Below are 281,411 nucleotides of genomic sequence, written 5' to 3' on the forward strand. Positions count from 1 at the left end.
ATTAGTACTTTGTTCCTATCCTCTAAGTTCGAGCATAATGAATTGGGATACATTATTTATGTTTTGTTTTGTTTTTTCTTTGGGGTTTTTTTTTTTTTTTTTTTTGGAAATGAAAAAAATATCCACTATGAAAAATGTCTGAACCCTTTTGTGTTGACTGTCAAATCAATTTTTATAGCCTATAGCACATTTAAACAACAGTAAATAGAGAGGAACATTTAGAATTCTGAAAAACCAAATTTCAAAATACATGAAAAACTGAAATGTGTGTTTGTTTTATTAAACTCATTAAAATGTGTTCAGAATTTGTCAATTAAGGAGGCTTTATCTCATACAACATGACACTGTTCTCCACTCCGTAAGCTTTATAGCTTTAAATCGTGGCTGTCAATATTGGTATCGGCAGTAGTGGCCCTTTATTTACTTGATATTGCATCTAAAAAGTGTAGTACTCCACAGCACTACATTCCGTCACCTCACGAAGAAACTTTGTGTTTTTCCTTTAATTAAATTTGAAAAATTTGAAAAATCAATGCTGCAATTCTTTATGTGACCACATGGGGTCACTGTTGACATTAAAATCTCCTAGGATACATGGCCATTATTGCCGACTCTTTGCCGTAAATAATTCAGAGGACAAAATCAACTTAAACACTGAACTATATATATAGATATATATAGATATACATATATATATATATATATATCTATATGTCTTTAAACAACTTCAGAGTTTGAGAATGTTTACTCTTACTGGTCACCGGCTGTTAGATGACATCATGACTGGGCCTGCTACCAATTGCATACGGCTTCTCTTTCGCGCAGTAGTTTCTGGGAAATTGAGTCCGTACTCTAAATAATTCAAGCCCTCGTTCCCTTCTCCTGCACAGCTAACAAGATGCCGGCCGTACATCACAAACTGCTCCTGGAGGACGCTTTACAGGACAGTCCTCAGGTAGGCCTGCGTCTCTTTTCTCATGTTTGCGTACCCAGCTGTCTCATTAAAGGCGTTACGAGCGCCGAAGTTAGCTTAGCCCAGACAGTATCCAGTACCCGTTGTAGTCTGTTTCCACTGGTCGATGACAGTTCTCAATTGACACATTGTTACAAGAATTGTAATCCCCCTGTGAGCAGTAGCTGCACTTTCCAGTCATTACTACAGCATGTCACGGTTATCTGTTTTTTGTGTCTCTGTTGTATTTACAAAGCTACCGCCCTTCTTAGGGATTCCATCTCTCTGCCAGAGATGATTTATCTGCTGTACATCTAGACCTGTGTCAGTCACAGCCATAAAGCTCCACCAGACTCTGTGTCCTGCAATCGTTTTATTTTCTAATGCCGTCAAGTTATTTTGATCTAAACTCTGTTCTGTAGCCCTTCTGGGCCTGATTCCCAGGATGTGGGAGGGGTTTCCATTATCGGACTCCCCTGGAATCAGTCAACAGTCTGCAAACAGGGCAGTGTTACTGCAAAAATAAGATGCCAAATTTTTACAGGGTACAAAACGCTTACACTGTGTACAAGTTATTCACCAAGTTCGGCATTCATTTTCATGCATGACCGTGGGTGATGAATTCCGTCCTTGCTACAGCTAATGCATCCTGTTTTCTGTAGTCTGTTGCATCACTCTCTCCTAAAGAGGGCTGACCTCTTCGGAGGTTCTGCTTAAGTGTAGCCCACGCTGGAGGGTCACCGTCTGCTTAGTGGTTTGCTTCCTCAAAACAAGAAATGGACCTGGCATTTTTGTACAGTAACACACATACAGCCAAACGTCATGATGTCTTGTTGGTGTGAAATGAATCATGGTCCTTTTATTGGATAAGTCGGTTTGAGTGAACTATAAACAGACTTCACTCTCTGGGTGTGTTCCGTTCTGCTTGAACTGCCCTACCTTGCTGCACCTGTTTATGGAAAACACTTCACCAGACAGGATTTTGTCTGTTTGCATATCCACCCTGCAGTAAAACACGTATGCCTTTTAGTTTAACTAGTTTTAAGTTTTTAAGTTAAGTTTTGCTTGAGTATAATCCGGCTACCCACATTTCTTGAGCTCAGTGACTTGTGTAGATTTTTATCTGACTTAAGGTTAAGACCAGTATTTATCATCGGAAGTACTTGTTTATTTACAGTATATCTGTTCTTCAAAGTTTATTTTTCTTCTTTTTTTTTTCTCATTGGTCAGAAAACAGTTTTAAAAGTTTCCATTACAATATTCCAGGATGCTGGGCTTTCATATGGGGTTTCATGCAAATCCACCACAACAAAAAAGCCACAGTGATATTTTTCACCTTGTGAAGTAACTGAGATCAGTTATCAGAATATTTAAGTTCTGTAAGTTAGTGGGATAATTGTTGGATAAGGTTTTTCACTTCGTGTTCAGCTATTCATGCCATTATAGTCATCAGAAGAGTCTGTAATGTTTTTGTTTTTTCCCCGTACCCACAGACTCGCTCTTTGCTCAGTGTGTTTGAGGAAGATGTGGGAATGCTTACAGACTACACCAACCAGCTGCTACAATCAATGCAGCGGGTGTTCGGAGCACAGGTACCAAAACAAATTACTGTCAGGCGCATGCTTGCACTCCTTTCCATTTGCTGTTTGGAACAGAGCCACATGTTCAAACACATAATAGGAGATTTCCCCCCCCCCTTATGTTTGTAGATGAACATGAGTTCTAATTTAACTTGCTGATTCTGGGGTTTTGCATCACTGAACAGCAGCAGAGTGTTGTGTTTGATTTGATTTAGGATGCCATTTGAGCTACTGTTTTTGATGAGAAACGTACCAAACTGCAACACCATACTCTCAGCCCCACACAGAAAATTTGTCTCCTGTAGAAATGGAGGAGAAAACATTTGATGTACAAGTTTGTTTTTGACCTATATTTACATTGTGGTTTAAACGCTGTGTTATTAATGTAACCCTGGTTCTCTGAGGTATCTCATTATTGAAGGTGCCCTCTGGTGTTTTTGCCAGCTTTTCAACAGATATTGAATCACATTGCACCCAAAAAACGTTTTTTGGGTTTTTTTTTAAATGTTCTCAGTAGGTGAAAAAAAATGCATGATGTTTGAGCTTGAAGGAGTAATCAGTCCTTTTTAACATGTATTTATTTTCCTTCTTTCGTTCCACCACAGAGTGAGATGGGACTGGCCACAGAGCAGCTCTCAAAGCAACTTTTGGAATACGAAAAGAAAGTAAGTAGGGTTCATATGCTTACTTAATCGTGTGATTCCACAAAAAAGACAGCAGTCTGTGTTATGAGTAGTATCTATGTGGGCTATAGAGACTTTTTTATCATTTTGAAATGAACTTTCTGTCTGTGTGTGAGTTTGCATGTGTCCTTCCTCCTGTGTGCAGCAAAAAAAACCCACAAATCTGTTAATTCATTTAGAGAAACATATGTGGATAGTTGACCTTTGTTGGTAGACTTTGTTCTGGATTGCAGGGTGAATGTGAACACTTTAAAAAAACAAAAACAGCAGTGATCTGTAACTGCAGAACTTTCTTAGCACTCTTATGATTAAAACTCAGCATCTTGACATTAACTACTGGCTTTATTACCATCTTTGACCTTGTCTGTGTTTTCTACCATGACCCTGATGACCGAGAACCTACACAGATATCTTTGGCCTTGTTTAATGAAAGGGATGTGCCAGAAATCCTGGCAGAACAGGGCGGTTATTTAAAATGTGTCTCACAGCGAGAAGATTCTGGGTTTGAACCCCAGCTGGGGTCTTTCTAAGCGCAGTCTGCATGTTCTCCTTGTGTCTTCAAGGCTAAGGCTTTCTCTCAAAATCAAAAGACATATGTGTTAGGTGAATTGGCGATTCGATGTAAGGTAGCTAAAGTGCTTAGAGTGTTTTAATGTTTGGTTAAATGTGGCTTGTGGTCTAAAGCACTTTGAGTGCTCTATAGGAGCAGAAAAGTGCAATATAAATGCCAGCCCATTCCATTTCCTACACATTAAATAAATCTATGGCAAATTTCACAGTTTCATGGTCTAAACTCACTGCTCTTTCTTTTTTTTCTGTCTAGAATTTTGCCCTTGGAAGAGGTGATGAGGAGGTAATCACCACGCTGCAAAACTTCGCCAAAACTGTAGGGGAGGTAAGGCCCGTGCTTGCAGTTTTCTTGCTCTATGAGTATTTTTACGCGGGGTGTGTGCGTGCACAGCAAAAGAGTGAGATGATGAACTATCCCGGAGTCTGTAGTTGCTTTTTTATCATGTTACAAAGGGTATTGCACCTGCGTTCCCCTAGCATGGCAGAGAAAATGAGCTCAATGAAAAGGGCAGAGGACTTTTAAGACTGTGCGACCGGAACTGATTGATCAGTGTATCTCACTGGATGGAGGAATACAGGGAAACAGCAGTGGGCGGGTGGATGGATGAGTAGATGATGGAGTGGTGTGCCGGCTCACGTATATAGACAAAACAGATGGGCCTGTCACTGTCAGCCATGGGGGTCCACAAGCCTTGCCCAGTCAGCACTCATGACACACACCCATATGCTCAGAGGACACACGTTGATTGTTTGCTTGACCTTTTACCTTGTCATGCACAGGAAACAAATTTCACACTGAGATTAGGCTTAAACTGCACCTAATCTTGTGAACTTTAGAACTTGCTAAATCGTCATGTGGCTTGTTGATAACCACAGGGAATAATAGCTGAATTTGTCTGATATGCAGCCCTGTTTCCAGTATCAGAGTAAACACTAAGCTTTATTATTCTCTTTATGAAATGTACTCTTCCACAGTATGGCTTTATTATGATGTAGGGGGAGGCATTGTCTGCCACAATGCCCCTATTTCACTGAAAATGCAATTTTCCAGCTTGCTGGCAAGAAATTTTACTGTAAATATTAAACCGAAATCCCTCAAGATGTTTGGGGGAGGCTCATCTTCTGTTTGTGTCCTTGCACGGCGCCTCATATGTGTAATCTGTTTTGTATCGTCCAGCTGAATGCACTCCACTCCGAGCTAGCTAACCAGATGGCTGACAGCATGGTCTTCCCCTTGATCCAGTTCCGAGAGAAAGACCTCACAGGTAGCTTCTGACAGACTTGGATTTTTTTAAAAAGCCCTCCTCATAAAAACATAAGCAAAACCTAGGTGATAATGCATTTTTAAATACCTGTTGTAGATGTAGCTCTAATAATATTTGTCAATTTTGCAGAGATAAGCACACTGAAGGAAATATTTGCCATTGGAACTGATGGTAAGCACATTCTTTTGCCAGTCTGAGAAAAGAAAATGACAGGAAATAGTTACTATCTGATGCTCACGGTCTTTCCTCTGTTCTGTGCAGAGCATGAGGCGGCTATGGTCAAGTACAGTCGATTGCCCAAGAAGAAGGAAAATGAGAAGGTAGAGTAACTGCCAAGTGCTTTCTTAGCTTCTCTTTCTCATTGATCACAAGCTGTAAAACGAGCACGCAACACTGTAATGCTCTCATTAATGCAGTGGGAGTCTTTTAAAAGCATTTGAAGTACAAATGGATTAAACTAAATAATCCTCTGCTGCCGTGCCTCCTCGTGGGAGTATGACTGTAACCACAATACAGTGTATGCATTATAATGGGTGCAAAGATGAGACTCTTTTTGCTATGCTGAACATATCAACGTGTTTTCTTGGATGTACAAGATTGTGCTGCTGTGCTGCTTATTTGCATGTCCCTCTCCTGTCTGAATAGTTGAAGGCGGACTTGGTGAAGGAGGTGGCTTACACCAGAAGAAAGCAGCACCAGGCCTCACTGCAGTATTATTGTGCCCTCAATGCCCTGCAGTATCGCAAGAGAGTAGCTATGCTTGAACCAATGCTAGGCTACACTCAGGCACAGGTACTCACTGTCATCATATCAGCATTCAAATTAAGTGCTTAAAAAAGAGGGAAATGATTCCTCATTAGACCAGATTTAGCTTTAAAGAGATGTACAATTTCATCCTTTTAAATAAATGCCCAATCTATGGGCATGTGAGCTGCAACATGCATGTGCAGTATGGTACAAAGTGGCTCAGTGTTATCTTTGATTTTGCAGATCAGCTTCTTTAAGAAAGGCTTTGAGCTGGTGTCAAAGAAGATGGACTGTTTTCTCGCTTCTGTTTCCAACATGACACAAAGGTAAGTCCAATCCCATTCACAACTGTTTTGGTTTTGGGTGGTGAGGTGATGAAATATGGCTTTGGAGCAAGTATTATGGGGTATTGATGCTTGTGTGTGACTGGAAAAAGACATAATGTTACTATGATTTTTTTTTTTTTTTTTTTTTTTTTTTTTTTTTTTTGTGTGTGTGTGTGTGTGCTCTACATCAGCGGTCCCCAACCCCCGGGCCTGTCCGTGAGTCATTTGGTACCGGGCCGCGAGAGTGAGACTCGGGTGTGAAGTGTATGGTTTTCAGGGTTTTTATCGGCTTTTAGTGTTATTTTGTTATCGTTTTTTTTCATTAATTCGGTTTTCCTGGGTCTTTTCACGTGTGTTATGAATAAATCTTTTTTCGGTACTGGTATTGGTTTTATTTTGTTGTATTTATCCGCGACACCTTAAAGGTCGGTCCGTGAAAATATTGTCGGCCACAAACCGGTCTGTGGCGCAAAAAAGGTTGGGGACCGCTGCTCTACATAATAGTATTGAATGATTTTTTTTTAATGTCTTTGTATTTAAATGCTCTGTGGGGGGGGAGAAAAAAAATTCTGGAGCGAGTTTAGATTGATTTCGGTTTTCCATCTCAGCATCCAGGCCCAGCTGGACTCAGAGGCGGAGGCCATGCGAGTGTCCCACAGGGAGCTTCTGTCTGTGGAAGACACTGTCTACATGCCAGATAAGGACACAGAGCCTGTCAATCGCACGCTTATCCAGAAGGCTGGCTACCTCAACATTCGGAAGTAAGATTAATTACACTCATTATGGCCCTATCTGAAAATCTAAGGACACTTCCTACTTACTACCAAGTCAATATGTTAAAGGATGCCATGAAAGGAAACAAACTGAAGTGGCATTTCCAATTTTGTCAGGAAATTAAATGCAGTTCAGTAGATGGTGCCATTGATCCACAGTGGCTCCGGGAGATTTCGAATGCCTAAATTACCAAACACAACCAGGAAATGATTTTTTTTGCTTCTCTCTCTCTCAGCAAATACATTTAAAAATAAGCCAAACACAGTAAACAGTAAGTCTGTCACAGCAGACAAGGTATGTCAGGTAACATGTTGACAGTGTGCGTTGTCAGCTTATACTAGACTAGATGTATGGCAAAGGAAACTTCCTTAATGGCTTCAAGGGATAAAACTGCTGCGTAGCTCGCATTGTGATTTAGTGAAATGTCAAAGCTGTCAAACTCTGTCTCTCCCTCATATACATCCAAAGTCTTTGACAAATGTCTGTGACACCGGAGAAAAGGTTTCCACAGAATGCCATTCTAGAGCTGAGGCCAGAAAACATTTTCTGTTTCAAATGGTTTCTCAGTATTAAGGGTCTGAGTCACCCAGGGCAAAACGAGCCATACACTTAAGTATTTATCAAAGGACATTTATTTGGGAATATTTGTTGAACAGAGCGTACAAAATTGAAGGTTTACAGATGCGCAGTTGAAATGAGTCACGCATGTATAGATCAGAAATGGGGTGACTCAGAGTTGAGTTACATCCTAGCTTCGTTATAATTGCATATACAACATTAATAGCCAAAACAAATTTAAAACCAAAATAAAACAACCCAAAAATAAAAAAAAGAAGACAACTCAGGATCTACTTGTGGAATCAAATGATGAGCGGGGGAAAATTGTTGGTGTGAAAATGTTATTAAAATAGTTAATCATGGTTTCAACAATGGATGTGCAGTTCGTGTTTTAGATTCTCAATAAAAATTCTTCACATTACCGAAGACGAGACATTAAGTGCAAGCTAAAAAGATGACCTCTGTACAATTACCCGAACTCTAAGGAATATAGCAGACCACAGCAGATACGTGCAGTTTTGTTCTAATCAGTTATTGCTTTTAAGTGCTTTTTTTGGAGATGGATAAGAAGATTTCTGCCTATTAAAAACAAAAAATGTAAACAGTAAAAAGAAAAAAATACCAAAATGACAGGAAAATTGAGTTCTGTGAAACTTTCAGGTAACAGCATTCATGAATATATAATAATAATCAGTAATGAACATTATCCTGTTTGTATTACCACAGCAATATTCCATAAAATGAATGGATGAAGTATTTAAGTGTCTATCATGTAGGAGATGTTATCTTTCTGTGAGCTTTGCATAAATGTGTTTTACGAGTCATTATTAAAATGTGAGCTCAGGTGGGCTGTAAGCGACTCATAATTAAAGCTTTATCAACAGCTTTAAGCTGCATGGATTAAAAATTAAAACAAGGTGAATCTTTATTATTCAGAGAAGGTTACCCGCCTGTCAGATCTTAGCTCAAGTAATGCCAGGAATTAAGTAGTAGGTGCCCTGTTTGTGTGCTCATATATCTGGTTATTAAATATTACTAATGTTTCAATGCAGGAAATAGCACCAGCTAATAGATGAGCACACAGTGTCTTTTTTTAAATCAGAAATCTGTCATGTTTTCTAGTTTTCCAAAGGTATGCAAAATCACTATCCATCATGATGGCTTTTGAGCAGTGATTCTAATCATCGGGTGTGTTTTGAGGGCCCACTGTTTGTGCTGTATAATATGAGCTCGTGCAAGGCTTCTGTCTGGCTGCTGAATACACATCCTCCATTGTTTGTAAGTGGGAAACTTGTCTGTAAACATCTATAGATCTGCTGCTACAAGCATAACATCTGTTTATTTCTTTCAGAGTAGACAACAGGCGATACAGACAACAACTACACGTATAGCATATTTATATTTATATATGCGGTGGTGCAAGATGTTGGAATAAAATATGGAATAAATAGGGGATGAATGGATAAAGTTAACCTACCGCTGCACGTGCATCTCAGTTATAATAACATTATGAATTGCAGACTAGTTTCAGTGTTGAATATATTTTCCAGGAGACGTTTTTACAGGACTAGTTCATCTATATGTGTTTTTAAAGCGGCTCATATAAATTTGTCCTGTGGCAAATATTACTGTAGCCATACAACCACTGGGAGTTGTTGCACTGAATCATGTCTTGCCTTTGTCTTTGTACAGATGGGATAGAGGTCCTCTGGGGCCTATATGTTGACATATATCATTGATTTGTGAAGGCTGTTTAATAACGAGCTGTGTTTGCTCTTTCATACAGATAAGTCTGACACACTAATTTTACTTCTAGAATGTAAGGTCACTAAAAAGACTAGGAGATCCCTCTGAGGCGCAGATTAAGAGACTAATCTCAGAGGTCACTGGGTCATTATGACCTTTGAGAAATTACCAGATGGAGAGACCTGCTGTAAAGAAAAAATAAAAATCGTCCACTTTGTTGTTCAAATCACCTCGAAGCTAATTGCATACATGCATACAAATAGTATCCATTATCTTACTTTACACTTACGATCTGGATCTACATTTATGGCTTTGATTCAAACGCTGTTTCTTCTGTTTCTTCTTTTTCTTCCCCAGTAAAACAGGCCTAGTGACCACAGCCTGGGATCGTCTGTATTTCTTCACCCAGGGAGGGAATCTCATGTGCCAGCCGCGGGGGGCTGTAGCAGGAGGCATGGTGCTGGACCTGGATAACAGCTCTGTCATGGCGGTGGATTGTGAGGACAGACGTTACTGTTTTCAGATAACTTCCCCTTCAGGAAAAACGTATGTACTTTTTTTTTTTTTTTAGTTTCTCCATGCTCAGCAGTGAGAATAATACATAAACATTGTGTCTCTGCAGGTCAATGATTCTACAAGCCGAGAGCAAAAAAGAGTATGAAGAAGTGAGTGAAGGGGCAGCTCAAACAGCACCATTTGACCTTCGTTTTTGTTTTACATCCACTTCACGAAGCTATCCGCTGCTACGAGTATCTGTCATAGAACAATGGAGAGACTGTCAAGACTCATTTGTGTGTTTTCGTATTAAGTTTTGTGCTCGGACACAAGTGACTGGCCTGTCACAGCTGGTATCAGTCAAGGGATTTCACGCTGTGCCTGAGCTAGATGAAGCCTTAATGTAGTAATTTCTGTTTCTTTCTCAGTGGATTTGCACTGTGAACAACATCTCCAGACAGATCTACCTGACTGACAACCCAGAGGTAAAAATTTCATACTAACCAGCACAGATACACACTGTTTAAATTTAAAAAAATAAAAATAAGATAAAAGACGATTAACCAGTCATTTAAGGATAACATTTTAAGACATTAACACACATCCAGTTAACACATTAACTGGCGAATGTTTAATCTATTTAAGTAACATAACAAGTAAAGATTAACAAACCTTTACTCTGTCACGCCCTCACAGTATCTCAGTTGTCTTTGCCTTGAGAGGTATTCAGTCCCAGAATCTTGTATATTTGCTTTGCAAATGTTTATTCTTCACATTCTCTAATAATGAAATAACTGCATCCAAAACTGCCCTCACTCTTATGCGCTTACTTTTCATCCGTGGTAATCGTTTGGGGGGTTTCACATAGATTTCAGACACCGTTAACAGGTGCGCTGTTATAGACCTGGAAATTATGGTTTTATCACCTCAAGAGCAAGATTTCAGGATTTCTAGTGAATAGCTGTTGGACTGAGTGAGGTTTTTTGTTTGTTTGTTTTTTCCGAGTTTGAGAATTTTTGAGTGGGCTGGATAGAATTACCAGAAGAGCCGGTAATGAAGTTTAGCGCGCCAGGCAGCAGATGGAGAATGATTTTCGACGCAGCTTCTCTTGTTTATCTAATTGTTAAAGTTGTGCAATTTGCCTCCGTTCTCTCTCCCAACTCAAGTGTTCGTGGAGAGCTGCGTGACCTCACCCTCATTTGTCTCGTCAGTGATGTGACTTTTGTTAATTGTTTGGTGGATTTTTCTTAATTAGAGTGAAACCTCTTAGTACAGTGAATAAACCTGCTCTCCAGTATATCATTTACGTAAAACATTCTCGACAGAATTTGGTCAGGTTTTCTTTTCAGATTTACTAAAGCAGGATTTCTAATTATTATTCAGTGATTGGTTTCTTTTTCCAGTTAGCATTCCACATTACTGTAAATAATTACATCCCTCAAATCCTATACGTAATTATATATGAACTAAACAACAAATAGAAACCAGGAAACCATCTGCTGTTTTTTAGGGATGCCACTAAATAAACTGCTTATGGTACACAGAGCAAACATGAGGTTGAGAAAATACACTGAAGACAATGAAACAAGTACTTGGAAAGTACTTGTTTTTAGGATCATTTATATTCCCTAAATGACTCAAACTACGAGTATGTGAGATACTGAAAAGTCCCTGATTTCTTTGATATTAGGCTGTGGCTATCCGACTGAACCAAACCGCCATCCAGGCAGTGACTCCCATCACCAGCTTTGAGAAGAGACAAGACGGCTCACCCAACCCCGACAGGTCAGGCATGTAGCTTATGTGAGAGTGTGTTCAGAATCCTACATTCAGTACTGCATAACAATCCAAAGCTTGTAATGTAATGTTTCGTGTCATGGTGAAAGGGCAAACAAACAAACAAACAAACATGCAGTTTTCTTAGTTCTGTGCTACAAAAGCTCCTGCAAATGAAGTCGGGTAACGTTAAAAAATAAAAAAAGTGCCACTGAGCTTTGGAAATGTGGCCAAAGCCAAACATCTTATGCATCCCTGTAAATACCCTTTGTTGAACAGGGTTCTTTCCCTCAGATTAAGCTTTGTGTTTTCTTTTAAACGGAGGAGGGTGGGTTTTGTTTGCTGTAATCTTTCCTTCTGTTCATGTTTTTAAAGCAAGTTTAAGAATTGGTGGAAGACCAGAAATACACTTTGAAGTCTGCCTTAAGTAGTTATCTTTCATTGTTAGGATTTTCAGTGTGAAATCCTCTCTTGAGGATTGTAGATTTTTGCCCCCTCACTGACACTCCATGAATCATTTCTCGGCTGCTGCTGACTGAAGTATTAGGTTCACATTTTTCCAATCTGTCTTATCCTTTATTGGTGGGGGTGGGTGGGTGTGTTCTTGGTTTATTCATTAGAACTCATCTTTATTTTGTCTAATTTCTGCAGAGCTAAGCCAGGAGGTGTTCATACTACCAGCAGTGGTTCTCAGAAAACAGGAGTTGCCCCAGAACCAGAGGACCTAATAGCCCCGGGGACACCCATTCAGTTTGACATCATGCTGCCTGCGTCCGAATTTCAGGACCAGAACAGAACTGGGGGGAGGTGAGAGCCCAGCTGAGACAGGAAGTTTGTGTGGGTGCTTGTTTGTGTTTTTGCAAAAGACAGGGGCGAGTTACTGGTGGGCGATGACACTAATTTCCTAAATGTTGGTCTCATTGTGGTTCTCACGTCATTTCCAGGAAGCAAATAGCTTCGTAATTGTGTAGCGCAGTGCTTTAATTGTTTTTTTCTTGCTGGTGTTTGCTCCCATCCCGACAGACGCACAAACCCATTTGGAGAAACAGAAGACGACTGTTCGACAGATACTGGTGGTAACAATTTCCTGTTCTAAGTGCACTTTAATAGTCCACTCTCTTTTAAGTACTTTTTAAGTTCACCTTAACCTCAGTGTGTGGTTGTCATCGGTCAACTTCTTTGTTCACTGTCCTTGTGCTTTTATTCTGCTGACATATTTAGCTTGCGCATGATGTTTGTCTGTCTCTGCAGACTCCCTGCTTCAGCAGGTATTCGCTGTGCGCTTCCTGGGCTCCATGGCGGTTCGCTGCGGCGACAATCAGGAAGTGATCTACGAGGCCATGAGGCAGGTGCTGGCTGCCCGAGCCATTCACAACATCTTCAGGACCACAGAGGCCCACCTCATGGTCACCAGCAGTAGCCTCAGGTAGACTTTCAGCACAATTTTAATAAGTTTTACATCAATATGAACCTGCTGGAGACAGATATGGGGACTTGTTTTGAGGCACTTGGAAATATCTCGTTGATATAGAAACAAAGTTCTTTTCAGTGGTGCAGGTACATGTGCAAAAAGGTCAAAAAAAATATTCATAGTGTTTTTCTTTCAACTCATGGTTACCTTGATTCTTCCAATAGTTTCATTTTTATTTTATAAAATAAAATAATACTTTAATTTTAGTTTTTATTACACCTCAGCTGCAAAAGGTTGACAATGTATTGTTGTTAATCTGCTGTGTGGGCAGCCAGACGGGCAGTGTGGACACCCAATTTTGTGAACACGAAAAGTCAAGAGCGCAACGATGTAGGATTGTCAAGTTGATAGTAAAAATCCATTTCAAATCGCAGGTCAGGTTTTCTGAAAATCTTGTAAACACATAAAACAGAAAGATGCGACCTAGGTCTGTGCATCTACTGGGAGGCTGAGGCTAAGCTGAGACGCTGGCGGTTGTCAGTGTTTTTTTATATTTACATTTACTGCATTAAAGCCTGAGTGACATAGTCTGGTTTGGACCTTGATCACAGCTACGTCTGTTTCCTGTAGCCAAGCACGCCATGCAAAGCACTTATGGAGAACTTGAAGTTCGTTCATCTTGTGTACGCAAATCCAAGTTGTCTGTAGCACCAAGGCAGCACAAGTCATTTACATAACTTTAAATGTATTGAAGTTAAGTGAGAGCCATTGAAAAAAATAACAAACAAACAAAAGAATGTCAAGATGCCACAGGAACACAATCTTAAAGTTGGCAAGTTGCCGTAGGTCATTGCCTGAGGTAAACGACAAAAAGAAGCTTGAAGCAGGAACCCTGTGAAGCATGAATATTGGCAGCATAGAACAAACTTTGTGATGTTGAATTGCTACGTAACCCACGGTTTCTTTTTTTAACACTCTCAGAATAGAAATCCTGAGTATGACTTCAGTGTTTTTGTGGTTTGTTTTGTTTTCCTGAACAGGTTGATAGACCCACAGACTCAAGTTACAAGACTAAGTGTAAGTATCACAACAGGTATCACAGCTGCTCTTTTATTGAGCTCTGTTAGGTTTTCTGTATTTGAACTTCTTTAAAAGACACTTCTCAGTTTTTATTTTATTTAATCTCAGTTCCAGCTTGGAGAAGTGTGTCAATTCGCAGCCCACCAGGAGAATGGGAGGCTGATGGGATTTGTGGTTGAAAGCAGAGACTGGAGCGATGGAGACGAGGAGGGAGAACCATCGTTTAGCGCCTTCGTCTTTGAGAGCAACACGGAGGGCGAAAAGGTTCACAACCCAGAACCAACAACTCGGTTTCAAGTAGAAGAACATGTTAAATGTAATATAATATCAACACACTATATGTGATTGTCTATTCACAGATATGTTACACCATAAACCTGGCAAAGGAGATTACAGAAGCTAAGAAGGTAACGTCTTAAAAAATGTAAAACTTTAGATCTTTTTGCTTTGAGCTTTAAAAACAACCAATATATGTTTTGATTAAGATTATTTTTTCTTGCTATCAAACATCAAACCATGATCCTGAGTAACTGTAGCCAACAAAGCTGATGAAAGTTGGGGAAAAAATGGTATAAAATAAATTAAGGATATTGTTCCTCAGCAAATCTGTTTAACATTTTTAAGGACCCGGAAGCTCTGGCCCAGCTAATGAAGAACATGCCTCTAACTAATGATGGCAAGTTCCTGCTGCTTGAGCCTGAGACTGGTGACACGACCGAAGGAGCAGGACAAGAAGATCTGGAGTCTGAAGCCTAGTTCCGGTTAGATTATTCTCCCACCTAACCACCCCCAAAAAAGATGAGCCAGTCAAAACCAGGGCCACAGTTCTGCTTTTGCCCCAGAGGTTTCATTCTGATGCCCAGCCCTAACTCTGGTACTGTGACATCAATATTAGATAGGCCACATCCACCAACCCTCAGTAACTACATCTCTCTCTCTCTCTCTCTCTCTTTTGCTGTGCTAAAATCTTAAGATGTTGACATGGGTTTGAACACACACACACACACACACACACATTAAAAAGAAAAATTGAAAAAAGAACTTATTTTCGCCCGTGCTCAGACTGCAACATGAGTCTTTGCATGTGGAGTTTGTCTTTGCACCACTGTAGGTGGTGCGCACATCAAAAGGGACACCACATAGATACTGGATGCGTTTTCATCATCTCCTAAAATCCCGAGCCATTTAACAGAGTGGTGACTCATTTTCTTTCAGTTTAGGTTTACATTTATTTTTAGGTTTACATAGTTTGAAGTGGTTTTTTGTGTTTGGAGAATTTAATCCCTTTACCTTACTTTGCTTGTTAACACGTATGTGAGGCTCTTACGCAAATACTTTGGCATTCATTCCTTGATTATTTATGAAAGAAAACGTTACTGCACTTTGAGGTTTGTGTTTGTGTAACACCATCAAATTACCACAGAATGTAATAATTGATAGGATTGGAGACTTTTATGATAGTGTAGGATAGTTGAAATGACATCAGCTCCTTTTATCCTTAGAGCAGCCACTCTTGCCTAGTTTAATATTTTTATCCTTTTAGCCTCGTAATGTGTGTCTCAAAGCAGGGTACACACTTGGCAAAACATTTTCTTCTCGGCTCTCTTGCCACTGTGAAGTTAGACTTGGCACCCTGGCTATCTTAAGCCTTCCCACTAAACTGAATTACTTTTATGCTCGACATTTTCCTCGGCTACCTATGTAAACAAGTTCTAAGATGATTTGTATGTCAGCGGGAAACGGCCCAGAAACGACTTCACGCTCGTTTCCCCAAAAGCCCGTGTAAATATGATCTGTCTATGTATGTTTAACCAGAGTCAATATGCTAGGATCTATTGCAGTGCATGATTAAATAATGGCATTCAATCTAGTTCCCTCTGCAGAAGATTAAAGCTTATACTATGAGCACTGAGCCGTAACGCTAAAAGAGAATCAACTCAACTGTCACAGTCCACAGTGCACTTGTGTGTGGGGGGGAAAGCAATTTGCTCTTCTTTACATATGAATGCTAATCAGAGCAGAACAACTAATGGTAATGCAACCTGTGAAATTCATCGCCCCCTCTGGATGCCGCTGCAGTTTTGTTCATTTTCAGTCCGTTTGAGCTGCGACACAAATCTTGATGGACAGCGGCAGCCTATGCAGTGTCAGTGTGTGACCGTGTTTAGAAAAGGCAAAGGTGAAAAGAAACTGGCTGGAAGTAGAACTTGAAAGTTGCAGCGTGGTGACCAGTGCAGTCAGTTTGTGCCAGAATCGCCGTGCCAGAAGCAGAAACATGTCACACATTTTATTTAGAACTTGGAGCTGCACTAACAAAAATTGTTCGACTGCTCATCACCCTACGCATCGGAATTACAAGTTTGATTTGCAAAGAGAATTTCTTTTTGTTTTCTTAGAGGAAGTTTAAAAAAAGACCATCCTGGTTTACTTAACCGACAAGGTAGATCTTGTTTGTATACAAAAATCAACACCCATGTAGCAGATGGTAATTGACAGACTAATGCTTCCTTTCATTCAGGTCAGAAATCTCTAAATTGAACATTTTAAACTCGAGCTGGCGACGTTCCACACTGATGTCAGGCGTAAATACTCAGCTTCTTACAGCAGGCAGCATTTTAATATTTATGTCATGGATACATTCGAGAAGAGGAAGATATAAAAAGTCTGTTAAGAACATTATATACAAACTAGTGTCCAATCAAGTACATGTTTAAGATGGCTTATGACACTTACTAACCCAGGCAACGTGTAAATAGGACCAAAGGCAGATTAGAGCTTCCCAGCTTCCAGGATCTATACCCTGCCCCCGCTATCTCATAATCATGAGATTCTCTCATAATTTAAACCCATCTAAATAAAAGTGGGCTGCACCAAACAAAAATGTTAATTGGGTTAAATATACCAACCAAATGAAGAAGTGCATGTTTGGATTCACTGGGAGAGAGATAATTGATTAGTTGGTGTGGATGTTTATGGCATGTATTGATTCAGGCAGTAAACTGGTAATGAGGATTACAGATCACCTGTCAGAAATGTGCAGTAGTCAGAAGCACATTCAAGCTCACCAGAGCATTAGAAGAGTGAGTCTCGCACTTCCAAGGGAACAACTGCTATCTGGGCAATTTGTCAGAATAGCTTTTTTTTTTCCCCCCTTTTTCTTTTAATGGCTGAGTTCCCAGAGTTGACTCATGAACTCGTGGTGCCGCTTGTAGCCAGAAGAATACACACGTAAACACCGACTCTGTTCCAGGAAACCAAGCACATTTCCCTAAACGTCGACTAACTTTGTGGCCTGATTGGAAACTCCAAACTGGCAGGCTGTTTGATGCGGCATAGATAAAGCAGTTTATCCAATATCCTCCTTTCTCAGGGGACGGCAGAGGCACTTTAATTACACCTTTACTAAAATTGTGCTTAGTGCAGTGGCCAACAGTGAGTAGTTTGGGGTTTGATGATTCACATATAAGCGGGTGCCTGTGCTTTTGCTGAGCAGTGGCTTAATTGGTGAGATTTGCTCTAAATGCTTCTACCCAGTCACAAAAAGAAATCTTAGTGTATAGAGGCTGATGCAGCCCATTACGCTCATTACAGCTGTGCTGCATAGTCTTGACATATTCTCTTGTAAGTAATGCACAGTCAGTAAAAATTTGGGTTATGAAGTTGTAGAAAATAAATTTCTGTAATATAGCAAGGATGGCATTTTCTCCCTTTTTCCTGTCTTTTTGTAAAAGGCTGAAGTTGCCACTACCCGTACAGCTTTGCACTTAATTTGTCCTAATTTTCTAGAACTGTGTAAACATGCATCCTTTAATAAACATGAGTCATTTTTCTTACTTGTGTAAATGTTGTATTTTCTTTATCCCACAAAAGAACTTTAAAAAGTATAACACAGAGACACACACATCCAGAGAATAGAGATTTTATTTAGAAAAGCATCTGCTGTAGCATGTACATTTACCTGACACTTATAGTTTTTAAAAATATACACAGCTGTGTGCACACCTCAGCAAGTGATGTATTACAATAGTGTCATCTCAGTCTCGCTCACACTCTCTCTCTCTCTTTCTCACACACGCAGGCAGGCAGCACAGATTTATTCAAAAGCTGTTTTTAATTATTCAAGTACATATTAAATTCTGCACACTGATTCAGGATGAATGCCTAAAAACTTTTGAGTGTCACAGCTATGTCCTATAATATACTGCAGGCAGGATTTAAAAGTATTTTGGTCATGAAATGAAGGTGTAAAAAAATAATTACAGACATATTAAACCCACTTTTTAGAAGAAAGGATTCCTTTAAGATCATGAGTCTTTGTAGTAGTTGTTGAAGTTGATGCGAAGCAGGAAATCTTCTAAATGTGGTTGATAGCCTCTGTTCACCAGCTTGGTCACCACTGAGAGAAGAAAGGAAGAGACATTTTTTAATGCTTTACACTCAATGAAACCAGTTTTTCAGCAAAGTCAAAAATACTAAGACTGCACAGACTAACTTATTTATTGATGCCTCACGTGAACCCCTAACAAACCTCTTTGAGCTTAGAAGGAAGATAAACAAGCTGAACTTTCATTCATACAGACAAAACAACATTCCCTGGCCTTACCTTTGAAAAGAAAGTGAGAGTAATACTTGAAGGTATTGTACGACTGCTGCATGGCAATGAAGCTTGGGTGCACTGCCTCCCCCTGCTGTTTGTCCCAGGGCTGTGCAATTAGCTGGGCCCGAAACTTGAGGATCAGGCTGAAGATGCTGTGGATGATGTTCATGACCGGAGCTGCTTTCTCCGTCAGCAAACCCCTGGAGAGGCGACGAGTGCAAAGTTTAAGAGACATGACAAGAAACTTCGGAATGACTTTCAGACGGGCTGAAGTTCGACAAATACGAGTGTGATACTGACAACCTCTCCTAATGAGATTAAATCTTTCATGGAGTTCGAGTTAGCCTCAGATTCAGCTGGAATTTTAATTAACTTGTTACGTGGAGGTTTAATTAATTTTAGATGAAATTATGGGAGCTAAATGCTACTTTGACATGCTTTGCCCGTACAGAGCCTCAAGAAATGTTGTTAATCTGCTGAACTGCAGCTGTGATCACTCAAAAGGCTGATTTTTGTTGTTGAAAAATGTATTTCATTCAGAATTTTTGATCTTGTTTTAAATTATTTCTTGACCTCTTAAAATAAATAAATTCGCCCAAAAACTAGTACCTAATCTATGCATAGTCAACAGAAAAATCAAACGGCAATAATTACTTAAGCGGCATTTCCCCATTTGCAGTTCCAGCACTCACCTGAAGATGGCTCTGTTGAGGTAGTCTGCATGTGTACGGTGGATGGCATCTAGGTCGTTGGCAGTGGCCAATTTGGCTGTGAACTCACTCCAGGACACTTGCAGGATTTGATTAGCGATGTATCCCTGTATCACCTTGACAAAATGCTGCATCTCGTGTCTGTACAGCTGCAGCTGACGGAACTGCACCGAGCGACCTGCGCCTTTCACCAGCGCTGAGAGACACAAAGGCCATCAGAACAAGTTATGCTCAGTGCTGCAAGGACCTAGAACATAAACATCTGCTGGTTACAGACTCTGACACGCAAGGATTTGTGGCTGGTATCAAATCAATGCAATAATCAAAGCCTCCAGGCTCTCTGTATTCTCTTAGTGTAACAAAAGGCTATTACAGCTGACTTTGGGCTCTGGGAACTTGTAGCAATCATCTTTTTTTGTTGTTTTGTTTTGACTTTTTGACAAAAAGTCAATATATATAAATCATTACAGAAAATAACTGATAGCTGAAACTACATTTATGAAACAGACTTTGGTGGATTGTATTTCCTGCATGTGGGACATTCACCCAGTTTACAGATGAAAACTACTAAAGGATCTGCCTGAGTCATAATATTATTTCTGTATTATTAATATTAATTCATTTAGGGGTTTTTTTATCCATCCTATCAGGACCTCCATTTATGTAGTCTACACTGACTTTAACTGATCAATATCACCTAACCCAGGGATGCACACGGTTTTACAACAATCCCACAGGTCTGAGGTTTGCTTTGTATAAATAAATAAAAAAATCTCAACATTCTCTTCCATGTATATTTTATAAACCACTGCAGCACAACAGGGGAGATTCTGAACTCTTGCTTCTCAGAGGTAACCTGGAGTTCAAGCTGGGTTCTGAATCAGCAGCTCTGTCCTCTCACCTGTTCTCTTGAGGTGAAACCAGACATCACGGAGGCTCCACACCATGTGTTTGAGCTGCAGCAGGAACGAAAACAGGCGGTTGTACTTGTTCATGCAGCTGTCTGTGATGATGATATTCAACGGCCAGTCGACCTGGGAGATGTTGCGAGAAAAAAAAGAAGAAAAAAATGTAACTGCTGTAAGGAAGAACGGCACATGGAGCTTTGAGTGTGAAGGAAAAAGGAGCTGAGAAAAACAGGTAAAGAGAGAGTGATGGATGATGTGGGGGAGGAGAGGAAAAAGGTGTGAGTGCAGAGACGTTGACAGAGGAGGTGAGAGGATTGTGAAGTTAAGCCAGAGTGGTGAGAGAGAGGAGTTAGAGGTAGAAGAAAAATTGGGTGGAGAAATGTGCGGAAACAAAGCGAGAAGGACGAGGAGGGGAAGTGGGCCAGGACAGTTAAGACTGAGATCCACCAAAAACAGGAAGAGTCTGAGAGCCAAAGGAGGGAACGAACACTCAGGGCAATATGTGCAGCATTAGTCATTGTGCATGTCACCTAAAAGACGCGACTCCAATCGATCTATGAAGTTGAACCATTTAAGTGTGTGATAAGCCCATTTTCCACACCCAAAGCAGTTTGTCAAAACATGACAGGCTGTCACAGTCAAGCTGCCACTCAGGCTGAGACAAGCACACCCATGCAAGGGTACTCGCTCATTTACCCCATTAAAACACTCAGCCTCACCTTGTAGCGCAGCTCCAAGCAGTTAAGAGAGTCCGGGGCATGTGGGTGGAAGGTCTCGGGGAGGAAGCGAAGTGCGAAGGTGAAGTTTCCAGCCAAAGGCGTGTCCCCGTGTAAGCTATACTGCAGGGCCTTGCTGAGGATGGAATTCAGGACTAAGGGAGTTAGGAGCTCGCCTGGGGTTTGGCCACTGGCCAGCTGGGTGGGAGATGGGGGAAAGAAGAAAAAAAAGTAATGTGTTGTTGGGGCGCATGTTCATATTTAGAAAGAGCTGATTGACTCATTTAGGGTAAAAAGGAGTGATAATAAGTGAAATCTGCATTTAAGCTGGATAAACAAAACCTTCTGTCTCGTGAGCGTCAAGAGACAGGTGTACCTGATCATTTCATCAGAAAGGCAAGAAGGTGTTAGCAAAGGCTGTGCTTGTTAATTCCTGGCAGGAAGAGGTTGAAGTAAAGAGTCTAGAAATATCACACTGATGCTTCGTGTGCTTCAAAACAAGCAAACAGGGATGGAATTGGATACAAATTGCTTACAAGGTTAAAAGTTAAACCTGCTTCTCTTTATGAACGAGCCCTAAAAGCTCTAAACAGAAAAGCACAACAGCATCACCGCTGTGATATTCTTGAGATTTATGAAATATTAAATATTTTGCAAACCTAATTTTGTATTCGGATGTTTGAAAATGGTTCGCAGTACTGCACGGCCACCTTTATAAAGATTTGTACAACTTTGCTCACAGCAGATGAGCAGAACTTCAGCATTAGTGTTCAAGGTAAATCCTAATAGACGCTCCACTTTTGTGCAGAATCGTCTTTTTCATTTAAGTCCATTAAAGATCTTAACAAGCTCCCGACCAATTTGAAAAATGTAAGTTTTTAATATCTCTTCTCATCATCCAAAAAACTGTCCACACGAATCACCGAGCGCTCATCTTTTTAAAACCTTTTACAGCTTTTTCAGCCATGTAAGTACTGAGAGCATAGTCTGGCTTTGAATGTAAAGTGGACATGAAGATTTTATAATGTGTATGTGTTTTGTTGGTGGTGTGGTGCTGGACAGTTTTTAAGATTTCATGAATATAATATTATTTTGTTGTGCTTTTATTTAACGTTTATAGTTTATTTGTTATTGTGTCCACCTGTCCAGAGACTGCAGATGAACAAACACAAACTCCTAAAAAGAAATCTGGCTCTTTAACTGCTAAATACTCCAATAAATGTACTATCCACTTGCTATGTTAGCATGCAGTTAGCAAACAGTGGTATTTTAGACATTTTTAAAATAGAAAAAGCTCCCTCCAACCCCCATATATACATGTAGTCACCAAGTCTATTACTAATATCAAAATATTGATCTGATGCAGCTTTTTGGAAATTGGGTTATTGCAATTTACATGAGCGATGTTGTGAGATTATATGTGACAGAACCACAGTGCACACACAGGCTCCAGGGTACTAAATCACATTTGCAGGAGGACATACGAACCCTTAGAAACTGACCCTCTGGGTAATGAGGCAAGAAACGACTGCTATCTAACTGTGGCGTATACATTCTAAAACTGTGGCTGTTTAGAGTTATAAATGACCGGGGAATTTTCAAGGTTACCCGTGCCTGCTTTTTACAAGCAGACAACATTTAATACATGCAGCATAAATAAAACAAAATAAAAATAAAAATTCCCAAATGGAGACCGGGCATTTGACCTTGCTCTGAGATTCTCTTTCCTGTCCGCTGCTAGAATTCAACACCAGAGAGAAAGAGACAACCAGCCCATTTCAAATAAAGACAACAAAAAGATATGAAGCACAAAAGAGCGTCACCTTCTCAAACAGCAGATCGCTGAGGGACTGCGCAAATTCGCCGTCCTCCATCAGCAGGAAGTGGCGCAGCGCCTCGAAGTGTCTTTCCACACCGAGCTCCACAAAAAAGTAGTCCACCACGGCCTTGTTCACTAAAGATACACTGGGAATGGAAGGTGAGGAAAGGAATGACTAAGTTAAGTTGAGAAAAGTTTGTGCTGACTTGCAAATTTCATACAGGTTGTAGACAGTACAGGCATCAACCCTACTGAAGCTCGGAGAATATACCAGCATATTATTTTTCACCCCGTGGATGGCTTTCTATGTGGCATTACTTTAAATCGTCTCTCAGCAATTCACATTTATAAAACAGTCTGATTGTGAGAAGGTTCTCTTTCACTCAGAAGTTAGCAAGGAAGAGTCGAAAATAGATTTCTGTCAAACTCCACTGCATTGTCTATGCATCGAATAAAAATGTGTTAATAAAAATTACGAGCTAACACTAAATATTCGGCACTCTTTCTGTGTGCAGTGAGGGATGAGAAAGCCATTTCTTTTACACACAAAGGCTTGACTGCATGGGGTGCAGGAACACTGCAGGTGAAGACTGACAAGCTTGTCTGGAGTTCTGATGGAATCTTAAAATGGATGAAAGGCAATAAGAATTTAAATTATTCCTGCAGCTCCGAATATATACTCGACTACAGCTTAAGTGGCCTGAATAGAATCTATGAAAACTCACACTTGCATTTCTCTAAACATTGTATTTGGCTTTAAACACAGACACTCGGTACTCACTTGTTAAGGATGTTATTACCATTTTCTAACACAAACTCTTTTTTTTCCAGACACTCACTGTGTGATGAGCGGTGCAGTCACAGAGTGTTTTATAAGGACTGGCAGGGAAACCATCTCGCTGAGTTGGACAGCTGTGGTGTCTGTGGCTCTGTGGAGTGTGGGGTCCACAGGAAGGCCCCAGGGGCCCCGAGTTACCTGCTTCAGCAGCTGACACGTAGGGGAAGAAGCTGTGAGAGAGAGATGACAGGCATGCCGCTGAGGAAATATCACTCTGACGACTGCAAACAACAGTGCCGTGCCTCAAAGTGTAAAAAAAGACCCAGAGTCATTTAAGTAGGTGAAAATGGACTCAAGCAAAATGTATTTTTCAAACATTTAACCCTCTCAAGGCAGGCGTTGCTGATTTGCAACAGTTAAAAACTAACAACCTGATTACCCCACATACATATTTTATGAGTTTTTTTACTCAGAAGTACCACTGCAGGACTTGGTTGTGCATTAGCAACAAAAAGTTTAATTTGAGCCTGAGAGGGTTAAGCTGTTATGAACCAAATGATTAATCAACTTATTGAGAACCAAAGCCTATAAATGAATATTGCTTATACTTGTTTGTTACAGCCACTGAGCTACTACCTTAACTCTTTACCTATTGAAAGCCTCCTAGCAGTAACCTTTATATCTGTTTTCTGAACTGAGCTGTTTCTCTCATATTTCAGGCCTGCTTATGGACCAAAATGAGAAATCCAGAAACTATTCTAGTGGTCGTCAAACCACATTTTTATTGATATATACCGAGGTGTCAAAACCCATCATTAAGGATCCTGGGGAGGACATCAAATCTTCTTTATAGGGGTAAAGAGTTCAAGGTGCTCTGTAATGCTCATTTCCAGCTCCATATTAATAATATTGAAGTTGGTATCTTATACTGTGCCTCTGTCATCTTCTGAGAGAAACCTTAAGGCTGCTCTTTCAAAGAGCCTATTTTCTTCTGCCCGTTTGGCCATTACAAAGTTGGAAAAGCAGGTGAGTGGGGCTTCCACGGTCACAACCACCAGCTCCATCCCTCTGTGACATCACAAAGGTCCAGGAGTAGAAAAATGTGTCAGTAACTGAGTGTTGAAAGTTGTCTGAAGTTTAGCTTTTAGGCTTACTGGGATTATTTGCACATATGCTGACCTTATTATTTGAAACTTTTGGGAGTAACCATTTATTTGTACATATAGGATTAAAATGAAGGAAAAGTAAATTGGGTCTAATTAAAAATTATTCAGAATATATACAATTACCATCACTTTGATTTTCTTGAAAAGCTATAGCATTTACTGCAAGTTGATCCTGTCATTTTGGGGGTTTTCCGTAGCCTCATATCTTTCATAAAACTTCCTAAATTATTGCTCCTGACTTTGCTCAGTGGTGTGGAACACGTATTTGTCTGAGTAGATTTCCATGACTGATTTCACAGTAACTCCAGAAACAGGGATGAATAATAGCAGCATGACTGAATGTTGAACACAGAGTGAACAAGACAGGATATTACTCCACCGAGCCACGAGGCATCCCACCCGAGCATAAAGCAGACCTTTATGAAATATTACTGCTTTTTATGCAAACCTTTGCTTGCTGATGGAGCAAATATTCAACAGCCTCTGGATTTGCAACAGTCCTGAACATGTAAAAATAATTGTTTTAATTTACATCAAGTATGTACCACAAGACTAGGCTGTTACACATTTTCACTTCTTTGCAATTTGAAATGATGTTTTAAAAAGATGTGCCCAAGGCCTACTTGGCGTAGGCTGCAGCTATTTTAATTTCTACAAGAACAGATTAGCCTTAAAGTGCTTCATGTGCTGAGTTTCATCTCATTTTCAGCAAAAAGAAAAACATAGCAGTTTTAAAGGAATTATTTGTGGTTCGTTAATGGCACAAATTAATATAAATAGTATTAAAAATGGAGAGTAAAAAAAGCTCTCTTATAAAATGAAAAGACAAAAGTACATTCATTATTATAAATTGTTGATATTTACAGCACTTCTGTGAGTGCCGTTCATGTAAAATTTTGAAACGAACCTTTTTCAGCTACTCGCTAAGTATAGACAGATAGGCAGGCAGATTAGATACACAGATAGATAAGCTTATTATTTGAATGCACTGAAAATGCATTTGAAAAGGTTTTATAAAACAAAATCCTACAAGCCATAAATTGAAAATATTCTCTTGGCTCATTGATGTTTTTGTGCCCATTTAAATAGGAACAAACTGTTTCCGTTTTGCTGCTGTGCTGGATTTTGAATGCCAAGTACAAACTGATCAATTACACCATATGCACCTACATTATGTTACCTCTTATCCACAACACACAAAGGAGATGCCACGAGATGTGGCCAGAAATACTGTTCCACCCCACCCCTCCACCCCCACCCCTATACAAGTCGCACTTCACTTTGCCCTCAATAAACAAGTCCCAAAGGAGCCGTTCATTTCGAGCCCTTGATATTTTCAACTAACCCATTAGGTTGTAGCAGTCCTCATACTGTTCCACCTGGTATTGGGCAGCCAAAGCCAAGAGGTATTCCTGCTCGGACTTTTCTCCAGGGGACAACCCTAAACAGGTTGTCCAGGACCCCATGCCCTCAGCCAGCTGCTCACTGGGGCATTCTGACACAAAACCTAAGGAGAAGTGTAGACTAATTACTTTTTACAAAGAAAGAACATAATTTGCAGTGACGTCTCAATTTACACTACATGAAAAACACTTTACACTTCCAGCTTTTCACACCTTCATGCAAAGAGTCAGGTGACACAAATTTTGCCGTTACAATAAAACGGTGATTATGCTAAGCTTCACATGAAAATGCTAATGTGAAAACAGGGTTAACAGGGGTAATACACTTCAGATATACTACTTAATACCCCACTACAAGCCCCGAGACAACAACGTGGATACAAGGAATAATAATTTTGCAAATGAACACTAAAGAGCTTGGGTTCAATTTTATATCCTCAGAGTTCGTAACATCTTAAAAATTACTGAGTGTAACATGTGGTTAATTACATGAATGTCACAACAGAATGTGTATGTGTATAACACAGGCTTTGTTTCGTACCTTTGTTGTATTCATTGCCCTTTACTTTCTGCTGATTTCCAGTTTCTTTGTCCTTCACCACACATCCAACACCAAGTGAAGAATCTGACGAGTGTCCATAAGTACTGCCTGGCAATGGGGCAGGTTGTGGCTCAGTCCCCAACACCACACAGCCTATCCCCAGTGTCGAATCAGACGAGTGTCCATAGCTGCTGCCTGGCAGCGGTGATGGAAGCGGTTCACTTTGAGAAACAACACATCCAACACCTAAATTTGAGTCTGAAGAATGGCCGTGGGCACTGCCGGGCAGAGGAGACCGCTTGGGCTCATCTCCTGAAACTACACACCCAACACCTAACGCTGAGTCTGATGAGTGTCCGTAAGAGCTTCCAGGCAAAGGCGACAAGGATGGTTCTGCTCCAGATACCAGACAACCTGGCTGAAGGGTGCTGTCTGAAGCGTGCCCGTGCTTACTCCAACGAGGTTTTGCTTCGGGAACGTTGGACACAAACTCACCAACCTTTATATTTGCGTCAGAGGAATGACCGTGGATGCTGGGAGCAGGGAGTGGTACAACAATCTCCGATACATTTTCTCCAACTTGAATATGAGCATCTGAACTGTGCCCGTGAACACTGGGCGAAGGTAGAGGGGAAACTACATCTGGAATGAGTTCCCCAACTTTTATGTGGGCATCTGAGACGTGGCCGTGGACATTTGGAGTAGGAAGAGGAGCGACAAACTCTGAAACGTTTTCCCCAATTTTGACGTGAGCATCGGAAGCGTGACCATGGACGTTAGGAGAAGGTACAGGAGCATCGACTTCTGAAACATGACCTCCAATTTTGATGTGTGAATCTGATGCATGGCCGTGGATGTTCTGCGAGGGAAGTGCAGCAGTTACCTCTGATACATACTGTCCAATCTTTATGTGAGCATCAGAGGAATGTCCATGGATGGTGGGTGAAGTTTGACTGACATCTGAATGAGGACTGGAGAGAGGCCTGTGAAAGTCTGGCAAAGGAATATTTTTTCCATCTTTATTGTGTGTGTCTGAGCTTTGCTCTTTAGCGCCTGTCTCCTGTGGCTCCACGCCACCATCATCAGAAAGACTTGTCAGGACTTTGTGATCACCTTGGTCACCTTGCACAGTTGTAGTGGAAAGAGCCTTGTTAACCACGTCATCTTTGGATTGTCTGTCTTCTGGTTTACTTTCGAGAATCCCTGTTTCTGCATCCTGTTGGAGTATAGGTGTAGATTCCTTTTGTTCGTTGCCTGTATTTGAGCCACTCTCATCCACCTGCTGTGCTGAGGCTTGTGAAGGTTGCGCGCACACACTGCTCTTTTCAGACTCCTCTGGGGTGTGCAGGCCTAGAGAGCTGGACTGAGAGGCTCCGGCTAGCAGGCTAGTTTTGGTTACAGTTTCCTGGATTTGAGGAATTTTCTCTTCAGAGGAGATGTGAAAGGAGTGGTTTTGGATCATGTCAGGCAGGACTACAGGTCCCCAGCGGGGCCTGGGCTGGACTGACGCTTGGCCAGTGATACCCTCAAGTGGACTAAAGGGGGCACTGAAGTCATAGTCTACTAGTGGAGCTGTAGGACAGGCTTTGGGTAGGTCAGAGCCAATCTCCTGTAGAGCCATATCTACCTGCTGACTCTGAGACTTCGGAGACTTGGGAAGAAAGTCACCGATGTCAATTTCCTCAGAGATGAGGGCAGGGTCCGCTGTAACCTGTGCAATCTTTGGCGAAGGCAGATCGTGTGGTGGTGATACAGCTTCAGATTCTTGAGCCTTTGTTGTCTGCTGCTCTGACAGCTCCTGGGTGAGAAATTCCTGTCAAGATATGTTAACAATTCAATATTATGTTTCTGGAACACACATCAAGTGACCATGAAGTGAAAAAAGACTGGATGTTCAAAAACTAGCTTGTTGTTTGTCGTGGAGGAATCTGTTGTGCTGAGGGAGCAGGTGACATTACTTCCAAATGAGGTCTCTCCTGACCCAAGGGATATTTTTCCAGTATGGCCTGGAAACAAATCACAAAAGGTTCGGTTACAAAGTTTTGGTTACATGTCTTTGTTTTCTATTCATTTGTAACAAACCTGAGTTTTTTGCCCGTCATCCCTGAAAAAGTGAGCACGAGCTTCATCGAGTCTCATTCGCTGCACTCTCCACATGGCTCGTCTCTCTCTGCGAGCTGCTTCCTCCGATAGACGGCTGTACTGAGCGATCAGCTCCTTCCTAGAATTAAATAAATGGAAAAAAGAATGTTAAAGTAGCTGAAGGTCTTATCCTCAGTCGCTTACTGAAGTCTGCAATAAATGCTTGTATAAATGGCCCTGCCATTCCCGAACTGACCATTAAGTGATTTTTTTTATATTTGTGCTAACATTTTATTCATATTTGTGCATGACTGTGATGTATCCAAAATGTTTGCCCCACCTGAGCTTGTGGTTTAGAGGGACTCTGAGAGTACTGGTAACCTGTGTGCTTATAATACGTGTTGGCTTTAATTAGAACTAAATTCCTCAACAAACTACAGGCAATTAATCAGTAAGACCTGCAAAAACATGAAACCTGTGCTTTCCTTGACAAAAGCCTTATTTATCCACACATGAAAAGAATTTAGTTTTTTGCCTAGCACAGCAAGAACTGCACTACTTTTTTATTCTTCATCCTGCAGCTGAAACACAATAATTTCCCTTGTGGGATCAAAAAAGTATCCGTTTATCTATCTATCTATCTATGGACAGTTAGAAGGTATTTATATTTTGAATAATGCAAAGGTTGCACCAAGGGAGAAGTAAGGATGTGAACTGTTTGGAGGAAAAGCTGTAGATGACAGGTGTTTTTTTTTTAAGCTATGGTACCCTCTGATCTCGGCCATGTCATTGTAGTAAATAAAAGCTTAGTGTTCACATTATTTGCTCATGGTGCTGAATCAGTTATGGAAATTTGGCACATTAAAACACGGGACACAGAACTGATGTCCCATCATGTTTGCATGAGTAGGTTGATATAGTTTTTTCAAATAAAATCTTAACAGCTGTAAAGGCAGTCAGACCTAGCTCTCTGCTCCAGCTGCTCCTCCAAAGCTTGAAGTCTCTTTTCTCTGTCCCTCAGCTCTCTGGCAAAGCTGAAGTCATCCTCCTCCTGCTTCTTCTTGGCTGCACTTCTCCACTGGCACCACACGCACATACATCATTACTGTTTATCACATGGTCTTTTCTTACTATCTGAGGATCACATGCAATACCTGACAATACACAGTTTAATCTAGGCACTCCTATTCACACACTTTTTTTTACCCTCTCTCTCTCTTTCATGTCTTACTACCTCTTGCTCCTGCTCCAGGTGCTGTTTCAGTTCCTCAAAACGCTCCCTCTTCTTGGCCTCCTCAGCCAGACGTTGTGACACCTGGCGCCCTACAGGAGGCGGGGGAGATAACAGTGAGCTGTTTACCCCTCCACACACACAGAAAAGTACATAACATTCTTGTCTGCCTCTCGCACACACTTAAACAAGACAACATCACCATCTGCCCCATATAAACAAACTCAAATATGCCCGTGCCAAGACACGCAAAGCGCATCAGGCTGAACACTCCCCCCCCCACCCAGCCACCACTGCCCCCCAACAGTGCCACACATCCTCTGAAGTAATAAATGATGTGAAGAGTGAGAGCTAAACTGTGCAAGTGATGATTAGATTTCACAACCCATGGTACTGGAAAGTATTCAAAGCCTTCCTCACTGCAATTGCCCCATGCATCTCCTCTGCTCTCCCGAGGGGTGGGAATGGAGCTGAAGGAAGCTCTCGCATTTAGCAATCAACAAGCGAATCAGGCTTATACTTAGAGTTGAGCCATTTGTTAAAGGTATACCCAGCAGGATGTGGGTTATGCATGTACGTCACGCAGTATATAAAATTCTACTTACAGTGTATGTATATGTGTGTGTGTGTGTGTGTGTGTGTGTGTGTGTGTGTGTATAAATGTTACACTGACCGCGGATGCTCTCCAGGGTTTTGGCTGCTGACTCTCTGACCTGATTGATCAGCTCCTGGCGTGCCTGCTCTGCCCTCAGGGCCTAACAATAGACAGAAAAAAAAATATCATCATTAACAAAGATCTATGTCCCTGCCCTGTCTCTCACCTCTCCTCCCCCTCCTCAGCCAGAGGCTCACACAAGATCCGCCATACAAGCCAGGTTGTTACACTAAATCAAGTACAAGCTCGAGACTTCATCCACATCATTTTAATGACTGGCTGCTGAAATCCTCTGTACTTGAAGAGCAGTGCCACTTTGATGGATTGTGTAATGTAAAAAAAAAAAAAAAAAAGCGGAAAAAAAAAGTTCTCCTTTCTCTTTGACTTACAGGACAAGACCTGTAATCAAACACTGTATATAAAAGATGGAAACACCCTCTGGATCTAAAAAGCATAGAAGGAATTTCTGTAAAAAGATCATTGTCTGGATATGAATTTGCTGAATCACAGAACAAGATTTTAAGCAGTGGAAGCGTCCTGGTTTCTGTTTTTCAGTCTGATTACTACTAACCAATCCTGGCTTTCTTGGCATGCAGGCTAACAGTCAGCAAAAACTTTGGACTGTATTTGCTTAACTGCAATCCTGAAACCATCAACTGCTATTTGACAGTAATCACAGTTTCCATAAGTTTAGTAAAACTAAATTACATTTTTTTTTAGTTTATTAGTGTAATCTGCCTAAGGAGGATGTATTAAGACTGAGTCAACTGCCTTCCCAAACTGTTGTGTTTGTATTGAAATATCTATTAAATTTACTCCAGCTGGTAGTGTAAGACTGCACACCTTTGGACCAAGAGTCGCAAGTTCAACTCCCGCCCGGCAGTGGTATCTAGTAAGGGTCCTGGCTATTCCCCCCATGCTAAAACCAAGCCCTGAAATGGTGCAGCCATGTCTGCAGCCTGTCTGCTTGGAACATTTCACTACATGTTGTACTCTGTATGATAGCGTATGTGACGAATAAAGGTTCTTTGTTGTTGTTGTCCAGAAATGGAAACCAAACTGAATTGAAACAAAAGGTAAATAAAGACTGAAATGAATTAATGAAACAAAAATACAAAACTAAACTGTGTTCACAGATTAATGTGAAAGAACCCTAAATCTGCATATACTGTTCATTTGGGAATAGACAGCCCCATGTAGTCCAGTGTAAGTCTGCAGTATCCTCATTTTTTAGTCAGATACAACCCCCTGTTGTTGTATTCCGTTTCAAAAACCTAGCGAGACAACTGCCAAAACGCCAAACTTAGGCTTTAAATGCTAGTCCACAAACCAATGGATGGCATCTTGGTGGCTATGTCCATATAAATATGGACTACATATAGTCTATGGTAATGATTTGTCTTGTTAAAGTTCCTTTTTCACTGCCTTGACTCTAGGCTATATAGCTGAAAAGCTCTCATAAATGTAACTGATGATTTTGAGCAATGAGAAAATCTCAGACTCAGAAAAAAAGAAGAAGAAAAACACATCACAGACATCTAAGATGCACAAGAATATCCATGTGTGTCATTACTTGTTCCTCCCTGCTGATAGCACTGTGCTTTGCAATTCTCTCCATGCGTCCACGATACACTGCACAGTCTCTCTCAATCTCCTCCACCTCCTGGAGAGAGAAGGTGACAGCGATGCGGGGTACTGGCAGCTCCGACCAGCAGATGTAGTGCTGTGGACACACAGTTGACAGAATCTTAGTATCATAAAAAGAGGGAAAAAAAAATTTCACGGATCAATTCGGATGACTCATTTGGTGGATTTTGACATATTTTATAACCCCAGAGTTTCTTTCATATTAAAATATGTGTTACCAGCTGTCTGAAAATGTAACTCATTTTTACAGCTACCAGCACAACACAAACTAGCAATGAATTTAGGATGATGTTGAAGACCGGTATGGGAATGAATTTGAAATAGAAGCTATGCAATGACCTGGTTATGGTGGTGCTGCTTCTAATTAAAAAAAAAAAATCAAAGTGTTCATTATTCCATCATACAAATCTGTTATACTGTGTTTAACGAAGAAAGCATAATGCAGACACTGTAACTGGCCTTGTTCCCGTTTATGATCTTATGACTGCATGGGATTAAATCAGAGTCAAACCTTCAGAAACTGTATTAATTACTGCCAAAATTGAAAAACTAAAATGGATATCAAAAGATCCCCTGGCCCCAAGACTTCAGAAATGAATAATTACATTGCCTGTGACATAAGACACTTCACAAAATATGGAGAGTTGTTTTTTTGTTTTTTTTGTTTTTTATCTAAATCACACCGTGCCTCTTGTGCGTTTGATTGTTTCATGTAATTATGTTACCATGAATCAGTTTTTGTACTTTTATTCAAATATGTATGGTTTCCTTTGTGCGCTTGTTTTGCATATCGGTTTTATGCTGTACATTGCATTACGCATTTCATTCAGAAGATAACGGTAACAAAGTATTTCTTTAATTAAAGACATGGATTCATGTGCCATATCAGCTAGTAAGCACATTAATGCCCATCACTTCACTCTTGTGTTTTTAATCCATAAATTCTTCCTAGGTATTGATAACTACCCTGCAGGCTAGAAAGACTCAAGCATCAGGGGAAAGAACAGAGAGAGGAAAAGTTACAGAATGCCAATTAGAAACAAAGGTCCTACAGCTTAGGTCATGGAAGTCAGACTGTAAAAAACATCATGCTGGGCAATCAGCAGGTAGGGAAGTTATGCAAAATACATTTTCATGAAAACTTCACCACTTTACTGATTTTTCCCCTGGTTTGCTATATAAGTGATTCATTTACTTACAATTTAAGTTCTTTTTGGTCAAATGTGAAAACTTTCTACATTCTCTTGTTATGATACTAAAGTGAATGAATTTGAAGCTTCAACTCCTGGTTGACAAGAGGCGGACCAATTTACTGGCAGGCTAATCTTTTTCAATTTATCAGGATGTGTATTTATGATGGTTAATAAATGTAAGGAAGAGAAAGAACAACCACCCTTCAACCATGTTGACGGTGCATAGTTTGTCCACCAAAGAACACTCTGTCAGTGTACATACGACTAATGAAAACCATTGGAGAATATTTTTGACAACCAGCTGAGTGATTTAAAAAGTAATATTTCATGATACCTAGGACACCAATAGCAATATTATTCTTTCCAAAGCAGGAGTCAAACATGAGTATGGAAGATGAAAAATCTGCCTGACAATAACAGGAAATGTATCACAATTCTGATGACAGCATATTAATAAAGTTTCAAAGAGACCACGTTCCCATCTGTTGCAGTAATGATTGTTTTTTTCCACTATTTCTGGCCAGTATGGAGTTTCAAGTGAATAGAATTTGTACTGTGGCATTTATAATCAAGCACATACAGCCAGTTCAATTGATATCAACAGCAATAACAGAGGAAAAATGGCTAGGTATTTTTAACCATTTCTCAACATGTTTTCTGTATTTACAAGACTCAAAAATTCTATACTGGGCAAATTAAGAAGGCTATCTACGTTATATGTATGTATATCTACATAAATGTGGATCTGTGAATGTGCAAAACAAACCTGTGGGCAGCAGATTTTGAGGAAGTTGATAGTCTTTCCACACACATACACATCATTGGCAATGTGTCTCAAGAAGACTGGCACACAATCCTCCACATCCTTTGAGATCAGAGTGTAGCCTTGGACCCAGAAGTGTTTGTCTGCAGGAATTCAAAGATGTCTATTACATGTTGTCCTACAATTTAGAGTAAGTAGTTTTCGTGGTCCATTATGCCTCTTATAACAGCACATCGTACCCGGCACTGAAACATCTTAAAAGCAATGGTGGTGGAGTAATACCCAGCCCATGCTGGGGCTGAAACTTTTCCTTATTAGTATGACTTACGGGGCATGGCAAAACTCTGGCTGCTTGAATTAACTCTTGGAAATTGTTAGCTCTTAGCTCAGTGATCCTCAGCAAAAAGTATAAGAGAACATGAATGCACGAGGCTTCCAGAGCTCTTTACAGAAAGCCCGCGGCTTGCCAAGAAAGCTTAGCTGCTGATTGCTTCCTTGGCCGATGGAGTTCGAGGAGAACAATGACATTTGTGTGTCCTCCAAAAAAGCAAGAGTGTGAAGTGCAGAGGTTCGCTGCAGGAGTTGATGAGGTGTAGCCGATGAGCAAATGGACCTGTTAGTCAGACAAAGCTGAGGTGGTGGTCTGACCTTGAATGGGGTGTTGCATGACGTACAATATTTGGACAGTCTTGATTCATGTAGCAGTATATATATGGAGTAACTGTCAAAATGGAAATAAAAAGAAATGTATACAAAAATGTTTACAAAAAACGAATAAACTAAAATGGGATGCTTTCACGTACAATTCTGCCTGGCTAACAATTTAAAAACCAGAGAACCAAAAATCAGCAAAATCCAAAAGTTGATACCATCAAACGGCAAACATTTTTTTCTTACCCGAATAATTAAATTATCAGCCAATTAACAAAAATATTTAGTGGTTAATCATCTGTTCAACTGACTAATCAATCACTCAGTGACTGGACTGACACACATATCTTCATACACGTCACTACCAAGCACAATCTCATACACACACTCACGCACACCTTCATGCACCAACGTACTTTTTGCACAATACTCACTCTTTTGCACATCTATTGCACTTTTGCGTCCTCACTGTCTTGTGTCTGTATCGTTGCGCTCTGTCTGGTGTTGCACTGTCTTTGTTATGTTTTTTTGCAATTTTTGCACATTGCACTTTATGTAGTCCTGCGTTGATTGTCTGTTATACATCATATGTAGCACCATGGTTTGGAGGAACGTTGTCTCGTTTCACTGTTTACTGTACCACTGCATGGTTGGCATGGTTGCCACTTGACTAATATTCAATTATTCTCAAATGATTCGGTGAGATTTGAACCCTGGCCTTTTTCTTTTTTTTTTTTTTTTTTAAATTGTTTTTTTTCTGATCCTTTAAGGACTACACCCAGGACTGTTAACAATAAAAAAATAATATATAGCTGTTCATCTTCTGATAATAGCAACAACAATCAAATGACAGATAAGCTACAACAACATTTGTATATAGTAAACAGCTATTGTAATGTTTATTTTTCAAGTTTTGATATTAATGAAATTAAAGCCATTACACAATACAGATAAGATGACCACAGATGAAAAATTAGACATGACAATGAAAAGCAGTGTGAGCAAAGCAACATACAGAGACACACAAAGTCCCTCAGATCCTGCAGAGTACAAACGAGTCTATTTTGGCCTCAAAGCCTCTTTGGTCTCTTCTGGTCTCCCCAAGGGATCAAGTCATTAATAAAGTCATTAATTTTTTTGGAAGCAAAAAATAAATTCAGCAGGTCCATGTGTGTCCATGGCAATTAAACCAGAACCAGAATAGTTGTACCAGCTAAAAAGAATAAAGGACCACTACTTATTTGTATGGCTTACTGAGTGAAGATATCTCTGGTTCTTCCAGCTGGGGTATCTGATTCAGTTTCCCACTGATTATCGTGCAATAACGTCATGACAGCTTTTATAGACACAAGGACAAATCCTACTAGGCAACAAACGCTGTAATAAAATCTATTTTTTTCTGCTCAACTATGTATCTGGCAGGTTTTTCATTTTCAGAGCCTGGAGACCGAAGCCAAGGTTTTGATACGGTGACATGTGTGTATATGTGTGTGCAAGTACTGTGTCTCCTCACCTCTGTAGCTAAGGTATTCCTCATTGACCTGGATCATGAACTCTCCATAAACATCACGAAACACGCCACTGTACACCCAGTCAGACACAAACCTAAGTGAGGCACAGAAAAACAAAACAAAATAGTGGTGTCACTCTTAGACAGATTTATCAACCATTTAGCTATATCACTAAAATAATATAGGATATATTTTGCTGTTTTCAGGATGCCTGTCTGCACGGGGCGCATAGAAACTGACCGTGTATAAGGTTCACAGCTGCTCTTCAGCAACGAAAGAAGAACAGGGTAGTTCTCGTTGCTGCAGTTATTCTGTGCTTCATTGTACAAGTAGGACAGCAGTTTAACACCCTGAGGAGAGCCACACAGCACTAAGCTGACAACTCATCTGATAGGCTAAACACAACTGTGATAGAAGACATATTGCAGTTTGCAGATAAAAGAGCACTCACCACAGGGAAGGTGGCCTGGCCTGCACCCAAAGGCCCATCCACACAGCACAGTTCTGACAGGTATCTTAGATTAAAAGAAAGCAAAGCATTTTTGATTTGCTGATATTTACATCAAGGTCCTCTTTGAAAGGATATGGCTGTACTGTCAACTAAGTGAGGTGGAGGTTCAAAATGACAAAGTTAACACCAGAAAACCAGCGTGTAAAAAGCATTTGACCTCACCTGAGTTGGCGACCCACTTTGCGGAAGAGAAAGCCAATGGTCAGCAGGCTAAGAGTGGGTGGCGTACTAAGAACGCAAGCCCTGTAGTAATGCAGATACTTCCTCAAGCCACCGGTAAAAGCCTAAGAGATGGAATATATGTTCACAGATTAAAATGCATGTGGACTTCTTTCTGTGTTGGATTTTGTTGCCTGCTATGGACTGCTTCATTTAGGACACTTTAATTTTTTTCTTTCCCTGTTTTTATATATTATATAATATTTTTAGACGTATTTATTTATTTTGCTGCGTACGCAAATAAGATGCTCATGTGTTTGTCTCAAAGTGCCCATTCAGGAAGATTATTTCCAATTTCTGAACACAACACTATTAACAACAGTACAATGCAAGCAGAGAACTTAGAGGAAATAATTTGCAGCGTTAGTGGTATTAACGATGCTTATGCAAACATACCTGGAAGACTAAGCCCTTCTTGTCAGCACTCTGCAGAGAAAAGCGGCTGAGCCTCAAATAATAGGTGCCGTACTGGGCCAATTCCCCCAAGAGACGAGACACGCTCTCTGGAGAGGCTCCTGACACACACACACCGGGCCTGACGTCAAACTGAACACTCTAAGAAGGGAAACGCATATTGACAGATGGTGGACAAAACACAATAAATAACTGTACAGTCTAATAAAATCCAATAAAACAGCCCGGCAGCAAAGACTGTCTTTAGTGCATTCGATATTGAATTTTGCCAAGGCTGTAGAAGAGTCACGTCCATGGTGATTTTTGAAGGCACGGCTTCTGCTGGTATTATTTTAGACTGCATCACATAATCTGCTGTGTGTTATTTTTGTTATTTTTTTCTTTCACATTGATTTTTTTTATAGAGATATTTACAGTACTTCAAGACAGCACACATCTGGGGGCCTTGATCCACAGCCTTGATTGCACTTGCAGTAAAGAAAACACCTATGTAACTATAGAAACAAAATTTGACCTCAAGGCAACCCAATGAAGGAGGCAGGACTCACTTAGATAACAATATACACATACACATATATACAATATATTCTTTATATAGTTTCAAAAAACCAAAAGTGGGCGAGGGTGATGATTATTTATTTGGTTTGCCAATTTTATGAGAATACATTTAATTTCCTTGCACTGCCATATGCCCCTAATGCATTCTGCCGTCATTTATAGCCATCCTTGTTTCTCTCCTCTGCTCCGGCTTCACTGTGTGTAAAACCACTCACCATAAGCACAGAGCAGGGCAATGAAGCAAAGTAAAGATTGCATTACTCGAGTTGAAGACAACTCGCCACATTACTGCAACTGCACAAAAAGCTTCCCAGCAAATGTTAATCTGCGTAAAACAACAGGGGCAAATGACTGAGATTTGTCGTTATAACAAAGAAGGAAGTGGGAAAAGCTATGTCTGCCCCGTACCCCCTGGGGCCCCACCAGCAGCAGTCAGCCAAAGGGAAACACTGATGTTAATCATAAAAATATGCCGGAGAGTCAAGATAAGGAATTGAGAAGTAAACAAGATAAGTAGGATGCACTTTATGTTGTAAAAATAAGTATAATCTTCCGACAAAAAATAAGAATTTAATGGGAAACAATAAACTACCAGCAGAGCTCCCCTGGGTTTTTGTGTTCAGAATTAGGAATATTTTATTTTATTTCATGATCATTTAATCAGGCAGCTGACTTAAGCATACACTTCACACTGTTACATTTTATGAGTCAGTACAGCTTGTTTATATGCACGAATTTCCCATTATATCACATTCCAGATTCTCCTTTTAATCTGTTTTTCTATTTGTAGCATGTCACAGCGCTTTTAGTTACTTTTATCACTTCTGCCTGACAGACTACTAAAAAACAAAAAAAAACAAAAAACAAATAAAGTGCATTTTAGAGACTAATAAAAGATAACGAACTGCACCTGGTTGAGAGGAAAAGTAGTAGAAGCCACTCCAATCAGGACGTTAAGGAGATCAGACACCAGTTGCTTCTGGGAGTCCAGGGGTAAGGGGAGGACAGGAGACGGTGTGCTCGTGCTCACCACCCTCATTTCACCCTCCCAAAGCCGATAGAGCTGATCAAAGGCCTCCCTGCCTCCCTCTGTTAGATAGAAAGACTCCCTTTTTCCAGGTGGGCTAGTGAGACAAACGAGGCATTCAGTTCAGTTTTCCAGAGGGAAGAAAAATACAAAACCCAAAAAAACTAAGCAAGTGGGCCTCTCCAATACCTTGATGACTCTGTAGTTAATAGTGTATGTGTCATTATGTCATTTTCTAAACTAAAGGCTTTGGTTTTATTCAGGATACTCTTGAATTCAGTATCTACCAGCTAAAGTGGATTTCTGTTCATTTATATGTCACAGATTTTGTTGTCATTTAACATTTAGATGTTTATTTATATTAAACCTCACAACCCAAACACAGACTGGTTTATTTTTTTCAAAAATGCTTTTTTTCCACATTTTCATTAGTTTGGCATCTTCGGTCTTACAAAAACGTAAGCAAGCTTCTATGATTCAATCTATCATTATTTATATTTTTTTCAGCTTTTTCTGGCATTTTATAGACCCATCAATTATTTCAAAAAGGCAGAACAATAAAACTATGAAAAGAATCAGTAGTTGCTCTCATATTATAGTGAGGAACTAGATTTACAACTGTTAGCGGGTTACAGCTGTTTTTTTTTTAAATACGAAAAGAAGTTTGGCATGCTTACAGCATAATCAAATTGACACATCACTTACCAGCCAACAGACTCCCAGCAGCGGCGTCTTCCAGGCTCAAATGTGCGTAGAGCCTCCCAGATATCAAAGTCTGGAATGGGGCTAGGCTCTGACTGAGAGTCTGGGGTCAGGTTGGAGGCTGACTGGAAGCCCTCATCTTCACACTGATCTAAACAAGGAGGCACCTGCAGAGAACAACAAAGAGAGAGTGCATAAAGCAATGCAAAGATAAATTATTTAAATCAAACACTGTGCAAATATGAATACGCTGAGCTGCTGAAGTGGACATATGATAAAACAGCCTAAGCTAAACTAAATATATTACTTAAGGATATAATATGGTGTCTTACTCGTATCGCCAACCCTGTTACATCAATATTACTGGGGATTGGAGGCAGATCTAGTCTTATGTCCATGTCTGAGGTGCGAGTGTGCTGGAGTGCTCCAAACAGGGTCAGCCTGGTCTCCTTTTCAAATCTTTCTTCTGCTTCTAGTTTTGTTCTCAAAGTTAGCAGTCCTGTGCCAGGTGGAGCATCCATCAGCCTCTGAGTTCCATACAGACTCTCCAAAGTCCCCCATTCCTCCCCACACACCAGACCCCATGCCCGGGCCTCCAGCCTCTGCAAGTCCTCACTTTGGTAGCTCCATGGTTGAGGCATCCGCAGCACAGGCCTCTCTCTTCTCATATAGTCCCTGCTGAACGAGGTAGGGGGAGGAGGTGCCGACCCAGCAAGGTTCACAAGAAGGTCAAGGACTGCATCCACTTCCTTCAAACCAGAGTATTCTCCCTCCGGCAGCCTCCCGAGCTGCTCTTCCAGCCTTTCTGCTTCCTCTCGACAGCCAGCCACACGTAAATCAAAACATATCATCAAGACTTTATTTCTCGGTGGTGTATTAGCTGTGGCACTCAGTCCTGGTGCAGGTCCTTTGGTGCCATCTTGAAACAGGTTAGACAGGAGGGCACCGTAGGCACGTTTTTTAAGAGCCCTGTGGAAACTTTCTCTTGAGACTCCTCCCAGTGCTCTGCGCTTCCATGACACCCCAGAAAGGCTGCAGTCACACAGGGCACTCAGCAGTTCAGTGATGCTGCTGCTGGTACAGCTGGGCATCATGCAGTTGTTAAGGCTTGGGTTCATGGTAGCTCTCTTGCCTCAGCCTGTATGAGTAAAACAAACAAGTTTTAGGTGATTGCTTTTAGAACAACTGTAACTATAACAGACGTTTTCCTAACAACACATAGACATCAGACAATAACTCAGTCCAACCAACACTGGTAGACATATTACTGTTGAATACTTCCTTTATAAACCACAGTATACGTACGTGTGTGCGTATGTATCCTATACATAGTGCGCTTACTCTGGCTGTTTTTATATGTATACTGTGTCAGCTAACTAGCATCACCGTTAGCCTTATTAGCTAACGTTTGAGATATCAAACGGCATGTTTTTGTTTCTTTAGCAAGCCCTGTGCTGTTCCGAGCTAAAACTATATTTCCTTCTTGTAGTTTTCTATCTTCTTGGTATAGTATTATATGTATTAATTCACCTGAAAATTTGAACCTTGCATCCACCTCCAGCGACTCCTCCCGTGCATGCTACCGTTTGTTGTGACCAATGTACCTCTGCATCGATTAGCCTTCCAGCTACGTTTAAGCGCAATAACAGTCGGACCAATTATATATTTATTTCGATTTTGGTTTTGTTTTTTACTTCAGCTACAAATTAATATGCAGTGTTGCTGCACTTAGGAGCTAAAAGCAAGCTAGGCGCCTCATTCATCTTCCATCGTCCGCCGCAAGGAAACAAGAAACAGTAGATCTGCCTCCCCCTGTCTCTGATTGGACAATCAAGTTCTCCTCTGCAAACGACTGGCTAATGATACTGCAGAGGGCAGACTGATTGGTCCGTTTTGTTCGTCTGTCAGGGGATGAGAAAAGTGTCATTTGTAACCGCGCTTTTGCTGCATTCAGGTGTTACACGAAAAATGTACTTTTGTCTACTATGACAGGACACTTTTAAGTAATTGACGATAATTATTAATGAATAGAACTCTTAAAATGACAAAAAAGAGATATCCAGAGAAAACACTTTCAAAGCTACTGCAGCCAGTACTGCAGTTCTGCTTGTTTGAGAGTAAAATCGTTTATAAATAGACCATTTCAATGATTTATCAGCAAAACACCTAAGCGGTTTCCACTACTTATGGGTGAATACATTCTAATTACAGACCTGATGGTTGAATATGGTCTCCTCTTTTCGCTGATCAGATTCCTGAAAAAGTTGACAGGCACTCATGCAGCCTCCAACAAATATGCATTCCTAGTGTGAATGCAGTTAATGACCTGGGTCAAAACTGATAGGTTCAGTTTCCCAGAAATGGATCAGGCCTACTAACCATACCCCCGTCCCCAATGGAGGTCTTTGCTGAATTTATCTTTAAGTCTAAGACTAGGAGTAATCCCTGTCGGAAAAACCTGCCGATAGTTCTTGTTTTGCAGTACAGTCCAAGGATCACCTGCAGCTAAAGTTGTTTTAGATTTAAGTGGGCTTTGTCCCTCATGTTTGAGAAAAGAGTACCCCTTTAATGACCAGCATGAGCAGTAATCAGAAGAATTACATGTACTCGTGACTGTTATTTTCCTTTAATTATATTTTTCTTGCACACATATCTGACAAATGAAGTGGGAGGCGCTCTGTATGTACACCTAATTAAGTCGTTATAATTACATTTAAAAAAGCATGTAGTGATATTGATGGCTTTTTTTTAAATTATTGCCTATAATAACTTGTATATCACACAATTAAAAACATTTTGAGGGTCTTTTTTATGTGTGTGATTTTTAAACATCAGTAAATCAGTTTTCTTGAGATACTGCCGCCCCTCACTACTCGTTAGACTCAATAGTTAAGTAGACTACAACCAATTTAAACTCAGACTAAGCTTAATAAAATCCCACATGTGAAAATCCAAGCTAACTCAACGAGATATTTTAATATGCTCACAGGATATGAGCTTAGAGAACCCTGGAGTCAGAAACTGCCTGCGCGGTTTTAAATTATTCATCAGAACAACTGTTTAGAATGACACCACACCATCATTGTTTTTATTTGCTCCAAGTTCTCCTCCTCCTCCTCCTCCTCCTCCGTCCCTAAGGCAGAGAGAATCAAAGCCAAATCTCGTTAGGAGGTTTCAAACGTGGAGGTGAGACTTAACCTGCAGAAGGAGAGGCTGGCTGCATTGTGTGAAGAAGCATCCTATGCGGGAGAACAGAAGCCAGGAATCGTGCAGATTTTAACCCAATTTCTTGAAACCCGGCACAGAGGCTGACTGAAAAATAATTATTCTTAGTGTGCAGTATCATTGATTTCTAGACAGTGAAGGGAATGGTTATTTAGAAATCTTATCACAAGCGCTGTGCGCGGCAAATAATGTTGAATCCCAAAATGATGTAAGGCGCGTGTCCTAATAGGAATATAAAGTACTGTATCGCCTTTGATTTCCCACAAGTGATCAAGGATAGTGTACAAAATGCAGTGCTTGCGATAATCAAGTGTAATCACTCTTGCTTTGGCAGCAGCCCTTGAAGTTGCTCTGTTGCTGCATCAGTGATCCGCCCGGTTCGAAGATGGCCCGTGCAGGCTCCTAGTCTGTCTTTGATATCTCCACCCCTGCGTCTGGGTTTGTTAAGCAGTCCGATGAGGCAATTTTGCCTTTCATCTTTCTTTTTTCCAATTTCATTCTTAGCTGTCAGTACTTAATTAATGTTTTTTGCCGCAATTTTTCCAACCTTCACCGCCGATGACAGAGATGCGGCGAGGCTATTTATATTATCAACTCATTTCATGAAGCCAGACCTTGGCTTCTAGTTTGTATTCCGAGCCTTGTGACAGGAACCTGATGTGGCATTTGGGGGAAAAAGCATCAGCCATCATAGGATACACTGCATATGAAGACTGATGATATCAACTGATGTTATCAACAAAGTCGTTTGGGGTCATAATATGAAGGAATATGTGTGATAAGGGGGAAAAAACTGTCAGCTTTTGACACTTGGTCCTCTTCTTCATAAATAGGGCTATGGTGGTTTTAATTTTCAGAAACCCCACCATTACTCTTGCCTGTGCATGTTGTCTTCATAAGGTCATGCAGGAATACCAAAGACTTGCACAAAAGAGAGTTTCCTTCAGCAGTGGAAAAAGCTATTCTATCATCCAAGCTGATTGTTTCTCATGCATTATTCGTGAGAGGTGGGTGTCAAATTGAAGCAAATCAATATGCTGAAGGTGAAAGAAACACAGCAGATATGAAGAGCGTATATGTCTCTGAGTTTATTAACGGAGGAGTGTATGATGAAACCTGTAACCCTCCGTCCACACACAACTTTTGTAAAATTAAGTTCATCCAGTACAACCAGATCAGGTACAAGATCAAGAATCTTCTGAGCTGCCTCGGATGTGAAGGAAAACGTTGGCTTCCGTTAATGGTCCTGTACTGAAAATGGAGCGTCCCAGTTTCTTTTATCATCACAGCACATTCACAAGTTTCAAAATGGGGGGAAAAAAAAAGGTCTCGACAACTGCACAAACAGGTTTTTTTTTTTCACTTTTGTTATTTTTGTCCCAGGACTCAATGCATAGGATTATACAGTTAGAATACAGTATTTCAACGCGTTTTACAAAGATTTATATGATATAGGAAACGAGAAATAAAAATAATAACTGCACAGCAGTAAGAACGGTCATTTGTCGAGTATAGATAGTCATTTATCGTACACACTGTGGAACAGCTGAGAAACACAGGGCAAAAAATGAACACAACTGGAACAATTTTGCGCATATCCATCTACATAAGGATAACCTTTTGGCTTCAGACTAATTTAGGAATGCCAGACATTTTCAAGGGAAACCCAAATCACATTGGCCACTGTTTTACATTTAATCAGTTTGGCTTTTTTTTTTTCTTTTTTCTTTTTTTGCCTTACCCACCAAAGTCCTACTAAGCACACACCACAGACACCCAAAGGAAATGCACACGTCAAAATTGCAACCATAAAAGAAATCTTACTGAAACATCTTCAGCCTATTGGCACGCAAATGGCTGCAGCAGGGCATCTAGCATTTGAGACAGCACACATAAGATCACAAGTCCAAATACATTGCTGTGTCTATATCACTATCATCATCATAGTCACCTAGGTTACCAGTAGAATAACTTAGAAACAATATATGTAATATCCTATATAAGGCACATTTTTGGTGAAAGAAAGGCTCTGAAAGAAGCTTCTTGCATCAACTCTGTCAGTAAGAAAGGACTCAGCAGTAAACAACACCGGAGACAAGGATGGAGCCTGCAGTTGGCATGCAATTAAGATCAAAAGCCTCCCCTGCTGATTCCATTATACAGAGTGCCACTCTGCACTGCGCTGAGTGGGCAGTGCCAAGTGCTGTTGGTCGGGATGCCAGGGTGCCATGCTGAGACAGCAGGCAGGCAAGCTCGAGGTCTGTGCACACCTCTCTCTAGCGAAGGCAGGAATCATTAACATTCTTGGGGCTGTGGAGAGCGTCATGCGCCGTCAAATCCACACACCCATGATCAGATACAGCGAGTACAATTAAATCATCTGTCAACAGCAAGGCCTACAATTTAGGGACGGCGTCTAATGGCCCAAGAAATAACCAACCTACCCTGGCGACACCTCGGTTCTGACACTGACATATCAATAACCCAATTAATATAACAATTATGTACACGACTGAACCAAACAACCCCCCTCCCTCCCCCGACATCATACAGAGGCTAAATCCACGATAATTGTTCAGAGCATGCCATTTAAGTACCGACTGAATCTCATCTAAATTATTAACATCAGCGACAGGCTATTTCATAGCTGTAGAGGCAGAATTCGTGATGACTATTTGGAACATTACAAGGGTAATACTAAAAATATGGTACAAAAATCATAAACATGAGCAATGCATAAAACAATTTGAATAGTCTTCTAACATATTGCTGAACTGCTACTTTAGTAAGCAAATGCAACTGTTGATTGTGGCTCATGGTATACTGACATTATTGCAGGGCTAATATGAGTGACACGAATCTGTGGCAGGAAAAATGGTTGCTTCTTGCTGATACATATATGTATATAAAAATAAAACAATATAGCAAAGGAAAAAAAACTTAAACACAGTCTTTAACTATAATATCTTTAAAACGTATTAAATGTCCTGTGCTTTAGTTGAAGTGGAATGTTTCATGGCACTGTACAATAAAGGGAGACAGACTGTGCTATTATCGATTTCCACGAGCACAACAGGCAATCCAGCCGGAACCAAATCCGAGTCGAAAGAAAAAGAATATAACTCAAATGTTTCTGAAACGCCTGGTGATCTGTCATTCATATGAGCCTGTACATTGCTAGATTAACCAGCGTCCTTTTGAGGACCCTTTGGTCTCTGTCATAAAGCTCATTGAGAGCACAGGCTCCAGTGTGTTACTGAGTATGGGGGAATTAAAACGACAAAGCAGGCGTCCTGTCACCCTCGCGCCTGACAGTAGGCATCCCGTGTGTGCACGCACAATTTCACACATTCGCACACGTGCAATCCACCCAAACGCACACTTAAATTCAGCAGCACACACTCTTTTTTGTTTTTTCCACAAGTACTTCACACAGGCATCTACGCATACACAGGCTAATAAAAACACTATCCGCACCACAAGGTGATCCATTTAAAAAGATATTTTTTCTTATAAAGCTTTCCGCATAAAGACTGCACGATAAAAAAAATATATAATACAACTCTTAAAACCATTTTTTTTTTTTACACAGAGTGAAATTGAACATCTGATTATCTCCTATGCCAGTGCTCCACAGAGGGGCTTAAATCTCAGAGAGAGTTCTGCCGCACTGCATTGTGGGAGCAATATTCAGTGAAGCATGAATGAGTGCGCAGACCTTTAAGGTTTGGCAAGTGAGCTTTAAGGCGTACCTATGACAGTGTAACCCACCATTTTCTTCCTGTCTCCTCTCTTTCTGCATTTCATTAGTCTGTTACTTCACACAGAACAGAAAATTACCCCAGGACCAAGTTGTACAATAAACACGCCCATTTCTCACATTTCCTTATTTCTGGAATTTATTCACTAAAAAAAAAAAGAAAGAAAGAAATAAGCCCCTGTAGTCACTGGCGATATTCCCCCTTCCCTTGGTTCCTCCCTCCACTTAGTGGGTTAGAGATCAGTCACTTTGTTTTCCAGGGCGGCTGCTATCTGCTGGAGCCGCAGGGCTAGCTGTTTACTCTGGGCAGCTGGGTCCTCTTCCAGAGAAGCGATGATCTGGAAAAGGAAAAAAAAAAAAGTGAGATGTCGGGTATAATAGGTGTAGAGGATAGAGAGGAGACAAAGAGTTGGACAGAGGATGGCATAAGGGTAATGTCGGAAAAGCAAAGAAACAAGGAGGAGGGGGATGGACAGAGAAGAAGCACAGGAAGAAGAAGAAGGGTGGAGAGTGGGAGGAGAAGATGGTGTTATTCGACATCAGCAATCGCGTCATATAAGCTGTTATTCTTTGCGAGTCCCACTTAGGGGAGACTGACAGCCCCATTTGTTTATCCAACTTGTTCATTAGGTTTTGTTTATCCCCTTTTCGTGACCTCAAGTGGCAATGCACAATGGACTCTTAAAAATCTATTCCCAGAGCAATTTTCCAATTCACATCCCACAGAAATGCTTTCAATTAAAATTTCATACAATCACTCTTCTGGCATATCAAGAGTGAAGAGAGAGAGAAAAAAAAGGAGAACCAATAATATAGTGGGCAGTAGTGCATTCAGTGGAATAGCCTCCTTCGGGTGTGATAGGAAAAAGAAGGGCCTCTTACCCCATCATAGTATTTGCTGGCGTACTGGTAAAGCTGATGGAGAGCCACGTGTGTGTTCAGTTTGTCTGTGTGAGACTGAAAAACATAAACAGAAATTTAAAGGTTAAAGTGGAAATCCAACCAAACCACGAACCTGGACCCAGCTGAATAAACTACACCCAGGCTTTAAAAACTGTGGCGGAGCAAATGAGAATTACTGCACACACATAAATAAGCCTCTGAACAATGCTGATATGTAATGCCACCGGGCATTAAAGTTATAATCCTTAAGATTTTCATAAACTCAAATCCTGTTTTTCATATTATAATATAAAGAAAGTCAATTATTGACATGCTTTTTGGTTAAAACCATTTGAGTTAATTCGGCAACAGTGCAAACAAATACACCAGTTCCTCTTTTGTTGTTTCCAGCAGCATGTAGTTGCAAAGTGCACCCTTGGCGCAGTAAGTAAAAAATACAATTTTCATACAGTCCTTCCTGTGGAAAATGTTATGTGGATGCCACATCAATGCAATATGATTCAATTATGACTTTCTCCATTGGTCTCCTGTGTCACCCTATCCTATCTGCTGACAATTAAAGACAAAAACACCCAAAATAAATGGAACAAAAAAAATATTTTAACATTATGGACTTGAAAGTGGACTATGAATCTCTCACAGTTGACATGCCAGTACAAAAGAGGCTTTAATAATAATAATAATAATAATAATAATGGATTGCATTTATAAAGCGCTTTTTGAGAACCTCAAAGCGCTGTACAATTCCACTATTCATTCACTCTCACATTCACACACTGGTGGAGGCAAGCTACAGTTGTAGCCACAGCTGCCCTGGGGCAGACTAACAGAGGCGAGGCTGCCATATTGCGCCATCGGCCCATCACCAGTAGGCGGTAGGTGAAGTGTCTTGCCCAAGGACACAACGACCAAGACTGTCTGAGCCAGGGCTCGAACCTTCCGATTACAAGACAAACTGCCAACTCTTGAGCCACGATCTTGGCACGATCGTGGCTCAAGAGTTGGCAGTTCGTCTTTAGAAAGGAAATACCTTTTTCTTAACGTCCCCGGGGGCATTTGGTTAAAAAAACAAAACCAAAAAACCCAACAATCTTAAATGTGTTCAATACCCACACTCGAGGGATGTTAAAAAGCATGTTTTAGACTGAAACCTTAAGGATTGCAACATTAACAGCAAGACAAGATTTTATCCCAGAGCTGTAAAAGCATTAAATGCTGCATTGTCCACATGATTGTGCTGTGTGCAATGGAGGGTTTTGCAGTTTAGGTGAATGGAGAAAAGTTGTTTTTTTTCCATCTCTTATATAGTTTAATGCAATTTACAGATTTAGTTTTATGACTGTTGTGAGTGATCTCTGCACTATAGACACTGCACTTATTAACTGCACATGTTACAGTGACAATGAAGATATTCTACTCTATTGTGTTCTATTCAAAAATGACAGATGTATTCCTTACCCGTGACACCTCTGCCAAGTGAGTGTTCATGTCCTGGTCGCTGACAGATACCATCTGCCTGATGCCCTTGTAGTAACTAAACACACAGACACACACATAAAGAGTAGACAAGAGGTGGTAATTGATCCATTATGTTAACTGATATTTAAAAAAAGGTATTACAGTCTCCAATAATAACAGATGGAAAGTGCTGCCAGTACTTACTCATCTACCATCTTCTTATAGGTGGAGATCTCCTTTGCATAGAGTAGTTTGTTACTTGGCGAGTCCTAAAGGGGGAGGGATACAACTCAGTGAAAATGGCACTTTAAATTAACGTGCCTATAACCTTTTCACATAATCAAATTTGTTCTCATCTTCTGTCCATCTTTTCACCCATCTTCCTTTTTTCCTCCTCACTCCTCCACCTCATATTCTCCCACCCCTCCCTCCTCTTGTCCATTCGTTTCCACTCACCCGGCTGAGTTTGTGCTCACTCTTGGTGCAAGCATCCATAAAAGTCTGGGCGATGACAGAGAGTGAGGCGTCCACCACTTCAGACACGTGGACGTCAAAGATGAAGTGGGGATTCTTGAGGATGTTCACCCAGAACCGCAGAGGCAGGCTGCACGGGTATTAAAAAGAGGGGCAAGAAATCAGTCTATCATCACTGGTTGTTATCGGTATTATTGTTTCAGAACGGGGGGGGGGGGGTGTCTCATCAACCGCATTACATCCATGAATTAATTTAAGTCAGGGAGGCATTTCATTTCATGTGTGAGAGCACTTGCCTGAGGTGCAATTGAGTGCAGTACAAGATAATAACAGCGATGGAGAAAAGCCTTTCGTGTCGGTGTCAGTTTATTCAGAACAATACCCTTGACTGTCATTTTATATTACTGTTTCACACGATGCTGACCTCTGTGAGAACTATTGCTGTTCACGGAAAATTAAATGAAAAAGAAAAAAAATTATCTCTGAAGACTTTTTTTTAACAACTAAAGGGATCTGCACAAAGCAACATCCAATGACGCTTGTCTACTCTAACAAACAATGATTAGAAATGATAAAGCAGCTGACCTCTGAGGTTCCTCTGCAGCCTAACAACTTAAAGCCCAGACTACATAATGCAATGCTCGAACGGTCTTGCTAATTTCCCCCCTGAATGGAAAAACAAACTCCACAGACTTTCTTCCAAACTCATATCAGCTTTTACATTCAAAAGAACAACCAAATACAATAGTTTAGGAAAAAAACTCCTCCCCAATCGGTGAGAACGTCTTCTGCCATCTGAGAGAAGAAACGCACCGCATAAAATTCATACTGGTTTGGTAATATCTCCAGGGAAGGCTGCCGTGAGAATACAATGGAAGCATAAAAATAGCAATGTTGTCATAATCACAGAATTAAATTAGCTTGGGACATAATTACCATGTTTGTTTGTTGTTATGCTTCATACACACATTCATATTTAGTACATGGCCCTCAGTTGATTTGATAAACAGAACGGGCGGATGCAGAGTGTGGTGTGGAGTGTAGTAAGTAATTAAATCGCTCATCTTCTGTCCTTGTGTGGCTGCCCTCTTGCCAGCCTTGCGTCAATCACCGGCATCTACATGCAACACGTCGTCTTGTATGCTTGAGCCTTAGCCGACGTGACACTAATTTATGCACTTAAATGTCACATGGGAGCAGGGGGATTGCAAATACAAACTAAGTAAGTTGAAATTGGGCATTTGTATTCTGTCCATTCTGGGATAAGTAAGTTTTATTTCTTGGAGAGTTACAGTGTCTCAGGCAGTGGGATTTCTGTTGGTGGGAATGAAATCGGATAGCTGTGTTTGTGTGGACTGGTTGTGAAATTGTATACCACAGTCGTATCTAAATGAGAGGTCCTTGTATTTCATTCAAGATGCATTTTTTCATACTATGCCATACTTCTGCACCACTATAGTTAAGACGAAATTATCCTAGAAAGCTGCTCTTACTATTTTACATTTTCGGGAGTTATAGCTACTCATTGGTTTTCTGATTTAAATGAAAAAACAACAACCTGTATCTAATGGAAAGCATTAAGATTAACTGAATCAGCCAATCAGTTTAGTGCTCAGATGGTTCCGGTCTGAAGAGGAAAGAGGGGGAAAGCAAATACTTTCCCCCTCTCCCGGCAAAAATGGCAATAATACATGAACAGTCCAAATTTGGGAGAAAATATTGATTCAATTTTTTTATAATTAAACTGAAGATGAAAAGATTTCCCATAGTCCACTAATACAACATGTTACTTTAAACATTTAGGTAAAAGGTACTGTCAAAATGTATGAAACTATCTGCATAATTTCCTGTTCTATTAAGGAGGAGGGAACAAGATGTAGTAATTATACACATTTGGTTGAAATACCGTTAATAGCAAGTGGGGAAAAATGCCTCTCAGGGAAGGAAACATCAACAACAATGAACTAGCTGCTAATGACCATCTAACATCCCTTAATGGCAAAGGCTGATATCTATATTGACTACATGGAGCATAGAGCCACAGAGGAGCACTCTGTGATCGCCACCCTTTTCCATGCTCTGATTGCAAGGATTGGAAAACTTCTTTAGGACCTAAACCTATTTGATCAGTGTGTTACGTCCAAAATATTATACAGATAAAACCCTTGAGAATGACCCCAAATCCACTTTTTAAATTGTCCTCTAGTAAATAAAAAAATAAATCCCAGGCACAGATTCTTCTGTTACTCTAAATCTTAGACAATAAATTGCTGCAGTGGAAAAACTGTGATATATTCTCTGATACTGATGCATAAAGTAGGTCATAGAAAAAAATCCTGGCAAATAAAAACAAGATTTTTATTTTACATTGCAACACTTGGAGTGGGTTCCTGTGTTTAAAAGAGCTTAAATTTGCTTTTCAGGTGAGAATAAAGTTTAAGTGGCTATCTCCTGTACTTATAAAGTTATGCGGGCCCATAAAATCTGGGGAAAAATAGTACTTTATATGTACTTTAGGGGACAGTAACACAGAAATAGTTATTGTCTGATGCTTATTCTGAGGGAGTCATGTGGACTGATTGATTTCATGGAATGAGGCCGGAAACAAATACTTTTGTACTTTTGATACTTGGAGTACATCCACATACTAACATACAGCATACAAAAAGGAACTCTGAGAGTGATCATTAGTGTACGCAGTCGACCTGTTGTTTTACCTATTCGTCTTCCAGATATGGATAGTCTCCTCATCCACATTGTTGTGTTTCAGCGCTTGCTCATCCAGGAAGTCGAAGAAATATTTGACAGCTGGTGGGACCACTGCCCCAGAGCACAGCACGCTGCGGAAGAAGTCATCCACAAACTGCTGCAGTGTTCCCTGAAAGGGGCCACAAATAATGTGAGACAGGGCAGAGACACAGAGCGCAGCCAGAAATACCAGAGGCACAACTATTTGCAAGGAGAGTATAGCTATTCAAGTTTTTACTGTGCATTTTCGGCTCTTTCCAAAATAGCTTTAACTTGGAAAAACCTTGGTTTGTAAAGCAGAATTTTACTGTTTAGTCAGTGTAACAGTGCCCTATTTACTGTAATAATTGCATAAATGTTTTTTTCTTGTACCTTTACGGAAAGGAGTCTTGTTAGATAGATCTCTGTAATGGCTTTGGTCATCGACTTGTCCTTTATGCTTCCTCGTTTAGATTTGGTCTCATCCAGTTCGTCTGTTGGCCTCACCAAGTGAAACACTTTATCATCTTCCAATAAAGCATTTCCTATTGGAGGAAAACACTGGTGTAAACTTTCTTTTGACAATTCTGCTTCTTATTTATTCATGCACATGCTTACAGAAAACATTCAGACGATTAAAATTAAAACATGAGAGGGTGTGTCTACTGAATTTGAATGAGACTATCCAAGAAGAAATGCTAAACCATCAAATACTCTCAAATGTACATAAAAAAGCTGAAGATAAAAGGACATACTATTTCTGCATAATCTCAAAGCGTGTTATACATAAAACAACATGTATTAGCATGTTAATTGGTCGTGGGAATATGGACAAAAACCCTGGAGAAACAAAACAAAGGCAGGAACTCTCAAGTACACATTTCATCTGTGTCCTTCTGGGTTCAACACGTGTGTGTTTATGTGCACGGCATGCGTGTACTTAGAGATACGTACGCTCCTCGTGGTTTTCCTGATTCTGGTCATAGTTCTGTTGCGTGTGCTGCACTTTGGACAAAACTAATGTGGCGTTATCCCGCACCTGGAATGTACAGTCAATCATTTTGTTAGATGACAACACACACAACGATGCAAACTTAACACACCTTTGAATTTAATAGCTACTGTGACTGTGGTCAGTGCCTTTTAGCAGTGAGTCTTTATTGGGATATTTACAGACCATTTTCTTTGGCGTCAACCTATTATTGACCCCACAAATACTGTGATTAGCGCTACCCTGACACAGCCAATGAATCTATAGGAGCAGGTCTGTTGTCTAAGAACAACAGCGAGACAGCAGGTAGGATGAAAGAAACTCGAGCACCTTTAAAAGAGGCGGATTTAAGTGGCTGAAAAGCAGAACAGGTAGGGGATATTCACGAGTGACCTTTATTTTCTGTGGATCAATACAGTGCCAAGAAGATTTAGTGGCATTCTGTCACCACTGAGAGCCAACAAGACCAAACAAAGAGAAAGCTATGGGACTCGCAGGTAAGAAATTAAATTTTGTAGGTGATAAAAACAAAAAGTGAAGAATTTTATTACAGTGCTATTGTATAGCGTATTCTTTGGGCCAACATTATCGTAAATGATCTATCTTGAACACCTATACAACTCCATGAAAGTTAATGATGAAATCTTTAAGCAGCACTTTAAGGATAAAAGCTTTTTTCCTCTTAGCTTTTACACAGCTTAGTAGTTACTGGCATAGAAAGGAGAGTGAAAACTCTGTGATGGTTGTTGGACTTGAACTAAAGAGTCATATAAAAAGATAAAAGGAAGCTTCCAATGTTATCCTTGAGAACATATCACACATTTACTTTCTCTTGCTATGGTATTTCATACATATTTTATAAAAAAGAAATCTTAATCTTGTTTCCTCAGGTAGGGTCACATGTGAGCTGTTGCATGACTGCAATTTTATATGGTTTGACAAAACAACACATTACAATGTGGCTTTGTAAGCAGAAAGCTGTGTCCTTGCCATACATCTTGCTAATTTTTTTTTATTGCAGAAAATACTTGGAAGAAAAAACTAAAATGGCTTAATGTAGGATTGCATAGAAAGACATAACCAAGAGAAGAGACTTCTAGTATGCAAAGATACAAGTATCAGCAATTTATTTTTACCTAAAGGTATGTTTAAATGCTTATATATAAATAAGTATTTATAGGTATACTTATTTATACTGAGAGATTAGGTATAAATTGGTGGTAAAAAAGTAAGGTAAATAAACATCATGTTATTGTGGAAAAAAAAGAAAAGAAATACATTTAGAAACTCTACATATAAATTACATTATACATTCGAACTGAATGCACATTAAATGGTCATTGATTTACATCAGATACTGAACCCCAGTCATTTGGTTTTGTAATTTCAATTCTTATTACTGCATAGTAAATTTTTGCAGTACTCACGTTGTAGTGTGCCAGAGTATTGATGCGTTTCCACCTGCCTTCTTTCTGGGAGGTCAAGTCCAGATCCGACAAAATCTGGCCCGTTGAGCCAGGGCGCCACTCTGTGATGAAGGCAGGATGAGACCGTTATTCAAAACGCAAGTTATCTCTGCTGTGGGAGTAAAACATTTCAAATAAAATACTTTTTTATATTATTTCAATTACTTTTATCCTGGGATGCGGCTGTCCTGTGGTTACACTGTAATAATGTGATCTTTAACGAATGCAGCTATCTGCTCAGTTATCTCTTGGGATTTAATGATGCATTTATTAAATTCGCCTGTTAGCTATATGGCTGAACTCGGGTGAAGAAGTCACATGTCAGTAGTTTCTGCATAATTGAAACATAATAGAAAAGTTTGCACCCAAACACATTCTGCATAACTGAGCCCACCACCGTCTGCATTTCATTTACAACAACAAGGCAGTTAGCCTGAAAGAAAATAGATCTCTGCTTATCTAAAATGTATAAAGGAATGAGATCTACAGCGTGCGTGGGAATAAAAAAATGACTTTGAAGTTAGAAAATGTCTGTGGAGCTTTAGCCTTTCAAGTCACTCCCCAAGGTTTCTGATTACAGTAGCGAGCATAGCTTTGTTTAGGGATGAACGATTTCTTCATGTTGCTGACAATGAATAAATTCTAAGCTAAGTTGGTTTCTTTTACTCCACAAACTGAAATAAAAAGCTGTTTTATTAAAATAATAAAATATACTGAATACATGTGAAATGAAATAATTATTCACCCTCTCAGATAACTCACTTCTCATTTAATTATGAATTAATTTCACTTAAGACTGAAATAACAGTTACATTATTTATCATTACTAGACGTTCCTGCTTTAGTTCATCTGCTTTTTTTTAGGTGGCCGTCATTTACTCACCCAGGGTGACGCTGTCGACTTTGGGCCGCTGGGAGTATGGCAGGTTCCTGTACACCTGCTCGATGATCTTCTCTTTCACCTGCGAGATGGTGTCACAGTTCAGCACCTTGACGGGCGTAACATCCGGCCCCTCGCCTTGAACCAGCACTTGCAAGGTCTGACAAACAGAATCGCACATTAATACCTCACGCTGATAACGCGCACCTACGTTAATAAAATACAAACATGCAGAAATATTCAAACATGGTCAGAGCACCCAGGCACCCACCCACGCCAAGTTCTATTTGGATGTTGTTGTCACAGCAACAGGGCTTTATAAGCACACAAGCACACACACACAGACACACATTGGTGACACCTGACAGGACTTTTGGCCAGCTAATGACCAAAGCTCAGCAGGAGCCAACTGACCCGCCTCGCCTCTCACATCCAATTCTGTTAGAAATAACTGACCATTCAACGCTTTCAAATGTGAGCCAGGGAATACACTCACAATGGCAACCCTATCAGCCCAGCTGCATATAAAGTGCATAAGAGTAGCACGCTGTAAATTTAAGCCAGTAGGAAGCAATGCATCTGCTTTTGAAATCTGTCAAGCGGTTTTTTTTTCCTCCTCCCTATGTAATTCAATCACAGAAAGCAATCCATCACAGAAGGAGACGTGTAACTCACGCTAATTTGATAATTGTCCTCGACAACGCCATTACCCATGGGTCTTTTTATTTGTGCTGACTTTAACAAAAAACAGCTGGGTTCATATTAGCTTCCATTACCGAGACACAATATCAAAACGAGACACACGGGCATTTCCTGACTCCTGAAAGCTGCCCAAATGGACGGAGAGCAGGTGCAGGCTGCGAGGTTGAGGGGAGGTTGTGGAGGTGGCTTGTACTCCATACTTGTTCCCACTTGTAGGACTTTAACCTAAGCCACACATTTCCCTGCTACGCTGGATTGTGTTGGCTGTGTCGTTTCTGAGCTGAGAACATTGACACTGAAAATGGATGTCACACAAAAGCGGGCAGTCGCCTCAGGGCTTTTTTTTTTTTTTTTGTGTGGTGGTGGTGGTGGTGGGGGGGGGGGGGGGGGGGGGGGGTGGTTACCACGGCAACTGCACAGTGTGTATGTATTGCTCACCAGGCACAAAACACCATGCAATCTTGAAGCAGAGTGTGCAGTTTTTATGACGCTGAGTTTCTGAATTTCTATGACTGACTGTGAGGGGTGCTCTGTGTGTGTTTGTGCATGTGCATGTGTGTGTGTGTCTCTGTGTGTGTGTGTGTGTGTGTGTGTGAGAGAGAGAGTGAGTGAGTGTGTGCGCGTCGATCTCACCAGGACAGAGTACTCAACGTCGTCACCCAACAGGCCTGTGTCATTGAGGGTGTATTTGGCTTTCTTCACTCTGACATCCACGGGGCCTTTCTCAATCTGGTGCTTGATGGCTTTGAACAGTTTGTACAAGGGCTCGCCTGCAGAGTCCTGTTACACACACACACACACACAAACACAGACACACAGAGGCACACAAAACCATTTAGCTTGACACAGCTGTTGTAAAGCAGCTAATTGTTGTGATTAGCAGCTTAAAAGTCAAATAAATTGGCACTTTCAACACGAGCACTAATGAAAGAAATGCAGAAATCCATAAAGCCCACAGTTTAATATTGAAGCATGCGATCATACTTTTTTTTAAAATAACTGATAAAGTATATTCACTCCTTAAAAAAATGTATTGAACAACATCTATATTTTTCAGACCACCAGTCTATACCATAAAGTTCACTGTAACACGGAACAGCTACTAAAATCAAAACATATCAGAGTTGCAACCAGAAAATATTCAAATCAAATCAATCTCCTGTCAGTCACTGCATCATTTCCAGTGACCCAAAACTTGCATTACCTTCAAAAACTGGTAAAGGCAGATTGACATCCAGTTACACAGCATCCGCTCCACCACTGTCTCTGACCTGAAAAACATATTTGTTGAGTTATTTTTACTCTTATTATGAAAATAAAATGTATTTATTTAGTGTAAAATACTGCATATCAAGAGACACGGCATGAAACAGACACCAGTATAAATAAAGGTATTGGGCCACACCTTTTAATCTTTGAATTCAGGTGTTTTTCCAGTTCCAATAAAATCAAGCCATGCAGTCATGTGTGTGAAAGAAAGAGTTCACTAAAATCAAGCATGGCACTGTAAGAGCATGCCACCTTTTCAATAAGTCACTTTGTGAAATTTCTTCCCTCTTTGACATTGCATGCAGTAATAAATGATAATATTGTAAAGTGGAAGCATTTAGGAACCACAGCAACTTAGCCACAATGTGGCAGACCAGAGCAGGGCTGCTGACTGCTAAGGTGCACGCTGACTCAATAACTGCAGACTTCCAAAATTCCTCTGGCATTAACATCAGCAAACCCTGTGCACAGCGAGCTTCCTGGCAGGATTTCCATGGTTGAGCGCCTCCTGTAGGTGTATCATGTATGCAGCCCAGTACTTTTGTCTATATAGTGTTTGTTGATAAGGGGAAAGTCTACACTACAGAGCCTCTGAAGTTGCATAAGGTGAGCTTATATATAGTGGTGTGGAAAAAGTGTTTGCCCCTTTCCTGATTTCCTATTTTTTTGTATGTTTGTCACACTAAAATGGTTCACATCACCAACCAAATTTAAATATTAGACAAACACGAGCAAACACAAAATGCAGTTTCTAAATGAAGAGGTTTATTATTAAGGGGAAAAAATTCCTGGGGCTGTTTTGCTGCCTCGGGACTTGGAGGACTTGCTGTGGTAAATGGAACCCAGAATTCTGCTATCCAGCAAAACATCCTGAAGGAGAATGTCCAGCCATCTGTTGGTGCCCTCAAGCCGAAGACAACTTGGGTTCTGCAGCAGGACAATGATCCAAAACACACCAGCAAGCCCACATGTGCATGGCTTAAGAAAAACAAAATGAAGACTTTGGAGTGGCCTAGTCAACGTCCTGACCTGAATCTGATTGAGATGCTGTGGCATGACCTTAAAAAGGTCATGCCACAGCAAGGTTGGCCCAACCTTGCTGTTAAGGTTGGCCCAACCAGTTATTAGGTTTAGGGGGCAATCACTTTTTCACGCAGGGCCATGTAGAGGTTTGGACCCCCCCCCAAATTATAAACACCTTAATTTAGAAACTGCATTTTGTGTTTATTTGTGTTACGTTTTTGTAGTATTTAATTTTGTTCAATGATGTGAAACATTTAAGTGCGACAAACGTATAAAAACTAGGAAATCAGGAAGGGGGCCAAGACTACTTCTTAGCGCAATATGAAAAGACCTTCTGACATTTATCATTTATTTACAGAATAAATAAAGGCTTTGATAAAAAGCATAGTATAAATAACTTGCATAACCATTATTATATTTTTTTAAATCATCTTGTGGGACTTTATGGGCCTCGAATTATATACAGCTTATCAGTGTCAAGATATTTTTATTCAGAACTCATGTCATTGGTCATTTGACAGATATCCCATCAAAATGTCAACTATCCACTGGTGATGCTCGCTGATGCACATAGCATGCCTAATTAGATATCTTGTATATAAGGAGGTCTGTTTTGGCACAATGGGCTAATCAGCATAATGAGCTTCTCCATTGGGGGATAATTAAGATGTGTACTTGCATAACAGTCAGTCACAGCGTGCCTAGGCACAGGGAATAGTTCAGATCACAAAACTGCCCCTCAGAAACGATAAGCAACTGTGCCGTCAGACAAGTGTGTCCTGCTGAGGGAGGGGAAGCAGCAGTCAATGGATCACTTGACCTTGACATGATCATTAAAAAGATCAAAGAACACCAAAATCTGGAAGCTTCGTTTCTTAAGGCTATTTACTTCAATCAGATTAATAAGCTGAATGTTTATGGACTCAAATTTCACAAAGAAATTCTGAAATTTTGCCCAGGAAGAATATAGCGAACGATTACTATTAAAACAATCAAATCAGTGACAGAAAATAACTCACCAGTATGTGGTCAGTTTTTAAAAATACTAATTATTGTTAGCAAAACAATAATTACTTATAATTTCACACCAACCCAAATTTTACAACCAGTCTCCACTTAGCTGGAAAGTCTAACTAATAAAATAGAATCTGGGTTAGGGTTACGCTGGCTCAAGCACTAAAGCTGATCTTTTTAGTTATAATCAGCAGGGATAAGAAGGTGAAGATGACAAAGACGAGATGAAAGAGAAGAAAGAAAATTGTCCAGCACATTTTACTTGGATTCCAATGAGGAAAAACAAAAAAAAGAGGAAAAAACAGAAGGATGAGCAGATGGAAGAAGACTGGAATAGATGGAGCAGCAGTCTGGCTCTTGATAATGGACTACAGTAAGTCTTTACAAAATTCAACAGAAAACATGGCAACAGAATGAAACAGTCCGCTGCATTCTGAACTGAATCCCAGTCCGCATCAACTGGTTCATATCAGTGCCAGAGTTGAGCGACTCTGCTTCAAAACTGCAGAAAGAGGACATTTTACAATCTCAGAGCAATTACTGCTAAACAAATCTAAGAGTCCACCCAGAAGAGTGGCACCGAGAGGCTAGACTGAGGCAGCAGCACACAGAGCTAAGTAGGTTAGCATGCAAAAAGCAGGTGTTTACTGTTACAGTTTTGACCTAGAAAGATCTAGAAAGAGGATATGAATGTTTGCACCAGATTTCAAGGCACTGAATGGGAAGCAAGCACCAAAACATTTTGGATTCATGCTATGTAAAAATGTTGTGCTAATTAAGCCTGAAAGCAATACAGGAGAACCATTAATAAGCAACAGAGAGTTGGACCACACTCACCTGCGCAGCATTAGTTTGGGGTTCTTGCTGTTGACATATTCCTCCATCAGCTCCAACAACAGTGTTCTCATAATGTCGGTGTAATATTCCAGCTTCCCATGCAGAGCTACTGTTAACAGGGAGGCAAAGTAAACCTTGGCCCTGGCGTTAAAGTCATGACTGCGCTCCAGGGTACGGATAAACTGCAAAAACACAAAAATCACACACATACACACACAGAAACAGGAGGCAAATGATGAGGTGAATTAATCATCGTGATGAAGCACACACAGAAGCAAATCCAACATAATATGCTTTTAAATTATCAAAAGACCAATGCTAGTGAAAATTATAATTATCAAGGTAAATTTAGTTCTGCCCTGTAAAATACTGTGGCTTAGAAATGATACCAATTAGTGGAAGAAGAATCACCCCACAAGTGCAGTTAGCACCTCAGAGGCTGTTTCTGTGCCAGCAATATTGGATTAACAGGAATCTTCACACGTCTCCCTCTGCTATGTCCTCTGCCTCTCGCTTGTATTACTGTAGATATGCCGCAAAACTGTAACACACTACAGTGCTCAATTCAAAGGAAGGGGGCGGCTTAAAGTTACAATAGATCCTTAATCTGTGAGGTATTCAGCCCATTTTAAAAACACCATCAATATAGTATCATACAAACATTTAGCTAAGTAGCTCAAGGTAATGGCTGGAGCTGACCTTCTCTTTTTCTTTTTTTCTTTTTCAAAAAAACAAAAACAAAAAACCCCACACACATATTATCAGAAATGCTAGTGAAAAAGAAAACCTCCCCTGCATTTATCCTGCTGCCTTTCAAGACTATTTTCTCCCGTCCTATTACCACAGCCACCTTGTGACTCCTTGTGCCACAAACCTCCACTGTCATCTAAATACATATAAAAGAGCTGTATTGGTGCATTCAGTGATTTACCTCTTTCATTACACAAGGCCACTTTAGTTCATTCAGAAACAACTCCACAACTACATTTGTGATTTTCTCAGTAAATCAGCTTATGCCTAGAGAGTTTATGCAGTGGTGCAAATCTGGCAAGCTCAGAGGAAATTGTTGCAATGCTGCCACTTTTGCAAGTCAACTCCATTTATGGTATACAGTATGCTACATCTCATGAATTAATAGGCCAATCTTTATATCTGTCTGTCTGTTCTTCACCCTTCTCGACATCTGTTCACCCACTGTGCTTGAAACTTGATGCATAAGGACTCTGGTATTGATGGTGCTCTGATGGGTTTGGATTCACTTGGATGAGCAGTTGAAATAATGCAGTTTAGAAATAAGCCTCCAGTGACTGACATTTATATAACATATGAAGTAACATTAGTGATTACGTGTCTAAATTTAGACTGACTGATGTTTCATAAGAGTCTAAATCTGTGCTAGCTGCAAGCTGAGAGTCTTTACTGTGAGCTAAATGTTAAAGTCATAATGCCAAAATGATCCAAGCTGCATGATATTTAGCAGGTATAATAGTCTCACATTACTATCATCTCATGTAATGTTAATTAGCATTTGCCATTTAGCACTAAAAACAAACTACAGCTGAGGTTGATAGGAATGTCAATATTTTTTAAGTACTTCTTATTGTGTTAGCCCAAATTAGTTGAAATATTCTTTCTGAGCTGACTGTAGTTCAAGAGGAAAAGTCACTGGAACACCCAAGTTTTTCCAAATTATCCTGTGGGGTACAGTAATGTCTGTGCAGTCTCTCAAGCAACCGGCATCATTTCACTCAGACAAGCAAATCCCAGACTGCTGGTGGTATTATTAGAGAAGTTAGAGGGATCACCAAAGCCATCCATCATCCTAGAATCATAAATGTCTTTGTAAAACTTGATAGTGATCTATTTGAAGTGTACCAACTGACTCTGACATCCTCAGAGTCCTGGTCCCAGTGAAGCTAAAAAGAAAGCTTTGAAAATCTAGATGTATCCAGCATTGTTCAGTGTTTGGAGGTTTGATTTTGCACAGTTTTAAAGGACTGCAAACTCTCTGTAAGCAGGCATTATCGGTCCGAGCTCACAGCTGACAATTTGATGATGCGTGTGCAGTATAATTACATTAATGAGGAATGTCTTGGAGTTCAGGAGGTTGGAGAACTGGTTGAGAGACTGAATCACGGTGGCCTTGCGAGCCTCTGGTATATCTAGCTTCCCTGTGATCATCACATCATTGGCACCGTCCTTAGAGGGCAGGAAGAAGACTCGGTCTGTGTACGTCTTGTAGTCCAGGAAAGGGATTCGTCCCTCATTCAGGTCATTGGTGTGGTCCTCCATCTCAATCATTAGGTCTGCGAGAAAGAAACAAAAAACACCACATGGTTTCTTTTTAATAAGCAACTCTTGTCACTTTCACACTGCTCGTCTGTCTCAATTACGATGCTGCAAGAGGCAGAAAATGGAGAGCATTGCCAGGAAAATGATTTCAACAGTGAAATATTGTTTTCTATTAATGTTACTGCAAAACTGCTTCTAATAATGATGATAAGATGACATTGAGTGGGAGAATTTATGCATTTAATCAGAGCTATGAACCAATTCATTACTTTACAGCTTCTTAGAAACACGGATCCTTAGAGGGACATTAGCAATATTGTGACGCTTCTGCACAGCTGCACAGCTTATACCTGTGAATTCCTTCTTGCAGCGGTCTCGTACACTCTCCTCCAGGTTCTCAAGCTGGTGTTTCACCTTCTCATACTCCCTCTCTGCCTGCTGACTCTTCCTCCTGAAAAGATTAAACACACACACAAAGAAAACGCATCATGAAAATAAGGTCAAACAGATGAATGTTAACTTGTTGCAAAGAGGTTCTTTTCTTTTGGCCATTAACTTAGCTGCAAGGTATCTATTAGTTCTTATTACGCAGTCGCTGTTGGTGCGCTCCTAATAATTTCTTATGAATATGAACATATTTCTTGGAACAGACACAAACAAACAAAGTCGTTTTATTAAAAAAACAAACAAACTAGCAAACACAATGCAGAAAAAGCTGGGACTGACTGGAGAAGTATCTATACTCTTAAAAAAACACAATCAATTGTGTGCTCCTGCTGCATAAAGTTAACCTAAAATAGCTCAATTCACCTGTAGCAGTAGACAGAGATAGTGATGATGAGCAGCATGGGCACAATGACAGCAGGGATGATGATGTAGAGCGGGAAATCATTCTTCGTCTCGTATTGCACCGAGTCGACCACCCACTCCCCTTTCCCAAACTTGATCTGTAGAAAGAAAAAATCTTATTATTTGCACAAGCTCTCCACATTTTAGCCAAAGTCAAAAGCAAAGACCGGACGATACCGGGGAGGAAGTAGAAAGATTAAATCTAAATGTGAATAGTTTAGATTCCAACCGTCAACTCAGCTAAAGCAGCTCTAGGACCTTAAAAGTATTTTTAAAGTATGTATGTTCAGGTTGGTAGGGTTGCATAAAGAGGATAATTACATAAACGTACCAAGTCTGACACTTTATCAACAGCAGCAGATACCAATATAGAAAAAGCTGGATTACAGTATAGTCTAGCGGTGTCACTTCTTTAAGCAGTCGCTGACATATAACAATAAGAATTACCCAGGGAGAGGTATGGTATTCATCATAGTTGTGGCTTACCTATAATTACAGGCAATTATAGAGCCTGTAGCTACATGAAAATTGTTCAACCAGTGGAAAAAAAATTGGATCTCAAATTGTATAGACGATTTGCCGGGAGAAGAACAGTAAAGGTTCATGATGCATGCATGCTCTCATCTTCAAGTCTGTGTATGGATCTGCAATGGTCCATTTACTCAAGTACTTTGCTGAAGTACACAGTTGAGGTACATGTACAAGGGATAAAGACCATGGGCACGAAAGATTTCTTTGCTCAGTTTTAATGCTGTATTTTACTCCACTATCCATTACCGTAATCTAATAGCCTGAGTAGTACCCAGTGTCCTCTGCCTTCATTCGTATCATTTCCTTATTTATTACAAACCAGACAATATAATTTTTTTAAAAAGAAAGAAAAGAGCCTACTAATTTGTCTATGATTCAAATAAATGGCTAAAAAGAAGCTTGCTTGTGTGTAACGCATGACATAGAGCAGTATAATTATAATAAACGATTACATAGAATCCAAAAGGAGCCTTTATCCATTACAGACCATTATTTTGAGTACTTAAAGTTCATTCTTGAGATATCTTTAAAACTTTAACATACTAAGATTTTGAGGCGAGTACTTTTATTTATGAAGCAGTGATCTTACAGTGTTGCATTAAAACGTTCACTGAAATAAGTGATCATCAGCCAGGACTCATCTGTTAGTGTGCTCTGACCATTAGCTCCAGATTCTCCGACCCCGTCTCTCTGTGCTGATGTTTGGAGCGAGTAGGAGCACGAGGCGTGGTGGAAGGTGGTTCCAAGAACAGCTTATCATCCTGAAGGGTGTTGACCACACACTGAACGTCGCCTACGAAGGCTTGTGCTTCTTTAGTTGTCATCGCTTTGGAGAATCCCCGACCCTGCAGGGGGAAGAGTGAATGCGAGGCTCTAAGGGCAGTGACTGAAGTACATGGGAGAGAAATTAATTAGACAGATCCTACGATGAGCACTGAAAACATTATCGGCAGCATTTTATGAGTAATGGGTAGGAAGTGTGCTGTACGACAGCTCCTTACTGCTCCAATATGAGCTAAAAGTAATTAAAAAGATAAAGATTGGAGTTATTGTAAGCACCTCACTCTCAGTAATTTCTTGAGATTTTGCAGCACACTTGTGGATCTACAGACATTTAATTATTCTAATATCGGCTGGAAGAAGGTGAAACCAGCTTAAATTAATCAGCGCCTGAGTAACTGAAAAGGTTTTACATGTTTTGCATATGACTTTCCCCACAAGTGAGTTTATCAACAGAAACTTTGAGGTGGTATACTCTGGGAGCTCAAAACAGCCATAAAAATAAGCTATAAGAAAAATCGATTCATTTTCTGGCTCAGGCTTCTCAGTCGTTTTTGTTTGTTGCATATCTTTGCCTTTTGTGACAATGCTCTATTGCACTTGTCAAACAAAACAAGCAATGTGAAAGTGTCACCTTGGACTTTTTAAAAAGAAGAAGTGGCACCCTTGAGAGGTAAAAATAATGCTACAAAACACGTGAGAAAATAAATCCATGATGATGAAAAGATTAAAAGTGAAAGAAACCGGGTTTTTATTTACTAGCTCATCTACATACTGTCTGATATCGAGAGCACAAAGTGTCAGATTAGCTATCGTAAAGATGAACATTCGTTATACTGTGGCTAAAACAATAATGTGTAGTCGTGGGTAGACTTGGAGGGCTTTTCAACCATTTGGCTTAACACCACTTAAAACTTAAGGTTATGTATATAACCCCGGTTCTCTGAGTAGCATGAGTGAGTGTCTCACTATGGGAACGCCTCCTGCGTGACCTCATCAGAAGCTCAAATACCATTACGCCAGCCCTTACAGGCTGGCTAGGTGACGCCCATGTCAGGAGGGGCCAGTGCCTCCCTATATAATAGGCTGACATAGCGTCAGATGTCATTCAAAACAAGCCCACCTCTTCCTCGCTTCCATAGCAAGGAGGGCGGTCTGGTGAGACACTCACTCATGCTACTCAGAGAACCGGGGTTATATACATAACCTTAAGTTCTCTTTCATAGCATTCGTTTCGTGTCTCACTATGGGAGAAATACTGACTCCCGGATTGCCAGACATGCCTGTTAAGAAGACAACTGTCCCCAACAGCACTTCACAGGGGAGAGGCCCCCACCCGGGAAGAACCTGCACTGAGGACTGAATGTGCTAGGTTAGGTGCTGTCACATCTAACCTGTAAAACCTAGCAAATGTATGAGGCGAGGTCCAGCATGCAGCTGCACACACCTCCTGAATAGAAACTCCCCCAAAGAGAGCCCATGAGGTTGCCAGACCTCTAGTGGAATGCGCACATAAGCCAGCAGGGGGCTGAAGGCCCCCGCTAGTATAGGCCAAGGCAATTGCTCCCACTATCCAATGGGAGAGGCGCTGTTTAGACACAGGCTTTCCCATATGCGGTTTAGCCCAGGACACGAACAGCTGGTCACTTTGTCTGACACTCTGGGTTCGGTCCATGTAAATGCGCAGGGCACGGACTGGACACAAGGTATGCAGCCGCTGTTGCTCCTCTGAGGAGAAAGGCGGTGGGCAAAAGGCCGGCAGTTCTATAGGGGAACATGCGCCGACAACCTTCGGGACAAAGGCAGGGTTGAGCCGCATACAGACCCTCGTATTATCCGAGGAGAACTGAATGCATGACTGATGCACCGAGAGAGCGTGGATCTCTCCCACACGTTTAGCAGAAGCTAAAGCAATTAAAAGAGCCGTCTTCAAGGACAGAAATTTTAACCCAACCTGTTCCAGGGGTTCAAATGGGCAACAGGAGAGCGCAGCCAATACTGTGGGAAGGTCCCACGATGGAGCCAACGGCCTAGACGAAGGCAATTTACGGCGTGCACCCTTCATGAAACGGCATATTAAGGGATGCTGGCCAACAGTCTTTCCCTCAAAACCAATATGGCAGGCTGAAATTGCTGCCAAATACACCTTGATGGTGGAGAAGGCTTTACCCTTATCAATCAGGGCCTGAAGAAATGACAGAATCACAGCCACCGAGCACTGAAAAGAGATGGCCTGTGATTCTAAGCACCAGCTTTCAAACACACGCCACTTGTGCTCATATAGCGTCCGAGTAGACGATGCTCTAGAACACTGAATAGTGTCGATAACACTATGAGGGAGCCCCACCGTGTTCAGGTTAAACCACTCACGGGCCAAGCCCATAGAGCTAGCCTCTCTGGGTGGGGGTGGAATATCTCCCCCTGTGCCTGAGACAGGAGGTCTCTGCGTAGTGGTAACGGCCAAGGGGGGCCGCACAGCTGCTGAAAAATCTCCGCCAGCCAGTGTTTCCCTGGCCAGTGCGGGGCTATCAGGACCATATAGTGACTTCTCTCCCTCACTCTGGCCAGAGTTGGAGAAATGAGGGCCACTGGGGGAAAAGCATAGAGGAGGGTTCTCGGCCACTCGTGAGCTAGAGCATCCACCCCGAGTGGAGCTCTCTGATCGTGCAGCGAGTAAAACAGGGGACACTGAGCATTCTCCCTGGATGCATAAACGTCCACGGTCGCCTGACCGAATCGCAGCCAGATCTGCTTCACCACCTCCGGGTGAAGCTTCCAGTCCCCATACAGCGGGTTGCCCCTGGAGAGAAGATCTGCTCCAAAGTTCAAGATCCCCGGCACGTGAGTTGCTCTCAGTGACAGCAGGTGGACACTGCTCCAGACTATCAGTCTGTGTGCCAGCGTGTGTAACTTGGGGGACCCCAGACCCCCCTGTCTGTTGATGTAGGCCACAACGGTGGAATTGTCCGACCTCACTAAAACATGATGACCTCTCAGCCAAGGGAGAAAGTGTTTTAGCGACAGGTGAACCGCCAGCAGTTCCAGACAGTTTATGTGGGCGGAGCGCATGTGAGGGCCCCATTCCCCATTCACTGTTCTGCCCTCGTGGGTGGCCCCCCAGCCGGAAAGAGAGGCATCTGTGGAAATCACCTTCCTGGCTGAAACTGCCCCCATGGCAACGCCCTGAGACAAGAAACCTGGCCTCTTCCACTCGCGGAGAGCGAGTGAACAGTCTGCAGAGACTCTCACGCGACGGTGGCCATCTCGGTGAGGGTCCAGTCCCCACGAGCCCACCCAGCGCTGAAAGCCTCTCATGTGCAGGCGTCCCAGTGTTATCGCCACTAGAGAAGAAGCCATCAGACCGAGCAGCCTCTGGCACTGTTTGAGGGTCACTGTGTTGCCTCTGCGAAAAAGTGCAAGGGATGACTGTATGGCCGCAGTTCTCTCCGGGGACAGAAAAGCCCTCACCCGAAGGGAGTCTAGGCTGAGCCCTATGAAAGTAATGCATTGAGTTGGCGTCAATGTGCTCTTTTCCACGTTTATCTGGAAACCCAAACTCTCCAGATGGTGTATGAGAGCATTTGTGTGACAAGTCGCTCCCTGGCGGGTTGGGGCTGCCACCAGCCAATCGTCGATGTACGTGGCCACCCGAATGCCCTTTTTCCTGAGCGGGGCCACTGCTGCCTCGGTGCATTTCACAAACACCCTTGGGCTCAGTGAGAGACCAAAAGGCAGGACTACAAACTCGTATGCCATCCCCTGGAAAGCAAATCTCAGATACTTTCGGTGTGGGGGATATATGGGGATGTGGAAATAAGCATCCCTCAGGTCGATTGATGTGAACCAGTCGCCCGCTCGTACAAACCGTAGCAGCGAGGCATGCGTCAACATCCTGAACTTGTATGTCCTCAAATGCCGGTTCAGGGCACGGAGATCCAGAATGGCTCTCATCCCCCTCCCCCCTTTCTTTGGCACAAGGAAATACCTTGAATAAAATCCGCTGTGCATTTCCTCGGGAGGGACAACTCTTATAGCTCCTTTGTCTCTCAAGGTGGAAATTTCCTCCAGGAGAAAACTGGCAGACTCGCCCGGAGCACGAGAGTAAACAATTTCTTTGAATTGTGGTGGAGCGACACTGAATTGCAGCCTGTAGCCCTTTTTCAATGTCCTCAGCACCCATGCTGACTGAGTGCAGGTGGCCCAGCTCTTCATGTGGAGAGACAGAGCGCTCACTGGCCACTCCACCGAATATGGCGTTTTGGCGCCCCCTTGTGGTCGCAGCGCGAAACACACGCCATTTCGGCGTCCCGTCACCTCTGTCACAGGCGAGCGAGGTGACGGGCTCATCTGCATCATCGCAGCCGTGGAAACGTGAGTCTCCACGGGCGGCGTTATGGCAGACGGTGCTCCGTTTTTCAGCATGTTTGATTTTCTCATGTGTTTTGCAACACTCGACAGCGCCCTCGGCAAATTGCCTGGATGCGCGTGTCGGGGCTTTTTTAATACAGAATGCATGAGGGAAGTGCTCGTGTGGAACATGTCCCGTTGAACTTGCTCTGGAACGGAGCTGGGAGGCGGCAGGGCGGCCCATGAAGGGGGGAAACTGGGTTCGCTCCCGCCTAGAGGAGAGGCTGTCAGGCCGGCCGCTTCTTCCTCCTCACGATCGCGGCAGCGGGGGGAGGAGGAGGGGCCGCTTGAGGTCTGGCCTGGGGAGACTGCTTCCGAGTCCATGGATTCTTAGTGGCCCTGGCAGCCTGGGGGGCTGCCTGCGTCTTAGGCACTTTGGGAATCCTGAAAGCGGGGACCGGGCGAGACGCTGCCTGCGCGAATGACTGGCGCGGCGCTGCTGGGGTGGCGTGCTGGGCCCTCCTCGGCAGGCAGAGTTTCAGAGCCTCATCATCTGTGAATCCCAGGAAGGCGGCAGGTCCTGATGGAATACATGGAAAGGTTCTCAGAGCATGTGCTGACGAACTGACCGGAGTCTTCACTAAAATCTTCAACCTTTCCTTGTCATCAAACACCGTCCCGCCCTGCCTCAAAACCTCCATCATCATCCCCATCGCCAAGAAGACAGCTGTGGCCAGCCCAAATGACTACAGGCCTGTTGCACTTACGCCTGTAGTGATGAAGTGCTTTGAGAGACTGGTCTGTCAGCACATCAGGGCCGGTCTGCCTCCCACTCTGGACCCCCACCAATTTGCCTACAGGAAAAATCGTTCCACCGAGGACGCTATCACCATAGCGCTCCACACTGCGCTGAGTCACCTGGAGCACCGAGGAAGCTATGTGAGAATGCTCTTTCTGGACTTCAGCTCAGCATTCAATAATATCATCCCGGAGATCCTGGTCCAGAAACTGTCTCACCTGGGACTCTCCACCCCCATCTGCCTCTGGATCAAGGACTTCCTGACAAATAGACCACAGTCTGTCAGACTCGGCCCCCACCGGTCCAGCACCATCACACTCAGCACCGGGTCTCCACAAGGATGTGTTTTGAGTCCCCTCCTGTTTACGCTCTACACATCCGACTGCTCCCCTACCCATCTCTCAAACACCATCATAAAGTTCGCGGATGACACCACAGTGGTTGGACTCATCTCAAGGGGGGAGGAGTCGGACTACAGAGATGAGGTCAACAGACTGACTGAGTGGTGTTCAGTTAACAACCTCCAACTGAACACCACGAAAACTAAAGAACTTATCTTGGACTTCAGGAAGGGCAGAGCAGACCCGGCCCCACTTTACATTCACGGGAGCTGTGTGGAGAGGGTACACTCCATGAGGTTTCTGGGCGTGCAGATATCTGATGACCTCTCCTGGACTGCAAATACTACAGCGGTGGTTAAAAAGGCCCAGCAGCGTCTCCACTTTCTGAGAGTGCTCAGGAGGAACAACCTGGAGGAGAGGCTGCTGGTGACATTTTACAGAGCCACCATAGAGAGCATCCTAACGTACGGCATAACAACATGGTATGCAGGGTGCTCAGCTGCAGACAGGAAAGTACTGCAGAGGGTCATCAACACAGCCCAGAAGATCACTGGCTGCTCTCTGCCCAGCCTGGAGGTCACTGCAAACTCTCGGTACCTCAGCAGAGCTGGCAATATCATCAAGGACCACTCTCACCCCAGCAACCAACTGTTTGAACTATTACCGTCAGGCCGACGGTACAGGTCACATAAAACCAGGACAAACAGATTCAGGGATAGCTTCTTTCCCAGAGCTATCACCGTAGTAAATAAGCACAAAAACAATTGAACCTATTCCATACCGTCACTGTCATTATATTATGCTGCTATTCATACTGTCATTATATTAATGCTGCTATCCTGTATATATTGTACATACTATTGTTTGAGTACTTACGATTGTTTTTTTTGTACTTTTTATATTTTACATTTATATTTATTATTGAAACTTGCACCAAGGGAGTGGCACTCCAATTTCGTTGTACTCTGTACAATGACAATAAAGGCTATTCTATTCTATCTCTCTTTTTCTCCTCACATCTCTTCTGCATGGATGTAACAGCCGCACCGAAGAGACCGTGAGGGACGACAGGGGTGTCGAGGAGTTCCTCTTTTTCCTTAGTCGTCAGGTTGGTGAGCCCGAGCCAGCGTGCTCGCTCCTGAAGAACCATGAGGCCCATGGCTCTCCCAGTAGCCTGTATGGCTACCTTGTGGAGGCGGAGGACGTGGTCAGTTATAACGCAGATTTCATCCCACACTGTGGTATCTGTGTTAGCTGTCATGTCCTCTTCTAGCTCAGCTTGGTAAGCCATTAGCATAGAAGAGGCGTTGTGGGCTCTTACTGACAGAGCCGCTGCCTTGTAGCACTTATCTGTAAGGCTAGACAGGAAGCGGTCTGTTTTGGAGGGGAGAGATGGGGCCGATGAGGACAGAGACGTCTTCGGGTGAAGATGGCTCGCCACCAACGGCTCCACTTGTGGCATCCGGCGGAGGCCGATAGACTCCATCCCCTCACAATCCAGCAGGGAGCTCCCCTTGATGGGGTGTTTCTCGCTGTAAGGTTTTGCTTTCCACGTCACCGCTATCTCATCGAGTAGCTCAGGAAAAACAGGCAACACATGCTTCCCCGTCTTTTTCGCCTTCGGCAATTTCTTACCGTCAAAACGAGACTTTACAACCTCTGTTTGTATGGCGGGCCACAGGATGTTGAGCCTAGCGGCTGCGCGCTTGCACATGTCCTGCATGTCGAGATCCAGGGGAGACGGCGGTGTCGGTTTTTCAACCTCGCCGGTAGCCGAGGGCTTTGCAGCCCAGCTGATGCTAGCCAAGGAGGTGGAATCGTCCTCCTCGTTAGCATCTCCTCCCCAGGTGACTTCAGCATCGCGGAAAAACACACGATCTCCGTGTGCCTCCAGCGACGGGAAAGCGGTCGCGATGGGCTGAGGGTCTGCCTCTGCCCAGCTCGGCCCTGGCGTTGCGGCCAAATCATCGGGCATCTCAGTTTCTCCTTGCGCCGCAGCAGCCTCACACAGCAAAGGGTCGCCGCCCGACAGGTTAGCCCGGCGAGCTAGCCTGCGGCGGAGTAGTTTGCGTGGGACAGCCGCGCAGTGGATACAGTCGTGTGCAGGTGTCAGGGCAGCCTGAGCGTGAGATAAGCCCAGGCATGCCGCACACACGGGGTGTGTATCCCAGGCAGAAATCTTCTTGCCGCAAGGACAAAGTTTTGCAACTTCGTTGGCCGTCGTAGCCATGGTTAGCTAGAGGGTTGCGCACGTTAGCGAGACTGACACTGAGTGCGGAGAATATTGCTATTCCTCGCTAGCGTGGGGTGAAAAGTGTTGCTACTTTTCTACAGGTATTGCTACCTAATGTGTAAAACCGCTAGCGTCGAAGGGTATTGCTACCTGATGGTGAAGCTAGGGGTACCTTTATTAGCAGAGTGTTGCTACTTCGCTTTCGGAAAGTATTGCTACTTCCCTGGGTGAAAGTATTGCTACTTGGCACCCGCACTAGCCACAGAACAGTATTGCTACTGCTTGTATGCTAGTGGACAACTGAAAGCTGGGAACAAAGCGCCCGGCGACCGAGTTGTTCACTCGAATCTGTGGACAGTTTAGCTTTAGCACCCAATAGCACAGTTGTCTACAGGCTTCTGTGAGAAGCGAGAAGAGGTTTTTGAATGACATCTGACGCTATGTCAGCCTATTATATAGGGAGGCACTGGCCCCTCCTGACATGGGCGTCACCTAGCCAGCCTGTAAGGGCTGGCGTAATGGTATTTGAGCTTCTGATGAGGTCACGCAGGAGGCGTTCCCATAGTGAGACACGAAACGAATGCTATGAAAGAGAACAAAGCTTTGTTTAATTGGGGCCCCTGCCCAAAAAACACTGCATGATTTCAGATAAGTGTTACGAAACTACTTTTTGTGTAAACACTTGCACGTGCGTTTTCTGGTGTTAATCTTTTTGTGACCCTGCAGTGTTTGTCATAAAACAGTTTTACAGCATTACACTAAAAGCGTGTTTATTATATCATAAAATGAACATTTTTAAAAAAAAATCTTTTTTGCTTCCAAGCCAAAGCGTTCACTGAGCTCAAATGACAAATGTGCAGCAAATGCAACTCAGCATCTTTTCCATTTTTATCCTCAAGTCAGATAATAAGACAGTTTGTCTTAATTAGAACACACAGCAGACACCGACTCTTCAGGGAAAAAAGGGAAAACATAGTACTGCAACTGCATTAGAGTGACCTCGTGGTTGTACTCACAGTAACGATAATCATGCTGTTCGCAGTGATGATCTTGTTTTGTAGATTATTGAAGCTGGGGTTAGGGTGGTAGTGAAAGGGCTTCAGCTCCTTCTCCCAGTTGTCCAGCTTGATGACTGTTTTCAAGTGCTGGTTTAAGGAGCCGTTTACTGTTGGAGACTGAAACTGGATGACTGTGTCGTTCTTCTCATGGGCAAGCTGAGTTGGATAGAAGGACAGTAAAGCGTTTTACAAATACAAGCATGACAAAAAATGCAGGAAATTACAGCATGGAAAATATGGAGCAGCACTAAAAATAATAATGCAAACACTGGGCGTTACTGGAGTGAATATAATACATGGTAATAGACTGTGGGGGGGAAGAAAAAGCTTGTTTTGGTACAATGGGGAAGGTAAAATGATGTGCGTCTTTTCAGTCATTCTATTAAAATCTCAATCTTCAATCATAGAATGAGGCCTCTGATGAATCATAACTCACACTGAGTCACTCCTCCACTGCCTTTCTATGCTTGTTTGTGATTAACTGGACTGATGGTGATATTTCTGTCACTCTCATTGTTTCGACACTACGTGCATGACAGCTAAACTCCACGGTTCTACAAGTAGGTAAAGTTTTCCAACAGAACAAAGCAAAGGCGTCAAAATGTCATTATTAACACATAACAGAAAGACTGAGAACACACATTTTAAGTTTTCAGACATAATAGTACCGGTAATTCCTATGTTTTGGTATCTAGTGTGCAGTGTAACAATGTACAATATCCTGTGATTGGGACTCACCCTCTTTCTAAACATGTCAATAGGTGGTTAGGAAACATCTGGACTGTAATCAGGGTGTCATTGTAAATTCAAGTGCCAAACTTCAGAAAATAAGGCTAATAATTAAGTTAATAAAAGGTGTTAATTTGATATTTGTTATTTTTTCTGAAATATTTTGTCTTTTAAATAGTGATTCACACAGGGCTAAAATTGGTTTAGAAGTAGAATACAATAGAAATACGTGTAAAACTACCAATTTTAGACACACTCACACCTTTCCGCAGGGACCGGGTTCTCTAATGCTTATTGTGAGCAGCTGAAAGAAGAAGCACGTCACAGAAGTCTCTGGCATAATATCAAAACCAGAATTTCTTCAAATTCTCCCCTTCACCTTTTAAAAATCTTGCAAATTGCCCATTTGAAGGCATTTTGAATGTATATTTACACTCACTACTATAACATGCCAAATCTGTCCGTATACTCCTCCTACACAATCAGGATTCAGCATCCACATGTGGCACACAGCTACATGTTATCTGGATTAGATTTGACAACATTATGTTGCCTAGCAGCCACCTACAATCAAACTGCAAATGACCAACTTTTTGCATATATGCAAATATAAAACTTCATAAAAGCATTGTATCATTTTCATTTGACAGCAGTAGCATCTAATTTGCATCCACTTAATTTGACTATTATGGCATCTATTATGACAACATTACATTGCCTGGCAACCACCTGACCTGAACTACAATTACATTTATATAGTAGAGGAAAAGTAAAGAACTCCAGGGGACCCACAAAAATAGTTTACTCTATTTAGAGACTGTATCAAAAATTTAATGTTGAATAAATCACTGCATTAATGTACCTGAAACAATGAGATCTGAAGGTATGTGAATTTGTCCAGTCTTCAAAATAACTTTTGAATGTTATTAACATTATATAGATTTCTATTTGATGGAACAAATATAAATCCATACCAATCTTTCACTACACATTTAACATTGTGGGAAGGTGTCTGGCTGACTGTAGCACACTTTTGTTTTTTAGACAATGGAGGTCCCATAATCATACATACACATAAATGCATTTTGCTGTATATAAACATTAAATCAGTCCCATATTTATCTTCTAGATAAACAAGTTCTACCAACCCCCTTTTAAAGGAACTTTTCTCAGTGTGATTAGGTACATCACTTTGCCAACAGCACAAACAATACTGTACCATAGGTATGTGCTGGAACTTTAACATGATCCATCCATTAAAACGTTATTTTTTGTTGCACACCTAATGGAAGCAACAGTCACATTTGGTATAAGTAAACATTTCGAAGCAACTATTTAGTAGGATTTTCTGCGGTCCAATCAACTGCGATTTAGAAGTCTATAAAAATCCATCTAGGTTGTAACTACAAACATATGCTGCACAGACTCAAGGACTCACAGGAAGTTTAAAATCCAAAATAAGAACTAGTTGGTCTTTACAGAGAATAAAACCACACACAATAAATAAAGTTCAGGTCAGCAACTTGACCTAGAAATCTACATGTTTTTAAATATATGTCAGCAGCCATAATGGGTCCTCATATTTGGGCCAGGGGACTTCGCTGGGACGGGAGTAAAATCGTGAAGAGTGAAACAGGCACATAATCTTCAGTAACCCTGATTCTGGTTTAAAATCATTTCCTTTAAATTAAATGAACAAAACTGCTACTTCTTAAGACTGCCCAGTACACTGGAGGGCAGACGGTGGCAAGCTGTGTGCAGGTCCTTAAAGTTCCCTGGCACAGTCAGTCCTACCTGATTGAGCTGGACGAGGGCCATAGTTACATTCTGGGTGAGGGTGAAACATTGGTGGTAATATCTGCAATCCTACAGGTTTTAGGGATTTATGGCTCAGGAAGTGACATGAAGTATTATAAAATCTCACTGATCAGTGGCAGCAAGGAGGAGTGGACATGTGTGTTTTGTTTATTGTTGTGTGTTCGTTTAATTGCAATGCTTCACAGAGTTTGAATGAATCAAAACTAGAGTTGGGGTTCATGAGAAATGGGGGAATTGAAGAGTGGTGGTACTGTGAGAGAGGGAAAACATGGGAGAAAAAGCAACATTTAGGAGAAAGGGTAAGAAGATCTAAGATAATGACTGTCAGAGATGCATCAGTGCATTGACTCAGATGAAGATACGGAAAATGAACAGGAACCTCTGAAGCCGACCAGTTGCCTCCCTGGACCTTCACGATTGCAGTCTGGATTATGTCAAATCCGGAGCCGGTTACCACAATGTTCCTCCCTCCACTAAAACACACAAACAAACATATCTATTCACACCAAAAACACAGGAAAATACATATTAATCAAATGTATTCCCAGCCAAACAAAGACGAGAGCACAAGCTCACAGGACGACAGACAGTTCTTAAAATGCACCTGGGGTAATTTTCACTGGAGATGAAAACAAACTGTCGTCTGTTGTTTTAGTCAGTGTACCTAATCGTGTGTCAGAATTGCAGCAGAAAAAGCAAGGGAACCATCAAATGCATCAATTTTCAGCAATTATCAAGCAGTTTGTTACAACACCAAAAGCAGCAATGGTTCAGCCAGTTTCAGCCAATCACTATTAAATGCACGCACGCACACTCAGCAACTCTTGGAGGAAAAAATCCTAGATCCTAGTTTTAAACACAAGAAGTTTAATGACATTATTAAGGTTTCCCAAAGCTTCAGACAGAAATCTGCAGGGCAAAGAACAAGGCAGGTAAGTTTCTAAGTGTTCAGTTTTCTACATACAGAACAATCCTATTTGCCTGTGTCACTAATGTCAACTTAGAAGCTTTTTTCTTTTTATTTTAAAGCACATGTTATGGATAGGCGTAGCTTTGGGTCACGTGGTGTCTGTAATAGTGATTGCTATATCACCTGTTCACGGCCCGAGGGAAATTTTGTGAATGAGTGGGTGATGGGGGAAGTCGACTTTTGCTGACCGCTCAAGCTTGGAATGTTTTTGATCACTGTTTTTCTACGGATTTTAAGGATTTGATAACAAATAAAGGAGTTTTAACTTGGAACTTTGACTAACGTTTTAAACAGCGGGCGCGTCAACATTATTCCCCTATTCAGCTGCTCGGCGACTCAAAGGCTTGAAAGTCGCCAACATTTGTCAGCAAAATGTGCGACGGCAATGGACCGTCCCGCAATCAGCGCTGAATAAACGCCGATGCGAGCCCACACACCGCCGCCACTACACCCGTAAAAGCGGCTAGACCGACAGATAAGGAGAAGACGACGGTGGTATGTAAACTGTGTTTTTGTGCTGCGTATTGTTTGTTTGAACGCAGTTTGGATTCTGACCATACGAAGATGTTTTTGTGACACGCCCACCGCTACGTTTGCTGTTGGATTTGGTGTGTGTGAGTTGTGGCTCTGCAGGCGTTCAACTGAGTTTGAAGGAATTGCTGTTGCCTTTGTTTTGGATTTTGGCATGCTGCTTATGTTGAATGCTTAAAATGAGTGGATCACAGGCTGCATCTGTTGTTGGAAAAACTGAAAAGGATAAAAGAATAACTTCCCTCACTGAGAAAGCTCTTGCAAACAAAATTGAAACCATCCAAACAGATCGGAAAAGGCATGTAAACAAAATGAAAAGTGTTATTATGTCTCTTAAAGAGCTAATGAAAGATGATAAAAATCATTCACAAGTCAAAAAACAGTTTGATGAGTTAACACACCTGTTTAAGGATGCCAGTGCATTGCATGAATCTTTACTTTCTCTAATCTCATTTGATGAGAAAGATAAACAAAATACATGGTTCTCAAGCATCTCTAAATACAATAAAGGGTTTATGGAGGATGTTAACATATGGCTTTCTGAAACTGATAAACATTCAGGGAGGCCATCATCTGACAAGGCACAGTCACAGGAAACTTCCCTGGGAGGAGAAGTGGAGGTTCGAGAGCACACTGGAAAAGAACCACAATTATCTCTTAATCCTCAGAATGATGTTAATGATGACGTGTTGCCATCCGACAGTGTGTCAAATCAAGGCAGTAGGTCAAGCTCAAGAGTATCATCTACTTCATCTGCATGTCTCAGGGCAGAAGCTGAAATGGCCGCCTTGCTCGCACGTCAACATATGCTGAAAGAAAAACACTCTCTTGAAGAACAAGAGGAACAATTGAGGAGAAAGAAAGAACAACTTCAGCTTGAAGCAGATATAGCTGCAACTGTTGCAAAGGTGAACGTGCTGAGAACTGGATCCGCTATGCGGAGCGTCGCTTCACGGAAATCTAATGGAATGGAATCATATTTTAAAACAAAGGGAAACAGCCTTGAAATTCTTAATGCGGATGCAGAGACTTTTGTTCCTCAGACGCTTACAAAAGGAAATGCAATCACTGGGAATGCAGAGCTTCAAGTAAAAACAGTGCAACAGAATATCAAAAGGGAAAGGCCTGCACCAGCTTTTATGGGGCCTTCTGATGCTTTTGGATCAATTCCACCTTTGCCTAAGCTACAAGCTGCTCTTCCAGTAGCCAATGAAAATCTGTTGTCCATTATGGAAAAACAAAATGAATTATCTTGTATGTTGGTCCATCAGCAAAGTCTTTCTTCACTGCCCAAAAGGGAGATTCAAACCTTTGATGGTGACCCTTTACATTTTCAGGCCTTTATGCGCTCGTTTGAACAGGTCATAGAAGCAAAGACTGGCGATGCTGGTGACTGCCTGCATTATCTTGCACAGTACACCAAGGGGCAGCCCAATGAACTTGTTAAAAGCTGCCAACATATGTCTGGAAGTGCTGGATATGTAAAGGCAAAGACTCTGCTGTATGAGCACTTTGGGAATGGACATGTGATTGCATCTGCCTATTTGAACAAAGTTCACTCATGGCCACTGATTAGATCGGAAGATGGAAAAGCTCTTCAGGCATATTGTTTGTTCTTACGTGGATGCTGCAATGCAATGGAAGAGATTGATGATCTCTCTGAATTAAATACACCTGCCAATATGCTTGCTGTGATTAGAAGGCTGCCATATAAGTTAAAAGACAAATGGCGAACAGTAGCATATGACATTCAGGAGAGGCAACATCGCAGAGCCGCATTCATTGACATTGTTTCCTTCCTTGAGCGTCAAGTTAAAATTGTAACAGATCCCATCTTTGGAAATCTATGTGACGTTCCAGCAACACATCTAGCAGCCAAGGGCAGCAATGGAGGGAAATGTTCTCCACATCTAAAAGCTAAAGGAAGTAGCTTCGCCACAACAGTCTCTGACGTCAAGAGACAGAATCAGATAGAGGCTCAAGATCGTCACAGCACTGTGAAGGCTTGTTTTTTCTGCAAAGGCGGACACACACTGGAGTCATGTGCTCTGCTTGATAAGAAACCTCATGATGAGAAGATTTCTTTTCTTAAAAAGAACCGCATTTGTTTTGGCTGTTTGTGTACTGGGCACATAAGCAAAGAATGCAGAAAACGCCTTTCATGTAAAATCTGTGGCCTCCGACATGCAAGTATACTCCATATCCACCACAAAGAGAAGAATGAAGTCAAACCTAATAATGAGGCAGATAACATTCCTGTTACGATCCAGACTAGTGGTCTTACTGGGGCCGGTGAACAGGACTGTAAGCTTGCCATTGTGCCAGTTAAAGTAAAATCAAAGAGAGGTCAAAGAATAGTGGAAACGTATGCCTTTCTGGACCATGGGAGTTCAGCATCCTTTTGTACAGTGGGTCTTATGGACAAGCTGAATATTGCTGGGAGGAAGACAAAGATTCTCCTGCGCACCATGGGACAGGAGAAAGTGGTGGACAGTTTCATTGTACCTGAACTTGAAGTTGCTGGATTGGACAGTGACATGTACTGTGATATGCCTAACCTCTTCACTCAGCATAAAATGCCTGTGGATACTGGTAACATCCCAAATCAACAGGACCTGGATGACTGGCCACATTTGAAGCACGTTCATTTGCCAGAAATTAAGGCCAATGTTGAGCTTTTGATTGGCATGAATATGCCCAGAGCTCTAGAACCTTTGGAGGTCATCCGGAGTGTAGGTGATGGACCCTTTGCCATTAGGACTGTGCTCGGCTGGACTGTGAATGGGCCACTTAATCGAGAATGCTGTGGAAGGCCAGGATGTTTGGCAACAGTTACCGCCAACAGAGTTTCTGCTGTCATACTGGACAAGCTATGGAAACAGCAGTTCAAGATGGATTTTCCTGAGAGCAGCAATGATGAACAGATGGGGCTGTCAAAGGAAGACTTGAAGTTCCTGGAATTGGCCAGCAAGACGGTGACTTTGGGGGATTGGCACTACAGCATTGCCCTGCCACTAAAAGACCGAGACATAAGAATGCCTGACAACCGTGCAATTGAGCAACGAGCCTTAGGTTTGAAGAAAAGGTTCATCAGAGATAAAGACTTTCACAAAGACTACACTGCCTTCATGACAGATCTTATATCTAGAGGATATGCAAAGAGAGTCCCAGTCACAGAATTAGAGCGCCAGAAATGGGGAAGGATTAAACGCAACTTCGTTCCCGGAGATGTGGTCCTTATAGTGGATGATTCTGCACCTCGTGGTTCCTGGATCATTGGGAGAGTCACCGGAGCTGTACCAGATGAAAAGGGGCTTGTGCGTCAGGTCTGGATTAAGACCCCAACCAGCCATGTGTGCAGACCCATCACAAAGATATGCCTTCTTCAGGAGACTTCTGACCCATGATTATGACATTTTGACACAGTGTGACATAACTAACTTTGAATTGACTTTAATGTTATGAGATGTACATTACAGACTGACTATATTTAGGCTAAGTGCTGGTAACCTCTGGCCTATGACTGACTGACCATGTGCAGACAGAAGAGAAGACATGAGAAAATAACTTTGGTGGACTTTTTGAGTATGTTATGTTGTCTCACTGGGTGTCTGTGATATGATGAAGTGTGTGTTGTGAGTTGTGGTGTTGGATGTGTAATTATTACTGTAAAAATGTAATAATTAGGGGCCGGAATGTTATGGATAGGCGTAGCTTTGGGTCACGTGGTGTCTGTAATAGTGATTGCTATATCACCTGTTCACGGCCCGAGGGAAATTTTGTGAATGAGTGGGTGATGGGGGAAGTCGACTTTTGCTGACCGCTCAAGCTTGGAATGTTTTTGATCACTGTTTTTCTACGGATTTTAAGGATTTGATAACAAATAAAGGAGTTTTAACTTGGAACTTTGACTAACGTTTTAAACAGCGGGCGCGTCAACATTATTCCCCTATTCAGCTGCTCGGCGACTCAAAGGCTTGAAAGTCGCCAACAGCACATATTCAAAAGTAAAAGTCAGCCTGTGTCTTATTCTCTTATTTTTGGCCATCAAGACAGTAATCAGAATGGCATTTTCACACTTCTGAGGTTTACAGGTTGGGGAAATTTGGACTCGCAAAATAACAGAGTTAGTCAAGTCAGAGAGGGAGAGTTTCTTATCCAACTATGAATTTTTGATCATACCTACTCAGTAAGACCATATGTATGTACAGAATGCATTTAGTACTTGGTCATATTGGTCTTATTAGGTAGATATTTCAGATACTTCAGAGTGAATATGAAAAGTAGATCCTTGGAACTCCCTTCAGCAAAAAAAAAAAAAAAAAAAAAAAAAAAGGTAAAAATACAACATGTAACAAACAGATAGAGTGAATGTCACAAACACCATGACTGCATACTGCTGTGTTAAACTGACCAGACAAAGCTTGCTTTGGGCTGGTGATCCTGCACAGTGGGGTTTTCAACAAACCGAAAGCTAGCCGGGATGCTTTTTGTGGTTCTCTTTCCATACTTCATTACGACGTCGAGAGGGTCAGAGGGCACTTTATCCACGCGGTATTCTCCTGTCCTGCAGGTGATATTTTCTCCAAAGTGCTCCCTGCCAAGACAAGGACATAGCTCAGTACTCGCTGGCTGAAGGAGTGGGGGTGGCACAAGGTCACTGTGCAGTGGAAGCCAACATGGCAGCAGGCTGACAGCTTGTTAAAATCTGTCTTTGCTGCTTCTCTTGCTCGTTATTTTTCCGTTACCTCTGCCTAAAATGTCACCGCGAATCGGTTTTGACAGAGCACTGGTGGTCACAACAGTACAGGAAAATTGTAAGAGAAAAAACTCCCTCCTCATTGTGACACTAAAGTTTAGGTCAATTCAATTTTTTGCTTCAAGAATATACACATATATATAAAAAAAAAATCAATTTATGGACTTCAAAATGTGCGCAAAGCAGAATTTGCATAGAATTAAATGTCTGAATAACAAGTAGCTCTATTAACTAAAGAGGCTGAATTGAAAAGGTTTGGTCTGAATGAGAATTATTGAAAAAAAGAAATCCTTACACACTGCAGTTCACCCCTCCGATGGTAACCTGGACATCTTCCTTACTGCCAGCATTCAGAAATAGTCCAGAGATTGTAATGAGGGTTCCCCCTGCTTTAGGACCTCTATTTGGCATCACCTCCTCAGGCATCGGGTCCTAATGAAGGGGAGAGGGTGTCACCAAATACCACCTTAATACACACTCATATTTCAAGTACACACTAACTACTGGCAGATGCTGGCACACACTAGAATAACACACACAGATACAGCTCCATGTCAGAAACATTGCTTCTCAGCCTGATCTAACCCGACCCACTCTTTCAGAAACATTCAGACACACAAACTCCCACAAGCACCACATCTGCCTCAATTTGCTGAGCAAACAGTTAGGAGGAGCACTCCCCTGTGGGGAAGCTTTAGCAGAGCCAGAGATATGAAAAGCCAGTTAAATAGCTACGCTGTAGCCTCTTAGAGTATTAAAGTGACAAAGGGAACGGCTGCACAGCATCTGGTTAAAGAGGAATGCCTGCACATTTTGACTTACTGTACAGTAAATTACCACAGCAATGTGCATCTAGGTGCCTAATTTACTGTTACATTTAGCATGTTTGGTCAGTCTTCTTAACTGTCATGCCCTTGGTATGTTTTGATAAGAGTTTCTCTGGAGCTAATAAATGGAAAACATAAAACAGTCCATAAAACAACAAAATCAGCTGAAAGCTTTTGGATGAGTTTAATTTCTCAATAAAAAGTTGTACAACTCAACAGAGGACGTGCAGCTGAGGACAGTGTATGTGTGTGTTTGTGAGTGTGTTTGTGTGTATATGCATTTACCCTGTAGGTGAAGGAAACAGAGGAGGTTCCTCTCTTCCCTCCATTCACCTCGATCTCAACCTGTCCCCAGTCAGCTTTATCAGCAGGTCCAATCTCACACACAACTCTGATCAGAACAGAAAAAATAAATTAATAAATAAACAAAAATAAATGCTGGGACTTGACCTGGAAACTCAAAACTGGGTAAAGAATTATTTACTATTTACATATTAAGGCAAGTTTCAACTGTTTTATGATGGTAATGTCCACTCTACTGCTAACAAGTCATATTTTTAAAATGACTTTTTTTGTAGTGAGAAACAGAATTTTACGCTTTCGGTTCGGTACGCATATGTATCGAACAATACAAAATTTGTAATTTATTTTATCAACTTTTCTTCTGACGATGCTGTCTGTGTTGAGCGCTCAGTGAATCTGCGTTCGACTACTCCGCCTAGGCTGCACTGTCGAGCGCAGATCCACTGACACAGACAGCATCGTCAGAAGGAAGAGCGCAGGGCAAGCTAGCGAGACAGAAGTTAAGCTCTCCTTGCAACATGGCAAATTGAACCTCCCCCACCCTCATTCAGATCTGGCGTTTGGAATTATTTTGGTTTTCATGTGATCAAAGGAGCTTGCAAAGAAAAGCGTCTGGACTTCTTTAAGTTGCTTGAAGACGTTTCACCTCTCATCCGAGAAGCTTCTTCAGTTCTAAGGTCAAATGGTGGAGAGTCCCAGATATAAACCTAGTGGGAGGGACCCCCCACAGAGGGACAAAAGGACCCCCTGATGATCCTCTAATCGCCTGAGCCAAGGTGGGAAACTGGGCGTGGGTCCCAATCAGCCAGAGTTTCGGGTGTGTTCATTGTGAAACCTGGCCCCACCTTATCATGCGAATTCCTGAGGTCAGATGGCCCAGGATGTGAGTGGGCGTTAAGGCGTCTGGGAAGGGATCTCAAAACTGGATTATAGATGGCAGAGAGTTGGTGTCGTAAACCCCCGCCTCTGTTCAAAGATGGTCGCTCACAGTGGACATAGATGGCTTCTTTCACTCCTCTTTCAAACCATCTGTCCTCTCTGTCCAAAATGTGAACATTGGCATCCTCGAAAGAGCGTCCTTTATCCTTAAGATGCAGATGGACTGCTGAGTCTTGTCCTGTGGAGGTGGCTCTTCTGTGTTGTGCCATGCGCTTGTGAAGTGGCTGTTTGGTCTCTCCAATGTAGAGGTCTGAGCATTCCTCGCTGCACTGTATAGCATACACCACATTGTTAAGTTTGTGTTTTGGCGTTTTGTCTTTCGGGTGAACCAGTTTCTGTCTGAGCGTGTTGCTGGGTCTGAAATACACTGGGATGTCATGCTTGGAGAAAACTCTCCTGAGTTTCTCTGATACGCCGGCTACATAGGGGATGACAATGTTGTTGCGTCTGTCCTCCCTCGCTGGTGTCTGATCTTCTTTTCTGTGCCTCTTTGCTGACTTTAAGAACGCCCATTTAGGATAGCCGCACGTTTTGAGTGCTTCCTTTACATGTGTGTGTTCCTTCTTTTTCCCTTCAGGCTTAGAGGGAACATGTTCTGCCCGGTGGTGTAGGGTCCTGATTACTCCAAGTTTGTGTTCCAAAGGGTGATGGGAGTCAAAGAGGAGGTACTGGTCCGTGTGTGTGGGCTTCCGGTAAACTTCGATGTTGAGTTTGCCGTTCTCTTCAATGTGCACAGCGCAGTCCAGGAAAGGCAGACAGTTGTCCTTTGTGTCTTCCCTGGTGAACTTGATGTTCTTATCCACAGCGTTAATGTGCGCAGTGAAGGATTCCACTTCTTGTGTCTTGGAATCTTGTCTTGGAAAGAAGTCCAGACGCTTTTCTTTGCAAGCTCCTTTGACTACGATGACCTGGATGACTGAGAACCTTCACAGACATTTTCATGTGATGTATGACCCTGAAGGTAAGCGCGTCATGGACTAAAGTAAAACAGTATGTTGGATGTGCCACGCAATGCTCAATTACATGGGTGGGAACTAGTGTGTTAGCTCAGTTAGCTCGTTAACATGTTGGCCGTCTAGCCCCATGCAGGGGTAGCTCGTTAACGGAGATTTGCCGTGTTGTGGCGTTAACGTCATTTCAACGAGATTAACGCTGACAGCACTAGTGGGAACACAAGGAATATGACTGCACATTTACGCCGACATCATCCTAGTGCAAAGACAAGTGGAAGCAGACAAAAACAACAAGCATGCATGCTACAAACTTTACCCGAGTCATTTAGACAGCCGTTAGCACATGATTCTCCTTATGGGGACCTGATATGTTTAATATTGTGGCGAGCTCAGACAAGGAGGAGACGGAGGTATCGTTTGGTCTTGCTTCCCGTGAGCTAGACAGGGAGCACAGCCGTTTATTGACATCTGCAGAAGAACACTGCGCTAGCTAACTGCTCAGCGTGGCAACCGCACAGCAACAACAACACACAGAGCGCCCTCTGACCCCGGAAGGACACACCGTCGCAGCGAGAAGGCGTCACCCGTCACTATGGCAACATAAACAAAACATTACTGTACAAACAGAACCCCGAACAGCGCTGACCCGCTACATAGCCCCCACCTAAGGGGTCAGTCGTCCCCGACGACCCCATTACCCCACACAAAGTCCTGCAAATGTCCAGGTGCCTTCTTTTGGCGCACCGGCCGGTCACGACCGGGGGCCCGTTCTTCGTACGTCGCTTACTACATCCAAGATCAAATGACACATCCAAGACCAAATCATCGCGCTAACCGTGAGCTCGCTAATCCGGTTCTCCGAACACACCTGCTGTTGACGATTAGTACAGCTGGATGAAGTAATGTGAGATCACTGGGTGTCGTAAAAGGGGCTACGCATCGATAGTAGAAACATTGATCGGCAACCCTCTGATTGGTCGGCGAAAATGTCGAAGGAGCGCGCTCGGTATTTTTCGGCAGCAGAGCAAGAACTCTTGAGTGAGGGATTTCAGGAGTTTCAGAGTTTAATTAAAACGCAAGGGAACACTGCAAAGGCTGCAAAAGCAAGGAGAGAGGGCTGGCAGAAAGTTGCTGACAAATTAAACTCGTAAGTAATTTAATAATAATATTAATAATAATAATAATAATAATGGAGTTGATTTATATAGCGCTTTTCAAGGCACCCAAAGCGCATGACAATGCCACTATTCATTCACTCTCACATTCACACACTGGTGGAGGCAGCTACGGTTGTAGCCACAGCTGCCCTGGGGCAGACTGACAGAAGCCAGGCTGCCATATCGCGCCATCGGCCCCTCTGGCCAACACCAGTAGGCGGTAGGGTAGATTTATCATATCACACTATATTATCCAATATTATATTACATTATATTATATCATGTTATATTATATCCCCTTTCACATTAGAGCCACAACAGGACCCACTAGAACATGGGAACAAGTAAAAGTGCCACTTGTTTTGCACATATTCAACTCTGTATATTTTATATATTTTATTATTATTATTATTTTTTTTTTTACTATTTAATTTGTAAAAATGTGTATACACACACACACACACACGTAGGAAAATATTTAGTATACACATCCAGAAATGCATACACTATTATATATTGTACATATATTTATTAGTTTCAGGTTGGCCATTCTTGTATTTTGCTCGTTTGTGTTGTTGTGTTTGCACATCTCTGTTGCTTGTGGGGCTCGCACACAAGAATTTCACTCGCATGTGCTGTGCCAGTGTGCCTGCACATGTGATGTGACAATAAAAGTGATTTGATTTGATTTGATTTGATTTGAAGTGAAATATGAGAATATGCTACAGAATGGTAATATTTATCACTTATATTGCTTTTAGTCTCTTGCAAAGAAACCCTGAAATAATCTGTTTGTTTGTTCATAACAGCAACCAAGAAAAGGGCAGAGCAAAAAAAGACAGGTGGTGGTCCTGCACCCCCTCGTCAACAAGTTGGTTAAGTAAATAATATCCTCACGGGAAAATCGATATCTCTCTATGAGCACACTGTCGCGCTGAGCTAAAGGATCCTGTCTGTCCCGCAATATACGCTGGATTCTGAGGACTCTCCTTATCAATCTTGCACCTTCCGCAATGGGTTGCTCGCGTAAACGGACAGGACATGGCTGCGACAGGCTTCCCAAATCCACCTTCGCTTTTATAGCCGTGGTCTCTCATCTTGCTTACACGAAGTAATTTACTATTACTACTCTGAAATATGACTTACATCTGTAATAATCACATACATGTAATAGAATGTTAATAGTACATTTCCCTTTTTTAGGAAATGACCTGTATGTATCTGTGTGAAATCAATAAAAGGATCAAGTGCTGCATTATCTTTGGTTACATTGATGTTATTTATTTATGGTGAAACAGTGGTGGAATATCGCTGTTGCTTTCGTATAAATGAAGCGGACATACCTGCATGGCCGCGATCTAATCCTGTTTACATAAAGTAAACTTGCTCCCGAGCAGGTTTACGCTTACGGCTCTGTTGCTATGACAGCAAGTCCCGGATGAGCTTCGGGGAACCGAACGATCCAAGATCACGCGAAATCGTCAACAATCAAATCCAGCTAACTTACTTAGCGAGGTACGAAGAACGGGCCCCGGCGGGGGAAAAGTCACTCGGGTCAGAACATGGGGTGCCACCATCATCCCACTTCTGACACCAATGTGGCGAGCTCAGACAACGAGGAGACGGAAGTGTCGTTTGGTCTTGCTTCCCGTGAGCTAGCCAGGGAGCACAGCCGTTTATTGACATCTGCAGAAGAACACTGCCGCTAGCTAACTGCTCAGCGCAGCAACCGCACAGCAACAACAACAACAACACCAACACACAGGGCGCCCTCTGACCCCGGAAGGACACAACGTCGCAGCGAGAGGGCGTCACCCGTCACTATGGCAACATAAACAAAACATAACTGTACAAACAGAACCCCGAACAGCCCTGACCCGCTACAATATGCTGCTGAGAATATAGCCCAGAAGAAGCGTATAGTATAGCTTTTATTTTGGAAAGAGCCATTTCTCTGTAATAAACTCTCTTTTCCAAAGATGAGTGATTCCTCAATCAGATACAGGGCTTGCAAAATCGCTAGCCCGAGGTCCCGGGGCTAGCGATTTTTCCAGTCGGGCTACCAAAATCTATCTCTGCCCTGCCCGTCGGGCTATTGTAGGAAGGAAAAATATATGTCAATGCTTTTGCATTCTTTCGGAAATGTAGCTGGGTAATTATGTCATTGGCATCGGTGAGCCACTGTCAATATGTGACATATTGAAATCGCGTTTGAATTTGCGCTTGTTTTTTGCTTTCACTTTGCAATCGCACGAACTGTGTATAGAGAGCGACAGCACTGATTGATGAGTGATGATAATTTGCGCACCAATTCCTCTGACATCATCTTATCAATCGTTAGCTTACTATGCAAACATGACAAGTGAAATCTCCCGCAGCAAGCTTAAACATGTGAGAGGTTGATCACGCAGAGAATTGCTGACCGTTATGTGTGTAAAAGCAGCAGGATATATATTTTAGTTCTGCTGAGCCAAATAAGACAGGTCAGGGTGAAGAAGTGACAGCCAAAGAAAAGCTTACCACAAAACGGAAAAGTTATGACAAATCAGACTATAAGGCAAAAAGAAAGTGCAGCTTTATGGTTTCTTGGACAAAAGAATTTCTGTGGCTGCAATATGACGAGCTATAACCGGGGCTGCACATAAGTGGTCCGCAGGTGCGCATTCGCTGTCAAAAAAACAAAAAAAACGCGCACAAGGTATGAAGTTGCAACGCGTGCTTGCATACATAAGATTTTCTGGAGGAGGACAGACATTTGTTTAAAACTCTTAAAGATGTCGAAGAAGCTCCTTTAAGCAATTACTTTAGTGTTCCTCTACCTCCAAAGAAATGTCAGGAGTCCGAACCACAAAAGAAGCGCGTATTCTCGGAAAAGTGGTTGCAGGAGGTGAGCTGGTTTCAAACAAATGATGAACGCACAGAGATGTGGTGCGGAATGTGCCGTGAAAATCCCACTCTAGCGGACAAAAACAGTGCTTTTTATATGGACGCAAACGCGCGTTGCAACTTCTTATCTGGTGCGCGTCTTTTATTTTGACAGCGAATGCGCACATGCGGACCACTTATGTGCACCCGTGTAAATAACATAATGTTCTGCCGGGTGTGTTGTTGGTTTTCTCTCGATTTCTGAGTCGACAAGCGCCTTTGTTACTGGGACCAGTCATTTTAAGAAAGGCCCCCATTAGAAATGCAAGAAATGCATTATTGCTCAGTCTGCAATATCTTTCCCAGAACAAACACCAATTGCAAATAACATACTAAAAATAAACCTGAAAAATCTGTTTAGAACAGCGTACTATGTTGCAAAGAGTGAACTACCACTGGCAAAATTTAGCAGTCTTTGCAAACTTCAAAAAGCAAATGGCCTCGATCTTGGTTCCACATGCCTCTTACCCGTGACTTCAGTGGAAATTTCAAATTCAGGATCTGACACAGACTGATTCATGTCCTACACAGTTCTTACAAGTTCATAGAAATTTCTGTTCAATTAGAACCAAGTATTTGAGTTGATGATTGTAATTTTTATACAATGTTGTAATTTGTTTTTCAACAATTTTTTGATTAATGTTTTGTTTCCTTTACAATATTATACTTTAATGTATAATATTGTAAAGGAAACAAAACAGGAAACAAAACATCAATCAAAAAATTGCTCTCTTTTTTATTCGGGCCACTTACATTTATTTTGGGCTACCAAAAACTGAAGAGTCCCTGCCCGAAGGGCTACCAGGGATTTTGAAATTTTGAGAGCCCTGAGATATATTTATTTTTTAAATTACTTTTGTTTCAGCAACATTAAATTTAAAAACTGTACTTTTGAGTTAAAATATATATTTATAATTTTAATAAATGACAAATTAAAAAGGCATGAACATTTTTTTGTATCGAAAAAATATCGAACCGTGACACCAAAGTATCGAACCGAACCGAACCGTGAATTTTGTGTATCGTTGCACCCCTAATAAATTCATTTGTTTTCTTGTAACTCGTACTTGTTTTTTCAAAGTTTGTGTTAAGCGCAGGAGCTTCATTGATGATTCTGTTATTTTCAAGTTTTCTTCTTTTTTAAATTTTTCTAATTCTTCTGATAATAATGTTGAGCTCCTTGCTGCCACCATTAATGAACACTACCTTGCCATTCTCAGTCGGGTCACTCCTTACAAAACTGGTAATAACTCTGAACTTGTGGCCTTGGACATTCCTTTTAAAAAGCAGAGTAGCTGTGGAAGTCCATGGGTTGGGTGGTCCATGGTAAATATTTCAGAGAATTTCTTCACTTTTATAATAAGGCAATAAAAAAGCTAGATCCTCTTATTTTAATAATAAACTGTAATAGAATAATCCAAGGGTATTATTTGAAACCGTCAACAGCACCTTTGCATGTTCTGTTACTTTCTGATTGTGATTGTTTTTTCAGTCATTTTGTAAATAAGATGATGGTCCTGAACTTCAAAAGCTCCTCGGGTTCCTCCGCCTGTAACAATGGTGCTCGGTGTCCTGAATCATTTACTTCTTGACTACATGACTTGACTGCAGTAAAAGGCAAGATGAAACCCTCATCATGCTCATGGTGACCATACAGTTAGTTCCTCCTTCTGTCCTGTCTGGGACTCTCACAAGCATTGGTCCATCATTGCTTCATTAATAGCTCATTGAGGTAATCCTACTTTAAACATGCTGTTGTAACTTCTTTACAGAATAAGTCCAATTTTGATGCCAGCTCTATTGGTAATTTTGAATGATTAAAATGATTTTAGAAAGCCAGTTCAAATCTTTACTATGCAAATGACAGATTTTTGACCCTTTTCAGTCTGGCTTTCAAAAGCAGCACACCACTGGACCCCTATCTTTATCCATAAAGGTCTTTTCAGTGGATTCTGCTGCAGGGGTTTGTTCTGTAATCATTTTACTTCATCTAAGTGTAACCTTTGATACCATTGACCATAACATTTTACTTAATAGGTTCTAGGTTTTGGGTTATATTTCTGGTGCTGTGTTGGTTTTCCTCCTTCTTATCAGACAGGATTTTCTCTATTAGGATGAGCAGGTTCATGTGTGGGGTTCCACAGGGTTCAGTCCAGGTCCACAGGGTTCATATTATATTATTTCCTTTCTTTGGCATCGTCCAATCTTTTACTGACATTTCTTATCATGTCTATGCAGATGACAGTCAGCTGTATGTGCCTTTTAGGTCTCATCATTTAGACAGGGTGTCCACCCTACACAACTATTGAACCTGGATTTGCCATTTAAGAGAACAAACTGGAAACACTGGAGAAGTCTGATTTTGTAATCTTTAGACCATCACTGACATAGTTAACAACTAAAACTCTTGTTTTAGTTTAGTAGATAAGGCAACAGTTAAAAAACTGCAGTCAGTTGTTTTTGTTTGTTCACATTCAGGTTCAACTGTTTAATTATTTGTTTGACTAAGCAGCTATGAGTGTAGCGTGATTTCTTCAGACAGTTTCTCTGCTTCTGTCCCTGTAGGGATTTTCTTTTATGAATGTCAATGTCTGGAGTTTAACAGAAACCATGTGATAAACAGTTCTGAGGGAAAATGCAGAGCTGATGAAATGGTCATCATTCATAGCACGCCTCCAACAGGAAGGTCATGACCAAACAACCAGCAGCTCCAACTAAGATGTGAAAGAGTGAAATAACACAATGCAAACTCTGCCCAGATTTTAGGCAAATGAGGAACAGCAGGAGCACAGAGGCATTTAGCACCAAGAGTGGATGATTTAAGGGAGAAACACTTCCATCTGGTCTCATAAATCCTATTTTATGTCTCATCATGCAGATGGTGGGGCAAGATTTTGTCATAAATGTGGCTCCATCCTGCCAGGTGTCAACAGTTCTGGCCAGCGGCTGTGGGGCAATGATGTGGCCGTTTTCTCTTTTATAGACCATTTGTATGAAGTGAGCACTTTTTAAACACAGCTGTTATTGAAGTACAGTTTGCTTGACTTGACCTAAAGTTCATTCAATGTTTTTCACAGCGCTCAGTCCATTTAACACCTGAGGTAGAAGGATGAGGTAGTGCCTGAAGCATGAATAGACCACCAGAAGAAGTTGTGTGTGACACTATCAAATCACTGACATATACAGTACTTACAGGGAGTGCAGAATTATTAGGCAAGTGAGTATTTTGTCCACTTCATCCTCTTCATGCATGTTGTCTTACTCCAAGCTGTATAGGCTCGAAAGCCTACTACCAATTAAGCATATTAGGTGATGTGCATCTCTGTAATGAGAAGGGGTGTGGTCTAATGACATCAACACCCTATATCAGGTGTGCATAATTATTAGGCAACGTCCTTTCCTTTGGCAAAATGGGTCAAAAGAAGGACTTGACAGGCACAGAAAAGTCAAAAATAGTGAGATATCTTGCAGAGGGATGCAGCAGTCACAAAATTGCAAAGCTTCTGAAGCGTGATCATCGAACAATCAAGCGTTTCATTCAAAATAGTCAACAGGGTCGCAAGAAGCGTGTGGAAAAACCAAGGCGCAAAATAACTGCCCATGAACTGAGAAAAGTCAAGCGTGCAGCTGCCAAGATGCCACTTGCCACCAGTTTGGCCATATTTCAGAGCTGCAACATCACTGGAGTGCCCAAAAGCACAAGGTGTGCAATACTCAGAGACATGGCCAAGGTAAGAAAGGCTGAAAGACGACCACCACTGAACAAGACACAAGCTGAAACGTCAAGACTGGGCCAAGAAATATCTCAAGACTGATTTTTCTAAGGTTTTATGGACTGATGTAATGAGAGTGAGTCTTGATGGGCCAGATGGATGGGCCCGTGGCTGGATTGGTAAAGGGCAGAGAGCTCCAGTCCGACTCAGACGCCAGCAAGGTGGGTGGAGGTGGAGTACTGGTTTGGGCTGGTATCATCAAAGATGAGCTTGTGGGGCCTTTTCGGGTTGAGGATGGAGTCAAGCTCAACTCCCAGTCCTACTGCCAGTTCCTGGAAGACACCTTCTTCAAGCAGTGGTACAGGAAGAAGTCTGCATCCTTCAAGAAAAACATGATTTTCATGCAGGACAATGCTCCATCACACGCGTCCAAGTACTCCACAGCGTGGCTGGCAAGCAAGGGTATAAAAGAAGAAAAACTAATGACATGGCCACCTTGTTCACCTGATCTGAACCCATTGAGAACCTGTGGTCCATCATCAAATGTGAGATTTACAAGGAGGGAAAACAGTACACCTCTCTGAACAGTGTCTGGGAGGCTGTGGTTGCTGCTGCACGCAATGTTGATGGTGAACAGATCAAAACACTGACAGAATCCATGGATGGCAGGCTTTTGAGTGTCCTTGCAAAGAAAGGTGGCTATATTGGTCGCTGATTTGTTTTTGTTTTGTTTTTGAATGTCAGAAATGTATATTTGTGAATGTGGAGATGTTATATTGGTTTCACTGGTAAAAATAAATAATTGACATGGGTATATATTTGTTTTTTGTTAAGTTGCCTAATAATTATGCACAGTAATAGTCACCTGCACACACAGATATCCCCCTAAGGAAGGAAAAAGTCTCCACTGGAAGGAAAAAGTCTCCATGGAGAAACTCCACACTGGTGAAAAATGAAAAAAAGAGAGTGTAGGAAAGCTGAGCGCAGATGGAGAAAAACAAACCTCCAGGTTCATTATGACATTTATAAAGAGAAACTTCACAATTATAATTTACAACTGAGGAATGCAAGGAGGTCCTACTTCTCTGACATCATCACTAAAAACAGCCATAATGCTCGGGTCTTATTTTCTACAGTTGACAGGCTAACAAACCCTCCTGTGTCAGTGGCAGCTGAACTTCATTCGACCATGGCCTGCAATGACTTTGCCAAATTCTTCACAGAAAAAATCCAAAAAATTAGACAAGCAATTGGTACATCAACAGCAGATCCAGGATATGTACTGTGTCCACCAAAAAACTGTTTAAACACCATGAAACAGTTTCAACCTATTAACAGCAAAGACCTGGAGGACATCTTAGGTCAACTGAACTCCTCCTCCTGCTGTTTAGATGTCCTGCCAACAAGTTTTTTCAAAAAGGTCTCAAAGACTTTAGAGTCAGACCTGTTACAGATCGTCAACTTTTCTTTATTATCAGGTGTGTTTCCAGAATCACTAAAAACTGCTGTAATCAAACCTATACTGAAAAAGGACAATCTTGACAAGACACAAATGAACAACTACAGGCCGATCTCAAATCTCCCGTTTTTAAGTAAGATCATTGAAAAAGCAGTTTCCCAACAGCTCAGTTACTTCTTAAAACAGAATAATTGCTACGATGCCTTCCAGTCAGGTTTTAGACAGAACCACAGCACTGAAACCGCTCTGACCAAAGTGTTTAATGACATATGTCTGAATACAGACAGTGGAAAAATGTCAGTCTTAGTTTTACTGGATCTCAGTGCAGCATTTGATACAGTTGACCACAACATATTACTGAAACGACTGGAGAACTGGACAGGTCTTTCAGGAACTGTACTAAACTGGTTCAAAACATACGTAGAAAACAGGAAATACTTTGTATCAATAGGTAACTTCACATCTGAGCAGACAAGTATCACATGTGGAGTTCCCCAAGGTTCCATCTTGGGACCCCTTCTGTTTAACATCTACATGCTCCCACTGGCACAGATTATAAACAACAACAAAATAAACTATCACAGCTATGCAGATGACACACAAATATATATCACAATGTCACCAGGAGACCAAGGCCCTGTACAGGCTCTTGGTAAATGCATTGAGGAAATCAATGACTGGTTGTGCCACAATTTTCTCCAGCTAAACAAAAACAAAACTGAGGTAATAGTCTTTGGCGCCAAAGAAAAACGATTACAGGTCACCAGAGAACTTCAATCTATACATCTAAAAACCACAAACCAGGCGAGAAATTTGGGTGTAGTGATGGATGCAGACCTAAACTTAGAAAAACACATTAAGACAATAACAAAGTCAGCTTACTATCACCTCAAGAATATATCAAGGATAAAAGATCTGATGTCTCAACAGGACCTGGAAAAACTAGTCCATGCATTCATCTTTAGTAGGCTTGATTACTGTAACAGCATCTTTACAGGTCTACCTAAAAAATCAGTCAGACAACTACAGCTCATTCAGAACTCTGCTGCTCGAGTCCTCACTAAGACCAAAAAAGTGGACCACATCAGTCCAGCTCTGAGGTCCTTACACTGGCTGCCTGTCCGTCAGAGGATAGACTTTAAAGTTCTGATGCTGGCCTATAAAGCTCTGAATGGTTTAGGACCAAAATACATCAATGACCTCCTGACCCAATATGAACCATCCAGATCCCTCAGGTCATCTGGATCCGGTCTTTTATCAGTTCCCAGAGTCAGAACCAGACACGGAGAAGCTGCATTCAGCTTTTATGCTCCTTATATCTGGAACAAACTCCCAGAAAGCCTCAGATCAGCTGAAACACTCAGTTTATTTAAATCCAGGTTGAAGACTCACCTGTTCTCAGCTGCATTTGAATAAAGCACCAAATCCACACTTTAAGCTTAAATTTCAAAACTTACATTTAACTACTGATTTTATCTACTGTTCTGATTTTATCTGTTCTGATTTTATATACTGTTGTTTGTTTGTTTGTTAATTAGTTAGTTAGTTTATTTGCTTGTTTTATTCAATTTTAAATCATGCTTTTTATTTGTTCTTGTTTCTAATGTCTCTGTAAAGCACTTTGAATCACCTTGTTGTTGAATTGTGCTATACAAATAAACTTGCCTTGCCTTGCCTTGCCTAAAATAGCTAAAACTAAAAAAAAACTAAAAACTACTTCCAAAAACATTCAGCTTTGATATTAATGAGTTTTTTAGGTTCATTGAGAACATGGTTGTTGTTCAATAATAACATTATTCCTCAAAAATACAACTTGCCTAATAATTCTGCACTGCCTGTACAGTGCTTTGATGAACACATGTATCTCAAAGGATGTGTGCAACATTAGGGCAAAAAAAAAGAGAAGACCCTCTCAATCAGCAGCCATGTGAGTGCCATTCAGTGGTGTAGTAGCAGCAGAAAGCAAATAAGTTCAGTACATTTATTTAAGTGCAGAACTTAAGTAAAATTTCCATGTACTTGTATTTTACTAAAGTGTTTCAATATTCTGCTGTTATACCTCACTATATTTTACATGCAAATATTATAGCTTTAATTTCAGTTTCTGTCAACTTTAATCTGCGCCTTAGGTTCCTATCCAGAAAATAACTTAAATATATTCAAATGATATGCTTAAAAACCAAAACATCATTAAAAGGCTGATTGGCCCACTCTTTATTTAGACTGACCCTGGCTTGAACGGTTATAAAAAGTTTACTGAACAATCAATCTGTAACGCGACTTTTTTACATTGTTGTCTTGCACATTTGTGACAAGAAAAGGAAAAAAAGTGAATACTTCTACTACTGACATTTCCCTCTGGAAACTGTGACTGTCTCTAAATCAAACTGTGTCTGGAGACTCAGATCAATACAGTTGTAGAATGAGCTAATTAAAACCTGTAGTCAGGTTATCCTGAGCAAAAGGAAAGTATTCCTAACACAGTTAAGTATACAACATTTAAAAAGAGACTTGATAAAACCTGTCCATATGCCATTTGAATGGCCTCCAGGTGGGTTACATTTCCTGTGCATAGTGCACAACTGCATGTGGGCAACTTTACCTTTTGGAGACGGAGTATTTTTCTGGCTCATGAATGCAGGGCTTCCCAGCCACCGTGATGCTTTTAATGTCTCCCTGATCGATGCCGAGGTTGGAACCGCTGATGGTGATGGAGATGCCTCCCAGCACGGGGCCGAAAAGAGGGCTGATCTGGATGTGGAGATGCAATAGGAGGGTGTTTATAGGAAGAAGGGATTGGAAATGGATTTAACCAGATTATTTGTGCAATAAGAACATACAAGAGATTTACACAGTCTGTTTAACCACTATTGAGCTGACTTAAGTATTTAACATTCAAGGCCAAGTGGAGAATTACATCAATACTGTATGAGTCACATCTGTATGCATGTCTGCATGTATTTGAACATGACCCATATTGTATTTGTAGGTCAGAAAATTTGACTAAAATATAAAAGCAGATGTTCTGGTAAATACAAAACAAAAACAAACATTTTTGTGACGAGATAAATTGAACATTTTATAGTAAAATATGAAATTTGAATATTTTTCCTGTAATTTTTTAATTTAAAAAATGTGAATTCAACTTCAAATAAAATACACTAATGCGAGACACACACAGTGTGCAGCATTCCTGCAAGGCTGTACTTAAAGAGATAATGGTGCTTCACACTGCACTGTAACATTAACATGCTCACAATGACAAAGCTAGCATGCTAATGTATAACAGGTATGATGTTTACTGCACTGTGTCCCTTATCATATGTTTAACCTGAACATGGGCACAAGTGTCTATGAATAATAAAACCATAAAGGTCAACACTGCAGACTCTCAACGTCTTCAGAAAATCTCACTGGAATCCTTTGTATAGTTGTTAAGTTGAATCTCAACAACATACAAAGTCATGGTGATTTATCTGCAGTATCTCTGTCTGTCAGGCTGCAGCCGGTTAGGTGATAGCCTCTGTCAGAATGATATAAACACAATTACTGATGGATTTTTATCAATGACAAAGAGGCACGAACAATTAGGTGAACAAACAAAGAATTGATCCGATCGACATGTGCTAAGGAACAGCGCCGCACACTCTCAAGGAGAAACACACTCCCAACTCCTCTGTGGAAGAAAAATACACGGCCAGTGAAGACCTCAGTCCAATCACCACAGTCAATGTGTTTTTACATCCAATCACAAGATTTTAAAGAAGGTACAGTTTCCATTTCAAAGGTAAACATGAAGTCATGACAGCACTGTGACGACTCACATTGGTGATCTCAGGGTCAGGACACTCGGTGTTGCTGGGGAGAGGATCGCAGAGCTTCTCATACACACACGCCTGCTTCTTGCTGCACCACACACACTTGTACTTTGGGTCGGCGTTCTTACAAAGACTACAGTCGTTCCTCTCAACGGCACAGTTGTACAGTGTGACTGTAGAGATAATAGTGAGGAAACAAAAACAATATTATGTTATTGTACATTCAAAGAGCATATTCTTGCATCCTCAATGAAAAATTGATGGACAATCTAATTTCAAGTGACTCCTGCAGTAACATACATTTATCTGAATCCTTCATGTACAAAGCTGTTAGATTGTGCAGTAATGTTTTGTAATTTTCAAGTGCAGATTAAAGGTAGCTTCCTTAAATCCAGCTGAAGCCCCACAGTGGGACTTGCCGTGTACACACAGGGCATTAAAATGAAATCTCCTCATTAATATGTGAAGACACACCGTTCACCGTGCTGTCCATCTTCTCGCCAGACTCCTTGTCCTTCACGTAGAACAGAACATTGGTCTCCGGTGACTTATCATAGAAAAACTAAGAAATTGGAAGAAAATGAATTATTAATACAGAATCCTGTGATTAATGGCACTTAAGCTCTTCTCTGCAAACAGTGTGGGCTGCTGCTCCCCCACGCCAAGGGAAAATAAGAAAGAAAAAAGAATATATACCCAGTCTGGCAGATTTTCAGCTACAGAAATCAATGTTGGAAAAGAACATAGCTGGAGGCTAAGCACTGTTTGAGCTTCCCAATCACAAAGTTCACAATGTGGAGATGGTGTTTAACTCTCCAGCGAGGGGAGCATGTCCATTAGAGGGAGCTAGAGAATATCAAAGGGAATGTGAAAAAAGGCTAAAGGTTGACTTCTTTTATAAATGTGGAACATAAATACAGCTGTTCACAAACAGAAAGTCTTCACACAGTTTTTTTGCTGCAGAATATATACATTCACTCTTTCAGTGTATTTCTAGGTTGTACTTTGAATACTAGGACCACAAACCAGTCACAGTGCAAAGACCTGTGTTGAGTGTGTTGCATCAAGACAAATGTCAAACGAGGGGTCATGCTCACATTGAAGCCACTGAATGTGTAGAATGGTCCCCCCTCAAACGAGACATCTTCTTCCTTTGTCATCAGCTCACTGCCAATGGTGAAATGATGACCCTGCAGAACCACACAAACAAACACAAAAATGCTGATGTGTATTCATGCTGATCATACTTTTACAGTACTGTTCTCTGATGCTCTTCTTTGTATAGAGCATGGAAACAATTGCAGTTTCTCTGATCCTACTCAAGTGTGTAAAATCAAATCAGCAACACTGAACATATACACACAACAACCAAAAGGGAAACAGCCCAGAAAGCTGTGTGATTACAAAACCTTCACACAGGGCTTACAAGTTTTGATTTTCACAGCTGTGAAAGATCAGCTGTCAAAACCTTGATTGATGAAACATGAATGGATCCCCGGGAACCTGCACCAATAAAGTCCATCAGAACTCACACATTCAAAGAAAATGATCAAGATGTATGTTGTGACAACTAAGTGAACTGTTACAGCTTATATTGCTGTCTGATAGTAAAAGAATTGGGATTTGTAATGTTATTCATGTGGAAAGATACTCTGCATAATCATGACAAAAACAAAAATACTGACGGTCCCCAGTGCCACCCCTTAACTTCCTTGATTTGCCTATGGTAAGTTTAAACATCCAAGGAGACGTCCGTCTTGAGTTATTGTATTCACAAGATTTTTTGAGTAATTCTGTTCACAAAGTTGGGTGTCCTCACACCTGTTCGCTACGGTTGAATGGTAAAAAGTAAGTTTTAAGCCCTCTTCCAACAGAAAACTCCAGCCTTAACCCTCTCAAGGCAGGCGTTGCCGATTTGCAACAGTTAAAAACTAACAACCTGATTACCCCACATACATATTTTATGGGTTTTTTTTTTTACTCAGAAGTACCACTGCAGGACTTGGTTGTGCATTAGCAACAAAAAGTTTAATTTGAGCCTGAGAGGGTTAAAGGGGAACTATTATCATTACTTCAAATTCCAAAATCGAACTTTACCAGAGTAGCTTTGCATGATTCACAGACAAAATAATCCTTATTTATCTTATATTGGACTTTGGTGTGGCCCCCAAAGTTCATTCACTGTCTAAAGGAGCCATTTTTGCTTCCTTTCAATCTCTTTAAGTTAACTTTTTTTTTTTATTTGCAACATTTAAACAGTTGGTAAGAGTGCGGTATCATCACTTACAGATCACTAACAGATGCAAGAGTAGAAAAAACTGAAACAAGTTTGGCTCATTCTCCTTTCTTTTAGCCTAAAAATGAACCTGTTGTGTTTTTCCTTTTTTCTGTCAAAGGGATATCCACAAACAGAAAGAGAGTGTTTCTTTCCCTGGAACTCAGATGCATGTTGGAGGTGGAGTGGGGCCAGTTTACCTGGTAATGTTTCAGATTTATGCCTTCAAAGCTGATTCGAGTCTTGTAGCCCACAGGGATGAGCACAGGATCTGGATTCTCGAACCGAGGACAGTTTGCGCTCTGAAACAGAATGAAAACAAATTAGATACTTTAATAATTTACATTTTAAACATGCTAACCACTTAACGGACACCCTCATCTGTGGCGACAGATAACTATATCGCTGAAACATCCGCTGACTTGGAATCTGATATCCTCCACCCTGCAACGTTTGTCATGCAAGATGGTGGCAGCTGATAGTGGGATTTGTGTATTTATTAATTTTTCAGGAGGAGTTTGGACCACTCAGGCGGTGAATCACATGTAAAGTTTAGATGTGTCCTTTAAAACTTGTGGTATAGTCGTTCTCCACATCTATCACACACATACATGACAGAAAAGAGTCCTTGACCTGTCACTGAACTCACAGCTCTAGAAAGAACTAACCTGACGGTGCTTGATGATGTGGGAAACAACCACGCTGTTGTCCGCATCGCTGCAGGTGTGGTCCTGCGTGTTCCACTGACATCCCCACTGACTGCTTACACATGACATGCACCTGAAAACACAGAAATATGGACCAACTTGGATAAGGAAATACTTTCACATGCACAATCAGGGTAGAGCATGCACACACAAAAGCACACACAAACAACATCTAAAACATGCAAACTCATCAGAGAGCGTCCGGCACAAAAATCTATGTTGCTGACAATGAAATGGATCTCTGCAACTTCACATAAGCAAAGCTCGTTCATCACACGTTCCTCTGTGTGAAAGAAATGCAGAAAAAAATGAGGGGAAAAAAACAGCCAGGATCGACTTTCTTTTTTTGATTAATGAAAAGGAAACTGAGGCAATTTCCTCGGCTTGGTAATAGAAGCAGGAGTGAAAATGCAAGAGGTGCATTCAAAACCACCATGCATCACAATTTACAAACAGAGCCTTGATCTCTCATCTGCTCATGCACGGTGATACATTTACATCAAGGTTGTCAGATGATGCTGTGTTCCATGTCACTGTGTATTTTCACTGAGTGACAGAGCAGAACTGAAAGATTAACAGCCTGACTCACGGTGTGTTTTCAGATTTCCTCACTGTGGCAGCACAGTTGTAGAACATGAATTCCCGCGTGGCCAACTCCACAGTCTCATTCACAAAGATCCTGATAGCCACGGCCACAAAGTCTGAAGATACAGTAAAACAGTGGTTAAAATGTGATACACTAGCTGTTTATGTGAATACAAGTTTTATCATATAAAAGATGTGAAGTATGCTTGTACATTTAAAGACAAAAAACAGAGCGATTAAATATTTTGATAAATCTCCTCAGAATCAGTTCAGTGATTATTTAACTGCCTGAACTGCATATTAGTGTATAAAAGCCAAAACTTGAGCTGTATTTAAAAAAAGTTCCATGTTTTGTTTTATAAAGGACTTTTTTTATGGGACTCACTTTGTTTTGGGCAAGATGTTTGCTGACTACTGATACAAAAAACTATAAACTGAAATAAAAAAGCTTAAATTAGATTAGTGTGTTGATTTCATGCAATTTTCTGGTGCAAATTTGTTGGACACTGTAAGTTCTTCAACAAAATGATGGAGAATTTGCCAGCTGACATTAACTTAACCTCATGTTTTTTTCAGCCCATTTCCCACCTTGGCCAGTTAGTAATGCAGCGTTAACCATCATGGAGAAGCACAGACATTAGACCTTAAAGACGACAGAAACATGGCAGGGTAATTAAAGAGACCATACCTTGGCCCTCAGGTGTTTTCGGTATAAGCCCAGGCTGGGGCAGATCACAGGAGACCTCACCAGAGTCTGACATGATGCCGTTACTCTGGAAAGACTCAATCTTGCATTGCAGACGGTCAGAGTGTCCAATGGTAGGAAGGGAGGGAATATTGATGTTCACCTGGACAGACAAAAACATACTGACTGGAAACTGTGGCTTCTTAGCCCGTAACATCTCACTGAATTTGTATCTCTGTGTAACCAAAGTTATAATAAAGAAACTGTTTCTCTTTTTAAAGAAAGAAACTGAGAAAGAGAAAGGAGTGACATGCTGCTGATGGGAATTCATGTGTGAGTCAGACGGGCAGGAACACAGAAGAAGTAAAAAATGGGGGAATAGGAAGAGGCTCTCCATCTTCAGACAATCAGCCATGCAGGTTATAATAAGACAGTTTGGATTTTTCTGGGTGGATCAATACAGAGCTGGAAGACCTAGAGCTTGAGGTCTTTGATTCCCAGTTTATTACTCAGTCTCTGCATGTAAGTGGAGTTAGGTACTGCAGAGAAAAGAGGGACAATAAAAGAGAACAAAGGAAGTCAGAGACAGTTTGAGTGAGGAACAAACAGAGCTGTACCTTGCCGGTCTTTCTGCAGGAAAGGTTTGAAGGAGAGAAGGATACAATCTTGACACACTGCTGCTTGGGGCTCCACAACCAGCCATTCTTCTCCTCTGCCCGTCGGCACTCAGACCTCCTGGTACACCTTCAGACGAAGGATGAGAAAATCCCATCAGCCTGAGCTGCACATGCCATGAATGCTTTCACAAAAAGTCAGTTTGTAAATAACAACTCAATGCCTACGTGACTTCCAGCAGGGTCTGTGCACAAAATAAAGATTTATGTATCAAAAAGAAAAACATGCAAGGTCCTCAATGGTAACTACATTAGTAGGGTCATTTTAACTTATATATATATATATATATATATATATATATATATATATATATATATATATATATATATATATATATATATATATATATATATATATATATATATATATATATATATATATATATATAAAAACACCCAGCACGCCCCTGCGGGCGGTTTATCCTTCAAGCTCGGGTCCTCTACCAGAGGCCTGGGAGCTTGAGGGTCCTGCGCAGTATCTTAGCTGTTCCCAGGACTGCGCTCTTCTGGACAGAGATCTCCGATGTTGTTCCCGGGATCTGCTGGAGCCACTCGCCTAGCTTGGGAGTCACCGCACCTAGTGCTCCGAATTCATGTAGCCCCTTCCGCCGGGGTTACTTGCATAGTAGCATTCCAACAACGCCCTGTTTTCGTCTCTTGCCCACCGATGCCTTCTTGTTCCAGTAGCCCACTTTTCGTCAGGGTGCCCTGGTTCCTCAACACCTGACGCGGACCTTGTTGATCCGGGCGACGTCCGAGCCGGCATGCCTTCATATTTATCTATCTCGCTCATGTCTGCGGTAGGCTTGCTTAGCATAGGGGGTCTAGCCTTAGGACCCTTACTGGATACAGACGCCCCAGGCAGGAATCGAACTTGCGATCCTCTGTTCCAAAGGCGTGTAGTCTAACCACTACGCTATCCAGCTGCTCTCTCTATATATATATATATATATATATATATATATATATATATATATATATATATATATATATATATATATATATATATATAAAACCTTTAAGCAAAGTACTAAAAAAATACTCCTTTGTTCAAGCTTCCCAGCTGTGATCATCTAAGGTATTTGGTTAATAGGACATAATTTTAATGAAGCTATTCATATTATGTGATGATGCAAGAAATGAAACTGTTAAAGACAAAAAATGACTTTGCAATCAGACAAAATACACAGGAGCGATAAAAACATGACTTCTTTTTGATAAAATCAATCTAGCACTAAATGCAGCAAAGACTAAAATACATACTCTGAAGGAAATACAAACTAACATAGAGATGAACTGATATTGTGCACATAAACAGAAGTACAGGATATAATGCAACATCAAATTTGCACTGTAAATCACGCGGACTGAATTTTTTTCATAAATGAGAAGCAAACGAACTAAGCACTGCTTCAAATCATTTGGAGCAATTGAAGGAAAAGAAAAATTGCAGAATTATCCTATTCAAATGCTCAAATCATCGAATCGTTTGCCTGAGAAATGACTGAATTGATTAATTCTTTATGAAAAGTTGTTGATTCATATTCTGTCAATTGACTTATCAACTGATAAATAGATTTCAGCTCTAATACTAAATAGCATGCACAATGTTGCACAGTAAGAGCATCGGATATATCAGATAGTTCCAGAGGGACAGAGTTTGCTTCTTTTTCCTAGTCATGATCACATCCCTGTAAAACACATGATACATGCGCACTTTTCTACCCTCCAGACCCTGATAAATATAGACTGATGAGAGTAAATTGCACAGCCTGCCTTCGCCGTGTAGGGCTGACAAACAGCTTTAATTCCTTACGGCTGCACGGACAACAGGAGATGGAATATAAACACTGAGGGGTACTAAAAGTGTCTGCAATAAAACACTGAACAAATATCCTGCTGTGTTTTACAGATGGAATTGCATGTGTGGGTGTTTGTGTTAGTCTGTTGCTGTGTGCATGCATTTGTAAATGCATGCAAGAATGTACGTGTGTGTGTGTGTGTGTGTGTGTGTGTGTGTGTGTGTGAGATCCTTACCTGCCCTCCAAAACACACCAGCCACAGTAAGGGTCCCTCAGTCCCACGCATGATTGGCAGTCTTTCATTTCGAGGCACGTCTGCACTGGCACCTTGGTGATCTGGATTATTACAACGTGAAATATGATCAAAGGTGCACCTTACGGGAGACACTGGACAAAAATAACAAGTATTTAAAGTGTAGCTGTAAATGTTCCTTAGTATGTTGCAGGTGTGCAGAGTGGGAGCGAGTGGGGTCTCTCCTGTCTTCTCCCCATGTTTAATTACTTAGTTTATTCAACACAAAGCACTGAATGTTTACTGTAACCAGCGTGAAATTGTTTTCTTTTTTACATGTAAAAGCCAATCCATTAGATCTTATTTCAAGACATCAGTATTTTTCCGATAAAATCTGAATGTTTAACAGCATCAACATTAGAAACTCTTCCCCCTCTGCAGAAACAGATGTGAGTCAATATAATGAAAGCAAAACTTCTGAAATCGCAAACTTAAAAAAGCAATGGAGCAAATAATTTTGATTATTATATATTTATTTATTTTTTATAAAATGCTAATACTCGTGCTGTGATTGGTCAGCTGTGTGGATGTAAGAACAAAGCCATGATTCTGTATAGATCTGTTTATCTATTCTTAATGCAGCTAGCGTTGCTACTTTTGATTGTGATCTGTGAAGTCCATGTCTTCCCTTCTAAAAATACCATCTCAATATTTAAATGGTATTGTATGTGCCCGCTCTCTAAGACAGTGAGCTTTCCTCTCCACATTAGACTGAGGCTGCTCAGCAGAGCTATTAACACTTTGTTTTATATTATAAGACATTTTGAAAGCAACATCTCTCATTTTAATCAAGGCAGCTTTCTACAGTGGCACCATACAGGCTTTTCTCCGTGCATAACCACAGCATAGTTTTTGGGTTTGGATCAATTTTTTCTCTTTTAAATGAATACAGTCATTGTGGAGCTCAGTCTTAGCACCAGCAAGTATACAATTTTAATGTATAATAAGTGTTAAATATACACACACACCCTTTTCTCTGTGGTAATGTAGAGGTGGCTCTGGCTTTGGTCAAGGAAAAGGTTCTTGTTGACCTTCTCTCCTATGTTGTTGCCAACATAGGAGTACGGCTCGTTGCCATATTCACCTGGTCTCAGGTGTACCTGGACAAAATAAACAAAAGACAAAAGGTAAGAGAAATTTGAGGTTTTAAATTCACTTGATACACCTTCCCTCAGATAAAAGTTTAAACTGAGGAAAAAAATATCCAACAAAAAAAACCACAAGAGAACTCAACCTTGAAGACCTCTCCGTTGGCGCTGCCCAAAAAGGCGATCGTGTGGTCATTCTCCACAGCAACAGTTACAGCAGTCAGATGGACCGACATGGTCAACGCTGCATCTGCCTTTAAGGCAAATGCTGGCTTGCTTGCCAGAGGCGAAAGCAAATGTTCTGCACCACACTTGAAGTTTCCCAATGCATCCTTCTGTAAAGGGAAAGGATAACAAGAAGGGACGATCAGACATTGCTTGCTTTTCACTCCAATAACATTAACTGTCTTTGCAGTACTGTTCGTATCCTACTTAAACTTTATAACAGAGATGGGAAATGTGCTTTGAACACTCGACCATTTTAATCTACAATCTAAAATTGACTTTGTTTTGACTGATCATTTCTTTGATTACAATAATGAATTAAAATAATGAATAAAAATTACAAGTAAGTATTTGCTTTAGAGTTGGAAGTCTGAGACGAGAACAATAGGAAAACTCGTGTTAACGATCACTTAACAAGAAACTACTAATACATGCAAGTAAAAAATGTAAAATAACCAGTTAAGTTGGGCCATAACTAAAAAAGTCTTTGGCATATTAAAATTGTTCATGGAATACTTCAATTATTTCTGAGTAGGTACTGATCTCGGTATTAAGCTCAGTCTCTCTAAAGTAAATACCCTACAGCTGCAGACCCTATGGTGGGAGCTGGAGATGTGAAACAGCTAAAATATCAACCAGTGGTGCAGGGTAGCAGCGGTCTTGACATGTCAGAGGCAGCAAAGGGAAAATTTTAAAACATGAATAGACCGCCAAATTTGACAAGTGTATTTAGTACATGGAGAGAGGAGAGTGATCCATATTAAAGTTCGGCCCATAACTTGAACAAAGGCGTAATTTTGGTGGTTTTATTTTTCTACACCACAAAGGCTGGTTCTAAATCAAACAATCAATAAGTGATTGAAGTTAAACTTTAAGCTTTAACTCAAGGCATTTTAGCAAATCTTCGCCAAAACTTCTTTGAGAATTTGAGCCATTTTTATACACAGTCCCCCTTTTTTAGAGGTTTAAAACCAACTGGATATTCGACTGACAAGTAGTTCCAGGTGAGGCCAGTTCCCTTGTTACTTCATGACAAATGAAGTGGACGTAATATTTGAAGGTGGTTTGAAGTGTCGAATTTACATTTTATAGCTTTTCTTTCTAATTGTAAATAAAAATCCCCAAATACATGTCAGTGCAAGTGAGATAGGCTAGCATTCAGCTGAAAAAATAAACCAGAATCTGGTGACCTGTCCACAGTGTACCCTGCCTCCCACCCTAAGACAGCTGGGATAGGCTCCAGACGCCCCTCACAACCCTGAAAAAGGATAAGCGGAAGCGAATAGATGGTTGGACAGAAATAATAAAAACTTCAGGAATAAAAAAAAATTAAAAATCTGGTACTTTCTTAGAAAATAAGGAATGAAATGGCCAGCTCAGCAACACATAAAGACCTGAGAAAAATTATTTCCATAGATAAGAAAAATGGCTTCATAACATCTAAGTCAAAAACACCCAGGGGTGGTAGACATATCACAACACCTCCATGAATGGGAATAGAACAAGGTTCAAACTATCGGTTACACTCAATAACAAGAGGATCAGATTAAACTTTGCCAAAGAAAATCTGAAAGAACCTTTACAGTTCTGAAATAAAAAAATCTTTGGATAGGTGAAACCAAGGGGGGCTCCTTTGCCTCCCTCCTGCTGTGTGCCCAGCCTGGAGGCTGCGGTCTGTGACCGGCTCCCGGTGCAGACAGCTCCCTGTTATAGTGTTTCCTCACTTGGCTCTTGCGAGCCCAGCCCAATTTTTACTCTTTAAGTGTGCGCGTGTGTGTGTGTGTGTGTGTGTGTGTGTGTGTGTGTGTGTGTGTGTGTGTGGGGGGGGGGGGGGGGGGGGGGATATGTGTGTATTCACATCATTTATGTTAATGAGAGTGTGGGGAGTGAGTTGGAGGGTGGGGTGGGCTGCTTTTAACTATGTAAAGCACTTTGTGCTACATTTTTTTTGTATGAAAAGTGCTTTATAAATAAAGATTGATTGATTGATTGAAGATAAACAGCATGTTTGTGAAGGTTCTCAGTCATCCATGTCATCGTAGTCTAAGGAGCTTGGAAAGAAAAGTGTCTGGACTTCTTTAAGTTGCTTGAAGACGTTTCACCTCTCATCCGAGAAGCTTCTTCAGTTCTAGGGTCAAATGGTGGAGAGTCCCAGATTTAAAGAGAAGTGAAAGAAGCCATCTATGTCCACTGTGGACAGCCATCTTTGAACAGAGGCGGTGGCTTACGACACCAACTGTCTGCTATCTATAATCAAGTTTTGAGATCCCTTCACGGCCACTTGCATCCTGGGCCATTTGACCTCAAGAAATCACATGATAGGGTGGGGCTAGGTTTCACAATGAGCTTATCCGAAACCTTGGCTGATTGGGACCTACACCCCTTTTTTTACACCTTGGCTTGTGTGATTAGGAAAAGAATATATTGTCCCTTTTGGGGGAATCCTCCCACAGGGCTTAAATCTGGAACTTTCCACCATTTGACCCTAGAACTGAAGGAGCTTCTCGGATGAGAGGTGAAACGTCTTCAAGCAACTTAAAGTCCAGACGCTTTTCTTTCCAACCTTCTTAGACCAAGATTAACAGCCTGAACCAGAATGATGGGTAGAGAAAAATATGGAGGGGTGAGAAGCAGCTCATGATCAGATTGGGCATATATAGCTGCCACTGAAACTGGGTCACTACTGTCTGATTACTGTGACTGCTGATCGAAACAGAAACAGAAGGATGAAATGTGAAGTGTACAGGGCTATACTCTCTGCTTAGATTCAGACAAATGCTAAACAAAAAACCCCCCAAAATACTGAAGCCCCCTAATTAAAGTAGAAAGTCTGCACTTTAGCCACGTCTTGATTGTGTGATTTAAAATCCACTGTGGTGGTGTACAGAGACTACAAGAATTGTGTCTTTCACAAATTCTCATTGGACACTGTTGCATTGTAAAGGAAGTGTATGAGCCTTGTTTTTTAAGACTTGGTCAGATTACAAGTTATCCAGGGAACGAATTAAATGTTGAGATTTTATAATAAAAAGTGATAACTGCATTAAAGATTATAATTATACCAATCTGAGTTTTTCAAAACATTCTTTTAAATTAGAGTCAGCTGACAAAGAAGCACTTACAGAAATTTTTGAAGTGCATGCTGTGTAGGTTTGAGATGAGTAGGGTACGTCCACAGCAGGAACCCCAGAAATCTCCCCAGAGTCACTGTAGCATGCACTGATTATATCCATCAGCTGCTGATTGATGGAGTTCAGCGGGTACATGCAGAGAGCAGAGTCGCTTTCGTCGTCATCTGGATGAGCCACCATGAAGAGGACTTTTGTGAATGAGGTGACCGTCCCATAATTACCAGATTGAGACATGACCCGTGCCAGCTCTTTTCCTGGAAAAGTCACATATGCAGCTTGGACTTTGTTGTACCGGTTGTTTGTACCGCAGGTTAACTGGAGCTCTGTGTACGAATAGTAATGTTGGTCATTTTCACAAAGACGAGACACAAAAGTCAAGTTTTTGTTATCTGTGCCATCGAGAGTCCGAGAAAAGAGGAAATACACAAAACCATCCTCTTTGAAGGCATGTTGGAAGTCGTGTAAGTACTTGAGGACAAATGGCGCCGTCTGTACCGCTGATGCCTCAATGATGTTCTCAAACACAACCCAGTCCTGGTAGTCCTCAAGGATTCGTGTGCTGATTAGTTTTGTACTGTCCAGGCTTCCATAGCCCTTTCCAACAAGGAACACTTTGAAGGTCCGGCCATTTTTTGTGTAGTTGGACATGACGCTCACCACGTTCACATTATCCTCTATGCTAGCCACGTAAGTCCTCTCTCCTTTGTTGTCATTGTAATACAACTCTTGTTCTACATTAGACAGGTTGAGGAGGGAACATATGCCTCTGTACCGACTGCCACATACTATTAGTGAACCATTGGATGGGTGGACCAGCAGAAGTTTGTTGCTGTTGGGCATGAGCACTGTGTCCTGACAGCCTGAAGCAGGAGGTGTACATGTTTTGGCATCTTTTTTTGGGCCCGTCTCAGTGCGGGCCTCCTTCTGGAGGGACGGGCTCAGCTGGAAGATATTGTTGACTGCTCCCAGGTAGATGCGACCAGTCTGTGGGTCCTGGACCACATTGTTAATCAGGGTTTCAGAGATGAATTCCACAGTGGGGATTTTTCCACTCCCCCCTTGGGCTTGAGAGACTGACAGCCAGAAGAGGAAGAGAAGGATGGAGACCCAGCTTGCCATCTCTGGAAGGAACAGAAAGGAAGAAGTGTTTTATTATTAATGAAGTTAAATGGAACTTTAAATGCACATTAACTATCAGCAACATGACACATCAACAAAGGGTTTGTGTGTAGTTAATATAACCCCACATACATACACATATACTCATACATAAAACTGAAGGTAAATCAGTTGTCTTTACACTGGTTCTAAGCAACAAGCCTGCTTCACTGGGAGGGGCTGAGGGTCAGTTTGAGGTCAGGACTGTGTGCAGGCCAGTCAAGTTCTTCTACATCAAACTCCGTCATCCATGTCTGTATGAACCTTGCTTTGTGCACTGGCACACAGTGTGCACTGGCACATTGGAATAGGAAACACCCACTGACTGTGACTGCGACTGCAGAATATTTAGTAGCGAGAAAATTTCACGACTGGACTTGCTACACAGGTGACGTCCTATCAGGGTACCACACTGCAATTCCCTGAGTTCCTGAGAGTGACAAATTCTTTCACAAATGTTTGTAGAAGCAGTCTACATGCCTAGCTTCTTGATTATATTCAACTGGAAGTGATTGGAACACCTGAATTCAATGATTTGGATGGGTGAGTGAATACTTTTGGCAATATAGTGTATTTTTAGAAAATCTGCACATGGAGACATTAATAGGGTTGCACTAGGCTATACACCTGAAGTTATAGCCTAGTGTATATACAAAAGTAACAGGAAGTAATTTGAATGAACTGGGATTTTAAGGTGTACAACACATGAAGCATATCCCACTTTAGAGTCACAGATTTAAGTTATGGGGCTAAAACCATTTAAAAACTGCCTCGAGATGACAGCGCATGGCGTAGGTGTTTGTGTCTGACTCAACTCCCTGATCCAGTTATATTACGGGGGGGAGGGGGTTGAATTCAATTGACTTATCTCAAGCCATCACTGGTGAAAAAAATAAAACTGGTTTGTGTAGGGGTAAAAAAGACAAGGATAACAACTAGATCTCAACCCATAACACAATAAACAACTCTTTAAAAAGCTTGGATCACATCCAACTTCATTTACACTTGCTTTTTTTCCGCCCTAACAGCCACACAATGTGTTTAGGAAGTACACTGTTTTGTCTCAGGAAATATGATCACACAACATCCTTGTAAACTACAGACAGCTTCATGTACCGGCTAACAGCAGGTGCCTGTGGAGCCTTCGTTCACTGCTGTTTGCGCAGGCTGTGGTAAATATGGAACTGCAGGTGGCTTTGAAGCAGCCATTGCCCACACAGCAAATGTTAGTGTATGTTTGCATGTGGTTTCAGTCTTGCACACACTCAGTAGTATCCTCCTCCTCATATCATCTTGCCAGTCAAGTTCACAGACACATTTGTCAAAGTCACTTGCCAAAACTGTGTTTTATTATGTCAACCTGCCTTTGCTCACTGGACTAAGTGGGAAGACCACTGATTGGACATTTGCCTGGGGGGGGGGGGGGGGGGGGGGGGGGGGGCGCGCATGGCCGTTAATTTCACTGGCAACACTCATTTTCATTTAAGTAGACAATTCGATTTCTTGATTTTTTAGCCCCCCCCCCATTTACTGCCTCAAACTATCCACCCCCCCTTAACCCATTTCATTACATAAATGTATTGTGCCCTTTTCAATTCATAGTCTTAAATATTTCCATTAAAATGGTAATGGTGCAATAAAATCCCTCTCTCTGCTTATTCAGGACAGAAATGTGTGCGGCAGCTTTTTTTACAGCTTTAATTAAGGAGGGGCGGTAAGTGTTATGCCAAGATTTAACTGAGAGGAAAAGACCAAAAAAACAGAAAAGAAATCTTGAGTTTACGTGCACAGTACAGAGTGGACAAAATAAAGGGTATATTATGTAAACTATTATTTCAGCTCTAAAGTAACACAACTTCAATTTCAAAGGACATATCCATCGGCAATTACAAGCCCGTGTCAGCTTTAAGCGGCAGGACAATAACGCTTGTGCTTGAGTTTTCAGGGAAGCTTCACAGAAACTGCACGAGTTGCAAAACAGCCTCACAGCCTCAAAATGTTGACATCAAAAGCAAAACAGAGACAACTTTCACTGACAAAGTGAGGTGGCAAACTGCAAAAATGTCCACAGAGAAAAACTAAAAGGAAAAAATGGTATTAAAGGAAAAAAATCACCATAGGATGAAATCAGCAGCTCTGTGATCTGTAAACAAAAACTGTACTCTGAGCAAATTTAGGGTGACATTGTATGTAGTATGGTTGGTATACTAATTTTATCATATAAAGGTGCCATCTGACTATTATTATGTTTTGACTAGACAGATTCAGGTAGTCTAACAAGCTACATGACCTTTAATGTGCATTTTTTCTGCTTAAGAACATACCTGTCAAAAACACTGTCAGCACACTCCTGTACATACAATTACACCTACTGCATATCTGCACACCTACAGAATGAAATTAAACAGCTGTTTGTATACTGCCACAATGTACAATTCCCACTTTTTAATGGATTGTCTACAGACATGGTGTAGATAGATGACTCTGTGTCTTTCACTAAAAACTATAATATCCCCTTTACTATCAATTTACCCTGATATGACATACCACACAGAAAAAAAGTGGATTATGTCAGTAGTATCCTGTGACAAAAAAAATTACTTGATTTCTTTTAACTCCCAATAAAACTTTCTCAGACCACAAATTCAAGGACAATCATCTCTGGACACTCATTTAGGTTTCAGAAAACTCCAGAATCACTTACAACTGCAACTTCAAAGGGTGCTTTTCCTATTCATGCAAATCCTATGGCCAGTCCCTGATCAGACAAAAAAATGTGTCACACAAATTTCCCTCAGATGTTGCATTGTGGGTCAGTGCAAACGAATTTCTTAACATATTTCAAAAGAGCCTGTTCTCTCCTAAGATGTCTCCTTCTGTCACTCTGTCACTTTTTATCCTTTTTTTTCATGGGCTTAATCCTTAACGCTGGAATTAAAGAGGCTTCAAAGAGCTGAGCAGATACAGACGCCTGGTGGGGGTGGCACAGGTGGAATGAGGCCCATTTCTCCCCAGACCAACCCACCTCTTTTTTCAACATGTCTGCTGTGAGAGAACATGACAACTGGGCATATCATCCAACACGCGGCTATTCTGAATAAATAAAAGCCTGCTAAATTTAGAGGCTGCGTGCTGCATCAGCCTGCAGCTAATGAAGCCTCCAATGGCCTGGAATAAATAATAATGAAACACATCATGCACTAATGAAGCTGGCACATCTGAAAAATATGATCTGGTGAAAGTCAATTTTCAAATTCAAACAGCCTGAAGCCAGCACTGAATTGACCTTAAATTAGGCATTTCACCTCATTCCTTTTCACGTGATTGTTTGTGGTTACGGAAAGAAAAAAAATCTTTGAGCTTTAGAACTTCTTTAACTCTTCACACGAATGCTTAAATGGGCCAATTCTGGTCTTTAGCAGTTTTTACAATTATGTAAGTACAGCTTCAGGTTAACTACGAAACATATTATAATGTGTTATTTATTTAACAAGAATAAATAATGACACAGTCTAGAGTGTTGTGTTGTGTCTCAACACACAGGCTATTTTTCTGACAGGTAAAGTTTAGCTGAAACAGCAAATTTATAACAGAATGGCTGAAAAAGAAAAAAATTAAATTACGAAAACCTGATTGCTGTGTTGGGGCCTTAAGAGAGCTGTGCATAAATGAATGCCCACAACTGAAGCAACGTTTTAGAAGCTTCTCTACTTTTAGAAGACTAGTGGGAAAAGATTCCTTCATAGTGATGTGACAGAGTCATACAGAAAATGATTACTTTGGGTCATTCGTGCTAAAGTCTTTTCTAAAAGCTACTGAACCATGGGGTGCACTTTTTTTCATGACTGTTTATAGTAGGTTGTATTTACTTTAAACACATGTAAAACTGTATCATTCTTCTTAACTATGCATATATTTACAAAGCTTGTAGAAACCTTGAGATGAAAAATTAATTCAGTCCCACCACAGGGTAGTCACCTCACTGTCACTCAGCAGTTTAACAGGTAGTTTGCACCTCATCATCATCATCATCATCAACTTTATTTATAAAGCACTTTAAAACAACCACAGCTGACACAAAGTGCTGTACATTGGAACTGTAAAATAAAATTACATGAGATATAGATAAAAAACAAATAAAAGAAGAGTGAAATCATTAATTAAATAACTACTGCATTAAAAAAGAAACTAAGTCTCACTGAGGTTAAAAGCCAAGGAATAAAAGTGGGTTTTAAGACGTGATTTAAAAGTGGACAGTGAAGGGGCCTCTCTAACATGCATGGGCAAATTATTCCATAATTTTGGAGCCACAATAGAGAAGGCCCTGTCCCCTCTGAGCTTCCTCCTGGATCTCGGTACCTCCAGGAGCAGCTGGTCAGCTGACCTGAGAGACCGACAGGGTATGTGGGGATGAAGAAGCTCAGAGAGGTAAGGCGGGGCAAGACTGTGTAGACATTTAAAAACAAACATAAGAATTTTAAAATTAACTCTAAAAGACACAGGCAGCCAGTGCAGAGAGGCCAGCACGGGGGTTATATGCTCTCTTTTTCGAGTTCCTGTTAGGAGTCGTGCAGCCGCATTTTGAACCAGCTGCAGACGTGAGAGCAATAACTGACTGACCCCCACATAAAGTGAGTTACAGTAGTCCAGGCGGGAAGAAATAAAAGCATGGATCACTGTTTCAAGGTGCTGCCTCGAAAGAAAAGATTTTAGTCTAGTCACCTAGTTAAAACTAATGCTGTCTGTTACAGCGGTGCTTGAAAATTCTTCATGAATAAATCATTCAGAGAGGTTATAATGTTCAGTTTTAGTATTCAGCTTTCATTCTTTTGGATTTGCTGATTTGTGTTGTTCTTGAATTTTAACACATTATAAAGAAAAATGCTGCAGTTATCCACCCTCTGATCTAAAAAAAAAAAAAAGAATGGCATTGTAGCACAAATGTAGTAATTTTAATGCAAATGCTGTGAAAATATGAGCTACCAGTAGGTCTTGGGGCAGATCTCCAGAGAGCAATTTCTAGCACTCGGTATGTAAAACTAAGTGAAAATGAAACTAGGCAACAACAGAAAACTAAAGGAGCGGTGCAACTAATGCTTTTTTCCATTGTGGAAGAAAGTAGGAAGTACACATTTTGTTATTTGTTATAAATGAGATGTACAAACCTCAAATACCTAAACGCTCTGAACATTTTAAGGCTCAACAGTATCTGTAAGTTGTGTTGTCCAGTCCTTACAATATTAACTGGCATAAAGACCTGTGAAAACTGTTTTGTTCTCCTCAGACAAACTATATCAGTAGTGTTGTCAATAAACCGCATTTCCTAAACAGTACTTGTTTAAGCTAAGTTGACTACTCACCTCACCATAACGACACCAAACTGAAGATTCAGCTCAGAGTTGAATGAGCCATACGAACACGATGTGCTACACCGCTCTGATATGTAGTCTCCAATTCAAATGTACTCCTTCGGTTTGAGAGAAGCGAAGTAGGACAGCTAAACTGTTGAGGTATGGCATGCACAGGCTTGCCTGTAGCACATAGGTGTGGCTTTTTTGTTTCCTTGCTTATCATTTCACACATGCGCAAACACACACCTTTTATTGACAAATACAGAACCATTTCTTCCACCCTTCCTCCATAAGGTAGGCCATGTCTGGAAAAATGAAAGATATTAAATTGAAAAATGGAAGGTGTGTGCACCCTACACACACACAAATCCACAGGCTTAGAGATACATGTGCAAGCCCCAATACATGAAACCAGCTCAGCTTGAAGTGCTGACGAGGTAATCCTGCTCAGACCACACAAAGACACTCTTCTCTTCAAACTGCCATGCTGTGTTTCTTTGACACAGGGGCACTAAAACCCAGCATGGCAGTCAACACGCCTCTTGGCCAATCCTAAGGAGGAAGTCTGCAAGTGTGTCGTGGTAAGGGAGCAAAAGATCAGGAAGGAGATAGCAGAATTGAAATTCTGGAGAAATATGTCTCTGATGATTAGATTAGATCAGATGCACAAACGGTTACATAACTGCTGACCCGGCAAGTTTTGAAGCGGCATGAGTCCCCTCGCCCTTAAACAGACACCCTACCCAGAAAATCTAACAGGATATCACCCCATACTGCGATCATTCATATTCAGCACTTTCTTTACTGGAGAGCTGCCTTTGACAGCTCTGACACTGATGTGAAACCACTTTCCCTGTTATACACTGATATAAGTGAAGTACGATTAAATTAGCAGCCTGTCCCCAGAGAAGTCGACCCCGGGTAAAGAGAGGTGAACGCGGGGTTAATGCTCTGATTCAAACCTTACCATGTCTCTAACAACATGTAGCATGCTGAAAAAGCATGATAAAATGAGCCCAAGGAGATACAACAACCCAGGTTGAGAGCCATGACAAGGAACTGGAACTGAGGGGTGGATCCTTGTCCTTTATTTTCCTGCCACCACCAAGGAAACCACAGGCAGAACAGAAGCATTGTTAAAAGATGAAACATGAAGCGGGAGAGTGTGGAGAACTCTTTCTCTGCATGTCTTCCATTCCCCCACCACTTCCTTTTTTGACATGCAAAAAGTCTTGTCCCATGCTCGGAGTAAAATTGTTTCACAAGTTGTAAAGGAGGGCTGGTGTGACGATGGTAATCCAATTTCCATATGAACAATTACCCTGCCGTCAGGGCTGGCAGTTCATTTATTTCAATTTGACTGACTGGGAAAACCATGCTCACCAAAAGCAGCCAGCCCAGCCATTGTATTCAGGGCACCAGGCACAGAGGGGGTGGGGTTGATGGGGCTGGTCCATTTTAGCGGGATCCAGCTGCTCTGGCCTAAATTTGCTAACACCTTTAAAGTTGGCCCATGACCCAAGAGTGTGTGTATCACACGTTGCTCTCTTATTAGACCGTATGTGCCCCAATTCTCACATCTCTGGGTTTCTGCCTGTGTGTACGTGTGTGTCTACATGCATCTGTCCTCTTGTGTATGTTTGTCTGTTATGATGTATGACCATGAGTCAGCCGGTGCGAGCATAACCTGCGTGCACACATGCACACGATCCTTTTAGGCCCAGCAGTTTTCCTCATTAGGACTGATAGACTGTTTGTGTGTCTGTTTACCGCTCCGTCACCATTTTCAAGGCTCCTGCTATCTCCCTTCTGCCAGCTGGACACTTGAGCAGCAAGAGCGCAAAACCACAGGCTTGCACACACAAACTACTTGAGCAGAGTACACATTTAAATGTGCTTGTGTTCAGCGACACATACACACACACACTCACTCACTCACTACCAGGCTTCTCTGCCTCATACCGCCCGGCAGCTGACCTCTGTGTCTCTTGTAATCTCTCAATCTCTGTTTGTCTCTCAAACAAACACAGAAATTCAACCTCTTCTGTCTGGCCAACAGCAGCTTGGGCTAATCTCCCAATGCTAACTGGCCTCCCCAACCCCAGCTGGATGCTGCAACTCTCCAGTGGGACAGAGTGGCTGTTTGCAGTGTGGACACAGCTGGCAGATGCGGGAAACTTGATTAAACAGCCTGGCCTGGCAGAGAAAAGGTACTTTCAGGAGCCAGTGCCTCTTCCGACTGCCATTGCGGCCACATCCAGACATTTACTAATGCATACTAACAGCTGTAGGGTGCAGACAAGCATACCCGAACCCAAAACAAATGCAATTTTTGGGAAATAATAAACCTATATTTTAATATTAAAAAGTTTAGCACTGTGTAACATCCTCTATTCTTTTAATTACAGTCTGGAAACATATGGGAACTGAGACCAGTTGCTGGATTTTTGGGAGAGGACTCTTATTCCATTCCTGTCTGATATGGAATTCTCGATACTCGAGTCCTGGGTCGTCTTTTTCGTGTTGTTTGTTTCATGATAGTCCAAATGTTGTCAACTGGTCAAATGTCTGGACTCCAGGAGGGCCAATTCAGCTCCTGGACAGTTCCACTATGTAGCCATGATCTTATAATAGAGACATGTGTCATTCAGCATTGTCTTGCTGAAATATGCAAGGTCAAAAGTCAATGGGTGCTTGTGTTGCTCTAATCTGCTTATACACCTTTCATACACCGTGATGTACAGGCTGCCAGTTCCACTAATGTACCCCCCATACCATCAGAGATGCAGGCTTTTGAGGCATCAAGCTGGATGTTCCCTCTCCGTTTTAGTCTAGAGGACATTACATCCATTTTTTTTCCCAAAAAGACATTAAAATTTCCACTTTGCCTCAATCCATTTTAATTTAGTTTTGTCCCATTGAAGATGTTTCTAGTTCATGTTCATTTATGGTTTCTTCTTTGCGTGACAAAACTTTAGCCTAAAATCGTGGATGGCACAGTGAACTATGTTTGTAGACAATGGTTTCTGGAAGTGTTTCCGAGCCCATGCAGTGATTTCCATGATACAAACGTGCCTGTTTGTAATTCAGTGCTCCCTGGGAGTCCAAAGATCACAGAATTGTTCCACAATTTATAGATGCAGATTTTTGCAAAACATCTGCTCATCTTTACTTCTGAGAAATTCTGCCTCTCTAAGATGCTCTTTTTATACACAATCATGTTACTGACCTGTTGCCAGTTAACCTTATTAGATGCAAAACCTTCCTCCAGATGCTGGTTTTTTTCCCCCACATGGTACATTTTCTCAGTTTACCAGCTTGGTGCTTTCTGTGTGAATAATATATGGGGTTGCAAATCATTCCATATTGTTTTTATTTAAACTTTATAAAGCGTCCCAACTGTACTGTATCGTGCATTGTATTTCTACACCCACAGTTGAAACTCTAAAATATTTTCATTATCCGTCAGTCAATTAATATTCTAGTCTTGTTTTTATTGACATAGTTTTGATGAATAATATACCAACAGATCAGAAAACGAGTCCAATGTTTCGTCAGTCTACTACACAAACAATCCACTCACTGTGTCAGCGCTGACCCTCATTTCCTTTTGACTCAACAACTGCTTAGCTGCGGGGAATTTTTTATTTCACCATCTTCTGTCAGAGGCCAGACTCCTTTTTTCAGAACAGGTAATAACTCGGTGTATTGCTCAAGGGCATTTCAGCGCGTCGGAAGCTTGCTCTCACACACAGAAAGTTAAATCCCTGCTTCCGTGGGTTGAAGGGCAGCTTCTCTAATCCGTGCACCACCCTGAGGTGATCCCCTGGTCCAGGACCACAATCACCTTGCACTTACATATAAAGAACAGCTCACACTCACATACTGACACACATACAGTGACAATTAAGAAGTCAGGCAGGCAGACTGACTGCTGGGAAGGAATCCATTACACAGCTTATTGGTTATAATGATTTCACTTCCCCAGCATAAACGCCAATGAGCCATGAAGGTATCTTGTAATGTGGTTTAGTCTCAGTGCCCAGCTTTCGTTTTGTTTCAAGGAGAACACTGATCTTATAGTCTCTGATTTGCTTGCCTTCCCATGTATAGGAACAAGAAACCTGTGTAGTAGTGGACATTAAGATATAACTTTACGGTTGAACGCTAATAAACCCACAATCTAGGACTTATGTCTGTGTGGTGTTAGCACAAATGCTAAAGCCTCATGGTTACCCAGTGAAACATCAAAATGCACTTTATTAAAAGATATGTATATTAAAAAGAAAACTTGTTTATACCATTTATGAATATGCCATTTTCTGTTAACTTCATTGATAAATAAGGTACTTAACAGCTGTCTCTCTGTTCATTTAGTGTATTCAATATAACCCTTTCCTACACAGCCTTTAAGTTGCTGACCAGCTCAGTACAATGACATGCCTTGGTTGAGACATGGAATTTTTAGGTTTTGTGGTTCTTTTTCCCATCACCATCCCCCAAAAGGGACAACCCACACCACAGGTTAAATACCTGAGACTCTCCACCAACTGCATATTGAACTCCAGACCTAAAGTAGTCCAGCTGCCTTCTTTTTTCAGCCTCTCAAGACTACACGAACCGTATGACTGCGAATCTACACATACATAATACTGTGAATGCTGGTGCAACTGCTCACTGACTAAATGTCTGGGCATTATCAGACTTATTTCATAAGCGATGAGCAATAGAAGATGTTCCTTACTGATTTTATCTGGTAGCAGACGCCATAGTGAGAAGACAGGCAAACAGCCTTAGTGTAAATGTGTGTGAATTAAACATTCAGTGGTTCAGGAGTGGAAACCAACTCGTGTAAATTAATAGATGATACTCTGAGTTTCAGTTTGAGTCAGAACTGGGATGGAATAATTTAAAAACTCTCCATGTAATGATGCGCCTTTTTATCTAGCCACTCTGCCTTTCACTTTCTCTCCCTGATTTTCCCCCCCTCTACATGTGTACTAATAAAAGGCTGATTAAAAACGCAATAACCCATGCAGGGAGATCAGGGAGATCGGCTTTCTTTGCCCACCCAATTACAGAAACCAGTTTCCTTGCTTACATGACATTAAAGAAATTATGAAAGCTGACAGTGAAGACAAGACATGAGGAATCTTTCCACAAGGCGTTTATGTTTGCCAAGAAATAGTTCAGCTGAGCAGTTTCCACCAAACCACATGAGTGGTTTCTGTTTCTGTGCGTAAGCATTTAAGAAGAAAAAAAGATACAACATGGTAACTTTTGCATTTTAGAAGTGCCAGTAGGTGTATTTCTCCCTCTGGACGAGTTTGATGCAATCTTCTTAACTCACTCTTAGAAAGAAAACAAATGCGTATTCCCAAAAATGCAATCCTTTAAACAGAGACATGGTAACGTATGAATAGAGCACAAGCTCTAGTAACTTCAGCAAAGAAAGCAGAATGGAAAGGAAGGAGGACCGGAACAGAGGGAGGGCAATCACACACGTTACTGACTGAGTCTCAATAGCCCCTTTGTGCGAGCTGGCAGGTGCCTGTCACTTGTCAGGATGAGTCAGAGTGTGGATGGTGACTTGAGCATTGTGATGGTGGGGATATAAGCGTTGGCTGAGGCCCAGTAAGATTCTAGCTCTTAGTAATGACTAACAGCTATCAGGTAATGGCCCAAAGATTAGCAAGCGCTGTTCAGCATATGGAGAAAAGGTCACGTTTAGAGCTTAAAAGGTAATGGCTAAATTAGCTGCAAGAAATACCTCATAAAATTAAATAGCTTTCAGTGAGAAGGAGTACTTTCCGCTGATGGTGCAAAAGGAAATAGACTGGGCTACTTTTTAATTAGTCCGAAGAAGGGAACTAATCACAGGAAGGGTAGTGTCTGATAAACTGTATGTGCCTCGACACAAAACCTCAACTCATAACACAAGGGCACCATCTAACAGCCTCTTTTTCTCACGAATGAAACACACGCACAAACACATTTGCTTGGACTAGTTCTGCTCCTTCTTAGTATGGCGCAGTGATTTGGAAAAAAATTGCATGCGATACTTGAGAGACTGCAAGAGCAATTTGATTTGCAATATGATTTAAAAAAACAAAAAAACAAAAAACAAAAACCAAGCACCAGTTCTAATAGATTTAAAACAGGCCCATCTATCCTTTCACTGACACCTTCTCCACAAGAAACTCCTCCAGCTCATCCAGGGGGACACCGAGCCAGTTCCCGAGCTAGTCAATAGATATAATCTCTCTAGTGTGTCCTGATTCTGCCCAGGCCTCTTTCCGGCAGGACATGGCTCTGGTGCTTAATGAGGTTCGTGAAACACCGTGCTTAGGAGGTGAGGCGTTTCGGGCACCTCATTAAAGATATCATCAAAATATTACTTGCTCTTATCTTTTAATGCAAGAAGGGGAACCACAACACATAAAAAGCTTGCAACATTTATCAGTTTCTTAAATGTGCATATGACAATCACACATACAGCAGCTATTACACAACATGACCGCGTTAAAAAACGTAACTTTACCATTTGTCATATTCATCGTTTCAAATTACAATTTCCGATTTAAAATCAATTTGTCATTGAGATCAACTCCTCAATGCATGCACTTCCACCGAATGTTCTTGATGCTATTGAAACCACTCCACGACACTCATTCCTCAATCCGCCAACCCCTGTAATCTTCATCCATCATCTATCAGAGCTGCTGCAGCCAGAGGGGAGAGAGCTGCTAAGCAGGGCTTGACTAATGGCTAAACAAACACCATTATCAGGCCGCAGTGGCCGAACGCTGAGCTACAGGAGCCCCAGAGCAGCTGAGGCTCTTTAATACTTAATCCCCGCTGCCCTGCTCTGCTAGCTTCTGTTTTAAGCAATGGGCAGCTCTGAAGGTCCACTAATGGTGGAATAAGCACAGAAACATAAGGGACTATGGGCTAGAATAAAAATGAGCGTGACACCTACGCGCACGCACAATCACTTACTGCAAATGTCACAAATAGACTGAGAGGGGGTAAAGACGAGTGTGGCCCACTCGTCTTGGCCAATTCCCTCTCTAAAAAAGGCTCAGGGAGAAGTTAATGAGCCTGTTACTGCCCCACAGCTCCCACGATAAGGCTGCTGATTGCACCACATGTTTGGGGCAAGAGGATGGCGCGTGTATTTGCATGCACAAGTTCATGTGTGTCTGTCACCCGACCCAAAACGGTCATCTGCTGATCGTACGTTCAGAAGTAGGGAAAGCACACTTTTGCACACAAACCGCCACACTCTTGAGGCATGATCTATCCCACTCACTCTCACTCGCTTGCCTACATACACCAAGTCACACCCTGACCACACTATCCTCACAAACACACACACACACACACGCAAGCACACACGCACACAATCAAGTGTGACTGAGCGAGCAGGCCACTCAATGAGAGTGGGTGATTAGGCCCTCTGAGAGTGGGTCTGACCTTTCCCTGCACATCAAGTCAAGTGCACATGTGTGTTTTTATGAGTCAGTGTCTATAAGCTCTCGGGCCTGCGCCACTTCACATCAAATGTCACCGACTTAAATGAGATGACCACACAGACAGGACAATTGAGGAAAGGAGACACAGAAAGATATGAAGGACAGCTCCACAGGTAGACTGGGATGCTCACTAATTGGAAAGTTGGTGGTTCAGTACCGAGCTCCTCAAGTTTGCATGTCAGAAGGTCCTTCGGCAAGATAATGAACTTCAGAAGTACACCTAATGTATCACTGGTGTGCGAGTATGTGGTAAAAAATGTACCGTAGCTACAGGATACGTAATCTATGACTGGGTGAAGTGGCTAATTATATGAAATTACTTTATGGCAGTTGAAAGAGACCCCCCAAAAAGCACTATATAAATGCAGTCCATTTTTGACATTAAATGAGAGGACAAAAAAATAAATAAAAAAAACATTTAAAAAAAGAGGGGATTTTTTTTAGGCTGTGAGACAAAGATTAAAAAAAAAAAAAAAAAAGAGGAATAACTTAAAAAGGAAGGAAGAGAGAAGAACTGAAAGAAAGAGAGTGCCCTGTCACCAATCAATCTGCTGTCTTGGGCTCTTTCTCTACTGCTTCGCATGAGAAGCAGCAAAGCTGAGGTATTTTTATATTCATGGTTAGTTTTGGGAATTTTGCACAGGCCCTTGTGGGTACACAAACCTCCCTCGTTTGACTGTGGTAATGGTTGAGTCTGCACTTCCGTGTTCTCAAAGCTCAGACAGACAGCCAGACGGTCTGAGTCAGGTCTCTGGGGAGGGCATGAGCAGGGGGCAAGTGAGGTTTTGTTTTGCTGAGAGCAGCAGTTAGTTAGCCAAATTATATTTTTATAACTTCTTCTGAATTGTGCTCTAAAGCGCATGTGTGTACACAACAGACTGTGTTCCAGTTTTTTCAGTTTTCTGAGGGGATCATATACAGGTTAACATTGGATCATATATATATATAATTTCTAACTTCGGCAGGACTGTGATAAACTGAACATCTTTGGATTTTTGGCTGTTGGCTAGACGAAGCAATCTACATCACTTTGGGTTCTTAGGCTTCTTAAGTTTTATGGTCCAAACAGTTAATTAAATAATCACTTCTGAATTAATTGAAGAAAGAAAATAATTGTTAGCTGGAGCCACAAATATTACTGCATAACATTCAGTGAGGCAGGAAGTATGAAGGGACAGTTAGAGGTTTCAAGCAAACCCCAAGTTACCCCAACTGATCTGGAAGTAAACAAATATAAAATAATTAACCACATCTTCAGTCCAGTTTATAATTTCCCAACTCAACTTTGACTCACGATAGCAGAGTAAATTTCTTCCTTTGCAGTGAGGAATCATTCATGCTCCAGTACATTATTCACTTTCAATTTTACCTCCCAAATAAGGTGGCTTTGCTAACCGTTTTCAATTTGTCTGGTCCTCTCAATGCTTCTTCCTATTCAGTCTGACAAATTTGACTGATGTCATCATCTACCCAGATCTCAGTAAATGAACTGGTAAGTACAACAGTGTCATACCCAATAGAAATCACATCAACAGCTATGAAAAGACCCAGGTTGTGAATTGCTTGAATCGGTCTTTAATAGCGGGTTAAGGTATTTGATGCTGGTGGGATGACAGAGTCTCAGTCTTGTCTTGCCCTTTTTCTCTCTTCTTTCTCTTCCTGCCATCACAGTTGATCTGAGAGGAGATAGTGATCATCCACTGCTGATGGGCCAGATGATGATGATGATGTGTGTGTGTGTGTGTGTGTGTGTGTGTGTGTGTGTGTGTGTGTGTGTGTGTGTGTGTCGCAATGCCCAGGTTAATTAAGTTTGAAATCATAGAGATGATCAGTGCTACTTTCATTCAGAGCCCCCCCCTCCCGAACACACACACACACCCTCCCGTTGCTGTGTCCCTGCTACTACCAGAGCGTTAAGTCTATCTGAGAAGTAGAGGGGTGTTTGTTTGCCCAACTGTGAGAGAAAGACTGTAATTTTGTATGTGACTCTGAAGGAGAAAGATAAACAATTAAGGAATGGGAGTGAGCTGGTGGTGCTGAAGCAATTAAACAACAAACTAATTAGAAAATATAGGTTTCCTTCTTTTTGTTCACTTGAAACTTCGGTTTAAGGATACGCAGTGTTACAAGCCACTGAGGCACTTTTTGTTTTTGGATACAAATACAGACTTAATTTCAATGGAAAACTCATTTTAATTATTAACCTTTTAACATTAAAGCAATTAGCACATCATTTAAGCCAGTCATACAATAAGAATGCTGAACTCTAAATGCTAAACAACTGCTGCATCCATCCATCAGGATATCAGGATATCAGAATCAGAATCAGAATACTTTATTGATCCCTGGGGGAAATTATTTTTTGTTACAGTGCTCCATTTTAAACCAACATTAAGACAAGACAGACAATACGCTAACTAAGAATAGTACAATATATACATATATATACATACATACATACATACATACATACATACATAAGTCACTTATAAATAAATATTTGGAAAAGAAACATGTGTAGCTGTAGCAGCAAACAGTGTGTTAAGTGGATGCGTTGTACAGGGAGATGGCCATAGGCAGGAATGATTTCCTGTGTCGTTCAGTGGTGCTTTTCGGTAATCTCAGTCTCTCACTGAACGTGCTCCTGTGACTGACCAACATGTCATGGAGTGGGTGGGAGGTGTTATCCAACATTGTCTTTATCTTGGACAGCATCCGCCTCTCCGACACCACCTTGAGGGAGTCCAGCTCCATCCCCACAACATTGCTGGCCTTACGGATCAGTTTATTAAGTCTGTTGGCATCTGCGACCCTCAGCCTGCTCCCCCAGCATGCAACAGCATAGAGGATCGCACTGGCCACAACAGACTCATAGAAAATCCTCAGCATTTTCTGGCAGATGTTGAAGGACCTCAGTCGCCTCAAAAAATAGAGACGACTCTGGCCCTTCCTGTAAAGTGCTGTGGTGTTTTTAGCCCAGTCCAGTTTATTGTCAATGTGTACTCCAAGGTATTTATAGTCCTCCACAATGTCAACACTGACCCCCTGGATTGAAACAGGGGTCAAGTGTTTCCTGGTCTTCCTGAAGTCCACGATCAGTTCCTTGGTCTTTGCCACGTTGAGCTGCAGATGATTCTGCTCACACCACGTGACAAAGGAGTCGACCACAGCCCGGTACTCTGTCTCATCATCCCTGCTGATGCATCCAACCACCGCAGAGTCATCAGAAAACTTCTGAAGATGGCAGGTCTCTGGTGGGGTGGTGGGGCTGGAGCCTAGCCCAGGTGCCATAGGGCGAGAGGTGGGATACAACCTGGACAGGTCGCCTGTTTGTCGCAGGGCTAACGCAGACAGCCATTCACACCATCCACTCCTACCCGCAATTTAGAATCACCAGTTAACCTAAACCCCCCTAACTTTGGACTGTGGGTGGACCCTGGAGTACACAGAGAGAATCCAGAGATGGGGAGAACATGCACACTCCAGACAGAAAGGCCCCATTCAGATGGTGGAGTCGAATCCAGTTTGCTGTGAGGCGACAGTGCTAACCCCGTGCCACAATGCTGCCCCTGCTTATCACCCTGAGCACACCAGGTCTCTCAATTGCTGAATGACAGGCTGCATTTTTTTCTGGTTTATATCACTGCAAATTATAAGTATGAGGTTCTGGACTCGAGGTCACACAGTAAATTGAACACATCACATGGGGCAATTGAAAATTTGGATAAACTGGGAGAAACGACAAACAAAACAATCAAATAATTAACTGGATTTTCAGGAGATTAACTGATCATGAAAACAGTGATTTGCATTCCCAGTGGCCTGTTGCGTACACATGCACTTGTATTTCTTTTCACTGCAGATCAATTAGGATCAAATCGCTCTGACAAAAAGTATAATTTTTCATATTTCTACAACAGCGATGTGGCACTAATCCTCTTCCGAGGTTAAGCCAAATTTTTCAAACAGAAACTAAAGAGTGCCAGTGTTTTTATTGTGAATGATTAAAGTGCTCACTAAAAGAAGCTGGACCTTGACCAACTGGAAAGATAATGGATAAGAAACAATATATATTTAATACTTGTGAAATTATTCATTCTGCAACAGTCCGACTCAGTTTACCAAATGATATACTTTTACTTGTAAAAGTAACAAATGTAATGCAGTTCCCTTAAAAATTTAACTGTGAATACTGTCAAAGGGTTTAGGGTTTAACATAGAGCTGTTATTGAAGCATTTTTAGTATTTGAGTGATGGTACATTGTTGTATTATTGTTTTGTTTTTTACTTAAAGTATTTGTATATGTCTTCCACCGCTGCTGAAGGTTTAGGTGTAATGCGATCCATATCTGTGGTTTCTCACCTGATTATATTTCATTTTGGAATCTTTTTCTTCATGATTAATTGCTCAGACCTCGTGTGATTGCCATTTCTAATCAAATGCAGAGGCACAAAGGTCAGAGGGAATTAGTCCCCCACCGTCTAAAAATAAGCTGCTTTAATCAACTTGCAGATGGCCTGATAAGCAGCAAGGTGGCATTATGGGCCAGTCGTGTGGCGTAGCTGAGGCATGTCAGCGATAACATCTGCACCTCATCTCTAAAGGTGTCACTGCGTCTTTCATGTCAGGTGAGAGCGCTGACATTCTGTCACATCCAGACAGTGTGTGGGTGTGGGGGGTCCTTGCAGGTTTCTGCTGGCGGGGGGCTAACAAAGATGCATACAGCAGCCTCACATAAAAAGGTACAGACACCTCTGCACACGTGCTCGGATGCACCGGCCATGACAAGTGTTGGGCATGAGATAGCACTGATGTCTGCCAGTGGAAGCCTGCATTTCAGACTCGTTATCTCCTGAGCCTTCTGCCGATAATTACAGCCGTCCCTTCTTTCAGACTCGGTCACACCAAAGCTGCCAGTCTGCGCAGCTCAAGCCAGAGGAATTATCACCCAGGCCATCGCGAGAGGGAGCACAGCAAGGTCAGGCCCCGTGTTCAATTTCACTTTTGATTCCAGTCCACCTTTCTTTCTCCTCTACCACTTATCCACTCCTCCCTCCCGACCTCCCCACGCTGTCGTCGTTGAATTTCACTTCAGGGCTAACCTCTATTTCCAGGACAACCACTGCTTTGACACTCATTCATTTCCAATCCTGCAGAGTGGTCAGCTGAATGGAAATTGACGATTCAATTTTTGGAAAGAAACTCAACAGTCCTTTTGGAATTGACTCTCCCCTCCTGCATGGGTGCCCATTCTGCCACCCCCTCTGCCTTCCCCACCTCATCGCCACTACCACTGCTCGCTATCTTCGTCCTGGTCTGCTGAGTACAGCCAATTTCTCCGCTTGTATGGAGGCATGGGCGAGATGGCTACCACAGCTTTAAAAAAAAAAAACAAAAAAAAAAACAGCTCACACAGACCTCTCTCAGACACCTTTCCTCCGTGTTCTCTCATCACTAAACTGCCATCAAGCAAGCAAACATTTAAAACCAGAGGGTTTATTCTCAGCATTGCTCCCAGCTGGATGTTGGGTGGCAATTTAAAAATGATCTATGCAAATGTAATTTCGCTGTGTGTCATCCAACACAGCCAATTAATGAGTGAGCTTCCACAACCCAACTATAAATTAACAAGGCTAGATATAACAGCTAGATTAATGTGTTTTTCTGGCACTTGCCTAATTGCTAGAAGGCTCCGGTGGGGCTAGTGCTCGCTGCCTCGTTTCTACATGTGATAGAGTAGGTTTAGACAGAGAGGGATAAACTCCTGCGTCAACTCTATTTATCATTTACATGAACTTTGTTGTCTCTTCTATCGTTGTTTTCTCTTTTTTAAAGTGAGGAAAGTGCACATAAAAAGAGTCGGGGAGTTGTGTTTTTGTCCTCGGGGAACTTATATTCACTTGAGCAGAAATTACTAGTATCATTTGTTAGACTGAGCTCAGTCTGAAGGACGTCATTAGCTTTAGTCAGACTTAGAAATGTATTAATGGAAAACAAATCCATAAGTGGTCAGAGGGGCACATGTGCAGTGATGGCAAATCTGGTAATGAGAGATGAGCGTTCAAGGCGGAGTGAAAAGTCAGAGCAAGAGGTAAGGGAAAACGGAGGGAGTGGGTAACCGCTTTGTTTCGGCCAGAGGAAGGAAAGAAGAGCGTGAGAGCGAGGAAGACAGAAAACAAGCTCAAGGATCCAAACAGAACATCACCAACAAGGAGTTCTTTTTGTTTTGCCCTTCTTAACCAATTGTTCTCTTCGCCAAGGGTGAGAACGCTAATCCGCTGTGAAACGGGGAGTTGTGAGGATTTACTCTAAGTATCCTTATTAGTGGGAATTCACTGATATGGGGGTGGGGGGGAGCTGAAGTCGGGGGTAGTGGGGGTTACGGTGAAAAAGAAGAGGGCAGAGCGAAGAGGGAGGAAGAGCAGCAGGGATGTAGTGTGTCTTCTGAATACACTGTAGGTGCCATATGAATGTTTAATGCAGGGCTTAATGGTACGGGAGGGAAGCAGGGAGGAGTGGAGAATATAAAGAGTGTGAGGGAAAAGAAGCGGAATCTCAGAGGAGGTTACTGAGCTCCCCATATCACAACACTCCTGATAAGTGCCAGCCGCCCAGGATCAAACCTAATTCTTCACACCTTCAACTCCACCACAGAGCCCCTTTCAGCTGCAGAAGATGGTGACAAAGCACAGACTTGCCTTTGTCATGTGAAAACAAACAGAGATGGGCCTGATATGAAGACAAAAATGGATAAAGGATCTTTCCAGGTGATAAATTTCTTAATTACTTTTGTTAAAGACATACCCTGCTGGAAGCTTGGCCATGCTACATCATTTTAATTACACGAGCAAGGGCCTAATTAGTTGTATCTGTTATACCAGAGGCTAACGTGCACCCAATTAGACCCAAATCAAAAGGATCGTACAGTCAGATGAGGGGACTCTCCGCGTCTTTGTTCTTGCACAGTATTATTTAAATAACAGAGGAAAGTAAAGAGGGTGCTTAACTGCCCAAGTTGCTGATGTCACGATCAGCCCATCTATCTTTAAAATAATTAAAGACATGCTCCCTGTGTGAGCAGCTGGCTGCCTGGCATGCCAGTGTCCCCGTCTCTTTGTCTCGCTTGCCGATAACAAAATTGGTGAAAAAAATATATATTTGTGCAACAATAAAGGCTAAACAACACAGCTTACAGTTGCGGCATTTTATGCAACAGTTTGTGGATTAACACTGGCAAAGTACAGCCTGCAGAGTGAGATCCACCAGCTGGCACCCACAAACAACCGCAAAAGAAGAAGAAGAAAAGATGACCGTTTGAAGCCTAATAATTGTAGCACAAATCGTTTTGCTTTTCCTGCAAAGCAGGGATGACATCAATTGATCATTTACAGAAGGCGTACGTGCCAGTACTGCTTTCGTTCTGTGGTAACTAACTGTCAAAAAGGTCCTCAGGGAAGATAGGATATAACCTAGTAAGAAACATTTGACATGAGGAGTGCAGAGCTTAAATGATTAATATACAAATGGTTTCTCTAATGACTTGATGCGCGCGCGCACACACACACACACACACACGCACACACACACACACACACACACACACACACACACACACACACACACGTGGGTAAAACAGAATGAGAAGTTCAACCACTTTGGAAGTAAATCTACATCAAAGTCTTTTCTTCATTCCCAAAAGAACAGCCTCCCCTCTCCGCAGAGGGGCAACTGATCCCAGAAACTTCCCCAGCTATTGCAAAAAAAAAAAAAAAAGTTTAACATTCAGCACGGCAAGGTTTCTTTCCCTCCCGCGTATGAATTTTCCGCATTTCAGAGCGCACATAATGGTCTCCTGGGGCATTGCTACGGCAGAGTCAAAGGGAGACGGTATTGTTGTGATTCATTTCTGCACGTTCCCCTGTTAGCTGCTAACAACTTTGTAGGTCTACTCTACTCTGCATTTGCTCCCATAAGTCAATGAAAAGCAACTGGAGTGCATCACGAAATTAGCCACGGTTAAATGGACTCCTGTAGTGTTTTTTTTCCTCTTTTTTCACAGCTGCTATTAAACAGTGTTGCCAATTTTCAGCTAACAGTTGAGCAGCACTGGTGGGTTGTAGGGGCAGGAGGTGGTTGTAGGGGCGAGGAACCAACGGGGTAATATCATCCGAGAGGCTAGACAATTAATAATGCTCATTTTAAATGTTAATAGTGCACAGTGAAGCAGCAGTTTGTTTTTCTGGTTACCTGTTTCTTTAATTTGTTGTGTTACTGTAATTATTAGAGAAATCACATTCCGCGTATAATTAAGATCAATGTGCACAATAATGTCAGAACTGCACACAACCTAAGAAAAAGAAAAAAACCTGAGATAAAAATCTTGACATGAAAGGAAACTATTTCCGAGTTTAGTGAATGAATTGCACTTTTACAAACAGTGATATAAAATTGCCCCCTAAAGCTGGAATGAAGCTCGAGACCGATGCGTAACTGTGTGACAGATCCCCTAAGTGAAGACAAATACATATCTTCACAAAAAGTATTATTTTTTGAATCCACGCACGCTCGTTTTGGAGACTCATTTAGATTCTGTACACTACATGGATTTAATAGATTCAGAGGAAAGATTTCTACAAAAGGCTGTAGGCAAGAAACATAACTTCAGCAACTGTGAATGTGGGTTTTTTTTGTCACAACCTGGTTTTTTATATTTATTATTGGAAAGCAATCCGACACATTACAGAATCCTTTTCATGAAAAAAAACTATGTTTTTGTAGACCTTTCCACATGCAGCAGTTGAAAAATTTTATGAACAGCCCAAAATTAATGAAACAAAACCCGACATGTATGAAAGGGGCTTTTTGAGTTTGGAGAGGCGCATGTAGTCCCTCCAAGCACACAGACTGCATCTTGTGTGCTTTATGTGCTGTTTATTGACCAGTGCTGAATTGGCAATCATGCAAAAGACCAATCTACTTTGTGTCCCACATGCAGAGAAAGCCTTTTGGTCTATGCAAAATTACATTTGCAGATCATCTAATTAGGGTGGGCATTTGAACTTTCCTCATATTAGGTGCAAGATTTATTTGGACAGAAGAGTGTGACACAGAGACTAAAAGCAATTGTCTTACTTGAAACATGTGACATTTGGCAACACTGGGATTACAGCATGAACGGTAATCAGCAGGAGCTTTTCTTGGTACCCACGTAAACGTCAGACTCATAAAGACAACTTGTCTGAATTAATGCCGTTTTTTTTTATTACTCAAGCAAAGTGAAGTATGCACAGTTATCAAGGGGTACAAAATAACTAAGTAGCTGTAGAGATGCACATATGAAAGCGCAAAGAAAGTAATGCTAATAATTCATTCATTCATTTCATTTATTTATTCATTTTCAGGCACAACAAATACCTATATTGAACATAAAATACACAAAACAAAAAACAAAACTTGCCTGAAAAAGGAGTGGGACGAAGAAAACTTATTAAATCCCACCCCTATACTCACTCATCAACAAAAAAAACCAATAAACTTCCCGCAGCTACGCCCATCATTGCATACAGACCCATCAACAGCCCCGGGCAGATACAAGCATCTAAGCGGCAGCTCGCAACCAACAATTAGAGCCTTCATAACTGAATACAGAATATATAAATTATAAATTGCATTACCACAGGTAACAGGCAGTAATAACTACAAGTAACAGACACACATACATATACATACATATATATCTACACACACAAGTACATATATGTACATACATACGCACACTTTATTTTTTATTTTTTATTTTGGAATCCATACCAGCAATGGTAAGAGGACAGACATTACAGAGCACACTAAAACCCATCATTGAGTATACTGTGACCAGACCAACTGTTTGTAGAGAAATTTAAATCTATGAATATTTTTGCATTGTTTCAATTGTAAACTCAGACTGTTCCAGATTTTCACACCACATACAGACACACAAAAGCCTTTACGGGTTGTTCGAGTTCTGGGTAATTTGAATTCTCCAAAGCCTCTCACATTATAAACCTTTTCTCGAATTTCAAATCTAGTTTGTAAATTTGCCGGTAAAAGTTTAGTAAAAGCTTTATACAAAATTATGGATGTATTGTAATTAACCAGATCCTGGAATTTAAGTAACTTTGCCTGAAGAAAGAATTTGTGAGTATGATCTAGATAACCAGCCTTGTGAATAATACGCAGTGCTCGTTTCTGTACTGTGACTAATGGATTAGTTGTATTTTTATATGTATTTCCCCACACTTCCACACAATATGTAAGATATGGAAGAACCAGGGTACAGTACAGAGTACGAAGTGCATCTTTATCAAGGAATTGTTTCACTTTGTTCAAAACTGCGAGGCTTCTGGAAATTTTGGTTTTTATGTGTCTGACGTGGGGTTTCCATGAAATTTTGTTATCAATTATAACTCCCAAAAATTTGTTTTCACTCACATTATCAATTGGTACACCTTCAATGATAATTGGTAATTCTATATTATATTTTAAATTACCAAAAAACATTGCTTTAGTTTTATTTATATTTAATGATAATTTATTTATGTCCATCCATTTTTTTATTAATTTTAGCTCCCTGTTTACAGTCATTACAAGATCAGTATAATCATCGCTACTGAAAAATATGTTGGTGTCATCTGCGAACAGTATGAGTTTAAGTACTTGAGAAACATCAAAAATATCATTTATGTATACATTGAAAAGTTTTGGTCCCAACACTGACCCTTGGGGAACACCACATGTAATACCAAGTTTCTCTGAATGGTAATGCCCTATGCTAACATATTGTTCCCGACCTGTTAGGTAACTTTTTAACCAGTTACCAGCTTTCCCTCGAATACCATATCTTTCCAATTTATCCAGTAAAATTGAGTGATTGATTGTGTCGAAGGCCTTTTTGAGGTCAACAAAAATACCAACTGCATATTTATTTTTATCCAGTGTATCAGTAATTTCTTCTACTGCCTCAATTATCGCCATTGAAGTGGTTCTTTGCGTTCTGAAACCATACTGACCAACATTTATTATTTGATGTTTTTCAAGGAATTTTTCTAATCTTGAATTAAAAAGTTTTTCTAGAATTTTTGAGAATTGAGGCAGTAGAGAAATAGGCCTATAATTGGTAAAACTGTGTTTGTCATTACTTTTATATAGTGGTATTACTTTCGCAATTTTCATTTTTTTTGGAAAACAACCGGACTGAAATGATAAATTACAGATATATGTTAAGGGACTAGCAATATTCAGAATAACCTGTTTAACTACAGACATATTTATGTCATGATAATCCATTGAAGACTTACTTTTACATTTTAATGTGATATTTATTACTTCTTGCTCATTTGTAGCTGAGAGGAACAGTGAAAAGGGATTTGATTTTATATTACTGATATTTTCATTTTTATGACACGGGATGTCCGCTGCTAGTTCAGGGCCAACATTTATGAAGAATTTATTGAACCCATCGACAATATTACTCATGTTGTGATTTTCACCATTTGCATCAGTAAAATATTCAGGATATGATGTTCCAGAAGATCCTTGTTTAATTAAGTTGTTTAACACATCCCAAGTTCCTTTTATATTGTTTTTATTTTCATATAATCTTCTTCTATAATAAAGTTGTTTGCTCGTTCTTATAATATCAGTCAATTTATTTCTATATGCTTTATATCTTTGTTCCACTTCTTTTGTTTTTACTTTGATAAACTGTTTATACAGATTGTTTTTCTTTTTGCAAGCATTAATAATTCCTTTTGTGAGCCAAGGACTTTTTATCTTTTTTTTCTTTGTCATGTGTTCGTTTACAGGACAATGTTTATTGTACCACATAGTAAAAATATCTAGAAAATTATCATAAGCCTTGTCCACATCTGACTCTTCATACACCGAACTCCAATCTTGTTGTGCTAAATCGAAATTGAAGGCATGAATTGCTTCTTCATTTATTGTTCGCTTTGCTATCATGATCTTGGTATCTATTTTTTTTAAATCACAGTCACACAAAGTAAAAACTGGTAAGTGGTCAGTTATATCACAGACAAGCAGACCACTATTAATTTGGAAATCCATGACATTAGTAAAAATGTTGTCAATAATAGTGGCGCTATGTGAAGTTATTCTGCTTGGCTTTGTTATTGTTGGATATAGTGATAAGCTGTACATTGTGTCAGTAAAGTCATCAATGGCTTTTAACCTTGTTGGATTTAGCAAATCAATGTTAAAATCACCACAGATAATTAGTAATTTTTGGTTCACCGAAGCAAACGTTTTTTCTATCCATTCATTAAAAGTGTCAATACTTGAACTGGGTGTCCGATATATACAACTTATTATAACATTTCTCTTTTTTTCATTCATAATCTCAATAGTCAAACATTCCAAAATTCCATCAATAGCCATAGACATAGTTGTTACAACATTATATTTTATAGAGTTATGAACATATATAGCAACCCCGCCGCCCGCCTTATTTAATCTATTCATGTATTTTAAATCATATCCATTCAAACAAAAATCTATTCCTTTATCGACATTGAACCAAGTTTCAGTGATGGCTATAACACTAAAGGGGCGAGAAAATTGTTGCAAATAGTCCTTAATGAAATCAAAATTAGAGTACATACTTCTGCTGTTAAAGTGAATTAATGAGAGCTTCCCGTCTAGGTTAATTTCTTTTTCATATTGTTCCTGAGTGAAATAATTACAATTAGTGGCATCTGGTGGAGCCAGTCCATTTCCTTGATTGGTTCTATTCTACCTCTGCAGGAGACATGCTGGGCTTGAGGCCTGGCAATCCACATCCTGAATAGCCCCTGACAAGTCACATCTGAGTGGTAGGAGTGGAAGGAGGAATGAGGTGGTGGTGGGGGTGGTGTTGGGGTGTAACTGCTGATTGTTACCATGGCAATGGCAGACCAAGGATCAGGAGGTTAGATCGCACGGCGTGCAGCCCTTGATAGCTGCGTGAGGACACACGTGGGAGATATTCCAGAGGTTTATAATCACTGTCAGCCAGGAGCTCAAGTGGTCTATGCACACAAATGTGTATTTACGTCTGCCTATGCGTGTGTACTTGTGTGTTTGTGTGTACAAAAGTGTGTTCCAATCTTCCTGGGAAACTCATCTGGCCTAAGCTTTCAAATCCTAAAATCCTACCTACCAGCTTTCTCATGAGTGACAATCTTCTCTTACTGGTCCCTTGTGGGTTCTTACTTTTTGGCTAAAGAATAAAATAAAATAAAAAAAACATTTTTAAGAAAGCAGGTTTTATGATTCTAACAAGACACGCTCTATGTCGCGATTATAAAAACAGACAGCTATTCTGCTGCACAATGATCCAACATCGCCTGTGCTCTCTTATTTCCCAATCAATAACTAGTATGTACACCAACAGCAGCTCTCAGTTATGCAATAGGCATTAAGGATCTAATCAATGCCAGCTTGCTTTAAAAAAAATCTAATCATTATTTCGCTGTGGTATGCTCATTGAGTCGCTCCAATCATCAACTTAAACAGTGAATTTTCATTAGGAGGCACTTAATAAAGACGGGCACGTTTAGAGTTTCTCTCTGGGTGGGTTGCGTCGATTAGGCTGAGTTAATCTCTATCACAATAAATAACATTGATTACAAATGCTAAATGCTGAGGGAAGGGTGTTAAAATTAAAGTGCAAAGGAGGATGGGGTTTAGAGATGACAAGAGCAGTGGAAATGAATAATAGGAGATTGGCTCGGATTTATATGTACGAGAGGGCGTGAGGGAGACAGAGAATAAGAGATTGACTGTGTGTGTGTTTGCGCAGCAGGAAACTAAGCAGGGTAGTCACAGTCATTCCTTTAGCAATATCGGATTCTCAGTGAGTCAGAGTGTCAGACCACTAACAGACACGATGGGGTTTTCTGGCGGGACACATGCATACATGAAGAAACAGCACTGGCTCACATTTCCCTGGCAGAGGTGAACATTAAAAAAGCCCCAAAAAATATAAAAAACAAATCAAACTGAACCCGTAATGACAGCGTCGCTGCTGAAAATAATCTGTGGTGCACACTTTGGGTGAAGAAGCATTTTCTCAGCAGACACAGTTCAACCGAGGGTCACAGTAGCAGAGACGAATGGTTTTCAGCTAAATCCAATCCTGAGCTGCTACAATGACTTCTTGACAGCAGGGAAAGTACCAGAATTATACTTGGGCTCTGCACAAATGAGACGTTTAGTTTTACTTCTGTCTATAAAAAGGAGGGAAAATGATGTTAGCATGCAGCTCTCGTCTAATTTATCTGCTCATACCGAACATAAGTTACTTTTCCATTAATATCACTCAGTTTTAAATGTACAGTTATTCAGCACAAGTGGGGGAAAAACAGAATCTTCTCCAGAGCTATGACCTTGCGCGGCTTAATAGATCTTTTCGACATTTGCTACCTCGGCATGCTGTCTGGATCTGTTTACAATGCAGCATGCCCAACATTACAAATCGGGGATTGCCTGGTTGTTGTCAGGGATTATCGGCCTGGTCTTTGGGTTTTTCATTAAACTACTATATCAGGAAACAACAACACAGGGAGAGAAAAAATAGCATCAGCCTTTTAGTAGAAAGGAGCATCACGCTCAAGAGACACATTTAAGCAAATAAAGTTTCTTTTCCTTTTTTTTTTTTAAAATGCCATTTAAAGTGCTGTGCTTCCTCATGAATAATTAATTGTTCTTTCAGAGTGTTTCTTCATACATTCTTATATAGTTCTATATTGTGTATTTTGTTGTACAGTTATTTTATTTTCAACTTTAATTTATATATTTTATCTTATTCTTCCCAGTTAAATTTACCCTTCATTCTAATTTGTGTTGTACAGTTATTTCATTTTTAACCTTAATTTATATTTTATTCCTTCCTAGTTAAATTTACCCTTTTTAATTTTTCATATTTATTTCCTATCTTATTCATAGCCTTTCCTTTTTTGTTTTCTTTAGGTCACGAGCAGTTGTCCAAGCATTTCACTACATATCGTACTGTGTATGACTGTGTACGTGACAAATAAAATTTGAATTTGAATTTGAATTTGCACTGATGAAGACACGTGAGCTTTTTTTGTTTCTAAGAGTCACAATGACACTGTATATGGGGAAAGGATAAATCAAGCAACGGCCTATGACCACAAGTCAGACATCATATACAGAGTGTTTTGGGAGCTTTTTTGAAGCTGTAATATATTTAATATCTAAGCTCTTTATCCTATATAGAACTGCAGTGTGATTTTGTTTGACACCGTAGAGAGTGGAATCCTCTTACTTTCGTCTTTATGAGGTCAGCAGTGGAAATGGACAGAGTTCAGACAGATGGGGCCCAAGGGAATGAGGCAGGAAAGGAGATAAAAAGTGGGGAGGAGCATCAAAGCAAGCGGAGGATAAAGAACGCCATGGGTGGCTAGACAGAAATATGTAAAAATTTACAGGCAAAGATGACAGACAATTAGAGAAAAACTGGGAAATGGAGTGTACGAGAGATTAAAGGCTTCAGCGTGCTGAACAGTGCTTTCTCTATGGTGTCTAAAAGCCTCCCTCACACTATTTTCTGACATCCCAATTGGGAAAGGCTGTGTAAAGCTATTTTAGCAACTATCTAAAGACAACGACAAAAATAAATAAATAAATAAAAATATCACACTGACATTTATGCTCAACTCAGAAGCAACTGGGCAGGTAAGCAGAGGCATGATTTGAACTTTTCTCTCCTTCTTGACACAAGTACTTCAGTCCCATTTCGCATGTACACATTACAGCCTTTCTCATATGACTGCCTGTGAGGAAGGATTTTCAAAAAGCACACACCATTTGAATGATTATCGCACCTTACCTCACTTTGTGGTGGCAGCTTTCTCATATTGCCTGCAAGTGTGGCTGTTTGCAACAGCAATAAACACTTTTACCTTCAGACTTGGTCAGTCTAAATGTCATACAAACAAGTCTGTTTGCCACGTACTCTGACCTCAAAGACACCGAAAGCTCTGTTTCAAACACCAGGAGAACATTCAAGGAACCAAGGCTGCAGAATTGAAAAATGCGATACAGATTCAGAGTTCTTTTGTCCATGCTCCATATTTTCAATAACACAAGCGACACTCACAATATACCCTTTTAATGTAGTCATAACAAATATCATTAGGTATCATCCAGGTATTTCTGGACAGGTTAACATTTAGAGCTCTGCGTCCAGACACTATTGCTTTTAATCAATAATTCAATTACCAAAACAATCCACCGAGCTTCATCAGCTTCTGATCCAAATTTGAACTCTTTACCTCTTGAAAGCCCACTAGGAGTAAACCATAAAGCTCATTTGTGAACTGAGCGGTTTCTGTCATATTTCGGGCCTACCCATAGAACAAAATAACTGGGTTTGAATCAGGTGTTAGTGAGGGTGGTCTCTGAACAAACCAGGAAACTATGCTAATGCTCGTGAAACCACGTTGGTATTTATAAATGCTGAGGTGTTAACACATCTCATTAAGGGAAGCTCGAGAATTGCCATCTTAGAAAGTAGAGCGCCAGATATAAAAGCAAAGCAAAGTTTTCATGCTGCACTGCAACAGAGAAGTTTATTCCACAGCAATTTAAAAGCCTTATTTGAGCTGAGACTCAACTTTGCAACATGTTTTTAAAATTCAATCATACAGAGTCAACTGCTCAGTAAACAATTACCTGTAAACTACAAACTATTACCAATAGCAGAGGTAGCATTTCCAACATTAGGACTTTAACTTGCATGGTTTGGAACTCACATTTTGCACATTCAAGAAAGACGATTTCTTTACTTATATATGATTATAGGCATGTGGAGATGGCTAGGACACGCAGGGCGGGAAATCATGTTTGCTGTAAAGAGCAGAACAGTGTGCAGCATCAGCTGTGCAGTAATTTACTGCCCTGAAAATGAGTTTTTAGACTGCCACTCTCACTTTCACAGAGTAACTACAATGTTCTGCTCTGCAAGGTACTAATTTTGTTGACTTCCTCTTTGCTAAGGTGATTAAGGGGCAGATTCCCCATCATTCACAAAGAAAAGGAGTCCCGCTCCATCTCCACCTTATGTGCTGATGGACTCTACTTCATCCCTGTTTCTCATCTGCCCGTTATCTCTGCTTCCCCCGAACACTGATGTGGGCAATCTTTTTCGTGCCTAGGCCATGGGGTGCTGTGTTTAAAAAAAAAAAGAAGAAAAAAAAAAAGACTAGTCTGAAAAAAAAAAACCGTGCTGTCTGAAGTGAAGCTTTGATAAAAAGTGTCTTTTTTTCCCACTTCACTGCTCAGATCTGCAGGAACCCGTCTGCTCCAGAAGCTGTCCCGCGCTCCCACCTCCCCCTACTCTCGCTGCCGCTTTCTTTTAGAAATGAAGAAGGGCTAGTCGCCATCCTCGGGGCACAAACGCAGCTCTGACAACTATCTCCTCCCTGCGACAAGCAATCCCTCTCCGCAGGCCTGCCCAAAGAAAAGTGTTGATGCTAACAAAATGCGTGACAGCCACTCACTTATGTTAACAGCCACCGCACACAGAAGAGCAGCATCCCTTTGCCCCATTCTGGTTTTATATTCAATCACCCCACACCACCCTCACGTCTAACATCTGAACTCTGCAGTCCCGTGGGTGAGGGAGGACAGCTGACAGTGAGCCAGACAGCTCCTCTCCGCCAGGGGTTTGAACTCTTTGTCCTGCAGGGAGGGAAGGGTGTGTCGGCTGGGATCATAAGGGTAAAGGAAATGCTGGCTAGGGGGTAGATTCTTTAGCAAAAGGGGAGAAATTGAGGGAACTAGGGAGATGGGGGCCATCAATATTCTGTCATGACTCCCTGTGAGAGCAACTTCTGCAGAAATGCTGAAATAACACCAGAAGTTTACTTCCTTGGTTTTTAATTCACAATGGAAAACACAACTTGGGAAAAAGTTTGCTTTATTTCCACTTAAAGACACACGTGAACAGCTGGGGAGTAATCAGTGTCACTATACCTCTGTGGATAGAATAATTAGAGGGAGGAGCAGTAACTGTATGTCATGTTTTACAGGACTCACTACAAGACCTCATCGTGTTATTCAAAAACAAGCAAATGGTTCTCCGAAGAGCAAACCCCATGAACAAATTTGAGAGCACAGATGAAAGGGTTTCAAGTAGAGCTGGGCGATATGAGATTTTTTCATATCACGATATGTTTTTTTCATTTCAGGCGATAACGATATCTATCACGATATAAGCCAAATAACTATATTTGTAAGATTTAAATGTGCCGTTGCTCACAAGTAAAATGTGAAATAATCAGCAGCTTGTTTTGATTTAAATATTTATTTCCTATAATAAGTTCAACAGGGTAGATGTACTTAAGGAACATGAGACTTTTTCAGATAAATAAAGGCAAATATTGCAAACTACACAAAAGGCAGCCGCTAAAGCGTTTAAGTTTCAAAATAGAACAAACAAAACAGACTAAATTGTCAATTCCACTTAGAAACAAAATATTAATTGTAAAAATAAATCTTAGTTTGTGTTACAGAAGAACAGACAAAACTGACTAACTTTTGTCAATATCAAATAAACTGAGAACTAAAAGGAAATTCTCAATCTCTCCTTGTTGTATAGCTGAGCTTTTCAAACAGTTTTAACAGTTACTTTAGTCTGACAAAAGCCGAATGACGAATTAGCGCTTCCAGTCAGAGACTGAGGCTACGTCCACACGTGCACGGGTATTTTTGAAAACGGAGATTTTCCGTTTTCGTTTTAAAAAATAATCCCGTCCACACATAAAGGCAGAAATGAAGGAAAACGCTGCTATGAACATGCCAAAGCAGCAGGTGGCGCTAGATTCCTAACCGTACCGAAATGTTGGCCAATCAGAAGTCTAGAAGCCTCGGTGGGAAAAAGTAAACAAAGCTGGGGCATAGAAGAAGAACCGAGTCGTATGTGTGGAGGGACAGTAACTGTGTGTATATGTAAGCATTTAAACACTGCAGAGAGTAGAATTAACAGTATTGTAGAAATTCTTTTCACCGAAACAATAACGTGGCGCACAGTGTGATGCATGCACCGGTTTATTGTATTTCCAGACTTGCTTTCGGCACAATTTACAGTGCACGCTACTCTGTTTTTTGTCAGACTTGAAATAGCCGAAATACCTTCACACAACGGAACTCCTATGGCTCTTCCGTTCGACAATCTCTCCGGCATTGAAACCATCATCTGTTTTCTCTTCGGTCACGCTCGGTTGATTTTTCTAGTCGGCACACTCATTTCCTCCATTACGCGCTGGCTCCATTACCCGCTGGCTGCTTCCCAAACAAACACACGTGCGGCTTGGCACTTGTGCTGTACGTAACAAGTCACGCGACGTGACGCTGCGGCTGTGATTGGTTCGGCGCTGCGCTACTTAGTTTGGATTGGCTAAACTTTTATTTTTTTAATTTTTTTTTAATTTAAGAGGACAAGAGCGGCGAGGTCTATCGCGATAGCTTAATTTCTCTATCGAGTAAAAGTTATATCGCGATACATATCGTTATCGTTCTATCGCCCAGCTCTAGTTTCAAGCAAGTCTGAAGTGGAGTTAATGACCTCTGTTTTTGGTAAACATCATTAAAAGAGTAAATTGTTCAAATTCAGATACTCTTTACTTTCCCTTCACTTTTTCCTTCTGGAAACACGACATGTTTGTTTCCTATCATTTATCATCTGCAGTATCTGAAGATTCTAGCTGACCTGTTAGTGCAGATATTTTAGACTTACATTTCATACTGGGAAAATAAATTGTCCAGCAAGCCTGTCAACACTGGTTAAAGGGCAATGGCAGCTCCCATAGACCATTACGCTTCAGCACTTTTAATGCATGCTAAGACGATGAGACGGGAAAATTACAATCCATATCGGTTACTTTTAGTCTTCTCTGACCCGTGAAGGGGAGTACCATTTTAAAATATCACCCAGTAGGTGTACGTCATTAAAATGCATTACTGTTGTTCTAGCGCAACTTAAGACTGCTGAAAGATAAATGTATGAAAACTGAAAAAGAGAAAGCCAGGCAGTGACACAAAGCTGTCCATTTCTTTGAGGAGAAACTGCCTCGCAGGTGTCAGCGCTTGATTCACAGCGCATTCACATGCTTTCAAAATCCCCCCCATGCACTATTATTTAAAATGATGATCAAACATCTTTATTTCCTGGAGATCCCAATTCCCCTCCTTTTTTTTCTCATCGCTACAGTCCCTCCAATGAAATATTACAACAAAGCGCGGTATTTCTGGAGGGCGTTCAAACACAGGCTCAGTAAAGCCACGGGTGCATCTCTAATATCACATTTAAGCTAGCAAAGAGTGGGCTTTGAGGGCCTCCCTCAGTCGCAGCAGACACTACTGTAGTCGGCTTTTCCTTTTCTTTCTGGCAGTGATAGTGTGGGGCATTCCAAGCTTGCATTAAATAAGTCTCAGCTCTTTGCGAATGTTGATTGCAACACAGTGCCTTCTGCTTACGAAGCCCGCAGAGACTAAGCCCTCTAAATAAAACATCACAGTAAAAACGCGCATGTCAATTGTTTTGATCAGCTCGAGCAGATGGTGGGCCAGCCAGCAACATATCACACTTCCACACTTAATTCATCTTGGACTGTTTATTGTTTGGCTTTGTTTACAGATTCAGAAAATTAAATCAAACACTAATTTCCTAATGTAGGCTCTACAACTAATGTTTATCGTCAGTGCTGGAAGTTGTAATCAACAAAAAGCAATAACACCCACTTTAAAAATGTCTAATTCCTTAAGTTGTCAACAGAATTTACTTTTAGGAATGAAAAAGTATTTTTTTTCTGCAGATAATTGGCCTGGACATTTTGTGCAGTACCAGTACTGTTAAGGATTTCACGGTGGAAGATGGTCAGGGTGGAGCTAATTTTAAATAATGTCAAGCAAGTTCCAATCTTGGGGTTGGTATAAACACAATAGTGTGAATGGTTTTCAATGAATTCTGATCAAACTTTGTAGGTTTGTGGCGCACCGAGCTCTTCAAGGTCAAATTCATGAAAATCCTTAAAGTGTGGAAACTATGATTTTTACAAGTGTTGTGTATTATCAACATATAGAAAGTATCGCTCAAAGACTTAAAATATAACGTTGCATTTGACCTCTGACCTCTCCTTCAAGGTCAACACATTGATTCTTTAAAAACTGTTTCTCACTGCCATTGTTTGTATTGACAACATATAGGTAACATATATGTGGATTGTAATATATGATCTTACTTTGGATCTCTGACCTTTTGCTTTAAAAGCTAATTGTATGATAACGAGTTGCCTTGGCAGAGGTTCATGCTCTTGCAATGCTTCTAGTTGTTTGTAGTAATTAATACAATGGAAAGTTGTATTAGGATAATATACAAAATTGTCCGTTTATTTTATTTTTTTTTACTTAAATCCATTCATTCATATCTAATCATTCCTATATTCATAATTTCTCTGTAGACATTTGGGTTTACATTTTAAATGTTCTCTAGTGACCATCGAAAGCTTTGCTTCCAATAAACTATAATGTAAAAGCACCATGGACAACAACCTATAACCAGTTGTGAGAACATTATTAGCTACAACAGTTGACGACTGTTGCAGGATGTATTCTATACAGACTGTAAAACCTCGTTAGGCAAAGTTGTGATTTCAGACTGCGTATTTGTGCTTAATGAGAATAGGAAAACAATAGCTTTGGAAAAGCACCTACTGCACAAAAGATTTTCCAAGTCCAATTTCCTTCTTCCTATCTTGGCCCCCCACTTTCTCAGACAGCAATCGGAGGGCCAAAGCGGGTATTTGAACAGATCTACAGTAGAGCAGCGATATTTAAAAAAACATAGTTGGAAGGGAAAGTCAGAACTATCTGGTTCCCTTTGATCAGGAGGAATGGTGGATTAGAAAGGATTCTCCAGAAGTTTCCACTTAATCTGCATAAAATGTACCCACCAGTAGACGTTATAGCAAAAATCGAGATTACTTGACATGTCGGCGCCCCCACTACATCAGGCAGCATCTTCCCTGTCTTCGGCTAAATTACTCCAGAGTGATATGCCGCTAAACGCTGGTCAGTACTGCTGTCACTTTGCACAAAAAAAAAGTAAGTAAGTAAAATTATCTTTAGCCTCGGTCTCAGTCCTTTTCCAGGTCAAGTTTACCGCTGTGTGTTAGGTGTGGATTTCTGAGAGAGAATCAGACAAAGAGTGACAAGGAAAACATTTCTCCAGGGGTGTTAACTATTGAGAACTGTGATGTTTTCTGCCTACAACAGCCCTCCGGCCTCCTTTGAACTTTAAGTGTCACATCTCCAGAAACAATTTGAGATTGCGGTGGGAATATGTTTGTGTGTATGTCTGTCCTCTGGGGGAAAGTATTATGTCTGCAGGGGTGGACTGATGAAAAAGGCATGCCGACTCAGTTTCGGAGTCGTCAATCACCTTCGCGTACAGTAAATGATTTTTCAACAAGCTCCGGGGTGATGGATAATCAGAACGAAAGGGTGGGCTGAGTGCTCCTCTCCTAGTTTTTCAATGGGCGGCAGGAAAAGGAAGAGAGGGTCCCTACATCACAGCGCTCTTGTTGTGCTGTGCACGTTTTTTCATTTGGGCGCTAACGTTAAATTTAACGCCCTGGGCCAAAGCTATGATGGATTCCCCCTTCTGGCAGCTTTCCCTTGTTTCAAAGGAACACTCAGGATGAGAGAAGGGGGAGGCGGTCGAGGTGTCTGGGGACAGAAGCCCCATGTCGAATAGCTGCCAAACGGAGGCTCTGCAGCTCTTCATCAGGGCCGGTGGTCCTGGAGGGGTGGCTGCTCCAGGCAAGTTCTAAAAACTGCGAGCTGGGCAACAGATCTGTGCAGCTGGGTTCCCGCTGCGGCATGAAGCATACAAAGCCATCAGCAAGAAGAATGTGGATCATAGACAAAAAAAAAAAAAAAGAGAGGAGAAATTCAAAGTGGAAACTGAGACGGAGCTAGTCAGAAACAGAGGAAAGTTGAGGGCATGTGCAGCTTCTGACTCGAGATGCTGAAACCCAGACTCTCTCCCCCCTCAGCATCCACCACACTGACCTGAAACCAAAAGCAGCCCTCCAAAGGCGCCGAAGGAATGCAAGACAAAACACCACAAATCTCTCTGCAATAATTCTTCTTGTCTCGTACCAGCTGTATAGCTCACACGGTGTGTCTCTATCTATTTTCATTCAGGCATAATTAAAACCCACTGTTTACTTTGTTTAGCATCAATTAAGATGATTCACCGTCTGGTGTGAAGACTTTGTGTTTCTTTGCTCGATGGCATTGTTGTCGCAGCATCTCAGTCTCGCTGTTGATCAGTCCAAGAAATGTATTTAAAACTGGGCCTGTAGTTTGTGCTGACACTTACTTTACATATTATGATGTCGGCCACAGTGCCTCTCCATCCATGTTCATATCTCATTTGCCAGCACCATACTCATTCTGTTGTCATCAAACCTCTTCAAAAATTTAGCACAATAGTAACACGGCTGCTCTCCCAAACAATGCATTAAACATAAAAGCTAAATTGAAAGAAGGTTTCCCACACAGGCTTTTGATGTTGACAGAATCCTCATGTAGGAATTACTGGCAGACAAACATTTTTAGAAAAGAATATTGACTTAATCTTTTCTTTTTTGGGTTGGAAAGGAAAAGCTTCCATAGTGCCAAAACTAGCAAAGACCTTGGCCAAATGTCCCAGACTAGTTAATGACAATAAGGCTTTTAATCAGCAACAAACTTGCAGGACTCCTGAGACTTTACATATGGTTGCTTCTGTGTTCTGCACACAGCACAAGCTAAACCTGCATGCTGTCTGTGCGATGTGTAAATTACTTAAAGTCCCCATTTTATAAGCTAATGCCCAACCAGTGCCAGTAGTTGTGCTGACCTCATTTGATATGTGACCACATTGAATATATTCATTTCACAGCAGCTCCATCCACCAATTTGTGCATATCGCACTTGTTGACTCTGATCCGCGAGCTCTTTGTTAACCGATTTATTGGTTAATTTATTGCACAGTGATGGGTTTTATTTTTAAAAATTTTTTATTATTGTGAGCACGAGCAATGTCGGCTTGTTTAATAACCAAAAAAAAAAAAAAAAACCCTCGAGACACATGATTACAGTATGTTCTCCATAGCAGTAACACCCTAGCTTAATATGCATATATGCAAGGCTGTCTTGTATAACGTGAAGTGTGACCTTAAGTTTTATCGCGGTAATCACGACCCTGTCCAGGATTTCCATTTAAGAATATCTGTCTCGTTATATCATGGAATGCAATCTGTGCACGGAGAGATAAAGTGGTACCAGGTCACACACTCAATATCTCATCATTATGTAACAACGGGGAGTGCAGCCATTGCTCTCCACACACTTGCCTACATGTGCGCGCGCACACACACACACACACACACACACACACACACACACACACACACACACACACACACACTCTCTCTTTCTCCCTCCAGATTACAGTCAAACTGGCCCCCTTCACATCCATTTACAATCCCGACACACACAAAAAACAAACTGTAGCTGCTGCAGATGGGAATGTGGATTTGGTGAGTGTTGTTGGAAATCAGAGTGTCTATGTAATGCACGGTTGTTAGGGGGTTTTTTTTGGTTTTCTTTTTACACTGCCTTTCATTTCCCCCCTCCAATTCTTAGTGCATTTTGAATACTAGTGGACATTATTGGCAAAGTGACACGGCACTAATGATTTACAGCTATGGAAAGTAAATACACGAAGATACAATCAGAGCTAAAAAGGCCTCAGAGGTATTGTTCAGGGACATTCCTGTGTACAGCATGACTGCAGTTTCATTTGAAAACATTATTTATGAGAACAATTTCCCAAACAGTGTCTGGGAGAAAACGGTAACGGCACTTAACATTCCTCTGCCTCTTGAGAAAGAAAATGTCATGCAAATGGATGATTTCTCATGTGCTCAAATCCTCCTCAGATGGTGCCCTGCAAATCACTTAATGCGGTGGGGAAATGGGCATTTTTGCCTCGACTTATTGCGCCTCAGCGATGGAGTACAAGATTGCCACTGTGTAATTCCACTTCTTGCTCAGTGCCAGCAAAATCCTCTCTCAAACATTTCAGCCATGATTTGGGGATAAAAAAAGGGGGGGGGGGGGGGGGGGGGGGGGAAACACAACCCCCTTCCCTCTGCGCTTTTCACCCATTTGTGGTGAAATTATTTTTAGGTTTAGGATTCCATGAGAATGAGAAACAGCAAGAAAGAGGAAGAAATGCTCCTTGCAGTGCCAGTGGATTATTGGCAGCTTGCTAAATCCCATCAGAAAGGATGGGGTAGAAACATATCACTCTGTGTTACATAGAAGAATAAGAGCTGCAGCAGCATTGTATAGCCTGCTGCAAGGGGCCTACTGTATTGCCCTCCTCATTTCTTCCCTCTGACTGCTGGGCCACTCCCGGGGAATTAACCCCACAGTCATTATGCTGGTGAGGGTCACTAGATCTGCGGCATGTGTGGAAACACCAGTCGTTCTTTGGCTTCAGTGCTCTGCCTTAGGCGTCCTGCCTGCCTCCACATTCTCTCAGACACACATGCGCAGCCCAAACTGAGCCGTACCACGAACACAGAGAATACCCACACACCCAGGCTTGCTGCCCAGTCACCAGTCAGCCTGCTTAATAAGGACAGCAAATAGTCCCTTCAGCACTAAAGGCACAATAACAGAAGCCATGATATTCTCTCTGTAGCTGGAGTTTAGCTGTCTCCATGTCCAAGCAGAGGGCTGAAGGTTCAGAAGGCTAAACACACACGCTTGATTTGAATTAGAGCTGGATTCATGAGGTGACAGGGCTTGTTTTCAGCCGCAGCCACTGGGGGAGAAGGCAGCCAGGCTATCTCCTAAACCAGCACCGCAGTGATGTGCCACAGGTGAAAATGCTGGTCCCAATAATGAGCGTGATGAGAGTAGGCAAGGCAAACAATGGCTTCAGGTAGTCGCTGTGAATGCTGGCAACAGTTTTTAATTGCCACTGCTCTCAGTTACGCTTGGCTGAAGGGAAATTGGGGGGGGGCAGGTGTCTGTTCTGTCGTGCTCAATCTGCAGCGTGCCCATCCTTTACACATCTGCTACGTTGAGACCTCCCCACCTTTAACGGGAACATCAAACAGATGGAAGAATTACCCACTTTAGCACCCGCCATGAAAGGGCGTTCAATATACTGCCTGCCCATAGCAATTTTCCTCCCTTCTACTTCGACTAAGGTGGCAAGATGAGCAAACAGACATTCAGGCACACACTCAACCCCCCGGGGCATCATTATCCCAGACACAAGAGTTGCCGCCAAAAGTAATGGAGCTCTGGGTCTACCTGGCTCATGGCAGCTCCTACTTTCTTATATTGAAATGGAAGGAATGGGAGAGCTCTGAGCACTGTTTATAAAAAACTGCTGCCAGGGGCTTTACTGTGGGATTATGAGAATTGGCCAAAAATCAAAATAACTAGGGAGGGGTGAAGGGAGAGTCCTGCACTTTTCCCCCCCCTGTGCTGGCTGGTTCTGTGCTGGGCTGGGCTAGACTGGGTTGGGTCAGGCTTTTACTGCCTGTCCCTAGAACACAGGGACCCTTTTTTCCCTCTGCCAATCAAAACCAGATGTGCCCAGACTCGTTTTAAGAATTCTGATCCCTTATTCGGGCCTACTTTCAGAGCAGAAAATTTGGCGAGGCACATATTCTCGCACACAGACAGAAATACACACACATATAATGGCAGGCACGCACACAAACACAGCGGGCTAAGACAATGTAATCACAGGGGCCCAAAAGGAATCCCAGAACAGAAATGGACTCCAATAACAAGCTTTTCAGCAGTGGACGCTCATCTCATTCACCAGTTCCCTAAGGACGTGTATGTAGTTTGAGAAGATTCAACGCGACATGACATAGATTTACGAGGTGTACACATAGGACTATTTTCTCGTTCCTATCAATGCCACGCCAAGGCCGATCAATTACAAACAAGTTTCTGCATGCAGAAATTCATCAACAGGTTACTCTAAGGCCTCTAAAGCAGAATCATCTCATAAAGTACTCTGCTACTGAGGCTTTAGCATGCCTGTGGGTGTATTTTAATATTTGAGTGTCACTGGAACGTTTTTCCCTCGAAACACAGTGTGAACACAAATTTATGCCCTCCAGCTACATAAAGCATTGCCGCTAATGATAACGGCGGCGGAGCGCAGACATCAGTTTGCACAGCAACTGTGCTGCTGATGTTTGTGTAAATGAATCCACAACTTCAAGGGGGTCACATGTTGTGTACATAACCAGTAGGAGCTGATGTGCAATTAACTATTCATTACATAAATCTGATTATGGAATTAGTCATCCACACAGGTTAGGCGAATAAGTATTACACAGTGCCTTAACCTCTATTCTCCTGTCTCGTGCGCTCCGGATCTGGTCTCCCCTCTCTGTATCTCTTTTGCAATGGATCCAACTCGGGCAACATTATCAGCGGATACCATCTGTTCCCTGCAGCAAGTATAAAATTGAGGTGCTTGAAAGTTGTCTGATATCGATCGGTGCCACATTAATTTTTATAATGCCACATACCGTGTGTCGACAATCATAATCACATCATCGAATCTGTGCACCTTGTCATTCCACTGCTCATGACTTGATGAAATGTGGGACTGTCTTTAACTCTAATGTCAGACTTGTATATGGCACACTTGTAATAACAAAAAAAAAAAACAAATGGGAGAGATGCTTTTCATGTGTTGACTGGCAACCCATGATTTTTACCTGAATCTAAAAACCTAACAAAGTTTTTTGGTGCTCAAGTCCAACCAAAGTGATTTGATATCTTGGGGATTAAGCCTCCACCATTTTGCCTGCCAACTTCCATCATCTCCTTTGGGCTGCTCCCTTCAAGGGTGGCTACAGTAGATCATCTTCCTCCATCTCCATCCCTAGCACCATCCTATGTCACACCACCTCTCTACATGTCCTCCTTCACACCATCAATGAATCCTCTGTGGTCTTCCTCTTTTCCTCCTGCCTGCCAGCTCCATACTAACTATTCTTTGACTAATACATCCACTATCCCTCTTCTGCACATCTCCAAACCATTTCAGCCTTGTCTCTCTAACTTTGCCTCCAAACCACTCAACCTGAGCTGTCCCTCCGATGCACTCATGCACTATCGTTAATCTCTCCTATTGAAAATCATCTTTCCTACCTCGAGTCTTTTTTCAGTGTTAGGGTTTCCAAACCATCATGGCATATACATCTAGTAAACCTTCCCTTTTACTTTTTGTGTTATAAATCAATCCTGATACTCATCTCCACCAGTTCCACCCTGCCTGCACTCTCTTCTTCACATCTGTTGCTTTAGAGGGTTCATACCATATATGTAAACTCATCTCCCTTCACTTCCTCTGCTCCGTACAGCTTCACTGTTACACCTGCCTCCATCTCATTCACATATATGTATTCTGTCTTGCTTCTACAGACATTCATTCCTCTTTTTTCCACTGCATACCTCCACCTCCCCAGGCTCTCACCTGCTCACTACTCTCGCTAAGAACCACCATGCAAACCTCATCATCCATGAAGATTCTTGCCTAACCTCATTATTCAACCTGCCCTTCCCTGATGTAATCCCAACCTCACTTTGAACACCTCACCACTGTCTGTCCTCATACATGTACTGCTCCACTTTCACATACTTCTGACACTCCTGACTTCCACACCTCCTCTCTTAGCACCCTATCATATTCTTTCTTGTCTAGATCCACAAAAGTCACAGTGCAGCTCCTTCTGACCTTCTCTATACTTCTCCATCAGCACTCTCAAAGAAAACATTGGATCTGTAGTGCCCTTTCCCGGCATAAAAATCTATGCTGCTGTTCACTGATCCTCACCTCTTTTCTTAACCTAGCTTCAGCGGCTCTGTCCCATATCTTCATGGCTCATCAACTTCATTTCTCTGTAGTTACTACAGCATCACCCTTGCTTTTGAAAATCAGTGCTAGTGATCTTCTTCTCTATTTCTCAGGCATCCTCTCACCACTCTCAACGACTGTGTTAAACAATCTGGTTAAAAATCCATTCCACTGTATTTTTTCTCAAAAAGTAAAAAATATTCAGAATGTAATTTTCAGAGACAGTCTTGGATGAATAACATGGTTACTAACAAAACGTTATTGATGAGATGCTAAATCTAGTTAGAAAATAACAAAGAATCTAAAACCATGCTACTCACCCACAGAGGCTTCATTGTTAAGCAAACTATGACAGTACTATACCAAAACACTAAAATACAGACAATTTTATTATTGACCATAACCGACAGTTTTTTCCCTACAGATCCTGAAAGAAATGCCCGAATTTTCATAACGCAGGTCAGTATAACTACCAGATTAATAAAAGATTACATTTTTGCACACAAGAGAACAGTTATGAACCCCAGAAGGTCATTTATAATGCCAGAGTGGACAGATTGATTTTGCCATTTTGCATTGCAAACTCAATGGCAGTCAAAACTGACAAAGGAAAGAGACAGTGATTCATCAATGCTAAATGCAGCTGTTGCAGTAAATGGCAAATCCCAAAGATCCTGGAGATGCACTAAAACATATTATCAGTAACTTGCTAAACAAAATTCTCTAGGCTGCAATTACACACTGTGAAACTGAACAATAAAATGAAAAACACCATGTCATTACCTAAAGTGCTGGTTCAAAAACAACTTTCTTTTTTTTTTTTACCAGACTTGAAGATGAAAGGTTAGGCAAACTTAATTATAAAATCTTTCTTTTTTGGACCATGATAATCCATAACAAATTTAATGAAAATTCCCTGAAACTGTCACAGACAAACAGACACACTGACCAACCATGCTTGCCATCTTTAAGCCGGACTGCAAGCAGGACAAATGCAAGCACAAAAGCACTGGCAAAAATCCCGCAAATGCATTAAGCACAGCAGAGTCATTTATTTGTGTCTTGCAAATCCCTGAGGATTTCATCCATGGCAAGCTCAGCAACTGGAGTCAAAGGTGCCACGGCGCAGGCAAAGATCCAATCAAATGTGTCGCTTGTGTTCAAGTGGTTTCTTCATGTGTTAGACTATATGTATTTACACCTGTATGCACAGCAGGCGGCCTATAAATAAGATCCTTATTCACCTACTAGGAAGCTGTCTTCTTCTTTTAGGTTTACTACTGTCAAAATTAGAAGGTTATGTTTAACAAAGGTAAACTAAGCTGGGTAAGACCCTACATTGCACCGCTGCATTTCAAATTCATCTCAGTCTGCTGCCTTGTTTTTTGATTAAATCAAGCAGCAAGCCTGTTGCAGAGGGCATAAAAGTCACAGCCCAGATGAGGCAATCTCACTTCAAACAAACCAGATATGCTGCTGTGTCTTTGTCAGCAACTCATTTACACATAGACATTAGGGTTAAATGGAAACAGTGAGAAGATTTATCTATGCAAAGTCATCTGCATGAAGTCATCTTAGAAAAAGTGCTGTTTAGTAGCGAAAATATATCAAGCACTTTACAGCCACAAGCCTAAAGCACATTAGGACCTAGTCTTGGTGAGGTTACGCAGGGTAGCAAAGAGGATCGAGATTGGTTGCATGGGAGATGGGAGGGCATGACTCAAGAGACTAGTGTGTGCCCTACAGGCTCCTCTTTAGTGGATGGCCCATTGTGGTTGACTGTACAGATCGATAGATCGGGTCAATAGATCATTAAGCAATCCCTATGCTCCTGAAATAACACAGGGATCAGAGTGGAGATAAGAGGCTGGATCAATGCTGGATGCACGGAAAGATGGAGCAGCGTGTGGAGCCTGGAACATGGATGGACCATGTTGCAGTAGGGAACCTGCTGGATGTGCCATGTGCATCAATGGAAGTGGATGGTACAGCTCAATCATAAATTTAAAAAAAAAAATAACTTATAACATGCTGTCTCAGGCAATGCAGATAGTTTTCTTTCCAGCCCAGCAGAAGAGATTAATTGTGGTGTTAAAAGTTTTCATGAGCCCTGGTTTGGACAGGAATACTATTAGAGAGGCGTGGGTAATGAAATGTTTCCCTCTTCTCTTGTAATAAGAGTTGTTGTTGTTCCAGACAGCATTTAGGCCAATGGCAAATTAATGGGCTTTTGTAATACACAATGAAAAGCTGCAGGAAATTATAAGACCATCACCAAGAGTCAAAGTTTCTTTTCTAATATTAAAATTATTTACTCTGGGTAGCTGTAATTAATTAATTAACAGTGGGAAGAAAATACTACTTATGCAACTTCTTGTGAATGTTGATTAGACTATGTTTTTACAGTGGAAATAAACAATAATTTCTATATGAAGCGTACCATAGCTCCAGTTTGACTACAGTCTATGAGTCGGGGTGAAAACACAATCCTCACTAACTAAAGTCTATCTTTAGTAGTTCCCGTCCTTATGAGAGCTGACAAATGTTAATGAGTTATCAGGTTCCTTTTCTGTTCCTTCAGTTGTCACACAGTGTGCTGAGCTGATTAAACCTAGTAACAACGATTGCACCTATATGCACAGTATATCAATGCAGAGATGAGCTAAATTATTTGTCCAGATGGAGGTTAATCAAAAACTGAGCAGGCAGTTTGTGCAGTAATAATTAGTAAGGTGGAAGTAATATCAATGTACCATTAAATCCACTCCAGGAAATCAAATCAGCTCCCAAAAAGGATACAAGTCCCGCCTGAATTTAAGTCAGAAAATATTTTTTGTCTTTTGTGATATTTGTGAACCAGGACAAGGGGAGTGTCTGCCAGCGTTTGGCGACTTCTGTGTCTGTGGAGGATGGCTACCTGGGAGAAGCTCCTCTACCAAACAGAGCAGCCAGGAGGATTTGGCAGTAACAAATGGATTGAGGCTTTAGGCAGGCAAATGGGAAAGCACAGCTGGATAGAAATCACAAAGGCTAATCCTTTCCTACTATGTCTAGCGTTGAGTTTATTGCCTTTTTAAAATTCACTAATACAGATTATTCTGTCTGTTTAACTCATTAACATCAGTAGCTATCTGGCAAACCGATTTAACGACGTACATTATTCCTAACGCCTCTAGGCGTAAGCTGTGTGGATCTAGCTTTAAAAGATGCTTTCTATCAGATAAAGATGTAATTATACAAAACAACATTGCACTGACTGAATGCCATCATAAAGTACTTAAATCGGATAGCAGCCTGTACTAATGCCTTTCTATACGGCAAATATCAGTGTAAGCTCATTCTTATGGCTGAGACCCATTCATAATCTAAGAGCTTCATTTAAAAGGTCAACACCTGGTGTTTATCGAATTCTGCCTTTAAAAAAAAAGAAAAAAAATGTTTCGGTCTTAGCAGCATCAAATTTCTTCAAAGATGATTTTGTAATATATCAGCATGTTTATTTAAAATGAAAGCAGAGAAGATCTGTGGCTTTGATCATTCAGTCTCATTATCTGTAAGCAAGACTAGTATTAAAATATATAGGGCAGGGGGTAAATCCAGGGACTGGTGTTTCCTGTCTCCTGCCTGATGCTGCCGTGGGCTCTTCCTGTCTGGGTGTCGAGGCCAGGACTGCCTGCTGGGAACCTTAGTAGCTCTGTGCAGAAGAGAGGGAGGGAAGAGAAAGAGTGGCACACAGCAGCACACACGCACACACAGACACATAAGCTCCACCCTAAAGAGGAACAGCATGCCAGCCCCGGTGGACATCTGTTTTCACAGGTGTGCTCACCCAATGTGATTAAGATTGGCGCTACACACCCACCAAGCAATGCTGCGCTGGTGCGCCAACACTGTGGGTGCTGGGGCATTAGCGTGAGACGCAAGGAACAGTTGTGTTGTTTAGGGGCAGATGGAAATGATGATGAGAGTTTAAAGAGGAGGAAGCAAGTGAAGGAGAAAACGAGAGGTATGGAGGAGGCAAGTTATGCGAGAAAGTTCATAAGGCTCATTTACTGCAAACAACTGTTTACAGACACTTCACTCAGGAAGACTGGTATTATTTGGAGAACATGCAGATTATCCTCTGCTGTTTGATACTCAAAAGAAAATGGAGAAATCACGTGAAAAGACTGGAGTAAGCCACACATGGGAATAGTATTTTTTTTTTTTTTTTTTTTTAAATACCAGTACAATCCAAAATGTTCTTAGAGGGAAAATCCATTCATCTCAAGAAAAGTCCATAGGATATAGGTGGGCAGCAGTTTTGGCAGAACCAACACAGCTGGTATGCAATCGTACAATGCACCTGCTCCCATGGCAACCAGAAGAGGGATTGCTTTCCCTTACACCAGCAGGCCACTTCATGCTTTAATGTAAAGCGACAACTTGCCGGAATTAATTTGTGTGTTGTCGGGAAAAAAATGAGGTCCCCCAAACAGATTTAATTCAGAAAAATGGGGGGGGAAAGCAATTTTCCTTATTTATGCGCCCCCATCCACTGCCACACCACTGCTGCCACCCCATAATTCTCCAGTGGTTTTTGAGAACTTTCAGCCATTTCAAGTGATCTCACTCCTGGAGTAGTACGAGGCAGCAACAAGAAAATCTTTAATGAACGAGAAAGCAATTCCATTTCACAGCAGCAAGAAACCAAGGAGGAGGAGGAGGGGTGGGAGAGTCAGTCACTAGCTCCTAAAGAGAAATAGAAGCCTTGGATAAAAGCTGCTCACCCCAAGATATCTATGAAAAAAAAAAAAGAGGAGGAAGAGCAGACAGACGACAGACTTAACACCAAATCATCCTGCTGTACGATTCAGAAGCTTACCTAATGCTGACAAGTGACAAGAAGAGTGCTATGCTGCATGTAGCTTATTAGCATTTGTGAATTTCACTTTGCTTGAGCTCCTGAACTTTTTACACTTCTATCTGTAACTAACAGAGCAAAACTATCTGTACAGCAGCAAACACGGAATAAATAATAACTAAGTGAATACTTATATGTCGTGTTCACAGCGGGTATCAACAGTTTTGAGCCTCGTTTTCAATACAAGTTGGTGATTTAGCAAAGATATAGTGTAAAACTGATACATGTGCACATATGTGAGTCAGTATGCAGAGTAAATGTTGCTTGATGTGATATCAAGCTGCAAAAAACATATTTCATTAGTTAGTCTGAGATATTTATGATAAGCCCTGATCACACAGCCAAGGTCTCGTCCCGATTCCATTATCCATCCAAATGTGTGCACTCCTCCCCTCCTCGTTTCCAACCCTCCCATCAAGGAAGAAATGGCAGGCATCGCTCCCACAACTATGCCCGGCTCCAATCTGCTCTCGCTTCCCATCTCCTGGCGAGCATATCTCAGTGTGGGGTATGACTTCTCTCAAAAGCTAGATGTGAGAAATGTATATATTTGTAAGTGCTAATACTAAGCGGCACAGAATGTTGGGCCAGCACCAGACAGATGGTTCTGAGAAAGGCAGAAGATCAGAGAGATGCTCCCTCCCACCCTCGCTGTCCCCATTCCTCTATTTCTCAGAGAGAAGTCACTATCACAGCGCTGCATGGCACCGAGGAGCTTCAGTGTACAAAAGCGGCCTTAATTCCCCCAATGTTGGAATCGGCTCACTCTAACAAGGGTATCAAAGAACTTCATCAATGAAAGGATATTTAAAACTCAGCTCTCAAAAGCCTATCAACCCATGGGTGGAATACTATTGGGAGAGTTATTGGGGTGTAGGACAAATGGAGAGGCACACGATGTAAAAAATAAAACAACACAGAAAATAAAGAGGAATATAAATGATTTTATAGTCTCTTGTATTTGTAGAAGGATTACTAATGACATGGAAATTCTCGTATGTATCTGGTTTAAAGGCACAATTAGCCTTGCCCAGTATGTCCTTCACAAAGCACTGCCAAGGCAGATTAATTGATACAATCAGAGGCCAAGTGAGCTTAATTTACAAAGCCAGAAATCTCAGGAGCAAAAGTTATAAAGCAGCGAACAAAAGAATTGACTGTAAATGCACTGTCTGTGTGTCCATGTAGGAGGGGTTGTTTCACTTTTGCAACAGGAGGGATGTCAAGTCTTTATTTCTGTTGTACATTTGGCTCGCTATGACACCTCATAGGAGGCCAGGGTAAAATAAAGTGCAGAGCTTAACAGCTCTGGCACACCAGGGGAGACACGGCTACTCAGGAACTATAACGCAGACACACAAACAAATGGATTCACTTTCACGCATACAGACAGTAAGTCTCACAGATAAATTCAAAATCTCAAGACAAACTGAAAAATCCTCTTCTTTTGATTGAATGAGGATGGCAGTCTGTGTGGGCTACGTTAGCCATGCTTTCAAAACCCTAAATGGCTCAGACACATGTACAATAACAGAATGGCTGGCCCACTGCTTCTGTCTTTAACTATATCTTTCTATCTGAAACTCACAAGCGGAATTTGCGACAAATCACCCAAAGTGCAAAGAGCTCAGTTGGGGTGAAGTCAGCATCAGCAGGACTGCTTCCACGCAAAAAAAACATGTTGCTTGGTCTGGGAGGACGTTCATGCAGAAGCTGCCAATCAATCAATGGGATTTTTATTGTTCAGAAGGGATATAAAGCTCTCTTTGTCTGTCCATACTCTTCTGACCTTTATTGGGCCAATGAAGAAGGCAAACGCCACCAAGCCATCAGGGAAATGGAGTATCTGTTTTGCTCTTAACACACTGCTCACAGATTGCAGAGCTGGCATGGTGTAGCGGACACAGACTGTGTGCCGACCTGGGCGTGTTCCGCCCTACGCGACCTTGGTACATATGACTATGCCAACGTGCCAATGAGCGCTCCCACACTGTCCTCATCTTTAAAAAAGAAAAGAAAAAAAAAAAAACCTTCTCCCTGAGGCAAGGCTGGAGCTTGGGCTTGAGACACAGAGTTCATTAACAGATAAACAGCGGAAGTGTGGGGGAAAAAGAGAGCAAGAGATGGGAATAAATGAGAAAATGACAACGGACGGAAGATATGGAGAGAGCTTGGCAGCCGTCCATGAAAACGACAGCTGGCAGCGACATCCTTCACAAACCTGGCGATGCAAGCGGTGTGATGGAAGCAACCTCCAGAGTCATAGAAAAAGGAAGAGAGGAAGAAGGAGAGAGATTTGGGGGAGCGGGAGGGGGGACTGTGGCAGTAAATATCATGCTTTTCGTCTCCAGACTCCTGTGCTAATTAACACAGTTCCACATACAAGGCCCCCCCCCCGTTTGCCTCGCAGCCTGAGCTCAGTCTTGAGCACTGACACAGAGGGCTGGCAAAGGCCTATGTTAAGTTGCATTTCCACAGCGTGGTGGAGGTTCTACTTTTGGTGCAAGGTACTTACCTATATTTCATTCTCCTAATCAAACATATGAGACTTTCAAGGTGGTCATCACAGTCGAGGACATCAAGTTATTGCATTAGTTGGTGCTTTAACAGCTCTCAAACTGACACTGAAACTGCAATATGATTCCTAACTGTTTTGTGGTGTGGTTCCTTCTTTAAGTCATGCAATGAGATGGAGGTTTTTTAAAAGTACAAAAACACAATGCATGAAAGTAAAGAAAGAAAATCCAAAGCATTTGTGTGACAGACACATGAGTAGGAATATATGACAGCCATGGCAGATAAATGGACAAAAATCGTAATTGCTGTTTCTTACTCATAACCTGAAAATTACGAGTATATACCAAAACCAGTTAAATCAATTAAAGGCAGAGTGAGTAATATACTGCCACTAGATGTCAGTAGATTGCAGTCACTTGCGTTCTTTTTTTAAATCTCTTCCAATTTAAGTGCATAATCCTAGCTAAAGTGTCTACTGTGTAACTCTGGCCGCCTTTCATCTGTAATGGGTGTGGGGTGTTGGCCCACTGAAGATAACATCTATTACCTCTGACGAGCCTGTAAAACCTTATGAGAGAAGTCTCATACATGATGATGACTCAGTGACTCAGCCCAATTATGTCCAATAACAGTGATACTAAGGCAGACCTTCCCAAAGTGTGGGGCAGAGCCATGGCAGGGGGGGGCGGGATGAAAAGGGTGAAAAAAAACCCCAAAAAACCGCTTGGACACTGCTAGCACGGGCGCCTACAGAAACACAAAGCAGGAGATGAAGCATAGCTGAATATGTTTCCAAACCAACTTCATTCTAAGCCAAAGACTAGAAAATATGGTGAAGCATATCTTCCCTTTGGCTTCACCTGCACGAGTGCCAAGGTAGGTCTCCCCTACAGAACTGGTTTTCCCTTTGTCGGGAGCAGCACTGGGCTGTTTAAATCACGGACAAACAGTATCCCACATTCGTGATTTTTAGTTCACAAACACTTCTTGTAATGACTAACTACTGCTGACATTTTGGAGATATACATACTATACTATATACAGTAAAGTTACAGCGGGATACAAATGATATCAGGCTGATCCTGCCACGATTTGTTCCCCCGGTTCAAATCACGGACAAACAGTATCCCACAGCTGTTTATGTTTTTAAACCTATTTTGCACAGAGAGGCATTTTTTGAAAAATGTATTGATAGCAATGTTGAATATTATTACACAGGAAAAAAAACAACAACAACTACACGTAAAATAATCACATCGTGACGCCTCTGCCTTTGTAAATGGGGGGACAGTAACTGCGTGTGTATGTAAGCGTGTAAAACCTGCAGATAGTCAGATTAACAGTATTTTGTCTCTATCTGCCATTCTGCAATTCATCTCATGTAAACAATAACGTGGCACACAGCGTGACGTGAAAAAAGGTACATACCTTTGAGGTTGTGTGACAAACTCTGTATTCCTCGTCCACAGGTAAACGCAAAAAAGGAGTTTTAAAAAAATCTCAGTTTTCGGTGATTCAAAACGCCGTTTACGTGTGGACGAAACAGCTGCATTTTCAAAAATACCCGTGTAGGTGTTTTACGCTACGTAAAAGACTTAGTAGTTTATTTTATTACTACCTGTCATTTATTGCAGATTACTTGTATTTGCTTAATTGTTCACTAAATATTTGAGGTGTGAAATAAACCACAATGGAGCAAAATATGTGTGTGTGGTTGGAGGATGTGTGTGTGCGTGCGTGTGCGGGGCGCGAACATTTTTCTTGTAAAACAAAGGGGGGCCCAGCAAAAAAAAAGTTTGGGAACCACTGTACTAAGGTGAGCTGTCGAAAATATCCTGAACTTTTCTGTCAGTAGTCATTTCTGTTTTGGCTACGTTTACCTGTTTTTAGCTTCTGTTAGCTGCTGTTAGCCGCCGTTAGTGAAATTTTCTTTCAAACAGATCTAGCATTGTTGGACTGCACCAAGCAAAAAAACTTCTTCTCATCTTATGATGTCAGAATAAAATCAAACTGTTTATCAGAGGGAAAGTGTGATTTTTAGGACACTTCGGTCCAACATTAGCTAGCGTACTGCTAGCTAATAACAAGCTGTTGTTGCCATTTAGCCGACTCGTGAGCTGTCCAAAGACAGGAGGGTCAAAGGGCTAATTTGCTGGATTAAGTAACTGTGACAGTATGTGAAATAAATAGGCATGTTTGTGTATGTTTTTGTGTGTTACAGCCCCAACTTCTATTCAGGAGAGGAGGAGTGAGGAGAGAAAGGAGGGAGGTGGAAATGAGGGAGGAGAGAGTGCAGTGATCTTTAAATTAAAAGGAACTTCTATTGCATAATGTATATGTGGTTGGTCTCTAGCGACATACATAAAATGCAATTATGTATCTTGGCCACTATATTCATGATGTTGAGGGAATACAGCATCTTTCAAAACCTGGTGCTCACTAATCCATTTGTGGATTAGTTCTAAATTTGCAAGACTGCTGGAAGACATAATTACACACTAATCAATTTATATTTATGAATACAACATTCCCTTGTCTATTAAATAACTTAAAATTTTACGTACTTTACCTTTAATGAGTAGAGTCCAGTTCAGCTGCACTATGCACTGGAAATGAGGCTTCAGTGTGTAAAAAGAAGTGCTGAGGGATTTTGAGAGAGGAAAATAAATAAAAAGGTGAGACAAGGTCTGGTGGCCTTGTCTGAAGGTGAGCTGGATCCCCTGCCAGCCTGCAGCCCGACTCTTCTGGCAGAAAGGGAGGGGGGGACAAAGACAAATGAGGTAGAGTGTGGGGATGCTGATCAACAACCGACTCACTCACCGGCCGTCGCTCACCACATCCAGAGGGAGCAAGTGAGAGAGAGCGACGGAGAGACAGAGAGAAGTGAGGAGGCCAATGAGCCGGCACTGGTCCAGTCACAACACCATAGACACAAATCCTGGTTCTGTACCATTAGCTCCAGACTGTCATAAATCAGACAAAGCCAGCCAGCAGGACCAGAGAGAAGGCCAAACAGAGAAGTCAAAAAGCCACAGCCACACAGGACTGATCAGACAACAAAGGAGGGGAACAAACAGCAACCTTTGGACAGAGGAAGCATTTATAACACCACAAGACAGAAGAAAGGCTCCATACACATAATAGAAGCACTGGTATTGAACCTGGCTTTGTTACTGCAGCCTGAAATGCATCCACAGTGCTATTTACAGTAATATTTATATTACAAAAAGTCACTCACAGTCAGTGCCAAGCCAGGTTTTTTTTTAAATCTACTCTTTCATTAGAAATTTTCTTATGTTAATCAGGCTATGGTTATGCATCTTTGCTATAAATCTTTATTAAATGTCTAACCCCTGTAGAGGGGTTAAAGAAAATGAGGATAAAGAGTTGGGGGACAACATACGATAAAGATACATAGCTGCAACTAAAGTGGGACTAGCGCCTAAATTCACCATGAATCTGCCTTCTCTCAGGAATGCTTGTATTAACATGAGACACTAATGCATTTAAAGGTTTCAGATCATTTGGTAAATAAACAAGGAGTGAGCTGTACTGGCCAAGGTCAAAGTACCAGCATAATACACAGTCAGTGTCTATCATAAGTTACTGAAAACAAACAGAACCATAGAGCTTCTGCTTTTACATGTCATAAAAGCCTCCATTAATATTCATGATCCAAATTGTATAGTACACTTGATATTTAGTCATTAGGATTTTGTCACTGGAAATTGAGGTGCTCATTTAGAGCATGTGGGTTAGTGTTTTCATTTGGTAATGCCATTACTGGAGCAAAAGCTTCATTAGTATTTCTGCTTGTAATAACCTCGACAAGGGATTTCCTAACCCAGTTTTTCAACCACACCCATCCCAGGCACGCTGCCTTGGCATGCACCCTACTGGCAGACAAACAACACATCTGCCTTCCTGCTCGGAAACTTGCGCATACATATTGTATGAATCAACAGAAAAAATATGCGCTTTTTGTTTTGCTTGTGCATGTGGGTGAAATATGGACTGGGGTATAATATAGTGTGTGTGCAAAATTTCAATTTTTTGATTCCATGTAAGACTGTGTGTAGGAAGTGATGATCCAGATTGGCAAAAAAAAAAAAAAAAAAAAAAATGGCAGCAGAGAGCAACTCTTGGTTTTGCTGTAAGTTTTTGGTGAGCGTGTGCCAATCCCACCTCACACAGCAGTGCACCACGGGGGGGCTGAACACTTTCTACAGTTGGATCCAATTAATTTCATCTCCACACGCCACCCATTTCGACATGCTAGGAGCATAAGAAGAGGAAGTGGAGGGTTGAAGGGAGTGGAGGTGTGCAGCGAGGCAAGTGGGAAATAACCGAGAAAAGGGAAGTGGAAGGATGGGCCAAGGTTGGGGAAACTTAGAATTCCCTGTATCTTCCGTTGAGTTTCTGCACAGGCAGACGAAAAATGCAATTACACGTGCCCTTTCAGCCTTTTCAGGCAAGTAGGGTGTGTGGATTTGTGTGTGTGTGTGTGTGTGTGTGTGTGTGTGTGTGTGTGTGTGTGTGTGTGTGGTGGGGTTTGTGCCCTGTGGCCACCAGCACTCCCATTTTCTATGCTAATAGACGCTTGTTCTGCATTCTATCAGGCATTTGGTGGCACAGCTCTGAGTGAGGAGCAGCAGAGGGTGAGTGCAGAGCGGGTGCGTAAGGAGCGGGGAGGGAGAGAGAGTAAGAGGTTGTTGTCGCCTTGTGTCTCCAGAGATAGTAGGAATAATGAAAAAGTCTGCTGGGACTTCAAAGCAAACGGCTGGTCATTTCCTGTGGTGATGGCTGATATGGGGCGTACATGTTCAGGCAACAAGCACACAGACACTTAGTCACACATTCCTGCTAGCAAAACCCTGTCAATGAACACCATCTCCTTTGATGGCATAGTGGAGCCCAAGCGAAAGGAGTGGAGTCTTTGGACAAGGAACAAATTCGAAAAGCTTTCGCACGTTGCTGTCAGAGCCATCTAAATGCTTTAGTCACAGCCTTGGGTCAAAACTTATGCAATGTGGGTGTAATGCCAGTAACCAGCTGCTTTTTTTGTTTGTGTGCGTGTTTGTTTGTTTTTTTAAACAATTTATAACACGTGCAGTGTTTTCAAGTTAAAACAGGCAATATTAAATTAGAAAATAAACTAGCAGTTGTTATAGGGCAGGGAGACATCAAAATCCATTCTCTTGGCAGATCAACCTCTGGGGCTTTGCTAAACAGCCTGTGTAAAAGAAAAAAAACAAAACAAGGTATATCCTTCAACATCTTTGTGTTCTCAATTAACTGGTAGTACTTTGGGTTGTTCGCCTGTTTTACACTCGTTCTGGGTTGACCATTCTCTACGTTGGCAGGTGGAAGCATAAGGTAGCTCAAATGTGACAGAGTGTCTCAAAAATGCAGAGGGAGCTGCGTTACTCCTTTTTTGGTCACTAAAAAGATCGACATGAGGAAAGACGTATGAGCAGAACAGCCAGAGCGGTATGTGAAGGGGAGAGAGCTGATAGTCCAACATGATATGCAAACATAAACAAGCCAGCAGTCACATCTGCCTCATCTGGTTTCTTATCACTGAATCTTTCACTATTATGAAAGCCGGTCTACTGACATACATTCACTCATGGCTGTAAGTCTTATGTGCGAGCAAGATACACCAAAAGAACAAATTGTAGAATTAAATTTTTTTACAAAACAAAACAGACAGACACACACGCACACACACACACACACACACACACACACACACACCTGGTTTCATTCAGGATGCCTGGAATTCTTTGCCTGCTTGGCTCACATTACTTCCTGAGCCCGCATGCTGACTGCTGCATGACAGCAGATAAAATATGCCACTCAGCACAATACCTCATCTGCTCAACATGTAACTGGAAAAACGCAGTTTGATGAGTGATAGAAGTGAAGCTGAATTTACAGGAGAGCTCTGAGAGTGGATGGGTCTCAAGTGGGAGACTCCTGAGAACCCAGGTATTCTAATTTACAGCGTCTCCCCTTTCGTAGACCCTTGACTGCAGTATAGTCAAGGGTCAGTAGTACAGTAGAAGTGAGCTAAAGATGCAATGATACTGTAAAATCTCTCACTCATTCTGAGAAACTGAGTCAGAGAAACAGACCAGAGACACACAGTGCAACGTGAGGAGCCAAAGAACCTTGATCTTATAAAAGTTATTAAATTTGTATTGTTTCATAAACAGACCAAAACCACAGGAGGGGGACGACGACTGAACAATACTAAAGTTTAAGAAAAAAGAAAGAAATCTTTATTGTTTTATTTTCTTTTGAGAACCCACAAAACAGAATGAGATGATTTCTGTTGCAAAGTAAAAACTATAAACCTTGGGATCAGTTTGCTCTACACACCATAATTCCTAAACGTCACCTTTCCTTTACATTTCCGAACGCACCCCTTCCAATTCCCCCATCCTATTCTCTTATCTCCCAGGTTTGACAGAGTGATGTCTTCAGCCAAAATCACCTTGTCTACTCCGGTTCCCCAGGAGATGAAGTGCCAGCGATGTAGACGATTCAATCAAGAGAAGTGAAAGAGCAGATCACAGACAATACGCCGCGGCCCCATTACCCCCAGTCCTCAGTTACCAGTAGCGACGCTTAGCTCAGGCCCCCACCTAATGGGCCATAATATCATTTTGCGCCATGTACCAGCTCTTTATACTAGCTCTAAACATAACTCTGTCGCCAGGGCACAATAAAAACAGATATATTTCTTTATTACTCCTCGCGAAGCATATCACCAGATCTGAGCTCCCCTACAAAGGAAACTAATATCTACAGGAACCCGCTCTTTTCCTTGGCTCATTTAGAGCAGACGCACAGTTGTTATTACATTGAGCTGCACTCTGCCGGCCTCACCTCCCCACGCCATTCACTCAGACTGTAATGGATGTTTTATTATAAAGAAATGAATACAATATCTTCGCCATAAATAGCCTACTTAAAAAGCCATTTTCTCTGCCTTGCAATATGTTTGAATGTCCATCACGCCTCAAGCAATGAGGTGCCACATGTTTAATTCAGACACGACGCAATTTGCGTGTTACTGTATACATGGAAACAGCAGCTCCTCTGCCCTTTGCTCACCCTCACTGCTCTTTTTTTCCCACTCACGCAATAATCACACTCCACCCTTTCTTGCATACAGTCAATGTAAGTCTCCAGCAGGTTCATTCGTTTACAACACGGCAGGGAAAAGGAAATGTCACCTGGGCACCCCCCCTTTTTTTTAAGACATTCACTTTCTTCATCTCATGTAGTACATGCTGTGCTTGTAAGCCTCGAGTCAGATGAACAGAACTTCACTTTAGCAAGGGCAAGTTATTATCTGCTACTAGGAAAAAAACCTACACACAGGGCACGTTGTTGCCATCGCCCTGTACCCTATACATCTCATCGTGTCTGACCAGCCCATACACTGTGAGGATATGACAAGAGATGAGTGAACATTGGGGCACGAACATGTGTGTTTGTGTGTGGCAAGACGAAGCAGGAGAGGGAGTTGGGGAATCCAATCTCTCACACAGAGGAGCAGAGACAGGCGGGCAGATACGTTCCAAGCCTGGTATAACCCCAGCGGTATCCATGAATGAAATGACAGGATTACAGGGGTATTAGAAAACCTGCTGAGATGGTTGATAATGCTGTTTATGGTTGGGCGTCACACCGCTCGAAGGGAAAAGTCAAACTGTTTGACTAATGAAAATATGGACAAGCTCTTCACACATAGTCACCAAACAGCAAACTTAAGGAGGGAGGTCTTCCTCTCCATTAGCACCCATGGTTTGGTGTTGACGAGCATTAATGCAGATACCTGAAAATTTGAGTCTGTGGTATTATTACAGACAGACCTCTTAAAATAGGGACAGAAAACATAGGCCCCACTATCCTTACAACGAGAATGGGATTACTGTTGTGTCAACAGTCCCCAAAGATAATAGTAATTACTGCCCTAGCTACAGCGCCATCAGACTGAGGCAACTTCGCTAGCTGACAGCTTGGTCCTAATTACCAAGAACCACCAATTACGGGCTCCATTTCATTATTTATATAGCACAGCACACCCAACTAAAAGAGACTTCAGTGACTCTGAGCAGTCACATCGCTGGCAGCTGCAGAGGAGCATCCAGAGGATCAGCTGAATCATTCTCTCAGAGTTTTTTTTTCTTCTTCTTTCTTTCTTTTTTTCTAGATAATATACTAGTCAGCGTGCAAACGCAGCATGATTAGTATTGAAAGCTGTGTAAAAATAGAAAATTAAGCCAACAGGGGGCTGCCTTTCCTTCCTTTTTGTCATCCACCGGAAGTAATTTAGCTGCGAAGGAAGTGCATAACCGCCTCTTCTTTTCCTCACTTGCTGCTGCTCGCTTATCTGAACAATTCGAAAAGATTATCCCTTGAGCAATTTAACTACTGAAACAGTTTGCCTGTTGCATCTACATTTATTCCACCGTGAGGTTTGTTTAGTAAAAAAAGAATGTGCTCACCTGATGTTACACAAAAGATGTCTCAAAAAAAGAAAAAAAACCAACATAAAAACAAAATTCTTTATCTGGTGAGTGTATTCAACCATCCACACACACACAGCAAATTTCACAGATGTTTCCCATCATCCTCTGCTGCCAAGCAGCGCCCAGTGATGGCTGAGAGGAGGGGAGCGGGGGCTCAGTGCTGGGGTGTGAAATTCTGCTATTCCTGCTCCAGTGAATTCAGCAGAAACTTGGCAGATCATTGTGGAGATTTGTATGTCTGTGGATTTGACATGAAACTGTTTGAGAGGCTCATCTGGAATCTGTCTCTCAACTTGCCTCCCCTTAAAATGGGCTTGGTTCACAATACCTATATAAAGCCAGACAACCACATTTTGTAATCCTCCAGAGGATACAGATGCAATGATTAGGTCATATACAATCATCTGAAAGATAACAGTCTGTTGCTTAAAAACCTGCCTTTGAGTAAAAGCTCACAATCCTTAAAATAGACAAAGAGCATCTGCAGCATCTATACAGATTTCTGCAACTATATACCTTTGTTATTAAAAAAGAAAAATACTCCCACTCTTGTTGAAATTCAGTATTTTTCACAAAACAAACACAAATAGAAGTTCATAGTCAGCAAGCTGTAAAGAATGTAAAGCTATCGTGTTCCAAGAGAGCAAGTAGTCGCAAAGAAACCGAACAAAAAAAACAAGTAAGTATGTACAAAAGGAATCGGCCGTGGCGATCCAAAGCGCTTAGCATTTAGATGACAGCTGCACAGGGCAGGCCTTGTTTGCAGGGGCTGGAGTGGTGCGGTATATGTGGCCCGGAGGCCGGATCTGGTCCAACTGTGCCCTGGCAAGAAAACGCTCAGCCCAGTCAGCCTCGACAGCTTGGATATTCACAGGAGGCAGTGGAAATGGAGGGCTGCAGTACCATGTTGGAGTTGGGGCGAACTTGCAGGAGGAGGGGCAGGAGTGATGAGTCAGGGAGAAGGTATTTTATATTATTTTTGTACCACAAGGACACGACATTCGCCATTTTCCGTAGAGAAAACCCAACTTAGGCTGGTGATGAGGGGGTATGTTGGCTTCTGGTGATGCCTGGAGCACGTTAGCAGGCTTTTTAAACCATTTTTGCACAGCCTTAAAAGACGTTAGTATACACCTGCAATGCTGTGACTTTTTTTTTGGTAATGAAAATTTTCTAAAGGCTCGACCTGCTCTGTGCTGACCGCATAGGCCTGAAGATTTTTACCCTGCTATGACCTAATCATAGCAGTTGGCTTCAGATTACATGAAACATTGTCATCTGACAAACCACTGTGACAATTTCAATAGATCACAGGCCTTAAAGTTAGGATCATCACTTTGATTTAGCATGACAAATGAATTATTCACTCTCATTTCTGGGGATTCATACTTAAACTCAGAGTCATTTTGAGTATCATAGAAAGGACTTTTGATGTCGGACAGCTTTCTCCTCACTTGATTAACCTGAACCAACTTCAAAAGTGCCACGGCTTGGGTATCGCCATCAGCAATATTCTAAACAAGCGTGGAGCCTTTTTAGAAAACAATATAGCACATTTTACACAGTAAACAAGGAGCAAGTCAAGCATGCAAAACTAAGAGTGCAAAACTACTTTAGTAACGTTCAAAGTATCAAAATTTAATGCAGAAGGGAAAAAAGGGGGGGGGGGGGGGCAGTGACACACAAGGGAGAAAGAAAAAAAAAAAAAACTAAGGGACCCACCCACAACATTGCAAAAGACAACAAAAAAAAAATAGAGAGATTTTTCAAGTGCATCCTAATTCATTCATCCCCCAAGTATGTCTTTGCTCCAGGGTTGTGACAAGGCAAAGCCTCATGGGAGAAATGACTGGCACCTCCTAATCCTTATGGATACCAAAAAGCATGTCATTACCATAACATTCACACCATCTTTTGGGATGTGAGACAAACTGAGTCAACAACAAAGGATCAAAACGAAAAACAGCAAAGAAAAATTAAAAAACAGAAAAGTGTGCCTGTTTAATGTGATCTATTTGGAGTCGCAACTGTAGCACTTTGATGAAAGCCACAGCTCCACCAAACTTCTAATCATTCAGCATAGGCCAAACAACCACCTGGTGTAGCCTATATTTCAAATGAGCCATATTTTGTTTATCTTTAACACCAGCGGGTAGGCTGGCAGGCATGCTGCAAGGGAAATTGGAGCACAAGAATTATGACCTAAGAAGAAGAAAAAAAACAGCTGATTAGGGAGAAGATGAGTGAGAAATGGAGTCATCTGTCACGTTAAGCACTCCACAGATGGACAAGTGTAACACCCTAAGAAACCTGCAAGTCCTGAGGCTTGGTGGCAGCTTTGGGATTTAAAGTAAATCCAGGAACGGTTTCAGAAGAAGTGATGAAATATGCCTCACGAGATCACATGTTCATATTGCTCACCCTTTCATTCACGTCATCAGACGAGTGGTAACAACGGTCCTTTTTCTGTGCTTAAATTAAATGTGAAAACATTTAGTTTTTCCAGCTGTCTACACAAAACTATTGTGAGTGTAGATAATTACTGGGGAGCTTCATTTAATGAAGCCTCGGAGCAGATCTAATCACTTGCGTTCTTTAATAAACAAGAATGGAAACCTACTGGTGTGCAAATAAAGATTTGACAGACTAGAACTTCTCCCAACTAGTAGGCTAAGACTTGACTTATAATTGGACCATTGTTTCCTGACACAAACCATTTACTCGTCAGCAATGTTCCGCTTCTATAAGCACGACAAGAAAGAAAAGATGTTTTCAATGGTGTACTGTGGCTAAGCACTGCCTGCATATCTCCCAGGTGAGATGGACAATTGCCTGCTGGGTAGCAGAGTCGTTGCCTTAGTGCCTTCTCTGTGTCCTGTACCTCCTGTCTGCTCAGACTTTACCATTGACCTCACTACCACTTCCTACCTCTGCTATTCTACCTCTGCTATTGACAGCCAAACAACCGGGAGTCAGGAAGGCCTTAACGAAGAGAAGTAGGAGGTTCAACTAATTAGAAATACCTCCATTCCATTACTTCATCCCCTCCTGTTCACTCAGAACACTGAGCTAAAGCTTGGCCAGAGCTGGGCCTGGAGGATTGTTTTTTCTTTTTTCTTTCTTCAGGCTGCTAGCCAATGGGGGACCGTGGTAATTGCCTAAATCCCACTGTGGCAAATGAGGACAGAGTGTGAGGGTCACGCAAGCCAAGAAAATGCTGGGATAAAGTGTGGGAATGAAAGTCTAGTAATAATAATAATAATCTTTTTAAAAAATACAGAGGCATAGGACACAGAGACAGAAACTTCAATCTTTATCTAAACATTCCACAGTAGAAGTTCTAACATTGCAGACCTGGTGATCCATAAAATAGGTAAAGAAATCTTCTTTGCACAAAATTAGCACAAGATCGTAGGAGACTGGAAAGGAGTATTGTGCAGTGAGAAAATAAAATGACCTCGGGTGCTACTCACTAGGGAGAGGCCGACAGGGGTGCAACGACTGTCTTGGCTGTTGAAGTGAAACAGAGTAGGGTGCAGCAGTGACTGCACAGTCGGTGCTTGCTGGACACTTCAATCACAGGCTGCCGGAGCCCTGGGCAAACTTGGCCAATTAGCCGCACACCACCGCTGACCCCCAGCTTCATTAAGGGCCTGGGCTCTGGATAAAGGGAGAGAGGAGAGGAGGTGGAGAGGATTAGCAGGTGAGAGAGTAAACTGTCAGCAGGGGCCAGGTTTGAGGAGATACACACATGCATTTGCACAAACACGCACACCAAGAGGTGACGCTCAAGGTTACAGATAAACACAATCAGAGCACACCATACCACACGTGTACACATTGGCCGAATCACACTCCCGTGTCCCTGTGGGCTTACACCTGCAACAAAGGTGGTGATGGTGGGGTAGAGAGTCAGGGCTATAGAGGCCAGAGGGTGCAGCTCTCCCCCTCTTTCCCACACTACTGACTTGACAGCAACAGGTGTGGTGGCGAACAGACATGCAATTACCAAGTTGAGAATCTGCTCTTTGTGACAGAGACAACAACAAATAAGAGGTAGGATTGGAGTTCGAGGAGAGAAGGAGAGCGTAGTGTTAGAAGAAGAAAGAGGATACAGACAGACTACCCGGAGGTGAGAAAAAAGAAAGACAAAGAGAAAGAGAGATTTCCAGTTGTCTCTTTTCATTGGAAATCTCTCACCGGCAATGTGGGGGGGGAAAAGAAGATCAAAAACTAACACAGACAGTAACTATGACACACCTGTTGTTCTGCAGTGGAAATAAAAATTTACACACTTTGGTTGTCTGAAGAGGCATCGCATAAGTGTGCGCACAACACTGAGACAATTCAGAGAGGGTGGATGAGGCTTTCTGAGGTGCTTTGGGACAGGTTGTGCTCAATGAGCCCTGACAGAAAGACTGTTTGGTGTATGCGGGTGTGTTTGTGTTTGCCTGCATTACAAATGTGTACATCCACATGGGACCTCTGTTTGCATCAGCCTTGCAATGAAAACCACAGCAGTGCTACAGATTGGGTGGGGGAGGGACAGCAGCTTCATACACGCTCCCCTTCATTTTCTCTGTTTTCCCTCTCAGATTACGGGCCTTCGATCAGTCTAAAGTAATGTTTGTGAGCTTTGCCGCTTGTGTAGCAATAACTGCTGTCGGAGAGCTTGCATGCTTGGGTGGAGAGAAGATACTGGCCCTTTATTTAAAACAAGCCAAGGATAAAAGATCAATGGCCCAATTCAAGCCATGAATTGGAGGGAAAAGTTCACAAAACATAGTGGGAGATTACGAGCAGGAGATATATGCGTAGATAGAGGGGGAAGCGGAGAGTGAAGGGGCATCTAGCTCATCTGGGTGCTAGTGGCTTATTGATTGTTTGAGACACAGAGCTCCCAGCCATTCATCACCAACCACTCTCAGGCCCTTAGATAACTCCTATGATAGTGCCCTGCTGCTGAGCAGCTGCAACTGGCCACATCTATTATCCTTCAAAGTAAGCCCCCTAGCCTGGGAACAGGCATGGAGGGGCTGCTGGGTGACAGGCTGAAGGGAGGGCTGAAATGGAAATGGAGGAGGCCTGTGGTTAGGAGCATGTGGTTGAGGCTACGGTATACAAAAGCAGACGCTAAGGTTGAAGGGCCAGGGCTTTATGAAAAATGGTGCTCTGACAGCCACAGCAAAGACGAGAAACTGTCTGTTTTCACCAAGAGAAGAGGAGAAAAAAATGTGACAGCACTATTGTTTCCACTTCTTGGCCAAACAGTATTAGCAAAGCTGTTTTATAGCAGATAGTACACAAACCAACGAAGCGACAGGCAGCTCTAAAAACTGCTGAGTTGCTGTGTGTGTGTGTTTGTGTGTGTTGTGCGTGCAGGCAGACAGACAATTCCCAGATTGGGCAGGTGGGGATCAGCCATAATGAGCCATGCAGGGGGAGAAAAGTGGAACTGAGGGCAAAAAAAAAAAAAGGAAAAAAAAGGAAGAAGGCCAAAGAGCAAGGGAGAAAGAGAGAGAGAGTGATGGAGACGGGCTCAGAGCCAGAGACAAGGCCCCAAAAGAGCAATTACAGGAGATCCAGAGAAGGTGTGGGCCCAGCCCGCAGGCATAGTTTCAAACGGCACAAAGCCCTGCCAGACATGTACTCACAAGGATTTACAAGCGTGCACACACACATTAATTTGCCTGCCTAAATTGAAGAAAAACTTGTTACAAGCAAACTAAACAGATGGACAAAATAGATGAGATGACGAATAAAACTCAAAATAGGAGGGAGGCAAGCGTGAGGTGGGAGGATTTTTAAACCGGGAGGGGCGGGGGTCATCTCGAGCCACACGTCACCGCGCCACATGTTTTCAATGCAACATTCTGCTCTGGTTGGTTGCAACCTGTTCCCTTAACAGCACGGCCTGAAAGCAAAGCTTAAAAACCCCAGGTCGGGTCACTGTGCGCAAAACTTTCCGGCTGATTGTGCTTTGTGCGGCGAGCGCGCTAAACAACACTGAAAAGTCTGGACAGCTTCACACCACGGTGCCTGTCACAGATACAAGTCCGAAATAGTTTCTGAAGGCAACCGTTTCTGCCTTCCCTCCTCCCCACCTCGCCCACCTCCACATCCACGGCTTAAAGGAGAACGACAAGTTGGAAAGAACAAGCGTGAATGATAGGAGAAAAAGAAGGAGAGAGAGATGTGCAAACAGATAAGGGGGAGGGGAAATTAAATTAAGAGAAAAGTTCTCGCGCAACGGCATGCACCATTGATTTCCTATTCTCTTGGAAACATTTAATGAGCTTAAATAGGAGCCTCATCTGACACTGCCACAGTGACTCGGAGGAGCCTCCCAGTGAGAGTAAATCGTTCAGCGGCTGTGACGGCTACCAGAGGGGGTGAAAGACGGAGACGAGACAAGGGAAGGGGGGGGGGGGGGGGGGGGGGGGGTTTAATGCCAAAACAAGAGACATGAGCAAGACAGATGTTGGATCATACTCAGTAAATGGTCCAGCGATAGCATTGCTTGCCTAGTTCTCAATGAGGTGGGAAAAATGAAAAGAGATTACTGGAAGACAGCCAGATGTTAGAAGATGTCAAAGGTGCTCTACATTCAACCAGCCTGCCTAGTTATTAGGTGCTTACTCACATCAGACCCTCATAAGAACCTAACAAAAACATACTGACTGACAGCTTATGCACTACCTCATTACTTCCTTTACAACCTCCCAACAAGGTATTGATCAGATGCAGCTGTGTGGTAGCCACAGAGTTGCGTCTTCTTTGTCCTAGCCTCGATCCTCCCTGTATTGGCAGATCTTTAGTCACTTCACAGGGCTCAGTCCAGAGGTGATTCACTGCTCATGCCCCAATGTGAAGCATCAGTAGCTGTGTTATGATGCTGTCTGCTGGTGCTGCATCCAGCCACGTTTTAGCGTGAAATCATTATAATATGCACTATAACTCATGGTATAGTGCTGTGGTACATATGAGTGCGTATAAATCAAACTGTGTAAATCCAAACTTTGTTTTTATGTAAATATTAAGTATACTCTATAACTGCCTCAAGTCTTTGTGGCATGGGTTCAACAAGGTCCTGGAAACATTCCTTTCAGATTTCCATTTTTACACAACAGCATCGTGGAGCTGCTGTGGATGTGTCAGCCGTACATTCATCCTCGGCTCCAGCACATCCCAAAAGTGCTGTACTGGATTGAGATTTGATGAATGATGAGGACATTGGACTACAAGAACTCAATGTCATGTTCAAAAACAGAAAGTTGATATGATTTGAGCTTTGTACCATGGCATGTTATCCTGCTGGTACACTGTTGTCATAAAGGATTGAACATCATCAACAATTATACTCAATCATGCTGTGGCATTTAAGCAAACCTCAGTTGTTCCTAGGGGCCCTAAAGGTACACATACAAGGCAGGACGGATCTACGCTTTTATGTTGTTTATGTCAGTTTCTGAATCTCCCATCCGAGTGTCACATAGAAGTGCATACTCATCAGACCGGCTAACATTCTATTGCCCGGTTTTGATAAACCCGTACAAACTATAGTCTCAGTTTCCTGTTGTCACCCGATGTGCTCTTCTGCTGCTGTAGCCCTAACGCTTCAAGGTTCAACATGTTGAGCATACAGAGATACTCTTATGCATACTTTGGTTGTTACCTATCAGTTCAAAACAGTCTGCCCATTTTCCCTTGACCTCTGGCCTCAATGAAGCTTTTTTGCCATGAGAACTACTGCTCACTGGATATTTTCCCTTTTTGGACCATTTCATGTAAACCATCGAAATGGTTGTGTGGGAAAATCCCAGTATATCAGCAGTTTCTGATGTGCTCAGATCAGCCCATCTGGCACCAACAACCATGCCAACCCTATTCCGATGCTCAGTCTGAGCTTCAGCAGGTTGTCTTGACCATGTCTATATGCCAAGTTGCTGCCATATGATTTTTTAGATGTTTCCATTAACAAGCATTTGAACAAGTGTACTCAATAAAGTGGCTGGCAAAAGGATATTCATACTAAAGTACATCTGGCAGTGTACTGTGGTACATGACCTTCAGATAGGCACTTTGTACCTTTATCACCCAAGTATCTTGCAGGCTGCCAGGAATTACTTTGTAACTTTGGCAGTTAAAATTGCAAAATAATTCTCATCTTTCAGGAACTATTTGAATGTTCTCTCTACCCGAAAATGGTTGAGGAGTTATGGTAATGTGAAGCGCACATGGTAACATCTAGGCGGAGCTGATTTTTTGTTTTCTGAGTTCAGTCAGCAGTGCCTTGTGAAGCCTTTGTGCTACCGTGAAACGCAGAATGTCCCTTTAAAGCTCTTCTTCTCTTCTTTGCGAAACCATTTGGATTTTGTCTCTAGCAGAAACAGTAATGGAGTTACAGTGATTTAAAGAGCGCTTGTAAAATGGAACCGGCGCCGGGCTGATGGTCATTTAAAAAAAAGAAAAAGAAGAAGCGTTATCATGCAATGGGACACCAGAATTCATCCTGACCATTAACATGTTATCATAGGTTTCAAAATAAGGAGTTAAAAGGCTTATCACCAGAAAATGCATTAGAATACGTAAGGAATAAATTGATTAATAATCAAATATAATCTACAGACAATTTGTTCCAAGCCTAAATGGATTTTTTCTTGGTCTATAATTGAACCCAAGAGTTAATTTTTGTGTAAATGTCATGTAGGAAGGCTTTTCAGGAGTGTACTTCTGGTTGGTACAAAGCAGAGTTTAAGACAAATAATCTTTAATGTGCTTATAGTTACACAAACTTGTTCCTATTCAGTGTTTTTCTATTCACTGCAATAGCTCCGATTGATTAAGCATAAACAGCTTAGTGTTTTTACAGAAGCATCTGTTTTCTGGTACACAGTCCCTTACCAATCCACCTCAGCCAGATCAGTTCGTGACCCCATTTTTCTCCCCCAACTTTGACATAGCTACTGTTGGAGTAGCTGGTTTGTAACACCTCTGAGTATCTATCCAGACAGATGCACAGCACGCAGCAAAGCAGCCAGTGTGGGTGTTTTGCACAACTGGCAGCAGCGCTGAGGCCTTGTTTCACTGGGCTTTTATTTGTGACTTGAAACAGAAGTTGTCCTAAGAGACACCGTTTTTGTTTTGTTTTTTTTTCAAATGAAACTTGGGCTGAAACAATCATATGATGCCCTGGTGATTAATTATGGCAAAAAAAGAAAAACAACCCACATGACAGCGACACTGTTTCTTTCTGTGGAATTCCAGAAATACGCAGGCGTTAACTCCCACACATACATACCAAGTGCAGGAAACTGGAAGTGACTAACGGCAACACAAGGGCAACAACTAAAAGAAGGCGTGTCTATAGCCTTTGACTGCCTTCTTGCTTCAATTTTTCGCTCAACTTAGTACCAGCAAGACTGAACCTTTCACCACCAGAAACTGTCTGAACTCTCTCAGGGATCCATAGGTCATCACGTATAGGACAGTGTAGATCACTCTCTAAATCATTTACACTGGTCTATATATAGCCTGCAGAGAAAAAGGTCATTATTGAAACAGAAAGCTATATTTCATAATTGCACTACCACGCTTCTATCCCCTCAGTGAAATTGGCTCTCCAGAATATTTTCTCTCTCACTCCTTTCCATCTCTCTTTATCTCCTCTCTTGTCTGTTAGAGAGGGCGATTTTGACAGGCTGACTGTCTCTCCTGATGCAATAACCACCCTCCATTTGTATCTAAGGAGGGTGCATTAACTAGACAGCGTAATCAGCCTGCACAGGAAAGGGAGCAAGCCTCACCAACTGACTGCTTTTTACCACTCTAAGCTATAACAGCTTGCCATTAGGCCACAATTAGCACCGCTCGCTTGGGGAAAAATAACCCCTCAAAAGACCTTCGGGCGGCAGGGCGGATGCGAGAAAAAGGACTTTCGTTCAAGTCCATTGTTGTGATAAACACTCAGGAGAGATAATCTTATTTGATCATGCTTGATGGTGAAGGCAGTGGGACTTTAAAAGATTTTTAAAAAGTGCCTTATAGTGCCGTGGGACAATGCCAGAGCTCAAACTGATACTACTGACGTGTTACAATGGAAGATTCAGACCGGAAAACGAAAAGGCTTATCGTCAGCCACTTCAGACAGTGCATAATTCCTCTGAAAAGTCAGCAGGTAAAAATGAAAGAAAAAGAAAAAAGAAACTTCTGACAGCACTGCCTTGAGATAAGTGCATTCACTTCCAAAACTGGGAGGCAAATGCCCATGTGGCAAAGGTGCACTCCAGGTGAATGTGTTCAACCAGTGGAGGATACAGTCGCACAGGGCTGCAAAGGCTGCATTCAGTAGGTAAAAACACATTCTCTCCCTTGGGGTTTTTGGAACAATAAAGAGAAAATGTGTGTCCCTGTGGTCATTTGCGGCATGTTGGCAGTGGGCAGACAGAGATAAGAGTTTGGATCGGTGGAGGCTGACACGCTGTGATTATCCCCCGCTGCTAGAATTGACCGTCCATCAATCCAGACAACCAAGAGGACTGGGGCTAGCCGACTCAGTGGTTGCCCGAGACTCGATTTTTTTTATGATTCAATGACTCGCAGGGGGAAAAAAAAAAAAAAAAAAGTCAAATGTTTTTCAAATATGTTGTCATACTGAATCACTTTTTTTTATTGGGATTCAGATTCACAAATACTCATCAAGTGCCGCAGTCTCAGAGGTATAATTACTAGCACATATGCTCTCACACCAAGTCTTAACACGTACTTAGACTACCACCTGACTTTCTATGGCTTCCTCTCAAGTTCCTGTCTGCCTTCCTGTCTCTCTGACCGCCTCCTCCCATCGCCTCACGCTGCGTGTTCTGGACCTGAAACCAACTCCAAAACAACAGAGTGAGCCACGGGAGAGATGGAGGACGGAACCGAGCAACGAGAACGAGAGAGGCATGGAAAGAGGGTGTGTGTCAAGAACCACATTCTTTCTGCTGAGTGCCATCTGGAAGTGGAAAGGTAGATAAACAATGACGTGAGACGCATCCCATCTCCTTCCTAAAGCCCAAACAGACACATGCTCGCCACAATGCATGAGCGCCGCTGCCACCGATCCTGCGTCGCGTGCCAAGCATTGTCAGGGATTGGGTCTTATCAATCGTTGGCCAGATACTGAGCAGAAGCACAAGGCGAACAAAGGGAAAGGGAGAGAACAAAAAAAAATGGAGGGGAAATGCAAGCCACAATGAGAAACACAAATGAGAACATGGCCGGCAGCCATCCGTCCACGCGGTCTGGACCGACTCTATTTAATCTGGTCAAGTCTGCCCCAAAATCAAAGCAATCTCCCTCAGTGAGCCGACAGAGCAAGGAATCAGACAGCCAATCCCGCCCAAAAAGGAAGTTGGTGCGGTGCTGAATGAGGCAATATCAGACTATGCAGAATTGTGGTAGGAATGCAAACTATTACAGCTATAAAAGTCTTTGCTTTACTTAAAAAAAACAAAACAAAACAAAATCCCTCCATTTGCATTCACTCAACTTGCAAGTGGAGCTCCGGGGCAACGTTAGCTGCTGCTCCCTCTGCTTTTGAATTCGTCACCATATTTTTTTGCAGGCACCTTCTGGCATGCAATATATTACAGTAATAGTAGAAATCTTTATTATCCCTTATGGGGAACTTGCCCTTGTAGTAAGTCAGAGATAATAACAAAAACAATATACATACATTTCCAACACATAGAAGATGCAAACTGATGAAGAGCAACAGCTGGAGCAACAGCTGCAGGGATGCCCCCTGTGGGCGCTATGCCTCTTGGGACCACCCTGTCCTGTAAGAGTGCTTATCTTGACCCAAGTAAGACATACTAAGGCCACTGTGGGAATGACATTAAAAAAAGTGCTGGGATGAAGAGACCTTGACAGCTATCCCTCAGGAGGGAGGAGAAGCTGCACCTGCATGTGCCTCGGCTCTGCTCCGTTAAGTTTCTGTCTCTCCAGACGCTACTGTGTGCGTGTGAGTAGGAAAACAGTGTCACATCAGGTAACATTCACAAAATTGAAGGGCTGGAGAGGGGTGTAAAGAAAAATGCATTAAGGGAAGAAAGGGTGTCTGTCGGTTCTTATTGATTCATCGGCAAAAGTCTCCAGTCCTGATTAGAACCCACTGTATTCAATAGTCGGAGAAAATAGCAAAGAAATGTTCTGTTTGCTCCCAAACACCACTTACACATTCTGACTGAGGAGACAGTGAAACACAATCTCTTGTTTTTCTTTGAGTTGGGAGACTTTTTTTTTTTTTTTTACTGCAATGGCTCTGATCAAAAAAGCAGGAGGAGTGAGGAAGAGGAAGAAGCCTGAAAGAACTGAAAGGCCTGGAAATGTGGGTCAGAGACATAACATATTAATACAGTGACCAACCAGAAAAGAAAAACAATTTAGAAGAGAGGAAAATAGATGAAGACCGAAAGAGATCCAAAATATGCACAGCAGAGACAATTTCTGTTTCAACAAACCCTGGCATGCAGGGAAGAAAAAACAAAACAGGAACTTCTCTGCAAGCAGCTTCAGAAAATAAAAAGAATATAATCACTTTAAAGTTATTTGGCCAAATGATCCTTCAGCTGTATTAAGACCTTGATAAATGCCTACTGTCTGGGCTGTTATTAAACACCACAGAGACTGGTTGGTCCCTGTGCCAGCCAAAACTAATTAAAGCCAGGCAGATGTGTCTGGACAGTGGTGTACCACACACCTACAATGTAACACATTTGCACACTTGTAAGCACACTTATACAAGCATTCATGCGCACGTGCACAATATCTAAATAGGCTGTTAAATGTGTCTACCCTGTAATCATTTCCAGCTCATGAGACTGTCATCCAGCTAACTACACCAGGTGAACGCAAAGCAACCTTAGCTTCAATTTCCAATTTTGGCATGTTCGACTTCGGAAACTTTTTTTTCTCCCCTTTTTTGTCAGGCAGCGGCCAGAAAGAGAAAAAGCCCCCCCGTGCCTTATTACCTTCTCCGGCACCAGGCAAGACATTTTTTCTGTATTCCCTACCTTTTCTGCTGCAGGTGATGATGAGAGAGCTAACAGCAACCAATTAATCTTTCATAGTGCACGTGTTCTTGCTTTTGTTAGGTCTGCTCTATGAGTTGTATGAGACTGCAGCTGTACAATAGAAGGCTGGTGACGCTTTCATCCTTCTCCTCCTCCTCTTCCTCCTCTCCACTTTTCATTCTCATACTTTGTGAGCAAGCAGCTGGGCTTATTTTATTTATTTTTTTCCTTGCAAAAGCTATCATTACAGCAGCCTACAGGCATAAGAGCTGCACTCCAAACTGCTGATGGAAGCCTGGCTAGCCGAGTCAGAGGTAGTGATGAGATTGCACTGGGGATGTGCGCTTGGGGAGGAGAGGGGACGAGAGCGGAGGAGGGAGGTTGTATTGGGCTAGGGTGGAGCCATTAGATGATAAACACACAGTGCACGAGTACACATACAGAAGCGCATGACATGAAGCGATGCAAGCACCTGCGTTTCATCTTCATTTAGGCTGTCGGTCTCATCCCCTTGTAATCAAACCTATCTTAGGTCACATACACACATCAGCGATTCTTCTGCATGCTCAACACACACACACACACACACACACACACACACACACAAGTGACTAATCACCCATCTGGAGCAGCCATTCGCAAGTCTGGATGACAAAGCGCCCATGCCCAAAAATATAGGTTAATGCCCTTCTCAACACAAGGCTTAGGCTGCATTACAACCAAACAGACAGGTTTAGGGAGGGGGTAGAGGTGGCTTATGACCTGGCTCAGACATGCATGGACAGGGGAGGAAGCAAGTGACATCACAGATAAGGGTGATCTACTTGGGCTAACTGCTAGCAGGCACACGGAGCTGACAAGCCCGTACGTGCACTTGATTTCAACAATAGCTCACAGAGTCAAGGGCAGGGAGAGGGCAGAGACAAAACAGTAGGAAAAACCATTTCAGTGTGACTAGGCAGGTTTGTGAAGTTAAAAATCCGTTGTGGCTTACTCGTAGGGCATTGCTGAACATCCCCCCATCCCTGTCATCGCTAAATATTAGCGTGTTAGCAGTGGCAGGTGTTAGCCATCCCCTCTCAGATCCATCCATGAGTTTGGGCTTATTCTCTGAATGCCTCAACCACTGTGGAAAGCCTTTTCCCCCAGCAGAGGCTGTCATGATCCAGGTAAGTCTCCTAGTTGTGTGAGGGGACTGATGCAACCAAAGCCAGGTTCAGAATGTGGGATAAGGTTGGATCAGAGCCAGGAGCCATTAGCAAGCAGTGTGTCTGACACAACGGGCAGAACCTGACATTTTCAAAGGCGTAGAAGGACTTGAACAGAGCCGTGGTGAGGAGTGCAAGGCAGCTGTTTCATTCAGGCCTGCTGATAACAACCCTCTGTCCAGATTGGCTAGTGCAAACGAAGTAAGGGGACCACAAGGCAGCACGAATACAAATCACTTCTTCGATAGTCTACACTGAGCTAAGCAAAAACTACTGAACTGGCATTCTCGCATTCATTTCTTAGCCGATCAAGCCTCTTGTGGTTCAACGTTTTCTGCAGGCAAGAATTTTAATGTCCCAGAATGCATTAAGACTAATATGCATCCTTACAAAGAAGCATGTGACAGTACGGTTAATAAGCAGAAAACTCTTTAGTTATCAGGGGGAGCCAGCAGTATGAACAGACAACGATCTCTCTAATGGCCCTAGCCATATCATTTACCATACAGCCCCTAGCAAGAAACACATAGACACAGGCTCTGGAGAAGGGACACTTTCATTACTCAAAAGATAACATCCTAACAATGACTTTTTTTTTTTGCTTACAACCCCCACTGACAATAAGTACACAATTAGCACATCAATTATGAGTGAGGAAAATAAAAACGCAGGTTATTTAATTCTCTTTTTCCACTCAGTGCTCAGATATAACTACCACACAAAGCTTGAGAGCAGTGTTACTAACAGATGGAGGAACAGGCACTTAACCCCAACAGCACAGACCTTTCATTCTGTTTTTTTTTTTTTTTTTGCAAAATTCTTGCCAATAATGTTCGCATTTCAATTATAAATCAGCGGAACAAACAAGTGATTTAAAATCACTGGTGAGAAACCATCTGGCTTAGAGTGTTGCTTGATTTCAACAATCAGTCACAGATTCAAGTAGACTGTGCTCTGGCGGTATATACCTATTACACACTGACCATTGCAATCACAAAAAACAACAAGCCTTTACATCTGTGACTGAGGTTCACTCCCATTAAAAACCCATCACACCCACTACAACCATGCTACACTTACTGCGCGCAAAACCCATTGCTATAATTGGTTCCACTGCACCCTTTACCCACTCTGGACGGGGCCAACTGGCAAATTCAAACCACTCTGCAGTAACTGGAAAAGAACCATACCCTAGTTGTGTCTCAGAGACAATAAAGTGTGACAAACTGCTTCCAAACATGGGGAAGAACTGAAAACGCACAAATTGTTTCAGTCAGATAGGAAAGAAATAACAGACAAAACAGAAAAGAGAAGAGACGGGGAGAAGCTCCATTGCCTGCTACGGAAGGCAAACAGTGATGACGGTGTGACTGCGGGCCGACGGCATCCCTCCGGAGAAGAGTGCACACTCCATCAGACCGCAAAAACAGGCAAGAGGGTCGCAACCATTACCTCGGACAGAGATGAAGAGGAACCCCGGAGCCTGGCATTCTCAGACTCACAGGACAGCCGAGAGAATGTTTGTGTGAAGGTGTTTTAACAGCTAGAGAAAGCTAAACAGAAAGCAAGCAGGGCAGTTTGAATGTGATTGTGTAAGGAAAGTGTGACCGAATGACGTATAAATACATGCACGAGGGGTGGTGACTGTGTTCGATCAAGGCTCAGCTAGAGCTTGAGAGAGCATCTTGGAGATGTTTGTCATACCAGAGCGAGGAGCATGTCTGTACGAGGACGAAACTGAGAGAAAACGCTAGCAGGACCCCGAGGCTCTGAACACAAGCACGCTGCCTTCTCGCTAAAATAGAACGCACTCAAGACAGACTCGCTGACTCTCCCAAACTTGTGCTTTAAGGGAAGGAAAAAGCATAAAAACACTCATTAGTATTAAATAGTACAAGAAATTGCAAATGAGAGCAGAGCCGAGGACTGGAAGATATTTATTAAAAAACATGATTTATAAGCAAAAAGTAAGTAATTATCCTCAGCCAAACACAATAGAAGCTCACAATCAGTCATAATTGTTGCTTGGTGTGACATGACTGCAGATAAAGGAAAACTATAATTGATATTCTGAACTGAGTTTTCCTAATTAAAACACTGATTATTCTGGTAAACAGACAATGACAACCAGAGGCGTGGCACTGCCCTTTAGAGGAGGCACTTGCACGGCGCTAAACCCAAGTTCCTTCGAGGCCCTGATTTTTTTTGTTTTTTTGACAGTGCGCCGTTGTCCGGGGATTGGGGAACTTCATTGATATGTAAACACAAACACAAAAACGGGAGTGCAGTTTTTATACGACACAATCCCCTAACCGAGGCCTTTTATTTGTTTTCTCCAATAAATGTCAAGTTTTATTAACATATTGACCCTGAGAGACAGAGAGCGAGAGAATGGGAAAAGAGACAGTGTGTGGACGACTGTGATGTTATTTATATATATAAAATAAAAAAAAACTTTAAAAAAAAATGCTCCAAATCCTTACTAAATCCTTGTGTAGGAAAAGTTTAGGATTGAAGGGCTTGTGGATTACAAAGGTTGGACACTGAACAATAGGGGCTTACTTAGAGCTGGTACTGGGCAAATAGGGGAGGCAGTTGAGGACAGCACACTTAATGGAAGTGACAGTCAGCAGATACGCACTGGTCCCCTTCATCCGCAATTGCACGCACTCCCTCCTTTGGCAGACCAGAAAAGAGAAGGGGAAGAAAAAGAAAGAGAGACAGAAGAAAGAAAGAAAAACACCACCCCATCTACTGATTACATACAATACAGTGGGAGAGAGGTAGGTGAGGTGAGGGGGGTAGAGTGGGGTGAAGTGAATAGACAGAGTGCTGCCAGGGCCTACTTTTAGATAGCGTGGTTATCAGGAAGAGAAGGAGCGCCAGAAACAAAGAGGAAGTTTGCTGCTGTTGTTTTATCTGGAAGCACATTAAACTGAGAGGCACACAGGGGACGAGACAGTAAGAGTAAAGAGAGAGGCCATTCAGAGCGAGGGAAGAAAGTGTCTAAAAATCAGGCAACCTTCAGACACATCCCGTCCCGTCCCTCTAACTCAAAGCTACACACATGTGCACACTTTGCCCTTGGCTCAAAGTCATCCCTAGTTCATGGTCGCTGGCTTTGATAGGAGACGGGGCCCTGGAACGAGTTACTAACGACCCAGAAAGCTGCTCGTCGGGCTATTGGTGCAGCCTGATATGAAGCGAGAGAGGTCGTCACTGGGATGGAAACTCAATGTGGCCTTTGATAAAACACTCAAAGAAGGATAAAAACAGAACTGGAATTAGGCAACCCATCAGGCCATGATGGAAAGTAGGCAAGATAGCGAGGGCCAGGCGATGGGAGCCGGGGGTAAATCCGTGCCCTTGTGGATTGCCCTTGACCCTGAGGCCTGCATTGAGAAACTGTTGAGCACAGCACCTGCCAGGTGTGGGCTTGGAGAAGGATGAGAGGCATGTCAATGAGAGGGTCCCCCCCTCCCGACTCCCCTGCTGCCAAACACAACACCCAGGCAGCCCGCTGGATCCAACTAATCAGAGAACTTAGCCGCTGACCTCTCCGCGGGCTCTATACCTTTTAATGAGATCCATGTCTTTGATTTGTCTAGCCGCCTGGAGAGAAAGACAGATCATGCATAAGCTCAGACAAACACACACACACACACACACACACATACAAACACATCAGCTTTGCTAACAGTTGGGCAGTTTCACATTGACACACAAAGACACAAGCGACGTTGAAATAATGAACGGTCTGTAATGCACTATGGCCAAGGGCTCTCGCGCGTGTGCGCCCATGCACAGAGGAAGCGGATACACAACGATGAACTAGAACAACCGCTGCCTGAGAACTAACGAAAGCCTGCCCAGCTAATCAGCACACACAGGAGCACACGGAACCACACAGACATAAGCCGAGCCCAGCTCAAGGACACGGCACCCACCTTGTTAAGGGAAGGCCAAGGGAGGTGCAGGTGAGATTGGATCCAGACATGCTTGCTCACAGATAGAATTGAATTATTGATCAGCCAACAGATTGTGTTATGAGGAATTCATGGATCCATGCTTGGCCTGCCCGGCTCCCCGAGGCTGAAAGACAGACTGTGTGTGGACTCACTATACATGTATACATTTGTGCATGTGTGCGGATGCGTGTGTGCTGGGCAAGCCTAGGGGGAGGAAGGCAGCCCTGGTCAAAGACCGAATTATTTTCCGTGGGCAGAGTGGGCAGTGTGAGCTCGCACTTAGACAAGACAGAGCAAACAGTGAATCGATCAAGCTGGCTGGGGTGATGCATACAGAAGGAAGGCCTCAATCCTTGCTGTGCCGAGAGGGCTTTAACTGCTCACACACTGAGTGGCTTTTTCATTGGCACTCAGGCAACAGCACAATCCTCAGCTCTTAATACTACCAATGGAAAGAGAGGAAATGGGATTTTTATTTGTCTGAGCACCAAGGGTGGTCTGCTGCTCCGAATAATACACTAAAATACAGGGTCTAGCTTAGGCTGTGCTCTGTTATCAGCATCAGAATTGGCCAACATGAGGTGCAAAAGGACTGTGTTCTATCACAAGGCTGTGGAGCAGGCATAAAATGAGGGACTGGACAGGGGTAGGATGTTTGGGGGTTTTTTGGTGGTGCATCTTTTTACAAAGCTTAAGCATCCTGAGTGTAAGAAATACACTTTTAATTATACCACATTTAATAATCTCACTGGTTTTCAGCGATGAGGACTCGTTTGTTTATATCTCATGTGAAGAACAGATGCATAGTTTGAACATGCTCAGGAGACACAATGTTTTGTTTTCTGTACATCTGAAGGTGGAAAGAGCCATAGTAACCCTGTGGGTACGTGACTTTGTTTTTTTCCATTACCAACTCTGTACTACTAATTAAACAAAGGACACAGAGGAATGCTCGATGACAGCTCACAGAAACAGGGAGTGGGAATGAAACAGAACAGAACCTAGGTAAAAATATAATAAGAAAAAAAAAAACTGAGGCTAAGAGAGATGGAGAGACATGTCAACGGTTGTGTGCTGCTGATTTAAACAAGGACGGCTACAGAGCGATCCTTACTGAGATCTAGAGCGGTAGCTAAATGACTACTTGGGCCTGATCGCGGTAGCAGTCGGCACCAGTCTACAAATAAACAAGCGACCGCGACTCTTACACCCCACCTCACGTCCATCTGTTACAGGAATTTTACACTCTGCTCCTCCATATCCAAATGAAAGAGGACAGGAGTAAAAGGGGGGAAAAATCTTTCCTGGTGAGACTTGTGTGATTTGGGGAGCCAATCTGGCTGAATGTTTTTTGTAAACAGTGTGACTGCAGCTTGTTTTTGGAGAACGCACTAGAGAGCAGCATTAGGTTGTTTAAGTGTGTAACAAGGAAAGAGACAAGGGTCTTGGTAGTAAGGTTCTGTAACCCCAGCAGCAGATCTACTCTGGCTAATGACCGTAATTAAAGAACCCAGCTTCATTGAGGGACTTGACGTGGGATAAGCTCAGGAGGGATGTGGAATAGACGTAGTTACAGCAGATGGAAGTAACCACAGGACTGAGTTTAAAAACGCTCGGGCTGAACGTATCGGAGGCTGAGTGGTAGGTTAGTGTGTTATGAGGGATGGTAAATATTTAGGCATTCTTATAAGGATATGTGGCTACCGCTCTCACCATCTACCATCACATGTCTGACTAACTGTATATTGCACAACAACAAATCAGGAAATGGATACCACTTCACGGGATATGCCGACACCAGCATAAAATAGCCAACAACATCCTTTTTTTTTTTTTTTGGCTGAATAAGTTCCGGGGGGGGGGGGGGGGGGGGGGCAAAACTGGGAAGTTTTGGGGCTGCCCAGATGAGTCAGTGAGGAATAATGCATGTCATCGTGGCTGCGTGAATAGGAGAGCGAGGCTGGGGGGCAAGCGAAGACACCCAAGACATAGAGCTATGATGACACTACCACAGATCTGCATTTCAGAAGACAGCTCCGAGCCCCAGGCAGGTTTGAAGCACCAGGATTAATAACCACGTGCACTACAGACACACCGACGAAGAGAAGACAAAGAAGAGAGCTGAAAAAAACTACGATCCGACGGGAGGGGGAGAAAAGTTATGGAGAGCAAGAGAACAGATAGAGACTGCTAATAAAGAGAACTAAGAGAGATGAGGGTGTTAACAGGAAATTGTAAACGTGATCGCAGTGGGTACTTCTAAACTGATCCAACGTATGGGTCACGGTTGGCTGAATGTGGAACAACTGAGGTTCCTGTATACATTCACCAAACCGACGGGAGGTGATGGTATACAGAGCCAGTGGGGGGAGCGCATACTGCTGCAGGTCTGATTTTAGTCCACCAGAATGCCTCAATGTGACAAGGTCAAAACCAAGGTAAAGACCTGACTCATGGTGATGCGCTCTAAAAATCCAAACTATTTAAAAGAAAAGTTCTTTTTTTTTTTATTTGTTTTGCTGCTTGTATTCTACTCATCTTCCCCCCCCACAGAATTGCTTTGCTGCTGCACTGGGTAGCTAATTTCCCCAGGCAGATCAATAAAATTTAAAAAAAAAAAGAAAAGAAAAAAGGATTACCTTAGAAAAATCACACCACAGACTATCACACACAGATTTGAATACCCAATGGTCACTACAAAAAAAAAAAAAAGTCAGTCTCTAAGGTTACAGCAGTATCTTTGGCAGCATTATTACCGCTGTTGCTGAGACCGCTACCACAGTAAAACGCTCTGTCAGTTTACAGATGAGAAGCAACAGAGCCAGTGGCATTTAACGAGATTCACAGCAACTTTCACAATTGCTGTATGAACAGATTTTAATAGGTCCCTCTTGGATCATAGGCAGCTGAAAGGCCAAGATACCCACCTCATTTAACAGAGACAAGGACATGATACTGACCAAAAAAGAATTTAATTTTCATAATACCATTTCAAAATGAAATGTAATAAAGGCAGATAACCTTGCTCCTACAGTATCCTCCATCACATCAGCCCTTTGTGAAAAAGGTTATGAATTTAGACCTAGACAGTGCAGAAGACGTATAGACATATATGCAATGGCCTGTATTTATGTAAGGTTCTGGTGAGTATGCTACATTTTATAGGAAGATGCACAATGATATGTGGTCGCGCCATCATATTTTTTATTTTGTTCGTTTAGCACTATATCGTAATTTCAAACGACATAACCGCCAGCGGCAAGTAAGCGTTAAAGAAGGCCTGCAAGCTTCACACTAACAAGCACAGGTATTTGGAACATCTCCTCTTTCCATATTTTGACTGAAACAGACAACCGAGGGACAGACACCCAACCTCCAGCAGTGCTGCCACCCCCATGTCCACTTCCATCTGCCAGCAGGTTTTCAGCAGACGCCAGAGATAATAAGGGCAGCATATGGTTTCTCATACTATTTTAGTGCACATACCTTTGGATAAAATTTGGGAATTTATTCCACTATTGCATACTGATGTTTCTAAAATGTACAAACAAGAGTTGCTTGTGATCTGAAAAAACAGACAATAAAATGTGTATTATCTATCTATCTATCTATCTATCTATCTATCTAGATAGATAGATAGATAGATAGATAGATGACCCGAGCTTGAAGGATAAACCGCCCGCAGGGGCGTGCTGGGTGTTTTTTATATATATATATATATATATATATATATATATATATATATATATATATATATATATATATATATATATATATATATATATATATATATATATATTAATTTTTTTATTTTTTCCTTCAAATACTTTTCATATTAAATCTATTAGTTTGGTATTAATGTCACTAGCTGGTGTTGCCAACACATTATGCAGTTGCGCATAATTGTAATAATGTTTTTTCTTAATGTGACAATATGACACATTCAACACACATACAGTTCCTAAATTCAATAATCACAGCTATTAATTAAAGTTATGAATTAAAATCAATTACGTTATCTGCATAATTGTTAGACTTCACTTTTTATGCAGGCTTATGTAACAATCCTCTTAGTTTGTGCGAGAGAGTGGTGTGCAGTGGATGCACCTTACTTTAAATGTGTTGTCAGAAAGGAAAACTAAGTGACAGCATTGAGCAACTATGGCTAGGACATAAACAACTAGCCACTTTTTTTCTTCTCAACACAGCACAACTCCTGGACCACTCCCTGGTCACCTACAGTTTGGATTCCTGTAAGACCATTCTCTCTGTTCCCTCCCAAAACAAAAAAAAGCTCTTTAATCGGCTCCAAACGGTACAGAGTCGACACCCACACCAAGTCTGCTGACCACGTCACACGTATTCTCATCCAGCTTCATTGCATCCCCATTACTCAAGTGTATCTGGATCAAGACTCTGCTTCTCACTTTTAAAGCTCTCAATGACTTGGGACCCTCGTATCTTTCAAGCGTCCTTCACCCTTATACCCCTTCCTGTGCCCTACACTCGGCTTCAGCTGCTCTCCTGACTCCTACTTGCTTGGAAATTATCACCACGGGTGCCAGAGCCCTTGTGCTGTACCTCGTCATTGGAAATTATTACCACTTCACCCTCATCAGCTTGATTCGTTGACACAGGTTCAAATCACAGCTCAGAACCCATCTGTTTTCATCAGCATATCAGCTACAGCCGTCTTGTTCTACAATCATGTTATTCCTTGATTTTAAATCTCTCGTTATTGTTCTTGGTGTTGATTTTGTATTGTAAGATGACCTTGAGCACTTCCTAAGGTGAGCATATTTGAGATTTAACAATCAAAAAAAAAAAAAAAAAATTTATATATATATATATATATATGTATGTGTAGAGCTAGCAGCTGGATAGCGTAGTGGTTAGACTACACGCCTTTGGAACAGAGGATCGCAAGTTCGATTCCTGCCTGGGGCGTCTGTATCCAGTAAGGGTCCTAAGGCTAGACCCCCTATGCTAAGCAAGCCTACCGCAGACATGAGCGAGACAGATAAATATGAAGGCATGCCGGCTCGGACGTCGCCCGGATCAACAAGGTCCGCGTCAGGTGTTGAGGAACCAGGGCACCCTGACGAAAAGTGGGCTACTGGAACAAGAAGGCATCGGTGGGCAAGAGACGAAAACAGGGCGTTGTTGGAATGCTACTATGCAAGTAACCCCGGCGGAAGGGGCTACATGAATAGGATGAGGGACCTATGGATTCTTCGATACCCAACATCCACAATGACGGCGAAACAACTAGTAGCTCAGTGTTCCAACATTCGAAAGAAGGGACTGCTCTCACAGCTAGAGATTGACGAGGTACAACACAAATGCTACGGCAAGGAGGAGTCAGGACGCCAGGTCAGGGGGGAGATATCATCACCCCCACCCGAGATTGGGTACATAGCCCCAAGTGCGATAGGAGAAGGATCGTTGAGTGCGAGAGGAACTGACCTGAAAAATAGGATCATGGCCAAGCTTGAAACCTGGATCCCGCGTAGCCGGTTACCAAGATTACGTGAAGTTCCCTCAGAAGGTCTGCTAGATGATGTTAACGCAGCACTACGGGCAATACCTACAACCACGATTACCGACACTAACAAGCTGATCTACAATACGGCAACAGTGATCAGTGAGATGCTTGGCTACAAGTTGAACAGTGACAAGGGGCAGTACCCTCCATGGAGAAGGAGGCTAGAGGGCAAGATCAAAGTAGCACGGAGGGAGGTTAGCCAACTAACGGAGTTGCAGAAAGGTGCGACAAATAAGGTGCCTAAGAAATACAGCAAGCTGTCCATACCTGAGGCCTTGGAAACTGCCAAGCAAAGACTCACAGCCTTGGCCAGCCGCTTGAGGAGGTACACCAGAGAGATAGAAGGCAGGAGAATAAACCAGCTGTTCTCCACAGAACCAGCAAAGGTGTACTCTCAGTGGCAAGGGAACAATAAGAGAACAGCACCACCAAGGCTGGAGACGGAGCAATACTGGAAGAGCATATGGGAGAAGGATGCAACCCATAACGGCAATGCTCAGTGGCTAGAGGATCTGAGGGCTGACCACAGCGACCTCCCTGAACAGGGTCCAGTAACCATCACAGTGGCAGGTCTCCAGTATGAAGAGTTGGACAGCACCAGGGCCCGACATGGTTCACGCCTACTGGCTGAAGAAGCTGACTGCACTCCACGAGCGTCTGGCAGCACAAATGAACCAGCTGCTAGTTAACGAGAGACACCCGGAATGGCTAACTGAAGGCCGGACGGTCCTGATCCCCAAGGACCCCAAGAAGGGACCGGTCCCCTCCAACTACCGACCAATAACCTGCCTCAGTACTACATGGAAGCTCCTGTCAGGCATCATATCGGCTAAGATGAACAGGCACATGGGTCAATACATGAGCGGGACACAGAAAGGAATTGGCAAGAATACCAGAGGCGCAAAACACCAGCTACTGGTAGACAGAACAATCAGCCGAGACAGCAAGACCAGACTGACCAACCTGTGCACTGCCTGGATTGATTACAAGAAGGCCTATGACTCAATGCCCCACAGCTGGATACTGGAATGCCTAGAATTGTACAAGATCAATGGGACCCTAAGAGCCTTCATCAGGAACTCAATGGGGATGTGGCGTACAACACTAGAGGCCAACTCCAAGCCCATAGCACAAGTCACCATCAAGTGCGGGATCTACCAAGGAGATGCTCTGTCCCCACTGCTGTTCTGCATAGGCCTGAACCCCCTCAGTGAGATCATTAACAAGACTGGCTACGGATACCGACTACAGAACGGAGCAGTTGTCAGCCACCTCCTGTACATGGATGACATCAAGCTGTATGCCAAGAGTGAACGAGACATCGATTCACTGATCCACACTACCAGGCTATACAGCAATGACATTGGAATGTCGTTCGGACTGGAGAAGTGTAGTCGGATGGTAACAAAGAGAGGGAAGGTAGTCAGAACTGAGGGGATTGAACTACCAGAAGGCAACATTGCAGACATAGAGGACAGTTACAAGTACTTGGGGATCCCACAGGCGAATGGGAACCATGAAGAGGCCGCTAGAAAAGCTGCAACCACCAAGTACCTGCAGAGGGTCAGGCAAGTCCTGAGGAGTCAGCTGAATGGTAAGAACAAGATCCGGGCCATCAACACGTACGCCCTGCCCGTGATCAGGTACCCTGCTGGGGTAATAGGCTGGCCAAAGGAGGAGATAGAAGCCACTGACATAAAGACAAGAAAGCTCCTTACCATGCATGGAGGGTTTCACCCCAAATCCAGCACCCTGAGGCTGTACGCTAAGCGGAAGGAAGGGGGCTGGGGACTGGTGAGTGTCAGCACCACAGTCCAGGATGAGACAACGAACATCCAAGAATACATTAGGAAGATGGCCCCAACTGACCGAGTGCTCAGTGAATACCTCAGGCAGCAGAAACCCAAGAAAGAGGAGGGAGACGAAGAACCATCATGGAAGGACAGGCCCCTGCACGGTATGTACCACCGGCAGATAGAGGAGGTGGCTGATATCCAGAAATCCTACCAGTGGCTGGACAAAGCTGGACTGAAAGACAGCACAGAGGCACTAATCATGGCAGCACAAGAACAAGCTCTGAGCACAAGATCCATAGAGGCTGGGGTCTATCACACCAGGCAAGACCCCAGGTGCAGGCTGTGTAAAGATGCCCCAGAGACAATCCAGCACATAACAGCAGGGTGCAAGATGCTAGCAGGCAAGGCATACATGGAACGCCATAACCAAGTGGCCGGCATAGTGTACAGGAACATCTGTGCCGAGTAGAACCTGGAAGTCCCGAGGTCAAAATGGGAGATGCCCCCAAGGGTGGTGAAGAATGACCGAGCTAAGATCCTGTGGGACTTCCAGATACAGACGGACAAAATGGTGGTGGCTAACCAACCGGACATAGTGGTGGTAGACAAACAGAAGAAGATGGCCGTAGTGATCGATGTAGCGGTTCCGAATGACAGCAATATCAGGAAGAAGGAACACGAGAAGCTGGAGAAATACCAAGGGCTCAGAGAAGAGCTCGAGAGGATGTGGAGGGTGAAGGTAACGGTGGTCCCCGTGGTAATCGGAGCACTAGGTGCGGTGACTCCCAAGCTAGGCGAGTGGCTCCAGCAGATCCCGGGAACAACATCGGAGATCTCTGTCCAGAAGAGCGCAGTCCTGGGAACAGCTAAGATACTGCGCAGGACCCTCAAGCTCCCAGGCCTCTGGTAGAGGACCCGAGCTTGAAGGATAAACCGCCCGCAGGGGCGTGCTGGGTGTTTTTTTTTTTTTTGTTTTTTTGTTTTTTTTTTAATATTAATATATATATATATATATATATATATATATATATATATATATATATATATATATATATATATATATATATATATATATATATATATATATATATATATATATGAGTACTATTTTTAAGCTATAAAGTGTATTACATTACTTTATCTAAGTAGCAACTTTTCCACTGTTGGTAACAAAAAATATGTTTTTAAACATATGCCCAATTTCAAATTCTTTTAAAGCCCCAATTCATTAAGAAGTCTGTGTATTTTTTTTAAAGGCTCTCCAGGTGGGTTCCTTAGATTCAGACGGATCATTCATCTCTTTAACAAAGTTACACTGGCACACACCATTCCTCTAGGTCTTCCTCAGTTTGCCACATTACGGTCCCCCACGTCCCTCTCAGGTTGGTGTGACCTTCATCTGCAGCTGCTGCCAGTGCAGTGACCCCTTACGCATCTGACACCCACCGTTTCTGGCTGACACTCACATTCAGTTCTTCCTAATTAATCGCCCAGTGTACTTGATCAAAAAAACAAAAAGAAAAAACAAAGAAAAAAAAAAAGAGGGCCTGCACTCAACCATATTAACATAAACCAGCATTTTAGCTGTAAAGCATTTTAGCTGTAAAGCAGAGGTGATAATTAAAAATGATCTTGGCAGGAGGAAATTGGTCAGTTTGAGGATTAACTGTGAAATGACTCACTTGGATAAAAATGAATTGTAGTCTCTGGTGCCTCGGCTAGGATTAAATGGCACTCCACATAGAGTAACTCGGACAGGAACAAAAAGTGCAGGGAAAATGCAGTACAGGTGGTATAAGTACAGTGGGGCAAAAAAGTATTTAGTCAGCCACCGATTGTGCAAGTTCCCCCACTTAAAATGATGACAGAGGTCAGTAATTTGCACCAGAGGTACACTTCAACTGTGAGAGACAGAATGTGAAAAAAAAAAATCCATGAATCCACATGGTAGGATTTGTAAAGAATTTATTCGTAAATCAGGGTGGAAAATAAGTATTTGGTCACCTCAAACAAGGAAAATCTCTGGCTCTCACAGACCTGTAACGTCTTCTGTAAGAAGCTTTTCTGTCCCCCACTCGTTACCTGTATGAATGGCACCTGTTTGAACTCATCATCTGTATAAAAGACACCTGTCCACAGCCTCAAACAGTCAGACTCCAAACTCTGCCATGGCCAAGACCAAAGAGCTTTCGAAGGACACCAGGAAAAGTATTGTAGACCTGCACCAGACTGGGAAGAGTGAATCTACAACAGGCAAGCAGCTTGGTGTGAAAAAATCAACTGTGGGAGCAATCATCAGAAAATGGAAGACATACAAGACCACTGATAATCTCCCTCGATCTGGGGCTCCACGCAAGATCTCATCCCGTGGGGTCAAAATGATCATGAGAACGGTGAGCAAAGATCCCAGAACCACACGGGGGGACCTGGTGAATGACCTGCAGAGAGCTGGGACCAAAGTAACAAAGGTCACCATCAGTAACACACTACAACGGCAGGGAATCAAATCCCGCAGTGCCAGACGTGTTCCGCTGCTGAAGCCAGTGCATGTCCAGGCCCGTCTGAAGTTTGCCAGAGAGCACATGGATGATACAGCAGAGGATTGGGAGAATGTCATGTGGTCAGATGAAACCAAAGTAGAACTTTTTGGTATAAACTCAACTCGTCGTGTTTGGAGGAAGAAGAATACTGAGTTGCATCCCAAGAACACCATACCTACTGTGAAGCATGGGGGTGGAAACATCATGCTATGGGGCTGTTTTTCTGCCAAGGGGACAGGACGACTGATCCGTGTTAAGGACAGAATGAATGGGGCCATGTATCGTGAGATTTTGAGCCAAAACCTCCTTCCATCAGTGAGAACTTTGAAGATGAAACGAGGCTGGGTCTTCCAACATGACAATGATCCAAAACACACCGCCCGGGCAACAAAGGAGTGGCTCCGTAAGAAGCATTTGAAAGTCCTGGAGTGGCCTAGCCAGTCTCCAGACCTCAACCCCATAGAAAATCTGTGGCGGGAGTTGAAAGTCCGTGTTGCTCGGCTGTTATTGCCAACAAAGGTTATGTTATAAAGTATTGAGTTGTATTTTTGTTATTGACCAAATACTTATTTTCCACTCTGATTTACGAATAAATTCTTTACAAATCCTACCATATGGATTCATGGATTTTTTTTTTCACATTCTGTCTCTCACAGTTGAAGTGTACCTCTGGTGCAAATTACTGACCTCTGTCATCATTTTAAGTGGGGGAACTTGCACAATCGGTGGCTGACTAAATACTTTTTTGCCCCACTGTAGCTCTACATAGTTTTTATTAGTCAGAGATTTCTGCAAACCTCTTTTAAACCTAGATCTCCTCGACAAAGATCTATCAATGGGCCGATAAATCCTGCACAGACGGCTCAATTTGTGCGGAATTAAGCATCGTCTCATCTTCGATGTGTTAAAAGTCTGAGAGATATGACTTGTCTTTTCATCGTAATGGCTAGGGAGGTGGGCCTTTCACGTTCCAGCTGACTGAAGCGGGCACGACCTAAAGTGTTTATTTTTTTCATAGCAATATGCACCAAAGCAAAAAATAAAAAAATAAAAATGAAATTGCTGCTCACTTTTCTCCTGCCAATACAAAACCTGTGAAGTGAACACATTTGCTCAGATAAATCAAGGTGACCCACGAATCTCATCACTTGTGATAAATTTTCACATACCCTCCTCTGGGCTGTCAGGCAAAATGACTCAGTGGTTGTTAACCTTTGCCAGCGGCCTAAATAGGTGGGTTGGTTGACTTGCTTCCAGTAAGCAGGCACATCAGTAGCCTCTGTGATACTATGTGTCAGTTTCAACCAGTCAGCTCAGGTGCCACAGGGGAAGCTGGTGAGAGGAGGGAGAAACCGAGGCAAACATCTGTGTTCTCTATCCATCACCGAGTTCAGCCTTCATCCATGCGATGACGCCGACAGCCAATACCACACTCGTTCCCAAAAAACGCCCTTTGAACAGCAGTGCAGATCATGATTTCCTCTGGGCTAACTTTTTCAAGTGTTCGCTTAGCTCTGAATACATCATCATCATCACTCTTCTCCTCCTCTGCTCTCTCGCCCTCAAAAGAAGATGGGATATCTCAGTTCTTCTGCAGAACATCCTGAACAAAACCACTTAACTCAGTAATAAAAAGGAAGCTCCCTCCCTATGCAAATAATTTAGCTCCTTCAGGAATGCGAGTGTGTTTACAATATTCATCACATTCCTCTTATGCACAGAGAGGGGAAAGAAGAGTCACAATGTTTAAAAGGTGGACGTGAGGACAGAGAAAGAGCAGAAAGGGCAGGAGTGGGGGGGAAACCAGTGAAAGTATGCAGCAGCACTGAGGAAAACATTTTCTCAAGAACCGACTGCATGGTATGTTCGGTTGTTGGCGTGGGCTAAAAGACAGCATGCTGACAAAGTGTCATGAATGTTATAGTGGTAAAAGTACACCCCACTGAGCTGTACATGACCACTTTATTTGTGAACTGCTCTGCAAGCAGACCAGCTTAAACCGTTGCAGGGAACTTTCTGTTGAGGGAGATGAGTGCTTTGTCTCGCCTTGGTTTCTTCCTCCACACAGCCCATCTCATAGCCTGCTGCTGAGGGAGTAGGGATGAAAATTACCACTGTCACACCTGGCAAGTTTGTTATGCTATTTTTAATTCTAAGTGGATGTGGCTGAGTCGCGAGGGTTTCATTTGAGTCGGAACGTCACATTGCTTTGGTATCGTGCTGATACAAAGCTGTGGAAAACATGATGGCATTAAAGATGCCACAGGTACTGGAGTACCTATAGATAAAAAGAACCCGTGAAATGACAGTGCATGCGCACCAACAGGTGTGATGAGATCTGAAGTGATATATAGGGATTGATTTGGACAATCAGTGACATGGACAACCAAAAGCTAGAATGTAATGTTTCTGATCATCAAAAACATTAACAATAGTTAAATTAGTTAAATAATTGTTAAATCGTTAACTTTGATTTAGCACATTTTTTTAAAGTTTCGTTTTAGTTTAGCTACACCCAGGCCTGAATACAGTAAGACCTGTTGAATCAGGTCACCTGACGAAGTGAAGTAGGGTAAAAGATCTCCAACAGCATGCCACGATCTAAGGAAACAGCTGAGGAACAAAGTCTGTGACATCTATCAGTCTGATAAGGGTTACAAAGTCGGTTCTACGACTTTGGGACTTCAGTAGACCACTGTGATAGCCATTATCCACAAACAGTGAAAACTTGGAACACTGGTGAAACTTCATAGGAATGGCCAGCCTACCAAAATTACTCCAAGACTGCATCAACAAGTCATCCAGGAAGTTACAAAAGAACCTTGAACACCACCTAAAGAACTCTGGTCCTCACTTGTCTCAGTTAAGGTCACAGTTCAGGATTCAACAATAAGAAACAGACTGGGCAAAACAGGGAGAGTTCCAAGGAGTAAATGCTTGCTGACCAAAAAGACCCCAAAAACGTAAAGACATTTGCCAAAACACATCTTAATAAGGAAGACTTTTGGGAACATATTCAGTGGACTGATAAGACAAAAATGTAACTTTTTGGAAGGTTTGTATTCCTCTGGTACAAAACTAACACATCACTTCATAAAAAGAACATCATACCAACAGTCAGGTGGTAGTGTGACGGCCTGGGGCTGCTTTCCTGCATCAGGAACAGGATGACTAGCCGTAATTGATGGAATCATGAATTCTGTCCTCCAGAGAATCCTGAAGGAGAATGTCATCAGTTTGTTCCCTCAAGGTTGGGTTATGCAAGTCTACCTCTGAATGGCTCAAAAAAAGAGAGAGATGCTTTTGGAGTGGGCTAGTGAAAGTACGGAACTAAATCAGAATGAGATGCTTTGGCATGACCTTAAAAAGGCCGCTAATGCTCAAAAACCCTCCAGTGTGGATGAATTAAAACAAGTCTTCAAAGAGAAGTGGACCAAAAGTCTTCGGCAGTGATGTCAAGGACTTATTGGCAGTTATTACCATTGCTTGACTGCAGTTCTTGCTGCCAAGGGTGGCACAACCACTTATTAGGTTTAGGGGGGATTTTTTTTTTCCACAAAGTTCCAGTTAGGGTTAGATAACCTATTTCCCTTAATAAATGAAATAATCATTTATAAACTGCATTTTGTATTTACTGTGAAATATGCAAAAAGCTAAGAAATCAGCAAGGAGTCAAATACTTTTTCACAGTACTGTAATTGAGCTCCAAAGTGGTGTATGACTGTGCACGACATAGGCAAAAAAAGCCCTCCATGAATGGGTGAATGAGTGGTTAGTAAGACTGGAAAACCAGTTTGATGTCCATCTGTTTTAGAAAACAGTATTTGCAAAGGCTGGTGTCACGTGGTTTAGGCTGAAGTGGTCCTAGCTCACTGTTGTGTTTATGTGTATAAGCAGAGGAGGTTTATTGGTACTGGGACCAAATGCCATATATCTAGTAGCATGACCTCCATAGTACAAACAACAGCAAATCAGGTCAAGATGGTGGTGTAACGGCAGGAATGCTGCTGAGAAGATAGTTTAGGACAAGGCTGTGGAATCCCAGGGCAGGGGTGGCAACTGTAAAACCCTGTGGTGATAAGATCAGAAATCCACCTCAGCATGACGTCCCTTCATCACGGGATAATCCTCGGACATAAAAAGACGAGCCTATCGCCAATCTGAAGGAAATCTCTAATGCCAAACTGACACACCCTTCAAACATTTACCCACACTCCCCTGAAACCTATTTGTACTTCTGTTAAGGGAGAGGAGCAAAGTACTCATGCATCCCACACCTATTTTATGACCAGTAAGTTTACAAAGTCCACTCGGAAACAAAAAATGTTGTGCAAACAATATCTGACAGTATGCCTTTCAAAAGTGAAAGTAAGCCTAGCAAATACGGCATTTAAATTATGAATCAGATGACATACTATATTTATTATGGTCAGAAAAAACAAGATTAACTAGCGGTAGTACACTGACATGAACCTTTTGCGATGAATATACACATGTCAAGTATCGGTTTAGGGGTGAATTTGTGGCAGATAGAGGAGAAATGGGATTGCCTGTTGCTTACAAAGATTATGGTTTCATTTTTTAAAATGAAAACGGCAGAAGTCAGTAATCCAGAGCAAAGGAAACATAAAACCCCCACAGTGGATTAGTTTAAATTCATTTGACCACAAAAATATTGCCAAACCGGTGTATATGTAGGAGACGACATGGTTTTGAGATATGAGCAAAAAATTGTGCAGCACTACGAAGTTACAGGATGAACTTTAGCACAACCAAAAACACGTAGGAGCTTTACAGCCGAGTGCTCACTGCCCAGTGATTCACTAGCTCTAGTTCTCAACTGGTCAGAGGTTATTTACCAGATCCAAAAATACACACAGTGGATTATATGGCAAAGTTTCATTTTGAAACCTAACTGCATATTTCCCATAAAAGTCAGGCAGGGGTGAAAGCGGGCTCACGGAAATGCTTGCTTTGCTTGTTGTTTTCCCCGCTTTCCTATTACAGCGTATGAGCTTGCATTCGGCTTTCGGGATTGTTTTGCAGAATCCTGAAACACTAGCATGACCTGAATGAGAAATGTCTTCCTATTCAGTTGTCCTGAAAAGAGCATCTATGATGAAGAAGCGTGGTACGCTTGTCTTCTTCACCCTTGCGGGGAGCAGGAGAAAACATTTATCACCGCTCTCCTCTGCGCAGATAAGGTGTCTCTATTTATTCAGAGCAGAGGAGATAAACACTGAATGAAGCAGTGTGGGACAGAGTGAGAGAAAGAAAGAAGAGAGAGAGATGGTGGCATAAAAGGGGGGGAAAGGACAAGGAAGCAGCTTGGTTCTCAATTGCCTGTGTGTGTGTCCATGTGAGCAGATGGCATTTATCCCTGTGCAGCCAGAGTATTGGGAGGCTGACCCCTGCTCTACAGTAACATCCCTCCAAGCCACCACTACTTACTACCACCTACAGCCACCTTTCTTGCTTTCATGTTTCCCCTCACACTACTAATCCATTCCCACTATGAGACTGCTTGTATAATGTTATTTAATGAGAATAATCCCCAGGGCGATGGAGCATCCTACATACAGTAGACCTCTCCACAAAGAGGGGTCAGAGGATGGCAAGGGCTGTTAATAAAAGCACTATTTAGAAAGGCAACAAGGCAGTACAGTGGTCTGTTGAGGTCTGCGCCAGGGACGGAGAGATACAGACTGACAGAACTACACAGGAGATTCAACAGGGACATGAATAGTGCTTCTGTCCTTCTTGTTTTCCACAAGAGAGACAAGACAGAAAGCAAAAAAAAAGAAAAGAAAGACAAACAGAAGGCGTAGTTCACTACCACTTCTGTCCTCTCTCATGCTGATATACAGCCTAGTGTCCAGAGGTGAGGGACACAGTTCGCATGCCCATTTCTCTCTGAAGCTGCCTGTGGGGACAGACGTCTCGTAGCGCTGCTGAGGTGAAATGCATGGTTGCGAGACAAGAATGTCTCCCAGAGGTTTGTCTTCTAGAACAATCAGCTGTTGAGTTTGAGAAAAGTAGAGCAAGTTGGCACCCAGACAGCCATAACAACAACTATGCAACTACGGGCTGTAATGAGATTTTGAAAAGCCCTGTAAAAAGACGGCGTCAAGGACACTGTTTTAGAATGTTAAGAAAACCAAACAGCACCGTTTAACTCTCTTTGTAGTACATTTTTAAGCCACAAACGTTATAATAACTAAAACAATAACAAGCAAAGAACAGCGGCGTTACATCAGCGTAACAGCGTTCCTGGCACAAGGTTTACGCTCCCCTGCTCCGTCAATCGGGCGCATAACAAGATATCCAAACTTGGTTCCATACGCACCGGGGTCTGAAATTGACTCTGCGTTTATGAACTATGAAGCAAACAGTCCCAACCCCGCTTTAACGGGGATACACCAGCACCCCCCCTGGAACTCACCTTGAAAGGGGGAAAAGAGAGAGCGAAGACAGTGGCACAAACGCGAATACTCCAAATCCTGAAGAATCGACCCCCTCCTTCCTGGTTGAACGATACAAAAAAGGAGAAAGACGTCCGTAAGCAAGTTTACATTTTACTCGCCTCTCCTGTGAAGGGGGGGGGGCTTCAGAAAGGCACTATTCCGTAGTATAAAAAAGAAAAACAAAACCCGGACTGCTTGGTTACACGAATTGTCAATTCCCGCTGAAAGACGACGCGAACAACTCCTTCAACAAAAGAGTGTCTTTGCTTAGAATTTCGGGACTTTCTCCACGCCCAGGTGCCGAGTCACATGGTAGGTTAGTTTCCAGGTGTGCGTGTCTCGTAGCTGCAGATCAGTTGGCAAGCGACACACCTGTGGGATGCGCTCGTGCGCTCGCTCTGACAGTCATCTCGTCCGGAAACGCGGAGGTTGTACATAGGGATGGGGAAGTAAAAAAAAAATACAGAAAAAAAGCAATGGGATGAAACGGGGAGAGAGAGGAAGAGAAAGAGAGAGAAGTGCGCACTGAACGGAGAACAGACGTCGCTCGGATCGCAAAAGGAAGTAGTCTGACCCCCCCTCTCTCTCTCCTTCGCCTCCTCCTCCTTCTCCTCCTACTCCACTCAGCCGGCGAAGCTACTGTACGAGGAGACAACAGCCGGGAAGTAGCGGGGAGGGAAAACGGAGCAACTTGTATCGTCTGTTCTCTGACGCACCGAAATATTTCCGCGCGATGGTAGCGGTGTGGTAAGCCCCCCCTGCCGCCGTACTGTGGTTCCCAAATTGTGGTCCGGACTCCTCAGTCTGCGGGGGCGGTTCCAGGTCAATCCAGGCAGTGCTCGCAAAGAATTGTTAGGAATGTGTGGAAAACAGCCGATTAGGTTTCGGTTTCAACTGATCCCATTCTCACCCGGGTGTATGGTACACTACACAGGCACACGCACAGTTCTGTCTAGTTAGAGCTCGCCACGTTAAATCGCCTTTATTGGGACAGAATCTGTCAGCAGTTTTCCCGCCACATCACAAGTGAGGAAATTAGTTCCCCAAAAGCAACAGACAACTAACCACGTGGAAGCCACAGATGACTTAGATTTTATTTTTGTTTAAGCAGTTATATGCTGCTGATCTTTGCCACCAAAATAACATAATAAAGGCTTCCCCATCAGCATGCATGATAGGAAATGGTGGTTACAAGAAAACAACGCAATGTCTTGGTTATTTATTTATTAACTGTGGCGTCTCAGTAAACCATGACGGTGTGGCACTGAGCCGTTATAGATCCATAAAAGGACCCAGCAGCCGAGGCGGCTTAATGGAATATAGTTATCACTCACACTGTTTCATTAGCTTTCTTCCACTCCCGTCACAATACTATGTGGGCGTGGGGTGCATTTATGAAATACTGAGGTCAGGAATCCAAAATTCTTCCTGGAGCAACCCAACTCTTGAACCATAACATTTGTATTTTATTTATTCTTGGGTCTCAAAATAGATTCTCTAGACTCTATTAACTCAATTACAATTACAGCAGCTTTTGTTGAAGCATAGCCTAATATGTGTTTAACTGCAGGGCATGCACTCCTCAGGTTTGCACTCCACCTTCCCTCAAGCAGTTTGCAGGGTCTTTCAGCACCTTTAAATCAGTGCGCATTTAAAAGTACATCATTTCCATTCGTCCAGGATAATCAACAGGCATCGCTGTGGAAAGCTTCCACCACATATTGCATTGGAAAGGGTTTTCACTAGTTCTCGCAAGAACTGTTGACAAGGAGGCCTGTCATGTCTCCAGAGAAAGACACATTGCTGTTGAGCTGGCATTTGTTGATCCTGTGAGATTCCCCCAGCAAGTTTTCCCTGACATTGTCTGTCATGATTGGCAGCAGAAGCCTTCCTTTAAAGCGACCTGACAGTCACTGTAAATTAGCTGTCAGAATGCCGTAAACAATAGGTGCTTTACTGGTATATTTAAAGTGGATGAATTATGAATTATGTTAATTGCTCCTTTAACCCCGATAAACAACAAAACAGAGACATAAATAATCCACCAGCACTCCATACAAATGAATGCAGATTAATGTAGGGAGGCAATCCAGGGACTCTGTTTGGTTTAAAAATATTTTCAAAAGCAACCACTCGTCGTTTATTTATAATTCACCAAGCCCCCGTTTTGACTGTGAATTTACAAGAGCTGTATTAGTAGTCATTATACCACAAATTAGTGGTGTGATCGCTGTACCTCGACTGTGAATCGTTAATCACGAGAAGCATCGTCTTTGCAGCTCTTAAATCCAGATAGTGAAACAATCTCTCATTGGCCCGTGACTCTGTGCAACCTTTAAATCAGCAATATGTTTTCATCACTTAAAACAAAATACGAGTCAGAGTTTCTGCAGATTCTTCAGACATGCAAGCAGCAAGGAACTGAAAGTAGCATTGATTTCAGATATGGGCCATATGTGTTTTTAAGTGCTCTTTGAGCTTGATTGGCTCTTTTTCACTCAAGAGGTTATACCCAGTGTTTTTTTTGTTTTTTTGCCTTGGAGCCTAATATCACATAACATTGCAATTTGGCGCACTGAGTTTTGTGACACTGTGTCATGCCTTGTTGTGTGGCTGCGTGTCAGCTCCGAGAGTGATTTATGGGCATGCAAATGAGACTGTCTGTTGAACGAGGAGATGTGCTGCCTTCGCCCCAGAGCAAAAGAGTGGAGACAGCGTGGGGGTGTGAGTCAGTCCCTAAGTGCTGACACAGGCACAGAGCTGGCGAAGATGGGGGAGATGGCCTTCACAGGTCCTCACACTGACTGATGAGATCAAGAAGAAAGTAGGCCAAGCCAGACAAGTGTCAAGGAAACAGACACCCAGAGATGGAGTGAGAGAGACAAACACCTTCCAATCACACATCGGACTGGGAGAGTGGAAAGTGGCGGGGGTAGAGCTGGCTTGTTTGGGGTCTGAGTTCAATATGTCCAAATCTGTTTGTCTAAAGAGTAATGAGGCTGCTGAGAGTCGTGGAACATGCTGGCCCAGGGGATCTCTGTAGAGTCCAAGTCAAGGCTTTCTAAATTAACTGAAGTGGAATAGAAGTTCACTTTGTTTTGCTAAGATAGCCTGACTGTGATGACATTTTGATCAATGCGCCCATACCTTCCTGCAGCTCGCCTTTATGTTGCTTGAATAGTGATGATATGTTATCACGCTGGTGTCAAACACCGCCATTTGTCACGCGGTGTCCCTCAGCTGGTCTTGGCAGTAAAACGTTTTACTATCAACATATAATACAATGTAATTTATGGTACAGCGTTTCGGCTGTCCATAGTGATATAGTGGTCATATTACATTCAAGGTTCAGAGTTCAAAGTCTGTTTGTCATGGGGACAGACTGCCCTCTGTTGGCTGCGGCTTATATTGTTTTTAATCAGTAATTTATAACCTGAAAATAGCAGGAGCATAACCTAAGTCAACCTATTGGGCAATGCTTTATATTGCACCATACAGTAGTTGCATGCTTATTTAAGAGGGTTTCTTTGCAGATATGGTCCAGGTGGCCTAATTCTGAAAACGGATGGGGTGGGGGGTTTGGTTAGTGCTTGTGAATTTGTTTGATTGTTTTAGCCATGGCAGTACTGTGAATTACACATCTTGCACTTGTCTTTGTGTACAAATCATACATGAAGACAAAAAAGAATCCGGTAAAACTCACAAATAGTTCATTATTACTAGTGTTGTCTCTGTTGTAGCTTTGTTTGTTTGACGTTTTTCCTACAATGGCATCATTTAGTTCATATATGCATATGCATGTCTCTTACCCACAGTAGTAATATAGGTGTGATATAATGAATGTAATGAATCCACATTGCACAGAAGGCACTGTGTCTTGTTTTTGGATTGTTTATTGTGTTTAAGGTAAACTGACTGCAGTGTGACTTATCACGCCGTTTCCTCCCATACAGATGGCATATGGAGTTCATATGGCTATATTCCTCACTAGAAACCACGAGAGTCCCACAGATGAAACTGTGTAAGTCTTTCACAGTTGGTAAATAACACAAAACAGTTGATCTTGGCTTTCACACAAAAATCCATGCAACCAATCATTTGTAATAGTGTCCTGGCCTTTTTTTTTGTAATGGCGCGTGAGCATCAGTGTGCGTGCATCGCAATCATCTCTTCAGTAAAGAATAAGGATGTTAAAACATCCTGTACGTTCACATAATTGTGCCCCGGTGCTCTCGCTGTGTAGGTGTATTGTCACTATCTTTCAGTTTTGCTATTCCCTTTATCACCAGGTGAAGGTTGGCAGACATACTGTTGTAGCAAGCGTAAAGACGCTTGCTAGCGTAAAGACGGAGAGACAACAGATGGAGCAGTTCACAGACACAGGATCTTGTCATGGTGGTGATTGATAAAGGTGTGAAGAGAGACTCGACTGGGAGACAGGGGAAGGGTTATTTAAAGCATAGGCTGCACTTTGATATGAATGGCTTCCTGACTTAGCAAAGTGCATCTCCAGCTGTCAGCGTGACTTACAAGTAATTAAAAAAGGGGCGAGCGTGCGAGTAAACCGAGCTGTGGCTACTGTTTGCAGGGCTCACATCCTTTGCAAAAAGCATGTGCGACAGGGAGACATCAGGTTTGGTATAAAAGGGATAGACAGGCTTATGGTGCTGTTCTGACTCAGTCTGGGAATAACCACAAGCTGGGAATAGCAGGGTGGCAGCAGTGTGTGGGTTGGTGTGAACAGTCTGCAAGCATGTGTGTGTGTGTGTTTTTATTTTGCATGTGTGTGTGTCAGAGAGACAAAAAAACACAATATTTAAAGGAGGCTGATGTGGTTGAATATATAGATATGTACAGTTAATGTGTATCATGTAAACTTACTGATCTACGGAAGTGAAACTGCAATGCTGAAGGTGTCTTTGCAGAACCTAAAAGGCATAGTAAGAAACATTTGTCTTGTGTTATCAGATGCCCCTTCAGACCAGCCGAACTGTCATTTTACCCAAGAAAAATGTCATTGTTTTCCTTCTCCTTCTGCTCATATCGCAATCTAATCACAGCTCGCTCAGCTCATCCTGTATGGTCCAGGTGGCCTCACTCTGAGAGCTAATAGAGGGAGTTTTAGCATTAATAAATGTCCTTAACCAGGCTGATGTGACACAGACCAGATTACACAATGGCCTCTTTACGTCCAGCCGTACTCTTGTAAGTAAACAAATGCATAAATCCACCGGTTGCACTTATATGTGTGTCCTGCCTGTTTCCTGTTGAGACTCTGATCAGAGAATCCAAGAGCTGCCTTGTCCTTGACAGCGTCTGGAAATGTGGGAATAAAAAGAGTAAGCTGCACTTTGTGAAAAAAGCTGGATAAGCCCGCTTGGTGCATACACAGAGTGGATTTGACTGGAAATCTTTCATTTTCTCAAACCAAAACAGCGTTTCTTAAAATACTACAAGCTGCTCTACATGGTGCAAGACAGATTAGATCATGACTTGAATGTGACAGCGATTTTTTTCCTCCTCTTTTATGAGCCTTGTGATTGGTGGTTCAGGAGGAAAATAGCTCTCAGCTTGTTGAAGGCTATGGGCTTTCCACTGAGCCCCTTTTGGATGCCATGTTTTTTATGTGGGCTGCCCAGCAGCCTGTGCTGAACGGTGGAAACAGCTAAGCCATCTGGTACACTCTATTTTCATCAGTCTGCCTACCAGCGGGGGAGAGCCACAGCCCAAAGGGACTTTCAGCTACTCTCACAGACTCCTATTTGTTCAACAGGTCAAGTTTAAGCCTTGCAGCGAGGGACCACCAAGCCAGATCTCATTTTATTACACAGTCCAGGTGATTATAAAACCCACACGTTGCTTGACTGGGCAGAGCTGGTGATAAAAGGGACTATACTAATACCAAAAAAAGCAATCAGGTGCCTCAGAGAATTAGAAGAGATTATTACTGTCACAGTTGTTAAGTGACCATAGCCCGGCGTGTCCTCAAATTCATTTAAAGCCAGGTTAAAAGGATCATCTTGTGAATTGAACTTTGTTCGTCTAATGTATTTCTTGGGATGAGAAAAGACAAATTTGAGCTTTGCAGGTGAGGATGAAACAGAGGCTGGCAGGATTCATTTGAGATTACTTGGCACAAACATGGTGTAATCCCCTTATCTGCGTACTTACCTGTCCCTGACAGTGATCCAAGCCTACCTCTATGAGCCTCATTGGCCTGACATTCTGGCAGTAGAAAAAATCCCTGTCTAATGTGTCAGCCCAGGCAGCTTTAACACCTGGCACGCCAGTGCTTATCTGCTGAGCACCCAAAAGCACCTGCATTATCCTACTGAAGCTTCACAACAAGTGAAAAAGGCCTCTAATATCCACACAGTGAAATTACTGCGTCAGACACACAGCGTGCAAAGTACGCGCCATTATGAGGGGCTAATAACCTGATGAAAAATACACATACAGCATGAGATACACCTCATGATTTTCAGCACCCTGTCTTCCGGTGGTCGACACTGAGAGGGTTTCAAAACTGATGAAACAAAGAATAGTGTTGCTTCTTCAACTCATACTCAAGGGAGCTTCATTAAAACTCTGCACTTAAGCTTTTGAGCTATACTGATGATCAAATATGCCCAAGAATTAAGTCTTTATCCCCAAACCTGTGCTTTGTAGAGTGAATTTTGTGCATTAGTTTTGTCACGTAAATGGACTTAAAGTATTAAAACTGAAAAGTACTCAATGCAGTGCATCCCTTGTGAGTGTTAGTATCACATATTATATAATTTGATCATTGTTACTCATGCATTAATTTAAAAGAAGGATTTAAACCAGCGGCAGGTTGAGTTGGTACTTATTTTGAACTCTAACACTGCTAACAACAGTGCAGTTTACGTATTTAGAACTTTCTCAGGGATATAAATATTCAAAGCCCCATGCTTCCAGAGATGACAGTCTAAAATAGTCTCTGGATCAGTGGAAAATTAATGGCCCTTCTGCAAATATGGAATTTGTTTAAAGCAATATGAAAGGCAATCCATTACACACTCACATATCTTTACTTAAAAAAAACCCACAAGGGTGGTGATGGCGATGGGGAGGTGTTTAATCAATTTCCGGTCTGGTCATTTTTCATTCCTTCCACTTAGTTTTACCGAGGATCACCAGGGAGTGCATCGTTTCAACTGGAATTGGAAAAAGGAAATTAGGAAATTACTTTACCTTGAGTGCCCGACTTAGTTTTTATTTATTTATATATAACACTATAATGACTGCCAAATTTGTTCCCTCCTCCCATTTTAAATTTAATTTTTCGGCAGACGACGAGCAGGAGGATGCAGGTGAGAAACACCAGTTTCAGTGTGTTTGAGGGTGGGCCTTGAGCTTTGTTGAGCTTTGTTTAGCATCTATGTCTGCAGACTTCATTCACTTTCACTAGTTGTTTTGCTCGTTCATCCCCTCGTGATAATGTTAAACGTATTTGGACGGTAATAAATAACCGTGTGATGGTCAGGTGGCGTCAGTCAGGCCAACACAAACTGAAATCTGCGGTCTACATGCGATTTCAACTAACCAGTAGTTAATAGACATAGCATCTGAAGCCTACAGTATTTTACATGTATTTTGGAATTAGGAGATACACGCAGGCCTTCCTGTGTATTTAATTATTTATTATTATTTATTCGTATTATTTTTTCAGTAATGTAGGCCTTCGCTGAAACCTAAGCAGGCGTATTCGTGCCTATACTGACATCTGGTGGTGTTTTATAATAACGTTGTTGAACCCACTGGACGTTTGAAGCGTTGACTATCGAAGGAAGCTGCCAACCGTGGTAAAATGTTAATTTAAAAAACAATAAAAAAACAGCTATTTGGTGTGTTATTTGCGTGTAAGCATTTTCTGGGCAGCGTGAAGCTCTAAATGAAGGACAGGGCGGGGCTGAAACGACAGTGGAGGAATGAATGTCCCATGATGCACTGCGGCTTGGTAACAATTTCTAAATAATTTTAAACAACCAATGGCGCATACTTCGGCAAACATCGGCGGTGGACAAGTGAACGATTGTGATTGTGATCAAGGGACCGTAAAATTATCAAAACAAAAACATGAACGATAGCACCATAACTAAGGATCGCATGCAGCGAAATGGCCCCTCTGCTTGTGCTGAGTGGAGGTTAGCTTTGCGCAGTGGCAGTATCGTAGCCTATGAGGTTTATCCGAGGCGCGATTATTGCTAGTTGAAAACTTTACCCAATACCCCGCCTTGACGACTTGAAATATAGTCGGCAATGGCAATTTTTGACGGTCTCTACGGAGACTTCTTTTATTGTACAACTTAAATGTTCTGAAGTTTAAAGAAAATTAGTTAGTTATATTAAGTAGTGATGGGCAGTTGAAGCCCCATGAAGCACTGAAGCTTTTCATCCAATTGGTTCACCCCAACGCGAAGCTTCATGAAGCTTCATTTGCTCTAGCAGGACACCTACTGGACGTAAAAATAATAGCTGGCATGAATTTGAAGAGTGTGGCATTTTGCACACAGCCTGTAAATGTCAACAACAAAAGGAGTGTGTAAAACATGTATATTGTAGTGATGGCAGTATACTGTGTATATTTATAGTGGCAGTATGGGAAATGATTATTTGGAAATGCTTGAAATGGAAATGATCATTTACTGTGAGGTGAGGTGTGGTTGGGGTGTGGACAGTAGTTGTGCTTTTGTAACGTTGAGGTATGGACAGCTACACACTGAGGCTTTGAGCCTCAGTCCTGCCTGTTCACATTTTATTCTGTAAAAACTAAATTTTCACTGCTTTTATGACCTTTTTAGTGGGGAGAACATAGCTAGGATTTAATGATTTAACAAATCTTTTGAATCCTTTGTCCTCCACAATGCTAAATAGCTGGGAGTCCTCAATCACCATGCTGACCAGGTCTTCATCTATTTGAGATTGTTCTCCTGAGGAAAGACAATAAAGATAAAGCACAAATATAAATATCACACACGTAACTTATAACAGTTGTATAATATTGTTATATCATTTAGTAACATTACTGCATCCTATATTATCATTGCATTTGATGGCTCACCTGGTCTTGCTCCACAATCGGTGTCCCCCTTATTCTCATGCAAAGCTCTGTAGTGCCTAAGCATGGATGAGGTGTTGTTGTTGTCATATCCCAGCTCCCTGGCACATAGCAAACACTTCACCTTGTACAAAAGTCAAGACAGCTCAACATAAATTGTATTGCACCATCAGTATCATGAAAATACATCTTCTGTAGAAATTTACATACCTTGTTGGGAGGAATAAGATCAAAATGTTCCCACACAGGGGAGGACATCCTCCTCTTCTTAGCTGGCTCCATTCTCTCCTGACTTTCCTCACTCTCATAAACCTCCAAACGGTCTCCAAACTCTCACTAACCGCAACTCTCCATCAAACACCCACATTTAGAATGAAGTCTGAGGGGTTTATATCGCTGTCATATCTCGCGGCAAAGTTCGAACCACTTCATGAACCAGTCACGTGGTACAGCCGGGCAGCGAGGCTTCGGACGTCATCATTTTCAGCTCCTCCCATAAATGAAGCAAGCCTCGATACGCGCTTCGCGGAAACGCCCCCTCCATTACTCGACACACGCTCCGAAGCCTCGATACAGAACGTCCCATCACTAATATTAAGTGTTTATAATCTTTAACTAGCTCATGTTGAAAGGTTAGCGAGCTATACTGTTGGTTTATTGTGATGATTTTGAGAACTGCTCAGTTCCCGAGCCCACATTGATAGACGTACCGTAGACTACGTCATTTCCTTTTTTAAATCCATAGCGCTTAATTATCATATATATATCCGCTGCGCTTAAAAGTAAATTCTCTTAATTCATCTTTTTTTTTAACATTTATATTTATATTTGACTTTATTCACACTGATAAGCCCCCTGGGTATTTAACCGCAGTTACATTCAACACTACCTTGCCAGCCCCGCCAGTTCATTGTTTAGGATAAGGGGAACGCTTCGGTGTGTTTTGCATCAGTATAATCCCAGCTTTCTCGTGTTTGTGTGTTTGTGTTCATTTGCGTGAGTTCGTGGTAAATGATATCGGCTACATTTCTACAGTTTTAGTCTTTTGAATTATAAACCACACCCACTCCTACAACCATGATAGAGACATGTAGGGCCCAGAGAGACTACCCTGTCGGCGGACTAGTTCTTCAGCTTTGCGCAGTGGCAGTATCGTAGCCTATGAGGTTTATCCGAGGCGCGATTATTGCTAGTTGAAAACTTTACCCAATACCCCGCCTTGACGACTTGAAATATAGTCGGCAATGGCAATTTTTGACGGTCTCTAAGGAGACTAGTTTTCTTGTTAAAAATGAATTCTAATCAAACACATTCACTACTGTTTTCTTACTATAAATGTGTGGAATACTTCGAGAAGCTAGCTGGTAGTTAAAGTATGAAAATGGTTTTATTGTGGGCTACGGTGTTCGCGTTTAATAACGAAGAGTATGATGCCTTATTTATTCATATTTTGTTGAGCAAATGTGTGAATCGCAGTTTTAATTCGTACTTAATATCTTATGTTCTGTGTGTTGTATAAGTTTGCATCATTGGCTATCCTCTCAGTTTTTGAAATGGCACGGTTAAAACTTTCTGGCTGAATACAGGAGCCCTAAAGTGACGCACCGGGGCACGTCACTTCCGGTTACAAGTTATTTCCAGTACTTGTATTTATAATTTTTGTTGTTGCTATTTAGTTACTCAGGCGGTTTGCCCGTGATTTTACACGCATCGATAACAAGCCATCACGTGCATTCACACGTGATGATGTTGTTTTGGATTACAATGAGCGCTTTTTGTGTTTTGTTCATGATCAAAACATTGTCATTTGCAAGGATTTTTATGTATATTTTTTATTTTGGATATTCTGTGCAACTAATATTGTTTATAGCTATACATGCGTCTAATTACAGCTCTATAAATCGTGCATGTTAAAGCCACGCCCACGGTTAAAACCCTAACAGAAAGGTGTAGGGCCCAGAGAGACTACCCTGTCGGCGGACTAGATCTTCAGCTTTGCGCAGTGGCAGTATCGTAGCCTATGAGGTTTATCCGAGGCGCGATTATTGCTAGTTGAAAACTTTACCCAATACCCCGCCTTGACGACTTGAAATATAGTCGGCAATGGCAATTTTTGACGGTCTCTAAGGAGACTTGTCTTCTTGTTAAAAATGAACTCGAATTAAACACATTCACCACTGTTGTGTTGCTATAAATGTGTGGAATACTTCGAGAATGGCACGGTTAAAACTTTCTGGGTGAATGCGGAGCCCTAAAGTGACGTACCAGGGCACGTCACTTCCGGTTACAAGTTATCTCCAGTACTTGTATTTATAATTTTTGTTGGCGTGTTTTTGTTGTTGCTATTTAGTTACTCAGGCGGTTTGCCCGTGATTTTACACGCATTGATAACAAGCCATCACGTGCATTCACACGTGATGATGTTGTTTTGGATTACAATGAGCGCTTTTTGTGTTTTGTTCATGATCAAAACATTGTCATTTGCAAGGATTTTTATGTATATTTTTTATTTTGGATATTCTGTGCAACTAATATTGCTTATAGCTATATATACGTTTAATTACAGCTCTATAAATCGTGCATGTTAAAGCTACGCCCACGGTTAAAACCCTAACAGAAAGGTGTAGGGCCCAGAGAGACTACCCTGTCGGCGAAGTAGCTCCTCAGCTTTGCGCAGTGGCAGTATCGTAGCCTATGAGGTTTATCCGAGGCGCGATTATTGCTAGTTGAAAACTTTACCCAATACCCCGCCTTGACGACTTGAAATATAGTCGGCAATGGCAATTTTTGACGGTCTCTAAGGAGACTTATCTTCTGTTTAAAGTGAGATCTTGCTAGTTAGAAAGAGTTACATGAGGTCAGTGTAATTTTTTGAGTTGTGTATCATTAGCGTCTATATTGTAGTTTCCAGACTATGTTGCCATCTACGTTAGGGTACTATAAAGAAAGGACAGTGTGTTATTCTCACCCTTGCCTTCATATATTACTGAAGTCATAAAAGAGAAAATATTGCACTGTAAGGTTGTATAACCAGAGCTTGAAACAAACTTTTTTTTTCTTAACTCAATTTTACTTTTAAAATACATTAAAAAAAGTTAATTGGCTTGTAAAATACAATCAGAGCTTGAAAGCTAAAGATACATTTTTAAGGTCAGTTTTATTTTAAAAATATAGCCACTTATATTACCTTACTTAAACACAGACAGACTGCAGACAACAGCTTAACAGTCTGAATGGTCTGAATAGAGTGTGTGCGTTAGTGACCTGAGTGATGGGGTTTACTCAGACCATGGCTGGATAGTTTTTGTTGACAGTTGCTGTATGTCTTTACTGTTAACACTGGAAATCTTTTTCTTTTAGATATATTCATTGAGAACTCAAAACTCTGCTCTCTTGTAGTGACATACTGTAAATTCTTATACATGGATTTTTAATGCATTTTTAATCACCCGTGTGTACAATGCAGTGAAGCTACCAGACCAGCAGGGGTCACTATATAGTTATGCTGAACTGGAGGATGACAAAAGCCTAAAGCAGAACTTGTATTTGTTTGTATGTTTAAAGTCTTTAAACGAAAGGTCATCTATTTTTTAGCAGAAAAATGAAGAATTTATACATATGCTTTAAAAAAAAAAGTTTTTCAAATTTGATGGTGATTGCCGTATCATGGTCCCTTGTGCTCGGTAGTTGCTTGTAATTGAGATTCTTTTTCTCAAGTGAAAGTGACATTTGCGTAATCATGTTTCAGCACCCTGTAGAGACTTGTGATTGCAGTGATCTCTGATTAGAAGAAGGGTGGGTTTTAGTCAATCACAGGGGTGGAGGTTTTAATCAAGGCGGTGTTCTCGTTTGGCAGATGAGCTCCAAGCCACTCGTCAAGCCTGTAAACATTATTACACCCTTGTTGTCACGTGAAAGCACTTCCCTCTTTCCCCCTTTCATACTGTAAGTACATGAAACTGTGATACATTCATTTTTCTAACACTGCTAAATCAACGCAACATTGGCTGAGATTTATAACTTGTGTCAGCAGCTTTGGTAATACGTAAAAAAAAATTGCTTTAAGATGTTCGCAAATACATTTTCACTCACAGTACTGCAGTTAAATTATCAGCAATATTAAAAACAATGAAATGCATTGACTCATTTTGATTTGTGTCTGAGCAATCATAAGATTAGCCCGCATTTTATTTCTGTATCTTTAATTAATCAGATCTGTTGTAATGTGATTTATGTAATCTTGCTGCTTGTAGCGTCTCCATTTCTGTTAACCAGAGGGTGAAAAAAAAAGAACGCTTTCAGATAAGTAATACATTTGGTTTTGTTCATCAAAGGTGATACTCTGGCTTTGAAGAGTGATTCGTATTTCCATTAATGACCCAAGTCGGCTTTTGCATTTAATCTGCATTCAGTGTGACCCATGAATAGTTTGCTTTTACTGTCTGTTGTACACATCCACCGAGCATTGATCAGCCGGTGCCATACTCAATATTCCTCGTGACCTGGTTATGGCCCTGTGTTTTCTAACTCTTATTCTCTCAGTGGAATAATGTCCGATAATATTTTATTATTTTTATTTTTGTCATTTATTGTAATCTCTCAAACTCTGACCTTTCCGATTTCATATAACAGCTCTGTATGTGTCAGAAATGAAATGGAAGACTTTGGGTGTTTTTCATGTTAGCGACAGCTGCAGACATGCCGAACATAAACAAATAAATTGCACAGCATCACAAGGACTAGTTCCTAGGTAACCATGTGACAGTACCGACAATTGCTATGGAAACCAGCGTATCCCCACTCTCGGTGTCTTTCTCTCCATCACCCCACCTCCAATGTATCTCTCGGGTCTTTCAGGAAATGTGTGAGAATCTTTTTTGTATCCCTGTGAATTGCTTTTACTTTCCAGGTTGGACAATGGCGTAGACTCGGCATCACATCACAGAAGGTAATTTCCCCTCATAGAGATGTAGCATAAATTCAGGTACGCTTAAATACCACAGACTGTTTACAAGGAGGGGGAAAAACATGTTTCATAATAAATTGAGTTGACAAAGCTTCCTAAAATATCAGACCTACTTTTCTATATTACCGTGCAATTAACTGCTCTGCTTTCATGTCTTTCTTTTAACTTATATGATACTGTAATTTGCACAAAGCACACTGCAAATGAAGACATTTGTCAAGATCAGAGTAAACAAAAACTTGTTTTAATCATTTTCCTTAGATCTTTTGTTCAGCGGGCAATTTGCAATCTGCTTTGCATGAGGTCTTTTGTTTTGATCCTGTTTATCACAAATCCAGTTACAACTCCGTGCTCCAAATGGAAAATCAAGCTTCTCTTCAAAGACAGAGACATCACAGCCTATTCTATGTTTAAAAAAAAAAAGCAGGTGCAAATCTAATAGAGATGCTTTGATTTGTGGCCAATTATGGACATCCTTGTTGCTTCACCTTTTTGTAAGGGCCCTTTTTCCTCGAAGCTACGTCTGCTATTCTTGGAAGAGAACCAGTAATGTAGCGATCGCACGAGTGAGCAGAAACCTCAAAAGTTATCAAGTTATTCAACACACCCAATTAAACTTGTTACAATCCTCCAATGCCATTTCCCTCTTAATCGCTGCGTGGCGTACAAGGGGTTGCCCCCAATTAGTTGCCTCATGTGACACCCTGACTCGGAAGACGGCTATTGTGATTGTATTTCAATTACGTTGAAAATTGTTCAGGCAGAGGTGAACGGTCTCCTCGGGTCTTTTATCTGCCTTTCTTTGTCCATCTTCTTTCGTTTGATTGTGACAGGGTGTCGAAGGGTAGTCCATCGTGTTTGGAACTGAACGAGTCTTTAGCTGTAACAATCGTATCCGTGTTTTGTAATCACGCCATTCTAAAGAGATAAAGAAGCTATTTTTAACAACTGTATTTTTAAAATGTTTTAAATACGGCTGGATTTTCTTTCATCAAAATAGGTGTAGCATGATGTTAATGTTCCATGAATTTAATTTACAAATGTCTGAAATATAGTTTTGGGGATGCAAATGTGCAGAAATTTTACTTAAACTCATTCAAAATGATTTTTGTACCTGACTGCCAGTGAACTTTGAGGTCATTTTAGTTATATGAGGAGTAAATGGTTATAAAAAGTCATTTAATAGCAGATAATTTGAGGTTACAGTCTTAATGGTTTTCCATCTTAGTTTTATAGCATAGCCAGTACATAATGAAACATATTCGGTAGCATTAAACTGACGATTAGTCCTTTTAGCGAGGATGAAGGTAATAATTATGGTTGTTACACTGTAGAAACATCATGATTTCAAAGGTGAACTGCATATTTTCTTCTCAGTCAGTGCACATAAATAAGAAATGCGCTTGAAACGTAAGAACATTTACCTCTTGTGGTGATGTTTGTCAAAGTTAAAGTTAACAGAAGTTTGTTAATGCGAGGAAGAAGGAACACGTGAGGAAAAAAAATTGTGCAGCGTTAAAACTGAATTACTGTGCTGTTTTCACGATTCTTGTCCCAGAGTTTTGAGTTTTGAGTTTTGGCATTTGTCTCTTGTTTGTTTTTAGATGCTCTCTTTATTCTTATTTTAGCTCATTGTTTCCCACCATACCATGGTGGATAGGTTTGTGTGTCCCGTAGATCTTCAAATGGAAATTGATCCTGGGTGAGGAGCCAGACGAAGAGTGATCCACGAAGTGGTTGCTGTCTGTCATGGTGGTAATCCCTAAACTGGATGGTGGACTGAAGAGAGAAGAGCTGAAGGAGCCCCATCGAGCTCTGTTAACTCGTGGGACTCAAGAGGCAACTGACAGGTACAAGCAGGTTGAGTGGTGTGCAGCTCTGGCAGTAGCTGAAGCAAAGATTCAGGTGTGGGAGCAGTTAGGTGAGGTCATGTAACAAGACTTTTGGTTTGCCTGGAAGCAGTTCTGGCAAACCGTAAGTAACAAAGAAGGGAGAGTGGTGTTTTAGCCACACAGCGTATATTGCATGTGGAGTGCTGATGACTTTGACCGAGGATATAGTCAGTTGAAGAACGAATGTTTTGAGTACCTCCTCAATCCCACTGTCATGCCTTCCAAAGGGAGGAAATAGAGTCTAGGGACAGCTCTGTCTGATGACTCTGACTCACCCATCACTGGGGTGAGGGCGTATGGGGCGGATGAGATCCGCTCTGAGTTCCTTAGGGCTCTCGATGTTGCGGGGCTACCTTGGTTGACAGTTCTCTGCAATGTTGCATGGAGATTTAGATACCTGCTACTCTTCCACATTGAATTATGATGGTTTGGGCATCTCACTAAGATACCTCCTGAAGACTTCCTGGATGAGGTGTTCTGGGCATGTCCCACTGGGAGGAGGCCCTGCGGCAGACCAAGGACAATCTAGAGAGATTGCGTCTCTTGGCTGGCCTGGGTATGCCTCAGTGTTACCCTGGATGAGCTGGAGGATGTGGCTGAGGAGAGGGAGGTCAGGGCTTTTCTTTTTAGGCTGTCCTTCATGACCTGGACCTGGAAATAAACACAAAATAAATGGACAGATGAATAGATGGATCGTTTATTGTTAGGATTTGATTATCATGTATCCCTATTTTAAGCAAGACACCTGTGTCTTTCCCCCTTTGAGTTCATTATGTCTAATCAAAGTTTGTTTAGCAAAAATGGGCAGATAGATGTGCTTATATATATATTATATACATATGTAAACATTACATATAATGAGCAGCAGTTATTACAATGATACCACTATTTAATACTGTTTTTTATGATATGGTTTCTACAATACAAGCTTAACAGCAGAACAAAATTCAAAAATACTTTAGTGCAACAGGATATATTAATTGTGCTGTCAAACAAACCCCACAGTTGCCCCGGCTTGGACAGTCTCGGTTGTTGACCAGCGTCCGGCAGCCTCGCCTCTGTCAGTGTGCCCCAGGGTGGCTGTGGCTATAATGTAGCTTGCCATCACCAGTGTGTGAATGTGTGTGTGATGGGTGGATGACTGGTTGTGTAAAGCCCTTTGGGGTCCTTAGGGACTAAAAAAGCGCTATACAAATACAGGCCATTTACCATTTAATTACTTACACAATCTCAAGACAATTCCCTCAGTGCATAATAACATCCATCCATTCGCTTCCGCTTATCCTTTTCAGGGTCGCGGGGGGCGCTGGAGCCTATCCCAGCTGTCATAGGGCGAGAGGCAGGGTACACCCTGGACAGGTCGCCAGTCTGTCGCAGGGCTAACACACAAGGACAGACAACCATTCACACTCACATTCACACCTAGTGGCAATTTGGATTATCCAATTAACCTATCCCCACAAGTCTTGCATGTCTTTGGACGGTGGGAGGAAGCCGGAGTACCCGGAGAGAACCCACGCAAACACGGGGAGAACATGCAAACTCCACACAGAAAGACCCCGGCCTGATGGTGGAATTGAACTCAGGACCTTCTTGCTGTGCGGCAACAGTGCTAACCACCGTGCCACCGTGCTGCCTAATAACATTGTACTGGAAATTAACAGTATGTGTATGAAAAGTATGAAAGAATTGATGTAACAAGCTAGTAAGAAAGGTAAAGCTAAAGAATTTATCCAACTTCATGGAAGTGCATCATGGCTCAGTTAAATATACAGTCCAACTCACGAGTTAGCTTAGTGAGATCCAAATTTACATAATATCTACAAATGAAAACAGAAATGATCAGCAATAATATTACACAGGTTGAACGAAAACCAAACCATTTAAAATTTGTCTAACATAATTTAATTGTCGACGTTTCTATTTTAGAAACTCGTCACGGTCCAGTTCTCAGATGCCATGTCTTTAATTCTTCTCCTGTGTAAAACTGGTTCAACCCTTCTAATTTTCACAGCAGACTGAATGTGTGAATATTCACACAGTGGAACTGCAATGTAACCAGGATGTCCGTAACAGAACGTTTCAGTTTCTTGTTGTGCTATGAGGCTTCTTCTGTGTAGCCAGAATATCATTGGCAGATAGTTTCTAAATTTATGCTGTATAGGAATTGTTATTGAAGTCAGTGTATAGTATCATCATGTTTGCACGTTCATATAAACACGTAAGTGTAGCGGTTGTCAAAAAAGGAAACCATAGCTGCTTCAGACTATTAGGTGCCGAGGCCTTGTAGCCTAGAGTAGCCTGCGGCTCTCAGAAATAACTTATCAAAAGGTACCAGTCTCCTGTGTTTCCCCAGGATCCAGGTGCTTTTAATTGGATTTCTTTGACAAGATTATTGCCTGCTCTCAGGCCAAACTTGGATAGTGTGTATTTTAACAAGCGTCCCTATATAGCCCCTTTAATCATGAGCAAACTTCACAAAGAACTTTCACTTGATTAAAAATTACAGTGTGACCAAGTGTTGACCCTACACCCACCCTTTCCAGTGTTGCAATTTGATGTAATCCTCTGTTTAGCCTAGTGTGACTTCAATAAGTTTTACACTATTAATCATATACATGTATATCTTTATTTAATACCACAACATGGAAGAAATTAGAGACGTGCCACTGCTGAATATTTCCAGAGTCAATTTGTAGAACTAGCTTTACCAGGGGATGAACTGAAATCCCCAACGTATAGTCTGTTATAAAAGCATTTTATTCCCATGGACCCAGCCCTCCAAGGTATTCTGACCTTCTTAAATGAAACAGAATTTAAGAAGAGCGTGTACTGAAGCCAGCGAGTTATACCAGCCAGCCATATAATCCCTTAGAAAAAGGCTCTTTTAAAATCCTATTATAATGGGAGAGTAGGTCCAAACCTGGTCAAAGCAATTAGTCAGAGGAAATGAGCAACATTAAATGTCTAAATGGGTACAAAAAATGATAAAGACAAAGAATAGGATCTTATCGTGCCAATTTGAATGTTTTATTGTTTTAAGTTTTAATTAATAGAGCTAAGCTACTTGGTGCTTTCACGAGGACCTTTATTATATAAGTTATTGTTCATAATTGCAAGATAGTTAATATCCAAAATTATTGTGATTTTACTTTCAACATGTGTGGCTTAATGGAAAAATGTCACCTGAAATGAATGCGTTTGAATTATTGGAAGGTAAGTCAGCGCAGCAGCAGAGGCCCAGTTTCAGTGATTCAGTAAAAGCTCATTTAGAAAGATTTACGCCAGTTTACTGCAGTGAAATCCAGTCAGTTGTAGTTAATTTAACCCGTTTGAATAGCCAGGAAAAAAAATAAATATCAAGAAATGTAAAATATAAATACAAAATTTAAAAATCAATAAAAATGGTCAACCCATGGGATATGATCTTTATCCACTGTTGTAGTGCTGTCTCTGATAGTATTCTTTCATGTTACTGCTGAGAGGCTTTTCAGCAGAGTGAGAGCAAAGTATGAAGTAAGATATAAGCTACTTTTCTCGAGGCTCAGCTGGGAAATTTTAACAAGGTGCAGGACTTTGAAGTTGGGACATCAGGTGGGAATTTATTAAGAGACAACTTCTATATCCACTGTGTCACGCTCTGCATGCTGTGTCTCATCTGTCTTTGTCTTACCACTTGTTATATAGCCAACTAAAAATGGGTTCTGGTGTTGCTTGCACTATTATAGTGCCATATGTGTTTTTGGAACTCCACATGCTAAAATCTGAGTAGTAGCAAGAGTGAAAACTTCATAACTGAGAATAAGTTTCACTCAAGTCAGAGCTGTTGAAGCAAGTGGAAGTTACATTAATGTGTTGGGAATATTTGTGTTGGCCGATCAGTCAGTCTGCCACTTTGGTCTAGACAGAAAAACTTGGGTTGGTGTAACATGTTGGAAGACATTCATGCTCCCCAGAAGTTGAACCACTTGACTTTGATCAAAACCCCTTGGTGATATTTATAGTTGTGAGTATTCTGTTTGGGAACTATAGGATGAAGAAACATACTGATGTCTGCAAACACACCAAAATACAGAAAGCTTATTGAAGCGAGCCAACCTAATTTAACTTGCAAAGCAAGGAAAGATGTTTGAAAGAATTGTTGTCCTTGCCAAATATTGGGTCGCTATTGTTGCCACTGCTGAGCCCACGGAGACTGTTTTAGACGGCTGGGTCATTAAAAAACAATTGGTGCCTTAGCCAGGGATGCACTTGCTTTATTTTACAAGAAACAGATACAAACATAGCTATTCAATGTAAATTTTGTCATTTTGTTTATTATGCTTTTTCATTTTGAGCTCAAAATATGTGCACTATTACAGCATAAATATGCAAGACACTGGGGTTATTATTTATTAAAGATATGATTAAAAGTTGTTTTTCTGTTATGTTTTTCTCTTTAATGCTACGATTTCCCCCTTCTATGTCATTTAGATGGATATACATTTCTATGAATATACATTTTTATACTGGGAAAGATTGAAATCACTCTATAATTATTAAAGAAAAAAAGTTTCAGTTATTTCTAATGGAAATATATAAACACTGTTATCACGCAAACAAACCAAAATACACTTAGCAAACAGGTTATGAACAAAGGCTAGAAGAGTATTTAGAAGTTTTTCCAGGATTTAAATCCAGGATGGAATTTGTGTAAAAGATCTTGATGCCCCGTCTTATCTTAAGGACCACATGGTATCATATTACCCTAATAGAGCACTTCACTCTCAGATTTCAGGCTTACTTGTGGTTCCTAGGATTTTTAAAAGTAGAATGGGAGACAGAGCCTTCATCTTCCAGGCCTCTCTTCTGTGGAACCAGCTTGGATTCTGGAGACAGACCCCCTGTCTACTTTTAATATTAGGCTTAAAAGTGTCCTTTTTGACAAAAGGAAAGTTTTGAGCTGGATCAGGTGACCCTGAATCGTCTCTTAGTTACATTGCAGTAGGTCTAGGCTGCTCGGGACTTCCTCATGAGTGTTTCTTCTTCATTCACCTTTTTCACTCTCTATGTCTTTATACACCACTCTGCACTCGATCGTTACTTATTATTAACCTCTGTCTCGCTTCCTCCCCTAATCCCCAACCAGTTAGATAGCCTGTGGTAGGACTTGACTTAAGCGGTCAAAGAAGTGCAGGAGACTGATGCTGTCCAGTGTAGCAACCGATTTATTCACCATTTTGTGACCCAAACAATATTTACAAACAAATAAGAAACCCAACTCCAAATTAACTCTGTTCAAATAAACATAACTGAACTTAAATCAACAGAAATTAAGGTCAAACTGCACACAGCTACACTGACCTGAACCTTTCTCTTCAAACACCTGAGTTCTTCTGCTTAAATAGTCCACTGAACCAAACAATTTCTCCTCTGGACTATTCCATTCAGCAGGTAGGTAAGATGAACATGGTTATATTCAAACCTCTGCTGCCACTCTTTACTAGCAACACAAACTCTATGGTGTAATCAATACATAGTACAACAATAAATCTATTTCTCCATAAACACTCTAAAATCAACTTTATTAAATTACAAGAATTCTTCCCCTTCTGCTCTTGGTCTCATCCTGTGACCTCAGATGAACCCAGAAGGTATAAAGCAGGAAGTAAAACTACATTTCCTCCTTTTGTTTCTGGAAGTCAGGTAGGTAAGGTAAGTTCTAAACAATACAAATTAACAGTTGAAATAAATAACATGTTAACTTAACAAACTTGTAGGAATTGATTTAAACCAACATGTTATATTATATAATCTGTAAAAGTGCAAAACATAAACAAACCAGAGATAGTAGATGTTTGCCTATTGCAGACTACATATGAAATATGGTTAAATCAAAACAAGAATGTTAACTAAGAATATGGACAAATGGTCTTCTCACCGACTTTGTCACATAGCCCCATGCTGGTTCTGCCAGAGGTTTCTTCCTGTTAAAAGCGAGTTTTTCCTTCCCACTGTCGCTAATTGCTTGCTCATAGGGGGTTTTCTGATTGTACAATATAAGTGCCTTGAGGTGACCGTTCTAATTTGGCACCATATAAATAATATGTAATTGTAAATTGCATTTAATTTTTGCAGTGAGAATAATCAAACAGGAGCAAACAGAATACGGTCTTTAATATTCATATAGGCAGGATTTAGCCATTATTTTTAAAAGACAGATATTAGTATAACTAGCACTGCACTTGATACATAATTTTTCTTCTCCGTAAATTTAATTTCTGTTATTCTTGGCACTTAAATCACTATAATATTGAAACAGCATGCATAATTCATATTGTAGTAAAATGTTTAATATAGCACGGCAAGTACGCTCCCCACTGATGTTGTAGCAGTTGCCCCCATGAAACATAACAGTCATTAGAGCCACTGGAATTGCAATTCATCTCTCCGTCCGCACAAATCAAATTTAGAGGTCAGAATCAATTATGCTCCTTTATTGGCAGTTAAATGAGTCTCCTTAGGGTCCAGCTGGTTTTGAGAAAGTAGTCATACTTTTTTTTATACCCAGATTGTGTGATGCACTGGCAGACAGAAGCCTTTCGCTCAGAAATACAGAGGAGTGTTTTTTCTTTATTTTTTGTCTTTTTTTAAGCGCCCCATCAGCTTTGTCACATTTAATTATCTGCACTCTGAGATGATTGACTAGAGCAATAACATAAAGGCTTCCTTGTCTGAATAGGATACTCTAAATTACTGTGGCAAAGAGTGGTGATTGCGCCAAGCAAAATGTGTGCAGTAGAAATCACTTTGCTAGATGTGACAAAGACAAGTTCAGGCAGGACCGCTGTTGTGAAAAGAAGATTGATATTTCCATGTGGAGTAATTTTGGCATGTTTTTCTCCCAGTAGATTTAATCTATATTTTATATTTATGAATATATAATTTATTTACTGCTAAAGAGACAGACAGTGAAAGTGGACTATATCCTTGTTTATCAACATAAACCTCATTGTTGCAGCAAGGGGCAGCGCAAATGTGATCCCCTTAAAGTGATTTTGAGTTTTAGTGTCCTTTTCTCTGAGTTATCGATTCTATTACTAGTTAGTTAATATAAACTAACATGTAGGTATTTTACAAACAGCTAACTAACCAACCAACCACATGACGTCATGTGGTTGGTTGGCACCTGACTACCTAGCTAATTTCCTCTGTCTGTATATCACAGCCACATCGTTAAATTTAGCACAATTTCCAGTTAATTGTGTGCTGCAGACCTTAGCAAATTAAGTTTGTGCGTTAATTTAAATACTCTCCTAAAATTTGCACCCTCAAAGGGAAAGGTCCTACAAATATATATGCATTAAGGCTAGCCACAAAACCACTTTTGTCCATGCCTTTCAGTTGTAAAAGTGGCATCGTGCCTCTTTAGTAAGGCAGTAGCTTTTTAGCATAAAAAAAATGGTTAATGAATGTGGCTCCAGGTCTCACACGCTATACAAAACTTGATCGACCAGTTACACAATATGTAAGATGACCTGCTAAACAAAATGAAATGTGTTTTACAGAGAATATAATTGGGACTCATTTTGAACAGTTCAGTAACTGGTCCTGTCTTCAAATGGAAACTTGTTTTTGCACCCATAAAATTAGCTGAGAATAACATTCCACTGAATGCCTCCAACAGGTTTGCCATTTAACTCAGCCAACTGACTCAGCATGTCATGATCTTTTGTAAGTAAAAGAGTCATTGTTATTTGCGGCAACTTGAACTGTGGGGGTTGGAGACAAGTCAATGAAACTACTCGTTTTTGACATTTGCTGTACAAAGCTCTTCTGTGTCAATACCAGTAAGTCAAGCGCTGTCATAAAGAGGAAATGTTGACTTATGAGGAATGTCAATGAACCAGCAGGACCCCAAACTTCTACCTGTTTCCTGTGTGAGCAGTGAATATTTCCCAAAGAGCAGGCTGATCTTTGTTTCCCGTTAGGTCACAAATACCCACGCAGAAACCCGGGAGCTTTGGAGCGTCAGTGCATGGTCAACATCCATGACAAATCTCCTGTCAGATGGGTTCTCATTCCACCTACTAAACATGGAAGGGAAAACATTATCTTCGAGGCAAGATCTAGCTTTTTAAGAAGCAAACGTCAGTATAGACTCCAAAGCCAGACAGAAAACAAGAGAAAAAAGGGTCTAGACTATTTTGCCCCAATGAGAAATTATTAGAAACCTTAATAAGATTGCCACTAAGATTATTTTGATTAAGACAATGTCTTTGTTTACCAGTGTCTTTATATTAAAAATTATTATATCATGAAAAGAAATATTGTCTACCAGACGGTAATGAGCATAACAAACACTTCTGAAAGCTTGTGTAACAAATGCTAGCGATGAGTAAAACTAATGTGGATCAAATGAAACCCATGCAGTTGGTAATAGTATGACCAGTAATAGATGCAAACTGTGAATCAACAACACCATCTGGCCATAATTCTGCTTGTATTGTATATTACTGATGTGTTTTGAGGAAATCTTGTTGAACAAAACAACCTTAATGTAATCATTTTCAACACTAATGTCACTCAACATTTCCAGAATGAGTTCAGTAACATTTTTACCTTGGGTTTGTGAGTCGATCTTAAAAACTGTTGCGAGTACATGCTGGTGTTGCTTTTAAAAGAAAGGAAAGTATGCATTCATGTCAAAGTACAACCTTACTTCTTCCATAGGAATTAAGAGGCTAAGTCATCAAGAGCAGGCACGACCATTCCTATAAAAGCAGAAGCTTTAGTAGTTTACTGTTCTGGAGCATTCAGGTGTGTGTGTGTGTGTTAAAACAATGTTGCTAGCTCCCCAGGAGTGGGCATCCCAGCAGATTCACCATGCGGTGCTCAGAAAAAGTGCCACAAACTACATCTCAGACTCTACAGGCCTCCGCATGTTAAATGTTAAAGCTCACGACAGTACAGACACCATTATAGCTCATTAAGCTGGTGACCCATATCCCAAAGGCTACCACAGGGGTCCTCGGTTTGAGTCTGCCCCAGACCATGTCCTGTATGTCATCCCCCCCTGCTGTCTCAGTACTTTCCTATTTACTCTGTCCTGTCAAATAAAGGCTTAGAATACCAGAAATAAATTTTAAATATTCTCTTTAAAAAGAGCATAGCAGTTCGGCTTCAGTTTGCAAAGTTGCATCTGAACAAACTGCAGGACCTCTGGAACAATGTCCTTGGGTCGGATGACATCGAAGTGGAAATGTTTGGCTATAATGCACTTGTTTACCATATTTCTCAAAAGCCAAACAAAGCAAATCAGAAAAACCACCTCATACTAACTTTCAAGCATAGGGGTGGAGGGCTGATGATTGAGGTTGTTTTGCAGCTGCAGCACATGGGCACCTATTTTGCAGTCAAACGTGAGATCATAAGACTAATAGCTAAAGCTTGGCCAAACTTAGGTCATGCAATAGGACAATTAACCCACAGGAGCAAAACTACCACAGAGCGGCTGAATAATCAGAGGGTTGCAGTCCAAGCCTTAACCTGAGTGGAATACTGTGGCAGGACCTTAAGAGAGCAGTATGTAAATGAATGCCTGCAAACTTCAATGAAGTAAAGCATCAAAATTCATGATCAAAATTCATTCAGAACTTATCTTTTCACCTATTTTGTCTCCCATTTTTCCTTACGCTATTTCTTCCTTCCTGTCAAGTCTGATTTTGCAATGACCATTAAAAATGTGAGAAGCTGAGGGTCATACAGTGAACGATTACTTCAAATAATTGCTGCCAAAGGTTGTTCTACAAGCTGCTGAATCATGGTGTTCTCTAAGTTTTTCACAGTGTTGTACACAGACCTCGCTTTTTCCTATGACTGTAAAATACAGTGAAGTCAGTTTTGAAATGTGTTATTACTATTACAGATTGACAAAGGTACATATATGTTAATGCAAAGCGTTCAGTATAGAATAAAGTTATTAAGAGAATCTCATTCATTGGGAGAGACAATGTGTCTCCATGCCTGTATCATTTCACCGTTTGTGTGTGTGCAAGGACAGGGGCTAAACAAGCAGAGGACAGAGAGATGGAGTGAATGTAATTGAACATGAGATGATGACAACTGCTTCCATTACTGTCAATGCAGTAAACCTTAACAGTCTGTTAGTAGGTAGGTAAACTAGTGCTGGCCAGAGCAATAGCAGGCTACAATGGCATCTGCTTCAAATGAACAACCAATTAAAGATTACAGAGATGCAGGGAGGGAGAGAAGAGAAGACACCAGAGTAAGGGCTGTCATCAGTGGATGCCCAGAATAAGAAAGTAAGAGCTGACAGGGAAAAGTTGATGAAGGTGAATACTTTACAGCTGTCTCCTTGTTTTAGTTTTTGATCTGGCCTGGAGTTTTTGTAATCTGTGAACTATAACCTCTCTGCTCCACATTGCTAAATAAAAAAACACAAACAAACAAAAAAAGCCCCCACTCCAATCACTACAAGCAAGTTAATATCAAAGAAGCCAAGTTATGAAATCAACACAAAAATAAGCAGAAATGCATTTTTTCCTTGAAAAGGGAGCCTGTAATCCTCTTCTTTCCTTTGCATTCCTAACTCCCTGATCAGCATTAGAGATCTGTAATTACTGCGTTTTGTAGTACATGTACAGTTGTCTCTTAGGTTTAAGCCATAACAAACACCAAAATGTAAACATTATGTTGTAACATGTTACTTCTGAAGGATTTCAAAATAAAAAACACAGAGGTTAGTAAAAACAAATATGTCTGTTAGACTTTTTACAGCTATTGTCAATTTGAAATTAGTTTTAGGGACAAAATGTTTGCAAATGTGCAAATAATGGAACTGCTTTAGTTTTGTGCAGGACTACTTCTGATGAATGCACAACAACAGTTGTGATTTCAATGCACTTTATATTGTAAGGTAAATCCTACAATAATACATACAGAGAAAAAACCAACAATCATATGACCCTATATGAGCAAACACTTTGGCAACAGTGGGAAAGAAAAACTCCCTTTTAACAGGAAGAAACCTCCGGCAGAACCAGGCTCAGGGAGGGGCCATCTGCTGCGACTGGTTGGGAAGAGAGAAATAAGACAGGATAAAAGACATGCTGTGGAAGACAGCCAGAGGTTAATAACAAGTATGATTCAATGCAGAGAGGTCCAAGTCAGAGCTTAGAAATGAGGCCTGTGCCAGTGTGACAAAAACTGCAGTTCCTCTAGAGGCCACTTCAGGCCGCCTCAAAAAGCAAGTTAATCCCAGCAGACTCCAACGTTAAATTGCACATTCATTTAAAAGCATATCTATAGCCTAGTACAAAAATCAGTACACCGTTTTAGTCTGATCAAATTGTTGACAACTAGATTGACAGCTTCTTGACTTGTCACAGCAACATATGTAAAAGGTTAAAGATGGGGTTTATTCAGTGTAAACAAGGTTAACTGACAACTTTATTTGATGTTGCCAAACCACAATGTCCCAGCTCTATGTCACCTGGCATTCCCAAACTTTATTTGAAACAGATGATAATTTGTTTTGTGAGCAAACTCAGACTACGTTAAAATGTCAAATAGGGCTGAACGATATATCGCATTTGCGATAATATCGCGACATGATCAAGTGCAATTTTCTAACCGCAAAGGCTGTGATTATACTCTGGACATGTCCAAATTCATGGGCTGCATCCTCCTGAGGCCGCATTTGTAGACCGATTACGTCACAGCGACGCGCCGAAGGCTGTCCAAATTACTACCATATCCCAGAATTCATAGCGCGGCCCAGCCAAACTCCAGTTTCCAACAATGGCGGCCGCTACTAAGTTTTAAAATTACTCATACTAATCTTTCTGGGTCACAAAATAAACTTTTAACATATTTTCAGGCGAGAAAGTAGTTGTGTAAACATCAAATATCTGCTCGGTTTATCAAGATATCCCATATTTGCAAAAGTGCTTCGACGTTTTCAGAGGCGTCTGCTACCCACCAGCTCGACAGCTAGCCGGGAGCTCGAGGGTTACTGATGCGGCCGAGAACGGCACAACTCCCGGCACATCATTTTCAGATCACCGCGGAGTTTCGCTGCTCGGGTTAAACGTAATATATAAGTCACTTAGACAACCTAAAAATGTTATTGTTGGGCTTTTTTCAGTGTTTTGTTTGTTCGTGAGTAAATCGGTTTGGCTGAGATTAAAGTTATTAGATTAGATAAAATAAAACTTTATTAATCCCCCGGGTGGGTTCCTCCTTGGTTTTCACACAGCTGACTAAACGTCAAACAGAAAACTTATTAAACAGAAGTATGAGACAGTCGAGAATTTACGCCAGTGTCTGGTTATATTTTAGATAGCAAGAAGCAGACGGCCGAGTTTATTAAACTCCACCGAGACAGCGGTGACGCTAATCAGAACTAGCCTTCTGATTCAGAAGGCTAGACCGTCCAATTTCACGCCTTTAAATTTTAAAGGCGTGTTTGTGTGTGTGTTTATACAATTGCTATTATGTTTGCACTTTATGTGTAATGTTACTGACTGCAGAGATCAGTAAGATGTGTGTATTTTTTATTTATTAGTTTTATTTATTTAATATTATTTTTTAATTGAATGACTGTCTAGTAGTTCACAGATGTCGAAAAACTGAGTGTGGTAAAGCCACTGATTTTGTTTATGTATATTTCTGCAATCTGCACATTGTACTGACTTTCATTTTAATGTTTACACCAGGGTTCCTTGTCAGCACTTTATGCTCAGATGTTTGTAAGCTAAAAATAAACTATTGTGTATGTTCAAATATACTGTTGTGATTGAAGAAGTTAAATAAAAATGTCAGTCATCAATTCATGCATCACCTCATGTCATCATAACAGAGGTCTGTCTTCCAGGAAAGAACAGTTTAAAATTAATGTAATATAGTATTGGCCATACTATATGATGTATTGCTTGTCTTTGTTTAATAATACAGAAGACAAAGACCTTAAAAAATAATCGCATATCGCATCGCAATCGCAATATTGGGGCAAAAAATCGCAATTAGATTATTTTCCATAATCGTTCAGCCCTAATGTCAAACTCAGAATTAGACATAAGCAGGAAAGTAATTAATTGATTTCAGTTTGAACACTCTTTCCAATGGCCTGCTGTGATTGGACTCAGTCAACCTTTTGTGTGAACAGGGCTGAAAGCAAATAGCTTTTGAGGAAATTAGTCAACATCTCATAAATCTTCACTAAAAATTGTGAAAAGGCAATTTAGCCAGTTGAGATCAACTGTCATCTTTATGATATGTTTTTTCTTTCTTTTTGTAAAGGAGCACTTTAAATATCAGTATTAGTGCAGCCAAGTACTCACTGTACACTGATAAGAAAACAGGACTTTAATATCCGCAGCGAAATGAAACGCAGATTGAGGAGACTGGCTGTTGTGGTGATTGTTTCAGCAGCTCCTGCTTGAAAGCTTCCTCCAAATAGCAACAATTGATAATAGATAGAGTCTGACAAAGTGTAGGAAGTTGCTTCCTCACAATCTGGATTTCAGTCAAACATGGTCCGTGCTGTGACAACTGTGTTAAAGTCACTGGGTGAAATAAATTGCCTCCTCCAGAGACAGATTGCTAACTGTTAAATTTAGAACACATCACCACCCAGTCATCGCCTCCCTGTAGTGCAGCCAAAAAGCATGTCGTAATTTGTGATCACCTTAACTTTCCAGGAGCTGCAAGAGCAATTATCCTTTTTGACTTGAGCTTTTTAGGGAAACTTTATACATTTGTTTTGTACTTGTGGCTTCATTTTGACTGCAACATTTTTTGTTTTTGGGCAGTTTTTTGTTTGCTACCAGGGAATTTGCTGTACCAGTTGTAGGACCTGATGTTTGCTGCAGCTGCAGACGAACAAAACTGCTTCATATTTATAATTTTTTGTCTGTCTTTCCTTCACTGAAAAAATCCAAAAAATTAGACAAGCAATTGGTACATCAACAGCAGATCCAGGATATGTACTGTGTCCACCAAAAAACTGTTTAAACACCATGAAACAGTTTCAACCTATTAACAGCAAAGACCTGGAGGACATCTTAGGTCAACTGAACAACTCCTCCTGCTGTTTAGATGTCCTGCCAACAAGTTTTTTCAAAAAGGTCTCAAAGACTTTAGAGTCAGACCTGTTACAGATCGTCAACTTTTCTTTATTATCAGGTGTGTTTCCAGAATCACTAAAAACTGCTGTAATCAAACCTATACTGAAAAAGGACAATCTTGACAAGACACAAATGAACAACTACAGGCCGATCTCAAATCTCCCGTTTTTAAGTAAGATCATTGAAAAAGCAGTTTCTCAACAGCTCAGTTACTTCTTAAAACAGAATAATTGCTACGATGCCTTCCAGTCAGGTTTTAGACAGAACCACAGCACTGAAACCGCTCTGACCAAAGTGTTTAATGACATATGTCTGAATACAGACAGTGGAAAAATGTCAGTCCTAGTTTTACTGGATCTCAGTGCAGCATTTGATACAGTTGACCACAACATATTACTCAAACGACTGGAGAACTGGACAGGTCTTTCAGGAACTGTACTAAACTGGTTCAGAACATACGTAGAAAACAGGAAATACTTTGTATCAATAGGTAACTTCACATCTGAGCAGACAAGTATCACATGTGGAGTTCCCCAAGGTTCCATCTTGGGACCCCTTCTGTTTAACATCTACATGCTCCCACTGGCACAGATTATAAACAACAACAAAATAAACTATCACAGCTATGCAGATGACACACAAATATATATCACAATGTCACCAGGAGACCGAGGCCCTGTACAGGCTCTTGGTAAATGCATTGAGGAAATCAATGACTGGTTGTGCCACAGTTTTCTCCAGCTAAACAAAAACAAAACTGAGGTAATAGTCTTTGGCGCCAAAGAAAAACGATTACAGGTCACCAGAGAACTTCAATCTATACATCTAAAAACCACAAACCAGGCGAGAAATTTGGGTGTAGTGATGGATGCAGACCTAAACTTAGAAAAACACATTAAGACAATAACAAAGTCAGCTTACTATCACCTCAAGAATATATCAAGGATAAAAGATCTGATGTCTCAACAGGACCTGGAAAAACTAGTCCATGCATTCATCTTTAGTAGGCTTGATTACTGTAACAGCATCTTTACAGGTCTACCTAAAAAATCAGTCAGACAACTACAGCTCATTCAGAACTCTGCTGCTCGAGTCCTCACTAAGACCAAAAAAGTGGACCACATCAGTCCAGCTCTGAGATCCTTACACTGGCTGCCTGTCCGTCAGAGGATAGACTTTAAAGTTCTGATGCTGGCCTATAAAGCTCTGAATGGTTTAGGACCAAAATACATCAATGACCTCCTGACCCAGTATGAACCATCCAGATCCCTCAGGTCATCTGGATCCGGTCTTTTATCAGTTCCCAGAGTCAGAACCAGACACGGAGAAGCTGCATTCAGCTTTTATGCTCCTTATATCTGGAACAAACTCCCAGAAAGCCTCAGATCAGCTGAAACACTCAGTTTATTTAAATCCAGGTTGAAGACTCACCTGTTCTCAGCTGCATTTGAATAAAGCACCAAATCCACACTTTAAGCTTAAATTTCAAAACTTACATTTAACTACTGATTTTATCTACTGTTCTGATTTTATCTGTTTTGATTTTATATACTGTTGTTTGTTTGTTTGTTAATTAGTTAGTTAGTTTATTTGCTTGTTTTATTCAATTTTAAATCATGCTTTTTATTTGTTCTTGTTTCTAATGTCTCTGTAAAGCACTTTGAATCACCTTGTTGTTGAATTGTGCTATACAAATAAACTTGCCTTGCCTTGCCTTGCCTTATGTAATATGTAACAATGCTGTGTGTGAGAGGCAAATTGGGCCTTGTGTTAGCGTAGTTATTTTAGTAATATTGGCTAGCTGGGGAAGACCAGGATTTCTAACGATCTTTATTTTCATTGTTTGGTCAGGGAGATTCCAAGAAGAATATTTTAGCTGATACAAAAATGATTTGACAAGGTTTTATTCTGTTTGTTTTTAAAAGAATAATGATGATGTACAGTTGGTACACTACTACTCGCTTCTGTCAGTGCGCCCCAGGGTGGCTGTGGCTACAATGTAGCTTGCCATCACCAGTGTGTGAATGGGTGGATGACTGGATGTGTAAAGCGCTTTGGGGTCCTTAGGGACTTTTCTAGTCCCTAAGGACCCCAAAGCGCTATATAAATACAGACCATTTTTACTTACATATCTGCTTAACCATTTATTGGGCAAGGAGCCTCCCCATGGCTCATTGTGAGGTTGTAGAACCACTTGCATTTCTCACAACTAATCAGCAAATACCAGGTTATGTGACAGATAGTGACATTATTGCATTTGACCAGTCAGTAATGGCCTGGAGCATGTCGAACTTCCGTGTTCTTCCAGAATTTGAGAAATTGGGTTTTTCACCCCTTCCCACTCCCACACTTGTGGTCATAACAGCAAACCTAACAGTGGTAAGATGATGAAACCCAGTGTTATTAGTTCAATAGTTGTTCTAGAAATTGAGATGGGTGTTGTTTGTGTTTTTAGAAATTACTGATTTTTTTTTGGCATGTTACAGCAGTTTCACAAGTACCATGAAACAGTGACTGTACAGGGCTGCACTTTAGTATGTGTGTTATATTTGTAAAGATTTTTAGAGTGAATAAAGAAAGAACATGTTATTCGTGTAGTTTTTAGAAAACATGCGTTTTGGAAAAATGTCTATTGTAAACACGTGAGGAACCATATATGGAAATTTAATTGACCTTGCATTTGTGCTATAAAAATGAAACCTTTGAAAAAAGTCACACAAGTAAAAAAAGTCTTGTAATATGCTTCAATAACACCGACGTTTTCAAATTTCCATGTATGCTCCTTGTAATGGGTTAAGCTAGAATCTGCTAATATATTGGCCTGGTGAGGCATGTCTAATTCTAAATTCTTTATTATGGGTGCATTATGAACAGAATAATAAACACAAAACACTCAGCAGGGTCAGGGATTGTTTGGCGGCGATGCACATCTTTACCACATCCAATCGATATCTCAGTCAGATGGGAGCTTGTTCGGATGGATGAGAGCACATTATGCACAAAAATGTTCCATGTAAGAAAGCTGCCGTAGTGCTTAACATTTCTTAACATGTGGTTCAACTCTAAACACAGAAAAGTAACTTCTAGTTCCTGTTTGGGTCCTGACTTTAATTCCTGGGGGTATCTGGTCAAAACAGCCAACAAGCTAACTTTTCCAAGCACCAGTTCACTGATTCGAAAACCTTCCCAAACAAAACCGCAATGATTTCCCTACTCCATTCTTTTAACCTCCCTTCTGTTTGTCTTGGCTGACATCCACACAGCCATCTGAGCCACCAGCTCATGGAGACCAAGACTGACTCCCTCTGCATGTTGCCCGGGGTGGTTGTCTGCCATCCATGCTGACATGCACAGCACAGGCCAGCTCTAAAGGGTGGATGAATAATGGACGACTTAGATGTCGTCCATTATGTTTTTCATCTCGCCAACCAATGTGTATGGAGCTGTCTCTTTCTCCCCCTCTCTCTCCTTTGTCTTCAACTCCCCCATCAAGAACCAGTGTTTCCAAGGATACGTTCACGTCACTCTAACTAAAGGAAGAAACGTTTATGACTTTAGCTTAGGAGTTACCGATAAAGATGCAGCGTGTGCATTTATATTGAGGACAATCCCTGCAATATTTTTTTTCTATAAACTCTACAAACAGCGAGTCTGGTTTCAACTAACATAAAAATCTTGCTGTTGTGGAAGAAAGAAAGGAGCCAATAGCAGTTGCTAAGAAACTGCTGAGGTGATTGTGTCGGACAGTGATAATTATACTTCTGGAATGTGATCACTTGTGAATAATTTATCCAGCATGTGATGGAGAGACGAGCACGAGGAATGTTGCGTCCCCCATATGTGTCAGAACCAAAGTAAACACTGTGACGAGAAGTCTGCTAATGGAGCCTCTTGGAAGACCTCCGGCATAGCCAAATGAAAGAGAGCCTCGCCAGTGAATATGAAATAAATAAGTGTTATTATGATTTTGGCTGGAGGAATCCTCAGATGGGGAAAAAATGACATAGCCTACATTAGGACTCAGTGAGAAACAGAGAAGACATTGTAACAGCTTGTTACCGCAAAGAATACAATAGCTGTCCCAATTTGCCAAGTTAGGAGTGAATGGCTGCTTCGTTTTTGTTTAACAACATTTGAATAGTCTCCCTCCTTCAGTATACACATTGTTCAGGTTTACTTAACTTGGAATAATCAAGAGAATAAGTTACATTTCTAAATTGTTTTCCCCAGAAAAACGTGAATTGATAAGCATTATTAATTGATTTTTTTCCACTGTAGGGTGGTCCTGAGCAGCCACAGTCAATCCATTTGCTCTGGCTCACCATGAGTGTTTCTTTAGCATACCACACAGAGTTGGTTTACCTGAACCCTTTATAAATCTCCACTTACTGTGTGATAAGCACATTTCTGTTATTATAACATCTCTGCCAACTTGCTGCTGGTAACCATGAAAGGCTTTTAGTGTGAAGCAACAAAAGCAGGAAATGCTCTGTGTACATCGGTAGCAAAAACACCGCCTTAATAGAGCAGGAAGACATCAGAGAAAAGTAAAATATGGCTGATATTCAGCAGAGTTTTCGTTCATGCAGCGAGCAGACCACAATGATGCTACTGCACATCAGCCCCCAGTCAAGCCTGCACCAAGGAGGCAAACTGTTAATGCAAGAACTAAAGAGGTCAGAGTATAAAGGATGACACACACATCAGAACCCATGTGCATGCCTTTTTCCAAACATAAATATAGATTGTATAAACCTGGCACAAACTTTCTCACTTTCTTTCTTAGCAAGGACAGACAAGGATACTGGTCATGGAAAAGGATAGCTGCTCTAGCAGTGATGTGCTCGGTGTCTCGTCATTTTCCTTAATAACATTTTTTAACTTGTTTTTTTTTTTTTTTTTGAACAAATTGTGACATTTTAAGAAGAATTGTGACAGATAAAAATTCTCTGGTCTGGTTGATGAAAGGGTTTTAAAAAGTTATTCACACAGGTATGAAAAACATTCTTGGGTGTTATTTATCAAGATTTAAACATTAAGCAAACTCAACTGGAATCACATTGTTAATCATAAGTTACCGAATCTCATCCTGAGCAAGTTCATGATAGCATTTTTTTCAGTGAAGCTTTGTCTGCTTTATGCCAATCAGTAGGGCATAATAAAATACAGAAATTATAAATGTGACCTACCTACATTTTTAGGAAAATGTAGAATGAAAAGCTAAGAAATGGCATTTTTTCTGGATAATTTTAGTTGCTCTGGAACAATGCTGGGACAAAAAAATCATCCGCTAAGGTCTCCAAGTTCTGGAAGTGAATTTCTTAATAATAGCAATATATAATGTAATCCTCTCAGAAAATTCTTGGTCAAGCAGTTTGATTTTTTGATTTTAAAAATAAATAAATAAATAAATAAAATGAAATAAAGGAAAATGGAAAAAGGCAAAGGTACAAGACTGTGTACATAATTACAGTCTACTCAACCTACTCATCCCATAGCCCAGTGCCATTCCCAGATTACAGTTAGAATTAATTTAATCCTTTCTGCTATCAGAATGTTTATATTTTTAATAATGGTATTGTATAATGGCATCTTGGTTTACGTTTTTGTAGTTTGTGTAATAAAGCATAGGGCAGCGATCCTTGTGATATGGTGTTTCGTTCCTGATGGCAATCATGCCTACACAGGCATCCTGCCGTTCATGGGTTTAAACATTTCCATGGTAACAGCTACCTCTACCACTTAGTGGTTGAGTAGTACTCTTCTTCAGCATCACAAATAAAATGGGTTCTTAATAAAACAAGGTTGATCTCATTCAGAAGCACATACCATCATTTGACAATGTTTTATTTTGTAGCAAGTCTGGGTTGGATGGTTGTTTTTTTTAATTTCACCTAACTGTTGAGCTCCATTGCACATACTGCACAGAGAGCAAGAGGAAGATTGAAAGGGGTCCAGCAATTCAATTTTGCCAGGGGGCCCCCTACAGGATAATCCAGCCATGCAGCCAGTTGCTAAATTTAGCTTTTAAATGTCACTATCAGGATAGCAGCACTTAAAAGTTGCATGTCATTGTTGTTCCTGGCAGTTTAACAAACACCCTAACTTACAGTGGTTTAGGGTGTTTGTCTTTCCTGCAGATGTATTTGACAAAGATGGGATGTGACAGGGATCCTCTTTTACATCGTTTCATGTACTGTCAGCCAACAGCATGCTCTCAAATTTCATGACCAGAATCAAATCAGTTATTAATGTTTTTAATAAATTCAACATTTCAGGATCTCATTGTAGAGTACTCAGGCTCAGGCTTACCCTAAGATCTAATATATATATGTGTATATATATATTAGATCTTAGGGTAAGCCTGAGCCTGAGTACTCTACAATGAGATCCTGAAATGTTGAATTTATTTACTTATGCCTGTGTAGGCATGATTGCCGTCAGGAACGAAACACCATATATATATATATATATATATATATATATATATATATATATATATATATATATATATATATATATATATATATATATAGTGATCGATGTAGCGGTTCCGAATGACAGCAATATCAGGAAGAAGGAACACGAGAAGCTGGAGAAATACCAAGGGCTCAGAGAAGAGCTCGAGAGGATGTGGAGGGTGAAGGTAACGGTGGTCCCCGTGGTAATCGGAGCACTAGGTGCGGTGACTCCCAAGCTAGGCGAGTGGCTCCAGCAGATCCCGGGAATAACATCGGAGATCTCTGTCCAGAAGAGCGCAGTCCTGGGAACAGCTAAGATACTGCGCAGGACCCTCAAGCTCCCAGGCCTCTGGTAGAGGACCCGAGCTTGAAGGATAAACCGCCCGCAGGGGCGTGCTGGGTGTTATTAGGGCTGCCACAAACGATTGTTTTGATAGTCGACTAGTGACCGATTATTTTTGCGATTAGTCGACTAATCAGATCGTGCATCCACTGGACGTCCATTGTACAGCTTATTGCACCAGCAGCATCTGCTCTTATATAACTATCATTAGCTTACAGCTTTAAGTGTTTAAGGTATGTGCAAACTAAAAAATAAAGACAAGATGATAGTTTATTAAATTTTAATGAAATTTGCAGATTGTTTCGGTGAAGTTTAATAAACTCAGCCGTCTGCTCCTTGTTATCTAAAATATAACAGCACACCGGAGTAAATTCTCGAGCATCTCACACTTCTTATAATCAGTTGTCTGCTTGACGTTTATTCAGCTGTGTAAAAACAATAACTTTAATCTCAGCCAAACTGATTTACTCAGGAACAAATAAAATACTGAAAGAAAAAGCCAAACAATAACATTTTTAAGTTATCTGAGTGACTTATATATCATGTTTAACCCGAGTAGTGAAAGACAGCGGTGGGGTTGAAAACGATTTGCCGGGAGTTTGGTGTTCTCACCGGCTCTAGTGAGCCTTGAACCCTGGCTAGCTATCGAGCTGGTGGGTAACAGACGTCTCTGCTTTTGAAAATATGTGGTGTCTTGATAAACTGAGCAGATATTTCAAGTTTACACAGCTACATTCTCACCTGAAAATATGAAAGTTTATTTTGTGACCCAGAAAGAATAATAAGAGTAATATTAAAACTATCTGATCGAGAAATCACTCATCTTTGGAAAAGAGAGTTTATTACAGAGAAATTGCTCTTTCCAAAATAAAAGCTATACTATACGCTTCTTCTGGGCTATATTCTCAGCAGCACGTTAAAAATATCAGGTCCCCATAAGGAGAATCATGTGCTAACGGCTGTCTAAATGACTCGGGTAAAGTTTGTAGCATGCATGCTTGTTGTTCTTGTCTGCTTCCACTTGTCTTTGCACTAGAATGATGTCGGCGTAAATGTGCAGTCATATTCGTTGTATTCCCACTAGTACTGTCAGCATTAATCTTGCTAAAATGACGTTAACGCCACAACACGGAAAATCTCGGTTAACGAGCTATTGCGGATCGCCCCGTGCGTGGGACTGGATGGCGTCAATGCGTTAATAAGCTAACTACGCTAACGCACTAGTACCCACCAATGTAATTGAGCATTGCGTGGCACATTCGACATACTGTTTTACTTTTGTCCATGACGCGCTTACCTTCAGGGTCATACTTCACATGAACACCAAAATAGTTCCAAAGGCCAGATCTGAATTAGGGTGGGGGAGGTTCAATTTCGGGTAGCGTTGAGGCAATTGCCATGTTGCAACGAACTTAGCTTCTGTCTCGCTAGCTTACTTACATAGTGATTGCTTCAAAGGGCAATCCTCTCAGAGATGCATGAAAAGCAAACCAATAATCTTCTATGATGAAAAGGGGAGACGAACTGTTTTCCACATCAGTTTTTCATCTGTGCCTCTTTTTTCCCCTGCTTGGATATTGATTTTAAAATGAGAGCACCTGTGGCGGTTTCCTTATTTCCTTGGGCTCCCACCCAAAAAAATCAGAATTTCAGTGGGTTTTATTGTTCATGTACCTTCTGATTGGACTAATGTTCTGTGCGATCTGTATGATTTCTAATTAAGAAAGATTGTCAAAAACAAATCTGACATTCTGCTGTATGCATGTGATAAACTTTTATATATGTAATTTTGGGTCCTGACATTTATATTGATGCTAATTTCCACACACCTAAACACTGTTGTATGCTACATATACCCCAAATGGCAAAGACATTACCTAATGGCAGCAGCTTCTCACCACAGGACAGTGCGCCAAACCACAGCTCAGAAACTGCTCAAGAGCAGCTTTAGGAAAATGACAAAACAGGATTATTATAGCACCATCATTAAGTAAGAAATGTCCTTGTGCAATATTTCATGTTTGTGTTCTACCACAAGAAAATGGTGAGCATTAAAGCTGCTAAACATCTGCACAAACCATGGTAGTTTACTGGTTACTTTATAACTCAAAGCACTGCTGTACCCAAGTACAACCTTACAGAGCAGTTAGTTATGCTTTTGATAAAAACAAATATGCATCAGTTATGTCTTGATGCATGCTCAGTCATCCATGTAGGTAAATCCCAAAAGGTTGATTCTGTTCATCTGGACGACCAGATGAACAGAATCAATGCTTGTAGCTTTTGTTGGTTCTAAACTGTTCTCTGGTCGTTGCTTCCTCTACATGTGACGTTTTCATCTTTGATAGCGATGATGCTGATGATGGAAAGGACATGTCCTTGCTTAGATGGGGAGGTTGTTTCATGGAAATGCACACGCATTCACAATAATACAGAGTGATGCACACAGCCAACCTACGGACTGGATGGCTGTAATGGTGCCATATACACTGAGGCTAAAGACCATCCTCCATTCTCTTGTGTCTCAGCAGTAAGAGCTGGAGGACACATTTATGGTGATGACAGCACGGCTTCTCAGAGCAAGGTTTAACCTTACTTTGCATAGGATCGAGTGTCATATTGAGGAAAGGACATCTCTGTTTCATTGTTGTGTCTGTTTTAGTTAGTAAAACAGGGGTGGCTGTAGCTCAGGTGGCAGAGCAGGTCAGCCACTAATCAGAAGGTCGGTGGTTCGATCCCAGGCTGCCTCCTGGCTGCATGTCAAATATCCTTGGGCAAGATACTAACCCCATGTTTGCCTACTGGTGTTGGTCAGAGGGCCCGGTGGCGCCTTTGTCCGGCAGCCTCGCCTCTGTCAGTGCGCCCCAGGGCGGCTGTGGCTACAATGTAGCTTACCATCGCCAGTGTGTGAATGTGTGTGTGTGAATGGGTGAATGACTGAATGTAGTGTAAAGCGCTTTGGGGTCCTATGGACTAGAAAAGCGCTATACAAATGCAGGCCATTTACCATTTAGTGGATGTTTCTTTTGTTTTTTAACAGACACAAATGTAAGTGGACACATCAGATTTAGGAAGATTTAGCAGGGGTGGAAGCAAAAAGGTTACCAATTTGAAACTAATCTTAAGTTAAAGCATATTATATATAAGGTTATATATAAGGTCACATGTATTTATCAAATTAGAAATCCTTTATTTGCTAGGTTAAATTTGCTGAATTTTAAACGGGGTAGTATAAATATTGTTCCAAGCAATAATAGGTATATGTGTAATGTGGCAGCAGAAATCTTTTTTACTCTTTATCTAAGTTTAAAAAGCTGAAAATTTGTCCTTGTGTTTGTATTATGAGAGACGAAACTGACTCACTTTAAACCAAAGTGAGACATACTGTTTTACTTTTGTCCATGACGCGCTTACCTTCAGGGTCATACTTCACATGAACACCAAAATAGTTCCAAAGGCCAGATCTGAATTAGGGTGGGGGAGGTTCAATTTCGGGTAGCGTTGAGGCAATTGCCATGTTGCAACGAACTTAGCTTCTGTCTCGCTAGCTTACTTACATAGTGATTGCTTCAAAGGGCAATCCTCTCAGAGATGCATGAAAAGCAAACCAATAATCTTCTATGATGAAAAGGGGAGACGAACTGTTTTCCACATCAGTTTTTCATCTGTGCCTCTTTTTTCCCCTGCTTGGATATTGATTTTAAAATGAGAGCACCTGTGGCGGTTTCCTTATTTCCTTGGGCTCCCACCCAAAAAAATCAGAATTTCAGTGGGTTTTATTGTTCATGTACCTTCTGATTGGACTAATGTTCTGTGCGATCTGTATGATTTCTAATTAAGAAAGATTGTCAAAAACAAATCTGACATTCTGCTGTATGCATGTGATAAACTTTTATATATGTAATTTTGGGTCCTGACATTTATATTGATGCTAATTTCCACACACCTAAACACTGTTGTATGCTACATATACCCCAAATGGCAAAGACATTACCTAATGGCAGCAGCTTCTCACCACAGGACAGTGCGCCAAACCACAGCTCAGAAACTGCTCAAGAGCAGCTTTAGGAAAATGACAAAACAGGATTATTATAGCACCATCATTAAGTAAGAAATGTCCTTGTGCAATATTTCATGTTTGTGTTCTACCACAAGAAAATGGTGAGCATTAAAGCTGCTAAACATCTGCACAAACCATGGTAGTTTACTGGTTACTTTATAACTCAAAGCACTGCTGTACCCAAGTACAACCTTACAGAGCAGTTAGTTATGCTTTTGATAAAAACAAATATGCATCAGTTATGTCTTGATGCATGCTCAGTCATCCATGTAGGTAAATCCCAAAAGGTTGATTCTGTTCATCTGGACGACCAGATGAACAGAATCAATGCTTGTAGCTTTTGTTGGTTCTAAACTGTTCTCTGGTCGTTGCTTCCTCTACATGTGACGTTTTCATCTTTGATAGAGATGATGCTGATGATGGAAAGGACATGTCCTTGCTTAGATGGGGAGGTTGTTTCATGGAAATGCACACGCATTCACAATAATACAGAGTGATGCACACAGCCAACCTACGGACTGGATGGCTGTAATGGTGCCATATACACTGAGGCTAAAGACCATCCTCCATTCTCTTGTGTCTCAGCAGTAAGAGCTGGAGGACACATTTATGGTGATGACAGCACGGCTTCTCAGAGCAAGGTTTAACCTTACTTTGCATAGGATCGAGTGTCATATTGAGGAAAGGACATCTCTGTTTCATTGTTGTGTCTGTTTTAGTTAGTAAAACAGGGGTGGCTGTAGCTCAGGTGGCAGAGCAGGTCAGCCACTAATCAGAAGGTCGGTGGTTCGATCCCAGGCTGCCTCCTGGCTGCATGTCAAATATCCTTGGGCAAGATACTAACCCCATGTTTGCCTACTGGTGTTGGTCAGAGGGCCCGGTGGCGCCTTTGTCCGGCAGCCTCGCCTCTGTCAGTGCGCCCCAGGGCAGCTGTGGCTACAATGTAGCTTACCATCGCCAGTGTGTGAATGGGTGAATGACTGAATGTAGTGTAAAGCGCTTTGGGGTCCTATGGACTAGAAAAGCGCTATACAAATGCAGGCCATTTACCATTTAGTGGATGTTTCTTTTGTTTTTTAACAGACACAAATGTAAGTGGACACATCAGATTTAGGAAGATTTAGCAGGGGTGGAAGCAAAAAGGTTACCAATTTGAAACTAATCTTAAGTTAAAGCATATTATATATAAGGTTATATATAAGGTCACATGTATTTATCAAATTAGAAATCCTTTATTTGCTAGGTTAAATTTGCTGAATTTTAAACGGGGTAGTATAAATATTGTTCCAAGCAATAATAGGTATATGTGTAATGTGGCAGCAGAAATCTTTTTTACTCTTTATCTAAGTTTAAAAAGCTGAAAATTTGTCCTTGTGTTTGTATTATGAGAGACGAAACTGACTCACTTTAAACCAAAAATGTCAGCTGGAACCTTCAAATGAACAGGCCATTATTTATAACCAAGTGCAACACAGTGACTCCAAGCTACGACCTCGTAATGGTATTTTATCAGTGGCAGCAAATGATAAGCATGGAGTATAGAGCTGATGGCTTCAGCACTGGCTTTGTCACTGTCCTGGTAGCTCACTCAAGATAATTAGCTGCTGGGAAGCGGAGTGTCTTGTCCCTTTTAAGCCTGTTTGTTGATCAAAGGCATTTGACGGACTTACTAATCCCCTCTGACGGTTAGAAAGGAACAGTGGCATCAAAGTGTGGAGTGGCAGCTGACTATACAAGGACTGGGAATCTGTTTATTATCACTTTAATTCATGTTTAAGATTTCCCTTTGTAAAATAGAGCTCTTATCGGAGGTGTGTTTAGTTAAGAATTCAGACCTGTTTTATATTTTTCTCATATGAAATCATTGGTTGCCTCGGTGAGGTAAAGGTCCCCCAATTTCACACAAATTTTGACACTAATGAAGGCATAAATATACAAATGTAGTTTCATTTTCAGGACTAAGTCATTTCATAAAACTACTTTACAGTATAGTTTAGGAGTTAATTAGTTATGCTTTGGCTGGTTCAGAGGAAGTGGGATTGGTGGAGGAACCGATCAAGGACCACAGGACTTACTGGGGTCGTTATTTTTAGACTTGGCTCACTTATTATTATTATAACTTAAAAATTACTTACAAAAAATGTATTATCAGTCATAGTTTAGGTGTCCACACTAATTGGTTTAGGTTTAAAAAAAAGACAGCTCGTTCACAACTTTAAATTTTTATTAGAAAATTTGGTATGAAAAGATCCACTAAATATAATATATAGTGTGCCTTCTGAAAGGTTAGGAAACTTTTACATGCACTAATTGCCTCAGCCGTAAAAGTTCACCTACATAAACATAAACCCAACTGTTGTGCATTGTCATATAATTTTGACAATGAGCCTGTTTAAGGCTAAAGTTTTGTTGCCACATTACACTGTCAAAATGACAGAAGCAGATTTTTCTAGAGAATGCAAATGATTCATTAACTAAACATAGAATGAAATGCGGAGGCCAGCATTCCCACTTTATTTATTTTAAATTCAAAGGACATAAATCTTCAGTATTGTACAAAAGGCAGCTTTGAAGCTCATTCTTACTTGTTCAGTCTCTATCTCTCCATCAGTTTCCCGGCTTTGTGATTTTGAACAGAGGCTTTTGAGCTGACAACTTAAATACGTATTGAAGGGAACAACAAATGCCATTTAAATTAGCAGCCTCTGTCTCCAGGGAGCTTCGCTCTATGGCTGCTGATAAAGCCATTTGGGAAATTAACTGAACGGCCAGAATTTTGTAAGAACAACATGCAGACTGCACCCATAGTACTTTGAAAGAGGAGAGTTTGTGTTTTTAGTCTTTGAAAAAACATACATTTAAATTCAAAGTGGTCAGTTTTAACAGAGCAGTCTTAGATCACTGGGGATGATTTAAGTTCCAGGCTCCCTTAATGACAATGATTTGCTCTGTGAAGCAAAAGATTAATTTTTGTAAGTGGATTTAAAAATGTAAATGAGTTCCCTAATAATTAGCCTCACAGTGTTTCTCTTCAGGCATTGTCAAAGACGATTTTAACTGACTGATGTTTGCTCTCCTTTAGAGCAAAGGTTCTCACCAAAATATTTATTGTTAATGTCATACATGTAAATTTTCATTAGCTTAACAAAATTCTGCATCACTATCCCGTCAAATCTGTCAATGTATTTGGGCAATTGACATTGAAGTTGTGGACATAGATCAAAAGTGTAATCCATGCAAAACCAAACATTAAATTACAACCTGGAACTGTTATTATAGATGTCATCTTACTGATGTCAGTGCTGAAACACACAATGTGATTTGATTTTTAAGGCTTTAGGTAATGTGTGGTAACTGTTTAAACATGCTTTAATTACACATATATTATCTCTGGCAAAACTCAAATATTGTCCATATTTACTATAACATTCAGAAATCCAACTTTGACAAATGCTACATTGTCTTAGTCGTTGGATTGCTCTATAGTGTGGCCAAGCACACTGCATAGCATATTCTGAAGACTCTGAAATATTAAACGGTTAAGTATGCAGTGTCATAGTGAGAAAAAAAATGGCATTTAGGTTAATATATTTCTGTCATATTTTGATTCTCTAAAGGATCCCCTTCACGAAAAACATGCAGGCATCGTCCTCCTATCGCAGCTCATAATTAATTAACCATTTACAATATGCTTTTAAAGTTCAGTGTCATGTTTGCTAAATAAGGAATCTGATGTATAAACGATAGAGCTAAACATGAGGAGCTGCAGTATGTCGCGCTCCAACAGTGTCATGACAGGACGAGAGGCTGGCAGCTGGACAGCTGTGCATCTCTAAGGCACAGCAGCATTAATTGTTTTGTCAGCCAGCACTCCCAGCAAAGCAAACAGAATCTGGCGGTCAGAAGAGCCCCTGCTGTACTTCCACCAGAGCAGTCAAGTGTAAGCAGGTTAAATATTACCTCACAGCCCAAGTCAGAACCTGATAAAAGATAAATTAATCCGTGATATTCACCAGAATTGCATATATCGAATCTAAACATTTCTGTACGGAGATTTACTTCTTTTTTCTTATTTGACTTATTTATGTTAATTGCAGGCTACGCTCCCAGAGTTAGGGGGGAGGCTTTACTGGAAACTTGTGTGGGGTAGAAGTAAATTCTAATGATGTTGATACGTGTACCATTAGTTCCAAGAAGAGGTCAAAGAAAGTCAGGCATTACATAATGCACCTCCAAGTCAAAGTAAATTAAATTTAAAAAAGCCCAAAGCTTGTTTCATCCCTGGGTATGCTTGGTCTAAACTTCACACCGATGTGCACATTAAACAGTCTGGTGAAATGAAATCACCTCGGTTGCTGGAACGTTGCTCAAACTCCGTATCTGCCAAAACACACAAGGGAGATCATTAAAAGTGAGAAGAGACTGAGTCCCACTTGCCAGCCACCTCACCAAACTCTGAAACCATCTATTAGTTTGGCACAGTAGTGCTATCTCCAATTTTTGCTCTATCTAAACACAAATGTCAGTAACTATGTGCTCTGACACAAACAAACGCTCAGTGGGCTGAACTACCATTCATTTCATACCATGGCTGCAAGGCGCCTCTGTCCAGTGTTATGCAGACAGTCTAATGAACTCACTTATAAAACTGGTATTTCAATAACATGTCTGTTCTCAGAAATAGGAGTACATTTAAGATCTGCTGCCTCTTAACAGGTTCACTGAGAAGTCTTTAAAACAAAGATAGTAAGTGAATATTGTCTTTAAAGGTTTCTGCTTCATACAGTGCTCTGCTTTTTATCAAGAATTGGTAAAATTCAACAAAAATATTCTCCACTTTAGAATAGTCACCCTGAACACTGTCAGATAGATTGAACTCCATGAATGTGACTCACAGCTCTCCTTCTGCAATAAAAGTGTGTTAAGTTTGACCTTTGAGTCATTGAGATCTTTTACAGATATCGACTCTTTGCAGGAAGGCCTTCTGTGCTGCTGAAATCACAAAGCTCAAACTTGAGTTTCAGACTTGGTAATTTAACCACATCGTCACTGTGAACTGCTATTCAGCTGTGCACCTGTGTCAAAGACATTTCAGTCAGGTGATGAAGGTTGAGCAGGCAAAAACGGAGTCCTTCTAGTAATGTGTAAATGCACATGAAGTTTTAATATTCAATTTGTTCAAACAAAAGGTTATGTCAACCCTGTCTGAAATTCTGCTACCAGGTTTCTGTGCAGTTATTTAAAACGCTATACATGTAAAAGCCAGCCAATTGTTCAGTCATCATAATCATCATACTTCTGCTATCAGAATTTTAAAACAAAAGTCACAGCTCTATTTATAAAGACAGTATGGTTTGTACCTTTAATTTGCACAAAATACCACAAAATAATTTTCAAATGCAGATTTTTGTAGTTTGCACTAATATTTTCACATTTTGCACATAAAATAACATACAGGAAATTTAGTGCATCATGTGTGCAATTATGATAACTGTGTGGATTTTTTGATATTTTGGGGACTATTATGAAATATTTAACTCATTCACTGCCAGCCATTGGCAGTGAATGAGTTAAACCCATTGACTCATTCACTGCCATTGACGGCTATAGACGTCAATGGCAGTGAATGAGTTAATATAGGGAATTCTCATCTTATAGCTTAATAAGAAAAATGAAATTAACAGATTTCAGGAGAACTGTCTTCATAGCTGCTAGATTACATTACATGAAACGTGGCACATGCCTAACGTATCGCTGTCCAACTGCTATAACACATACCGCATGGCACAGATGGAGCAGTGAAACTGTGTAGGTGCAGCTCTCGCTGCTTTTTCCGTGACGACACACTAATGTGCGGCTAAAACCGTGGTCTTTCTTCCTTTGTCTTTTTCTCCCATCTCTTTAACATGAAGAGAAAGTAACGTAGTCTATACCAGGCGGGGAACAGATGGATCCTAGTAAACCTACAGAAACGGCAGTCATCCAACCTGCAACAATTATTGGACAAAAATGGATGGATATAAGCTCAACAGCCTGGGAACAACGGCAAGAATTTGTAACATTTGTCTGGCTCTGTTTGTACCTTTGGTTGTGATTCTTTATAGTTCTACCAATATTTCAGGCTACCACAAAATCCTTGATGTTTGGCCCAGTGGATCACCAGTGTGTATTTAACACTACACCACTGTAGACTGAGCCTATAGCTTGCTGAAGTCCCAGAGAATCAGAGAAGCCTGATGATAAATCGCCATCGTCCAAGGGTCACTGTCACTGTCCCTGCTGTACATGGGAGAAACCTCATGGGCTTCGTCAACCTAAAGGCACTGGAGGAAAAAAAAAATCAAACGTAATTTACTCTTGCCATGGATCAATGAAGCCTATTTGGTGTTTCAGGAGCACTACTAGTGTTTGTCAAACTCTGCTCTTGTGTATCCAGTGTGGGGATATAAAAACATCTCTGGCAGAGATAATGTTGCAGCCAATCGGCATTCAGCTAGACTATATTCTGTTTAAAGGAGAAATGTTCGTTTGAGTTCATATTGATCCAACTCTTGAGATCATTGTGTAAGTGTGTGCAGGCATTGCACTTCCATGTGCACATATACAGCCCCTTAAACTCTATATTAAATTAGAGAATGTTTGTTTGCAGAGATTCTGACCTTGGAATCTTTATGAGAAAAAGAATAACACAATGTCTGTAGCTTTCAGTAGAGCTGCTTCCTGCTGAAAAAATGGTCCCCATAAAATATCAACTGTGTGGTCTGTGACACAGATGTTAAGAAGCACAAGTGTAGCAAACACAACCCATATTTAGTTTGAATTTGATTAAATACTATAGAAACCCATCGATCCATCCAGCCAAGCTTTGTGCTACTTATCTGGTTCCAGGTCATGTCCAAGCAGAGTAATCTCGCCTTGTCTCTAAAGGAGAACCTAGCCACCCTAATTTCTGCCATTTGTGTGAGCAGTGTCATTCTTTGGGTCACTACCCAGAGCTCATGACCTGGAGAATGTCAACATAATTTGTACAGTAAATTGGCAGGTTTGCTTTCACATTTAGCTCTCATCAATGCAACAGACTGGTACAGTGTACACGTGACAGCAGATGCCCCACCAATCCATCTGTTCCTTCCCTACTAAAGACCAAGAACAAGTGATACCAAGTGGGCCCTCTGACCACCTGGTGGTCAGAGGGAACGGTGGTGCCAGTATCCGGCAGCCTCGCCTCTGTCAGTGCGCCCCAGGGCAGCTGTGGCTACAATGTAGCTTGCCATCGCCAGTGTGTGAATGTGTGTGTGAATGGGTGAATGACTGAATGTAGTGTGAAGCGCTTTGGGGTCCTTAGGGACTAGAAAAGCGCTATACAAATGCAGGCCATTTACCAGGCCATTTTTACCTAAAACTCGTAACTTATTCCAGACCTCACTGAGTGCGCAGAGTATATTTTGTTTGTGAAATTGTGGATTAAGGATTCTGTAAAATTTTATCAAAATCTCACAACCAGAGGGTATAAAGAAACACTTATATACTGTCTTGCAAAGCACCATGAGTGTGTTGCTCAGCCACAACAATACTATGCGTACTTTAAATGCAGATTGGTTGAAAAGCTGGGCCGAACAGAAACCCATCCATCCATGGGAAGTAAATCTCTTTTTAAATTCGGAATTCTGTCTGTTCCACCACAAGGACTGAGGTAAAGAACCAACAGTATCACCAACAGAAACGACAATATCCCACATTATCAGTTGTGCCACATATTCATAACACTGCCCCCTGCTGACAGCACACAGATACAACACCAAAAAAGCAGCCACGAGGGGAATTTAATATACATATTGTATATTAATGTACATATTGTGACACTGAAAACAGGTTAGAAGTTTAGAGACATGATATAATTTTACTCTTTTTCTTTTTTTTGCATTCCTGCACATCATAGCAGCATTTCTGGTCCCACTGACATTTTTCACGCCTGTCATTTGCTCATCAGTGTATTACCCTGTGCTTTTGGAGCAAAGGGCAACTGAAGTTAAACAACTTTCATAAATGAGGCCAGCTTGACATTGTTGGCAGAATGTCAGCAAAGGTCAAATATTCCTTTCTTAAATGCGAAGCAGGGAAGCGTCAGCAAGTATTAACATATTAATGATGTGCTGTTCTCTACAGAAATATGCCTAGTGGATAACTTAATTCTCTCACTAGTTAAAGGTCGGTCACATTGCAACTCGTCTGGATACATGAAAGAGAAAGAATGGCATAGAGGCTGGAGAGATGCAGTTCTTTGAAATCCTGGAAAATGTTTTTACCAGTTATTTATTTTTCTAATAAATTTGTAGTGTAGTGTATCAAGTGGAACAGTATTATGTGTTTTGTAATTTAGGAATGATCACTTAATATGCTTAATGAAACTCCATATAATATTCAACCTGTCCAATGTGTCATTTATTTACATTGCCTGCAGCACAGTCACTGGTCTGAGTAGTTTTTCGCACCCTGCTTCCATGGAAGCCAAAGCATGACATAAATTTTACATGAGCTGAAGCTAATCCGCGGCGGGCTGATTAGGTGCTAAAAAGGGAGTAATTCACCAGATAATGAATATAGCTTGATAAAAATGTTCTGCAAATGTCAATGATGATGCATAATCCCTCAATAACTGTCACATCCCCTCCTTCTTCTTTTACCCCATTGGCTTTCAAGTCTTCTTCCAGTAATTTAGAAAAATAAAATGGATGCGTTAAATTGTACCAGTGATATATACACCCAAACATGTATGAAAACACATTTATCATACAATAATGCCTTTAGACAACAGCTGCATACTCCCATCAAGCTGCCACAAAGTGAAAAGAATGACTGAAGTGTTTTACAGTCAGCAGAACTGTGTACTTTTCAACTCACACAAACAGCTTGACATCTGTCATTCAGAGTAAGGTTTCAGCTTGCAGGTTTTTTGCTCTTTCGTGACGGCTTATAATAGCACATCTTGCAGTCCAAGAAATAACCAAGTGAATCCCTCTTTGAACAAAGAGGGTTTTCTAGCATTTTTCAAAGTACGATCCAACAAATCAGAGAGCTCAGTGAGGAGTGAGGTGAAGGAGGATTGCGGTGGGCTGAGAAAAAGGTCCAGGCTACACTCAGTTATCTTTCCAAACATGCGAGAACACCCACATTCCCACCCGAGCAACAGCGGCGCGGCCATTGTCTGCTAGAGGCGAGGCACTCAGGTGACGATGTGACAGTAGCTATTGTGTGCCAGTCCTGAGATGGGTACTTTATAATGAACTGGCAAAGCAAGTGGCAGCCTGTGGCACCACGGGGCTGTCAGCGTGCTCCGTCGGCATGCATTGGCAGTGCAGATGTGACATTTAGCTGGCCGTTGCCCTGCTGGTCCCCCCTTTTGAGCTGGAAGAGGAAATAATGACATGGCTCACTCTCCTGGTTAGAGCAGTACACTATGTGCCCAATGTCACTCATGACCTTTAGCATTTATGTCACAATATTTGTCATTCTCATTTATCACAGGCTCACCTTGACGAATTTTCCTCGCTCTCTTGTGGACGCAATCAACACAGTTCAATTCCTTGCTAAAGCTAGGAATCAATACTGAAATGTCAGCCTCTGCACTTTTGTCTCCGTGTGTTTTTCCGAGTGCCTCAATGCTGTGATGCACGTTATGCAAGATGAGTAAAATTGTAATCGGTGGCTCATGATTAAGCAAAGAATGGCGGATCAAATGGTCTGGGGATTCACTGAAGATGAGAGAGACGATAGAAACATCTGTCAGACTTTTCAGGTATCCTTCAATACTGTACGTCTAGATAAACAAGAAGCCAAGTCTGTGAACGTCCTGCTTCTGGAAAAAGAAAAGACATTAGTGAATGCAATATTCAGCTGCTGTTCTGGTTGGTTTGCATTAAAACAGAATGATGAAGTTTCATTTGAGTGGACAAGTGTTTATTGTCCTTACATGTTTACATCTCAAAGTGACAAGTAATTCACTAAAGTGTTAAAATGACACTGGGAAACCATGCCAGAAGTTCATTTGGATGTAAATATTTTGTGATTTTCCTAGCCTTCCATAATTATAAAATTAATTTGTGTTTTGGACCTTTAATTGGACAGAAAAAGCAGTGACATTTGAAAATGGGACCCATGGAAACTGAATTTTATTTATTTATTTATTTACATTTTACATTTTTGTCAGACTCCTAATTGGGAGACTAATTAATATTGGGATAATAGTAAACAAAACTATTATTTTCTATCAATTCTCCAACCAGTAAACATAAAATCCTCATCAAAGGCTCTGTTAAGGTTCAAAATATTGGGGATGGAGACAAGAGAAAAAACCACAATAACAACACTGGTCCGGCCGGGTTGAGTCAAACGATGATTTTAATGAACACACGCGTGGGAGATGGACACTGATGCAGACAGCCTCAAAATCTCAAAATGGTGGAGCATTGCTCAAACTTTTATAGCCTCTGGTGCCTCCACCTTATCATAAAAAGCCTAAACATTCACATGCTCTCTCTCACACAGCGCCTGAGCTACGACCTTGGCTCCCTGTTTATCTGCTCCTGCTGAAATGGGGCAGAAAACTCCAGCACACTCTGTTCTCTTCTACTCAGACAAATTAGACAATAACCTTCTGCGAACAGTATTTCTTATAACTCAGCAATATAATGCATCATAAAACAATATCATTCATTCACAACAAGTCAGCAATTTAATGTAATGCAAATCAGTTTAACTAATGCAATAGTTATCAGCTTCTTCTAATTCAGGAGAATAATGCAAACTAAAACTACATAATAATTCACAATCTTTAATTCGGGGTATAACATGGCATAAAATAATATTAGAATCTAACAGCTCCTAATACTAGAGATTTAAAAACAAACAAGGAGCTACCGTGACCCAATTCATTTGCCTTTTTGCTGTGGAGCATGCATGCCGCAACGCTCCACAGCAAAAATGATGAACTGTACCCCTTCAGTTGTCAGTTGGAGCCTACTCAGATCAGCCGGTAGATGAGTAGCTATTTCGACATGTGTGCTCCCTTGGCAGGCAGTGAAAGACAGAGAGGAGATGGAGGTGGGGTGGTGGTGATGGTGAGCAGGGTATGTACAAAATACCGGAAGAAAGTTTAGTTGCTGAGGCAGATAAGGAGCTCTACAAGCTGCGGGGTGGCTTTGAATCAGATTCAAGCCGTGCTATCAGAGAAGTCAAGCAGTTCATTATTACATGAAGTGCATATAAAACGGGGATTAAAGATGCGAAAATGGGCTCAAATGCTAATCCTCTTCAACAGGTGCAGGAGTGTTGATTACGGTAATGCCATGAGTGGTTCCCTGAGTGTTTCCTCACTACTGCTGCAGAAGCTAATGAAAATCATTATTTATTTATTATTTATTTTGGGGGGTTTTTTAGTCAATTTTCCAATATTAGGTAAATGGTTTCACAAGTCTTTCTATACAACGCACAAATCCCCAACAACCTAAGACTATCTCTAAAAGAAAGGTGCTGAGAGACAACGCTAAGATAAGATAAAACCGACTAGTGTTCACATAGAAAATGACAGGGACAGAAAGCCCCAATGGAGAAAACTGACAGTTCTGATGCTGCAGGAGTTCATCAAGTGCGGGAACAAAAGCTCAGGAGTCAGTGTGGATATTCCTAAATTGATCGCCTTTAAGACGTCTTCTTTTTTTGCTTTATTATATATTCAAGATTATTGAGAGGTGCTTACTGAAGGCCACGGGAGATACAGGGAAACCTTTCTGGCAAAAAAGAGCTCAAGCTCAACCAGGGCATCCTCTGCACTCTCTGGTTGTCATGGTAACTTATTAGACACTGCAAGAGCAGACAGATGCACATTTTTCAGTCCTATTGGCCTTTTTGAACAGTTATATGGTGTACGTCTCATCAGTATCTCTGCATGCATACTTTTGAGCATGGCATCTTCAAACATTAGCAACGATTTTCACTGAGAATCTATATGGATATACGTGCACAACCTCCTTTCCATAATGCAAAATGATAAGTTTCATGCAAGTTTGCTTTTTCCTTTAAGGACAGCCATGTAAATAAAGCTTGTATGTCTCAGACAAGCTGTTTCTACATTACCAATTCTGCCATTTCAGTGAGAGCACTTGCAGAGCACAACAGGAAAAATATTGCACAAGCTGCCAGATGGTGGCCTAACTGATGCATTCATGCCATAGGGCAGCGGCCGGTCCCCAACCTTTTTTGCGCCACGGACCGGTTTATGCCCGACAATATTTTCACGGACCGGCCTTTAAGGTGTCGCGGATAAATACAACAAAATAAAACTAGTACCGGTACCGAAAAAAAAGAAGATTTATTCATAACACACGTGAAAAGACCCAGGAAAACCGAGTTAATGATAAAAACGATAACAAAATAACGCTGAAAACCGATAAAAACCCTGAAAACCATACATTTCATACCTGAGCCTCAACTCTCGCAGCCCGGTACCAAACGACTCATGGACCGGTACCGGTCCGAGGCCCGGGGGTTGGGGACCGCTGCCATAGGGCATGTGGTTGCACCGTACAGCTGTACTTTGTCAGGAAGGGTGTTAAATACATTGAAAACTTCTGCCAACAGTTATGCTAATTAGTGCTAACCAGTTTTAAGTAGTATAATGTATCAAATGTACTAAAAAAAAAAGTTCGGAGAGCTTTCCTTGTGAAGCAGATTAAAATCAGCTGACGTGAGGCAGTGGTATGATGGTATGAGGTAAACTCACACCTCCACCTCTACAAACACAATGGCTGCACCTAATCTATGGGATTTATAGAACTCCCTCTCAACTTTGTCTGTTGCATTATCTCACGTTGGACAGCTGGCTAACGGCAGTGTGGTCGCCATGGAAACGTGCTCAGTTCCTGACAGAGAGAAATAAGACACAGAACAGTTTTTTACAACTCTGAGATATAAAAGAAGCAATGGAAAGAAACTTGTGAAGGGCACTTTCTTTTGTTTCTTCTATCAGCTGCCACCAGTGTTTGAAGATCCAGAACTGTGGGCAGATTGTTTTTTTTTTTCCGCTACCAAGAATGTCAGGCAACTTTAAACTAAATGTGACCCCTGGGTAGCATTATAACTGTTTTATATTGTATATTTTACCAATGACTAATTGTTTCACTGTTTGTTCGCCAGTGAACTCTGTGAAATCTGTGCCTCGCAAAAAGCCACAAGGCGCTCTGCCCAGTTATTAGAAACAAAAATATACAAAAAAAATTTTTTTTTCTTTATTTTACAACCAAGAAATTGGGGCTCGCACAGATGGTTCGTATTTGCTGTTGCCTTTGAACTCCTACTGAAACATTTCTTTTTCTCTCTCCCTCATTCTCTTCCTTTGTGTCAGTGGCAACAATTTGCAAACTAAGGATGATTTGCATTCCCGTGCAAAAACTCGTTTTTGATTCAAGCCCTTGTTACCTCGTTTAGTTTGCATAAAGTATTTTAATGAAACTGAGGTCCCTCATCACACACAGTCTGTAAGCATACTGTCAGTTCAGAAAGCGACTAAGACTGTCAGGGGAGTGATGCGACTTAATTATGGAGTGCTATCAATTTTCAGTAAATAACACCTTTTCTAAGCACCTATGCTAGATGTTATATTCTTTTGGTATTTAGTCTTGATAATAAAAGAGAAATTAATATGCATGTCACAGGAGCAACATTCACGGAGACACTGGGATCACAGTGATTAGTGGAAGGGTGTCCAAAGCAAAGAGGAATACTTATACTGAATGAAAACAGCCATGTTGTCTGCTAGATGTTAATAAACTGCTAATTTTGATTGAAGCAGAGCCATAGTGATTAAGAAGCCTAGAGAAAGGGAAAGGTTTTGGTCATGTGTAATATTAACAGTGTTGGGAAGGTTACTTTTAAAATGTATTCCACTACAGATTACAGAATACAAACAAAACACGCATTAAGAGGCTCTAATGTCTGTGTCTCAATCTCGCAGGCCATGTCACCCCTACTTGCGGCTCGCATAATGACATGAAGAAATATTTTAAAAAAATTATTCACAAAAATGATTTAATATGAAGGCAATACGCAGAGTGTTACAGCCATCGCCCTAAAGAATGTAGCCCCATTTCACCCCAGGTGAAGTTTAAACCAAGCATCAGAATGAAAGGTGATTTAAGTGACTTTAAAAATCTATGATAGTTACAGTTTTTCTCAAATGCTAAAACACATTTCACAAACGTTACCACCAGGTCCCCCAATGTCCAAACACAACACCCTTCTCTAAAGCTACATAAACACAACCACACCTTCCCACTGCAAAACTCAAACTCCCACACCAAGAGAGCAGCTCGAAGCTGTCAAAACTGTAAACACTATACACAGCATTACACACTACAGCAAAACAATTGAAAACACAATGCTCAATTTGTGAGAAGGTTCTTTGTTCCATAACTGCCAATGCATATTTTAGAAGCTATACAGTAACGGATCGTCGTAGATCTCTGCAGAGGATTAGGCATTTAGATTTGTGAGTTTCATATGAGTAGTATAAATCTATAGAAAATCCTGCATGTACGTACACTACTGTAACACAACTCAATGCAAAAACAGAATCTATTGCACACAACAGTAATCTTGAAAACATGAACAGGGTGTGAAGTTTTTTTATTTACGTTATTCACACCACACACACACCACAATCACTGTGCGGCATCATGTCGCTGAGCTGTTGCTCGCATCTCGTCCGTAATGATGGTGCGAGGTTGTCTTGCTCTCCCTCCTGGACCTTCTCCTCTCCCATGTTGGCCTTCTCGTCTTCCTCGTTGGTCGCTCCTCTTCCTCCTCTCATTTGAACTCCTCTTCCTCATTGGCCTGCTCCTCTTCTTCCAGGGCCAGCTCTTCTCCCTCCTCTGCATCAGATTCCTCTTCCCCTGACTCTGCCTTCATCCATTGTGTTTGTTTGGAATCTTCAGCATACTGTGCACTCTGAACTTGCTTTTACATGTGGGTACAGCATTAGCAACAAGTGTCTTCAATTTTGAGTCATTGTGTGTAGTGAATGACGCCAGGTGTGTTCCCTGTGTTCAAAGATTGGTGACTGTGGCAAGCATTTTGCATCACATGGGCTTTCATTTGAGGATATGAGCAGAGTTGTTTTGCAACATGTGTTTTAGCAAGGAAAAATGTGTTTAGATTTATGAGTACAGAGGGTTGTGTTTTGTGAATTGTGTCTTCATGTGACATGTGTTTATGGTACTGGAATATGGTGGCTACATTTAGTAAATGTGTTTAGACTACTGGTCATTTGGGTTACAGGATTGGCTTTTGTGTTTTAACATTTGAGAAAAACTGTAATACCTGATGTGCTGATATGATCTACTAGGATTTTCCTAATACAATTTGCACGGGCTCATCAAAATTGAACAACAGAAGTTTGGAAAAACATTGTCTGGTCTGAATGGGGCAATGCTGCATATACCAGTTGAAATAAAGTTTCAAATGTATATGTCAGCTGTCAGTTAAAAAAACAAAACAATAAAACTGCTTACAGTTTTTGGGTTTTTTTGTCCACATCTTCACTGCTGTCTCTGTATATGAATGTTTTATGAGTATTCCTTGCTGCGCAGCCGTATTCAGAGGGTTATGGTTTCGTTTCATCTGGTATTCACTTAGCCTTCATAACTCACCCAGTACTGCTAGATGTCCACACTGTCACAACGTTATACGTTCATATTGATTGTGACAGGCTTGCTGTCAACAAGCCAATTATGCAGTGTAGCATACAAGACTTTGAAAATGGAATGAATTGCATCCAAAACAGAGCTTCACTCTGGGTCCATGCCAAAATATTTCACCATATCCAATTATCTTTCTAACGTCTAGTGCAAATAATGAGCTGCGTTACAAGAAACGGAGATGCAAAACTTCTTCCTGGTTAAATTCCTGGTCATTAACTATATTATTATCTGGACCCTAAATCGAGAAAAGACCAAAATTAATGGCATTCCTTAAGAAAGGAATTACAGATAATATTGCATGCATGTTGCAGTATGTGATAAATCTTGAGGTAAATGAGTCGATAGCTACAATGGTTTGATGATTAAGTGGCAATAATTGTAATGGATAAAGTATGACAAATGCAACATATGAAAGTTTTTAGTTGACTAGTTTTATTGGTCTTTGGTAATATTAAATGTGTGGGAAATAATTATAAACAGTTTTTCTGCTTTATTGTTTTAAAATACTGTGTATACTAATCATGGGCTTAGGCTTCTGCTTTGTGTTTTTTAAAGCCAACATAGGTGGTTGAGTGTGGTTACAAAAAGAAGTCCAACAATGTAGAAGACAGAAAAAAGTAGCAATTTTTTTCTTGATGTCATATATTCTATATAAAAGGTGTTAGACAGGGAGTAACTGAAGTCTATATTTTGTTTAATGACCAACAAGGGGCAACTCTTGTGTTACAAATTGTCCTCCTTTTCTCCAGCACAAAACTCATGAAGTAAATATATCCAACAGTTTGGTTTCTAATTTAAATGGTGAAAAAAAGATGATACAATATTAATGATAGTAAGCAAATGAGGGCCAGTGGTTTACAAAGTCTTGGAGACTAGTAACACATAAGCTTTTGTGACATTACCCAGATGTGCAGGACAGCTGCTTGGGAACTTCCGTAACAAACAGCCAGGCACAGGTGTCTGCCTCCTCTCAGAATCATCCTGGTAATATTCTCTCTGACTCGCTGCTATTCCCAGACTAATTGATGTCTGAAAAGCAAACCCATCAAGGTCCAAGAATAGATCTGACTTCCACCCACTCACCTCGCAAAGAATCCAAAGTGGCATCTGTCCAGTGCTTTTACTCTCCTGTCAGTGTATGGGTATGATGTATGACTAGAGAATAGTACACATGGATGAGTCACTAAAGCTTCTGTTTTTTCCTGTCACACAAGGGGTTAGGGTCCCTTGGTGTGTTTAGGAAAATGTGTGATTGTGAAGAATCTGTGACTCCAAATGAAACAGAGCAATTTGTTTTTGTTTTTACTATTTATTTTTTTTAAACTTTAGAAGCAAGACAGAAGCAAAACTTTGCTTCTTACTGTGAAAACGCATTGAGATTACATTGCAATTTGACAGGCAATCCATGTGTCTACAGGAGGGCTTTGTCTCTGAAAACAGATGTGTGTTTAGGGGCACAGGTGGACGGGATAACAAGTGCCTCCCTTGACCTGCCTGCTGGCATTTCAGGCTGTCTTCCTATAATGCGCTCACCCGCTAGGCTCTCACCACAGCCCTGTGAGCCTTTTGTCCCCCTCTCTTTTTTCCCCATTTGCACCCTGAGTTACAATGGTCAAAAATGGAGCACTCAAATTACAGTCTTGTGGAGCTTAAAATAGCCAGGATCTGTGTATGTGTGTGTCTCTGTGTTTGTGTGTGTGGAGGGAGTGTGGATGGTCCTCTCTTTGCGTCAGCCCTGCCATAGCAACTGGTCTTTGTTTGCGTCTCCCCTTCTTCTTCAAATGTTTCTTTTTATTAACATCAGAGAGTGTCCACACCAATACAGCACGCTGTATTCTGTTTGCGGTGCGTCACGTAATGATCAAGCATTATAATATGCGGTTTGAAGGAGCAAACACGCTCAAACAGTACAAAGGGGACAGCAGAGAGTGACACAAGTATTACATCCATCCTTTTATTTGTTCCTCCCCCTTCTGCTGTTCTCTACATGTGCGACGTGCTGCATGGTAACTCCATTTGCAGACCACTATGTTACAAATGAGGGTTGATTGAAAATTGAAATTCAGTATTAAAGCAGCCTATTGCCGGATTAGGAGAAGCACTACTTTAAAACAGTGACACGCAGACAAAACACAGCTCAAGTGTGTCAAGTATACAGATGTATTTCTGCTTCATCAGCCTGATCAGACATTTAGTGTATCACAAAAGAAATGTTAAGTCTTTAATTGTTTGCGTGCCTCCGCCGGGGTACTCAGATGTGATTTGCTGCACAGAGCATGGTGAATCCCAGTTGTTATTCTGTCTTTACTGCATTTTCAAACTCAAAAAGCTGAGCATTGGGGCAATGAAAAACAAGACAATTAGAAAACGGTGACCTGTTTACACGTCCTGTGGACAGAGTAGATTAACATAGGTCCTAGATCCAATCTCCCTTTTGCTTCTTAGCACTCTACAACCTGTGTTGAGGGACACACCTGACTCTGTAGCTGCTGAGTGCATCAATATGTTCACCAGTTTCTTGTGCTCGGCAGGTAGTGTTTAGTCGGTTCTTGGGGGAGGTTGGTTGTTTTCATTTTCCAAACTTTCAAAGCAGCTGCCCGGGAGTGAATCAAATAAGTGAAACTTTGAGCGTGGATAACAAAACAGGGAGCTGAGAGATCTGTAGGTCCTTTAAGGTAGAGGGAAGAGTGAGGTGGAGGTGGGGTAGAAGTGGTTGGGTGGGGCGTTCTGCTTTGATTTATCGCTACAAGCAATCCTGTTTACCTTCATATAGTCATTTTTTATTTCTTATTATGTTCGTTTAAATTTACAGGTGCTTCAAATTAACTTTTAGATGTTATTGTTTTTCACAGTACTAGGGACCTGTTGTTGTCACTGAGGGCTCAGTCTTGACTGTGGAGGTTGGCTGTAGAGCCAGCACTGAGCACAGGGGGAAAGCTCAAGCCTGTGGATCTTGTTGGTGCTGCTCAACATTCCTCTCCTTGCCTGTTGAAAGCCAAGGCCCATAGCTCCAAGTCTGGCCGGCTCCCTCAGGCCTGGCTTCAGGAAATGGCCCTGCTGTCCCACATCTGTCCTCTTTTGGCCACCTTATTTGACACTCTTCCAGTTTGGTGTGTGAGACACTAAACTACTTTCTACTGACATAAAGCAAACAATTCAAAGTCACAGGGTCGTATAGACTTCCAAGTGTATAGGCTTAACTGACACCTCATTAGGTACATCTGTTCAAGTGCTCGTTAACTCAAATATCTAATCTGCCAATCAAATTGGAGAAATTCTTTGCATTTAGACATGAACAAGACGACCTGCTGAAGTTCAACCTGAGCATTAGAATGGAGAATAAAGGTGATTTACATGACTTTGAATGTGAGATGGTTGATGGTGCCAACCCATCTGGCACCATCCACTCTACCAGCAGTTCAGACTGCTACTGGTGGTGTAATGGTAAACGGTAAATGGCCTGTATTTGTATAGCGCTTTACTAGTCCCTAAGGACCCCAAAGCGCTTTACACAACCAGCCATCCACCCATTCACACACACATTCACACACTGGTGATGGCAAGCTACATTGTAGCCACAGCCACCCTGGGGTGCACTGACAGAGGCGCCCCAGGGTGGGTAATGGTGTGGTAATGGTGTGAGAGATATTTTCTTGTCGCACTTTGGGCCTCTTAATACCAACTGAGCATTGTTTAAATGACACAGTGTTGTTGCTGAAAATGTCCATTCCTTTATGAGCAGAGTAGATTGGTACATCCAACAGGATAATGTGCCATGTCACAAAGCTCAGATCATCTCAAACTGGTTTCTTGGACATGACAGTGAGTTCACTGTACTCAAATAGCCTCCACAGTCACCAGACCTCAAACCAGTAGAGCACCTTTGAGATGCAATGGAATGGGAGATTGACATATTGGTTGTGCAGCTGACAAATCAGAAGCAACTACATGGTGCTACCATGCCAATATCTCTGAGGAATGCTCCCAGCACATTGCTGGGACTCCATTGTGAAGAATTAATGGCACTTCTGAATTCAAAATGGGTTCAAACTGGGACTAGAATGGTCTACCTCAGAAAGTGTAAAATTACAAAAAAGTTGCAAATTTGTGTTTAGTCATATATCCAAACTAAAGACAATACCAGGGAAAATAAATAGGTAGGTGATGTTAGTTCTTCTGCACCCCCATGCTGAACTTGGTATAGTGACAGAAATTCTGGACTAACATTGTCAACAGCAGTTCAATACAGTGCATCTTGAGTGACAGTGGAGACGCGCCTGACCTATTGAAGTCGCCTGATGCAAGATTTGAATGGGGATTGAGATGCCTGGGAAGGGATCATAGGCACCTCAACCTCTACTGACATTTTTTTATACCTTGGCTCATCTGATGGCACACATGATTATTACTGGGTCAACGGTCCTCCTGAGGGACAACCCCCACTAGGGTTTAAATAACTGGAATGCTCCATCTTTTGGTTTTAGAGCTGAACAAAAAACACAAAAACAAAAAAAGAAACTTAAAGAAGTCCAGCCGCCTTATTTCTAAGCTCTTTTTACTACCATGACCTGGATGACCGAGAAACTACACAGACATGACACAAAATTTACTTTTGTACCAGCTGAAGTTTCAAAATAAAACACATCTAGCACTTAACAGATAACAGCACTGTCCAAATGTTCCTGCTTTTTATGATTTAGGATAACATCCTACAAGAAGTAACCGCTTCCTGTCAGAATTTGGAGAGTAAAATTTGATGAGTGAGTGATTAAGCATGTGGGTTAGGGTTATACCTAAAACGATATGATAATATGTACTCTTGGAAGGATATTTTCTTGTATAGATTTCTAAATTCTTGACAATCCTGTTTTCATCAATAGTTAAAAGAATGAGTCATTTCCCAGCAAAATTAGTGTTGATTCACTCTGTCAATAATATGCTTGATGTAATTTGGCTGTTAATTATAAAACATACAGGATGTTTTGAGTAATAACCACTGAAACCACTGTTTGTTTCAGAAAGTGATTAAGCAATGAGAGCGATGGTAGAGAAAATTACACCACTGTAGGCTGGTTTACCATGTGGCAGCAATAATATTGCCCACTTTAACAAGCTTAATGGACAGCACTTAAGTCAACAGCAGTTAACTGCAACAGAAGAGGGGCCTTTTTTCGCTATGTTAATGCAATCAAATTAAATTACTTTCTATTTGTTAATTTCCGCCTGGTCGCTTGTTTTCTACGAAGCTGCAGGCAGCTGCGTGTCTTTATCTGTATGCTGTCAACACGCATCTGCCTTCTTCAGTGAACAGTCAAACTTCTTTTTCTTATCCATCGCTCAGGTGCATCTGTGCATGCGCATGTAGGCGTGTGTGTTTACATGCCAGTGCAGGGGAGAAAACAGAGCTCTTGCCAAACCCTCCTACGGTTTAATGATCAGTGCATGTTGTAATTGTTCTTTGAGATTTGCTGAGCATAAAAATAAAATCTGAACGTTCTGCGGCCTAGAGTAATCCAATATTATTATAACTGAGGACGCAGTTATTCCCCCGCACCTGTTTTTTTTTTTTTTTTTTGCCAAAATCAGTTATAATTTAGGAAAACTCATGAGGTGTGTCATAAAAGTTTTCTTTCACCATCATCCCAATTTCAAGTGGTTTGTCAGTCTGTGCACATTTTTTTTATACATGAGTGAAATTGTGTATCTTACAAATGTAAATAATAGTAGTAAAATGATGTTTGGAGCACTTTATTTTTTATGAACTACTTGATTCAAACACTGAAGGCTTTTGTATAAAAGTATTATTATTATAAGCTTAAATATTTCACGAGTAGCTATATAATATTAAAATGTATCTGAAACCTATACCTCAGATTATTATATAAACAGTATGTGTTAAGTGAACTGGACTTATAAGAATACAATACACTTGGACATCTTGGTGGTGGTGAATCAGAAAGAAACAAGAGCCCGAAAAGCACTGAGCTTTGTCAGCCTGCAGTGGATGCTCCTCTAAAGGCTTCCGAGTGTTCGGTCAGTGCCTGTGTGTAATGTCTGTCTTGTGTCATGTTGAATTAATGTTTTTTGTGATTCATGACAAATCAAATCGAAATCACCTTGTCTGCTTTTTGCAAGGCTTTTGAGAGGGCAAGAGAGTTTGTCTCTTTCTTCCTCCCACCAATTTCAAAGGGATGCACGTATACACACACACACACACACACACACACACACACACACACACACACACACACACACACACACACACACACACACACACACACACACAGGAAAGATAAAACACAGACCCTGATGTGCGTTAAGTCTGAAGAATTGACAGATGGAATCAAACAGTGAGAACAGATGAAAGACAAGGCACACAATGTCTGTTGGTTACTGTGTGTGTATGTATGTGTGCGCGCACAAGTGTGTGTGTGGATATGATCAAAGCTAATCTTGCCTTTTCTTAAGGCGATCTCTCAAAACACAGTGTCACTGTTTGCTCAGCATAGGCCTGGTTGTGAATACATAGCTACGACTGGAATTACAGAATTTTTTTCACATCCCAAGGAAAGAATGCAGGTCAGCACCAAGTCAAGACAGGAAGTAGCTGCAATCTTTTTTATTATCTTTTTTTTTCTCTACATGCCAAAAGGCCTTGATAGTGAAATGAAAACCCCTCCACCTTCGTTTGCTAGATTTTAATTGTGTCTCGTTTGAGAACCACTGGTGGAAGCCTTCAGGCGCAAAACGTGATAAGAGTACAGCCTGTTTTAGCTCTGCAAGGATGAAGTAACTGGGATCTGTTCAGTTGCAGTAGTTATTTAGTGCACATCTAGTGGATATATTTTTTGGTACACAAAATTATGATCATGTTGTTTTAACACTTTTAGAATTTCCCCTTCTCGTACTCTGTGTTCCCTGTTGTTTCGTTTGAGCTATTAAAATTATATTGTTAGTTTTATAAATGGTCTTCGAGGTGATGAGTCACTCTTGTGCTGTCTCGTGCAGCCAAACCCAATGCAGTGCATGGAAAAACAAAGGTTTATGTATTAGAGGAGTCTGTTTCTTTTTACTGCATTATTTTCAGCCAGTCGCCAAGGACACCAGTAATCAAGGATTGCGCAGGCAGGACAAATGCAGAATGTCAGCAGATGTCCTTGGCTCTCTGCCCTTACTTGTAGTAGTTAATGCTTTTTCGTGACAGCATTAAGAATCACAAAATTAAAATCCATTGTTTTGTTTTTTTCCATCCCTCTTCTTCTCTGGAATTTGGAAAGATGGTAGATTGGTTGGGGTTTTTGTTCCTCACTCATGAAGAAAGTGTTCTTTTTCTAAATAACCACTTGGTAGACAGAACTTATTAAGTGCACTAAAGCAAATCTTATTAAGGTTAATAATATTTTTATTAAGATGGTTAAACACAGCAGACCAATGTACCAAGAGACTTTTGAGGTTATCCTAAGCAACGCTGATTCTTTTATGTAAACTCTCAAACTTCTTCCACAAATTTGTATAAAAGATTTCATGACAGTCTATCCAGTAGCGTATTTATTGAAATGTTTCAGTAAAGGCCAAAGTGGTCAAACCAGTCAAAACATTCCTACAGTCATGCTGCTAGCAGGCTAAATATTATTTCTGTCCACTCTATAGCTTTTTATGGTCCTTCTCACCCATCTAATTATTGTTGCAAACCAGGCCCCAAGCTTCCAGAGGACCTATATCCACACCACAAAAGAGAAAATGAGAACCAGTTCTTTGGGGGAAATGCCTCATTGATGCCAGAGGTCAGAAGAGAATGGACAGACTACATCAAGCTGGTGGGGAGGCAACAGTAACTCAAGCACTCATTACATCTAAGGTATGCAAAAGAACATCTTTGAAAACACAGCACATCGAACCTATAGCAGAAGAACACCAGACCAGATATCGCTCCCGTCAGGTAAGAACAAGGTTCACCAGAGTAGAAGATTAAAAATATATTATTTCGTCTGATAAGTCTTGAATCCCACTGGGACAGAATTTAGTGTAAACAACTTGAAACCATGACTCCATCCTGCCTTGTATTACCTGTTCAGGCTGATGGTGGTAATTCAATTGTTTGCAAGATATTTTCTTGGCCCAGTTTGGATATAGTTTCAAGTAAGCATGATTTAAACACCACAGCCCACCTCAGGATTGTTTCTGATCATATCCATCCCTTTATGCCTGCCATGCATTCAACTTCTGATGGGTGCTTCAAATAGAACAATATACTATGCCACAAAGCTCAAATGATCCACAGTGGTTCCTTGAACACGCCAGCGAGTTCATGAACTCCACAGTTACTAGAGCTCCACCAGTAGAGCACCTCTGGGATGTGGTGGAATGGGGGATTGACATGATGGATGTTCAGCTGATGAATCTGCAGCAACTGAATAATAGTATCATGGTAGTATTGACCGAAAATCTCTGAGGAATGTTTCCAGAATCTTGTTGAATCCATGCCATGAAGTTAAAAGGGGGTTCAACCCAGTGCTAGTAAGATGTACAGAATAAAGGGTGCTGAATACATGTGCCAAAACAAACAACCGTGTGAAAATACCTTGCGGGGCAGCTTAGGCCTGATGGCCACTGGGGTTGTAATGCACTGGCAGAATCCCTTAAGAATATGATGAATTGTAAAGGCATTTCCAGTCAGTCTGTTGTTTAGTCTGCAGAAATGGGAAGCTGTAAAACAAACGGTTTGTGAATAACAACTTCTCTCAGTGGTGAAACAAACTGTGCCTTCTATTAAAGGTTTTGCTTCATTTTGAACTGAGATCAATGCATTTACATATTGGTCATACTTGTTTCAGATAGAAGATAAAAGATACTGGGCAACAATGACATCGGTGCAAATACTTTTTCACACCACTGTATGAATTATTATGTTATTTTTAATCTTAGTCCATCCAAGAATCTAAATCACCTTCCTGTTCAAAGTTTTAGGAAACACTTGCAAGTCAAACAAAAGTACTTTCTATAGCTGCTTTGAAATTATGATTGCACACTTAGTTTACAGGAGGACTAGAAATGACATTTTATTGATTATGCCAACATTAAAAATGACAGTACATCCACATACTGGGTTTCTTTTATTGGAAAAAGCAACTGAACAGTTTATATTTATCCATCCATTGTGTAAGGCTACATGGCCTTCAACGAGTCACCGAGCAGATGGCAACTCCAATCAGGCTGCTTATGACTGACGGTCATGCCTGAAAACACACAGAGGTCAGCACTCATCTATAAAGCACATAGCTATCTATACAACACAGATAAGAAACATTCATGATAACATGAAAGCCTGAAATGTGCACTCACACCGCCTTGAAGCTTGTCAGTAGGGCAAAGAAAGCCTTGTGAGTAGATAGATGAATTATTCAGAGTAATATGGTGTATAGTCTTTCACACCATATTCCCCTGGCTGTTGAGCTACACTCACCTTCACCTACCGTAGCTGAAAGTGTTTCCTATGTAACCACCACTGAAGTGCCATAAAATATTTAAAAGCAACTATAGTACCCTGACTGACCTAACCTTCTGTTATCATAATATGAAATTTCTCTGTATTTTGCCACTTATATATTTCAGATTTGTGTCTGACCACAGCAACACTTTGTTAATGCTATCATTTTCTGTGCTCATTTTCCACATCAAACTGTAATTTATCTCACTGATCTTACGCAAAACATATGAAGCACATAAAATCGATTAAACAGATTTTTTGCATCATCATGCATTAGAATTCTCAAGCTCGGACTTAAGTGTGTGAATGTATTGGTACTGTCTTTTAATATCGTGAGTTTATTGAGGTCAGAGGTCATCTCATCAGTCATGGGTCGTGAGCTCCCCTCACATCCCCCAGGTCTCCTGATATTATGCAGAAGGACCTCTTTAAAAGCACAGCTATGCTAGTGTGCTCTTGAAGGCAATTCAATAACTATCTAATGACCGTGTGCAATCACATGAAAAGACCCTTATGCTGATTGACAATTAAAGTGATGATCATTATTCTCTTTCTAATCAGCAACAATTTCGGAGGAAAGACCTTTGGCCCATCCCATCCCACCCCCTTCCCCCTGCCATTTTCAGCTTCTCCAAATTCAGCTTGAAATCGAGGGTTTATTGTTTATCAATTGTTTAATAAGTTATTGCAGTTCTTTACCTTTTCAGCCACCACAGGCCTATTTCTAATAAAAAGACTGTGGGCAGTTTTCAGGCATTGAGGAGAACACACAGGTTAAATTCACTCAGGGAAGACTGTCACATGGTGTTAAACCCAACCTATTAAAAGTCTGCCTAAGTTTCTATATGGTAGACTTATGGCTAAAAGTAATATTAAGACTAGACAAAGTAGTTATGTTAGAACAGTAAGCACCCTCTACATTAAAGAGAATTGTAACTCCTGGGGATCTAATTAATTCTTACCATTTATTTGGCCCTGTCCAAAAGTAAACACTTTGTGATGTAAGTATGTATAAGGATGTATAAAGACTTTTTTTCTTTACAAATATGAAGCCATAGGGGGTTTAAAGGGTTACATTTGAAGCAAGGCTCTGTTATTGTGATTACTTTGGTCCAAAATGCTGCTGTTAGACTCCTGGGTCTACCTTGCAATATAAAGCACCTTGAGGCGACTGTTGTTGTGATTTGGCACCGTATAAATAAACTGAACTGAATTGAATTAGTCTGAAACGTCAACATATTTCAACTATCTTGGCAACATTATGCTGGTTACTTGTGCAAGTTAGGATTCATTTCAAAATACTTTTGTTTACTTCTAAATGCTTTGATGGGATAGCCTAAATAAATAAATAAAAATAAATATATATATAGGTTGCAGCTCTGAAAACCTGGAATAGCCTTCCCGTCTAGATCAGGTTGACTGCCTCACTAACAGTTTTCAAGTAGCAACTAAAACCTCTTCTCTTTCTTTAAACTTTTTATTATAGATTTAATTTACAGCTGTGTCTTTCTGTAGGTTAGTAATTTTAACTATGTTAAGTTATGATTTAATATGTGTTCCCTTATTGTTTTGTAATTTTGTTCTACTGACTTCTGTGCACCAATACCTGTGCTATATAAATAAACTGAGGACCTTTTTTTAGTGCAGAGGGTAAGGCCACACAGTGTGAGTAGGTTGGTGACAATCCTTTGTGTCACAAGTTTCTGTTGTCAATAAATATGTCCAGTAAAGGTGGCACTGTGGTCGCAGTGTTGTAGTTACAGAGGAACCTTTAGAGATTTGGTTCCCACAGCAACTGTGCAGCTGTCATGTGGCTGTCCCTATTAATTACCAACTTATTTTAAATCCTTCTGGATAAATATGTGTCTAAAAGCCTCAAATGTAAACATAATACGAAGAGCCATGTTCAATGCTGACAGGCTTTGTGTGTTATTTTTGTAAAAGACCACTTGGAGGACTTTCTTTAAAGCCTGAATGGATGCTCTTGTTTGCGTCAGAGAAAACCTCATGATCTCTCTCCATTTCAGACACAGGGACAATATATAATTCAAACTCTCCTCACCTATCTTATTTATTGATCATTTTCATATACAGGGAGTGGTTTTGATACAATACAAGAGAAGACCACCAAATTAAACAAGCAAACTCTTGACCCCTCACTCCTGACACAGGTTCTAATTAAATAGTCATATTAAGACAAAAAATATATAAAACTTTGTATTCATTTTCTTTATTTAAATCCGTATCTAACACAAAAAAAGGTAAATCCATATATTCATTATGTCCAGTCCACAAAATTGGAACAAATGTTCTTCTTGTTGCTTTCATGCATGCTACAGGTAAATAAAGATGCTTCTTTTAATGTACTGTCTGTATGTGTAAGGCTATCTGTAAAATCTGAACATTGAGGGTTGAAGTGAGTAAAGACAAACTGGGGATGAGATGTTACAAGGTTGGGAAAGCCTGTGTTTTTGATGACGACTCTCCTATAATAAAAAGGTTTGTGCTCAATATAAAAACAACACTTCAATGCAGAGACCACTTTCAATCATCTAAACAGCTACCTGTTATAAACAGGATATAGTCATATGAAAACGTGAAAAAGAAAGTTTTCATAGGTCCTGTGAAAAACTAAGTACGCCTGTAGTCTTTCAGTAGGAGTTAAGAGGGTAAGTAGAAGCCAAATGCAGCTGGTTCAGTCATCATGAGCAAGTGTGAAAGCAAGCACTTAGGCGGTTTGCTGGTCTGGAGCATTCAAACATCTTTGAACACAATGCTGCAATCCTCCCAGGAGTGGGATAATCTCATCCCGAGTCAAACTGTGCAATACACAGGGAAATGGAAAGAAAACTGTGTTAAAGTTAAGTACAATTAGAAAAGAACTGACCACATGTCTCTTATTTGGAAGGGTTGCCAGGAAAAGGCCTTGTCTGCCTAAAAAGAAGCGCAGGTCAGCAGGTCAGGTTAGGTTTGCAATGCTGCGTCTGAGCAAACTACAAGACTGCTGGATCAATGTATTTTGGACAGATAAGATGAAAATGGAGATTTCTGGACATCATGCATAACTCCATATTTGAAAAAAACAAAAACAAATACAAAAACCAAACAAGCAAAGAAATGACTGTAGCATACGTACCAGCACAAACAAGTCATAACAACAGTCTTGCATGGTGGTGGAGGGGTAATGATTTGGGCTTGTTTTGGAGTATTTCTGTATACCAAAATATTCTAGACTCAAAATTGAGACCATCAGTCTGACAGCTAAAGCTTGGCTGAAATGATCCTAAGCACAGCAGCACATGTAGAACATAATGGTCCAGTCAAAGTGCTGACCTCAACCTGATTGAAATGCTGTTTGAGAACCTTAAGAGGAATATGCATAAAGCAAACCTCAGAGAACTGAAGGAGCGTTTTAAAGGAGAGTGGGACAAAGATCCTCCAAAATGATGTGAGAGACTGATAAAGTCATACAGAAACAGTTGATTCAGGTTTTTGTGCCAAAGGTTGTTCTGCAAGCTACTGAATCATGTGGCGTTTACTTATTGTAGTTTTCACAGGACTGTATGCTATATTTACTATACTACGAGAAAACAAAAATCATCAACAAAAAACTTTTTTTTTTTTAAAGCCTAATCAGTTTTTGCTACAAATTAGAACTGAGGATGGTTGTGCGTTGCTTGTGGAAGATTTAAAATGACTTTTTACTATCCAATCTTGATAAAAGAGGTCATTTTCAAGAGTTAGATTTGCCTTTCCTTGCTGGGAGCATGCCAGGCCTGCAAGAGCCATGAATCTACTCCTGAGATGTGAGGAGCCAGACTTCCAGGTGTGTTAGATTGGACTCGGGTAGACATAACAAAAGCCTCTTGCCACAAAGATTTGCAGTTTAATGTTGCTGTTTTTAACATTTTTAACCTTTTTTAAAAAAAAAAAACATTTTGGAGTTAATGCCAAAATGAGTTGTATTTCAGTTTATACTGCTGGATTGTTCCTCCCACACTTCTTCTCTGGTTTTAATTTGTAGCCCCACTTTGCTGAAGCTATCAGCAGATTTGGCATGGTACAGGAGCCTGAACTATAAAAGGCTTATTAGCAGAAAGTTCTTCAAGTACTTCACATAAAAGACGACACCTGAAGGACTTCCAGCCTACTTCTTGTCCTCAAATATGTCTCTAGTACCGTACATTGCATTAAAAAGAACTAAATTGCATTTTTCATTAAAACGTGAATTATTTGTTCTTACTAATCTTTACATAGCTGTTTCAATGACCTTTTCTTTTTTAACCTTCTCTAAGTTTATTGGTGCCCAAGAGTGGAGGGCAGGTCAGGATGAGATACTTCCAGTTCTTTACAGGAACTCTGAACTTGAAAACTGCACACGTCTCTGTGCTGAATGCTCTATAATTTGTGCTCTCCTTTCCCCCTTCTTTTTGTCTGATGTCAGACTCTCAGTCTTTGTTACTGTTAAAACCTGTCAGTGAATCCTTAAAAACTGCTAATTTACATCCTTGCTTTCATCAGTTATGCTACAGTAACTTCCATTTTTACAGCCCGCTGTCCTGATGCAGTGCTTCATTCCATTATCTATGCTGGAAAGAAAAAAAAATCCTTTGCAGCCACTGCTTCTAGCTGAGAGAATTAAACTGCGCTCCAAGAATCCCTACATTGTTTTCTCACTAATTATCCTGGACCAAATCAAGAGTGAAAGCATCAATCACTGGGAAAGACACAATTGCTGTTGAGGTGAAATGCTATTAAACTTTGCACAAAAAAAACAACTTCATCTCGGGGGGCTTATTGCTGTAATGATGCATAATCTTCATTTACAAACACCAAAGCATTTCTTGTGTTTTATGACAGCAATAACGACTCCTCGTCTGTGACGGTGACCGCGACTGTGAAAAGCGCTTTATTTATTTCAATTTCTTTTTATCCCAGAGTAAGTTTTCACGTTGCCATTAATGCCGACAGTCACACAAGTCCCTTTTTAAAGCTTTAACACAAAACCTCATGCAAAATTTAAGATGGATCTCCAGTTTCATGAGTCTCTGTCAGCGTGACTGATGGTTTCTTTCCCCCACTGGGGCTTCAGAGTGAAGTATCACAATAGGTGACAGTGATCTGAGACTTTGTTGTTTACACACAGGTGGGGAGGAAAAAAGCAGAGGGACCATTGCCTGTTGCTAAATATTTTATGGAGCTGTCCTCTGTCATCTAAAAATTCCCTCAGCTTCTCCATACTTTGAATATGTTGAAAAAGAAAAGGGATTTTTAAGGACACTAAAAATAATTGATGCCTTATTATTTGCCCTCATAGCAAAATTTCAGGATAATCGCTACAGTTCTGGTACATCACAGACCTTTCAGACGCATGCCCTTATCATTTGAAGTATGTAAAGTAATTACTGGAGAGCTCAAATCCTTCAAAAGTAATTTTTTACATCCATAATAATGTCCAAAGTGTAAGCATTGAACAACAATCGCAGTGGTTTAATGATCTTGTTTGTTTTAGGGGGTAATAGCATCTTGACAATCTCTTTGAGTTTAATTAAAAAATATATTTTCATTCTTCCCCTGTGTCTGCTTTTTATCTGTACTCTTTTCCTGTTACTTCCTCTCATTTTCTGGACTCCCTGGGGGTAAAACAGCTGGTTAAATATTCAATAATTTCACTTACAAAACTATTACAGAAAAAAATAACTGAAATGATTTGTTGATTACACAAATCTTTGTTTTTCTCTCTCGATTAACAGGTATATGATAGAATATTTTCCTCCTTATGAATGTTATATCATTTCTGATATTCAATTTTGAATACTTACCAACAGCACTGTGAGATTTAACACAAATATGAATCATTAGAGGATGATGGTGAAGTAATGGTAGAGCTGAAAGAAAAAGCACCACAGCTGAAGTGAAGCTTGGAAGCGTGACGACAGTTGCAAGAGTTCAAAGTTTGCGCAGAAGGATTCAGAGAGAGCAAAACTATTTCAGTGCCATGACTGAAATACCAGGACTGATTTGTCACTTGTGCTGTTGGACATGGCATTGATTGAACATATGAGTGATTTACAGAAAAAACAAAACTCTTTGGAGGAGTGATTTAAAACCTGTCAGAGAGCCTTTCTGCTCCGTCAGTATGGCTAAAAAGATCAAGGTTGAAAATGCTTATTTTGAGGTTTTACTTCATCACGATCCCATAAAATATATCCACAAAATTATGGTCTTGCCCAAAGTTACATGATGCACAGTGAAAGTTAATTTCTCTGCATGTAAATACGCATCTAACCTCCTTCCCCAACTCTGCAGATGTTAAATGTGCTGAGAGATACAGCTCAGGATAATAAGTATTCACCTTTTCAGTAGCATATTATTGTGTTCATAAGGTTTGTTGTTTCTGGAGGAGGAAAAGATGATTATCTTAATACCATTCAGATGGCTGAGCAGTTTATGATTGAATCTTGTAATTTCTGATGTTAAGTGACACCCCATTGCTTTCAAGATGGGGTTTACAGCTTTGCAACAGGCAATGCTGCCTTCAAGGCAATTAAGAGAACACACTTTACTAACTGAGGGAAATCACATGGACAGCTACCCATTATGGGTTTGGCTAACAGAGAGCTGGGTTCTTTCTGTGTTTTTTGGCATTTTTTCCCTGCAGATTCTAATATGGCTTGGCAATCCTCTCAGATGGCAGCGCGGTCCCCGAACAGCAGCACCACTGCTAATGTTATGCTGACACTTGGACCCATCTCTTGCACTTAAACTGCTTCTGAGAACTCAGCCTTCGGGAATTACTGAACCTGGAGCCAACAGCTTGAATGGGTACAGCAGAGGCCTAACATGGCCCTTCACCATACTAATGACCCCTTGAGGGGATTTGGGGAGGAAAGAGGCGTCTGCGGCATCGAGATCCCATTTTCCTCTGGTCTGGGGATCATTGTGTCACTGCTGACTTCCAGAGTCACGCCTCTTCCTCCCCAGCCAATTCCAGCTGAACAGCCCACCTTAAAAGTTACCCTTTAAATGGCCACGTTTTCATTTTTCTTCATTAACCTTTTGAGTTAAAACCAAAACAAAAAAGAACTGCGCCCCAATTTCATTTGAAGATTGACTGAGTCATCAGACGTTTTCTATTATAGCATCTATATAAATACCAGAGGACATGTAATGACTTGTAGAGATTTAAACAATTCCCTGTTTGTTGTCTGACCTTTATGTGGTGTGCTTAAGCAGTGCCCCTGCGAAGTGCTTGACAACAGCATACACTCACTTTATAGCCAGGAGACAAAGTAGCATCAGCTGCAGGAATCAGGTTTAGTGCCAGGCTGCATTTTGCATAAGAACCTGAACTCTGTTTTTCCAAAGAGAGAAAACTCTGCGTTTGAGGATGGCATTTCAAAGGGTGAAATAAGAAGAATCATGGAAAAGCATTTTTAAATAGTCATTTTCTTGCTCTCAGTCCTTATAATACAAAGCTAAGTTGAAATAACACTCCTCCACCCCCCACCCCACCCTTTTTTTTTTTGAAGATTGGAAATCACTGTATCAGTATCAAATAGCCTCTAGGTTTAATGGTGGACCGTGTAAGCTGATCCTCTACATTTACAGAGCGTCCTAAAAAGATTCAAAGAAATCTGGAGCTTGGCTGAAAGGAAGGAAACCGAAGCTAGACAGAATAACTCGTATCATTTGATTCTTGCAGTTGAAGCGAGAGGGACACTGAACAGAAAAGGAAACTGCACCAGATAAATTAAATTCCACATGTAAGAGGGTACAGGTATGATGGGGGTGATGAACGCCTCCATGCTGATTATTATTGAGCCCAGTTGCATGGAAGGCAATTAAGGCCAGGAGCTTGTCGTGAATACAACCTGACACCTCGCTACGGTCACTGACGCTCTCTGAGTACCGTCCAGTGGATAGAGACCTGGAAGTGAAAGCACCTTTGTCAAACCGCTGCAAGAAAAAAATGATTGATCTATTTACAGGATAATAGACTGCAGTGCATTGGCTGGTTGACTGACATTGCAGGCATTATTTTGTAACCAAGTGCCACCAGCAAACTATCCAAAGAGCTTCCTTGCTTTGCATTTATTTATCCAGCAATTGTTATGCTTTTTTATTTTACTTTTTTTTTTGTGATGGCATATTACTAGTTAACATCAGTTGCAACAAATGGCACATAAGATGGCATGCAGATGAATGCGGTGAAATAACCAGCGACACTTGCAAAGTCTATATCTCTCCCGTGCATACCACCTCCTCCTGGCTGAACATCATGCAGCCCAATCACCACACATCCTGCTTCAGGCGTCCACATAGGCTCATCCTCCCTTTCATAGGAGCTGGCAGTTATCAACACCCACCACTCTCAACAGCACAATACCCAAAGTGCTCAATAGGAGCACTTCTTGCTTACCCGGTCAACAGGCCAACGTGCAGCATCCACACGACGCGGCCATATGTTCATATCGTTCGACTCCCCGCTTTTGAGAAATCCTCCATCACTTCATCAGTGGTGTAACTGAGCGTTTCTGTCACTTTGCCTGTGGCGTGTTTGCCAGTATGACATTTTGACACTTTATCAACATAACTCAGAAAGCTGTTACGCTGTCCCCTGAATCACCTTTCACCGATGTCTGTGACCTGATTAATCCAACACTTCATGGGCGTATTGACCCAGTATGCACTGTACATGGGGACACACTTAAGCGCTGTGGCTGCCTTCACACAACAGGGACCAGCAAAGCTTAAAAGACAAGCAGAGTATCACAGAAACGGCACATTTTGCGACCGAGTTTTCAGTAACAAAATAATTTTGCCTTTACATATGACAATATATGCACACAACAAAACAAACACCTGTTACTTGTTTATTGTTTAGTGGCATAAAGCTGGGCTTGCCAAAATGTCCCTTGAACTGTAGTTTTGGTTGTCTGCTACTATCAAATATGAACGTGCCAAGAAATAGTTCAAAAATGATTCATATCCTCCTGAGGCCCGGAAAAATTGTTTTGATAATTGAAGTATTGTGGTTAAAAGAAAAACGTTACAGCATTTTTATTGCATGAACAATAAAACGAGGAACTGATGGAAACACATCTGAATACTGTTTGGAAGGCATTATTCTTTTTCCTTTATGTCAGAGACATCAAGATCATTTATTACTTTGATGGGCCGCCTCATCTTGAAGAATCTGTCTCAGCTTAGTGAACTGGCTATAACTAGGACCCAGTGTATCTGGATCCTAGACTGAGTCTTGCAATAAGCAGATATGTTCTGAACAGTGTTTCCACCCTTAAAACAACAAATGTTCTGGAGATGAGCACCTTCCTGTGGTTTGACATGTTTTTTCAGAAACCTGGTTGCCCGTGTTATATTTTATGTAAGCAGAGAGCCTCTAGGCTTGATGACTGTGGTTTGTCCTGTTTTCACATTTCAACCCATTTTCAACAGGGTTGAAAGTAAAGTTCTGATATTTAGATTTTCTTATACATAAGTGAACTATTAGAAACATGCATCAAATAATATGTCTAAACTGGAATTTATTTAAATTTCATCTTCTGTCCCTTGAAGTGGACATCAGATCTCGCTTGATCACAGAATGATATGACGGCTGAGTGAGGCACACAGGATTTCATTCAGAACTGTGGAAATTGAGTCAAGTTTTCGGGAGATGAGGTGGAGGAGGAGTGGGCATTAGAACAAGAAGGTGAAGGTTCAGACGGAGGGCATACCAGGTTTTGAGGAGCCTCACAGGACCAAAGTGACGACACCTAAAGTCCAGTATGGATAAGAAGTATTGTGTAAGCTAGAGCTCTGAAGATGTTTCTTGACCAATCCCACATGGAATCATATTTTTCACGGCAGCCTCTTTAACAGAGTTCCCACTTTCCAGTGGTCTTCCTTCTCTTCCTGCATATCAGTGACATGAAGATTATTTGAATCTGCCTCAACTTATTAAATAGGCTATAACTAGCACCCTATTTTCTGTCTGATGTAATCAGACCACCACATTTGGTGGTTATCCTGCTTTCATATTTCATGCTAAAAAAACCAATTTCAACCCAGTTTCAGTATGATATTAGTGCTACTTTCCTTTCAGAGATGAGCAACACCATCTGGTTTGTGAGCTCTAGCATGGTTTTGTAAAACCCGGTTGCCTAATTTTTGTTTGGTGGTTGTGTGTCCTGTTTCATCCTATGTGTGTGTTTGACTGTGTGTATGTGTGTGAATTCAGCTGAAGAGGTTTTCGTTTCTCCTTCTAGAGATCATAATGCCTGAAAACTTCAGAGCTCTACATCAAACAGTTCTTTTTATTATAGATGGTAGGTGCCTTCACACAGTCCTGCTCGGGCTCCTCGAAAGCTCGTATCTCATCCTTTGAGCTTCCACCTTCCTGCCGGTGGTTGTGGGCAACGTCGTCCTGTTTTCATGAGTCATGTTCAAAAAATTTTCAACCCAATTTCATCACTCTCATTAATTTCATAAAACCCAATTATCTGCAAATTTTTCATCGCAAGCTCCCTTGTTGCAATAAAATGTGGAAGCTGCTCCTTGAAAAGAAAGTCCATGGAGTGTGTTAGTCAAACCCCCTCAGATGTGGTATCACTAGAAAGCCCAGGATGTCCTCTTGTCAGTACAGTAAGGCTCAAATACATCGCATAAATTGTGCTTGAGGCAGAGCTCTCAAAGCATGTCCTCCCACAGAGGACAAGAATGAATGGCTGGGTCTTAGGAAGATATTGTGCCCATTATCAAGATGGCAAATTGCAATTGTAATTTGATGCATACTGAACCACCTTATTAACATTTTAATGCTAATGATGAGAATGTTGATGAATTAATTATCTTTAATGAATCTGTTAATATTTTAAAAAATATTTTAAAAGATGGAAACAGGAAGTGCATGGTCTTTTGCTAACTGGTGAGTTAAATAAATGTTTTGGTCTTTGTCTTCTTTCTTTTGCAGATGACTGATTATTTGTTTAAACATTAAGACTATAATGAAAAAGACAAACAAAAAACCCCAACGAAGCCCCACATTATCAATTTACTGCGTGATCCCGTGATTAATTGGATCTGTGATGACCGAGTTGAAAAAAGTAAAGTATTTTATTTATTCATCGGTTTATCTGTTCAAACCCAGAGATTTCAGTTATCATGTTGACTAATGACAATATTTGCATTATTACAAATGAGCTCTTTTCTTTTTTTAGCCTTGTCAGTACAACTGACTGAATGCAGAGCAGTATCAGATGATGGAATCGTATATTAATCATGCAATTCTGTCTTCACGCAGTATATCAGTTAATTGCACATTTTCATTCTTTATACAGCCAAATTGGAGCGCTGTCTACCAAACATGCAGTTAGTTTGTGTATTGGTACTGTGTGTGTCCAAAATTAAACTGCAGAGCATTCTTTGTCAACAGAGTAACCTCTGGACAAGCGATGTTTAGAGAGAGGAGATTAGATTAACGCTTGCTCGGGCGCTAATAAATCTGGAGTCATGAATAGAGAGGGAGATTATGCGCG

General features: G+C 41.3%; 4 protein-coding genes and 4 non-coding genes across 8 annotated transcripts; 5 read left to right on the forward strand and 3 right to left on the reverse strand.

Annotated features, from left to right (window-relative positions):
• Positions 1 to 856: 856 nt before the first annotated feature.
• Positions 857 to 17,235, forward strand: appl2 (adaptor protein, phosphotyrosine interaction, PH domain and leucine zipper containing 2). The gene is made up of 21 exons (XM_085357622.1): positions 857 to 955; positions 2,446 to 2,544; positions 3,138 to 3,197; positions 4,039 to 4,110; positions 4,963 to 5,050; positions 5,180 to 5,221; positions 5,312 to 5,370; positions 5,696 to 5,842; positions 6,041 to 6,123; positions 6,732 to 6,884; positions 9,559 to 9,747; positions 9,824 to 9,866; positions 10,125 to 10,181; positions 11,387 to 11,481; positions 12,124 to 12,279; positions 12,496 to 12,548; positions 12,724 to 12,898; positions 13,924 to 13,960; positions 14,072 to 14,227; positions 14,323 to 14,370; positions 14,588 to 17,235. Exons 1-21 carry the CDS (start codon positions 899 to 901, stop codon positions 14,717 to 14,719), a joined length of 2,001 nt encoding a protein of 666 aa, XP_085213748.1. The 5' UTR covers positions 857 to 898; the 3' UTR covers positions 14,720 to 17,235.
• Positions 17,236 to 18,267: 1,032 nt separating this feature from the next.
• tubgcp6 (tubulin gamma complex component 6) lies at positions 18,268 to 41,400 on the reverse strand. The gene is made up of 25 exons (XM_085357623.1): positions 41,296 to 41,400; positions 40,098 to 40,903; positions 39,769 to 39,932; positions 38,947 to 39,160; positions 37,461 to 37,619; positions 37,008 to 37,129; positions 36,786 to 36,849; positions 36,575 to 36,684; positions 36,337 to 36,428; positions 34,176 to 34,315; positions 32,143 to 32,292; positions 30,588 to 30,669; positions 29,918 to 30,006; positions 29,646 to 29,761; positions 28,684 to 28,822; positions 28,560 to 28,607; positions 26,602 to 28,414; positions 26,003 to 26,164; positions 23,553 to 23,721; positions 22,718 to 22,859; positions 20,898 to 21,092; positions 20,172 to 20,304; positions 19,253 to 19,466; positions 18,567 to 18,760; positions 18,268 to 18,359 (listed from the first exon to the last, which is right to left on the reverse strand). Exons 2-25 carry the CDS (start codon positions 40,881 to 40,883, stop codon positions 18,268 to 18,270), a joined length of 5,589 nt encoding a protein of 1,862 aa, XP_085213749.1. The 5' UTR covers positions 40,884 to 40,903; positions 41,296 to 41,400.
• Positions 41,401 to 46,933: 5,533 nt separating this feature from the next.
• Positions 46,934 to 204,344, reverse strand: plxnb2b (plexin b2b). Its single transcript, XM_085359387.1, has 37 exons — positions 203,678 to 204,344; positions 172,594 to 172,780; positions 110,081 to 111,210; positions 106,880 to 107,068; positions 106,614 to 106,745; positions 105,589 to 105,689; positions 103,495 to 103,621; positions 102,881 to 103,040; positions 102,197 to 102,308; positions 101,569 to 101,680; positions 101,101 to 101,202; positions 99,723 to 99,815; positions 99,100 to 99,187; positions 98,632 to 98,798; positions 97,410 to 97,558; positions 83,644 to 83,749; positions 82,827 to 82,963; positions 82,187 to 82,369; positions 76,651 to 76,744; positions 73,683 to 73,880; positions 64,826 to 65,011; positions 63,597 to 63,733; positions 63,137 to 63,237; positions 62,571 to 62,800; positions 60,495 to 60,676; positions 57,556 to 57,622; positions 56,985 to 57,131; positions 55,653 to 55,809; positions 54,731 to 54,831; positions 53,267 to 53,351; positions 52,706 to 52,857; positions 52,303 to 52,463; positions 49,568 to 49,715; positions 49,316 to 49,380; positions 49,112 to 49,187; positions 47,633 to 47,707; positions 46,934 to 47,088 (listed from the first exon to the last, which is right to left on the reverse strand). Exons 3-37 carry the CDS (start codon positions 111,206 to 111,208, stop codon positions 46,984 to 46,986), a joined length of 5,553 nt encoding a protein of 1,850 aa, XP_085215513.1. The 5' UTR covers positions 111,209 to 111,210; positions 172,594 to 172,780; positions 203,678 to 204,344; the 3' UTR covers positions 46,934 to 46,983.
• Positions 66,262 to 67,029, reverse strand: LOC146628167 (uncharacterized). Its single transcript, XM_085358898.1, has one exon. The coding sequence runs from the start codon at positions 67,009 to 67,011 to the stop codon at positions 66,262 to 66,264; it is 750 nt and encodes a 249-aa protein (XP_085215024.1). The 5' UTR covers positions 67,012 to 67,029.
• Positions 204,345 to 211,870: 7,526 nt separating the features above from the next.
• LOC146628168 (U4 spliceosomal RNA) lies at positions 211,871 to 212,011 on the forward strand. The gene has a single exon (XR_014906441.1). It is a non-coding gene; the product is annotated as a U4 spliceosomal RNA (small nuclear RNA).
• Positions 212,012 to 213,913: 1,902 nt separating this feature from the next.
• On the forward strand, positions 213,914 to 214,054 carry LOC146628169 (U4 spliceosomal RNA). The gene has a single exon (XR_014906438.1). It is a non-coding gene; the product is annotated as a U4 spliceosomal RNA (small nuclear RNA).
• A 718-nt stretch (positions 214,055 to 214,772) lies between these two features.
• LOC146628170 (U4 spliceosomal RNA) lies at positions 214,773 to 214,913 on the forward strand. The gene has a single exon (XR_014906439.1). It is a non-coding gene; the product is annotated as a U4 spliceosomal RNA (small nuclear RNA).
• Positions 214,914 to 215,446: 533 nt separating this feature from the next.
• Positions 215,447 to 215,587, forward strand: LOC146628171 (U4 spliceosomal RNA). The gene has a single exon (XR_014906440.1). It is a non-coding gene; the product is annotated as a U4 spliceosomal RNA (small nuclear RNA).
• Positions 215,588 to 281,411: the final 65,824 nt, after the last annotated feature.

The sequence above is a fragment of the Diplotaxodon limnothrissa genome, linkage group LG7 (genome assembly GCF_057381915.1).
Source record: "Diplotaxodon limnothrissa isolate DT_005_m linkage group LG7, D_limnothrissa_male_GT1.1, whole genome shotgun sequence".
NCBI classification, from domain to species: Eukaryota; Metazoa; Chordata; class Actinopteri; order Cichliformes; family Cichlidae; genus Diplotaxodon; species Diplotaxodon limnothrissa.

Excerpts from the sequence above, each read along its gene's own strand:
- plxnb2b (XM_085359387.1), bottom strand. The coding sequence starts at position 111,208 with ATGGCAAGCTGGGTCTCCATCCTTCTCTTCCTCTTCTGGCTGTCAGTC. Across the intron at positions 60,677-62,570 it reads CCAAGACATTCCTCATTAAT|TTTATCCGTACCCTGGAGCG; the intron begins GTAATTATACTG and ends GTGTTTTTGCAG. Across the intron at positions 47,089-47,632 it reads CCAGCAAATACTATGATGGG|ATCATCGCTTCTCTGGAAGA; the intron begins GTAAGAGGCCCT and ends TTCCTTTTCCAG.
- appl2 (XM_085357622.1), top strand. The coding sequence starts at position 899 with ATGCCGGCCGTACATCACAAACTGCTCCTGGAGGACGCTTTACAGGAC. Across the intron at positions 5,222-5,311 it reads ATTTGCCATTGGAACTGATG|AGCATGAGGCGGCTATGGTC; the intron begins GTAAGCACATTC and ends TGTTCTGTGCAG. Across the intron at positions 5,371-5,695 it reads AGAAGAAGGAAAATGAGAAG|TTGAAGGCGGACTTGGTGAA; the intron begins GTAGAGTAACTG and ends CTGTCTGAATAG.
- LOC146628167 (XM_085358898.1), bottom strand. The coding sequence starts at position 67,011 with ATGAAGGGTGCACGCCGTAAATTGCCTTCGTCTAGGCCGTTGGCTCCA.
- tubgcp6 (XM_085357623.1), bottom strand. The coding sequence starts at position 40,883 with ATGAACCCAAGCCTTAACAACTGCATGATGCCCAGCTGTACCAGCAGC. Across the intron at positions 22,860-23,552 it reads ACTGCACCGCTCATCACACA|TGTATCTTTAGTGAACAAGG; the intron begins GTGAGTGTCTGG and ends TTCCATTCCCAG. Across the intron at positions 18,360-18,566 it reads CTCTCACTTTCTTTTCAAAG|TGGTGACCAAGCTGGTGAAC; the intron begins GTAAGGCCAGGG and ends TTCTTCTCTCAG.